The sequence below is a fragment of the Vombatus ursinus genome, unplaced genomic scaffold (genome assembly GCF_900497805.2).
Source record: "Vombatus ursinus unplaced genomic scaffold, bare-nosed wombat genome assembly UNPS02014784.1, whole genome shotgun sequence".
Lineage (NCBI taxonomy): Eukaryota > Metazoa > Chordata > Mammalia > Diprotodontia > Vombatidae > Vombatus > Vombatus ursinus.
The window spans coordinates 5,338,860-5,627,217 of NW_020954562.1; the positions used below are offsets into that span (position 1 = coordinate 5,338,860).

The 288,358-nt window shown below is 37.0% G+C and overlaps 3 protein-coding genes across 8 annotated transcripts; 1 reads left to right on the forward strand and 2 right to left on the reverse strand.

Annotated features, from left to right (window-relative positions):
• Positions 1–7,062: 7,062 nt before the first annotated feature.
• ANAPC10 (anaphase promoting complex subunit 10) lies at positions 7,063–109,750 on the reverse strand. 4 transcript variants are annotated; one of them, XR_003569526.1, is made up of 6 exons: positions 109,501–109,750; positions 97,793–97,918; positions 90,544–90,634; positions 75,587–75,707; positions 7,566–7,670; positions 7,242–7,327 (listed from the first exon to the last, which is right to left on the reverse strand). XR_003569526.1 is itself a non-coding variant. In XM_027866926.1 (5 exons), exons 2-5 carry the CDS (start codon positions 97,905–97,907, stop codon positions 7,097–7,099), a joined length of 558 nt encoding a protein of 185 aa, XP_027722727.1. In that variant the 5' UTR covers positions 97,908–97,918; positions 109,597–109,745; the 3' UTR covers positions 7,063–7,096. The 4 variants fall into 4 exon arrangements, 3 of the variants coding, with proteins under 3 accessions (XP_027722727.1, XP_027722725.1, XP_027722726.1); XM_027866926.1 differs by lacking the exon at positions 7,566–7,670 and having other exon boundaries at positions 7,063–7,327; positions 109,597–109,745; XM_027866924.1 differs by lacking the exon at positions 7,566–7,670 and having other exon boundaries at positions 7,063–7,327; positions 109,501–109,744.
• A 182-nt stretch (positions 109,751–109,932) lies between these two features.
• Positions 109,933–138,925, forward strand: ABCE1 (ATP binding cassette subfamily E member 1). 2 transcript variants are annotated; one of them, XM_027866874.1, is made up of 18 exons: positions 109,933–110,054; positions 116,990–117,165; positions 118,327–118,412; positions 123,014–123,111; positions 124,609–124,726; positions 125,349–125,486; positions 125,924–125,993; positions 126,462–126,558; positions 127,688–127,777; positions 131,705–131,826; positions 133,940–134,161; positions 135,287–135,346; positions 135,432–135,490; positions 135,645–135,755; positions 135,836–135,978; positions 136,120–136,242; positions 137,401–137,512; positions 138,393–138,925. In XM_027866874.1, exons 2-18 carry the CDS (start codon positions 117,063–117,065, stop codon positions 138,438–138,440), a joined length of 1,800 nt encoding a protein of 599 aa, XP_027722675.1. In that variant the 5' UTR covers positions 109,933–110,054; positions 116,990–117,062; the 3' UTR covers positions 138,441–138,925. The 2 variants fall into 2 exon arrangements, with proteins under 2 accessions (XP_027722675.1, XP_027722676.1); XM_027866875.1 differs by having other exon boundaries at positions 116,993–117,165.
• An 11,753-nt stretch (positions 138,926–150,678) lies between these two features.
• On the reverse strand, positions 150,679–209,792 carry OTUD4 (OTU deubiquitinase 4). 2 transcript variants are annotated; one of them, XM_027866854.1, is made up of 21 exons: positions 209,622–209,792; positions 203,151–203,234; positions 196,367–196,417; positions 193,622–193,668; positions 192,914–192,986; positions 191,936–192,017; positions 191,322–191,463; positions 187,070–187,127; positions 186,632–186,749; positions 186,456–186,520; positions 183,385–183,476; positions 180,759–180,883; positions 180,452–180,635; positions 169,236–169,398; positions 167,757–167,874; positions 165,782–165,837; positions 164,394–164,486; positions 163,062–163,200; positions 161,406–161,669; positions 157,505–157,545; positions 150,679–156,555 (listed from the first exon to the last, which is right to left on the reverse strand). In XM_027866854.1, exons 1-21 carry the CDS (start codon positions 209,790–209,792, stop codon positions 155,335–155,337), a joined length of 3,387 nt encoding a protein of 1,128 aa, XP_027722655.1. In that variant the 3' UTR covers positions 150,679–155,334. The 2 variants fall into 2 exon arrangements, with proteins under 2 accessions (XP_027722655.1, XP_027722656.1); XM_027866855.1 differs by lacking the exons at positions 192,914–192,986; positions 203,151–203,234; positions 209,622–209,792 and having other exon boundaries at positions 196,367–196,418.
• Positions 209,793–288,358: the final 78,566 nt, after the last annotated feature.

Below are 288,358 nucleotides of genomic sequence, written 5' to 3' on the forward strand. Positions count from 1 at the left end.
CAACCAGAAGGCTACTGCAACAGTATAGGCATGAGGTGATGAGCAGCAACTGTGTGAGTGGAGAGGAGGGGAGGTATACGAGAGATGTAGTAGAGGTACAAATGACAAAACTTGGCAACCAACTGCCTAATAGTGGGGTGAATCTGAGTGAGGAGTTGAGAATGGTATGAAAGATGCAGACATTGCTCCTACCATATCTTGTACTGGGAACAAAAATTAGTCAATGTGGCTACACCATAAAGTGAGTGAGTACAATAAGCTCAAAATGTAGGCTGGAGCCATATTGTGAAGGGCTTAAAATTCCAAAAAGAAGAGCTTGAAAAATACAAAAAGAAAACTGGGAGCCCCTGAAGGTTCTTAAGCAGAGGAAGGACATGGTCTGACCTGCACCACAGAAATATTTTGGAATCTGTGTAAAGCACAATGAGGTGAGGCATTTGAGGTTCAAGGATAGTATAAAGTCAAACTGGTAAACTGGTCAAAATTTTGAAGGAAAGAGAGACTAGAGCAGGAATGACAGCTTGGGACAGTAGTGAGAAATGGAGTGAGGGTAGATTGCAGTGAGGATGGAGAATAGTTTATGGAGGGGTAAGGTACAAGGACAACTGGATTGACTAGTGATTGTACAAAATGCAATTCATCAGATTAAAATGATGATAAATAGTAATTTGCTCTTACCAACAGCTAGGTAGTTATTGTGCCAACAAAACTGGTAACTGGCCAATTTAAATTATGTTGAGAAATAGAAGGGGGGGCAGCTAGGTGGTGAAGTGGATAGAGGTCTGGCCTTGGAGTCAGAAGGACCCGAGTTCAAATCCGACCTCAGAAACTTGACACTAGCTGGGTGACCCTGGGCAAGTCACTTAACCCCAAATGCCTCACCAAAAAAAGAGAGAGAGAGAAATAGAAGGGAACCACAAAGAGGCATGAAAAAATACTATTCTAACCTCTAGATCTAGATACCCAAATTAGACTTTGTGATATATCCCTCTTCTGTGAAAATTAAATATGATCATATCCTACTATATTGCATAGTCACAAAGTTGGAAATGGCACTTTGGCAGTCATCCAATTCAAACCACTTGGTGATGGTGACAATTATTCATCTGGTGCAATGATTGCTCAGAGCCTAATTATTCAAAGAGTCCTTTTGACTAAAACAAACAAAAACCATCCCAATATTCCCAGGTAGAAGCAGTTCTAAAGGTCTGAAAAAGCAGATCAGGAAGACAAAGTCAGACAAAAGCTGCTGGCTTGAAGGTTAAAAGTAGGCAACAAGGAGGTTCCAAAGGATCTCAGGAGCTGTCTCCTAAAACTCCTTTTATATTCTTTTTTTTCAAAGAGACCACATAGGCATAGTTAACCCAAATTGCCCCAGATCCTGCACCACAACTTGCTTGGTTGTTAGAGTTAACTCATGCCTCCCTAGTTATAACACCATCTTTTTAGAAAAGAGGCAACTGAAGTTGGGACTTGCCTGAGAAAAGCAGGAAAGGAAGAGAACAAGCATTTATATGGTGCCTACTATGTGTCAGGCATGCACTGTGCTAAGAGTTCTATAGGTATTTTCTCATTTGATCCTAACAACAACCCTGAGATATTGGAGCTATTACGTTCCCCATTTTACAGTTGAGGAAACTGAGGCAGTCAGAAGGTAAGTGACTTGTGAGTAGCACTGCTGGTATCTGATGCTGGATTTGAATCCAGTTCTTTTTGACTCCAGGGCCAGCCCTCTATACACTTAGCTGCCAAGGTTGCACAGGTAGTGAGGAGTAGAGCTGGGATTTGAACTCAGGTCTTCTGACTCTAAATACAGTATTCTTTTCATGATACCATACTATATGTTTACATATTTTAAAGATGTTTTCCAACAGACCATCTCTGATTTTTTTAAATAGAGAAAACAATTAAGAAAAAGAAAAATAGTTAATTATGGATATATAAGCAGAACCTAAAAAAAATAAAAAGATAGCTTATCATGGGATATTTCAGAGCAGAAATTTAAGTGGTCTTTGCTAGGGCTAAATTAGCATCTATTAATAGCTTTCAGTGTTAGAAATTTGTGTTAAACATCTTATCTTTTAGGGGCTAAGGTAACTGAGAGGCTTATTAATGAGAATTTTAACATTGTACAGTAGGCTACGAAGGCCAATTAGTACAGTGATTTGCTACCTGCAAGTTCCATTGGTATCCTTCTTTTTTATTCTAATCTTTGGAATTTAAAAACATTTATTTTCTGGCCCTCTAGGTTGTTCTTTTAATTAGAACTTAATTAAACATAATTTAATTAAATTCTGTTCTGTTCTAGTGAATCTCCATTTCCTAGACAGAGTCATTACAAAAACAAGTCCAAGGTCACATAACCCAAGTAATGGATACAGAGCTGGAAGTTTGTGCTTTCCTAGTCCTATGGAGTTACTAAGAGAAGTAAAAGGAAGTAATTAGTAGTTACTGATCTGGAAGTCATCTTTTAAATCAACAATCTAGATACAATCAGAGCATTGACTTGTCTGAGAAGAGATCAAAAACAATACCTAATTAAAAGAAGAAAATAATGAGAAAATACATGGTGTGCAATTCAAACAGCCTTAACCTTAAATCTTTGATGGAAGTTTAACAAGGGAACTGCCAGGTGTTCCCAAAAAGGTATTATATAGCAGATCAAATTTTTTTTTAATTGGCATTTTGTTTTTACATGACCTTTATTTCCAAATATGTAGAAATGGTCACTGCCTCAAGGAGCTTTATGTATATAACAAATATAAAAGGGGGGGAAGTCCCTAATAGGACCAAGAAAAGCTTCCCATAGAAGATGGTGCATGAATTGAACCTTGAAGGAAGCTAAGGGAGATAGAGGGGAGAGAGAGCATTCCAGTTATGAGGGAACAGCCTGTTCGGAGGCACGGTGGTAGAAGGTGGCATACCAGATTTGAGGAAGAACAAGGAGACCAGTTGGATTTCAAGGAGCTAACATTCTATTTGGAGGGGATGACATACACACAAAATGATAAATACAAGGTGACATGAAAAGTGAGTGAATGAATACTTTGTGGAGGAGGTGGTCCCTGGGTGGAGCTTTGGAGATGGCATCCTAAGAGATGGAAATGAGGAGGGGCTGCATTCTGGACAGTTTCCAAATGCATGAAGGTGGAAGATGAAATGTTGATTTTGGTCCAGTTTGCTAGATCATAAAGTAGCTGAAGACGAATAATGTGGCTAGAAGGTAGGTAGGAGCCACAATGTACAGAGTCTTCTGTATTTTGTCTTAGAAGCAATAGGCTGCTGAGGAGAGTGGTCCTGAGGTCAAAAATAAGGGGGTTGGACTAGATGGTTTCTAAAGTCCCTTCCAGCTCCTGATCGGATTTGATAAATTTACGATTCTATGTACGTGTATCTTAGGAAGGTCACTTATTCATTCATTCATTTATTTATTTATTCATTATTTATAGCTGGACAAAAAAATGGTTAGGAGATGGAAGATGCTGGAAGCAGAGAGATCTATTAGGAAGTCAGAATCAGGGTGTAAGAGATGTCATGGAAGGAAAAGCACTCTATGCACTGCACCAGCTAGCTGCCCTGGAAAAGAAACACAGCCCCACACAAAGGGGAAGGGAGCCAAGAATGATGCCCAGGTTTATAGCCTAAGTTGCTGGAAGAATGGTAGAGATCCTTAACAGAAATAGGGAAGTTTAGATGTATATGATGGATTTAAAAGTGCCAGTGGAGCACGAAGGTAGAGAGGGTCATCTACTGCTTCCTAAGGCAGAGCTTCCTCTCACAGAGAATGCTGAGCTGAGAATGTATAACCAATGATCAGGTTAGTTACTGGGAAGATTCATTCTTGAGCTAGGGAGAGATCCCCTTAGGTCTTCTGGAACAAAAACTACTTCTACCCCATGCTAGCTTGGAGACCTCCAGTGAAAGGGAATGCACAACCCCAGGCAGCCCATTTCACACTTTCTCAGCAAGTAAAATTATAGCTAGCAAGTTCTTCTTGGCAACAAAGCCTAAGAAACAACACATGTCTATAGGATGTTTGAAAGTTTTCAAAGCATCCTACACAGATTGTCTCATTGAATCTCACAACAACTCTGTGGGGTATATGAGCACCACAAGGCACTACTATCCCTACTTTACAGATAGGGAAACTGCGTCTTGACTGGCCCATCATAACAAAGGCATTGCATCAGAAATAGGATCTGAGCTCAGGTCTTCCAGAGTACACTCTACCTCTCAAAAAGCACAAGTTTTCCCCATAGCAGAAATACTTAAAGCAAGCTATCATATATCCTCTAAGTTACCTTTTCTCCAGGGTCATAGAGGTTTTCTAAGGTATTAAATTAAGGTGTTTTCTAAGGTATTAAGTAAGGTATTTCTAAGGTATATTTCTAAGGTATTTTCTACACTATTTTTAAGATACACACACACAACCTCTAGGAATAGTGAAGGAAAAAGTAGTCATAAGGGAAATACAAGATGTCCTGAAGTCTCTGGAGGCATCTTTGGACCTAGATATCTTCTCTCAATCGCCAACCACATACTGAGAGACAAACCTACTACTAAAAAATCACATTTATACAGTGCTTCAAGGTTTACAGAATTGTTCCCTGACAACCACTCTGAGTTAGTGCAAGAATGATCCTCATTTTACAGATGAGGAAATTGAGGCATAGAGCCGCAATGATTTGCATATGGTCACACATAAGTAGCACAGCCGATACTCTAAGTCAAGTTGGCTGACTCTAAATCTAGTGATTCTTACACTCTGCTACACAATTCACACTTAAACTCACGCTTATAAAGAACTTTAGAATTACCAAACTTTCAAAGGGAACTAAGCTCAAAGTTAAGCTTCATATTTCTACTGAAGGTCAGAGCTATCGCTATAAGCTGGATTTTTAAAAAAAACTTAATGATCCCACCCCCTCCCTTTTGTTATTTCAAAGGCTTCTATTACTAGCAATTCAAATACTTCATAGAAAATCTCAGGAAAGGTTATATGCTTATTTCAGAGATAATAGATATGGGAAAAGCTGGAAGCCAGTATCTGTGTTTGCATAAAATCTGAGTAAATGGACCCTAGGAATAAGGAAAGACTGGTAGTAGTGAATCCTAAGAGAACAGGTGGATCAAGTCAAATGTGAAAGGTGGGATACAAGGAGTTGGTCTCCCATGAGGGATTTAATTCTAGCAAGTAGTCCCCACAGCATCACAAAGAGTAGCCAGTAGTTTTCCAATATTTTCTAACCCCTTAACATGAATGACCTCCAATGTCACATTTCCAGGCAGTAGGTTCTCACTGTTTATAAGCATCATTGAGAGGTAATATGGTTCTAGTCAGCTCTTTGAATTTTGATTTGTATGGGAAATCAACAAGGATATCTTGTCCTATAGATAATGGAATGAAGTCAGTCCCTCAAAATTTCAGGCCCCTTTGTTGGTTCTGATCTTAATATGATTCAGGTCAGGGGCAGCTAGGTGGCACAGTGGATAGAGCTCCAGCCTTGGAGTCAGGAGTACCTGAGTTCAAATCTAGCCTCAGATATATAACACTCAGTACCTGTGTGACTCTGGGCAAGTCACTTAATCCCAACTGCCTCACCAATAATATACATACACACACACACACACACACACACGTGCATGTGTATATATAAAAGCAACAAGTAAAAAGCAACAACCTGAATAACACCAGTGTCACTTCATTCAGCTACCATTTATTAAAGACTTCCCTTTATGCGTCTTTTTCAGGAGCATACTAAGGTGGGTACTAAAATATTGCTGGGTAATTCTCATGAACGTAACAGAAGACTAAAATGAATCACACAGGAGTTTATGCCTGATTTCTTTTGTTATCTCTCAGCTTACAGTTCTTAATTTTCAGGCCACACAAAGACGAACGTGAAGAGACACTGCAAAATTCACTTTACTACATTTTAAGAAGACAATTAGACTGCACTTGCCCACTCCCCACAAGCTAAGAGAGTTACCACCTATTGGCAGTCCAGTTTTCCTCCCCATCATTTCAGTACTTAAGGGTGAAGGGTTGCTACAGAATGACTCTGCCCTATTATCTTTTAATGTCCCAGTCCTTAACCATTTCATAGTTGTGGGCTCACCTTTGGATCAAGTGCCAAATAAGCAGGTAGTAGTGAGGCAAGTAAGTAAAGTTTTATTTTTCTTTTTAAATTTATATTTCTACTTTATATTATAGAGGATCATTCTAGGAAGTAAAGGAATGTGTTTGCATACTCTTTGTAGTGCCAGTCACATGTGTAACACTTTCATTATATACCAAGCTATAGTTACAGGACCATATGGAATACAAATTTAATAAGAGGACCATATGGAATAGTTTCATAAATGTTCACTTCCTTTTGCTAAAGTATTACTACAGTTCCAGTTATGTAGAAGGGTGAAACCCACTTAAACAAGTTAAAATAATAACCTTTTCCGCAAAAGTAAAACATGCTTTTTACCACAATGGAGTCCCTTTTAAAAACTTATAACAGCTAAAAAATCGATCTTATTAAAAGAATAAACTTCCTTTGGGCAGGAAAAAAAAGGTAATAGCTATGACCTATTAAAGACCATACCTATTAACAGAACACATTTTTGGATTTTATCCCAAATTTGTAGTAAAGTCAATGAAATACCCTTATGTATAACCACTGCATGAAGTAATCACCTGGTAAGTTAGTTGTGTTGTTTTTTTTTTTTAAAGAAAGAAAGAAAGAAAAAACAAGCAAACAAAAATTCCCTCAGTTTTTTCTTCAATTACACTTCCAACAGAAGACAAATGTGGCTTTTTGTATACATTTTTAAAAATATAAAATGTTTCAAAAGTAAAGCTTATAGAAATTCAAACTGCAGTTAGTTGACATGAGAAAGAAAGTACAACTAGAAATGTATTTAAATTATTTATTAAAGTGAAATAACAACAAAAAACCATTTTAGACATGTAAGATCACACACTCTAATTAACCATTTTTATTCTCTACCCTTTCTTCCACTGGAAGATACCTTAAACAGTATCAATCAGAAGGAAAAATAAAGATTTCACATTATTAGCTTCCTATTTAATTTTTAAAAAGATTTACCTAATTGAACGATACATCATGAAATCAATAGTTGTACATCTAGGAAATTTACCAATGGAGCTCTCTTCCACAGGAGTATATACTTTAATTTGTCGCATGTGAGTGTCTCTTCCATTCTGGTGATTGGCTAGAACGGCAATCTGTATCATGAATGTGCGAATTGGCTTCTTGTGGGAATCAGTTAAAGGAACGTGAATCCAACCACTAGGTTCTACTAATTCAAGTTGCTGCCAAGAAAAAAAACAAGAAAAATTATAGATAATGCATTCTTAAAGTAAATATGAGCATTTTATATTAAGGCATTCTAAAATTCATCAGTGTAACTGATATTTTTGTAACTGAAAAAATAAAACTATTCATTACAAATAAAAGATAAAACAAAGTGCATAGCCTCAATAATGTCATAAAGATGTTTTCTCAACATTAATATTGTAAAAAAACAAACAAACCAAAAAACCCTCAAACCTGCATTGTCTTTAGTTTGACTTTTGAGTGGATGGAAAAGGTTACATCATTTGACAAGATTTCTCATATTCCCATGCCTTGTCTTCTTATCCATCTAAAAGCAAACTAAATGGAGAATAACATGGTAAAACCCTGATGGTAATGAAAAAAGGATAACAAGCACTGTATGCTTTTCAAAGTATATTGAGAAAGATGCACTACAAATTATTTTATAATGTCTCACATGTATGTAATACTCTTTTTACCAACTATTTTCACATTTATTACCCCATTCTCCATTTATTATCATAACAACAGAGCATAAATTATTGTCCCCATTTCACAGATGAAACACTAAGGCAAAAAGAAAATAATTGATTTGCCTAAGAGGTCAATCATACTCGACTAGAAAGCCATGTCTTCTGACTCTAAGCTCAGTGCTCTTTCTACTATACCATACAATATACACACATGAACAACATGTGTTGACTATAAAGAGACCAAAATCTGTGAAAGAGTGGCTGTATTCAGTTCAATAAATCTTTATTAGGATACTATGTACTTTACAAGAGTTTTTTATTGTTTTTGAATAGTGGATCACTAATTTTAAATGAGGTCATACATTTTTCCTGGTTCTTTAGTACAACTATATTTATTATCAACTAAATTCTCCCAGTATGTAACTAGTCTCTAGGAGTAAATAAGAATCTTGAAAGAAGCATTAATCCTGCCAGATCATTAATATTATCATTTGGCAAATTATATAAAACCATGCATTCAGTAGTACTCTTGAGGCCTAGAAGTCTATACTGTTGCCAAAATAACTAGTTTCCTACAAGAGGGTAACACTATGAAGGATTTTCTAGATAAGGCCTTCTAAATCTAGCCCCGGCCTAATGTTGCAGCTTTACTGCAACATCACCCCCCCTCCGCACACTCTGCAGCAAAAGCCATTGATGCTCCTCATACAGAGGATTATGCCTCTGCACTGGCAGGCAAGACTGCCAAATCTTCATTTGTCAGAACCTTTCATGTCCTTTGAGGCTCAACTCTAGGCCACCATGTATACAAAGCTTCTCCTTGATTTTCCCAGCTACTAGTACCTTTCCCTCCTAAGTCACTTTATCTGTTTTGTATATGCCTCTTCTGTACATACATGCTTCCCCTGCAACATTTTAAGTTTCTTTAAGGCACATATTATTTTTACTTTTGTCTTTGTATCCCATGTCTAGCATAGTGCTTGGCATAGAGAGGTGCTTAATAAATGCTTACTGATTGATTGTGCTTCCTAAAATTCAAGAGTATATGAGCACTATATTGCAAAACAAAACAAAAAAACCAACCAAACAAAAAACAACACTCCCCCCCCCCGTACAAGATACCTATAGACCCAAAAGAAAAATAGTTCTTATAGTACAAGTAACAAAGATTTTAATCGGGAAAGGAGCAATGATAGTCACCTGACATAAGAGAAATGCCATGGCAACACAACTATCATTTTAATCTTACATGACCTGGATAATGCCCTTTTAGTAATGAGTCCTTGGGGCTAGATATAAACCTTATGATCAAGCACACAGAACACAGGATCATCCTGCCCATCAGTACATGGGTATTTGAGGGTGCATCTGGCTCAATTTATTCCCCTGTATGGGTGAGAATAAGCGACATGTACATCTGTGCAAATCAATGAGGTACTTTATAACACTAGTGTTGGGGGGCATTACTAAGCCTACCTTTATAAATGAATGTAACTATTTCAAAGGAAGATGTATGTTGAAATCTATGTAATGACAAGTTATAATATGAAGAGAAATACTAATTGGTCAAAAATGCATTTAAGTGGCTGATATGTGCTAGGCACTAGGGGTTCAAATACAAAAGCAAGATCATCCCTTTCTTTAAGGAGCTGACATTCTAATAATGGCATATATCATGTTCACAAATAGGTAAATACAAGATACACATAAATGAATAGACAGTAATCTAGCTCTTATGATTTGGGAGGTAAAAGACTAACAAGTAAGGGAATCAAGAAAAACCTCTTGAAGGAGGTGGCACACGAGTAAAAACCTGGAACAAAGCTATGGATTCCAAGAGGTAAGATGAAGAGAAGATATCTTCCAGGCATGAAGGAATAGGCTCAAAGAGATGGGAAGTGAAATGTTAGTTATGTAGAGGGAATAATGAGGCCAGTTTGGCTTACCTCTGATAACACATTTAGCAAAATGTGGGGAAAAAAAAAAGCAAAACTACGAAGGCTCCAGGTTGTAAAGAGCTTTAAATGTCAAATAAGGGAGTTTTAATCTGATAGTAGAGATAAGAGGGAGCTACTAGAGTTTACTGGATAGAGGTTGATATAGTCAAATCTATGCCTTAGGAAAATCATTTTAGCAGCTTAATGGAGGATGAATTGAACTACATGAATATTTTAGAAGAAATGAAGCATGAATTTTAAAATGAAATAAAAGCTCTGGAAGATAAAGGAAGAAGAATAAATAGCTTAGAAGAGAAATTGGCAAAACTTAGCTAAAAAATGGAATCTCTGAAAATAAGAGACCTAACAGAAATTAATGACTCAGCAATGAGACTGAAATAAATATTAGAAGAAAATTAAAAGCTTGAAAAAAAAAGAATATCTAATATTAAAAAAAAACAGGTCAGAAAAAGATAATTTAAGAATCACTGAGGAGGACCAGAGTTCAAATCTGGCCTCAGACCAAACACTTGACACTTACTAGCTGTGTGACCCTGGGCAAGTCACTTAACCCCAATTGCCTAAAAAGAAAAAAAAAAAAGAATCATTGGATTTCCTGAAAAAACCTGGTTAAAAAAATATAAAGCCTGAACATGTTTCAAGAAATAATAAATAAAAACTGTCCAGATCTATTACAAAGGGGAAAGTAAAGACATAAAAAAAAAAATCCACTGATTACCTTCTGAAAGAAACCCTAAAAGGAAAAGTCCCAAATATCACAGCCATGAAAAAGAAAAAAAAAAATTTCAAATACCCAGAAAGGAGTTCAAGTACTAGAGAAGCACAGTTAGGAACATACAAAACCCGGCACCTGCAAAGAAGGAGAAGAGATATTGGAAAACATTATTCCAAAAGGCAAAAGACATGAGTTTACAACCAAGAATAATTTATCCCACAAAGCTAAGTGTAACCCTAAAGGGAAAAAATTGGATCTTTAATGGAACAGAGGGCTTTCAAGCATTTCTGATTAAAAATCCAGAGCTGATTAAGAACTCTGATACGCAAATACAACACTCAAGAAAAACCAGAAATGTATATTTATTTGAGCAATTAGAAAGGGGTAGTACGATGATACAGTGCTAAAATATTAACCAGAGAAGAAATAGGTATCCTTTCAGAATCTTAATGTCAAAAGTATTAAGGGAGTTAAATAAGAAAACCAGAGGACTGTATTGAGAGTTTGAAGAGAGGAAAGAGAAGGCAAAGTAAAAGGAACAGAAAAGTACAAAAGAAGGAAGAAGGCACTTAAACTTGTTATTTCTCATGACTCAAGTTTCTAAGAATGTTCTAATTAATGTGGAAGAAGAGACGCAGGGAGCAGGCATCAGAAGAACCTCACACTTTTCTGAAATGGACAAAGGAAGGCTGAACACACAGGTGTGGTTTGGGGTAGCAGTACATCATTTTCAACAGGGCAATAAGTGAGAGTAAGGGAGAGAGTACAGAGGGTGGATAATACCAGGGAAGGAATAGGCACAAGCAAAACAAATTGATCCTGAAAGGGAAATTGAAATCTACATGGATGATCACCAATTAGGAAATTGATGAACTAATTAGGGCATACGGATATAATGGAATATTATTGTGCCATGCCATTTCCTACCATGGTGGTAACAGAGGAAGAAGAAAGGACAGCCTAAGGACAGAGGTTGGGCCCCACACACTCAACCATGACCACATGCCACTTCTTGCTGATATAGCCTTATGTGCTTTTGGAAGTGCTGGTGGAACAAGCACTTGCCTGGGTGTGGTGGAGCCCTGGGGGTCAGCCCTGGCGGTCAGCCCTGGCAACAGCAGCACTGGTACTAATCACCACTCTTTGCCACCCTATGATTGTAGCAGAGGGGGATGAAGTAAGACATCCCATAGATTTACTAATGTCAGTCAGTCATCTAACTTTTCCAAAATCACAATCTGGAGGGGAAAGGGCAGCAGAGATCAAGGGAAGACATGCTTTGGGTCTTTTGACTCAGGAATATTAAATACTAGAAGCAGGAAGCTGAGATTTTCTCAGAATAGATTCTCTATACTGAATTCTAACCAAGGTGATGGGTGAAAGATCATGAGGACAAAGTGACTAAAGGAGTAGTAAAATACATCGAAGCTTGAAAATCTTCAGGGCAGTGGATATTTTCTGTTCATTCACCAAAGAAAGAACAACTCCATATTTTTGTGAATGGTTTTGAGGATATTTCACACAAGTTGAGACTTGAATATTTTAGCAATATATAAATAATATCTTACAAAGTTATCTAAATTCCACTCAGCAATTAGTAAAACTGTAGAGGAATGGGTTGCTTAAGATGAAGAACAGCAACCAAAGATACACTGCTTTCTAAACTGAAGAATGTAGTCAAGTGGTTCCTACATTTGGATTTTGCAGTCAGAAAACCTCAACAATTAGTTCAACAGGTTTTTCAGCTAATATTAACAGCAGCAGAGATATTCAAAATTTTAGTTTTAAACTAACATTGATTTGGTGCTCACATTTTTAGCAGCATGTCTGTCTTTGGGTCAGAGGTCTCCAACAATGTTAGCTACATCTTCTATGAGATGTATGATGATCTCTGCTGCTCTCACTTCCTTTGAATTCGGGAAGCCAGAAATCAGTTTTTTCTAGCTCAGCAGTTTCTAGCTTTGGATCAGCTGCGTTTTCAGAATTTCCTACTTCTTCCACATTAGGCTCAGTGGGAACCATGGCCACTCCCCAACACTGGGGGTGGCAATAATGCAAGTGGATGTACCTTTAGCACACCTAGCTTAAGTTCAGGTGCCATGTTTTTTGGAATGTCTATCAGTGCCTCAATTTTCAATGTCACCCCCCCCCCACCTAGTTCTCCAGTAGCAGTAATATATCAGAACACTTATCATGACACCATCTTCCTGATGTCATTGGTCCTTTTCGAGAATGAAGGACAAACAACAACAACAATACTCATATCCCAAAATCAACAGCATTTTCTGGAAAAGAAAGAATTCATGGCAAAGAAATTCAGGCTAGTTAGAGGTTCCTCTAAAGCTACCAGTTGTAGGATGATTTTTAAATACAGAAAAGAATGACCTTAAAATTGTATTTTGAAGAGTGCTCACATGATCACCAAGAGATCTAGGTTTGCATATGATTTTTTTTGACACTGAAATATTTTCTTTCATTGGTTATGTTTTCATGTGCTATCCAAGGCTACTTGAGTAAACTGAACTACAGCAAATAACCTTCATAGGCTTAGCATGTTGCATATACAGTGGGTAAACGTATCCTGTTCCTCAACACACATAGCTTTACTTCCTGCCCCTTTTTCTCTCGGCACCATAACTTCTAAAAGTATTTGCTATTTTCTAGAATCAGAATTTAAAACAATACAAAAAGTTCACTGGGTAAGACTGCAAGGTTATAAAATGAATATAAGAAAATTATAGCTTTCTTCAGAGGTAAAGAAGATTGTGTTAAAACAGCACCTGAAAAGTTCCTAGAAAATTAAAGGCGACAGAGTGGGGAGGGGCGGAGCCAAGATGACAGAGTAAAATCAGTGACTTGCTTGAGCTCTTCCCCAAACCCCTCCAAACACCTATAAAAAATGGCTCTAAACGAATTCTAAAGCAGCAGAACCCACAAAAAGACAAAGTGAAACAAATCTCCAGCCCAAGACAGCCTGGATAGTTGATCAGAAAGGTATATCGCGCCGGGCTGAGAGAGGAGCACAGTTCAGCGTGGGACGCAGGCAGCACAGACCCTGGAGCAGGCCTCAGAGTGTGGCAGTTTCCAGACTTCTCAACCTACGAATGCCAAAGACAACTTAGAAGGTCAGTGGGAAAAGTCTGTTTCTACTGTGAGAGAGAAGCGCAGGGTCCCAGCCTCACTCCCCAAGCTCGGCCCCAGGGGGCCTTAATTATAAGGGTTTTGTTAAATTTTTATTCTGAGAAAGGGTCCATGCTTCATTGGACTGTCAAAGGGAGCTATAACACATAAAACAGTTTAAAATCTCTGTTACAGAGCACTTACTCTAAGCCTGGTGCTGTGCTAAACACTGGGAATTCAAAAACAAGTAGAAAGACAGTCTCTGCCCTCAAGGAGCTTACAGTCTAATGGGAGAGGCTTATGTATGTGTGTATATATGAAACATGATATATACACACACATATGCATATATGCGCATATAAAGAATAAATACAAAATGAATATAAAGTAGGTAAGGGAGGAGCAGGGGCAAGTGTCCTTCCTAGCAGCTGAGAGGACCTGGGAAGGCTTCTTGAAGAAAGTGGCCTGTGGGCTGAGTCCTGAATGAAACTGAGATTCCAAGAAGCAGAAGTGAGGAGGGAATGCCTTCCAGGCATAAGGGACAGCCAGTGCACGGGCATGCAAACATGGAAGACAAAGCCTGAACAAAGAGTGAAGAAAGGAGAAAAGTGTAAGAAGACTGGAAAGGAGAGAGGTTGTAAAGGCCTTTAAATGTTTAAAAAAAAAAGACTTTATATACTAAAGTCTGCTAATAAGAAGCCACTGGAATTTATTAATTAGGGAGTTAATGTGGTCAGACCTGAATGTTAGGAAAATTATTTTGGCAGCTGTGTTCAGGATTGATTGGAATGGGGAGAAACCTGAGGCAAGGAGACAAAACTAGAGACCTACTACAGTAGTCCTGGCAAGAGGTGATGACAACCTTAACTAGGCTGGTGGCTCTGTGAGTGAAGAAGGGGACTCATGTAAGCAAGATATGTTGTGGCTATAAAAATGACAAAACTTTGTAGTAGCAAAGAACTAGAAATAAAGTAGACACTCATCAATTATGGAATAGCTAAGCAAACTGGGTTACATAAATGTATTGAAATATTGTCTTGCCTAAAAGCCAAGGAATATAATAAACATAGAAAACCAAGAAAAGATTTACGTGTACTGATAAAAAATGAAGTAAGCCTAAACAGGAAAACAACATGTAGAATGATTAAAATGCTGTAAATGGAGAGAATAATAGCAAAATAATCTAAACCGAATGCCATGAAATTATAATCATTAAGCTTGGCCCCAAAGGAAAGATATGAGAAAGTACCTTCCCTGACTCTCCACTTCTCTGCAGATGTAAGGGAATAAGAATGCATAAAATGTAAGAAATTTTAGGTGCTCTTTAATTTTGCTGATTTTTCTTCTTTTCTCTTTTTTATACTTTATTCAGAGGTATAGCTATCTGGGATAGAAGAGAATATATATTGAGAAATGTTAGTTATATATAAACAAATATATCAATTTTTAAAAAAGGAATATCAATGTTGCAACTGTGAAAAGGATGGATTAAAGATGGGAGAGCCTGGATATTTTATCTTTTTCCCCCTACTTTAATAGCTGTCTATCTTGAGGGTTGGTGAAGTATTTAGATAAAAAGATGCACGCTTTGCGAAAATATTACAAATACATCATTTAGAAAACTCTGACTTCCAAAAAAGCTTAAATAAAGTATTTTAAAACATTGCCTGCACCCTGACAAACTGAATTGTAAAAATGAGCTAGGTCAATCTAATTTGCTTTACAAGATTAGCAAACAATAACAATGAATAAATAGCATTAGTGAAGGTGTAATACTTGAATGCATACAATTTGGCAAGAAGTCTGTATTTTTACTAAATGAATTTTCATTTGACAGCCAACAATTTATCAAAGAACACTGAAAAATTAAAAAAGATTTTCTGCTTATCAAATCAGCAACTAACTAAAACTTTCCTTTTATGCATTTCTGAAAGTGACAGTAACAAGTGAAAACAAAAACAGTGAAGTCTGATGTAGTCTGAATCTCCAAGTATACAGAAAACAATAACATTTATTCTTAGCTACAAGAATGCAAACTTTTCAAATCTATACCTTTTCATTTGTATCACAATCCAGAAAGGAACTGTTTTAGTTAATAGTCTGCAATTTAGAGGTTTATTTGATCTATTTTGTAGGAAATTACCAAACAGTCATTTTGGGTAAATGTATCACACACTCCAAACTTCAAAAAGTTACACTTTTCTATGCAATGCATTCACATGTTTCTTCAAGATAATGCAACAAATCCTTCCTAGTAAGTGGTCTCCATGAGTTTAATGTATCAATTGATTTGGCTTTGTAAGCATCACAAAACAAACTTTCATCAGACCAATAAATGAATTAATGGATGATCAGTATCTATAAATACATTCTCTGAAGAATGAATCTAAAAAGTGGAAATGTTTGTTTTCTGATTCCATGCCCACTTCTGTTTTCAGGTCAAGGCTCTAATCTATATGCAGAAACAGCTCTACCCACAACCTACTTGCCATTTCATATCTGACGTGGCTTTTCAACTGGTTTTGAAATAATTTCTTGCAAAACTAGAAGACAAAACCCTTTAAGTGTAACCCACTTATACAACAACAGCAGTGAGTAAATGCACAGGTTGATTCCAGGCCTGCTATTGTACTCAAGAGGCTTACATCCTGACCTAGAGCCTCTGGGAGGGAAAAGCTCCTGCCTGCTGTCACTCTTTCGGAGTGCCTACAAATCCTGTCATTCCTCACTGATGCCTCAGATTCTGTGAGCTTCAGAAAAAGCAGAGGGTAACAGCATGATTAGGCAAGATCCCAATGAGGCCAGGTTGGTCACACAGTTTACCAATGGCAAAAGCAGTTCTCAGAACTTCTGCATCCTTAAACCTCCTGATGACATCATTCAGCTATCACCACTGTTCTTCCATCTGCCCAGTGGAAGTAAACACTCCCTTAGACTTCTAAAAAAATTTATTGTTTTTAACCAACAAGAAAGTATTTTCTCTCTGTCCTTCCATCCCTCTGCCAGGGGCAGGGGGAGGGGGAGAAGAGTATGGAGGGTGAAACAAAACCCTTTTAACAAATATGCAGAGTCAAAATAAATTCTGCCACTGGCCATGTTTAGAAATATGTCTCATTCTGCACCTCAAGTCCATTGCTTCTGTTAGGTTTCCCTGATACTTTTCCCCTATACATTTAAAAAAAATTTGATAAACTGTTTTAACATAGGAGACAAAGAGAAACCAAAAATTATTCTCCCTGAAAACTGAAGCAAAACAACACAAAGCAACAACTGCAACTGATTGTGCATAGGACTGATGATATTTTTGTATCTTTGTTTTTGTTGAAGGAAATGAAGGCTATATGTTTTTATCCTCAATAAGGCCACTGCTATTTAATGTTGGCAGGGAAACGTTTTAAGAGAAAGATACCATAAATAAAATGACATCATGGGAGGAAACTTTCATTCATTCAACAAGAATTTCTCAAGCCCCTGTGTACATAGCACTATGGTAAGATAGTTTCTTATTACATATTATACATGTGTGTATACATACATATATGTTACTATTACTAGTTATATATTACTCTTTAAACCAGTTTAGGTGTTAATTTAAGTCTGGAGTCTAAATTTTCTGCAAGATGGCATGGCATTGTTACATACACACTGGATGATTTCAAGCAACACTCTTTATATAACCACTAAACAAAATTGTTTCTTTAAGATAAAAAGGAAATCAGTACAATCCTGTAAGTTCAACTGAAATAAAATAAAATGGCTTATTGAAGTATAATTGTTTAAAAATTAAGAATGTGTGGCATGGTCAATAGAAAAACCCGCCTCACAGAAAGGAAGAATGGGGTTCAGGTCTGACCGGACACTCCCTGTGTCTCCATGAACCTCAGTTTTCTTATCTATAAAATGAAGGGGTTGACTGTGATGGCTTCTGCAGCTTGTTCCAGCTTTAGATCTCTGACCTTACAACATATACCAGTTAACCATAGGCAGATTATTTACAGAGGAGGGTCCCTAGGCAACTGTTTAAAACTGTAAGCTAGCTGATGCAGGGCTACTTTGGAAGAGGGAACTTCTCAATTGGAAGCTTTTTATACCACTTAAATTGACATTACTTAAAGGAAACCTTCCTGCAGTTTCTTCTAGCAAAAAACCCCTCCACTCCTATAAACAAATATGTGTGAATGTCACGTAGGAATATCAAACTCAAGTTGTGTCCGAAACAGAACTCCTCATCTTTCACTCCAAACCCTCCCTCTTCTGCACCTCCCTATTACTGTCAAGGGCATGCGTAGTCAACCAGGCTTGTTTCCTTGGCCTCATTCTAGCTTCCTCATTCAATCCCCATAGCCAATATACTGACAAACTGTATTGTTTCTACCTTCATAACTTCTCTTGTCTATGTCTCCTCTCCACTCATACAGTTACCATCCTAGTTCAGACCCTCATCACCTTCTGCCTAGACCAGTGGTTGTAGAGGACTCTTTCAGTGGGGTTCAGGAGGTCAGAACTATTTTCATACTATTAAGATAATTTAATGTCTAATATTGTGATTAACAATAAATATCACCCACACAGGCAAAAAGCTCTTGGGGGAGGGGTTCATAAAAAGTGTAAAAAGGTCCTGAGAATAAAAAGTTTGAGAACTGCTGGCCCAGACTATTATACTAGCTTTCTCATTGGTCTCCCTGCTTCAAATCTCTCCTCTCTCAGTTGCTAAAGTGATTTTTCCAAAACATATATCTGACCGTGTCACATATAACCCCACCACCACATCCCTTACCACTAGAAGAACTCTAATGGCTCCCTAGCACATCTAGGATCAAATATAATATCCTTATTTGGCATTTAAAGTCCTTCACAACTTGGCTAATCCTAACTTTCCAGCCTTCTTACATTTTATTCACCTCCAAATTCTCCACGCTCCAGCTAAACTGGCCTTACATCTTCATCTCCCATCTCTGTCTCTGCACTGGCTATCCTCCCATGCTTGGAATGCTTTCCCTCCTCCCCTCTGTCTCTTAGTTTCCCAGGCTTTCTTCAAGGTTCCTCAAATCTTACTTTCACAAGAGACTCTTCTTAGTTTCCCCCAACTGCTCTTTGAAATTATCTATTACTTCTGAACAGACCACAAGTCTTTGTTAGTTTTAAGCTTTAATAACTTCAAAAATAAAAATGCTACAAATTTATAAAAACAAAAATATGAAAGGTTAATTATTCAAAACTTTAAATATTAATGCCTCTTATTAAAATTCAACATAACCACTATCTTGCTATACACATTTCTAGGTGATTTTTGAACTTTGTAAACACTTTCATCAGTTGCTGCTCAGTGACTGTAAAGACTGCATTTATAATCCTAGCCTTAGGATCACCCAATCTAGTGAGAGAGATAACATGCAAATAACTATGTACATATATACTATATACAAGATAAATAGGAAACAATGAACAGAGGGAAGGCATTAGAATTAAGAGGGATTGGGAAAGGTTTCCTGCAGAAGGTGGGATTCTAGTTTGTACGTTAAGGAGGCCAGGGAAGCCAAGAGGTGGAGAAGAGGAAAAAGAACATTACATACATGGGTGATAGCCAGTGAAAATGTCTGGAGTTGGGTATACTATGTTGTTGGCACATAGTATGCACTTAATAAATGCCTGTTGATTGACTAACAGCCAATCAACTTGTTCAATCAACAATCAGTGAATTTGTTCACTATTTCCTTGTCACCATACTGCTGGCTGGGTCCATGTAGATGTAGCTCATGTAGTCTTTTGGTTTCATTCTTGGATCTGATTTTCTTAGGCTTTATTCAGAAGATAACTAGGAGGAGTTAATATTATTCCAGGAATGCACCTATGACTCCATCAGTGAATGAGCTCTAAGTGAGGAAGACTAATGTAGGTCAGCACCTGCCTTGCAACTTACAGTCTTGGAGAGTACTATTACTACTATTTTTGTTGTTATTGCTATTATCACATTCTCATTTTTTTTAAAAAAAGGAGTTCAGTTAAGAAATGGTCCTGAGCAAGTTGCTGTCTTGCTATTATTCATAAAAATACCTGCTTTTTGAATTGAATAAATGTACTGGATTACAAACTCATCTTTGTAGACTCCTTGATGACACCATCAGTATGATTGTAGTATTAAATAGAGTCATGGGGATGATAGGTACTTCATTCTATTCCCACAAGATTCTGGTTTCTTTTGAAAGGTCTCTACAATTTGAAACTCTTTCATTCCATGTCGCTTGGAAATTATGAGTATTTGGTATGGTATGATGACATCTATTTAAAACATTCTTACATTCTTATGGATCAATGATATGTCTAAGGAATTATAAGCAATAGTCTCGTCTGTGATAATGATTTGGTTACAGTAGAGTTTATTAGCTGAATTCTCAGGGATGTCTTGAGGTGCATATTTATAGTTTGGGGATGTGTACTCTGTTAATTCATGAAAAAAAAAATATCAATGTATTATTCTATCCAACAGGTCTTGTCTTGCTAGGTATTCGATAAGTGTTAAATTTTTATAGCCTTCAGGGTAGGCTACATAGTTTATACCTTTTCTTTTCATAATCACATTGATTAAGAATACTAGGCTCCTTAAGGATAATACTCCTATAATTTCTGGTAACTATGACCTGGTTGTGAATAATTTTTATAAATTCCTCCATTTCTATAAACAAAATCTCCATGGCTTGGCCATTTGTCCAACACTTTTTTGTCAACATTGTTGGTTAAGTTCCTGGTTGTCATATTGCCTGCCACATTTCATCTTTTCTTAAAATTACCTTAATCCCTCAGGTGTTAATAGAAAATACAGGCAATATAAACAACTAAAAGAAAAATAATTTTCTTAAATATTCAAGATCTTAAAATGTTTTATTTTTCATTTCTTACACTTCTAATATCTTCACAAATATTTTCCACATAAAAATATTTAAATGGCAGGGGAAATTACCTGAAATACGTTTTGACCAAAGGCAGCAAGCAACATTAGAAAATTATTGATTTACATAGGATGTGACGAGATGAAGAAAGCACCTGGAATATGGCTATTGCTACAAATGAAAGATATGGAATGACCAGGAAGATGTAGGTATCCACTTAGTAGCTTGGGAAAAAGCAAAGAAGTGAAAACAAACAAGATATAAATGTACATAAATATAAACGTGTAGATGGGGTGGAAGAATATTAAAAAGTCTAAACTGATTAAGGCAGAGGAGCCATGTTGGGAAAAAGAAATTAGTTCCAATGATTACTCTTTCCCTTTGCATTGACAGTAGGTCTCCATAAAATCATATTCTACAGCACTAGTTCTTTGTATAAAAATCTCAGATAAGAGTTTAACATGGCAAAGATTTCACTTGGCATTTTCAAATTAGAATGAAGTAAACCATTTGTTCAGGCAATGGGATGAGTCCCAGAAAGCTACAGTAAAGATAATCATGACAAAAGGCCAGAAAAGGGGCCGCTCAGCATTCTTCTTCTGGCTTAGCTGGTTAGTTAGCTTGGATTTGATTTTCAAAATTCAGTGGGGAGCAATAAGGACCATGTCAGAAAAGAAAAATCAATGTGCTGTGCAGAAATACTGCAAGGATAAGGAAAAAAACACACCCAAAACCCTTTTCATTGTCACTGGAATTACAGTAAAACCTTACTAGTTCCCAAGAGAAAAACAAAAGGGTAGTCTTAAAGAAAAATATAAATTTCATGCTCTTAAAAAATAAAGATCTATTCACTCAAAATACTATTATATAGTATAGACAAATATACAAATAGACAATAAGTAGTAAAATGAGATAGGTTAGTAAAAATCGTAACTCACAACAGATTTATAGTTTATCAAAGATGTAATAAATACATACTTTGTAATGCTTTTTCATTAAATAGGAACTGAATCTTGTGTTTGTTAAACACAGATTATAAATGAGACCAGAAAAACAGAATTTTAAAGCTGAAAGGTACCTTAAGAGATTCTCTAGTCCAAGTTCATAAGATCACAGATTTAGAGCTGGCAGGGAACTGAGAAAGCCATTGAGCCCAACCCCTTCATTTTACAGATAAGGAAAATGAGGCAGAAAGAAGTTAAGTGACAAGCCAGAGTTACCCAAATAGTTAAGTGTCTGAAGCAGGATTTGAACCCAGCTCTTTCTGATCCCCAGTCCAGTGCCCTATCTACTATGCAATGATGCTTGACTACCTTTCATTGTTTTAGGAAAAAGACTAGATCCAATAAACTCTCTAAGTAATTTACACTGTGGATTTTTTTCATTGCTTCTTTCCTTAATTTCTTCTTTGCTAACTTCCCCTAACATTTCATCACTGATGACTTCTGATCCCTGCATCTTGAAAGCTACTTCTACATTCTGAACTATTTAGAGACCTATAAACTAATAGAGAGTTTGGATTTATTCAGTAGGGAAATGACATGGTCAGACGTGTACTTCAGAGAAAAACACTTTGGTAACTCCATGGAGGATGGGAGAGACTTGAGGAAGGAAGGGAAATTGGGAGGCTACTGCAAAAGTCTAAGTGAAAGGTGACAAAAGCATGAACTAAAGTGGTGGCTATGATAGTGTCAAGAATACAAGAGATGTGGGAGACCCTACAGAGGTGCCATACACAAGATCTGACAACTCAGTGAATATACAGGGTAAAGGATATGAAGCAGCTAGGTAACGTGGATAGAAAGCAAGACAGGATATCTAGGAAGTCTTGGAAGTCAGGAAAACAAAGTTTGAATCCTGTCTCAGATATTTACCAGATATGTGACCCTAGGCAACTCCCAATCTCAGTTTTCTTAACTATAAAATGGGGATAACAACAGCACCTATCTCACAGAATCATTGTGAGGTTCAAATCAGATCCTATTTGTCTGAAGTCTGCAGTGAAATAAACAGGAAGAAACCCAGACCACAGATGAGCCTGAAGTTGTTCTGCCCTGAACCAATTAAGCTTTCTAAATGGCTGATAATGGCCAAGCCCAGCAGCATTCTTTTGGAACTCCAACCAGGAGCCAAACCAAAAGCCTGCCACTCAGACTCAAACCCATGTCAAGAACTTCCAGAGTTCAAACCAAGAGGGCAGTGATCAGACTTTGCCCCAATCAAAACACTGGGAACACTGAAAGTCTGCCAGTCCACAGTCTGAGCTATCACTAAACCTGGAATAACAGAGCATTTGATACCTCCAAGAAAACAACCCTAAAAAACCCTAAGGACACAAATCCAACCCAGACATTCTCTGCTAAAACTGTGCAGAGATCAGCCCTATCATAAATTCTCAAGTCAGGAAATAGGGTAGAAGAATGAGCAAACACAAAAAGAATCTCAGCATAAAAATCCATTACAGTGACTGGGACACAAGATACATACCCAGAGGAAAAGAATGACTGACATCAAAACATTTACAAGCAAAGCTTCAAGAAAAACAGAGTTTGTACAAAGATTCAATTAGAACTCCTGGAAGAAATAAAACAAGAGTTTAAAAAAAAAAGTTTAAAATGTCATCATAAATAAAATTAGGGCAGTAGAGGAAAAAATTGGAAAAGAAATGAGAACCATGGGAGAAAAAAATGGCAAAGGGAATTAACAGTCTGTCACAACAAGTAAAAAACTTTACCTAAGTAAAAAACTCCCTGAAAATCATAATGGGCCAAATAGAAATTAATGGCTTCACAAGACCACAAGAAATATTTTTAAAAAGTCAAAAGAAAGAGGAAGGGAACATTTATTAAGCATTTACTTAAGTGTCAGGCACTGTGCAAAGAAAGCACTTTACAAATATTATCTCATTTGATCCTCATAACAATCCTGTGAGGTAGATACAATATTATTGCCAAGCAAGCAAGAAAGAATTCAAGTACCAAGTAGCTACAGTCAGGATTACAACACAAATTTTAGCAGCTACCACTATAAAGAAGTGAAGAACTTGGAATATTATATTCCAGAAAACAAAGAATACAGACTTAAAAGGAAGATTGACTTACCCAGCAAAACTAAGTGTAATTCCTTTTTTTTTTTTTTTTTTTTTGGTGAGGCAATCAGGGTTAAGTGACTTGCCCAGGGTCACACAGCTAGTAAGTGTCAAGTGTCTGGGGCCAAATTTGAACTCAGTAAGTGTAATTCTATAAGTGGAAAATTAAGCTTTAATGAAATAGAGGGCTTCTAAGCATTCTTTTTTAAAATTTTTTTTAAATTTAATTTAATTATTTTTAGTTTTCCACATTTACTTCCACAAGATTTTGAGTTCCAAATTTTCTCCCCATCTTTCCCCTCCCCCCCACCCCAAGACAGCGTGGATTCTGAATACCCCTTCCCCTAATCTGCCCTCCCTTTCATCACCCTTATCTCCTTCCCCTTCTATTTTCCTGTAGGGCAGGATAGATTTCTATACTCCATTGCCTGTATATCTTATTTCCCAGTTGCATGTAAAAGCAATTTTTAACATTTCTTTTTAAAACTTTGGGTTCCAAATTCTCTCCCTTCCTCCCTGCCCACTCACCCTCAGTGAGAAGGCAAGCAACTCAATACAGGTTATACATGTGCAGTCATGCAAAACACTTTCCACAATAGCCATGTTGTGAAAAACTGTATTTCCCTTCATCCTATCCCACCTCAAATTTATTCTGTTCTCTCCTTTGACCCTGTCCCTCCTCAAAAGTTTTGCTTCTGATTACCCCCTCCCCCAATTTGTCCTCCTTTCTATCATTCCCACCCCTTATCCCCTTCCCCCCTATTTTCCTGTAGGTTAAGATAGATTTCCATACCCAATTGAGTGTGTTTGTTATTCCCTCTTTAAGCCAAATCCAATGAGAGAAAGATTCATTCATTCCCTCTCACTGCCCTGTTCTTCCTTCTTCCACTCTAAGGTAAAAGCTTTTTCTTCCCTCTTTTATGTCAGATAATTTACCCCATTCTACCTCTCTCTTTCTCCTCCCAGTACAATCCTCTCTCACACCTTAATTTTATTTTTTAGATATCATTCCTTCATATTCAACTCACCCTGTGCCCTCTGTCTATATATATTCCTTCCAACTACCCTAATACTGAGAAAGGTTTCATGAGTTACAAATGTCATCTTTCCATGTACGAATGTAAACACTTCAACTTTAATAAGTCCCTTACGATTTCTCTTTCTTGCTTACTTTTTCATGCTTCTCTTGAGTCTTGTATTTGAAAGTCAAATTTTCTATTCAGGTCTGGTCTTTTCATCAAGAATGCTTGAAAAACCTCTATTTCACTGAACGTCCATTTTTTCCCCTGAAGGATTATACTCAATTTTGCTGGGTAGGTGATTCTTGGTTTTAATCTTAGCTCCTTTGACTTCCAGACTATCATATTCCAAGCCCTCCTTTCCCTTAATGTAGAAGCTGCTAAATCTTGTGATATCCTGATTGTGTTTCCACAATACTTGAACTGTTTCTTTGTGGCTGCTTGCAATATTTTCTCATTGACCTGGGAACTCTGGAATTTGGCTATAATATTCTTATGAATTTTCCTTTGGGGATCTCTTTTAGGAGGTGATTGGTGGATTCTTTCCATTTCTATTTTACCCTCTGGTTTTAGAATATCAGGGCAGTTTTCCTTGATCGTTTCTTGAAAGATGATATCTAGGCTCTTTTTTTGATCATGGCTTTCAGGTAGTCCAATAATTTTTAAATCATCTCTCTTGGATCTATTTTTCAAGGTCAGTTGTTTTTTCCAAAGAGATATTTCACATTGTCTTCTATTTTTTCATTCTTTCATTTTTTTTAATAATGTCTTGATTTCTCATAAAGTCATTAGGTTCCATTTGCTCTATTCTAATTTTTAAGGAAGTATTTTCTTCAGTAATCTTTTGGACTTCCTTTTCCATTTGGCCAATTTTGCTTTTTAAGGCATTCTTCTCCTCATTGGCTTTTTGGACCTCTTTTGCCATTTGGGTTAGGCTATTTTTTAAGGTGTTATTTTCTTCAGTATTTTTTTGCATCTCCTTTAGCAAGCTGTTGACTTGTTTTTCATGATTTTCTCGCATCACTCTCATTTCTCTTCCCAGTTTTTCCTCTACTTCTCTTGCTTCTCAAAATCCTTTTTGAGCTCTTCCATGGCCTAGGACTGATTCATAATTTTCCTGGAGGCTTTGGATGTAGAAGCTTTGACTTTATTGTCTTCTTCTGGTTGTATGTTTTGATCTTCTTTGTCATCAAACTAAGATTCTATGGTCAGACTTTTTTTGTGCTGTTTGTTCATGTTCCCAGTCAATTACTTGACTTTTTAACTCTTTGTTAAGGTAGGGCTCTGCTTCCAGTGTGTAGGGCATACTGTCCCAAGCTTCAGGGGTTTTGTGCAACTGTTTTTAGAGATACTTCTAGGGACCTGTAAATTTTCAGTTTTTCCAAGGTGTTATCATCAAAGGTGAGGTGTCTACTCCTTTCCATGCCTGTACTCTGGTTTGGTTCTGCCTTGAAACTGTGAGGTGGATTCCCTCTCCACCACCGCCACAAGTTCCACCATGCTAGCACTCCTCCTTGCCTCAGGACTGTAACTCAGATCCAAGCATAGGCAAAGCATGAGAATCCTGCCTCAGCACCAGCAAAGAGATCCCTGTAATCCCCCTCTGATCAGCCACTTAATCCCCCCTCAGTCTGTGGGCTGAGAGGTCTGGAAGCAGCCTCCACTCCAGGGCTGTGTCAGGATTGGGGCCGAACTAAGCTCCTCTCTCACCTTGGTCCAACAGACCTTTCCTACTGAATTTCTAAGTTATCTTTGGCATTTGTGGGTTGAGAAGTCTGGAAACCACCACAGCTCCCCTTGATTCAGTCCCCTGATGCCTGCTCCAGGTTCACTGAGGCCCGGTCTTTGCCTGCGTGGCCCATGCTGAACTGTACTCCTCTCCCAGCCTAATGCAACAGACTTTTCCAATGAACAACAAAATCAACAAAAGGAAAACAGAGTAAAAACTCAAAGAGAGTCCAGAACCATCTAGGTTGTCTTGGGCTGGAAGTTTGTTTCACTCTGTCTTTTTTGTGGGTTCTGATGCTCTAGAATTTGTTTAGAGTCATTTTTACAGGTATTTGAAGGGGTTTGGGGGGAGAGCTCAAGCCAGTCACCACTTTTACTCTGCCATCTTGGCTCTGCCCCCTCCCCCAAGCATTCTTGAAGAAAAAATCTGGGGTGCATAGAGATTCTGAGGCACAGATGTAAGAGTCAGTAAGAGTCAAGAGAGAAACATAAAAAGGTAAACATAAGTGAACAATTATAAGGGACTAAGTAAGGATGAACTGTAATCATTCTATAATGGTAGATGATACATGTATCTCCTTGGAAACCTATTATCAGCAGGGGATAGAGGGAGTCTAATTAAACAGAGGGCCTGGGAGTGTTTCTGTTATGTTTTGATGATCTTATAAGAAAGAAAGGAAGAGGAGAAAAAAAAGGAGATGAAGTACAGAGAAAATTATCTAACATAATCAGGGTACCCAAGTAGAAATCTATACAAACAAGGAGGAAAGGATGGGAGGAGCAAATGACATTTGAACCTCACTCTCATCTGAACTGGCCAAAGGAGTAAAGAATACACATACACAGTTGGGTACAGACATACATTTCACTCAACAGAAAAGCAGGAAAGAAAGGGGAGAAGGGAGTGGATGGGATAAGAGGGAAAGGAGATTAAGGGAGAGATGTGTCCTAAACAAAACAAACTCTATGCATATTTATAGTAGATCTTTTCATGGTGGCAAAGAATTGGAAACTGAGGGGGTAACCATCAATTAGACAATGGATGAACAAGTTATAGCATATGAATGTGATAGAATATTACTGTTCTGTATGAAATGATGAAGGGGAAGGTTTCAGGTAAACCTGGAAAACCTTGTATGAACTGATGGGGAGTAAAGCAAGCAGAACCAGAAGAACAATTTATACCATAACAAAAACACTGTAAAGACAAACAAATGTCTCTCTCAGAATGCAGGAGGTCTCAAGCTAAGCCCTCAATCCAGACTGACAGTACATGTATTCTTTCACTTGGAGGTTTTTTTGTTGTTTTTGTTTTGCTTTTTTTGGGTAGATTGTGGGAGGCCACAGAGCAGCTGAATGGAGAGGCAGAAATAGAGATAGAGAGCACAGTATTGTGCAATAAAATTAACATAGGTATTGTTCTGGAATGTGGATTTCTTTCAGAATTCTTTATGTAAAGTCAAATTTGCGTAATGCAAATTTACTTAAACGTCAGAACTGTCTGCAGTAGGAGGTAGAACATTTGAATAGAAGGTATAATACATTTTGTGCAATGGAATGGAAGCTTTAAAGGACAAAGAAAGGCCTAGAACCAGACCCTGTGTGGGTTCAAAGTACAAATAGGCTGAACTGAATGAGAATAAGGGTACAGGAAAAGAGAAAAGGAGGGAGGAGTTCATACCCAGTCTAATAAGTCTCAATAAAATTTAAAAGGTATAAATCTCAGTCTAAATCACATAATCTGTTGACTATATAGATTTATTTCCCCAAACTATGGCTTTCCTTCTAATATGGGAATTTATATATAAGGGAAAGTTTAATAAGGGAAATTATATTTCAACCTTTACCTCACTCATCTCCAAAACAGAGCTACAAGAACCAGAACCCTTCCCTACCCACTTTTCTTAAGCTTTTGGCAACAAGAATAAGGAATGAAAATTCAAAGCATCTAAGAGGTAAAATGGACCTCAGGGGGCATCTAATCACCACCACTTGATCAGGAATCTCCTCTATGGTATGAATGTTGCTGTTCAGTCACATCTGACACTCTGTGATCCCATGGACCATATTCCATCTGTGGAGTTTTCTTGGCAAAGATACTGGAGTGATTTGCCATTTCCTTCTTCAGCAGGTTAAGGCAAACAGAAATTAAGTGACTAAATTAAGTGTGACCCAAGGTCACACATCTAGTAAGTGTATGAGGCCAGATCTGAACTCAGGTCTTCCTGACTTCAGGCCTGGTGCTCTAACCACTGAGCAGCCTCCTAAGATATCATTAGCAAGGGTTTATTCAATACCATTTCCAGTGGGCCAGAACCCAACACCTCCTGTGGCAGCTCCTTCTACTAGTGGCCATCTCATCATTAGGAAATGACTCCTTCTATGAAAGTGACATTTTTCTTTGTGATTTTCAGCCTCTACTCCTCCTACCCTGTGCAGCCAAGCAAAACAAGCCAGATTACTATTCCACATGACAACCTTCCAACACCAGGAAACAGTGAATATGTCACTTCCAAGTCTTCTGCTTTCCATCCTAGGTGTCCCCAGTGCCTTCAAGTTACGTGACATTGTCTTCAGTCTTCTCATCATCTCAAGTGCCTTCTTCTGAAGCCACTCAAACTTGACTGTACACTTCCTAAAATACGGCAAGCAGAATTAAGGGCTGAATTTCTGTCTTCTCATTCATTGTATAAAAAAGACTCCTAAAGCAGTTTGTCTATCATTAATATTTTTAGTAACAAAGAGATACAGTGATATTTTTACTACTGAAAGATGTTATTTATTAGTGACCATCTAATTAAAATACAATGCTATAGCTTTCACTTGTGCAGAGTACAGTAAGTCTGAAAATTAATACATGTTGAAAGCCTAAAATAATTTGGCTGGTGGGCCAACAATACTTTTAATTGATTCAACCTTTTTATTTTTGTTCTATGACACCAATTTCTTCTTTATTCTTTCCTTCAAATCATACTGAAAAATACTATGAAACAAGACTAATTATCCTATAGCCTTCTTTATCCTATTATCCCCTGATAATTTTTTTAAAAATCTAAGTTTGTGGTAAAATTAGTGTATATCCAGCTATAAGTCTATACTTTTGGTATGGAAAAGATGAATACAAAATGGGGATAGGATAGGGTGCTGCTTATAAAAATTCTTTAGGCAAGTAAAAATGTTTGTCTCCACAAATATTTAAAACTAGTTTGCAAAGGTGTGAAAAAATGAAAGATTTCCTTATGTTAAAAATACATTCCTCTCACTCCCAAAATCTCACTACCCAGCTTGACCATGCTCTTATTTGGTCAATTTCATTATATTTACTTTTTAAGTGTTTTTTAGTGGCCTACCAGAAAGGGTAGGGAATCTCCCTACTGGCAGGAGCTGCCATGCAAAGAACCACAGAATTACCACCACTATTAACACACACCATACTATGTCAGTTTTGAACAGGAGCAAGAGTCTCCCAATATTCACAATTCCCTCTCTGATTTCAGTTGTTACTATGGCACCCCTTACAATGGTGCAAATTATAATGTAGGTAAAGTTTGCAATAATTTCACTAAGTCAGTTCAGACTGACAACTGCATCCTCTGTCCACAATGTCTGGGTATTTTGTGGCTATCATTACTTCTCTCTTATTTAAGAGTCAGAAAATCCTCATTTTAATGCATTAAGTATCAGGAAGACTCATCTTCCTGAGTTCAAATCTGTAGTCAGACACATACTAGGTGTGTGACCCTGGGCAAGTCACTTAGCCCTGTTTGCCTCAGTTTAGTCATCTATAAAATAAGCTGAAAAAAGAAATGGCAAACCACTCCCACATCTCTGCCAAGAAAACCCCAAATGGGGTCATGAAGAGTTGGACAATGACTTAAAATGATTGAACACAACAAATGTTAAACAATAAATCCTTCCAAGAAGATGATTAAAAAAATTAAATCCAGCATAAATAAATCTCACTTTCAAAATATATAAGTAATTTATCAGTGTATAAAACCAGTCAAATATAAAATAAAAAGTTACAAAATAAGGGAAAATCTCTTGTTTTTTTTTTCCCTTTCCTGCTGCTATACAAACATTCCTCCACAATAAATGAGAGAGAAAAGGCAACTGCTTTGTCATTGTTCTCAGAAGGGTGATTCTCCCCCCCTCACCCCCCAAATTCTATCTTCCTTCATGAAGGCTTCACAGCTGAGCCCTGCTGAGATTCTGAATAATGCTAATACTGGAACTGTCAACACATGAAGTAGGAGATTCTGGGCTTTGGCCACCTCTTCACTTAGGAAGGAAGAGAACCAGTTAATAGCAATGATATACCAGCTCCAGAAGAAAAAAAAAAAAACTTATGCTGATCCAAGAGAAACTTCAGAAGTTCCAAGTGAGTCAAAAAGAGGAACACCGCAAGAGCAGCTTAACAAGAAACACAGAAGCTTACTCAGTCAAAGAATCCACTGTGAAAAGCAAGCTCTTTTGCCCTACTGAATATACGACCACCTAAGAAGGTGACTTTGTGGTTATCATCAGTCACCCTGCTGTAGATGGTCAAGAATTCATTTTGGACCTGTAGGTCAGAGAAGGTTTCTCTGTTGAGAAACAGCTACAGCAGGAGTTCCTGGAGAGCCTTAAGGAATGCAGCCAGATTCCATAGTTTAGCTAATCTTCAGAGGTAACTAGAAAAGACAGCACAATAACAGGGAAGAATGAGAAAGGAAATGTAATATCATAAACCATTCTGAATAAAGTTAAAGAGAGTATCAAATTCAAAGAATGGCTTAAGAGACAAAAGAATGAAGAAATCACAGGAGATAAAATTTCCTAATGATAGGCACTTTTAATCCAAAAACTATTTATTTATAAACTTTATTTAGAGAGAGATCAAGTCTATATTAAAAAAAAGCTATTATCTAAGCAAATAGTTAACATTAAAGAGGCTAGTAACTGGTAAAGTAAACATATACAAGGTATAAAAACATCACAACAATAAGAGAAAAAAATATCATTTAACATGAATGTACATGAAACAATAAATTTTTCTTATTTACAGTTTGTTTTTTAAAATGTGTATTATAGATCTAATGGAGAATAGTGTGATCAGCAAAATTGTTGCAAAATAGTTTTCTACAAACCTCTGCAAACCAAAAACCTCAGGAAAAGGAATTATTTACTATACACCATGCAAATAAAGGTGAATTCACAAGATAAGAAGACAGAATCACCACACAAGGTAAAAACCCCATGAAATAATAATGGAGAACTTAAGTATTTGAAGTTCCAAATCAGCATCCCCACCCTGCAAACCACTCTACACACCAAGCACAAGTAATATCAGCAATCTCACATACCTGTACTGTATGATTTGCCTCTTTGAGGTGTTTGCCCAATCTCCCCATAGCAGTGACTCAGCTTGAACCTTGTTCCCAACACCTCATAAGTGGTAGAAGATATGAATTCTGCCCAACCATAAGAAAGGGAAGAAACTGGAGGAAAGAGGTGGAGCACAGAAGACTCAGAGAGCACAGAGCCAGACAGAAGTGAAAGAGCTTGCCCAACTGACAGAAAGGGACCTAAGAATCCAACTGGTGCCAACTCTGGGCAAGAACCTGGGCTGAGCTGCCACATCCCCCTAAATCAAAGAGTATCAGGATGCTTAGCCTATATAGAGATCTGTATATAAAGGAAGGAATAAGAAAACCAGAGACAAGTAACTCGGAATACAAGAGAAAGACTAAAACACGAAAATTCAAGGGAGAAAGTATGAGTAAAAATCTAGCTGACAAAAAAGTAATTCAAGAGAAAGGTTCATAAAGACAAAAGGAAAACTGAGTAAAAACTCAAAGAGAGTCCAGAACATAATGAACAAGTGAAGGAAAATTAATCAGAATTCCCTGACCAAAAAGAGAACTCTGAACACCTGAAAAGATTATGAAACAACATCAAGAAACTCCAGAAAAGTTTAAAAGAGAAATAAAACTGTCAAAAGATATCAGGGATGAAATTATGTCAAAAATCAGTATTCTCCATACATAATGTTAAAAGAATAAAGAACTTAAAAAATATGATATCTTCTCCACAAAAAGTCTCTTAAGATAAAATGACAAATTTGGAACACAAAAATACAGAACTTTGCAGAAGAAAAGCAAATGGGCAATAATGTTAAAACGTGAATTCTTTACAAGATAGAGCAACTTACTTTAAAGATGGAGTGCAGAGATAACTTAAAAACCATAGGTCTGCCAAAGTAAATAAAAAAGGACTGAATGTCCTATTACAAGTCATACTACAAGAAACTGTATGGAACTTCTGAATATAAAGAAAGCACCGATCAATAGGATGCACAAGTCACCACGAGGAAAAAAAACCCCACAACTGAAACTCCAAATTCCAAGTAATTAAATTTCACAATCTGAATAACCAACAAATTTTGCAAGCACTCAAGAAAAAGTCCTTCAAATGTGAAGGACTATCAATTCAAATAATCCAGAATTGCTCCTCCGTCATGAGACATCAGAGAAAATAACATGATATTCTAAAAAGCAAGAGTTCAAATTGTAACCTAAAATATCATACCCTGCAAAACTAGACCTAATCATCAGTGAAAAAAGATGACCCCTGAAAAACAGGAATTTGAGGTGTTTGTGAGAAGAGAAAAAGGAGAGCAGAATATTTGACTTGCAAAGGTCCCAAACAGAAGCAACACAGGAAAGGAAAATTAAGTACAATTAACAAGAAAATACAAGCAAAGAAAGTGATTCTCTCATATACTCAGGTTAATGTTAAAAAAAGAAATTGAACAGAAGGGTAAAAGATCAAGGAACAAAAAGATTTAAAGGAAACAGAATCAGAAGACTAGAATAAAGAGCAGAATTAATACTTCGTGGAATAAATTCCAAGATCTCCTCTAAGTAAATCAATACATTTTATGATGCTACTCATCTCCTGATAGGTGATGGACTCAAGAATACAGACTGAGACATACCTTTTTTTGCACATGGCCAATGCAAGAAGTTGCTTTTTGATTATGCAAGTCTATAACAAGTTGTATTTTTCTTAAGAGGAAGAGAATGCGCACCTGAAAACAAAAGTGAATTTAAAAAGAAAGAAAATCTCAAAAAAATTACACATGCGCACGCGCATGCGTGCACACACACACGCACACACACACACACACACACACACAACACAATAAGAAGTTTCAAGAATGAGAAGAGAGTGACAGAAAAGGAGTTGGAAATTTATTCCCACCTAGGTTTGCAGGTGCACAATGAAGGGATGATAACACCTTTAGTCTCTCAACAAGAGAGCTGTGAAAAGAACAAAATAAAAACTATGAAGGAGAGGGACCAGGATGGGAGAAGCCTCATCTCAGAACTGGAAAGAAAAGTGACCATAAAAAACATTCTCATGGAGGCCTTTTGTTCCTCATGTACCTCATGAGGGACAAAAAATAAGGTTCCATGAACTGGAGAACAGAATTCAGAATATACTAAAAGGGAAAAGAAATGCCAATGAAGAGAAAGCAAAGGATAACTTCCTGGAAAAGGGCAAAACAAAAGAATGTTAGTTAAACATAGTCTAGGGGGAAGGCCTAACCAGGGAGGGAAAGAAAAAGGTTAAAGCGAGAAAGAAATAGGAAGGGTATGAAGAAAGAAAAGAAGAAGAAAAAGACGAAGAACCTGATAATTAAAGTAAATTCAAGGAAGTTGAGATAGGGTAGGTAAAAGGAAGACAGGAAAGTTTGTGGAAATAAACTAGTATAAAAGTAGCAAATAGCAAATAAATCTCAGGAACAACATACTGACTTAAAAGTAGATAAAATCAATACAAAATAAATGGAAGAAAACACAAGGCTAAAAATCATAACTTTAAACAGAAATGAATTAAACAATCTAATAAAATGAAAGACTGACAGAATGAATAAGAAAACAATACTCCCAAATTTGCCCTGTACAAGAAACACATTTTTCTTTTTTTTCAGTTTCATCATCTTTATTCAAAAGTTACATAGCCTTCTTTAAACATTTTAAAATTCATTTTTGTGCGTACTTATTATTTCTCCTTCCCACTACCTCCCCCCACCAACTGAATAATCAAAAAATAAATAAAATCTTCATTACAAATATGCATAGCGTAGCAAAACAAATTCCCACATTGGCCACGTCCAAATGTGTGTCCCATTCTGCATTTTAAGTCCATGAGCCCTATGGCAGGGAGAGACGGCATATTTTATCTTCGGTCCTCTGCATTCGTGGTTTATCATTACATCGATCAGAGTTCTAAAGCCTTTCACAGTTATTTTTATCTATAATGTTGTTGTCGTTGTATAAATTGTTCTAGTCCTACTCACTTTATTCTACTTTGGTTCATAAAGGTCTTCCCAGTTTCCTCCGAAATTGTCCATTTCATAATTTCTTTTGGCACAATATACATGTACAATAATTTGTTTAGCAATTCCCCAATAGAAACCCTTAGCTTCTAGGGTTTTGGGTTTTTTGTACAGATAGGTCTTTCTTTAATCTAACTTTGGAGTACAGGTCTAGTAGTGGTAATGCTGAGTCAAAAGGTATGAACAGTTTAGCAACTTTTGGGCATTGTTCCAAATCATTTTCCAAATTGACTGGATTAGTTACTCACAGCTCTACCAACAGAGCATGTGCATGTTTCCCCACAGCCCCTCCAACATTTGCCATTTTCCTGAGTCTTCTTTGACAATTTGATGAGTGTGAAATAGAACCTCAGAGTTGAAGAAACACATTTTTTTAAATAAAGGGACCAACAGCATGAAAAAAATTAAGATACAATGTGTATTATATGTAATTTAATAAGATAACAAAACCATCATACTGGTTGCCTGTTCCCTTCTCAACTTTTTTTTTTTTAAGTGTATCCAGGTTCTGATGATGTTGTCATTATTTACAGTGGTAGTCAGTTGTTGAGACACTGCTTTCCTTGTTCTGCATCATGTCTTTCCATAGTTCTTAATATTCTTCACATTTGTCATTTATTACGGTACAAAAGTAGTAGAATACTTGCATATACTACAATGTGTTCAGTTGCTGGACATATAGACTATATCTAGTTGTCTGCTATTATGAACAGTTACTAAAAATTTTTTATACAAGTATGTCTTTTTTCCCCTCATCAACTAAACAGCATAAAGTTTAGACACAAGAGTAGTAATAAAAAGCCAAACACATTGTAAGTTTTATTTTGAACACAACTGAAAATGAAATTCATACTCATAAAATAAAAGAATTACAGTGTTGGAAGGGACTTCAATTCAACTAACATTTGAGCAGAAATTTCATCAATGAGAGCCCAGACAAGACATGCCATCTTGCCTTATCTTGAAGACTTTTCAGTCATAGAGAACTCACTACACTATGAGATAAACCATTCAACTGCTGGAAAAGCTAGTCTTTAATTTTTTAAAATTTTGCCAGGAATCAGAGTAAAGCTCCCTGACCTATATTCCGATGAATCCATTTTCTTCATATCTTTGAAAACTAGAATGATATTTGTCTAATTTCAGTCCTATATTTTCTCCCTTCTTTTCCACAATTCCTCAAGGAGGACTGCAATCATACTCACAAATTCTTTCAGAACCCTGAGACAGGTTAAAAATTAAACCATTAAGACAGGAAAGTGATAACTTAACACCCCACTTTTCTAACATGTCATAGGAATAATAGTATTACAGGATCATAAATTTAGAGTGGGATGAGCTATTGGGCATCATTTGATCAAACTTCTTCATTTTACAGATGAGGAACTTGAAGACCAGAGAAGTCAAGAGACCTACCAGGAATAGCAGAGCTAGCTAGTAAGTACCATAGCAAAGATAAGAACCTCTGAATCCAAATCTAATTACTTTCCTATTTAGTATTTTTCTTTTACAAAGGTTGTAGTCAGGGAGTTGTGATATTCTTTGTTCCCAAATGCCATTTCCAGGCTCTCCCTCTGTTATCATTACCTCTTGCTCCTTGGAGATTCATGGATTCCACATTAATCATATAATTCATATTTTGGTAGCTGTTATACACTTACCAGGCCTCACCCCCTTCACTCATGACATCTCCCTCTTTTTTCAATGGATTCAGTCACTGGCTCACAGTCTTCACCTCCACCTCCACAACTTCTGCCATCTTTCTTATAGACTTCAACATACATTAATTTCTCTCAAATACTCCAACTTCCCAGTTCCTCAATCTATTCAACTCTGATGACCTACTACTCCTCCATTCCAACTCATCCACACACAGGAATTGTCATTCTCATGGCTGCTGCTGCTACTGCTGCTGCTCTTGGACCTTATTCCCCTCCCACTCCATAAGACAGACCTTCCCTGCCAAGCTAGTAAGCTGCTTCCCTGTTCCTAGATCAATTCTAAGGTGGTTTTCTAGTTTGGAGGGGAATTTAGGAGGGCTTCAGAGTGTTCCTTTCTCACTCCACCATCTTGGCACTGGAAGTCTGGCACTTTTTAAAAGAGTTTTTTTCAGTGACTTTAGCAGAGAATTGTAAGAGAGATATAGGGCAATAGCTTTCAGGCATAATAGGATTGAGGGAAGGTTAAGTATGAGAGATAATATGTTCATGAGCTAAAGGGAAGAAATTGATAGGGAGAGATTGAAGATTAGAGAGCCAGTGATGATGGTGGATGAAATATACTAGGGCAGTCAGGAGGGAAGATGATCAAAAGTATTTGTAGAAGAGTTTGGCAGCAAAAAAGGATACCTTGTCATGAGAGAAGAGTGAAGGAGGAGATAGTGGGGTACGATATTAGAGGCATATAAGATGAGGAAAGGGAAAAATGAGAACTCTTAGAGAATGGCCTCAGATTTTGTTTTTTGTAATGTATAAGGTGAGATCCTTAGTAGAGAGTTGGTGGAGCAGGGGGCCAGCAGCAAAGCTACAAGCCTGGGGCAATCCACCAGCAAGGCCCTGCTGACCTCCTGCAAGCCAGCAACCCCCAGGCAAGTAAGCAGTCTGTGAAGGGCAGCAAGGCCCCACTCCAGAAACCCCACCCCTTGCACAGGGCACGAGTAAGGCCTCCACCCCACTGCTGACCAGTAGTGAAGCCCCACCCGAGGGCTGGACAACAATGAGACCCAGTCCCTGGGAACTGTCAGCCAGCAGGGCCCCACCCCTGGGGCACACCAGCAACAAGTTCCCTCCTCCAGGGCCAGCCACCAGAAAGACTCTGTTACAATGGCAACTTAGTAGCAAGGCCCCACCCCTGGGGCAGACCAGCAGCTAACCTCCACACCCAGGGAGACCTCATCCCTCCCCCTCCCCCCCAGTAGAAGCCAGAAGGGAAGCCTACCCTCCAGTGAAAGCAAGTAGCTAAGCCCTGAAGTCTTGTGAAAGCCAGCAGTAAGATCCTGAGCCCCAGCACAAAAAGCTTGGGACAGTGCAGGACCAGAGCCCAATTCTCACATAAAAACACCAAGTCACAAAAAATGAGCAAACCCTCAAAAAATAACTTGACTATAGAAAGAAACTATGGTGACAAGGAAGATTAAGGCATAAACTTAGAAGAGGACAATAGTGTCAAAATGGCTACAAAATGGCCTCAAAGAAAAATGGAATTTGGTCTCAGGCCCAAAAAGAATTCCTGGAAGAGCTTAAAAAGCAAATTAGAGAAGTAGAAGAAAAACTGGAAAAGAAATGAGAGTAATGCAAGAGAATCATAAAAAAAGGGTCAATAGCATGGGAAAATATGTACAAAAATTTACTGAAGAAAATAACTCCCTAAAAAATAGAATTGGCCAAACGGAAAAGGAAATACAAAAGCACTGAGCAAGTGGAAGCTAATGATTCTATGAGACATCAAGATAAAATAAAACAAAATAAAAAAAGTAAAAAAAAAAATGGAAGAAAATGTGAAATTTCTCATTGGAAAAACAACTGACCTAGAAAATAGATCCAAGAGGGATAATATAAGAATTACTTGACCACTTTAAAGCCATGATTTAAAAAAACAAAACAAACAAACAAAATAAAACCCTGGACAACATCTTTCAAGAAATTATCAAAGAAAACTGCCCTGATATATTAGAACCAGAGGGCAAAATAGAAATTGAAAGAATCCACTGATCACTACCTAAAAGAAATCCCCAAATCAAAATTCCCAAGAACACCACAGCCAAATTCCAGAGCTCACAGATCAAGGAAAAAGTACTTCAAGCAGCTAAAAAGAAATAAATCAAATATCATGGAACTACAGTCAGGATTACACAGGATTTGGCAGCTTCCACAATAAAGAACTGGAGAGTGTGGAATTGAGGAATGGTTAAACAAGCTGTGGTATACGAATGTAAAGGATTATTATGCTATAAGAAATGACAAACAGGATGATTTCAGAAAAACTTGGAAAAACTCACATGAACTGATGCATAGCGAAGTGAACAGAAGCAGGAAAATGCTGTACACCACAACAGCAATATTATTCAATGAAGAACTGTGAATGACTTAGCTATTCTCAGCAATACAACAATCCAAGACAATCCCAAAGGACAAATCATACTATCTGCCACTAGAGAAAGAACTGAAATTGTTTGAATACAGATTGGAACATGCTATTTTTCACTTTCTTTTATTTTTCTTTTATTCTAGTCTTCTGCACAAAATGATTAATACAGAAAGGTTTTACATAATTAGACATGTATAACCTATATCTGATTGCTTGTTGTCTCAGGGAGGGAGAAGGGAAGGGAAGGATAGAATTTAGAACTAAAAACTTTAATACAAATGTTAAAGAATTAAAAAAAAATTGTTTAATTAAAAAACCTAACCTTGAATGCCAATGAAATGAATTAAATCTTAAAAAAAAAAAAGTGCCCACACTTCTCTCACTCCCTTCTAACTCTTCTGCAATATGGCTTCCAACCTCATAACTTGAGTGAATCTGATCTCTCTCAAGTTTCCAACAATTTCTTTTCTTTTTTTTTGCCAACAATTTCTTAAGTACTGCTCTTTTCTCAATCCTCATCCTTTTCAACCTCTCTGTAGCATTTGACACTATTGATAATGTCAGTCTCATTTGTAGATCTTCATCCATGCTATACTCACTAACCCTGGATATCTCCAAAAGCTCTTTCTTAGACTTTCTTATGCTCTCGAGTCTCTCATTTGGTGAACTCATGAGTTCCAACAGGTCCAAATATTATCCCAGAACTATTTATCATGCTGTAGTATCTTTCCAAGTTCCAGTCCCACATCACCAACTCACCGATGGACATTTCAAAAGAGATGTTGCACAGGCACCTCAAACATAACATGTCCCAATCAGAACTCATATCTTCTCCATCAAATCCTCCTCTCTTTCTAATTTCCTAATACAACTGAGGGTACCATCATCCTCCCAGTTATCCATATTTGCAATCTCATTGACATCTTCAACTCTTCACTCTCACTCACTCCACATATCCAATCAATTGCCAAATCTTGTTTTTTTCTACCTTCACAACATCTTTCATATGTCTTCTTCTTTCCACTCATAAGCTGCAACCCTAATTCAGGCCCTTATCACCTCTTTCCTCTACTGTTGCAGAGTAATGGCCTTCTAATTGGATCCCTGCCTCAAGTCCCTCCTCATTCCAATCTATCCTTCATACAGCTGCCAAAGTGATTGTTCTAATGACCTTGTCACACACATCCCACCCCAATAAATACAATATTTCTCTATTACCTCTAGGATCATAGTTAACTCCTTTAAAGGGATTTAATGCATTACTCTCCTCCATGCATTCTATGGTCTACCTAAAGTGGCCTACTTCCTTCTCCTCATACACTATGCTTCATCTACCACCCCTGCCTTTACACTTTACAGCTCTTCCTCCTGCCCAGCATTCTCTCCTATTTTGCAATTCTAAGAATCCCTGGCTTCCTTTAAAACTTAGCTCAAATGACGCCTTCTTTAAGGACCCTTCCTGTTCCCCAAGTTAGGCTTTCCCCTATAAAGTCCCTTCCAACTGTTACCCTGTATTTATCTTGTATTGCCAATCTGTATATATTTGTTGTCTCCCTCATTCGAAAGCAAGCTTGATGATAGAGATTTATTTTCTGTATCTTTTGCACTTAGTACAGTGCCTAGCATACAGAATGTTTTAATAAATGATTGTTGTTGAGAGAGGTGATGTACTTAAGGAGCACAGAAAGATATATGTTTTTGGATATATTTAGATTTGTTTTCCTTGACTATGCTTATTTATTACAAGGGTTTTCCCCCCCATTTTTTGTTGGTTAATGGGGGCTGAGGGTAAGGCTATTGGAACATTTTTTTTTAAATGCACAGGAAGTTCACCAAGGAATAAGCAGGACAGTTTTTAAACTAACATGTAGAACTTACTATAATATACTTTTGAAAAAAAAAAAAGCAAATACTGGGAAATGAAAATTCAGTTTCACAAAAAATCTTCTATGTTACAACCTGTATAGAAAAAAAATTTTTTTTGGTATTTATGTTTAAAATAAAAAGAAAACTTTTTAAAGGGGTAGTTTAGGAGTTAGAAACACTGAAGTTACTACATAGAAGGCTCTGGGCTGTATTGTGAATACCTGCTGCAAGAAAACAAAAAGTAAATTTATGACCCAACAAGGGACAGAAAAGACCACAGAAAGTATGATGGATAATTTTAATTACATGAAAATTACATGAAATTAAAAGGGTTTTGCAAAAACAAAACCAATGCAGCCAAAAATAGAAGGAAAGCAAGAAAAAGCAAGAAACTGAGAAAGAATTTTTACAGCCAAGTTTTTCTGATAAAGGCCTTGTTTCTCAAATACAATAAGGAAATGAGTCAAATTCATAAAAATAAGAGTCAGAAAGGCTTCAAGAGTTCAAATCTGGCCTCATATACTTCCCAGCCATGTGACCCTGGTCAAGTCACTTAATCCTGTTTGCCTCAGTTTTCTCATCTGTAAAATGAGCTAGAGAAGGAAATGGCAAACCTTTCAAGTATCTCTACCAACAAAACCCCAAAAAGAGGTCACAAAGAGTCAAACAAGACTGAAATGACTAAACAACAACCTACTTCCCTCAACAAGGTGGATCTCAAGCAGGTCAAAATAATTTTAAGATTTCATGAAAAATACAACAGAGACAATTTTCTTCAGTGATCCTCTGAATTCTTCCATATGCTTCTGTTTTCACATGACATTGTGCTAACTGCACTAAGCCCCAGAATACTGCAGTGCTTCTTAAATGAGAGGCAACCGCTCAATAGAGAGCTTTGTATTTGATTCTGGGGCAATAACGGTCACTAGAGTTTACTGAACAAGGAAGTGACGTGGTCAGACTTGTGCTTTAGGAAAGTTTCCTTGGAATTGTGTGGATGGATTAGAAAAGGAAGAAATTCGAGGCAGATAACACAACCAGGATGCTATTGCAATAGTCCAGATTAGAGGTGATGTGGGCCTGAATCAAGGAGGTGGCCTTGTGAGTGGAGAGAAAGAGTAGAATATGAGACACATAATCAACAAAATTTGGCAACTGATTGCACATGTGACAAGAGATACTTTTCTGCTGGGAGGATGATCCATTTCATAACTTTCTTCCTTGTAACACAGTGTGAGATAATGCTCTAGCTCTGCCATTAATTTGTTGTGTGATCTTGACACTTCTCTGTGCCTATTAACTCAGCAGAAAATGACAACTGAATTAGATGATTTCTAAGATATCTGTCAGCCAGAAAATTGTATGGTTTCTTTCATCTAAGGAACCTACATGTTAACAAAAGCTATAAACCCTACCATGAAAATAGAATCTCAGCAATATTATGTTGTGATTTTCATCTATCACTTGAACTTAATATTGCTTTAATTATTAAAAAGTTAATGTATTCAACATATTCAACAATACAATTTGCAACCCATTGATATCTGCCCATCCTGTGTGACTCTTGACAATGTCCTACCACAAATTCACCAAAGTGGTCTATCCAAAGTACTGAGGCTCCCTGACTTTCTCTTAGGATTATGATACCAAGTATAATATAGAAGCTAAGTAATGAAATTATGAAATTATCCTTCACTTTTACTACATGTCCAACCCATCATATATTAAAATAAAAACATGTTGTCTTCAACATAGCTATTTTCTATGTAATTTCCTGTTATGACACTATAAAAGAAAACAATAAAATAGAATTTCCAAGATTGCTAAGAAAACAAGACAAGGATATATATTAAAACTAAATGTAGTAAATTCACAAAATAACATAATCCTACATTGTTTCCTAAATACCTTTTAATGAGACATGTAACTGAAAGAGGCAAGGAACAGAAGTATAACTACTAAACAATAAAATGCTAACAAATGAAGGTCTTATCACAAACGCAGGCAGTGGTAAAATCTGATTGAATTCCAATGACAATAAAAATGCAAAACATCTCTAGTATTGTCAATAATGTTTGACAAACAACTGGAAAAAATTTTCATTTCACTTGTACAGCCTGCAATTTCCATTTATTCCATTTCTAGCATACATACTAGAAACAGATCTTGTTTATGAATGTGCAAAAAAAAAAAAAAAACCAGCTCATAATTTACTCTCAAAATTGTTTAGCCATATCCAGGAAATCTGTCTAGACATAGTTAAGGTTAAATTATACAAAGTAAAAAATTTGAAGTCTTAGGCAATGAATATTAGCAAATTATTTGCATATATTCAGAATATTAGAAAATTACTTGCATAAATTTCAAAAGCACATATCACAAGGTCTAGTCTAATCATAGAAGAAAACTATCATTTTGAAAAATTATGTTTCCTGGAACTTAAATCAGTGACAACTAAATAATAAGCAAAAACATTTTTTTTCCTATTCATAAGAGCCAATCACCAGCCTGGTAGGGAAATGGCAATGTGCTAGGTTGCCTGAAAGTTAGAAGACTCCAGCTCCTTAGTCTTTTTAAAGACTAGAGAATGTATGGTCATTGAGACACCTTTCCTTCCTTTCCAAGAGGTAAGTGTGAGACACACCCTACCTGAAGCACAACTTCTGTTCCAGAACACTAATTAAAAAGTCTGAGGAATGAGAGTGATTAATAAGCAAAAATGTTCTAGCAACAATATAATGTCTAATCATTACTCTCCAAATGCACTACAATACTATTTTGACAATTAGCAGGAAAAAGTAAAAGATACATTAAAATTAATATAAAATTTAAAAACATATTAAGTAGTGGCATACAGCTTGACAATCTCAATCTAAAAAGGGATAGTATGCACCCCAAAACAAATTCATCCTTATTTTTAAATGAGGTTACTAAATGGAGCATAGAAACAGAAACAAATTTATGATGATTTTTCCTATCTTAGCTCCCAATAACAGGGTTGCAAATAAAACTCTGATTTCTCCTACAAGGAAATCTGCATATTTACCATGTTATTGAATAACAGAAACATGTGGGAGAGAGAAGTTAGTAACAGCAAATGAACAAAAAAAACTAAATGAATCATGCAGTGTGGGTACCAACTCACCAGATCCATTTTACAGAAGTCTGAAGAATCTAGTGTTCCATGTGATCTGGGAGACAGTTTCTCTATTTGATGTGTCATAAATATGGGTAGAAAGGCTGAAATTGTCAATACACAATGTACTGTGTTTTCCAGCTAGGCTGCCAGTTCTCTCTATACTTTACAGCATTGATTACAAGGATTAAGATGTGAGCTTTTAAATGGACTTTATTATCTATTCCTTGATTAGAGTTACAATAGGTTAGATAAAATGTAACTAAATACAATGTTGTAAAGAAGCCACCATATTTGAGAAACCTGAAGTACAGAATACATCTATATTACTTTAAATATCTATTTACCTATTCACAAAAAAAGAAATTGGTTTTAAGTTATTCTGTTGGTAAAAGGCGATATTTATACTTATCTTCTCCCAAGTATATAAATGTATATATGTGTTCATAAAAACATAAATTCACAAATGACCATGATGTCTCTATTTCACTAGTTCCTCCTCCATGTTGTATTTTTATTTACAAAATGTCATCATTTTGTAGTACAAGAAAAATTAGCTTCCTATGACAAATATATATAAGCATACAAAAAACTTCTCCTTACCCTTTGATGGGGCTAGATTGATAATGATGAAACATCTATTGAAATCTCCCTTGAAAAAAAGAAACTTCTATGAAATTTAAAACCTAAGAACCAACAAAATGTCCCACTGCACTCAGAAAACACAGAGTCTTTATTCCAGGGGGAACTTTCAGTAAAAAATGATGTGTGAACAGCAGACACTGATGTTCACACAAGCATGCTGCATACAACCCAGCAGGCGATTTTCTGTTTTTTTTGGATTATGCTCTGGAGGTGCTGGCACAATGGAATTTCAATGCCATAATTACTTATTTCTCTGTGTGCCAGTCTTTGAAATAACAGGTAAAGAAAAAACAATTATAATTCCAGGAATCACAAAATAAAATGTTTTTAATTCTTCTGTTCAAATGAAGTAATTTATAACCATGACACAAAGAAGCACAAAAAGGGAAAAAAACAGAAATAAAAGTAACGTTCCAAAGGTTCAGTTTACAAGGACCTCACACAAAGTTTTTTTTTCTCTGCAACTCTTACTAGAAACAGTATTATTTGCTAAAAATGAACTAGCTGCCAAGAGCTATGGTCCATCTAAAGCAAACATGTTTAAGATGGAAATAGAGTGTTAATACAGAAAAAAGGCAGTATTGAGTATACACATTTTTGCTCAAATCTGATGAAAAAGACCCTACCAAAGTTTCGAGTCTGGTATCCTGGTATCCTTTTGGACTAAAAGTGATTGTATTTACAGATAATAAAATACTTGTAATATAAATACTGTATTAAAACAATAAACAAAAAATCATTAAATTTCAGACTTTCTAATTAAATCTTTTTTGGTAGGTTATTGGGAATTCAACACTAGTCTTGGTTCACATGATAGAACAATGGGAAAATTTTCCGAATGGTTGAACACTAACCCTGACAAGTGTGGAGAGCCAACTACAATACATTATATGGTAGCATAACCTGCCACCCACGTTGCTGAGAGAACAGCTTTCAAACACATGCACTGAGCTGTAAAGCCACAAAATCCCTTATTATACATTGTCTTTTTTACTCTAGGTGAAATATACTATCAATTCTTTTCATTATAAATCTTTTGTAAAAAATTTGACACATATTTGCTGACTTGGAGTGTCTTTTTTAGACTGAAAAGATAATAATTAGCTTTTTTTTTTTTTTGGAAGAAAAGCCAACGGAAAACAAATTATCACTTTCTTACAGTATTACAATAAAGCCTGACATCTGCTGAATGGTTTCCCATAGCTTATTTTTTTGGAGCCATATTACCTTACACAAAACTCTTTAAAACAAAACTCTGATGTAGGTTCACTACACTGCTCTGAAAGCATCTGTGAACACTTGTTTCTCAGAAGAAAGATTGTGAAATTGCTTTGGTGATCTTAGATAAAGTATAGGATTGTCCTCAACACTAAAAACGAGAAAAGAATAAGAAAGCTACTTAAGATGGTTTTTCCCTATTCCCAAATTGCCACAGAAAATATTTCATGTATCTTTGGTGGGAAAGCAGGCAATAAAGATTCAAGGATATAGTGTTGTCACAGGTTGCATGGTTGAGTATTTTGGTATAAATATGTAAATTAGACAAGACTACAGAATGGCAAATATGCTCCGCCCTCATCACAGCACTGTACTTGCCAACCAAGCATTCTTGCCTTATAGAAAGGGGTTCAATTCAATAATGGCCAACTAAAACATGTATACAAAGGAACTCAAGAAATAATAAAAACTAAAAAGTAGCCTAAAGTTATTTTTATTCACCAATTTTACAAAATTGTGGCTTTAATTGGCACAACTTTTAAATATCTATCCATAGCTTTCTCCCTCCCTTCTGTTTTCTCTTTCTCTTTCCCTTTCTTTTTCTCTCTCCATTCCATCCCATCCCCACACACATCTATCTTTGCTGATTAATAATTTTTCCTTCAAACTCCTGCCTCCCCTTTGTCACAGTTCATTCCCATATTCCCTGATACCTCCCCTCCCCCGCCCCATAGAACTCACCTCTACTGGACAGTCTGTTGACTGAATCAACAGCATTCCAAGATAGTCAGAGGAATAATTTCTTTTGGGGTTTTCATTTCCAATTGTTTGGCAAAAAGAATTTTATTTATAAATCTTTCTATTATGTGGGCAGGGTCAATTCGTCTACCGAATTAATTGGTCATTCTGCCTGATCCTCAGCAAATCATTCAAAAACTTTCATAACCTATAACTGAATTCATTTAATCTTCATTGTAAAGATGACAGCTGTCCAAAGGAATTTTAAAATTATCTTGGTGGTATGTCACAGATATATCAGTTCCTCAAACTGATGGAACGGATTCAAAGAACCTGGATTAAAATTCTGAGTCTTCTACTTACTACCAAAGTGTTACTTTGGGCAAACCATTTCACTTCTCTGGCCTTCAGTTTCCTCAATTGTAAAATAAGGGGGTTGGATCAACATTATGAATGAAATGTGACATAAATGTTTGATGGAGAAACTCTACTAAAAAAAGAGGAAAAAACATTTTAGACACAATATACTGTTACCCTTCAGCAAGTGTCGACTTGTGATTCGGGGGCTAGGGGGTCGCTCCACACACACTGCTCACGGTACCTTTGCCCCTTGGTAGGAGCGATAACTGGAACAAACAAAGCACTTTAAGGTTTGTGAAGTATCATATGTATAGTACTCTGATTTGAGCCTCACTACCACCCTGTGAGGTAGATACCTTTGTACACTTAACCCCCATTTTACACACTGAGGCTCAGACATGCTAAGTAAGTTGCCTACACATCTAGAAAGAGTGAGACAGAATTAGAGTCAGGAAACCCTGAGATTTATGTCTGGCACCCTAGCTACTACAAAATTTGAGCTTTCAAACACAACTATTAAAATTAATTTAATGGCGACACAGAAAGCATAAACTAATCTTCAAAATGGGAACACCCTTTCCCTCAGGTCATCTCTCAACACTGCATTATAGCATGGACAATCTAAAGTTCTCCAATGGGTCCATGCCAGGTGACAAGGCCATCCAACCAAAGAATGACATTCAATTTGTAAACGAGCACCGATGAGGCAAAAAGCAGTAAAAATTTAGTATTTAGTGTTACCATATCAGTATCAATACTGTGATGTCAATGACAAGATAGCAGTTGAGCCTAGTTTATATCAATGAGTTTCCTTTTATTGAAGGTGCTCCATTGCTTGTTGGAAACATCAGAGAAACCACACACACACACACACACACACCACACCACACACAACACACACACACACAACTTCTCCAAAGCAAAATATTACTTATCTCAATCAAGACACAAAGCCTATAGCCGCCTTCACTTCTTTGCTTATCATACATAGGATGAAATCTTTTGACTACTTTATTTATTGTTTTTCTTGACTACCTTCAATGAGAGCAGACTCTCCCTACCCAATTTCAGGAAACTACCAAAAGAGATCAAGGCATACCTACTTTTAAGAACAGAGTACAGATTCTGTTATAGGGTTGATTTTTTTTTTTTTTTTACATGAAATCTACACATTTCAATGCTAAAATTTTAGGCCACATTTGAACCAGTGAGCATTTTGCCAACTAAATATATGTTCTGGCAAATACTGTATTTGGATCACCCTTAACAGCTTAAATGGTAATATCCAGAACAAGCATTTGTATCACTGGGAAATGTTTTCAAACAGAAGTGATTTGTTCAATTGTGGAAGCCAAACTGTCTTAAAAAGAAAGGGTTATTAAGGCAGTACAAACATATCCCAAATATTTCCATCAGTAAGTTACTACTCTCCCATTCCCCTGTGAACTTTCCTACATGGTAGGGGACTCTTTCTTGCCCTCATGTACTGTCTTAAATGGTCTAAAATAGTCATAAAATAATTTTCTTTAATTCTGAATTTTATATATCTCTTGTGCTTTCGGTAAAATATGTTAAAACTAAAACAGTATTTATACCAACCAAAGAAGTTATGTAAGGATGTGAAGGTCTTCTCAAAACTACCTTGGATTTGTGTCTATTTCTGAAACGTAACAAAAAACATTGTAATCGCAACTGTGTAAAAGCTAGTCCACAATTAAGAATGGCAAACCATTACAAATCCTAATATTTTGGCACAACGAATCTCAACTAAGCAAATGCATTGACGACATTCTGTTCAAATGTACATGAGAATGTTACCTTATGGTTCCATTTACACATGTCACAAAGCAATCCTATAATTCCTAAAGGACTAAATCTCTATTTGTATCATATTACAAATGAATAATCTGCATGGGATACCATGACTCAATTTTTTAGGGCGGTTGGCATGAAGTGTTGAATCTCAATATGAAAAATGTTTTATCCTTACATCTTGAAATAAAAGGGATAAGTAGAAGTCACCCTTAACACCCTGTTTTAAACATGGCACAATCAGAGGGAATTGTATCATTTTCTGTTTGTACTCTCTGATTGTATTCAAGTCTACCACTTTCTTCCTACCTTGATTTGAGAAGTATGAAAAGATTAAGAAGATTGGGTTAAGCAATAATCAGAAAGCAAAGGAAAGGTGGTAGGCAGCAAGTAATGGCCAAGAGTCAAGAGAGGAAACAGTAGTCAACAAAAGGTAATATAAAAATACTAGCTTTGGTCTCCTCAAACATGTCCTTATCTAAGTATTAAAATCCAGATCACAGATTTTGAAACTGGCTGAAGTTCCTTACTGTGATCCAGTGTTAGGGAACTCTGTGTTCAGTAGAGAATATAATATGACTCTGGGCGAGTATCATCAAGCTTCAAATGACTAGGATCTCAGGTTAAATGGAGTTCAATGAGCCAGGGTTATTCTGTACGTTATTGATATTTCTGATCCTAGTTAATAAGGGGACTTTCACAATGTAACCCTTGGTTCTCATAGAACCAATCCCAATATACAAGAGGTAACTGATACAGAAGATGACAACTAACAAACAACCTAAGAAATAGGTTTTAAAAATTATAAAAATGTATTTGTTATAAAAGTTTTTCTGTTACATATCCCAATAAAGCAAGAAGGAGACTCTCAATTTTAAAAATTAATTTTTCTCCACTTCCATTCCATTACCTTTTCTAAGTTAGAAGAATTTTCTTTCCCACACTATTTCAATATTTTCTTCAGAGAAATGATAAACCATTTAAATATGTTGCAAACCAAATCTGATGCCCCCGAGATAGTAAAAGATACTCTAATGAATCATTTCCTTAAATTAACATCCTGCATGAAGATTCATGCATGTGTGATTCACATTCATCTGAAGTGAATAAAACAAAATAACATTGTAATGATGAAGAATATAATATTTCTCTACATTGTACAGTGACAAGCAGGTTGGATTTTGATACAGAGGACCTGGGTTCAAATCCCATCTCTGACATTTACTACCTATGACACCGTTAAGTCACTTAACCTGAACTTCTTTTCATTATCTGTAAAATGAAAGAATGAAAAAGGGTTCTTTGATATATTTGTTCATGAAATATCTTCACTGAAATTCATCTCACATACTAAAACAAAGTCTTACTAATAAGTTCTGGAGTATAGGCATAAGACAGCAAAGTGTATTAGCAAGAAGAGTGGATTTCAACCACCTACTGGCTCCTCCCTACTTCCTTCAAACTTGTCCAAGTCTCCCTGATCCTTAAAAGACTTAAAAGACTCGACCCTACCATACCTTTAGGCTATCATCTTATAATTCTCCAGGCTTCCTCAGGCAAATTCTAAGAAAAAGCTATCTTACACTTTCTGCCTCCACTTCTCTTAGCTCACTCAATATTTTGCAAGGTCTGTGGGTGTATGTACATACGAACACACGTGTCTTTTGTTTTAGCCCAGCATCACCAATTACCTATTTTAAACTGGAGGCCCTAAAGAAAGCTCAGACTCAATATGTCTGCAACAGAACTCATTCTCTCTCCTCCACATCTGCCTCTCCTCCAAACCTCCTTCTTTCTGTCAAAGGCAACCCCACTCCTCCAGTGTCCTGCCATTTCTCCCTCTACAACTTCTCTCACACTCAAATCCTTTCTACTCACACAGCTCCCACCTTAGTTCAGGCCTTCATCACCCCATTTCCCAGATTATTGCAATCGGTCTCCCAACTTCAGCCTATCCTTCATACGGCTACCAAAGTAATTTTCCCTGAAAGTAGACCTGACTTTGTCACTCCAATACAAAATTAATTCCAGGGACTTTGTATTCTGCCTAAAATCAAATATAAATTTCTGTTTAGTTTCTAAAGCCTTTCACAACCTAGCATGAGTGTATCTTGTCCAGCCTCACTGGCTACTGTTCTCCATCCCACCCCCCACCATATTCTCATACTTTGTGATCCAACCAAATTCACCTTCTCTCTGTTACCAACGTAGATGGAGTAGTGGTACTCCACCTCCCATTTCCATGCCTTTGCAATGGCTGTACCCCATGCCTGGGATACACTCCCCCCTCATAGGATTCCTCTTTTCCTTCAAAATGCAGCTCAAGTCCCATGATCTACGTGAGGCCTTTTCTAGTGCCTTCAACTACAAACGTCTGCCCTCTCAAACTCCCTTGTAGTTAACCACTTCATTTTTATTTATCCTCTTTATGTCTATTCTGTATATACTTATATGTCCTTGGTGTCTCCCCCATTTGAATAGAAACTCCTTAAAAGTAGGGAGTATTTCATTCATTACATCCTTATTCACAGAGTATCTGACACATAGTAGGCTTGTTTTGTGACTCTGAACAAGTGACTTCACCTGTCTAGTCTTCAGTATCCTCATCTATAAAATGAGGGGTTTGGTTTAAATGACTCCTAAGCTCTCTTGCAACGCTAGAATTATGATCCCATAACCTGACAAAACATACAATATTACCCCTTCATAGTCTCCCACTTCTCTGAAAACAGATATGTCTGTTTTCTGGGGCCAAGAATTAGCAGTTACCTGTTAGAATTGTTTTTGATCACATTATTATTGTCACTATATATAATATTTTCCTAATCCTTGGGTCTTTGCTCTACATCAATTTATACTAAGCTTCCTAAGCTTTTTGTGCATTTCTCATATTCATAATTTCCTAAGGCACAACAGAATCATAAGAACATCGATTTAGAGCTAGAATCAGTTAACAAATATTAATTTATTTAAATATTTATGTATTAGACATCATATTAGATATTAGGGAAACCAATATAATAAATGAAATAATTCACTACTTGCACGTAATTCATATACTAGTAGGGAAAGATTTTATACATGCATGCATGCATGCATGCATGTACTCACACAAAATGTACATACTTATGTATAAATTTAAGAGGTCATCAAGTCTAACCTACAGATGAGGAAACTGAGGCCAAGAGAATTTAAGTAACTTGCTCCCAATGACACAGGTAGTAAGGGGCCAAGCTAAAAGCTGAACTCAGGTTCTCTGACTTCAAATCCATTGCTTTTCCACTATACAATATAACTCACGGAGCCTATTACATCAACATGCCATAATCAGTTCAGCCCTTTCTAACCAGAGTTCTCACTTTGTTCTTTTTTTTTTTGCTACCACAAAATGTGGCTACAAAAAATATGTGTGTGTGTGTGTGTGTGTGTACGGACACACAAACACAGCATATGTGGGATTTTTCTATCTTTAACCTCTTGACACATATGTGCAGTACTGGGACCACTAGGTCAAAGGATAAGAAAAATTTAGTCAATGTTTTCACGATTCCAACTTGTTTTCTAGAACCAATTTGTTCCACCAACAATGTTAATGTGCCCATCTCAAGCATGAATAACTTCCAAGCAAGCTAAATTTAAAATAATGGATAATCTTCCCCAGCTTAATGAATTCTGACAGTTGTTCAACTAAAGGAGGCACTTTCTATAGGACTTTAACCAGAAAAGTTTCTAGATTATCATACCTCTGAAAGAATGTTAGGAGATTTTAAAAAATAAAATATTAAAATAACAAGAGTTTCTAGTTGAGCTTAGAGTCTTAGATTTTTAATGACACTGGTATCTATAGATGATACTATTGTCTTCTAAGAATTGGATGTACAAGTATATACTTAAATTTTAGTACTACAGAGTTGAAGATCTTAGGAAAGATAATTTGTAATTAGCTAGGTACTCTTTATTCGATTGGCACAAAAAGAAATAAATTGTCAAGTTATGGTGTGACATTCAGGAAGGCGTTCAGGAAGACCCAAGTTCAAAACCAGACTCAGATACTTTCTAGCTATGTGACTCTGGGCAAGTCACTTAACTTATTTGCCTCAGCTTCCTCATCTGTAAAATGGAAGTAATAATGGCACCTACCTTCCATGGTTGTTGTGAGGATCAAATGAGACAATATTTGTAAAGTGCTTACCATGCTATATTAGTTGTTGTTGTTATTATGTGACTGACATAATGTTGTGTATGAGTGTCCAAGGAGGACTAGCACCTCTGGGGTAAGGGCTCGCTGAGCCCCTTTCAGGGCTGTCCCTCCACCTTCGGTATCTACCTGGTGCTCAACTCTCACCTGTGACTCCAAGAAGTTGTAGCATGCACAGCAGTCACACGCTGGTAAAATCATCTCAGAAGACAGGCTAACCCATGGTGAGGATAACTGGCAGGCCTCAAATACCCATCAGTGAATTAGGGGGCATGTCTACACCAAGCATGTGAAGACTTCCCCAGTAGAATGAGCAGATGAGAACAATTTGTTCCAATGGCCATAAAGGCAGCTGAATCTGATACTGTAGAGCACTTAGAGCTTGGTCAGACATCAAAGATGCCGGGATTCACGGCATCCTGGGCCATCACCAGTCATCTTCTTCTTCTTTTTTTTCCTTTTTCAATCAATTGGGGTTAAATAACTTGCCCAGGGTTACACAGCTAGTTGATGTCTGAGGTCAGCTTTGAACCTAGGTCCTCCTGACTTCAGGGTCAGTGACCCATCCACTGAACTACCTAGCTGCCTGCCATCACCAATCATCTTGACTTTTATCTTGCCACTGGACTTCAATGACTCTGGAAGAGTGAGGCTTGACGACTGTGCAATTCTGCCTCACTCAAACCCAATTCATGCATGAGTCAAGACATCACTCCATGATGTCATTGGTACTCTTCAAAAACAAAGGACAAACAACGTGACTGACTGTAGTCACAAAGGTTTTGCCAGTAGACTATGAATTCTAAAAGGTCTTCCCAAGTTGTAAAGGCTTCAAGCATAGAACCTAGTGATGCATCTGCCATCCAATGTCCAGCCTAAGTAAATTTGGAAGGTTCATTCTTAGAAGGTTGGCCACAACAGTATATGTAAAATATCTGAGTATTGATCTGAGTATTGTCAAGAGAGGGAGTATCTAATCTGATTTAAATCACAGATACTCTTTTGGAAGCACTGAAGTCATCACTCCCTCAAACCACAGATACCTGGTCTCTGAAGGCCAGGAAATTTCCTTGGAAGCAATCTCTGGCCAATTAACTTTGTTTAGAATAACTACACATGTTACAGCTTTTGCCCTCTTTGCTTCTTCCCCAAATTGTACCTTTTGATACAGTTAGAGTGACTAGCCATTGCTGAGAAAGTGAAATTTTATCACACCTAGACACTGCTGTTTTTTTTCCTAGAACAACATATTTCCAACTAAATTTAAAAAAAAGTAAATGAAAAATAAAATCTGTTTAGCAGATATCTGTTTTATATGTGTGTGTATACATACATATATATTTGCTGCAGCAAATGTTAGATATACCTATATATAGGATGCATAAATAAAAATTCTTCATATGCTAGGACTGTAAGATGTTAAATTTTATAGAGTAATTCTTTGCTGGAATATCTGATCCTATTCTCAAAGAACTATATCCCAAGCACTCAAATTTAGTCATTCTGGAAGTACATGGTAGTGTTAACAGCTGAAAAATGCTCATCTTTTCAGAGCACAACATCCTTCACATAAAAAAAAAAAAAAAAACAAACACTGCATTTCCCCCCCATCATTTCTGTCTCTTTACTTACATATATGCCCTAAAGATGTGACTTTCAGGCACAAGGTTTCTATAGTTTGAAGAAGTCTGCACTAGATGATTTCTCCATAATTATCAAAGTACTGTGACTTCATTTTTTGTGTCCATCCCCTCCACTGACCCAAAAGCTAAGGGAGTAGAAGGTCCTAATCCAATCAGTCATAAAGTCCCACAAGATAGGCACTTATGTGATATCTTGCTTATTTCTCTTATGAAAACACTCTGTGTGCTTCATTTGAAAAACTTTTTTTCCCCTAATATTGGCATCAGTTTTCACTGCTTTAAGAAGCAAAGAGGCATAAAGATAGAAAAGGCCCTAGACTTGGAATCAGAAAATTTGGTTTTGAATGCTGCCTCAAACTTACTTACTGGCTAAGTCACGTGGCTCCCCCCTCCAATGACCCAGAAGCTAAGCAACTAGAAGCTCCTCCCCAATGGTCTGCATATGAGTGTGTGCATATGTGTGTCTGTGTACTGTAAAATACCCCCTCTGGATAATAACACAAGTAGCCACATGATCTTTGGTTTCCTCCCTTCATTAAAGAGTCTATGTATTTCATCTGAATTTGATCTTAAAAAAAATATTTTTTTCCTATATTGTTAGCAGTTTCCATTATTTCAAGAAGTGAGTAAAGTAAGACACCAAATTGCAGTTAGGAAGATCTAGATTTGAACACTACCTCAGACTAGGGAAATCACCTCTCAACTTCAGTTTTCTCATTTATTGAAACAGGCATAATCATACCTGTAATACTTACCTCTCCAAACTTCTCCACCTCCTCTGCAGTAGTATTCTCACCCTGGACATGTGGCTCTCTCTTCTGATTGGTAAGGCCCTGGCTCAGATCACCATTTCAGGAAATGCCATCTATATTCACTAGACCCTGGATTTCTCCACCTTACCCCAGAGTAGCAGGTAGGTGGCTCAATGGACAGAGCACTGGGCTTGGTTTTATGAAGGCCTGAGTTCAAATCCAGCCTGACATTAGCTCTGTGACCTTGGCCAAGTCACTTACCTCTTTTGTTTTTCAGTTTTCTTAACTGTAAAACAAGGATACTAGCACTCCCCAGGGTTGTAGTGAGGATCAAATGAGATAGTATTTGTGAAGCATTTAGCACAGTAGTAGATGCTATATAAATAATTGTTCTCTTCCCTTTCCTTACCTCTGAATCTCAGCTGCCTTTTATGGATGATCTTCTTCCATTCAACAGTAAGTCCGTTGAGGGTAAAGCCTATTTTTAATGCTTGTATTTGAATCACCAGCACTTAGCACATGGACTGGCAAAGAGTAATCTACCTTAAACATTACTGTGAGATTCAAAGGAAAATATATGCAAAACACATTGCAAATCTGAAAGCAAATCACTAAATACATGTCCCTGGTGGTCATTCCTATTCCAGTGTGATGTGTCTAAGAAGTTGCTTTCAAGCATAGGATTCTTAACTTTGGGTTCATGAATTTAACAAAAAAATTTTTGTTAACTGTATTTCAATATAATTGGTTTCATCTATAAACCCACGTATGTCATTTTATTCATTTTAAAAATATTCTGAGAAAGGATCCATCACACACACACAAAGATTAAGAATTCTTGTGCTGGAGTAATTCTTGCATTTCAGTTTCCTATGGTATACTCTGGTACTTTAGGAAGAAAATGGGACTGTGAGTTTGAGAGGACCTTGGAGATCATCTAATCTAACTCACTCATTTTGCAAATGAGGAAAGTACAATCTATCAAAGTACAACAATGACCTGTTAAATCAAAAAGAGAGGAGAAAGTCCTTTAGAAGCAAAACATTTATAACAGCACTTTTTGTAGTAGCAAAAAACTAGAAGGAAAGTGGATATCTATCAAAAGGGGAATGGGTGAACAAACAATAGTATAAGAATATAATGGAATATGAGAAACGAAATATATGAAGAATTCAGAGAAACTTGTAAAAACTCATATTAATTGACATAGAACAAAGTAAATAGAACTAGGAAAGCAATTAACACAATAACCACAATAATGTAAAGCAGGAGTTCTTAAAAGTTTTTTTTTAATCACTGGCCTCTTTGGCCAATGTTCTAAATGTTCTGAAATGTATAAAATAAAATACATAAGATTACCTATGTAACCTAGGAATACAATTATACTGAAAGATGTATTTTTTTCCCTATGTAAATTCATGGACCCTCCAAAATCTGGCCTAAGTTAAGAATGGCAGAGAAAATAAGAGTCATAGGCTTCAGAACTCAAATTAATGCTACTACTTGTGACTTTCAAGCCCTGAGAGTAAAACATGTCTCTTGTCTTTCTTCAAATTGGTGGTGAACTGGTGGTATGGTCAATAGTCAATGAATATTTATTAGGCACCTGCTCTGTGCTAGCTGCCAAGTACTGTGCTAAGCACTAGGGATCCAAATATGGTGAAAAGAAGGCAGTCGCTGCCCTCAAGAAGCTTACTTGAGGAAGAAAATACACAAAACGAGGCTGTAAATGGTGGAGGAAGGTACTGAAGGAAGGGGTACAGGGAAATCAGAGAAGTCCTAGCGTAGTGCAGGCAGGTAAGAAACGAGATATAGACTAACACATACATTTTAAGACATAGTCAATGTGCTGATCTGTTTTCTTGACTGTATTTATTTGTAATAAAGAAGGAATATGTGGATGGGGTCACTGAGAAGAGACAATTACGTAAAAAAAGCATCAACGAAACCTTTTTTATGAAAAAACAAAATCCATCTTTTCAGCATGCATTACCACTAACAGTTTGAACACAGCCCTGAATGCTGTTACCACACACTTACAAATCTATAGTACTGTATTTTATAATACAATTAAAATTTTTTTCCACTCAGTTGCAATTACTACCACTTTGCTTAGGGAAGTGGCTATTGTTCCATATGCTATAAAAGAGTGCTTGAAAATTACCCGTCAACAAACAATTTTGAAAGGCTTAAAAATTCTGATAAGTTCCAGACCACTGATAATGAAGCATGTTATCCACTTCCTGAAAGAAGGTGAGGGATTAAAGATATAAAATAAAAAAACACATATTTTACTTGACTAGATAGATTTATTAAAAAGAGTTTTGTCTTTTTTTTCCCCATAATGGAGGAAGATAGTGACCAAAGCTTGAGAAATAAGCAAATCAAATATAAGAAAATATAAACAAAAATTAAAAATATATAAATATATAAAATAATAAGTGCAAATATAAAAATATAAAAAATATTGCAAATGTAGAGCTCATCAAAAAGAAGTTATTACCTCACAACAATTGTAAGCAGTGACTCAAAGAAAACATAGATTTTCTATAGAGACTACATGAATACATAGAAGAAATGAAGCAAGAGATAAAAAGCTTTGGATAACAGAACTGAAAGGAAAATAAATAGCTCAGAAGAAAAGGAATTCCTGAAAATTAGGACAGACGAAACAGAAATCAATGACTCCAGAAAACAACAAGAAATATTAGAACAAAAACAAAAGATTGGAAAAATAGAAGAAAATATAAGCTCTCTGATACTGGGGAAGGGGGGGGAGGGGGAAGCTGACCTAGAAAACAAGTTGAAGGATAATTTAAGCATTACTGGACAACCTGAAAGTCATTAAAAAAGAAAATAAAACCTAGACACTGTATTTCAAGAAATTATAAATGAAACTGCCCCAATCTTCTAGAAACAGAAGATAAAGAAGATCACCTATAAAAGGAATAAAAAAGATAAAGCCTCAGGAATGTCATAACCAAAATCCAGATCTCCAACATCAATGGAAAAAATACTGTAATCATCCAAAAAGAAGCAGTTCAAGTACCAAGGAACAACATTTGGCATCACACAGTAACTAATAACTTCTACTACGCATAAGAGCTCTTGGAATATGATATTCAAAAAGGTAAAAGATATAAGCTTACAACCAAGTAAACAGAGCAGTAATTCCGAAATAAAAACATAAGACTCAAGAGAAACTTTAAAAAGAACAGTATGAAGAAACAGTGCTAAAAATCTAATGGGAGAGAAGAAACATAATTATCCCTTTACAATCTAAATGTCTTCAAAGGGTGCTGAGGGACTTAAATAAGAAAAACATGTCCTGGAATGGATTGGTTTTCTTGTGGATGTTTTAGGAGGGGAATGAAAAGGAGGGTAAAAGGAGGAATATACTAGTGCAGAAAAAAGAATGGGGCTAGAATGTGTTGTTTCTCACAGTGGTGTGTATGAGAAAAAATAGTATGCAAATGAGTAGGAAGGAATAAAGGGATTGGGCACCAGATAAACTTTACTCTTACAGGTTAAAACACCCCCCACTCCCACACAGGAGTTTAGTGTAGAAATACATCAAATTAATAGAGAAGTAAGCAGGATGGGAGTAGTTTAAGAGACAAAATAATATTAGGGAGGCAATGGGTGCAAGAAAACAAACTTTGTGGTCCTGAAAGAGGAATGAAGCAAAAGAAAAAAGTCAGAACTACATTCTCAGAGGATACCTTAGATTGCTTCTTAAGCAACTAGGTAATGGTTGAACTAATTGTTGTATATATAATAGAATATTTTTATACTATAAAAAATAACGAAAGACACAATCTCAAAGAATTCTACAAGTAAAAATTGATGCAAAATAAAATGAGCAGAAACCAAGAGAACAATTCATATGAGTACTGCTACACTGTAAAGAAAAACAACTAATCAAAGCAATGACCAACCATATATATGCATACACACATATACACACACATACATATATATACATTTTATACATATATATACAGGTATATATGTGTGTGTGGTATGTGTATGTATGTGTATATATATATGTATATGTGTATGTACATATGATATGTATGTATATATATCTAGCAGAACTTTGATTAAGCTCACCTCCTGACAAAGAGTTGATAAGACACAAAAAGCAGAATGAGGCATTCATTTCTGGTATGTTCACTGTGTGGATTTGTTTTACTTTACTAAATTTGTCACAAGAGTTCCTTTCTTCCTTCCTTTCTTTCTTCTTCCTTCCTTCCTTCCTCTTAGTTTTCAATTGCGGGGAGACTTGGGGTAGGTGGGCAAAAGGGAAGTCAAAGAAAAAGAGGACCATTGAAACATATCTTTTTTTTCATTTCCTTTTTTTTTTTTTTTCTGGTGAGGCAATCAGGGTTAAGTGACTTGCCCGAGGTCACATAGGTAGTGTCACGTGTCTGAGGCCACATTTGAACTCAGGTCCTTCTGATTCCAAGGCCAAAGCTCTATCTACTGCACCACCTAGCTGCCTCTTCTTCTTTTTTTTTTAAAGAGAACAGAAGGAAGTTCAGAAAGAAGCACAGATAAATACTGTAGTTATGAAAGTAACAAGTGGAATTTATTACGTGATTTTAAAAAACCATTCCAATTAATTATTTGTTTTTAACATTCTTTTCTTTTTAAATTTGAGTCCCAAATTTTCTCCCTTCTTCCCACCCTTCCCCCACTCAGTGAGAAGGCAAACAATACATCATTATACATGTGAAATCACGCAAAACAGTTTCCCATAGCAGCCATGTTTCCAAAAAAAGCAACAAAAATAAAGAAAATGAGAAAATTATACCTTGATTTTCATTTAGAGTTCATCAGTTCTCTCTCTGGAAGTGGACAGCATTTTTTCATCGTGACTTGTTTGGACCCATCTTGGATTATTGTATTGATCAGAGTATCTAAGTCGTTCAAATGTGATCACAATTACAATATTGCTGTTACTGTGCACAATGATCTGGTTCTTGTCACTTCACTTCACAATCAGTTCATACAGGTTGTCTTTCTGAGACACCTCTCACCCCTTTGTCACTTCCCACAGTACAATAGTATTCCATCACAATCATATGCCACAACTTGTTCAGCCATTCCCCAATTGATGAGCATCTCCTTGATTTCCAATTCTTTGCCAGCACAAAAGAAAAAAAAAAAGAGCTGCTCTAAGTATTTTTGTACATATAGGTCCTTTTGCTTTTTCTTTGACTTCTTTGGGATAAAGACCTAGTGGTGGTATTACTGAGTCAAAGGGTACACAGAGTTTTATAGTCCTTTAGGAACAGTTCCAAATTGTTCTCCAGAATTGTTGGAACAGTTTCCTACTCTATCAGCAGTTCATTAGTGTACCTATTTTTCCCTCATCCCCTCTAGCATCTGTCATTTCTGAAAGGTGTGAGGTGATACACCTCAGAGTTGCTTTAATTTGCATTTCTCTAATCAATAGTGAATAAGAGCTTTGATAGATAGCTTTGATTTCTTCTTCTGACAACTGCCTGTTTATATCCTTTGGCTGTTTATAAGCTGGGGAATGGCTCTTTTGACTCAGTACTCTATATATTTGAGAAATGAGGCAAAGCCTCTCTTATGTGAGGAAATTTCCCCCCGTCTATCTCTCTCTTCTCCTTCCTCCCTCTCTCATCACTTCATTTTTCAGAGATAACTCCAACATAACCAACTTATACACATGCCCCTGGCTATGTAGACTCCTTCTAACTGCCCTAATTATGATACAGTTCTTAGGAGTTACATGCATCATCTTCCCATATAGAAATGTAAACAGTTTATTGAGCCCCTTATGATTACTCTTTTATGCTTCTCTTGAGTCTTGTGTTTGAATGTCATATTTTTACTCAGCTCAGGAATGCTTTTAAGCCCTCTATTTCATTAAATATACATTGTTTTTCTGCTGACGGATTATCTTCAGTTTTGCTCAGTAGATTACTCTTGGCTGTAATCCTAGCTTCACTGCCTTCCTGAATATCATATTCCAAGCCCTCTACAACTTTAACAGGGAAGCCACTAAATCTCGTGTGATCCTGACTGTGCCTACGTGATATTTGAATTATTTCTTTCTCGATGCTTGAAGTTTTTTCTCTTTGACCTGGGAGGTCTGGAATTTCACCATAATATTCCTACGAGTTTTCATTTCGGGATCTTTTTTCAGGAAGTGGTTGGTAGATTCTTTCCATTTCTATTTTACCCTATGGATCTAAGATATCAGAGAAGTTTTCCTTGATAATTTTTTGAAATATTATGTCTAGGCTCATTCTTTGATCATGGCTTTCAGGTAGCCCAATAATTCTTAAATTACCTTTCCTCAATCTATTTTCCAATATTTCACATTTTCTTCTCTCTTTTTTTCATTCATTTGACTTTGTTTTATTGTTTCTTAATATCTCATGTAGTCAATAGCTTCCACTTGACCAATTTTAGTTTTTAAGGAGTTATTTTCTTCAGTGACATTTTGTACATCTTTTTCCATTTGGCCAATTCTGTTTTTTTAAGGAGTTATTTTCTTCAGTGAATTTTTATGCCTCCTTTTCCATTTGACCTATTTTATTTTTTAATAAGTTCTTCTCTTCAGTGGATTTTTGTGCCTCTTTTACCATTTGGCTAATTCTGTTTTTCAAGATATGATTTGTTTCACTCTTTTTTCATTTCAATTCTCTTTTCATAATCTTCTTGCATCACTTAATTCTTTTCCTAATTTTTTCTCTACCACTCAACTCTTTATGCTTCCAGGAATTCTTGGTGGATTTGGGTCCAATTAACATTTTTCTTTGAGGCTTTTTTGGTAGCTGTTTTCACACTGTTATCTTCTTCTGATTTTATGTCTCGTTCTTCCCTGCTACCATATTAGCTTTTTACAGTCAGATGCTTTTTTGTTGTTGTTTGTTCATGTTTTCAGCCTATTTCTTGACTTTGAACTTTATATAGTTGGGCTCTGCTCACCTGGAGATAGGGAGACACTGTTCCAAGCTTCAGGCTCTTTTTTGTTCTGCTATTTTCAGAACTAGCTCAGGGGATCTGCAAGTTTTTGGTGCTTCTATGGTGGTATGATCCTGGAAGAGGTCTTTACCAAAGAAGGATCACTGTTCCCCTGCAGCCACAAGTAGTAGCACTCTTTTTTGCTTTGGAACTGTGACCAGGGTCCCTGCTCCCTTATGACTCACCACTAAAAGTCCTGTGTATGGCCAAAAGAATTGCTAATCAGTGCCAGCTATCCCCAGCACCAGCAAAAGGTACCCTGTAATCTCTTTCTGAGCAGCTGTCTAACCCCCTTATCATCTCTGGCCTAAAAATTCCTAAAGCTGCTGTTGGTGCTATGGCTGCTATTGCCTGGAGAGGCCTCTACCTTCCTATCAGAGACTTCTCCTGCCAACCTCTTAGATTTTCTTGCGTTGGAAAAATGTCTTATTCTGACCTTTTGTTGACTCTGCCACTCCAAAATCTGATTTGAGATATTATCTTAAAGTTGTTTAGAGAGGAATGTTGTGAGGGTTCAGCTGGGTGCTGAATCTGCCATTTTCACTCCCTATTATTATGTGCTTTTTTTTTTAAAGCAAGTTGTAGGAAATGGAGATTTACAATTTCATACAGAATTCTCTTTTTGTGTACTGCTATGTGTGTCATGCCTCTTTTTTTGGTGTGTAAGTTGAAGACAAAAATGTGAGAGAGAAGGTTGGGGGGGGTGCAGAGATAAAGGCAGGGAATGTCAAGTAACTGTCAGTCCAAAGTGCTTCTAATTCAAAAATTATAATTCTGAATCCAAAGACTTTTTTTCAGTCCCTCTTCTTTTTAATTTCTTTGCAAGTTTAGACACTATAAACAATCCTCCCCTTTTTGGATATTCTCTTTTCTATGGGTTTTCGTGATATTGTTCTTTCCTGGTTTTCCTGTTTGTCTGACTGTTTCTTCATCTTTCCTTTGCTGTATTATTATCCAGATTCCTTCCCCCATATTCAGATTATCCCAGAATTGTGAACTGGGCTCTCTTTTCTCTCTACACTTTCTCTATGTGATCTCATCAGATCCACTAGGTTCAGTTATCATCTTACAAATGACTCTCAAATCTACATAACCAGCCAACTTTTCTCTCATAAGTTCTAACCCATTTCTATCACCTAGTTATCCCACAGACTTTTCAAACTTAACATTTCCAAAATGGAACTCATCTTTCACCCTATACTCACCTCATTTCTCCTTAAGCTCCTTCTTTCTGTTAAAATTACCATTAGGCTCACAGCCTTAGAGCCACCTCAACTCTTCACTCTCCCTCAACTCCATCTTCAATTAGTTGCCAAATTTTGTTGATTCTACCTCCATATCATATCACATCTGTCCCCAGTCTGGATGTTCAAAACCCCTCTCTTAAAATATTGGAACAGCAAAATTTTTTTTGGTCTCCCTGCCTCAAGTTTCTCACATCTCTAGTGTACACTCAATACAAAAGCCAAATAAATATACTTAAAGCAAAAGTCTGAACATGTCACTCTTCCACTCAAGGGATTTCAGCAGCTCCCTATTGCATTTTTTTTTTTTAGGCAATTGGGGTTAAGTGACTTGCCCAGGGTCACACAGCTAGTAAGTGTCAAGTGTTGGTCTGAGGCCAGATTTGAACTAAAGTCCTCCTGACTTCAGGGCCAGTGCTCTATCCACTTCCCTACTGCTTTTAAGATAAAACACAAACTTCCCTGTTTAGCATTTAAGGCCAAATATGGCTCCAATCTATCTTTCTAGACTCATTTCATGTTAAAATGTGACAGGAGAGGATGCTAAAATAATACAGTTCTTAGGTCATCTATAAACATCAATTAATTGGTGGTTTTCTTAATGGGTGACATTTGTCCAAGGACCAACAAACAAGCTTATACATGAATGGTGAGGTTGAACCACACTCCTATTGACAGTCTTGGTATAAATGAAACAGGAAGACATAAAACTGTAGCTAAATAGAAGCATGACTCACAGGAATTGCATAAAAGACTTGGTTTCGTCATGCAATCAAGGGCAAAAAAAAACATTTCACCATACACTTAGTCACCTTGTCTTTTAGTGTTCATGACAAACATAAGCAAAAAGACCACCATGAAGGTAACTGCAGTTTATGAGTTAACATCAATTACAGAGGGCAAAGTAGAGAAAGTCTATGAAGAACTTGACAAGCTCTTCAAAATTAAGTCAACATAAATTTTGATATTCATTCATTTCAATACAAAAATAGATATAAGGGGAGGAAGGTGATAACTCTTGGGAAAGAGGGTTTAAGATTAAGAAAGGAGCATAACCAATGGCTTATAGACTAATCAGAAGTCTTAGGTTTATTTACCACAATTACTTTCCTTAAGAGTCAAAAAGTACTCAACATGCCAAGAATGGGAGGCCACCACCACCACCACCACCACGTCACCGCCCCCAAAAAAAAGAAAAAAAAAGAAATTGACTATATCTTGACAGAAAATTCCTAATTATATGCATAAGTTATTTCATAATCACATCTATGTGTACAGTCAAGCAAATGAATATAGCAAAAGTCAATCAATAACAAAATAAAAAAGGGTAAAGATGAAAAAATGGAAGTCTATAAATGCCTGCATGAGTATTTGGAACTTATTTTATCAGCAATGGGAAATTGCTGAGGATTTCCGAGTGATGGAATATCTTAAAATTTTCATATGGCACAAAATACTGAGGTAGGGAAATCAACTTTTCCATGGATCAATGACATTGGTGAGAAAAAAGCAGCCAATTCTAATGGCTTCAGTACCAAAACTATAAATTCGGAAAGCATTATCTCAGAGAGCAAATTTGTAAAGTTCAGAATTCTCTTAAGAAAACTTCAATTACCCCAAAGTAGAGTTGTCAAAGCATAGGAATGACTATTTCTCAAAAGAACTGCAGAATATTAACAACCATATGAAAAACTGCTCCAAATCACTAACTGGAGAATGCAAATCAAATCAACTATAAGGTTGCCAGTAGGCAAAGATGATAAAAGATGGAAATAGTGGGGTTGTGGAAAGATGGAAGACACTCTTAGCAAAGCTGTAAATTGATCCAACCATTCTAGAAAGCAATCTGGAATTATACTAAGAAAAGTGACTAAAATATCGGTATTCTTTAACTCAGAGATCCTATTGATAGGTATATAATACAATGAGGTCAAAGAAAGAGAAAGGTCCCATCTATACCGAAATTTTAATAACAGCATTTTTTATGGTGTCAAAATAGAATGCCTATCAAATGAGGAATGGCTAAAAAAGTTGTTACAAGAATATAATGGAATACTACTGTGCTCCAGGAAATGATGAGTAACGAATACAAATATCTATAGGAACACTTATATGAAGTGATACAAAGTGAAGGAAATAGAACCAGGAAAAAATTTAAGGGGGATGGGAGAAGGCAACATCTAATGGAGATTTTTTTTAAGAATGAAAGAGACTTGGACATGTTTAAAGGAGGTAGGGAAGAAAACAGTTGATAAGAAAAGGTTGAAGATTTTGGGGGGGGGGTGATGATTGAGGATGTAATCTCCTGGAATTGAGTGTATATGTGGAAGGGCTGGCTTTGGCTAGTAGAAGGGCCACACTTTTCTGATAGGCTGGAAGAAAGTTATAGAGATCAGAAAATGATCTCAAGGAATTTTGATATGAAAACAATGGGAGAAGAGGGTGCTCACACTGAATGGCCTCAATTTTTTTTCTGTCAAATAAGAAGCAAAGTTCTCATCTGAGACAGGAGAGAGGAGGAGGTAACTAGGGGCTTGGGAAAGGCACAGCTGGCTTTTGTAACTTTTTAGCTTCTATAGGAATAAGATGGGGAATCTATTAGGAAGGAATAAAAGAAGTGCCTTGCTGAAGTGAGTGCCCAGTTGAAGTTGGATAGGATAACTAAGATTTGTATTGGACCTAGTCAGGACTGTTGTTCAACTTCCTCCAGCTTCATTCAGGGGCATGTCAGTAGGGGTAAGGAAGGCAGAAAGTAAAAGTAATCTAGGGCTAAGGTTTGGCAAGAGAAAGGTAGTGAGAGGGCATTGGGGCAAAAAATTCAAGAGCAGAAGGCAGTGAAGATTTAAAATGGTTAAATGATGAGTTGAGGTTGGAGAGGGAGGAAAAGAAAGTCAAAGGAGGGATAATGACCTGAGAAAATACTGCGAAGTAGACAAGATAGAGAGAGAAAAACAGATTTAGAAGATGTAAAGTAGAGGGACAGCAATGAAAAAAAGTGCTTGATAAAATCAAAGATTCCAACTCCTAGAATAACAACTTACTACCTGATAAAAATTGTTGGAAAAACTGTAAAGTGGTGTGGCAGAAGTTAGATAGAGATCAACAACACACACCATATACCAAGAAAAGCTCCAAATCAATATATGACTAAGATGTAAAAAGGTTATATAAAAAAACAAATTAGAGGAGCAAATAAAATAAATTCTTTCAGAACTATGGATAAGGAACGAGTTCATGACCAAACAAGAGACAGAAGGACAGAAGATAAAATAGATAATTTTGATTAGATAAAATTTAAGTTTTTACACAAAATCAGTGTAATTAAAATTAGAAAGGAAACAGTTAACTAGGAAAAAATCTCTGCAGCAAGCTACTCCAATAAAGATCTCATGTGCAAGATACCGAAAAAACTATTTTGAAAATATAAGAACAAAAGTCATTCATTCACTAATACATAAATGGTAAAAGGATATGAACAGCAGTTTTCAAAGGAAGAAATCCAAGCTATCAATGGCTATGTGAAAAAAAAATACGCAAAATCACCAATAATTTAAGAGAAATGCAAATTAAAACAGCTCTGAGTTTCCATCACACACCCATCAGATTGTTAAAGGTAACAAAAAAGGAAAATGACAACTGCTGGAAAGGTCTTGGGCAAACAGGCACATGAAGAGACAATTTAGAATTACACTCCAAAAGTCTTTATACTATGACCCAGTGATGATGACAATAGTAATATAAAGGGCTTATTTAAAGTTTGCACAGCTCTTTACATATGTTCTTTGATCCTTACAATAACCTCATGAAGTTACTGCACTATTATAGCATGACACAACGCTATCATTATACCCATTTTTTGGTGAGGAAACAGGCTGAGCAGCTATATGATATGGCCAAGGTCATAGCTGGTAAGGGTGCGTGGAAGGGTTTGAACGTATCTTCCTACCTCCCAAGTTCTGCAGTCTATCCACTACACCACATAGCAATACCACTACTATGCCTGTACCCCAAAGAGATCAAAGAGGAAAAGAATCTAGATGTACAAAAATACTTCTCATAGCTCTTTTTGGTAATGCTGAATAAATTAGAAAAGGGGATGCCCAGAAACCGGAGGATGACTAAACAAATTATGATGTGTAAATATAATGGAATGTTATCGCACAGCCAGGGAAGACTTTGCATGAAATGATGCAAAGCGAAGTGGACAGAGCCAGAAGAAAAATTTACACAATAAAAACATTATAATGACAAAGAACTTTGAAAAACTTGAGCATTCCCACCAATGCAATGCCCAACCACAGGACTGACTAATCAGGAAACACGTTACACAACTTTTGACAGATATTTGATGAACCCAAGAAGCAGAAGGAGGTACACATTTTTGCATTCTGCCAACTTGGGAATTTGTTGTACTTGACTGCTCATATTTGTTGCAAAGGTTTTGGTTTCCCTTTTCCTCAATTTAGGGGGAAGGAGTTTTGGGAGGGAAAGGGGAGCAAGACATGACGGTGCCTAGAAAAGGTTGGGGAAAAGGACATTGAAACCTTTTTTAAACGTACAGAAGGAAATAAAAGGCAGGGCAGAAATAATAACAGATAAGAAGGACCACTCTGAAAGTAACATTTTGAATTTATTATGTAATTAGAAAGGCAAGATGTCTATAATATACATAGTTTCACATTCAACCCCTGCCTTCTACTGTGTATATAGAAGTGCTTGTTTCAGTTGATGGATTCAGTTCAGGATTTTTTAAAATGGGATAAATTAATACATGCTTGTTCACTGATTTTGTGTAAGCCATTCTCCCAGAACCCAAAACTTCTTGCATTCAATTTTCTGTTTGCTGAAATTCTTTTCTTTTCTCAGGGCCCAGATCATGTACCATCTTTTCCATGCCTTCTTTATCTCCCGAAAACTGAAATTGTTCTTGTACACTCATTTTTATATAGTGTTTTTTTTTTTAATTTAAATTTTTTTTTTTAGGCAATTGGGGTCAAGCGACTTGCCCAGGGTCACACAGCTAGTAAGTGTCAAGTGTTTGGTCTAAGGACAGATTTGAACTCAGGTCCTCCTGATTTCAGGGCCGGTGTTTTATTTTATATAGTATTTTAACAGCTGCTTTGCCCTTAACACACTCTACTTTATATCACAGCTTTTTGCTCCCCCTCCTTACTCTCCAATCACCATTTTTAGCTACTCAAGGTCCAATACTGTATTGATTTTCACTTTTATATTCCCAACACCTAGTATGGTGAGATGCATGATGGGCATATCTTAAAAGCGTGTTGTTGACATGTTGAATTCTGAAAGTAGTCCAGTACAGTGAAAAAAGTGATGGGTTTGGAATCAAGGGACTTGATTTCAAATCCTGGCTCTGTTACTTACTCTTTAAGTGGCCCTGAGCAAGTCCCTTCATCTATCTGGGCAACAATTTTCTCTTCCATATCATGTCTTTTCAAGTTCTAAGTCTTTGATCCTATGATTTAAAATCACAAAGTTTTTTTTTAAACTCATATTTAAGACTGCTGATTTTGACTGAAGTTTAAGAAGTCATAGATGTTTGCTGGGAAAGATTTCCTTGAAAAGATTTAGACTTCTCTGATTAAAGACAAATATTCTTAGCTCTTAATGTGAAACTATTCCCCACTTGCTTTCTAGAAATAAAAAACATAATTTTCTAAAACGTAAAATGAAACTCTAGGATATCACTAAAACATAAGGCATTTACAAATTCAAGGGAGGACATCTTGTTTGATAACTCTGCTCATGCAAAGTAACTTGCCAGAAACTAACCCCATGACATATTCTAAACAGTCAGTTGGATAATACACTTAGAAGAGCCAGGCTCTTGCTCTATGAGCAAGCAAGATTGTCATTTACAAAATTCCTGAATCATTTACTTCTATGTCTCACGGGAAAGTTGTTGTTTTTTGTCCTTCGTTCTGGAAGTGGACCAATGATATCAGGAGGGTGATATCATGACTTGCAAGTGAATTAAATTTAAGCGAGGTAGGGCTGTGCAAAGTCACCAGCCTTACTCTCTCCTCTGGAGCTATCTGGGTCCAGCAGCAAGATATAGGTCAGGATGACTGGAGATTACCCTGGATGCAGTGGGAGACCTTGGCTTTTTTAAGCTAAGGTCTTTATGGGAAAGTTGGTTGTGAAAACAAGAAAGTAGAATGTAAAATAGGCAGCGAGGTGGCGCAGTGGATAGAGTGCCAGGCCTCAAGTCAGGAAGACTCACCTTCTCATGTTCAAATCTGCTCTCAGATGCTTACTAACTGTGTAACCCTGGGCAACTCACTTCACCCTGTTTGCCTCAGTTCCTCATCTGTAACATAAACTAGAGAACCACTCCAGCATCTTTGCCAAGAAAACCCCAAATGGGATCACGACTGAAAATGATCAACAACAAGAAGAATGTAATATGCTCAGGTTAGCTACTGCTTCAAAACAATCTACTTGGGCTAGCATAGCTCACACAACTTTCTACTATTATGAAGGAAATCTTGACTTCAGAGCCATTTTAAGTCCCTCCCTAAGGTTATCTGGAAAGGAACACTGGAAGGCATCACAGCTTTTTGATAATGTCAATGGAATAGCTTGATCTTCGAGCAGTAATCTTTCAAGGAGACTGGAAAAAATATAGAATGAATACTAGATATTTTAGTTTTAATATGGTGAAATTGCTGTGGACAAAAATAAGAGTTGAAAAAACATGGGTAGCAAATTTTCCCCTGTCCTCTGACCACAAATTTTAAAAATTAGTATTATTGCCAATAAAAAGCAAAACTAAGATAAATTTTTTACTTTATATTATGTAAATGAATCTGCAATTATTACTAACAAAAACATCTAATGAATTCCTCCATCCTCATACTTCTTGACCTCTCTACAGCCTTTGGCACTGCTGATCAGTCCCACTCTTTTCCTTGATATTCTCATTTCTCCAGGATTTTTTGTGACCCTACTCTCTCTTAGTTCTCCTTTTACCTATCTTACTGCTCCTTCTCATTTTCCTTTGTTGAATCTTCATCCAGGTAGTGCCTGCTCACTGTGAATATACCCCATCACTCTACTCTGGTTCCTATTCTCTTCTCCTTCTCTAGTATTTTGTTTGGTGATCTCAAAAACTGCCATATTATTTTATGCAAATGGTTCTCAGATCTTTTTATCCAGCCCTAACCTCTCTTCTGACTTCCAGTTTCACATCTCCAAATGCCTATTAGACATTTCGAATTGGATTCCCTGTAGATATTGTAAACAGTATGGCCAAAATTAAAATAATCATCTTTTCCCCAAAAACAATCCCCTGTTTCTAACTTTCCAATTCTTTTGAGGATACTACCATCCTCTTTTACATTGGCTGCTCTGCTTGGTTTCATATCCAGGAATATCATGCCTCCCCCAAGATAAGCTCACCACATGAAATCTCATCATAATGGAGATTGGTTCACATTTGATAACACCTCCTCAGCAATCTCAGTTAACTCTTCCCTCTGACTGGAAGGTTGGATGGGGGGAGCAATAAACTCCTTCCAAAGTCTTCTTTTATTGAATGCTCAAAACTTTCCAGCTGACTTCATTTTCCATCAGCTGCTCTGTTTGGTTTCAACTCCAGTACCCCGTGTTGGGTCCTGAACCTTCCCCACACCCCCTTTGTATACTGTCATCCTTCATTAGATTACCAGCTCCTTGGGGGCAAGGACTGCCTTACTCTTATTAGCATCCCCAGAACTTAGCTCACTGCCTGGCCCACAGCAGATGATTAATAAATATTTACTGAATGACCATTCTCCCAGTCACTGAGGCTGACAAATTAGGTATCATCCTTGACTAACTCTCTCTCACACCCCCATATCCAATCTGTTGCAAAGACCTTCACGAGATTTCTCCTGCACACCATCTTCTCTTCTCTAAAACTGCTATCACTATCGCACAGGCCCTCATCACTCCACTCCTGGATTACTGCAACAACCTGCTGGTTGGTCTCTCTGCCCTAAGCCTCTCCTTACTCTAATCCATCTCCCCTCAGCTGAATAAGTGACTGATTTCCCCGAACTTAATGCAGGTCTGATCATGTCACCGCCCTCTTCTCCTCATTCAATAAACTTTAGTGGCTTCCTAATATCTTCAAGAGCAAATATGAAATCTTCTCTTTAGCTTTTACAGCCCAAATTAACCTGGCCCTTCCTTATCTTTCCAGTCTTCTTACACCTCATTCTCTTTCATGTCCTCTGCAATTTAGTGACACAAGCCTCCTTGCTCCTCCTCACACACACCTCCTACCTCCATTCATTTCACTGGCCATCCCCAGGCTTGAAATTCTCTCCCTTTCATCTGTAACTCCTGGCTTCCTTCAAGCCTCTTTTAAAAATCTCACTTTCTACAAGAAGCCTGTCTGAATTCCCCTTAATGCTAGTGCTTTTTCGCTGTTGATTATCTCCAATTGATTGTGTAGATGGCTTGTCTGTACATAGGTTGCACGTTGTCTTCACCATTACACTGGGAACTCCTTGAGAGCAGGGACTGTTTTTTACCTTTATTTGTATCCCCAGTGCTTGCTTGGCACAGTGCAGACACATAAGAGATGCTTAATAAGTGATTGTTGATTTGACTTACATGAGAAAATAAATCAAAGTAACCTATAATATACTCTACATTTTTGTGCACTGGGAAACATTTATGGGGGAAAAAAATCTTTTTTTAAAAATTTAGTTGGATTTTCCATTCAGTTTAATCAGTCCTACAACCAATGGAATGGTTATGCATAGTTTTACTCAAAAGATCTTGTAAGAGTTCACACTAATTTAATGACCTGTCTTAACCTCTGAGTCAGAAGAACCATCAATAAAGCAAAATAATGTAGAACTTTTAGTGGAAGAATTTGAAAATAAGCTTAGTATCCTCCTCACCTTGGCTTTTTAAAAGAAAACAGCACTGTTTCTTCTCCTTCTCCGACTTATAAAAGTAGGAAAGTGGTGAAACAAATTCATCAAACGGAAGCTATTCATATGCCAGCCAAATTCTCTACAAGCTCCACAATATTCAGTGATAAGATTCTACAGCAGCAATCAAAGCTTCTAGTTTATTAGTGGCAAGCCGGCTGAGTGTGCTATTCCAGCTCTACAGGGATACCAATTCTATAACTGTCTGGTACACTTAGTGTTATTGCTTCTCAGGAAAATAGTGGAGATATATATATGGGCGTGTGTGTGTGTGTAGACTTACGCTACCATACTTAAGGTAAAATTAAGGAGATTACCAAAAAGAATCATTTTCTTTTATAGCTTTCTGAATTTTTTATACTTTATCGTTACCAATTAAGCAGCATAAAAACACGACTGCCTCCAACAACTGTTTCAAAATTATGGTTTTTAAACTATTTAAATTACTGAGCTACTATCAAAATTAGTAATATTTTTAAAAGGGTTCAAAATATCTTTTCTTTAATACATGAAGCTAGAAACCCTACACAGGAATACTTACATTTCTTTTTTAAAAATTACATGGGTAATGTAGATATCTATAAGTTTGTATACTTATATGTATACATAGATACCTACATACATATATGTACATAAATATATACACTATATGTGTGAGTATACATGCACATACACACACAGAAGCGTGTGTGTATATACATGTGTGTATAAAAACAAACAAATCAGTGTGAAATAAGAACATTGCCATTGAAAGTGAACATTATTAGAAATAAGACATAAGCCTAGCAATTAAGGACAACAATGACATCTAGTGGACATTTCAAACAGTCCATGCTTACCTCTCCCAAATGAATCAAAATTGGTTTAATTTTCACCCTTCCATAAATCACCACTAAATAACAAATGCAACAGGGCTCTGAACAACAACAACAACAAACGGAAAAACGCCTACAAGTACATGAGATCTAAACAAAAAAGGGATTAAAAGCATGTTAGGGATTTTCAGCTAATATAGATTTCTAAACAGGCAGCTTAGTTCTCACAATTATTCCAGCAAAAACCTAAATTCCCATCATCCTGAAAAGATCAATAAGTCTAATGAGAAATCTCAATACTAAGTGACTTCTTATATCCTAAAATTGCACAAAAAGCCATCCTGAATTCCAAGGACAACAGGAAAGTGTGAGGTCAACAAAACCACTGGCAGCTCCAGCAATCGTGCCAGTAGCCTCCCAGACCCATCAGAGAGGCCAGAGACATGTAAAACCAGCAGGATTCTAATCTAGTGGCAACAGAAAAAGAAGGCTGTACCAGAAAACCCTAGGGTGGTCAGGAATCCATGTCAGGAGCACTGGAAGTCACTAGGAGTATCAGGATACCACAGGGTTCTGAGTTCTGTAGAGTTCTGTCCTGAGACACTATAGAGGGCCCTAAAGATTCAAGTAAACTGAACCTCTGAAATCCAGGCAGACTTAACAACGAGAGCAAGATGTCAGAGTACATATGGAGGTGACCCAGGGAGAGAACAAGCAAGGGTAATCACGCCACCTAAAAGCACAGCAGGGAGTAGAACCTGGCCCCACTGAAAGCACTAATTAAAAAACTAAGCCAAAAGAGATGAGTAAACCAAAGAAAATACCAACTACTACAAGGAATTACATGCAGAGATGCCCCAAAATGCAACCTAGGAGACAGTGTTGCATTAATAACTGCAAGCAGGGACTCAAGGGAAAAAATAGATCTTCCATGGTGATTACATGAATACCTAGAAGAAAAAAAGCAAGAGATTCTTAAAAATGAAATGAAAGCTCTGGGGGAAAGAAATAAAAGGAGAACACTATAAAACACAAAATGGCAAATGTTACTCAATGGATTCCGAAAATGATAAAAGACAAAACATCAATGACCCTATGAGACAGCAAGAAATATTAGAACAAAATCAGAATATTGGGAAAAACATGTAAAATACATGACATAAAAAACAACTAACCTGGAAAACAGGTCAAGGAGAGATAATAATTTAAGAATTACTAGACTCTCTAAAAACCATGATAACATCCTGGATAGTAGATTTCAAGAAATCTTAAATAAAAATTGCGCAGATGTCACAGAATAACTTATCCTGCACAACTGAATATAATCCTACAAGGAAAAAGACTTCAAATCTGAGCAATGTAGAAGTGTATGTGGATGTAAAGCTAACAGTGTAACAGGAAGAAGAAAACCATCCCAAGTTTAATGTCTTCAAACGTACTAAGAAAGTTAAATGAGAAAAAACAGAGGTTTTGAAGGTGAACTGATGCTGTTCTGAGGGTCTTAAGAGAGGAAAGAGAAGGGAGGGTAAAAGGAGGAGTACACTAGTGTAGATAGGAGGAAGAAGGGAGTGTAACTTGTAATTTCTCATGACGGCGGTATATGAAAAGAAAAGAATAATACAAACATGGAGGAAAGAGTGAGTGGACTGTGCATTAGATACACCTCACTCTCACTTGAAATGAACAAAGAAGGATTAAACACACACAATTTGGTATAAAAATACATCAAAGAGGAAAAGAACCTATATGTTCATTAGTCATGTCCAAAAACAAAACAAAATAAAACAAATCCACAAGCCTCAATCTGTACTGAGTTGACAGACTCTCTACGTGGAGGTGAGTAGCAAGTTTCTTCATGAATACTCTGGAATTTTGGTTGGTCAAGCAAAACAAATTCCCTTCTAGGATAAGGCAGTAAGGTGGCACAGTGCTTAGACAATGGAAGCTGGAGTCAGAAAAATCTGAATTCAAATCCAGTCTCAATTATTAACTGTGTGACTTCAGGCAAATCACTTAACTTCAGTCTGTCTCATTTCCTCAACTGTAAAATGGGGGTAATAAGAGCACCTACCTCCCAGTGTTGCTATGAAGATAAAAAGAGATAATATTTGTAAAGCACTTAATAAAAGTTAGTTATTTCATTAGCAAAAACGCCAATGACAGGCTCGTTGATTTTACATTTCCAAAGTAAAGTCTTTCTGAAAAAAGCCTCATAAATCAAGTAAAATTCAAGAAAAAAGGAAAATGAAATATTTCTAAAATAGCTCCAAAAGAGAAGTATGCAGAAATTGCAATTTTAAAAATACTCAAATTTTTCCTTTCATGTTATAGTAACTTGATTCCATCAAAAAGCTATTACAATACTGAACAAAGGACTAAAAAGATAGTACATCTGAAAAGCTATAATTGACTTACTCTGATTTCTTGAAGATTGTGAAAATTATTTCCTACTCTGACGGAGATCTTGCTTGGAGTATAGCTTTCATCTGATTTGTAGTCTGCATAAATACATAACGTCTTCACTGTTGTTTTTCTTCTATGAATAACAAAGCAAAAAAAAATAATAGTATAAGAAACAAATGTCTTTGGTAAAGAGTCAAGTCAAGAAGCATTGATAAAGACATATCATTTGCCAGGCATTGGCTAAGTGCTACAGATACAAAGAAATGCAAAAAACAGTCCCAGTTCTCAAGGACAGTAGAGTGGGGGATAGTATGTAAACAACTAGGTACAAACAAAATATACACCAGATAAATTGAGGATAATTTTAGAAAGAAGATACTAAGATTAAGGAGGACTAGGAAAAACTTGTAAGCAGTGAGACTTTAGCTGAGACTTGAGAGAAGGCAGGAAAGCCAGGAGGTGGAGATGAAGGAGAGCATTCCAGACATTGGGGACAGCAAATGAAAAATGCAGAGCTGGGAGATGAAATGTGTTATGGTAGGGACATCATGGAAGCTAGTATCTTAGAGCACATGGAGGGGCACAATTTGTATGACTGGAAAGATAGGAAAAGGTCAGATAATGAAAAGCTTTAGAAGCCAAAAAGAGGAGTTTATATTTGACCTTGGAGGTAGTAGGGAGCCACTGGAGTTTAACGAATGGGAGTGGGATTGACATGGTCAGTCCTATGCTAAATTTAGAAATATCACTTGGACCACTGAGTGGAAGATGAAATGGAACAGAGAGAGACTTGAGGCAGGGAGATCAACCATCAGGATATTGCAACAGTGAGGTGACAAGGGCTTGTACCGGAGTGGCAGGAACGTCCAAGAAGAGAAGACATGTATTTTAAAATATCTATAAGACATCTGGCTCGAGATGTCTTAACAGGTAGTTAGAAATATGAGGCTGAAAGTCAGAAGGAAAGTTAGGGCTGAATAAACAAATCTGAGAGTGATTTACATATAGATTATAATAGAATTCACTGGAGCTTATGAGCTCAGGTAGAGTCTTTATTTTGAACTCGATATGATTTAAATACAAGAAACATTTATATGTCCAAAGACATTTTGTGGGACATTTGGTTATTTCATATTGCAGTGTTCATAAAAAGTATCTACAAAAAGATGACCATGAAAATAATTACAGTTTAAATGTCACTATCTGTTGCAGAATAAAGGTGGTAGATAAATTATATAAAGAACTTGTTAAGATCCTCCAAATTTAACCAACATGTACTTTGATACTCAGTGACTTCCATGCAAAGGTAGGCATAGGCAAATATGGCAAAAAAAAAAAAAGTTGGAAAATACAGATTAGTAGTAAGGAATGAGAAAGTCCACAACTATAGATTAAACATGAAAATCATGGCTAGAGATCTCTGATGGTTTCTTCAAGAACAAAATGTTGAACATGGTGAGCAGAGCAGCACAAACCATCTCTGGCCACTTCGCTAGATTTCCCAACCTCTCAAGGGCACAGGGCCAGGCCCAAATACCTCCTGAGCTCCCCCAGTTATTCCCAGGACATCAGCATGGTTCTACTATGTCTTGATTATTTTCAAAGAAAAATGAAAAGAGAGCAGAAAAGAAGATCAGGGAGGGAAGGTAAGGGGAAATTTTTCTCATATAATCAGAGTAGAAGACATCTATACAAACAAGTAGGAGGGGTGAGGAGCAAGCAGTAGACACCTAAGCCTTACTCACATCTGAACTTGTCAAAGAAGGAAAGAATAACACAGACACAGAGTTCGGTACAGAAATACATTTCACTCAACAGGGAAATAGGGAAAGGAGAAAAAGAAGAAGGAATCAGAGGAAGGATAGGTTAAGTGGGAGATTGGTCCTATGCAAAACAAACTCTAAGAATATACAAAAAATATTTATAGTCCTTTTTAAGGTAGCAAAAAGGGGAATCTGAAGTGGTGCCCATCAATAGGGGGGATGGCTAAACAAGTTATGGTATATAAATGAGATGGAATATTACTGTGCTCTAAGAAATAATGAAGAGAATGGTTTCAGAGAAACCTGTAAAGACTTAGATGAATTGATGCAAAATGAAGTGACAGGAGCTACAAGAACAGTTTATACAATAATAAAAATATGGCAAAGACAAGTAAACTTTCAAAGAATTAGGAATGCTGATCAGTGTAACCACCAACCATGATTCCACAAGATTAATGATGAAATATGCTAGAGAGTGTAAAGGACTCAGAGTGTAGAATGAGGCATCTATTTTTTGGACATGGCCAAGGTGGAAATTTGTTTTGCTAGATGATACATGTTTATAAAAGAGGTTGGTTTGTTTTTTGTCTTTCATTCTCAATAAGGGGAGAAGAAGGTGAATTTTTACTGATTTTTTTTTTTAATTATGCACAGGACATGGTGCCTTCTGGTCAGAAACAATCACCTCCTAATTGTATCAGTCACTTCCAATACTTCATAGATCTTAAGAGCTAGGCCAACACCTAAAGAGTAAGTCCTGTACCTTCTAGTCACCTGCCTTCATGAACAGAACTCACTGTTACTCTTCCTAGATTCATTTCTCAACGGTTAACATATTGCCACACCCTCCTACTTTCCCCATTTCTATGGTACTAAATCTCTTGTTGTCAAAAAACCATCTCTGCCTCCCCAAACTCATTTTGTCCATTTTCTCATTGCCATCCCCCTCAACCATATACCCCTTAATGTTCCACTCCAGGTCTGCCTGGACCGTCTTGTATGCCCTCTGAAATGCTTGTTCCATAATTAATAAAATTCATCTCACCTTAAAATACATATACTCTAGTTTTGCATCTCTATTACCACTTATTAATCCAACCCTCCTCCCCTAACAGGAGCTCTCCCCTTGTAATCATACGTCACGGATTTATCCTCTATGTGTTGATTTTTATATGTTGCTTCCCACATTACAATCTAAGTCTCTTGCGGGCAAGAATTGGTTTTGCTTCTTATTTGTATCCCTACAGCTTAATGCCTGGCAAAATGCATGTTGTTGTTCAGTCAAGTGGACTCTTTGTGACCTCGTGGACCATAATCACGGGGTTTTACTGACAAAGATAATGGACTGGTTTGCCATTTCCTTATCTAGTGGATTTGGAGTGCAGAAATTAAGTGGTTTGCTCAGGGCCACACAGCTAGTATGTTTCTGAGGCTGCATTTGAACTCGGATCTTCCTGACTTCAGGCTCAGCACTCTATCCAATGAGCCATCTAGTTGCCTCCCTGGCAAAATATAGTAAGTACTTAATAGACGTTTGCTAATTGATGAGACCTTAATAACACATTATTAATATGGGAATCATTTCTAGATAACCTGTTTATATACAAACTACCTATTTGAGCAAAGATAAAATAATATAAAACCAGGAGACTGATGAGGAAGACATGAAGTACAATTAAAATAACTCCCACCTAACCTATTTAAACAAATATTGAAATGGAAAAGTAGAAAATGGGTATGATAAAGGATGCTGACAGCAAACAACTTCATATACAAGTATAATTGATGTAAAGCAACTGCTATAACAAGACCAAAGAGCCTAAAAAAATACCATCATTTGCAAATGCTTTGACCTATTTGCCAAGCAGAAAGATGTAGCAGTCAAGGGTAACATACGTTTAAAACATAACTTCATTTGCAAAATCATAGGAAAAAGGTTGATGGAAGATTACAAACTGAAATGCCTAACGAAATGCCTAGCTGCAGTGGAAAGAATAAAACAATATAAAGAACCTTGGCAAGAGACCCAACTAAGCAGTTATCCCCAGGACTTTTAAGGATGAAACTGGAAGAAAGAAACAAAACAGACCAAAGATGGAAATTGTCTTAAGAGATTTTTATGACAAATTCTTTTCAAGACTAGTGAAAGCCCCACATTGGGGCTCTACCTTCACTTCTACATGAAATTTTTTGAGGAAGTAGAAACAACACTAGAGGGCAAACATGAGAAAAGCAATTGGAGTAGACCAAGTATTTACAGAGGGAGTCCATACTGGAGGTGATATAATCTTGAAAACAATGAAGCATTAATTCTCAACATTTTTGAAGGGAAAAAATATTTGAAAGGTATGGAAAAAAAATCTTAGAGCTTCTCGCTACTCCCCCCCCTCCAAAAGAAAGGCATTCAAGAGGGTCTACATTTGCAGAGATAGAACAAAGCACTGCCTTAAAGTCTTTCTCCAACCAGCTGTGTCCCATACAGATGTCAAAATAACATGACTCCTTGAAAGATTTAACAGATAACCTTGTTTAAATATCCTCTTAACATTAATACAAAGCGAGGCATAAAAACAGAAAGACATATGCTTACCAAAGGTGTTTGTCACTATCATACAGATTTAATGTTTGTCCCAATTAAAGGGGGATTTCCTATAGACAGTGAAATCTTCCAGATGTTTGTCTTTGCAGATGACATGATATTATCAGGTTCTAAATTTTAGAGCCTCTTAAATGAAAGCCATAATCACTCAAAAGAATCTGGTTTAACTATCTGCAAAGAAACACTAAATGAAAGATGAATGTCTACTATCAAAGACTACAATATTCAGTTGGATGAACAATTTTATAGAGCTCATCCATCAGAGTATGCATGCATGGGTATGTGCATTTATCTCTCTGTGACAGACACTGAAAACAGATAAAACCTAGAAGTCAAACACTAGGACAGCATGTTAGCTTGCCTTTGGAAAATTATGAAAGTCTTTTACTGACCCCAATCTTTTCCCTAAGCCAATGGTACAACTTTATAATACCAATATTATTGTGATTATTACTATAATGGCTGTTAGTCATGGAATACTACAGGAGCCAAAGAATCAAAACTGAGGATCACCACAAGGGCAATGAAGAATACATAATGGATATAGGCATGCATTTATATAGCATTTTAAGGTTTGCAAAGCAATTTGTATATGTTTTCTCATTTGATCCTTACAGTTCTCAAATCCTGGAGGCTAAATGCTATAATCATCCCCATCTTACAGATGAAGACACTGAGGCACATAGATATTAAGTGACTTGCCCAAGGTCACACAGCTAACAAGAATCTGAGTTCATATTAAAATTCAGTCTTTCTTACTCTAAACCCATATTCTATTCATATTATAAATATAGAATTACACAAAAGCAACAGAGTAAAGGATCTCAGAGAAAGGTTTGTTGTGTTTTTTTTTTTAATGGCCACATGGTGAGAGCAAGATGGATAGCCCATGTGTTCAACTGGTATCCTTATGATGCCAAGAGAAAGAAAGGAAGCTCTCTAGCACACCGAGATGGTATGAAAGAGTTATATAGAAAGCACAGTCATGTATGGATTGCAATCTACATCTTTGGAGGAAATAATCATATTGATGAGATCACATATCTATTTGAGTAATTCAGAGACATGTGAAAAAAAAAGTATAAATACATTAACACCTCATGCACCTGATCATTTTATTTAGCAAATTTAACTATATGGAACACAATCAAGAAATTGGAATAATCCAATAATATCACTCATTTTATCCTAATCCCCTACTTTCACAGATAAATGAGAAATGAGCAAACTATTCTTCTTTTCAATTCCATTTTCCATGGCATTTTCCTGACCCACTGTCCTGCACACAGTGATGCCTCACTTAACTCTCTGACTCAACAGCATTTTATTCTATGTATTACATAATTTAGCAAGATTATAGACTATATAATTGCTTCAGTGTTAGCTCATGCACCTGAATCTTTTTTCCCCACGTGTAAATTCCTTAAGAGCAGGGGCCACGCAATATATTTCTGTATCCTTCAAAGTATACAATAGTCGTGATCATTAAGGTAGACAGTCAATAAATATTTGTGGATTGATCTAACTGTAATTGACCAGCAATCTCTATTAGCAATAATTTAAAAATAGTAGCCAATATTTTATGGCTTTGAATTTTGCAAACCACTTTTATCATATATATTGTCACATCTGATCTGCCTAACATTCTTGTGAGGTAAGAACTACTGTCCTTATGTTCAGATGAAGAAAATGAGACTCTAGAAGGTTTAGGGACTCAAACACAGTCACACAGTTGGTACAAGAGGTGATATCAGAACTCAAATCTTTCTGATACCTAACTCTTTCTTTGCTATGATGCCTCTTTATTTCCCCAGGACTGCCCTATACATTCCTCTAATAAAATTTGATTCCATTAATAAAAGTGAGAGGGGATGAGAGAAAGCAAAAAAATTCTATAAGTGGCCAAAATAGATGGCATCAAGTTCATGTATATTTCTCTTAACAAAATCTTAAATCTTCATTTACTCTCATTTTAAGCATCATTTAAATGCTTAGCTAGCTGATTCCCAATCCACAACAGTTTATATGCAGCAAATTCTAATTATGAGTTTGATTGGAAGAGTACCTAGGAACAGATATGTTGATAACAGTAAAAAGTGATAAACAAGTCTAACAATGAGGGAGATAAAAGAAAAACTATACAATTGCAGATGATGTCAGACTTTTATACTGTTGGTTAGTTTTGCAAAACTTTTTTTTCCCTTCCTTTTTATTCTTTATTATAAGGGAAAGCTAGGGAGAGGGGAGAGGAAAGGTTACAATAGGGAAATTAAAGTCAAGTAAAAACAAAAGATATCAATTAAAAACTATGTTAAAAAGAAATCTATAAAAAGTAGGTAAAACTCAAAAAGCACAGCAATCTGTGACCATTTACTGTAGATGGACATGGAACTACCTAAACACCTCAACAGGCCTATCACTCTATCAAAGTACTAAGCAATAACAAAAATTTCTGGGTCATGAAAAAAAATTATGTCCTATATATATTTTTTCTTTAAAAAACAGTTTGATTATGTTTTTAAAAGTATTGCTATCATTCACCAATGACTGCTCCCAACCCCTAAAAAGAACCCTGTCTCATAACAAAGAAATACAATTAAGTAAAATAAATCAACACATTGTCTTGTTTGGTAATGTTCTACAATAACAGTCTACTATCTCTCTACTGAAGCATAAAGCATGTTTCGCCATCAGTCTTAAGTCATGATTGTGCCCTACAGTCTTTAAGAAGGCAAGAAAACAAATAAAGCACTTTAGAATAACTTAAATAAAAAAATTATTTTGGTCCTTAAAGGAATAAACTGCAGTTATCTTGAAAATTCCCTTATCTAGAACACCTCACTCTTCAACGATACCTGTATACATGTAACTTACTACTTCAGAATCTATCTTGTATATGTTTAATTACATATATTTAGAGTAACTATGTATATGTATGTGTGTATATATACAAATAAAAATGTTAAAGTTTATAGAACATCCTGGGTCTAATTTTCTCCCTAAGCTTAGAGAATAGAAGGCACAAGGAAAAAATCAAAATCAACTTGTCTCTTATTAAGTATGAAATAATCTTCATGCTATGAAACTTAAAAAGAGGGATAAATCTCAGGGAGTAAACAGAGAAATATACTTTTCCTCATGCCCAGAAAGGAATTTACACAGAGCAATGTGGGGAAAAAAATATTACCCTAAAATTAAGAACTAACAATTGCCAAAATGAGAAAATAAATTATTTTATTTAAGGTTTTCAATGACAGAGATGTTAAGAGAAATCTGGTTTGGACCTCACCATATTCAATGAGGCAAACTCAGGAAAAAGAAAGGCAAAAATATTTTTATTAGCACACTAAAGCAGCAAGCAGCTGGAGTGGGCCCCCAGTTTTATAGACATGAGTAAACAACTTCCAAATAAAGGCAAAAGTATGCTGATTGTTACACATATCATGAGATGGGTTTATTGCCACCTCAGCTCTTCCCCATGTCTAAGTGCACATGTGCACAAGACTGTCATTTCCCACTGGCTGGTTGCATACTACCCAACGTCTAAACAAGATTAAACATGGAGTCACTCAGATTGACTTTGAATAAGTGGCTGACTTTGTACGGACAAATGTCTTGTGTTTATTTTTCTATATACGTGCTATTTACTGTCAATAGAATACAAGTTCCATGAGGGCAGGCACAGACTCTTTTTTTTAAGTCTTTGTACCCTAACAATTTTTTCACAGTGCCTGGGAAGGGAAAGAATGTTATCTATCAGGAGCCCCACCATGTAAGTGAAGCTAGGTTTGTTTTTTTTCCCCTAAAACTCAAGGAAAATGACCTCCAAACCTAACTAGCTCAGAGGACTAAGATTCAAGCTCCCTGATTCAGCACCCTGGTCACCTAAAAAATAAAAGAGACTGACTGCAAAAGAGGTAAGAGCTCTTCATGCTTGGCAGATGCCCTCCAGTCATAGAGGTCATAACAAATTGCCAAGGAGTATAGATTATATAGACATGAAGCCCAAGCCAAGTGTTGAATCCTTGTTGAGTAGTCTTTCTATGCTATGGCTAAGTAAACCTCCTTTTGTTAACTGTTTAACATTCCACAAATGTTTCATTTCATGCCAATCCTAAAAACTGGAATGAAGCTATAAACTAACAGACTGGCCTTGGTAGCTCTGGTTTATGATGTTGGCACAGAGTAAGCATTTGATAAGTGCTTATCCAATGAATGACAAAAATATAAAATTCTTTTTTATCTGATGCATATTTAATATACATCAAGTTCAATTTTTTTTACTACTTTATTACATAAATTCCTGTTTATCATTAAATAGTCCGGCCATAAGAACTGGACATTGAGGAGATGCCCATCAATTGGGGAATGGTTGAACAAGTTGTGGTACATAAAGGTAATGGAACATTACCGTTCCATAAGAAATGATGAGCAGGCGGACTTCAGAAAAACCTGGAAAGACTTACATGAATTGATGCTGAGTGAAGTGAGCAGAACCAGGAAAATAGTGTACACAGTAATAGCCATGTTGTGCGATGACTAACTTTGATAGACTTAGCCCTTCTCAGCAATGCAAGGATCTAAGACATCTCCAAAGGTCTCATGATGAAAAATGCTATTTGCATCCAGAAAAAGAACTATGGGGTCTGAATGCAGATTGAAGCATACTATTTGCTCTCACTTTCTTTTTTTTGTTTGTTTGTTTCTTCTTTCTTGTGGTTCCTCCCATTGGTTCTAATTCTTCTTTATAACATGACTAATGTGAAAATATGTTTAATACGAATGTATATGTAGAGCCTGTATCAAATTGCACACTGTCTTGGGGAGAAGGGAGGGTAAGGAGGAGGAGAAAATTTAGAACTCAAAATCTTATGTAAGTGAATGTTGAAAACTAAAAATAAATAAATTTTTTAAAAAAAGAGTCCAGCCATGTGGAGTCTTCAAAAGAAAAAAAAAAACTAAGAAAGAGAAGGCATACATATAAAGGCATATTTATACTAAGTATAAAGAAAACACTTTTTCTACTTAATAGTCCTGTCAAATGCTGCCTAAATATGTTTTATAAGCAGTTAAAAATTTTAATATATAGTTTAAAAGAAAATGATGATATGTGATGGATTCATAATTCCATATACAATTCCCATTTTCAATCTTTCTTTGAATTTGGCAGGTGATATTATAAAAGTGTGGAGACTGAAATGTAATATTCCAAGTCAAGTCAACATGAATTTATTATAAGAATATGCCATGTCAGATACTAATTTAAGCATTGGGCATACAAATACAAGCTATAAAGAGAAAGAGTCCTGGCCCTCAAGGAACTTACATTCTAATGATGCAAAACAATACATAAAAGGGAGCTGAAAAGCATACAGAGATAGGCAGGAAATGACCATTTCCTCAAAATGGAGTTCCAGGGGCTGCTAGGTGGCGTAGTCGATAGAGCACCAGCCCTGGATTCAGGACCTGAGTTCATATCCGGCCTCAGACACATAACACTTACTAGCTGTGTGGCCCTGGCCAAGTCATTTAACCTCACTGCCTAAACAAAAAAAAAAAAAAGACAAAATGGAGGTTCCAACAGGAACTCACCATGGAGGAAGGGATTATAGGGATGGAAGGATCTTCAAGGGTAAGAGGGTGATATGAATTTTATTTCTCATACATGGCACAGAAAGCCCATGATTATCACAAGGCCAGTGTCCTATAATAGTCATACAGGATAACTGCTGCTGTCAAATTTCAGCCTCAAGTTGGCTAAGTCAAATGAAACTATTTTGTCTATGTTACCCATTGTTATTTACCAGCCAAGCCTCTACAGGTCTCTTATTCTAAAAAGCAAAAGATAGAGTCTTATAACCAAGAATACCACACACAGCAAAACTGAGTATAATCTTGCAGGAAAAAATGGCCCTTTAGTGAAAGAAGCTTCCCCGTACTCCTGATGAAAAGACAAGAGCTGAGCAGAAATTTTTGAAATAGAAATGCAGGATTCAAGAGAAATATAAAGAGGGAAATACCATTGAGCAATAGGAAGCGATTATACAAGGGTGAAGTGTTTATATTCTAATGGGGGAAAAGACAAGTATCCTTTTAGAATTCTATCATCATCTGGGACAACAGAAAGTACTGAATAAGACTGAAGCCCTAGGAGTGATTTTATTATGTTTAATGATCTTAAAAGAAGGGGAAAAATAGGGAGAAGGAAAAGGAATACAGGAGGGAAAAAATTGGGAAGAAGGTAAAGAGAAAATTACTATGTTACATAATCAAGGTACCCCAGGAAAAAAACAAAACAAAACACTACGCAAACATGCAGGAAGGGGTGAGAGGTGCAAGTATACCTTGAACATCACTTTCATCTAACCAGGTCAGAGGAGGGAAGAAAACACACACACACACACCCCACATACGTGGTAGTGTGGAAATACATCCAACTCAAAAGAAACACAGAAAGAAAATGGAAAAAAGCATATTTCTCAGCAGTAAGTGGCATCTTTACTAAAAATGAGATAGCATATTAAGTCATAAAACCTCAAAAATTCAGAAATGTAGAAATACTAAATACATTCTTTACTGACCAAAATGAAATTGAAATCACTCCATGAAAAGGCCACAGAAGAAAGGATTAAAAATGAATTATCGATCAATATCCCCATTGAATAGAAAGAGAATTTTTAAACAAAATATTAGCATAGTGGTTACAACAATGAAACAAAAAGATTAAATATTATGATTAGGTAGAATTTATATCAGAAAAAGCTTGACAAAAGGCAATGCTCATTTCCATTAAAAACACCCACAAGCGTAAGAATAAATGGCCCTTTTCTTAACACGGTAAATAGTATCTATTTAAAATCAAGAGCCAGTATTATATGTAATAAGGATAAGGCAGAGGCCTCTCCAATAATATCAATGGTGACACAAAGATATCCATTATCACCGCTATTATTTGATATAGGGTCAGAAATGTCAGCTATAGTAATAAGAAAAAAAGAAACTGAGGATAGTCAAAAGAAAAGAAAAAATTAAATTCTTATTTTTTTGCATATGACATCATGGTTTACTTAGAGAATGCTAGATTCAATTAAAATAAATTAAAACAATAACTTAAGCAAAGTAACAGGATGTAAAATGAACCCACACAAATCATCAGCTTTAATTTTTATTTCAAATAAAGCTAAGGAAGAGATAAAAAGAGAAATCCCATTCACTATAACTACAGAATGTATAAAATATTTGGGAGACAAAATACCAAGGCACACATAAAATCTGAACCTCCACACAGAAGCTATATGAATATAACTACTAAATAATCTTTATAGAAATAAAGATATGCTAGAATAATGGAAGAAAAATGAATTGTTCTTGGTAGGCTGAACTGATACAATAAAAATCATAATATTATATAAGTTAATATATTTATTCAGTGTCATAAAAACCTACCATCAGATAATATCATAGGACTAGAAAAAATAGTAACAAAATTCATCTGAAGAAACAAAAGATCTCTTGAGATTCTTATCTCAAGGGAAATAGTGAAAAAAAGTAGAAAGGAAAGAGGCTTAAAAGTATCAAATCTAAAACTATACTATATGGCAGTGCTCAACAAAGCTATTTGGTCCTAGATTAAATAAATAGATAGACAGATACATAAATAAATAAATAGGTCAGATCAATGAAAGAAACTAGGTACATAACATACCAAAGCAAAAAGAAATGGTAGCATAATGTTTAATAAACTCAAAGATACTAATTTCTGAGGCAAGAATCCACTAGCAATAAGAAATGCTGGGAAAGCTCTAGTTTGGCAGAAATTGGGTTTAGACTAACATCTCACACCATATATGAAGATGAGTTCCAAATGGATAACTTAGACATAAAAGGTCAAACAAATCAGAGGAGGAAGGAAGCAAATATCTATTATAAGAGGAAGAGTACATGACCAAATTACAAAGATGATCAAAGATGACAAAAAAACAATTTTGATTATATGCGATTTAAAAGTTACTACAAAGACAAAATTAATACAATTAAAATTAGAAAAGAAGCAGGTAACTGGAAAAAAAATCACTGCAGCAAGTTTTTCTGATAGTTCTCATATCCAAGATACATAAGGAAATGATTAAATATCATAAGAATAAGAGCCATTCTCCAATAGATAAATGGTCAAAGGATGTAATAAGGAAGGAAGGAAGTAGGGGAAGAGAGAAGAGACCTAAGCTATTGACAACCATAACAAAAAAAAATGTTCGAAATTGTTCATAATTTGAGCAATACAAATTAAAGTGATTTTGAGGTTCTACCTCACACTCATCAGATTAGCAAACAAGATAAAAAGAGAAATGACAATTTCTGTACTAAGGTTCTACTGGAATAGCTATGAATTGGTCCAAGCATTTTAGAAAGCAATTTGGACTGTACCCCCAAAAGCAACTAAATCATATATACATACCTATACATATACATATACATATACATATATGTATATATATACACACACTCTGACCCAAAAAGATCATTATTAGGCCTAAAGAAGAAAAGGATTTACATATATGAAAATATTTATAGTAGATCTTTTTTTTTAATTACTCCCATTCAATGCTTTTTATTTTTTTTGTTTTAGACAACTGGGGTTAAGTGACTTGCCCAGGGTCACACAGCTAGTAAGTGTCAAGTGTTTGGTCTGAGGCCGGATTTGAACTCAGGTCCTCCTGACTTCAGGGCCGATGCTCTATCCACTGTGCCACCTAGATGCCCCTATAGTAGATCTTTTTATAGTAACAGGAAACCAAAAATTAAGAAGGTGCTCATCAACTAGAGAATGGTTAAACAAATTATGATATATGAACATAATGGAATATTGCTGCACTATAAGAAATAACATCCCAAGATTCAGAGAAACTTGAGAAGACTTATTATATGAATTGATGCTGACTAAAACTAGCAGAACTTGATTATGATTTATATGATAACAAAAACATTGTATTCCAAAAGACACATGATAAAACATGCTATCCAACCTGCAGATAGGGAATTGATAGCCTGAGAGTATACAATGAAGCATGTTTTTTTTTCTCTTTATCTCATTTTTTTGCCTTTTTTTTTAAAAAAAGAACATGGCTAATGTAGACATTTGTTTTGTGTGACTCTACATATTTGTAATTTGTTTATTTTTCTTGCCTTCTCAATAGGTGGGGTTGAGATTTTGGAACTGAAAATAAAATTGAATTTTTTAAAAAATTGTTAAGGCACACATCTTTGAAAGATTTATAAATTCTAACTCATCTCCTGACAGAGAGGGGAAGAACTCAAGGTGTAGTATAGAACACACTTTTTCAGCTGTAATCAGTGGGTAGAGCTGTTCTGCTTGATTATGCTTATCCGATACAAAGGTTTTATTTTTATTTCTTGTGTTGGTAGTAAGAGCAACAGTGGCTAGTAATAGGATTACCAAAATAGGACAGAAAAAAAGCCACTGAAGCATTTTTTAAAATGCATGGAGAAGAAAAGAACAAAAGTCAGCAGGAAAGACAAACATGCAATGTGGGACAGTTTGGGAAATAACATATTTATTATTTATTATATGCTTAAAGAGAAAAAAGTCAGGCTGTTCATAAAACACAGCTATAGGTACACATACAGTTCTCTTTTTCTGTTCTATTTTGCATATGAAATTGCTTATTTTATTTGGTCTCGTTTAAGTTCATTAGAAAAAAAAATCAAAAGAAAAAAATTTCCTTTTTTCCTACACATAACTACACTTAGATATTGGGGAAAAACTGGAAAATAGGTACACAAATATATTGTTGGTGAGGACCTGCAGTTGGTCCAGCTGTGAACTGCCATTGTTACAAAGGATTCCATATAGAAGACGGGAGAGTTTCTCCCCCATCTCCCCCAAAATGAGGGCTATAAAGACAAAAGTCATCAATTTTAAGAAGGAATAAAATTACTAACCTCATGATGTGATAAGTATAACAACTTAAACCACAGCTTTGGTTTTAAATATAACCATTCAGGTTATAAGCAATAACCATTCTCCAATATTTAGATTTAAAATATATATTTACTACACGAAAATAAGGATGATGGGATTTTTTAAAAAAAAATATTAAACTGAGCAGTTTAATTGGTTGTTTGTCTATGCTTCTGCAGATCAGAACTGCAGCCAATCACATGAATATACCAATTCTTAATTCTTAATCAATTCTTATATCAATTCTTAACTTAGGAATCCCAAGTAAAAATTTCCTTTTCAAATTGAAGATTTGTAAACAGCTAAAGAATGTACTCAATTGTTACAGATATGTTTGAAGTAATAATCTAAGTATTCTGCCATCAGCAAAACACACTTTCTGAGATTAATTTCCAGAAATTAACCAAACAACATTTACTGAGAACTGCCAGTTTGAGACATTTAATAAACTAGAATATTCAAGCCCTCAAGATATTTATACTCCAGTTGACCAGAAGAAACCCCAAGGCTTTCAAAAAAGCAATGTTCTTTGTTTAAGTTTAAATGTTTTCATCTTTATACTTAATGAGACTAAAATCATAACCTTTTTCCTGAAATATCCCATAAAAAGTGAAAAACAAAAAGTTACCTAAATTGGATATTCACCAAATGAGGCTGTGAACCATCTGATTGCCAATAAGTTTCCAGATTATCATCTCGTAACTGATCCACTCCAAATCCTAATAAAGAAGACAACAATAGGACTATAATCTCAAAATGTAAATTTCCAAAAGAGAATCAGAAATATGATAGTCAATTGGATACCAATACAGTAAAATTTAGACTAAACAGAAGCCTCACATATCTAAAATTCCCTCCAATATCTCCCAGTACTCTACTTGAAGAAACAGACATATATATAAGAGAAAAATAAGTCTATAAAGAATTTAGAAAACAAGTCTCCCAAAATTACCATTGTCAACACTACCAAAGAAAAGCTCACACACCCTAACATTCAGTCCAAACTGAGGCTAGCCTGATAATGGACAGAGAGCAGTGGATTGTCAACTAGGAAGCCTAGGTCCTAGCCACAGTTATGCTACGAGATGGCTGTGACGCTGGACAACATATTTAACTTCATTAAGCATCAGTGTCTCAACTATAAAATAAAAGCATTAAACACTTAAGGCGTCTTCCAGCTCCAGAATTCTGTGGTTCTCAAAATCATAGTACTATGCAATAATAATTGGCACCAATAATGATGACAACAAGCTCCATCAAGATCCTTAATTAGGAGCAGCTAGGTGGCGCAGTAGATAGAGCACTGGCTCTAGAGTCAGGATGACCCAAGTTCAAATCCAGCCTTAGACACTTGATAGTTACTAGCTGTGTGACTCTGGGTAGGTCACTTAACTCCAATTAAGGATCATTTTTTTTTTTTTGTGAGACAAAAGATCCTTAATTAAAGACAACCAATTTTGCTCAATATACAAGTAATCATTCATTTTAGAAAGAGTTTCAAAAATACAAGGAAAATTCCAAAATGTAGCTTCTACTTATTCAGAAAATTGAATTGACTAGAATCCCACATTTTTCTAAGTATTCCAGTTTAGCAAAATTTTATAATTACTATATTGTAACATGGAGTAAAACTGTATCAATTGCTCTTTTTTTTTTGTTTCTTCTTTCTAATGGTTCCTCCCATTGATTCTAATTCCTCTTTATAACATAATGTGAAAATGTTTACTATAAATGTATATGTACAGACTATATCAGATTGTATGCTGTATGCTGGAGGGAGGGGAGAGAAGGGGAGAAAATTTGGAGCTCAAAGTCTTAAGGAAGTGAATGTTGAAAACTAAAAATAAATATTTTTTAAAACAATTACTATGAATCATAAACTATTCTGAATTATTTTTAAAATTATAAAAACTTTTGTAAAAGAAATCCAGTTCCTGAAGAATAGGGAAAAACTGATGCTCAAAAGCTACCAATGGCAGATAAGTTTCCTATAATGTTAATTGTATTGATATCACTGAACATAATATTAGTTTACAAAGCACACCTATGATCTTTCTAACTTCCCAGTTAGAAAGCATTAATAAACCCCTAAGGAATATTCCTCAATAGTTCTTACAGCTTCTGAATATTTGTTCTATTTCTCACTCAAGATAAACTGGCCTATTTGCTATTCCTTGAATACAACGTTGCCAGATTGTCCCACAAGCCTCAGATGTAACCTCTCAACTCTCTTCACCTCTGCATCTTAGAATCCCTATGACCCTTCATGGTTTAACTAGAGTACCATATCCTGACCAAGGCCTCTCCTGACCCTCCTAGTTGTTAGGATTCTCTCTATTCCTCACATACACTTAATAAATATCCATTAAATGAATCAGCCCAGGGATGGGGAACCTGCAGTCTCAAGACCACACGTGGTCCCCTAGGTCCTTAAGTGCAGCCCTTTGACTGAATCCAAACTTCACAGAATAAATCCCCTTAATGAAAGGATTTGTTCTGCAAAACTTGGACTCAGTCAAAAGGCCATTCCCAAGGACCTAGAAGGCCATATCCACCCCTGAATTAACCTATCAATTCAAATAATTATTTCTAATATGTATCAGTACCAAAGTTCTCTGAATAAATTTAAATATTCAGCATACTTATTTCATTTGCATAACTAATTTGATTAGTCAATTGTCTTCAGTGATAGCATATTAAGTTTCAGTATACGTATCATCCATAATATTCTAAATTCCAAACTAATTTGGAGTCCATTAAAGAAATTTTACTGTTTCTTCATGTTAAAAGATATGATCTATTTGACATACTACAATATTAAGTTTCTAGCTGTTCATCAAAATACAATTATTTACCTCACTCAAATACTCAAATGGATCAGTGATCTTATTAATTTGGATATTCTCTTCAAGGATGTAGACTGTAACAAATCCACGTATGCCTATTTTGTGCAATTTTTGTCTGTGTCTTCCCCAAAATTTTCCATAAGTAATCCAATTCATATACTGGAGGCTATCCTCCCTTTTTCCTGCCTTTAAACTCTACCATCCTGTCATCCGATGCCCTATGATCAAGCCCATCTTTTTTTATTATTTTGTCTTATTTTGTCATTTTGCTAATGACATCTTTTACTCCTATTATTCTTTGAAGTTCCTCAGTTGGTTACATGTTGCAGCCTGATGGCATCCACCACTCATCTCTCAATTACTTTCTGTGTAATATTCATTTTGAATTTTTCAGAGACTGCTCTACTCCATGTCGCTCTCATTGCCACACAGTAACACTAACAGAACGTTGCCAATAAAAAGATGGTTCTTTGTTTCTGGAAACTTGGAAGAAGTAAAGAAATTGTACAATTTCTCCAAAAGTAAGCAAGTCCACTTTCCTTTTTAACTTGGGGCCCAACTCATTGTAGATTTGTATTGTTTGTTCCAGATATCCACTCAAAAGCATGTCATAATCTGAGCAATATACAATCTTCATCCGTTTCAGTGACTCTAGATGTCTTCCAGGTGGCTCTGGAATTTTCCAACGCATTATACAGTCATCAAACAGGGTCATCTAGTGGATCTCACTATCCACAGGAAATCCCAAACAAGCTGGACTCTGAACTAGATCTCTTCCATCACTGTAGCAAACAGCTTTGCCAATCATGTATCTCCCTATTTTATGCTCTGCCTGATGTTGAAGGATCAGAAGAATTGAACAGAATTATTTTGGTTAACATATCTTTCAAAGAAACTTAAATGATTTTGATGTATGGATAGGAGACATTTTGTTGGAAGGGCAATCCCATGGGAGCATTTTGTTCTACCGAATTTGTTTCATAGCAACCCACAAGACAAAGCAATTATTTTAACTAAAAGTAAATCAAGGCAAAGTCTCCTGATTCTTTGCAGAGGTGGAAGACTACGGGAGCAAAATATTGCATATAATGCCACACATTTTTTTCCCTTTTTGGGGGGGCAATTGGGGTTAAGTGACTTGACCAGGGTCACACAGCTAGTAAGTGTCAAGTGTTTGGTCTGAGGCTGCATTTGAACTTGGGTCCTCCTGACTTCAGGGCCGGTGCTCTATCCACTGCGCCACCTAGCTGCCCCTATGGAGAATTTCTTTTCTTTCTTTTTTTTGGGGAGGGCTTGGCAATGGGGTTAAGTGACTTTCCCAAGGTCACACAACTAGTAAGTGTTAAGTGTCTGAGGCCAAATTTGAACTCAGGTCCTCTTGACTCCAAGGCAGGAGCTTTATCCATTGCACCATCTAGCTGCCCCTTACGTCACACATTTTTAATATGTTGGTTAGTTTTGCCATATTTTTTTTCTTTCTTATAAGGGATGGTTCTTTGAGAGGGGAAGAGAGATAACCTTGGAAATCTGGATGATATGTCAACAATCTCAACAAAAAATTTACTTTAAAAATATCAGTTCAATTGTTTCATAAATTTAAAGCTGGTTACAGGATCAGAGCTCTGGAGCTGGAAGGGACCTCAGAGAGAATCTAGTCCAATCTTCTTACTTTAAAGATGTGGAAACTAAAGCCAAGGAAATGAAATGAAATTCTCAATATGACTGTAGAAGTAATTATAAAAAGTGAAATCTGAACCCAGGTCCTCCGCTTCCAGAAAGAGTTGTCCTTTCACTGTACCTGACTCTCAATTATGTATTCAGAAGTCTAACTTGACATCAACAGAGTGTAAAAACGTAAATATGTATCCACCAATATCAGGTCCATCAAGCCACATAAAAAATAAAAAATGAATTTTTAAATGGTAGGAAATATCACCTTCAGGAAAATTATTCTAGCCAAAGCTAAAGACAGGGTTGTATTTCATAATCATTATAATTTTTCTAGTGAACAGCAGAAAAGCTGGTAACATTAAATTTAATGAACACCTATTATTATGATCCAGGGATTACAACAGTAACTAAAGAAACACAAATACTCAAAGATTCAATTGGATCTGTGATCTCAATAAGGATATTCCCCTACAACCAAGCAGATATCAATATCTACATCTATCTATATCTATATCTATCTATAACTATGTATCTATAGCTATCTATGTCTGCCTATCCCATGTGATTTTTATTCATGTCCTCCTATAAGTTCATTATAAGGGGGTTAACCAAAAGTGCTGAGGGCCTTTTTCACTTTCTCTTGCTTTCACAAGGATATCAGCGGAACACACATGCTTGTCTAGTAGTTATCTCTTAGCTCTTACAATGGGAACCACATTAAATGCTTTCTGAAGTATGTGTCTCTCTGACAATATTCTTTACTACAGTTTTTTACAATTGTGTTGTATCCACTTATACCTAGCATGTTCCTATTCATTTTTATTTCTTGAGACTATAGTGCCCCACAACTGGAAGCTATTTTTGTTTTTTGTTTCTTGAAAAAGACTAGAGACATTTAAGGGAGTTTTGTAATTCCCTGAAGTCAACCCAGCATATTCTTTTCCTATTTCACTCTGGGCTCCATTCACTGTCCATTTGTGCTGTCATGTCACACACACACACACACACACACACACACACACACTCCGATAGAACAAGCCTCTGGCAGAAATGCAGAACTGTAAAAATTGGATCAAAAGGTGCTAATAATCATATAATTTGTAAGATCCTTGTCCAATGACCAATGAACAGTAGAGAAAATGAATCATTAATCCTGACATTCTTTAAACAGAACCAGAAAAAGTAAAAAGTTGAGTTAAATGACAGGAGGGTTCACCAGTTCTCCACAGAGAAACAACTAAAGGAGTCAGTGGAGTTGGTTTTATTACATGCCCAAAGGCACAAGAAATAATCACCTCATGGAACATTTCGTCATAAATACTGAGAGCGCCTGAGAAGTATTTGCAAAATGACTACCATGAAAAAAATTGTAACTTATGCAAAGAACTCTGTTGCACAGGATAAAGAAATGCATTAACTCTATAAAGAACTCAATAAGAACTGCCAAATTAAATCAATATAGGCTTTATTTTCAGTGACATCAATGGAAAGGTAGGAATAGGTGAGGATGGTAAGAAAAAGGAAAACATGGATCAGTAATAAGGAACCTGAAAAACGAATGACCTGCAAAATACACAGAGGCCTCATGCCTACATTTAGTGAATATTTAATTCAATAAAAGAAACAAAAAGTACCAGACACAGTGAACACCAAATAACACCACAAAAAAAGAAATTAATCGTATTCTGACAGGAAACAAATCATTACTAATGGAGAATTATTCCTGAATTATCTTACTGTGGTATTAGACCACCAAGTTGTAAGAGCAATGATAAAAAGTAATATAAAGCTCATAAAATAAAATATGAAAAAGATAAGGAATGCAATTAAAATTCCAATCTGACCTGTTTAAACAAGCATTTAAAGTATAGGATATCGACTGAACAAAAGACATAAAGACTACAATAAATTAGCAGAGAAGCTCCATTATTTTCAATCAGTTGTCATTATAAGGACACCAAAAAGTTGAAAGAGTGACTTTGTCACAAAACACTCAACCAGCTTGTCAGAGAGAAATTGTAGCCTAAGGCAACAATGGTTTAGAAAACAACCTCATATGGAAAATCTTATGGAAAAGCATGATGGAAAATCATGAGCAGCTATCATCTCATAAAATAGGGAAGCACTGGAAGGTAAAACCAGTTTAAATAAAGTTGGTAGGAGATCCAATTAAACAAAGTCACACTGGAGATATTAAGGAAGAAATGGAAAGAGAATTATGAACAGAATTAATAAGATTTGTAAAGATATTTAAAACAAACTTTTTTTTTACTATCAAAGGCAGTAGAGACACCACAATTGGAGTATATCATCATAATCCCAGGAGTGCTTTATAGAAGCTGGAGAAATCGTGATAAAGAAAACAAAGTCAGGAAAAGCAGCTAGATAAGAACAAGTGCACACAGAGGAAATCTCTACTGGAGGAAACAATTATGAGGGGAGTGAGTCATTGAAAAATAAATGTTAAACATTATTTTTACATGTAATTAGGAAAATATAAAACATTAAATAATAAAAAGAATAAAGTCACAAAAAAATGGCAAGGGGACCTAGATTTCCTATAAGTTAAAAAACAGATCCTGATCTATTGTGGTAGAAGGAGTTTCCTCATTGGCAGATCCTGATATCAATGAAATTACAAGTTTGACCCAAAAAAATTTCTTAGTAACTAAAGATGATGGTAATTATATAATTCATTCTACTCAATCTTTTACTAACAGCAGAACCTAACATACAAAATAGGAGCACCATCCGTTGCATGTCACAGTTCAACATTATATGAAGCTAGATATTTGGCAAAGCAATAGTGAATCTAGCCTACCTTTTGCCTACTGCAAGATCTCCAAGTGATCATGTCATGATTTCTAAAAACAAAGCTGTTATCTTTTTCAGTACCTCCATAATAGCAAGGGATACAATACCCCTAGGTCTTTGGACACTTTTGTCTAATTCACCAATAATAATAACAGTTATACCAGTACAGTTAGGGTGGGAGGAACAAGAATAAGATCGACCTCCTTACATTCCTAAAGTAGCATAAACACAATGTAAATTTTATAGGAGGGTTTGATGCCATACTTATGTAAATCTATGATCTGAGTCTAGTAGATATTCTCTCCATTGATGTGTATCAAAACCTCTTGATACTTTTATAGTCTGTGCAATTGCCACTCATGTTATAAATTCCCCAAAAGTATCCAAATAACACAATGAAGACTTTCCTCTGTTGCAATATTCTGAGGGTAGCACCTTAGCTATCTATATAATGAATGTCATTCTCGTTGATGATATAAAAAGTTTTAAATTCAGTATAGAAAGAAAAGAAAGCATAACTGCTGCAGAACAAAGTATTATCTTTACCTGGCTTACAGGATGAGAGTGACCAAACAGCCTGTGAACCTATTTCACGTACTGTCCCAGTCCTTTCCAACTGTTTAGGGTCAGCACCAGGTGGTGTCTTGTTTGGTGTGGTCATTTTTCACTATTCTAAAAAGAAAGAATATGGACAGATTACAAAGAGACCCAAATGCCTCTTCAGGTTTAATAAAGAAGAAAAAGTTAGAATCTTCAATTATATTTTCTCACTGTTAGTTTATAGGAAACTATAATAAATCATTTCTTAAATTCCTCATAACTAGAAATGCACCTATATCCTGGTAGCAAGGGAGGATAAGTCAGGAAACGAGTATAAAATCCTGGCTCTAGTTACTAAGCAGATGTACAGCTTTACTCACGTGATTTCATCTCCCCCAGTATCAGTCTACTTTTCTCTAGAATTAAGGACTCTAATGTATCATCTACATTAAATTTTCTAAAATTTCTATGATTCTCCCAGCCTGTTTCTTTACCTACAAAATAAAAGGGTTGGACTTGATGACTGTCTATCCTAGCTTTAAAAATGTATAAACATTTGATATTAACCCTCTATTTCTCAAATATAGTTAATAACATCTTACTGCAAGAGTAAAAAATACCTTGGAAATTCTATCTATGCATTTTGTAAACAATTGTTATAACTTGAGACTATATTCACAGAGCAGATGGAATATTAAAGAATATACATATTTCCTAGCATATTATGGTACTCTTACAAAAACTGATCATGTACTGGGGGAATATATGGATCATACAAAAAAAAACCAGATAAAAATAATAATGCATCTTTTATAGACCATAAAGTAATAAAACAATAATGAAGGAAATAAGAGCAAATGATACAGACCTAAGTACACTAAATTATGATATAATGAAATGTGTAGCTTGGAAAAGGAGGTAGTTCAGTCATATAAATTGAATGAGAATGAACAGATAACAACTTGAATGCTACTCTAATGAAATAGAAAAGAAGACCTCTCAAAACTCTCCTAACTAAGAATTTTATCTGACATATAAAATCTTTGCAGTATGTCCAGGAGCTAAAATACGTTATATGAATTAACAACAGAGAATGCTAATCCCCAATCCCTTCCTCCACACTCTGGCAGGGCTATACAACAAGATCTATTGGGCTTGTGCTCTCAAATTCTCTTGCTGCAGCTGTAGTCTCTGCCAACACACCCCCCTGCCCTTTTCCTCACCCCACTATTCTGTGGCAACTAACAATAGAATTTAACTTTGTATACACAAAAACATACAGACACTGGCTCTTAGGAGGACATGGAAGCACAGGAAAGACAAAGTGAAAAGTGGCGAAAAATGAAATGCTCAATATGGAAGGAGGCAGGGACAGTTCTAAGTATGGCCCTTGGGGGATCTGCCATAAGAAGGGAAAGGAATTAGAAAAAAAGTGATTTCCAGAAGAAAGAAAACGCAGTTTAAGCCCATGAGGAGAAGCAGACAAATAAACTGGGAAGATACTAACAACAGAAAGGAAGATGGCCTGCAGGGCACCTAAATCAGTCCAAAAATCTCTGAATATTGCAAAACAAAGTAACATTAAACAACTTCCGATAAGGAAGAGAGTTCTGTGGATTCTCAAGAGAGTAGAACTGGGGCAGTTACTTGGCGCAGTGGATAGAGCACCAGCCCTGGAATCAGGAGGACCAGAGTTCAAATCTAGCCTCAGACTCTTGACACTAGCTGTGTGACCCTGGGCAAGTCACTTAACCCCATCGCCTAGCCAAAAAAAAAAAAAATTTAAAAAAAAGAGAGAGAGACAGTATGGAATCACAACAGGATGTTCCTGAATGGTTCAAGAGAGAATTGAGAATTGTGAAAAGTATAACTTATGGCCTGTACAGAAGAAATAATCGGCAGAAAAGAAAAACTTGAATATACAGTGGCAAAAGTCTCCAAAGCAATAAAAGAGAAAATAAATGATTAGAAATACAAAGACAGAAGCTAAGGACAATCTGGAAAAAGAAAAGCAAAAATCACCAATGTTAAAAATAAAATATGATCTCTATACAGTACAAAAAAAAGATACTGATCTGGAAGACAACTACAGGATCATAGATCTAACAAAAAAATGTCAGCAAGTCAATAAATCTGAACACCATAATGTAAGAAATAATAAAAGGTAACTGTTCAGATCCCATAGAGTGTTATTTTAAAAGAATACACAGATCACTTCCAAAAAAGGGAGGGAAATATGCTGAAACCTCTAAGACAAAAGCAATCATAGCTCTTGAGGTTAACCAATAACCAAAAGAGTGAGAAGCATCGACATTGGAAGGAGATTTCATGACAAATGTGGGGAAAGGGATCATGGGAGTGAGGGGGAGACAGCAGGGCAAGGGTATGTATAATAATGAACTTTGTAATTATATATAAAGGAAATTTTCTACCACTGGGCAATACTTCTATCCCTGCTATCTCTTGCAGACACTTGAAAGAATTAAGAGTAACAGGAAAAAAGCAAGGAGGGGGAAAGATCTATAAGACAATAACATAGAAATTAGAGGAGGAAACTCAAAATAGATACATTAGAAATTTTAATTCCAGGAATTAAGTACTATCCAGGAAAACATCTACTAAAGAAGAAATAAACAAGCATGGGGATGATTAATCAGATAAAAAAAGTCTATAACAGAAAAGAGCATGAGAGAAAGAAATCCTTTTTAAAAAAGGGTACAGAAAAAAATGAAGGAAAAAAAGGCCTCCTAATAAACAAAAGTTGAAAAGGAAGGGGGATTTATTTAACTATTAACTGAGATGAAAAAAAGAGGGGAAGAATTACATAATTAGAAAAGTGAGAAAGAAAAAGAAACTTAAGTCAAGCAAAACTTAATTTATTAAAAGGGGTGGTGGGGTCAGTCAGTGATGGAAAGAGAGTCTGTGGAAATAGAGTTGCCTTAAAGTAGATTAAGAAACAAAGTATTCACAAAGAACAAGGGGAAATCCTAACTTAAAAAAAAAATTGAATCCTAACTCTCATCACTTTTTAAATAAAAATGGGTTTATAAATCCAGTAAAATGGAAAAAGTGACAGGTTGGATAAGAAAACAAAACCTTACAATCTATTATTTACAAGAAAAACACCTAAAAATTCAAGATGTACACAGATGAAAAATGAGTTGCTGGAACAAAATTTACTATATATATCAGGTGACTCAAAAAAAGAAGGAGTTATAATCAGGCTGTCGGTAAAAGCAAAAACAAAAAATTCAAAACATAAAAAGAGACAAAGCAACTACATTATGTTGAAAGGAACCACAGATAACAAAGCAATATCAAATCTATATGCTCCAAATGCTTTGGCATCTAAAGTCACAAAGGAAAAAAAAGAATTACAAGAAGATATTAAAAAAATAATAGTGACAAGAGATTTTAACATCCTCTGCTTTTTAATAAATCTTACAGAAAAATAAACAAAAAGGAAAATACAGAATTAAGTAAATCGCTGGAGAATCTACAGAGGGAAAAACGTACTTTTAATGAAATGGAGAACACTTCCCATCATTCCTAAAGACCAGAAGGGTATAGAAACTTTGAAACACAAACATAGGAGTCAAGAGAAACGTAAAAAGGAAACATGATGGAAGGACACATGTTCTTTCAGAATCCTATTATCATGGTTATCAAAGAAGTCTAATTACACAGAGAGGCTGGGCATGGTTTGTTTGACTTTTTTTTTCTTTTTTTTGGGGGGGGAGTGTAACTAACATGGGTTTTAGTGTGTGTAAGGAGGATTTTGTTATTACTTTTTAGACAATAGTTCCAGGATCTTAGATAATATTTCCCTCGAATTATAGTTGAAAACATCTCCACCACACTTGCACAGTAAGACATAGGGATGACATAAGTGACATATGCTTGTGCTGAATGATGATATTGCTAAAGTTAACCTGTGAGGCTATTACTGGCAACATACCTTCTTTGTCTGTTGCCCTATAAAGCAAGTGGGCACTGGTCAGTAAGTGGGGAACCCATTATGGGATTTGGGTAATGCACAAAGGAATGCATGTACCTACCTTGATGGGTCCCCATCAAGGCTTGGGGGTAAATCCGTACATTTGCCTCCATCAGTCCCCATTGAGGCTTTAGGGGACCAGTAGAAGTCGTAACTCCTACCACTCTTGGCCACCTCTGCGAGAAGTGTGAGTAGGGAATGCTGTAGGAGATAGTGCTCCCATTATCAGCAAATTCATTTTGAGAAGATTAGACTAGAATAAAGTAAGCTTTTTTAACCCCTCTGAAGCTGTCTTCCTGTCTGACTGGATCAAAAGGGAACCTGTGCTAGAATACCTGTTAGTGTTAGAAGCTCTCCTACCCAACAAATGGTGTTACCTGTGTGTTTACCTGTGAAACAGAGGGTTATGTTTTGATTATCTACCCTAAAAGAATAAAGGACAAGGAAGGGAAAAGGAATACTTTTGAGATGGCCAAAGAGAGAAAGGGTGGGGAAATTATCTCATATAATTAGAGTATAAAGGAAGGAAACTATACAAACATGGAGAAATGGGTGGAGAATACATATACACAAGTAGATGCTGAAATATATTTTACTAAATATGGAAACAGTAGGGAAAGACCAACTAGGTGGTGCAGTGGATAGAGCACTGGGCCTGGAGTCAAGAAGACCTGAGTTCAAATCCAGCCTCAGACACTTAATGTATGACCCTGGGCAAGTTACTTAACCCAGCTTGCCTCAGTTTCCTCATCTGTAAAATGAGCTGGAGAAGGAAATGTCAAACCACTTCAATACCTTGCCAAAAAAACCTCAAATAGTGTCACAAAGAGTCAGACACAACTAAAATGACTGAACAACAACAAAAATAGGGAAAGAGAAAGGAGAAAAGAAAATAAGAGAGTAGATTAAGAGAGGTAGTATTCATAAGCAAAATAAACCAACTGCAGAGGGTGGATTGGAACCTATCTAAAAGGAAAGAAAGGATAAGAACCTGTGATCCAGCTTTAGATGAGGGAAAGAGGATCAAAGAAGCAATAGCAGACTCCATCAAATATAGAGTACTGATGCGGAGCGCACTCCTCTTACCAACTTCTTTTTTTTTTTTCCCAACTCCTTTATAAAGAGCAGGTAGAGAAACTGATCTATACTAACCACAATATGAGAGGACTAATAATGAAACATGCTACCAAATTCCTGAGAGAGAAATTATATAGACTCAGAGCATAGGCTGAGAAATACACACACACACACACACACACACACACACACACACACACACACACGCACACGACATGGACAACATGGTATCTGATATCTCTGGACCATGAATATTTGTTGTAAAGGTTTTGGTTTTCTTTCTTTTTTAATAGGGAAGGGAGTAGGGGGGGAAGGAGATTTGGATTTTCGTTTATCAAAAAAAATATAAAGTTTTGTTTAATTTTTTTAAAGACTAGGAGAAATGCAAGAAAATTATGAAATGAAAATTAATAGGTTGATAACAGCGTTCCAAAACTTTACTGAAGAAAATAACTCTTTAAAAGTTAGAATTGGTCAAGTAGAAGCTAATGATTCCATAAGACATCTAAAAACGAAGTCAAAAGACTGAATAAAAAAGAAGAAAATGTGAATTATCTCATCAGAAAAACAACTGACCTAGAATATAGACTGAGGAGAGATAACTTAAGAATTATTGGACTACCTGAAATTCAGGACCCAAAAAAAGAGCCTAGACACCATATTTTAAGAAATTATAAAGAAAAACTGTCCAGATATAATAGAACCAGAGGCCAAAGTAGAAATTGAAAAGAACCCACCAATCACCTCCTAAAAGAGATCCCAAAATGAAAATTCCCAGGATTATAGCCATATTCCAAAGCTCTCAGGTTAAGGAGAAAATACTGAAAAAAACAGAAAGAAGTAATTTAAATAGTGTGGAGAAAAAATGGTGATCATATAAGATTTAGTAGCTACCACTATAAAGCAGTGGAGGGCTTGGAAAGATATTCTGGAAGGCAAAAGAATTAGGATTACAACCAAAATTAACCTACTCAGCAAAACTAAGTATAATCTTCCTGGAGTAAAAATGAATATTTAGTGAAATAGAGGACTTTCAAGAATTCCTGACCAGATCAGATCAGATCTGAGCTGAACAGAAAAACTGACATTCAAACATAAGACTCAAAAGAAGCATAAAAGGTAAACATCAATGAAAAATCATAAGGTTAAACTATTTACATTCCCAGATGGGAAGATGATACATGTAACTCTTAAGAAGTTTATCATTATTAGAAGGAATGTCCTTAGACAGAGGGGCATGGGTATGAATCTATTATGTTGGGATGATCTCAAAATATAAAATAGAAGGGTAAGAAAGAGTAACGTACTGGGAGAAGGGTAAAAGAAAAAGGGAAATTATCTCTCATAAAAGAACTATACAAGGCATAGTTTTTACAGCGGACAAGGAAGGGAGAGGGAGAGTGGGCAACATCTGAACCTCATTCTCATATGAACTGGGTCAAGGAGGGAAGACTATACATACATATAGAGTTGAGTATCAAAATTTATCTTACTCAACAGGGAGGTAGAAGGAGAAGGGGCTAAGAAAAAAGGGCAGGGGGAAGGAAAGGTATTTTAAGGGAGGCAGTAATCAAAAGCTAAACAGATTCTTAAGGAGAAAAAGGGTTAAAAATAAAAAAAGATAAATTGAAGAGAATAAGCTAGAGGAAAATATAGTTAGCAATCAAAATGGTGAATGTGAATAGGATGAATTCACCCATACAATGGAAGAGGATAGCAGAATGGATTAGAAACCAGAATCCAACAATACGTTGCTTATAAGAAAACACTTGAAACAGAGGGACATACACAGAGGAAAAATAAGGGGATGGAGCAGAATCTATTATGCTTCAACTGAAGTAAAAAAGGCAGGGAGAATAATCGTGAATTCAGACACAGCAAAAGCAAATAGACTTAATTAAAATAGATAATCAGAAAACTACATTTTGCTAAGAGTGACTGCAGACAATGAAATAATAGCAATATTGTGTGTGCGCTCACGTTCACCAAAGCAAATTCTTAAAGGAAAAGTTAAATGAATTACAGGAGGAAATAGACAGCAAATTGGTACGGAACCTCAATTTACTCCAGCTCAGACATAGACAATTATGACTATAAAATAAAAAGTTATAGAGATAAATAGAATTTAGGAAAGTTAGACATGATAGACCTCTGGAGAATACATGATGGGAATAGAAAGGAGCACACATTTTCTCAGCTACATATAGCACCTTCACAAAAACTGAGCATGTAGTAAAACATAACAACCTAACAAATGCAGAAAAGCACAAATGTTAAATGCACGCTTTTTGGATCATAATGCAATAAAAATAACATTCATAAAAGGGCCCTGCAAGCACAGACTAAACACTAATTGGAAACTAAATAATCCTAATCCTAAAGAATAAGTCAAAGAACAAATCACACAAACAATCAATAATTTCATTAAAAAGAATGACAACAATGAGACAACATAGAAAAATTTGCGGGATGCAAACAAAGCAGTATTTAGGAGAAAATTTATATCTCTAAATGCTTACATTAATAAAAGAGAGAAAGAGCAATCAATGAATTGGATATGCAACTTGGGAAAAAGCTATTCCTGTTTTTAAAAAAACAGTAGAAAGCATAGGAATAAATGGAGCTTTTCTTAAAATTATAACTAGTATCTAAAACCAAGAGCAAGCATTATTTGTAATGGAGATAAACTAGAAGCCCTTCCAATTAAATCAGGAGTGAAGCAAAGATATCCATTATCAACATTATTATTCAATATCAAACTAGACATAATGGTTATAGCAATAACAGAAGAAAAATAAATCAATAGAGTAAGAATAGGAACAAGGAAACAAAACTATCACTTTTAAAATATACTACAAGTAGAGAACCTTAGGGAATCAACTAAAAAACTAGAAACAATTAACAACTTTTGCAAAGTTGCAGGATATAAAATAAACATGAATCACCAGCAGTTTCGTATGTTAACTAACAAAACCTAGCAGGAAGAAATAGAGAAATTCCATTTAAAATTACTTCAGACAGTATAAAATACTTGGAGAAATGGAAATTTAGGGTAAAATGAAAATAATTACCTATCAAGACCACAGGAACCCTAAGTATCCAATTACAAAACACTCTTCACACAAATAAAGATAGAGTTAAACAATTGGAGAATTATTAATTGCTCTTAGGTAGACCAACCCAATATAATAAAAATGACAATATGAAATTAATTTACTTATTCAGTGCCATGCCAACCAAACTACCAAAGAATTTTATAAAGCTAGAAAAAATAATACCAATTCATCTGGAAGAACAAAAGGCCAAGATATCAAGAGAATAAATGAAAAAAAAAAAAAAAAGGAAGGCAGTCCAGCAATACCAGATCTCAAACTATATTACAAAACAGTAATCATTAAAACAATTTGATCTTGAATGAGAAATAGTGTTTGATAAATTGAATAGATTGGTTACACAATATATAGAAGGAAGTGACCACAGTAACCTAGTATTTGATTAACCCAAAGATCCCAGCTGTTGGGGCAAGAACTCACTATGTGACAAAAACTGCTGAGAAAACTAACAAGCAGTTTTGTAGAAACTAGCCATAGACCAATATCTCACCCCATATACCAAAATAAGGTCAAAATGGATACATCATTTAACCACAAGGGTGATATAACAAGCAAATTAGGGGAAAACAGAAAAAAATTACCTTTCTATCTATGGATAAGGGAAGGTTCATGACCAAACAAGAGATAAAGAGGCTCATGGCAGGTAAAATTGATGATTTTGGTTACATTAAATTTAAAATTTTGGCACAAACAAAATCAATGCAGCCAAAATAAGAAGCATGAGAGAAATTATTATTAATAACCAATATCTTGGTGAGATTCAGAGCTCTTCCCTTCTTCCAAATTACCGATTTTAAAAAGTTCAGTCTCTTGAAGGACATTGATGAGACTGAATTAACTCTCCTCAATCTTGGTCAGATCCCATTCAACCTTACATGGAATTTAATCTAAGGTAGGTATTATACTCATTGTATTATACTCAAACTTGGATGGAGACAGATCCTTTTGTTTAGATAGCCCAAGGCTGAGGGTAGACTGAGTAGAGATAACTTCTCTGTCCAAGGAGCACTCAGCCCCTCCCTGACCAACTATTCTTTCAAAGGTTATATGAACTGTGAGTCTGTCGCCATGATTGTCTTTGGTCTAAGAGAGACGACTAACTGACCATCCTTTTATTAATAACCCGCTGACCTTATCAATAAAATGATTAAAATACCCAGAAACTGTCTTTTGAAACTTTTTAACTGTCATGAATCTTTGCAGCAAGTGTCTCTGATAAAGGTCTCATTTCCAAGATATATAAGGAACTGATTTAAATTTATAAGAATAACGATATATGGCTAAAGGATATGAACAGGCAGTTTTCAAGGGAAGAAATCTAGGTTATCAATGGCCCTAGCAAAAAAATACTCCAAGTCTGATAACTGAAGAAAAGCATATTGAAGTGACTATGAGGTTCTACTTCAAAGTCCTTAGACTGGTAAAGTTGACAGAATAGGAAAATGACAAGTGTTGGGGGAAGAGAGGGCTTTCAGGGGGAAAAAAGGCACATCAGTGTACTCCAGGTAGATCAAAGGATTTGGCTGGCTATTTTGCAAGGCAATTTGGAATTACGACCAAGAAGTTATCAAACCGTCCTTTAACAAAGCATTGCCACTGCAAGGCCTATTCCCTAAAGAGATCAAGAAAAGACGGGGGGCACACATATGTGTAAAGGTATTTATGGCAGCTCATTAGGAACAGAGAACCAGAAGCTAGGAGTGTGCACATCAGTCGGAGAATAGTCAAGCAGCTATTGTATTGTATTTGTGTACATGAAAGTGATGGGGTGACGGGACCTGGACCGCTAAAAGGAAAAGACCATGTCTCAGAAAGCAACCTAGCCCCTGAATTTTCCCACACTGATTCACTTGAGGCATCTGGCTTATCCCAGTCCACCTAGATACTCAATAATCCTATTAACCACCCATTTACTGTAGCTCTCTGACCACTTAACTCCTTTCATTGTCTACACCTTGACCACTTCATGCTATTTACCACTCCTTAATCCTACCCAGATCTTCTCACAGTCTTTTCTTATATATAAGTACCAATCACAACAAACCCATCTACTTTGACTGAAAAAAGGCTTGGGTGGTCCAATTCTTTCAAGATAGCCCTCCCTGTATCCTTATATTGCGGGGTTCCCAGCACCCCAAACCGTAACAATAGAACACCACTGCAATATGGGAAGTGACACAGGGAATGATTTCAGGAAAACCTCAGAAGGCTGTGTGAACTGTTAGAATTAGGTGAGCAGAACCAGGAGAACAATGTATACAATAATAAAAACACTGTAAAGACAAACTACTTTGGAAAACCACAACTCTGGTAAATGTAATGAGGAACCACAATTCCTTAAGAAGATGATAAAGAATGATACTCACCTAACAGAAGTGACTGACTCAAGATCCAGAATGAGACATATAACTTTTACAAAGCCAATGAGGGCATTTGTTTTGCTTGACTATGCATATTTTACAAAAGTTTCTTTCTTTTTCTTTTTTTTTTTCCCCCAACGACGGCAGGGGTGGGGAAAGAAAATAGATGCTTACTTGAAAAAAATTAAATTTAAAAAAAGGAACTCTTTACTTCATCTTGAATCTAAACACAAAATTAAGGAAAGAAGTCAGATTGAGAGATGCCACGAGTGTACAAAGAAAAAAAAATCTGATGTGTTAAAATCCTTCTATCGTAAATACAAAATAGTACCCCAGTTAAATATGTTTTCTACAATAAACTTGCCTCTGAAGGCGGCAAACTACCCGGTATCACCAAACTAAAATGTAGTTGGGAAATGTTTAGCAAAATAAACAAAAATACAATATAACACAGACAATATCGATTGGTATTTTTGTAGTCAATACGTGGCTGCAAGATGCTATTTCTATTTCAGTTTGACACCACTGCCCTATAACTGAGCACGCTGCTCAAGATAAGCACCTCATATATACTGCAATTGCTGTCCTGTTCAATTCCATTAACTCAATAGGCAATTTTCTAAATTACTAAGAAAGTGAAAAATTAAAAAAAAAACTGATTGGGATCTAAACTACAAGAGATGCCACCTCCCAACACAGACAAGTGCGGTGCCAAGTAGTCAGAATTCCCACCCTGAAGCCACACCACGCTGCCACTTCATGCTCTTGTCATAACATCTGTATCAATCAACCAACAAACATAAGATAGCATTTAGTTCAATTTTTGATTCAGTGTGTCACCCGTCAGGGATTATTTTAACTATTCTACAAACAAGAAAAGTCCATCTCTTCTATGGGATAGAATTCATCTCAATTTCTAAATATCGAGTACCAGCGGGCACCCGGAAGCAGGTATTACTGACAGTTCGCATTTCCATGTAGCTTTAGAATTTGCAAATCATCTTACATAAATTATCTTATCGCATCCGCTTGCAGGTGTAGGGGTAGGCTAGACTTATTCTCCTCTCACAGCTAAGGCTACTGAGATAAGGTGAGGTTAAGCGATGCCCCTAGTCACACTCGAACCCACGTCTTGCCAACTCCAAGTGCAGAACTCCATTCACTTACGCCAGAAGCCTGGCTCCCCCCTCTCTCTCTCTGTCTCTCTCGGAGAGGTCAGAGTTCCGCACTAACGATGGATGCGGACCACGGAGCCCTGCAGACCTGGGCGTGGAGTGGGCCGAGCAGCCAGGCGGTGCTCCTCCCCGCCGCCGCACACTCACGGTTCTCCAGGCCCGAGCGCGGCAACTGGGCGCCGCAGCCCAGATTGACAGTCTCCTCTCTTCAGACCTCCGCGGGCTCCCAACAGCCCCAGCGCCGCCTTCCATTCGCCTCTTCGCGGCGCACTCCGATGACGTCAGCCGCTCCTCTGGTCCACCTAAGCCTTCCTCCTTCCTCGCAGGCGGGGGCCAGCTGTCACCCCCCCAAACCCCCCTCCCCGCCCGCTAGCTCCTCTGCGCGCGCGCACTCCCGTCTCTACGGTGCGCGCGAGGCGGCAGCTGGGCACCGCCATTTTGGCCGGTGGCCGCAGGAACACGTTGTGCGGCCCACAGCCTGAGGCCGGATCCTAGGTCGTCGCTGCCGCCGCCCTCCCTGCTCCCGGGGTGGTCCTTTTCCTCCAGGTAAGGTGAGCAGCCGGGACGCGGGCCGCTGCCCTCTCCGGAGCTGAGCGGAGACGAGAAAAGACGCCATCCCCGGAGGGAGGGAGCGAGAGCGGGTCTGAGGGGTAGGCCGGGAGGCGGGGGTAGGTCCGCTCGTGCCGGGCGGGCTCGCGGCAGCGCAATCGGAACCGCCGGGCCGCGAGGCTGGGGGCCTGGGGACCTGGGGCAGGGCGGGTGGGGCAGGGGGCGCCGCTGGCCTCAAGCGCACGCGGCGCCCAGTTTCGGCCTCCCCGCAGCGCTCCAGCCGCGTGTTCGAATCTCCGCTATGTCACGCCGGGCAGGGCGCTTCCTCACTCCCTACCCCAGTTCCAAGAAGGATCGCTTTGGGAAGCTCCTCCTGGCCGTGAATAAGGCTGTCCGGGCTTCCAGGACCATCCCCTCACCCCCACTCGGAAATGTTGGGAAAGCAGGCCTCCCCAAGTCAGCTGGCGCTTTGGTGCCCGGGAGGATGAGTCACTGCACCCCCACCCCTCAGCAGCCTTTTGTACAAAAGTGACCGCCTGGATATTGAAAGAATTTTTCTCCCAATGCAGCTGGCCATGGTGGGGTGCTTGTCAAATCCCTAGCACATCTGCGGCTTCCTAGGCGCGCAAGGGACCCGGGCGTCCTGCTTATCCACTTTTGAGTAACTCTTAATTGTGAAGGAAGTTATTTATTCCTTTTGTTTAATTTGTTTCTTTGTTACTCCCCTCCGCCCACCCACCCCCCACACTTGCTCTCCTAGTTTTGCTCTTTAGGGTAGAGCAGAGTAAGTGTAATTTCTCTTAAGTGTCAGCCATTCGAATACTTGACAGCTATCTAGCCCAACTTTCCTCTTCTCCCCCATCCCCACTGTTATGCCGTTTTTTCTAGTCAAGTCACCAAGTATTTATTAAGTGCTTACTATGGGCCAGGCACTGTGGTAGGGGCTGGGGTAAAAAAGAAATTCAGAACCAGTCCCTGCCCTCGTGGAGCTCACAATCTAGCAGGAGAGATTAGAAGGGAGAGAATTCTAGGCATGGAAGACAGCCAGTGAAAATGTCCAGAAGCGGCAGATGTTCTTGTTCAAAGAACAGCACAGAAGGCTTGTGTCCCAGGATCAAGTAGTATTATGGAGGGGAATAAGGTCTAAGAAGACTGGAAAGGTAGTAAGGGGCCAGGTTATGAAGGGTTTTAAAAGACAGTAGATATCCTGGAGGTAATAATGAGCCATTGCCTTATGGAATAAGGACTTGATATGGTCAGAACTGTACTTTGACAGCTGAGTGGAAAGTGGATTGTAGTGGGGAGAAGCTTCAAGCAGGGAGAACAAGCAGTAGGTCATTGCAGTGGTGCAGGCATGAAGTGATGTGTTGGCAGCGTCAGAGAAGAAAGGTGACAGATGTTGTAAAGGTAAAAGCAACGGGACTTGGCAACAGATTGAATGTGGGGATGAGAGTGAGGAGTCAAAGATGATGCCTTTGTTTTGAGCCTGGGTGAATAATAGGAAGATGGTGGTATCCTCAACAGTAATCAGTTTAGTTACTTGAACTTAATTTTTAACATGAACTGGGACCATCTTTAGAAGCCATGGGGCTTCTGTTAACAAAACATTGTTTTTAAGATTTTTCTCCACATAGGCCACATTGACAGCCATGCAATCACAATCATGACTTTTTGGTTGTGGCCATTTGCCCAGTGGGAGGCTGTGTGTACTGGGATAACCACCACTTTCCACTAATTGGGTGTATTCCCAATCAAATGTTAACAAGGTTGGTCATTAACTTGAGTTTCATTTGAACTGAAAAGACTCTCTTCCCCCATCAACCCCAAAATAAAACATTATTTTTGAAGAAAGAACCTAATTTTTAAATGACTAGGAAATTAAAGGGAAAGATCGTTCTTTAAAATATTTTATTTTTTCTGTTACTTATTAAAATTCAGTAAACAGTTATTAAGCCTGTATTATGTGCATCTCCATTGGCAACCTGGTTTAGTGGACAGAGTGTGGGCCATGGTGTGAGGGGTCCTGCCTCTGATACGTAGCAACTGTATGACTGACCCCAGGCAACTCTCAAAACTGTAATCAAGCATTTATTTGGTGCTACTGTGTGTTAAGTACTAGGTATGCAAAGACATAAATGAAACCCTACTCTCAAGAAACTTAGATTCTATTGGAGTTTACTTTGCAACTCTGTTAAGTTACAGAGTTGCCAGTCTGCACCAACAGAGGGAATTTCCACAATAGCGGCTAAATCTGTGAAATCACACGACTGGGCCCATACCTACTTATCCTACCCAACCCCCTCCCAAAATGGGCAAGGCATTATAAATGTCTAAAGTTTACTCTTTGAAGTTAGTTGTACACCACTCCCAACTTGTTATGTTTTTATGGGGGTGATAACTCGATATGAATAGAGATGTGTGAATTTTCATGTGATACTATTAAATATTTATTGACTGCTACCAGAGTACTAATTGCTATGATGAATCAGTTTTGTTGCATTTTCCATAATAACTTGATGACCAAACTGGATTTTGAATCAGAAAGACTTGGGTTTGAATCCAGGCTATCATTTGATCTCTGACATTGGACATTTGTCAGAGATCAAATGTTCATCAAATTTGTCACTTCCCCTTTCTGAGTCTGTTTCCTTCATGTCTTAATGTGGGAATAATTATACCAACCTTCCCTGCTTAGTGAAATGATGAGAATTAACAAATGAGGTGCATTGAAAAGACTACTGGATTTGGCATCAAGCCCTGGGCTCAGATCTTACCTCTGTCAAATCTGTGTGATTTGGGACCAAGTCACTTAACATTGCTCTTCAACATAAGCATCTTGTGCTATAAATGAGGGTGTTGGACTAGATGTCCTTTGAAGTCTCTTCTAATTCTAAAGCTATGATCATAAATTTTATGATAGAACTTATGTAAAAGCGTTTTATGAAACAAAGCCAATATAAATGTCAGTAGTTATTAAAGAGGTTTTTTTTAAAAACCTTTCATTTTTTTTCTGCCCTTGTTAGTATTACCTAGTGCATATTTCATCCAGTTCCAATTGTTTGCATTTTCATGTCAGCTATGGGAGTGATATGAGGGTTTGTATTTCCCTTATATTCAGCTTGCTTTATCAAACATACTTAAGATCCATTTCTCTCCTCCTTGGAGTATTAACTCGGTTTCACATAAAAAGCCCTTTATAATTTGGATTTAGACTGTCTTTCTAGGTTGGTTATACTTTACTCCCCACCACTTTCACTCTCAATTCTAACCAAACTGGCACTCGCTGTGCCCCTGATGCAGCTGTACCCCATGCCTGGGATGCCTTCCTTTTTCTCCTCTGCCTCTTGGAACCCCTAGTTTACTTCAAACCTTAACTCACATGCAGTCTACATTAGGAGGTTTTTACTCATTCCCCCATTTGCTGGAGCCTCTCTTCAAATTACGGGAGCATTTATTTTGTGTATATTCTGTATTAACTTATCTGTGAATGTATTGTATCTGCCAAGTAAAATGTAAGTTCCTTGAAGGCAGGGACCATCTTATTTTTGTATTTGTGTCCCAACCACCTAGAACAGGTTCTGGCACATATCAGTTATTTTAATAATGCATATCTATTGATGGACAGTCATGTAGACATTCTTTCCTCATGGAAGAGGAAAGTAAGAATGATTTTGGTCACAAAAGGCTTAGAAAAATGAGTTGATAATGTTTACACAATTAAATTTTCCTACCTGTGGAAATCAAAGATTTTTTAAAATTATCTGTTAGCCCAGATACTACCACATTTTATTATTTTAGTATATAAATTATTTTCCAGTCACCTGTGCTGCTGCTTATACCTTTTGCCACCACCAGATTCTATTTCTGCAGTAAAATTTCTGGATTGTTAGATAGCTTTAAGTTTTTATTTTGAAACATTTTGTTGAGCCTGAAAAATAGGAATATTGTTTGAATACAATTCAGATGATCAAGTAGTTTCAAAATATTTCCATTCCTTTCATGGAAAGTGAATCTATTAGCACACATTTCTGATTTATACTGCTTATTGTAGGTTTATTTGCAGTACAATTTATAGGGAAGACTTTTAGGAATCGTGTCATCAGTTTTATAGGTTACTTAAGCTTGGTAAAGAATTTCATTCTGGCAAAATAGCACTTAGAAATACTCTTGTTACAAATGTAATTTCTGTGATTATATTATTCTCTGAATACCTTCCAGCCCATAATCTATTATGTCACAGAAAATAAAAATTCACTTAAGAGAAAATTTATTTCCTCAGAAGCCTCTGATATTTATAAGGCTTAAACAAATAATTCAATGCAACATAGTTACCAGCAACTTAGGGAAGTTAAAGTGATCTCAGTAGATATCAGACTTTAGCTAGCATTTATCACCTACTGTATACAAGGCACAAATCAGACCAGTCCCAGCCCTCAAGAGATTTAGGTTCTGAAACAGTCACCGAGCATTTATCAAGCTTTTATTATGTGCAGCCATGGTGCTGTGTACTGGGGATGCAGAGTGTGCAAAAACATGGTTCCTGCCATCAGGGTAATCTCATTCTAATGGGGAAGACAACATGAAAACAACTATGTTCTACAAGACATAGAGGACACAGAAGGTACTCATAGAGGGGAGACACCAGCAGTGGGGGCTGCAGGAAAGGTCTACTGCAGCCAGTAGGATTTGAACTTAGTCTTGAAGCCTGAAGCACAGCATTCCAGAAATGGGGGTAGCTATTCAGAAAGCTCAAAATTAGGAGTGGACTTAGATGTGAAGAATAGTGAGTAAGCTAGCATGGCTTTGGCATAGAGGGGAGAAAAGCATATGACTGGAAAGGTAGTGGGATTGGTTGCAAAGGGCTAAATAGGCTTTTCTATTTGATCTTAGAAGTGGGAACCGGTGGTTTTAGTTGGGAGGGGTGTGTGTATCATAGTCAGGCATGCATTTTAGGAAAATCACTTTTGACAGCTGAGTTATACTGCTTTATGTAGGTTTATTTGTGATGTAATTTATAGGCAAGATTTTTTAGCAATTGTCATCGATTTTATAGATTATTTAGGCTTAGTAAAGAATTTACCAAGGTGGATTAGACTGAGAGACTTCAGGCAGGAAGGCCAACCAGAAGGCTGTTACAATAGTCAAGATCTGATTGATCTGGATGTGACTGTAAGTGGAGATAATGAGACATAGAGGAGAGATGTTGTGAAGGTAGAAATGAACAGACTTGATGATAAATTGGGTAAGAGTACAGCTAAGTTGAGGATAATACCAAGGTTGGAGCCTGAATGACTAAGAGGATAGTGGTATCCTTGACATTCATCTGAAAGTTGGGAAGAAGGGAGAATCTTGGGGAGGAAGATAGAAGAGTTCTATTTTAGGCAAGTTGAGGTTCAGATACTTAAGGCCATTTTAAGGTATGGAAAAGATTGGTAATGATGAAACTGAGGGTCAAAAACAAGACAAAGGAAAAGGCTTAATTACAGGGCTTCTGCTCAAGAGATGTGATTAAATGACAGGTAAATCTTAATATTTGGAGCTGAAAGGGACTTTAGGGATCATAAAGTCTCCCTTTTTTTAATGTTACGGGTATTGAACAAATACTAAAAATCAATGAGGTCTGACCTCTTAAAACTGAAAGGGACCTCAACCCCTCCTTCCCCGAGATTTTTTTTTTTTAGTGGAAAAAATATATTGAAGTGTTTAGAGAATTTCTTTTAAATAATTGGAAATATCTTGGACTGCATCCATAAATACTTAATCCTACCAATTGATCAGAGCTTATTGATACAGACAATAAGAAAAACCTAGTTTTAGGATCCTATTTCTTCATAAACTTTGTGGTCATTTTGAGATATGATTGACCCTGAGGCTTGGGGTACTTTTTGGAATAGTGTAATTTAATCACCATTCTAAGGATATCCTTTATGCCAGCCTTAATACACTAGACTTGAATTAGCATTTGGTCACTTTGATACTGATACTATATAGTTGAATCTATTGTGACTTAAATATAACAAAATTTCCTGTACTTTTTTATGTACCATTCATCCTTTTCAATTCAATAGTCATTTATTTATCTGTGATATTTACTGTATTTTTCACTATTAAACATTTTTAAAATGTATATTCTTTGAACTCCAGAGAGGATTTTTAAATTCACAGTTGAGCTACTCAGAGGATGCATTCTTAATAATATTTAATATCTGCATTCAGTATATAGGGTTTTATTACTCTGACCTTTCAGTTTTTGCTTTTACTGTTACCATTTCCTTGAAGTTTGGGTAGGTTGACTCTCCAGTCATTTCATGTGTTTTTTTATATATTTTATTCCCTGTCCTTACAAGTATAAACTTTCAGTAGAGCAAGGTATTTGAACTTAATTAAAAGTGATAATACCAACATAAAATTATTATTGGTAAGTAGTGTTATTATGAGGTCCCCTGAATTCTTCCCCAGATAAATCCTCTTGGAAATAGTCAAAAAACAAATCTGCTTTTACTTCAGCCTGTGCTATAACAGATTTAAAAAGTATATGATAGATACATTGAAGCTCCATTTAACACTAGTATGTTTTGATTCCATAACTGAAGTGAATTTAAGCATATCTTCAAATATTTTATTTTAGAATTGTGAACAAGAATGTAACCTACTTTATTTTGTAGAAACTGAATGCTTACGTTCAAACATAATGCAATATGTCCGATGTAGGTAATGATGTTACAGAAAATTCATTTGAGTTATTTATTGCCCTTTCTTAATTCTGTATTTCACATTATGTTTTTCTTTGTTGGACCTATGACCTACTCAGATTTTTTGATATGACAAGATTTCATATGAAAATATGAATACTTAATGTTAACATTTTGACATATAAGGAGTTTGTCATAATTCATTTTTAATCAGTATTTTTTTTTCCTTTTTTAATGAAGAAGACCTGGGTTCCTACTTCTCTTGCTTACAAAGTCATCTTTCTTGCTATATTGTAAGCCTGCATTGACAAATATGGCAGACAAATTAACAAGAATTGCTATTGTCAATCATGACAAATGTAAGCCAAAGAAATGCCGACAGGAGTGCAAAAAGAGTTGTCCAGTAGTGCGAATGGGTAAGTTGTTATGTAAATTATTTCACTATAAAGGGAAGAATTTAAATAAAATAATTTGGCTTAAATTTTGAGTACAGACTTGACATTTTTGTTCTAATAGTTTTATTCCCACATAAGGGAATGCCCATGTCAGTTTTTTTTTCTGCTTTTCTGAGAAAAAATTGTTTTGTATTAAAATGGATAAGTAAACTTGAGAATTCCAATTAATAAGAAAACCCTTTTCAGACGTAATGAAAAATCTTCAATGTGGAATTCAACAAGCACAATCAGTCAAGTTTATTGTTCAGTAAATATTTGCAAGGGAACATTCAAATCCTATCATTTCTGTTATTCTTGCAATGCTGAGAAATATTCTGAGTGTAGTTTTGCTTAACAGATTAGGTTAAGAGTAGTAGGCAGGGAGAGATAGGCTAGATAGGTTGAATAACCTACTTAATAGGTTATTAGGAAGGTCCTTCCTAGTTTTATCATTTCCAAGGCAAATTTATAACATATTATATACACTTAGAATTTAATAAACCTTAAGCACAGTCTATGTTCAATACACTGGGTTAGGTACTGGAAATAAAAAGGTGAAAAAATGACATAGTCCCTTGCTATCAAAAGCCTACAGTTTAAGATGACTGCTAAAGTCCCTTTCAACTCTCAGATACTGTGATACGAACATAACTAACTCTAATACAAAGTGGGACATAATAAGGGCATAGGAGAAAATAGAGAGAAGAAAAGTGGAGATTAGGGCATAGAGAAAAAGGCAGAATCAGGAAAGATTTGATGAAGAATGTGAAGACTGAAGTAGATTTTATATTAACAAAAAGGATTTCGGTAGGTAGAGTCGTAGAAGGTACCTGAACAGAGGCAAGAAAGGGTCCAATAAAATAGGAAAACCACTAGCAAACTAGTTTGACTAGCACAGAATTCTCAGTGTGGAATGTTATGCAAAAAAAAAAAACAACGAAGACTAGGATATGTATTGGAAGTCTAATTGTGGTCAGTCTTGCATTCGACAGATACATCAATATCTGAACTTCTCACCAGTCTGTTTTGCCCAAAATTATAAAGTTAATGTCTAAATTAGAATCATTGTCTCATGGTCAGAATAAGTAAATCTAGTCACAGTTATACTAGTTAAAATATTTTGTACTCTTTTTCTTTTACCAGGAAAACTATGCATAGAGGTCACACCACAGAGCAAAATAGCATGGATTTCTGAAACACTTTGCATTGGTTGTGGCATTTGTATTAAGGTAAATGGTTTTCCCTTTGTTCTTATTACAGTGGCAGCTTTGGGCTCAAAAATAATTAAAGCCTATGAATTACATCACTTTTTAAGAGGCAAAATGAAAAGGATGATATCAAAATTTAGTAATAGTTTTCTTTCATTATATGATAATCACGTAATAATACATAATCATGTGTGAAATATGTTTATTATATATGGGGAAAACTATTGCTAGATTTAGATGTTATCTTTATATATGTATACACACATGCATGCATACATACCAATGAAACCGTTTCTGTTATAAACCTTTATTGGTTTACTTTTATGGCCTCAATTTTATTAATCTTGGAAGGGGGGACAATATGGAGAAAAGGAATCTCTCCTTTGGTATCACTCTAGAATTTTTGGACATGTTCCAATTCTGACTTGATTGTAAATGTATGTTTGAATTATAAAAGTTTGAAGTACTTGTGGTTTTTCTTTTGTAAGTGTGAATTTTTTAGAGCAGCAGAAAAATCCCTTTAACCTTCTCTGTGGAATTAATGATCTGAATTGTTCAGTTAGGCTTTTATTTATTTATGAATGTTACAAAATTTTTACTTGTGAATATTACACAATTTTTCCTCTAAGAGTGATGTTCTACAAACATACTAGAAATTAATATGTTAAGTTTTTATTTGGAACTTTATGCCTGTTTTTTTTTTTTTTTTTTTTTTTTCAAAAATAACAGCTACCATACCTGTTAATCCACATTAATGACTTGCTTGCCACCTTAAAGAAACATGTGGATGCTGAGTGAAGTGAGCAGAACCAGGAGAACATTGTACACAGTAACCACCACATTGTGGGATGACTAAATTTGATAGATGCCTTCTTCAGGGTCAGGCAGTCTTGATCAAAGGTGGGACCTTAACTCAGGTTATGCTGACAGTGAAGTCAGTTCTCTTATCTACTCTGTCCCACAGCGCCCCTCCCAAAACAAATGCTATTGCTTTCAATTTACAGAAAACGCATTTTTGGATTCTGCATTTTAATCCATTCTGCCACCCTTTTCCTATTTAAGAATGAGTTCATTCCTTTAATATTCAAGGTTAAGTTTTCCTCTCCATTATATCCTTTGAGAATGTTTCCTTTCTTTGGTCCCAGTTCCCCCTAAGTGCTTTTTGAAGAAAAAGATGAGGAAAGAAGGTAAAAGGAATGGACTGATTACACTCCTTTGGACTTTCTCTCTTAACAAAGTCTAGTTGTAGATATCCATGTCTTGTATCCTTTCTCTTTTCCCCCTTTATAAACATCCCTCTGAAGTTTGTTTTACTTGAGACTCTTCCCTTTCCATTTCCACTCTCTCACTCTCCCCTACCCCCCTGTCCTGTCCCCACTTACTTCCCTGGTGAGTTTAATGTATTTCTAAGCTAACCTCTTTGAGTGTGTTAAACTTTCATTTATTCAAGTTAAGATAAGATTGGGGTCCACAAAATGCTTACTTCCTTCCCCACCTCATGTTAGTATATCTTTCTTCTAATGGGCCGTAAGGATGAGTATTTCGATTTAAAGAATTCTCACTTCTGGGGCAGCTAGGTGACAGTTCTCTAAGACTGTTAAGTTGCAGAGCTGTAATTGATCTGTCTTGGAAGAAAAAACTCCCAATCCTGATGAAATAATAAGTCCATACCAAACATTTGTTGTCATAGTAATATAAAAGCTAGGAATAGAACTTGTCTAAATCAATAGCTATCAAATGATTGACCATTCTCATGGTTTTTAAGTTTTTGAATTTGATGAAGAATTTAAAACACATGTTCATGTTTAGGTAGAAGGGCAATGAAGTGGACTCCAAATAAGTCTATGTGCTACGACTATATTTTATTCTAGAATCTGATTCATAGGATGTTTACAGTTAGATAAAACAGCCTAAAAATCACTGCCCTGTTCCAATAATGCAGCTTAAGAAGATGATTTGTCAGTGTGTCTGTATACTTTGTTGTATAAGGAATGACTAGAAGAATTGCAGGACTTCAGAGTTGAAAAGGGCTTTATTTCTCTAGTCATTCTATATCCAAAAAGGAATCTTTACTATAATATACCCCAGAAGTTATCATCTCATTTGTACTTGAGAAACACCAGTCAGAGGAGAAGGGACTATGTCCTAACCTGATCTGTCCCGCTTTTTTGGTTAGCTCTAATTGTTGAGAAGTTTCTCCTGATATCAAACCTAAATTAATTCTCTGTAACTTATGCCTCTTGCTCCTAGTTCTGTCTTCAAGTCAGATAAGACTAATCACTCTTCCTCTTGACAGCCCTTCAGATAACTTGAAAAAAAGGTATCATGTCCTGGATTTTCTTCACACTAGACCTCTCCAGTTCTTTCATCTGATCCTTAGATAGCAGAGATTCAAGATCACCTATCACCTCATCATTCTCCTTGCCCTCTCTGGACACTCTCCTGCTTATCAATGCCCTTCATAAACTGGTGCCCAAAATTGAATGAAGTACTGAATGGGCAGGTGTGGCCTGACTAGGACGGAGTAGAGCAAAACTAGTAACTTCTTATTCCTGGAAATTTGACTGTTAATATAGTACAATATTGTTTTAAGTGTATTTGGTTGCCATGTCACACTGTTGACTAATTAAACTTGGCAGTGCACTAAATTTCTGATATCTAACCATGCCTTCCCCCATCTTGTATTTGTGAATGTTTTTTAAACCTAGGAGTAAGATTTTACATTTATACTATTAAATTTTATCTTAGATTCAATTCAGTTCTAGCCTGTCAGTATCTATTTGGATCCTAACTCTCATCTAATGTTATTGGCTATTCATTTTAACTTCGTGTCATCTTCAGATTTCATACAAATTTATGCCTTCATCCCAGTCATTGAATTGAATAAAATTACTCCAAACCATTGATTAAAAATATTCAACAGTACAGAACTGTGGAGCACTCCATTAGAGAACTTGCTCCAAGTTGAAATCAGGCCACTCTCAGACTTGACTGCTCTCAGAGGCTGGCCATTAAACCAGTAAAAAATGCATGTATTTATATTAGTTTCTCATCTATATCTCCCTGTTTTCCTTTTTTAAAAAAATTGTTTATTTTTAGTTTTAAACTTTTATAAGCTGATAAAGGCTATACATGTAGAATCATATTAAATCTATTTCCACATTAGTCATGTTGTGAAAGAAAAATCAGAACAGAGGGGAAGAACTACATATCTTTCTGTTTTCTACAGAAGTAGCATAAAATGCTTTGCTAATGCTTTTCTATAATCTAGGTAAACTATATTTGCAGAATTTTTCTATGACCCTATCAAAAAGGAAGTAAAGTTAGTCTGACATATCCTATTCTTCCTAAAGTCATATTGGCTCATAGTGTGCTCACTGCTTCCTTTTCTAAATGTTTAATAACTATCTCTTTAATAAAACCTTGTAGAATTTTGGTAGGGATAAGAGTCAAGCTCACTAGCTTATAATTTACAAACCCATTTCTCTCCCCTTTTTTGAAAATTGGAACAATATTTATCCTTCTCCAATCATGTTATATCTCTTCTGTTTTCATGTCATTGTCATCGATCACTGTCTGGTCTGATCTAATTTTCAAGGAGTCTGTTACTTGAGTGTGACTTTGTACATTCTGGACTAACCTGTTAAATTTCCTTCCTGTGCCTTCTAGAGCCCTTTAGAAGGGTTTTTCTTTGCCTTTCTTTTCTCTAGAACTGTACCTTTTCCATCTCCATGACCTTTGAAATAATAACACTGAAAATGAAAAGGGAAGGCAGCACATTTAAGGAGAGCTAGAAAAAAAGGTGAGGAGAGACACATGGGTAAGGCAGCAGGTGAAGAGGAATCCAGGTGTGGGTGAAAAATGGTGTCCTTCAAAAATGGTGGGCCCAAGGAAGGAAATGCCTGTCAACAAGCATTTATTAGGCAGTTTCTCCAAAGTGGCAGGTGAGGGTTTCAGCTTTGAGTGAGGTAAAGCAGGATGGAGGTCCTTCCTAAAATGGTGGTCCCTTGAGGGCATCTCCAATCAGAGAAGTACTTCAGGGCAGATGTTTCTTTTATTATTATTATTATTAAATTTATTTTTAGTTTTCAACATTGACTTCCATAAGCTTTTGAGTTTTAAATTTTCTCCCCCTCCTCAAGCATGCAATCTGATATAGACTCTACATATACATTCCTATTAAACATTTTTACATTAGTCATGTTGTAAAGAAGAATTAGAACTGTTGGGAAGAACTACAAGAAAGAAGAAACAAAACAGAGGGGAAAAAAGAGCAAATATTATGCTTCCCTCTACATTCAGACTCCATAGTTCTTTCTCTGGATGCGGATAGCATTGTCCATCATGAGTCTTTTGGAGATGTCTTAGATCCTTGAATTGCTGAGAAGAAGGACTAAGTCTATCAAAGTTAGTGATTGCACAATGTGGTTGTTACTGCGTACAGTGTACTCCTGGTTCTGCTCACTTCACTCATCATCTAGATGTTTCTTCAAGGTGGCAGGCAAGAATAGGTCCAAAAGAGTCCAATAATTCTGTCCCCTCTAGTTGAAAGAAAGATGCTAAATTGTATTTGGTTCGGTAGTAATGTATTTTATAAGTGCATCTTTTACTTTAAATTACAGAAATGCCCTTTTGGCGCTTTGTCAATTGTCAATTTACCTAGCAACCTAGAAAAGGAAACAACACATCGATATTGTGCCAATGCCTTCAAACTTCACAGGTATATTTTCAAGCTAGCTTTCTTTTTTACTTTGATGTTCTATAGATATTTTAAAGTAAAATGCATTTGATTAAATTTGTATGCCTTTCAGATGCTCAGGGTAGGAGGAAATGGAAGAAAAGTTTGTTAATTATACACCAGGTGGAAATACAGTATTGGAACTTTCTGAAAATTCATTTCATTGAGTATATAATATGTTTTCCAAAACATGCCATATTGATTTAAATGTAGCCAGCTCTTTTTTCTGAAATCTGACATGCATGAATATGTGCAGCCTATAATCACTGTTATTTATAGCATATGTATTTTTCTTTTTTTTCTTTTTAGCAAATACAAAAATATTTTACAATTTTTTTATTTGGTATTTTATTTTTCCCCCTGTTACGTGTGAAAAAACAATTTTTAACAATCGTTTTCAAAACTTTGAGTTCCAGATTCTCTCCCTTACTCCTTCCCCACCTCCCTCATTGACAAGGCAAACAATTTGATATAGGTTATACATGTGCAGTCATACAAAACTCTTCCATAGTAGTCATGTTGTGAAAGACCAACAATATTTCTCTCCATCCTATCCTGCCCCCCTTTTATTCTATTCTCTCCTTTCACCCTGTCCATACTCAAAAGCATTTGCTTCTGATTACCCCCTCCCCCAGTCTGCCCTCCATTCTATCACACCCCCTCCCCCTCCTTCCCCCCTACTTTCCTGTAGGGTAAGATAGATTTCTATACCCAATTGAGTGTGTTATGTATGTATTTTTCAAAGAGATCTCAGACAAGGGGTTTGACAATTAAATTTAGGAGCAGCTTATAGTCATACTAGTGTGGATATATCCCTTTTTGGAATTGATCTTTGATTGTATTTATCTAAGAGGCTTAGTTATAGAGTAAGCACCACATAAAATGAACTGAATAACAGAAAAATGTGTACTGTTCTTAATGAGATTTTTTTTTTCTGATTGGCGTTTACATTTTGAATATGGTAGTATAGATTTGCTAATGAAAAGCTATTTCTCAACCTGCCAGTTCTAAGGACCCACTGCTGCAGGGGGAAGGAGGTGGAATGTCTCACTGATGTGGCACTTCCTCCTTGTAAGTAAATTGGCAGGCCAGAAAAAAAGACTGGGGGGACTTAAACCCGCTATATAAAATTTTTATATGTCAAAATATTTTGCTTTTTTCGTGTTATAATTGAGCCTTATATGCTAGGGTAAAATATATTGCTCCAGAGTGATCTCTGAAAGAAAGTTGAATAAGCAAAATTAGGAATTATGCTGGTCATGGATGCATTTCTAACAATTAACAGTTAAAGTTAATCTCAGCTGTATTTTCTAATTGCCAATAATAACTGGCTTTTATGTGTAGTTTACCTTTTTGCTTGTTATGGGACATATGTGTGTGGTGCAGATGCCTTAAAGTAAGTGATCCAGAAACAATTTATAGCTTTCCCATAACCAAGTCTGTGCTTTTCAGTATTAGCATTTTTATTTACATACACAGGTTGCCAATCCCTCGTCCAGGTGAAGTTTTGGGATTAGTTGGAACTAATGGTATTGGAAAATCAACTGCCTTGAAAATTTTAGCAGGAAAGCAAAAACCAAACCTTGGAAAATATGATGTAGGTATTGATTCTTTGAACATTAACACTTAAAGGTAATTTTGTTAGCCTTTTGACATAATATCTGTATTGTTCAAGAAAATTAATAAAATTAATTTCAAGTTTTATGTACTTAATGTTTTTCTAATCATTTTAGTTTATAAGCTGTATTTCAGTGGTTATTTGGGATTCACGAGCTCACGTTGTCAGTTTATTAACTATTGCTTTCATATGCTCTCTCTCCCTTCTAAAGGTATAGAACTTAGAGCTGGATGGTACCTTAAAGATCCCTAGAACTGGAAGGGACCTCAAACCATCTAGCCTAACACTCACTTCAATTTTACAAATGAGGATACTGAGGCAAGGGCAGATTACCCAGAGTTGCACAGTAAATAGCAAAGCCGTGATTAAACCTAGGTCCTTTGAGTTTATATCTATTATTCTTTCCCTTATATCACACTCCTGGAAGATAGAAGACAAATATATTTTAAATATTTTGCATTGGTGAGACTCCTTTAAATACTTTACTCTGAAGGGACTTTTGTGCTTATTTGCTACTCCATTAAGTCAGATCCTTTCCCAACAATTGTGCTTTACAGTTTTAGTCACTGTATTCAAGTCCTTTTGTATCTTACTTTTCAAGGATCCACCAGATTGGCAAGAAATCTTGACTTATTTTCGAGGATCTGAGTTGCAAAACTATTTCACAAAGATTCTAGAAGATGACCTAAAAGCGATTATCAAGCCTCAATATGTGGACCAAATTCCCAAAGCTGCAAAGGTCAGTCATTTATTGGAAGAATTTGGGTATTAGAATTATTGTTTCATAAATAGAGTACACTATATACTTTATGTAGAGTTTTGTTTAACCCTTTAAATGTCACTCACTAGGACATTCTCCTTATTCTCCACGCACCCACCATTTCATGCCATACTCATCCCTACTGTTCAGTTAATCATAATCTTATTTATAGTGTTTCAGGGAGGGGGTTGTATCTCCCCTACTACATTGTAAGCTTCTTGAAGACAGGGACTCTCTTTTCTCATTTTTTTTATCCTTGCATATAGCTGAAACGTCATAAATATTTGTTTGATTGTATTGTGCATGCTATTACAACAAAGTTGTGTGTGTGTGTATGTATACGTATGTATGTGTGTATACATGTATGTGTATGCTTGATGTGTATATATGTGTGTATATTTGATACCTTCCCACAGGGCACTGTGGGTTCTATTTTGGACCGGAAGGATGAAACAAAGACACAAGCGATTGTGTGTCAGCAGCTTGGTAAGTTATCTTTTTTAAATGTATTTAGAGTATTAACACATATAGAAAATAGTACATTTAATAGACAATATTGGATTGCCTATACTAATTAAAAACTCATTGTTCTAGTATTATTAATAATTTTGTGTATTTTAATATACTTAATCAAAACACAAGAGACTCAAAACCAGATATGAATTTACCTCAAGAATATGATAGTGAAAAATAGGTCAATGCCTTAGAATCAGACGTTCCTGGCCCTGCTGTTCACTAGCTGTCTGACTACATATAAATCATTTATTTTTTCCAAGCTGCAGTTTCTTCATCTTTTAAATGATAAGATATTTGTACTCCCTAGTTCACAAAGATATATGAATAACTTATAAATTCCAAAGAGCTATTAAAAAGATAAAACCATTTTTGTGTATGTGTGTATTAACCATTCCATTATTATATTAAATATAATGGTTCAGTGTTCTTTTGTTATAGACTTAACCCATCTCAAAGAACGAAATGTTGAGGACCTCTCAGGAGGAGAGTTGCAAAGATTTGCTTGTGCTGTTGTTTGCATACAGAAAGCAGATATGTATGTTAATTTTGCATTTCTTGTACCTTAATTCTTAAGCTGTTTTGTAAATTTATATTTTGTTTTAATATCAAATGAGATAATGTATGTGATAATCCTGTATATATAGAAGCTTCATATTATTGCAGATTGAGAACATAGCGTTAAAAGTTCTCCATTGGGGGAAATGTTGAAGCAATTAGGTACTCATTTGTACAAAACTTACTCATTTGACAAACGTTTGTCTTCAAGTAGGAAGAAATGTTAAGGTTTCATATATGAAACCCCTAATGCAGCCACTAATTTACTAATACTATGTGTTCTAGAATTTCATTTGCAAGTCACTTGTTTGGTACTGGGAATACCTTTTCCCAGAAAAACTATGTTACAATTATTATTTGGGTACCTAAGCTAACCCCCAAAGACTGTTTAACAACCATAAAACAACCATAATGTAGTTAGACTGCAGTGTAGCTTAGAGTTGTAAACAGAAGACCATGCTATATAGGAAGGAGGAGAATGGCATAGAATTTGTTTTAGCAACCTCCAAAATCCCTTTTTCCAAGCATCCATTGCCATCATACTTCTGTCTTCTTCCCATTTAAGCACCCGGCTCAGACCTTAATGGATTTGATGCTTAATGAAATCACACTTAAACACATACACACACACACACTCCTTTCTTCCCACAGCCCTTGTAAGAATTGCCATTTTTACCTCCATTAAATGTTAGGAGGAATATAGCGATCTGATTGAATTAATTCATATTAGTGTATTTATCTTCCTATTGGTGTAATCAGATATTTCGAAAAGATGTTTATTAACCCCAATTAATCTCTAATTGTTGGAATTTTGGGAAAGTATGGCAAACTAAAGTAAAAAATTGAAGCAGTGTCAGGAAAGATATTTTGGGTCAGTTCACCTAATTTGTTCCTTGCTTTTTATATCAACTTTCCTTTCATGACTTCTGGATCCAACAAATTCTCTAAAAACATCTTTTTTTTATTTCCCAGTGGCTTTCAAGGTAGTACTGGGTAGGCAAGGGTGGGTGGGTAGATAGAAAGATAATCTAGAGAATCTCTGTATACACATATGCATAATTTATAATTCTTATTCTTTCAAAAATGTTGAGTATTTTTTTTCTTTGTAGTTTTATGTTTGATGAACCTTCCAGCTATTTAGATGTTAAGCAGCGGCTAAAGGCTGCCATTACTATACGATCACTAATAAATCCTGATAGGTAAGTACCTGGTATCTATGGACACTTAAATTTTTTTAGTTTTTTTTCCCCCAGTTCTAAGCTCCTGAAGATCTGTCTGTATCAGTGAAGGAAATTTCCACACTAGGAGTTCCAAATGTGGGTAGAATCACAGGTCTGGACCTCCCCAAAAATTACTTAACACTTTCCATAGAGCACATGCCCACCAAAGTGCCATATATATGTGGGTAACCTATGTGAATAAGTAAAGAAAGTAGAAAAGAGGAGGGCATTATTTTTTTTTAAGGCAGTTGGGGTTAAGTGACTTGCCCAGGGTCACACAGCTAATAAGTGTCAAGTGTTTGGTCTGAGGCCGGATTTGAACTCAGGTACTCCTGACTTCAGGGCCAGTACTCTATCCACTGCGCCACCTAGCTGCCCCCATTAATTTTCTCATAAGTGGTGGTTTATTTCCAAATTCCAATTGAATAATAATCTTCTTCAGTCTTGGTAGGCTGTAGAGATAAGTTTTTATGGCCTGGCTATACAATTTCAGGTCAGCCTAAGTATTCTGTAGCATTAAAATGATCCCCAAATCCTCGGAGAACATGATTATACTGGTACGGTCCTAATCTGGACCCTGTAACTTCATACTTGAGTTACTTAACGGGTCTAGTTACTTTCTCATTTATTCCTAATCCAGTCTATCCTATCTACTGCCATCAAACTAATTGTCAGATTCTACTTTTATATTCCTTTATTGAAGAATAACAAAAATACATTTATGTAGCCCTTTAAGATTTACAAAGCATATTACTCACAGTGGCCCTCTAAGATGTGTAATGTGATTAATTGTATCCTTCTTCTGCAAGTGTGGAAACTAAGATAAATTGACTTCCTCTTTGTCATAGATAAGTATAGAAACTGGGATTCGAGCCTAGGACCTTTGTTTCCATGTCCAGTGCTCTTTCCACTATACTATTTTATTTTAATATTATATTGCATAATATATATTTTAAATAATATATTGCATGTCTGATCAAATCCAGATTCTTTGTTATTTTACCTGTCTAGCTGATAGACACCTGATTTGAACAGTAAGCGGCTATGTGTGAAGACAAAAAGAGCTGAGAATCATGTATCATGGCACCTTATTCTCTAGATTACCAAAAGCTATCAGATAGTATCAGAATTATATCTTTACATTTTTTTTTTTTTTGTGAACAGAGTAGACAGGATTTAAATTCACCCCCTCGAGTGAAGATCAAGGCAAACTTTGGAGACTAGTATAGCCTGTCTTGTCTAGATTGCCAGAAGAATCAGATATAAAATCTAGGTGCCAGTGCCAGTCTTCTCAGAACAACATCAGCATTTTTGGGAATGGGATGACAAAACACTGGAAGATACAAATGTCTAAATGGCATGGTTCTGTGTCACGATGGTCTATATGTACAGTAAGAGACTGACCTAGTTGGGAAGGATGGGGGTGCACATAAATGAGCCTGCAGCTTAATGAGTGATTAAGCTGGAGAGTCTGTGTGAATGGGTCCATGTCATTGTTTATTTTATACTACTTGTTCTTATTCCTTCTTCCCATCCTGTAAAACGAATTTGTTGAATCCTGTTACCTTGACACTGTCTATTAGCTTTAACCAATACTACTTCCTAATCTCCATTGTATTTTCCATATTACACATTTTGACAACTAGATTCTTCCTCTTCAGTAAATACTTCTATATCACCACTGATATAAGTTGCAGGTCATCCACCCTTTCACATACCCTATTTTATATTTATATGTGTCTTTACAAAAACACTCCATAGAAGAGACTGGAGGATTTTCTCTGATTCATGTAATATTTCACAGATAGCAGTATAGTACTTGAGTTGTGCATCTATACCTCACTTTTGACACAAGGCCAGCCCTTGTGTCACACAAGTCATTGACAGTGTTTTACTCTAAATCAAGCACCCAACTACATGATGTAATCTAGGCATTGTTTGTTATTCATCCCCTTAGATTTTTTTCTGTGTGAATTAATTGCTAGGCTGATCTTTTGAGTGATGATAGATCTCACTCAGAATGACTTGTCACGTTTCTGAACTTGATGCAGTGAACTTGACCTCTGTAAACTGGAGCATCTGACAAATATCTCCATCTGTATGTAATCTTTCTATCCATGATAATAGCAAACATCTCTCTCCAAATATTTTATCAAACCCTTATTTTAATGTATGGGAGGGGACGCTTTGTGAAAAACTCCCCAGGCGCTTTGTGAAAAACTCCCCAGGCGGTGTTTTGCTGTGGTGTATGTTTTGTTTTGGTTTAAGAGGATTTAGAGTTTGTTTTTGTTTTTTTGTTTGTTTGTTTTGTCTACATATGGTATGTTTAGTGTCAACAATATGATTCAGTCAAAATGGTCAGCTTGGGAAGTAGTCTGTTATAGCCTACCTATTGCCTTTTTGTTTTTATCAGAGATAAAATGTGTGCAGAAATCATTCTCATAGATAATTTTTAACAAATAAGAAGGTGTAGGGGCAGCTAGGTGGCGCACTGGGTAGAGCACCAGCCCTGAAGTCAGGAGGACCTGAGTTCAAATGCGGCCTCAGACCAAACACTTGACACGTACTAGCTGTGTGACCTTGGGCGAGTCACTTAACCCCGATTGCCTCACCAGAAAAAAAAAAAGGAAATAAGAAGGCGTACCAGTAATTTCTAGTATCTTCTCATTCTACATGTTTTTATAAGTAATGGGATGAGACTGAACCTGTGATTTTACTAGCAAAGGGAACTCCCAATGCAAAAACTCCCTCTGCCAATACAGGTTGACACACCTCCCCAGATTGTAGTCTTGTACAGTTGCCTAGTGGCACTGAGTTAAGCTAGTTGCTTGAGGTCACACAGCCAATATGTCTCAAAAGTGGGTCTCAGAAGCAGGTCTTTTGACTTTCTGACTAGCTTCATCCACTGTATCACGCCACCTCTTAGAGACAATACCATCTCTAATTCCTTCCTTTCTTGTGGACTCTTACTTTCAGCACTTCTGACTACTGATACTCTAAATAATTGTGCATTTAAAACCATACTACTGCAAGCACAAATTTCTTATGAATGTGTTTGGTCCAGTCTTCTAGGTTTCATCTTCTTAAATGCTCATTTCTGTTTCATCACACGGCCCTTCAAAAATTGAAGTGATAGTTCCAACATCACTTGCAATGAAAGCAGCTTACCCCGGCAGATTCCATCTTTTGCTGTCCTTTAATTGTTTAATTTATATACATCTTTCCTTTGTGGTGCCTTCCATAATGCTGGGCATGTAGAACTATGGTTTTGGAGTGGGAAAAGACCTCAGAGGCCATTTAGCACAGCACTCCTCAGATGAGAAAACTGAGGCCTGGGAAGGTTAAGTCACACAGGTAGTATAGAACTCAGGATATAAATTGAATTGAAAGATAATGCATTATGGGATATATGCCAAAAATGTAAAAGGGAAACATGGAAAACTAGTAAAAGCATGTTGTCTGTCTCAGCATAGAGGTGGAAAACTATAGGAGTACTTTTTCAGACGTAGCCAATTAGTTAATTTGTTTAGCTTGACTCAACTGTTTGGTTACAAGGGAAGACCTTTGTCAGTGGAGGGGGGTGAGTCAGTAACAGTAAATTTTTTTTTTTAAAGCACACATAAAAGTTTTTAACATAAGTGCATATATACTCAGTCTGGTAGGATGGTTTCCATTTAATAGATCTATTTAGAAAACTTAGCTCAATGATACACTTTTATGGCTATTTGGTGAATCTGGTTGAACTTATGCTGCTTGGAGTCTTTTGAAGAGAAATTTCACATTTGTTTCCTAGTGATGAGCTTTGACTTGCTAAAGATGCTCATTTTAATGTAATTTTCTAATTTTTATAGATAAGAATTCATGTTAAGTTAGAAAACTTTAAATGTTTTGTGGTTTTCTTTTCAGATATATCATTGTTGTGGAGCATGATCTAAGTGTTTTAGATTATCTCTCTGACTTCATCTGCTGTTTGTATGGAGTGCCAAGTGCTTATGGTGTTGTCACTATGCCCTTTAGTGTAAGAGAAGGTAATTTTAAAATTTTCTTACTTGTATCCTGTAATCTCACTTTCATTAAGATAGAAAATATAAAGATTCTCTGGCCTTACTACTATGTCTATTAGAAAACAAAACTTTTTATTTTTCAAATTCTTAGCCATTTGTTGTTTTGTTTTTTTTATAGTTCAATAACATTTGTCACCTGAAATGAAATTGGTAAAAACTTAATCAGTCAACAGAATTTTCACATTAACAGATGGGCAAATGACTTAATTTGTTAAGGTTCTTAATTTGAGAAGACAAGATATCTTGGCCTCAAATTCTCTCTCTCTCTCTGTAGAATGTTTTTGCTTGGGTAGTAGAATGTGATACATAATTTCATTCTTGAAGTTATGTCTTATTTTTGTCTTTGCATCCCCAGTATGATCCTGGGACAACATCTCAAACATTTGTTGAGTAAAAAGCTTTTTAAATGATTTGGAAAAATCACAAAATAACTTTAATTGTTCCTAGTAATTTTTTTTATAAATGGTTCGTAACAGGCCAGTTACTACTCTTGGGTTTATTTTCTTACCAGTATTCTTATTATTAATACATGGCAGCCAGGTCAGGCCGAAATTAAGCATTGGCTACAATGGATATCTATCCATAATATCAGCATTTTAGAACTAAAAGTAAACTTAGTCAAGAAATATGCTTTCAGAGGACCTAGATTTATTAAAATACTTTTGAATTAGTAAAAACTGCAATTAACCACACTAAGATTTTTAAATGTTTCAAAATTATAGGGGCAGCTAGGTTCAGTGGATAGAGCACAGGCCCTGGAGTCAGGAGGATCTGAGTTCAGATGTGGCCTCAGTCACATAACACTCACTAGCAGAGTGACTCTGGGCAAGTCACTTAACCCCAATTGCCTAACCAAAAAAAAAAGAAAAAGAAAAAAAAAGAAAATTTTCATTCTTTGGACTGAATTCTAATTTGAGAATTTTTGGCAAATTAAACAGCTTTCCTGATATGTGAAAGAAGGCAAAGACGTAGAATTCGTTTCCATAAAATCTTAGTAGGGACTTTAAAGAGTTCACATTCAACCTTAAGTGTCTCAGTTTGTTATCACTGAAATAATCTAATTTCAATTTTCATTTAGAACTAACCTGGTTTAAAATTCAAAAATTAACATGGACAAAAAGAATATGCTAGAATAGATAAGGTATTATGTTTATTAACCATTTAGATTTCTGGCATTTAGATTGATGGTTGTGCCTGGTATACAGTGACAATTATTAAAATGACATTCACTTTTCAATACAGCTAAAAAATTAGTTTTTAAAAATGTAAAATAATTCACTACTCTAAAATATATAGCTTGCCTTTTTTTTTTTTATTAATCTTACATCTTCTCTTTGTGAATATTGTGTGTATACACACACATATTCTCTAGTAGATGTGTGATTTCATCAGTTGGATATTTCTGCCATGGATGCATATTATAACCCATCCATTTCTGCCCATATGTTAAAAGTTCTTAAATTATTTGTAGAAATGATTATTGAACTTAAATTAGAGGTGCTATTGTGTAGTGGAGGGAGTGGTTGTACTTGTTTGCACAGAAGATGAGGGTTGTGACCCTTCCTCTGGCACCTATTTATATGGGTCCACTCCCTAGATTTATTTACTAAGTCATAGATTTATTGTGATCCATAGAGGCAGACAAATTTCCCATGCTTTGAGTTCATATCACCCATCAGCACAGATTCTTGATAGATTTGTTCAATACTGAACTAATTCTTCTGTAATGCCTTCCCTACCTAATCACTTCTAATTAGGAAAAAACTGTAAAAGCTACTGAAATGTTGATAATGTGGCAGATACTTTATCCCAAGTTTAATATAACTTTCCTGTTTAAAAAAACTAAGATTAGGAATTTTCCTCATTTTAAGACTACATGATATCTAGTCATTCGAAGAATGTGGACCAAAAAAATGAGATTGTTACTTATTCTTTATATTATCTGTATACTGGAAATTGATGCTCTACTTTAATACTAACTTAATCCTCTTTTATACAGAATTTAAAAGGCTTTATAGTATTTTGATTTATTAGTTCACTCTGTTTCCCTGTTATTGATATTATTTTTCTTCAACAGGTATAAATATTTTCTTAGATGGTTATGTTCCTACTGAAAATTTACGATTCAGAGATGCATCACTGGTTTTTAAAGTGGCTGAGACAGCAAATGAGGAAGAAGTGAAAAAGATGTGTATGTATAAATATCCAGGAATGAAGAAAAAGATGGGCGAATTTGAGCTTGCAATCATTGCCGGAGAATTCACAGACTCTGAAATCATGGTGATGCTAGGAGAAAATGGTAAGTATTATAACTTATGATAATTGAGTCTACATGTGTACAACAGGCTTATGTTTTTAAGGTCTTGTAAGAAATACTCTTGTTGCTGGGTTGTAGGTCTGAGGGTGTGGGAGTTTGGGTTGATCTTATGACCTTGGTTCGGCTACAGATTTTTTTGTGACAGTGTACCTTAACTTCTCATTTAAAATCTTTGTCACTCAACCCAGTTTATATGCACATTTAAGAAAGAAACCTCTTCATTTAAAATAAGATACTTTTCCTGAGCAGAGTTTTCTGTGTATAAATTGATAGGGAAGTTATTCATCTTGGATTCTGACTAGGAAATAATGGATAAATTGGTTGTTCAGAGGCAACCCAGCTTAAAAAAAAACTCCATGTTCATCTCCATTTGGAGCATTCCTTATGTGAAATTCAGGTGAGTCTACCACTGTAGACAATTTTATTGCCAACATTTATAGCATTAGATTGCCATTATGAGAGTGTAGCTGTGAAATTACTTGGCTAGCAGACATGTTAACTATTTCCTTTATGATTGGAAAAAAAGCACAGGCTTTTTAAATGTATCTTACACCTTGCAAAAATGTAAATTCCTATTTGTTGCAAAAGAAATTGAGTTTGCTTATTATATTTAAAAACTCCACTTAATGTAGGTGTTTGTAGTCTTGTTAAAGGAATTAAAATAAACTAGTTATTAAATTATAGCAAATGGAAGTGAATAAGTTTATTCCTTGCATGAAAATCATTAGCAAATAATCCTGAGAAAACTAGAAGTTTATATTATACACTTTTGTTTTAGACCCACATTTTGGTCAGAAACAATAACCAAAACTCAACCTGTGGTGCTCCCAGATTATATATTTATTTTTTTAATTATCAAGTTTAAAATTCAGTGATGAAAATCAAGCAACACCTGATTCTTAACAAATCCTCAAATTTAAGTGTATATTTTTCTCTGTTACCTACAAAGCCCATACATGTCTCTAAGTTGCCTTTTTTAAAAAATTACCAATTGTCTGACTTGAAATTGGAATGCTCAGTGTACGTTTATTAGTAAGTCACTAAAAACTTAATTGTCACAATTCATGTTTACATGTTATATTATCTTCCTCATTTTCATTTTGCCAGGTACTGGTAAAACTACATTCATCAGAATGCTTGCTGGCCGACTTAAACCTGATGAAGGAGGTAATGTTTAAATCTTTGGCATTTGTGCGAATTTCAAAATTAGCCAACAAGACCATTTTTATTATAGTTGCTTTCTATATTTTAGGGGAAGTGCCAGTTCTAAATGTCAGCTATAAGCCACAGAAGATCAGTCCCAAATCAACAGTGAGTTATTATTATTTTCTGCTAATTAAAGGAAATCATTAGGGATATAAATCTTATTTACAGATTTGTGTTTTCTTTGCCATTCATTGTACTGGGGGCAAGCATTTAGACTCTAAGTGCTGTTTTTTTTGTTTGTTTTTTAAAATTAAAACAGGGAAGTGTACGCCAGTTATTACATGAGAAGATACGAGATGCTTATACTCACCCACAATTTGTCACTGATGTAATGAAGCCTCTGCAGATTGAAAACATCATAGATCAAGAGGTACTGAGCCCTGAATTTTTTTTTTCCTTTTTTATATATTCGTGTTACCACAACATTTACCAAGCCCCTTCTCCACACAGGTGCAGACGTTATCTGGTGGTGAGTTACAACGAGTTGCTTTAGCTCTTTGTCTGGGCAAACCTGCTGATGTCTATTTAATTGATGAACCATCTGCGTACTTGGATTCTGAGCAGCGTCTAATGGCAGCCCGAGTTGTCAAACGGTAAATTGTCTTGCGCATTAGAGTGTGATTCGCGGGTATGTGTACTCATACACAAAAGTGCTTAACAAAACTTTGAATATGCTTTTTTGGTGTCCCTTCTGAAGCCATATTGAAAAAATTTCAAAATCTTTTTTGTTTTAGTTTCATTCTCCATGCAAAAAAGACAGCCTTTGTGGTAGAACATGACTTTATCATGGCCACCTATCTAGCAGATCGGGTCATCGTTTTTGATGGCATTCCATCTAAGAACACACTTGCAAACAGGTAAAATGTTGGGTATTTATATGTTAGTACAAATATGAATAGATGACTAATACTGAAACCTTCCCAGAAATGTATAAAGCATATCAGTCTTCTAAGATCTCTGAATATGACTGGTTGATCATTTGTTAAAGAAATGGAAGCTCATGGGCCGTAACCAGAAATGACAGGCCTTACCAGTACATAGGACCAGGCCCACAAAATTCAAACCAACTGAATAAGATTCTAGAGTAGTGGGCCTGGAAAAGACCTTTGTTTTTGCAAACCCAGAGGTCTCTTTTTACAGACCCAGAGTTGCACGAGCTTACAGAGTGAGTTCATGATATAGGCTGTTCTCCTTACTTACTAGTTCAGTTACTACTTCAGTATTCTAGAATATGGACCAGGGTCAAGTTTCAGGTATATTCATCCCTATCTTTCTTTTCCCTGTTCAGCTTACTGAAAGTTCAGAAAAGTCATTTGTAAGAGCAAGATGCCCAACAAAATCAAACATTTTCCACAGATTAGGTGAGGTATCAGCTTTGCAGCTTTGGGCCCTGCTTTTTTTTTTTTTTTTTAAAGCTCTAGTTATCTTGATATTTCCAAATGTATATTTGTATGTTCAAGAATTGGGTTTCCTTACAAGGAAACAAATATCTTAAAATTAACACAGTTCATATAGTACCTATTAAATTTCTAAAGTGTTTATTAAAACACAATGTGTTATATGTGGTAGAGATCTCTATTTTAAAGATGGCTAAATTAAAACATGAAAAAGATTTCTTTTTCCTTCACCATCATATAGGCAGGGATAATAGAAAATTGTTTCTTTCTATCCAGTACCAGGTTAATCTGTTAGCTTTTTCTCTATTGAATCCCTTTTCTCTCCCAAAACAAATTGTTGAATTTGAAGCTCAAGAAAACATTTTATTTGAAACGCTTTGGTATGGCAGTAGTTCCATCTTGTATATCTATATCTAGATGAAAAGCATAGGCCATGATTATATTAAACAATTAGTAATTATATCCAATGAAAAAATCATATAAATTCGCCTTTCTTTACAGGGTGTGACTTTAGCAGATAGTCTCTTTAACCTCAAAGATGCAGTTGTATTTCAGTAAAAGTCAATATTTAGACATCTTCATCTGTGTAAAATTTTGTCACAAATATTTTTTTTCTAGTCCTCAAACCCTTTTGGCTGGTATGAATAAATTTTTGTCTCAGCTTGAAATTACTTTCAGAAGAGATCCAAACAACTACAGGCCAAGAATAAATAAACTTAATTCAATCAAGGTATGTGGGAATATTGTCTTGAAGAGGATGATTAGTAGTAAGATAATTATTATCTAGTGTTGATAACTCATAGAGTTAAATGGGAAAAAAAACTTAGACCCAACATATCCTCTCCTTTCTTTTAGAAGAAAATTACTGTCCCTTGAGGCATTTTAGTTGAACTCTGTTGTTTATTTCTCTATATCATTGGGCACTAGCCCTTTTATGTAGGAGGAACTCAAATATTTATTGTTTGTCATTGTCCCCATCCACTTCCCTATCGAAGATATGGAACTGTCAAAATATGTTTATTTTCATCAATTAGATCTTTTAAAACTTAGTTCCAATGAGGTCATAGATTTGGGTTCCATTTGGGAAAATTATTGAATGCATCATGGCAAGTATATCAACATTACTGGAAAAATATATAGTCAGTCATTGAACTTACTAAAAGATGATACAAATTGTCTTATTTTTCCATAGAAACAGCGAAGGGTAGTATAATTATTTGTACTAAGACTTTGATATTTGGCCATACATGGTATTTGATTTTAAGCTTCCTTGGGGATAGTCTTATTTGACTCTAGATCCATCATGCTTAGCATCACTCTCTTGTACGCTTGTTCAGTAACTGTTGAATTAATGTGTAGTATAAAACTTTATAAAGTGACAACCATTTTTTTAAAAATATTACATAACATTTTCTTTTTAAAGATCCAGGCAGGGTAGTTGGGAGGGGCTAGAGGAAACAACTGGACAGCTTCCTAGAGAGAGAACTTAAGTCTATAAGCCAGAAACATCCCCATGAGAAGAGTTCATCTGCAGGTGTTGGTTGAGGGATAGATTTCTTGAAGTAGAACATAAAATACTGATTCTTGGATTGTTTTTCTTTTTCCCATAGGATGTTGAACAAAAAAAGAGTGGAAACTACTTTTTCCTGGATGATTAAGCTGACTAAGAATATTGATAATACATTTCTACAACTAAATATAATCAGAATTTTTGGTGTATAAAACTTTCATCAGGTTTTAGAATGCCCCACATAATCTGGAGTTTGAAATATGATTTACTTTATCTAACATCAGAAACTAGTAGCATTGTATATTATTATACTCTAAACATCAGACACTACCACTTTTCTGTACTCATTGACAGAGCCATTCTTTGTGTAATGTTCTAAGATGAAGACATTTCAAGTTATGTGAATTACCTCCAGATTTTCAAAACTTATGGGAAGATTTTCACTATAAGTGTAATTTATTCATGTACCAAATGCTGACCAGTGTTTCCAGTTTTAAAAATCTTTAAGAACTGTTTTCTGTACAATATGGTTTATCCACGTATGTCAAGATATAGAAGCTGCTCTTATTTTAAAAAGCCAGTCAAAGACTCTTAAGGTGAGGATTTGGTAAATAAACATCCATCAGAAGTATAGATCATGTCTTGTCTTCACTGAATACAGTTAATATACCTTTATAATATACCAAGGAAGAATGTTATTGGGGGAGGGCAGGGATGCTGCTGGCAAATAGGTCATTTTGTCAACCCAGATATTGTTAACTAAAACTTTTCTGGTGAGGCTTTTCTAATTTGATTTGTATTTATCAAAAAAAACTACAAAGCAAAATCATCCTGAATCCGAGAATCAGATGCACATCAGTTTTTCTCCTGAATAATATATGCCATTCTAATAATTTCATTTTTAAAGCTGAATTCATATGTTGCAAATTCATGATACATAACTTTAGCTGGGCCTTTGTTACTGCTTGACAATTCTGTTATCCTAACTTTATCGATGGCATAACTTTTGTCACATTACCCACAGCAACTTTGCTTCAAACTTACCTCTTTGGGCTGCCTGCAAAACTTACCTCTTTGGGCTGTCTCCAAAATCGTAACAGATGACCCAGCCTTTCGTTTCACTAAGAAATATAGAGGCCCTTTCCTATGAATTTCCTTAGACCCCCATCTTTCACTTCAAAAAATCCCTCAGTATCATCACCTACTGACTCCCTTTTGCTAGGGAGTGCTTAATGAGCTTTATTAGAGCTGTTCTTTTCACCTACCTTAATTGATCTATGCCAGAGCCTCCTGCCTCCTTCTGAACTTTTCTCATGTCACCCTCTCTTGTATGTTTTTGTCATTGGTTTTTTCCATCTACCAACAAATTATATGCCTTAAAAAAGACCTTCCCTGCATTCATCTAGACTATTTGCCTACCATTCTGTCTCCTCCACTTCACTGTTAACTTGACCACAAGCATTAAATATTTGAGATTTATTTGATGTTTTCATTAGCTTTGCTAGACTTTTTCCCTTTTTTTCTTCTTTGTTGAATTAATAAAAAAGCACTTACTAAGTGTAACTAAATGCCTAGTAGTGTGCTAAGTGCTTGGAGAAACAAATTCTAATGGGGAAGGAAACAGGGCAGTGATAACTGGAAAGGATGTTTTAGTCTAGGAAATCAGGTGTGACAAGTGGAAGCATAAGGTAATCAACCAACATGACTTTTCTAGAAGCAATGATCTTATTGTTCCTAGGGAAACACGTAAAAGGGGGGAAAATATGGCCATGGTCAGGAACATGTCACGTTGAAGCATGCTGGATGACTTGGGTCAGCTATACTGATTATATTAGGGAATACCTTGTTTTGTTATAAGGGATAGTTATCTGGAACAGAGGAGTATATTGGGAAATGTGGGGGATATAAAAGCAAAAAATAAATTTTAAGGCATTAATCAAACTTTGGGAGAAAAAAACTTTTTTCTTTTTTCAATCTAATACCTTACCTCTCCTATGAGCCCCTTATGACCTAGGCTACCACTCTACTCAGACTTTTTCTCTAAGGTTACCAATGACCTAATAACCAAATTAATTGGCATTTCTTAATGCCATTTGCAGTTTGATACTCTTTGCCCATGAGATAGAGATGCTGTTCCATCAACATCAGAGGCATCCCATATCCCTGCTTCTGTTGTAATTGGTCATCTCTCTTCGCTTCTCATCCTCTTCCCAGCCTCTCATTTGGGTGTTTGAAAGGTTTGTCCTTGGCCCTCCTGTCCTCAGCAGCCTCCATGTGATAGTATGGTGCCCTGAGAAGAGCCCAGATTTACGGTCACTGGAACTGAATTCCATTCCCATCTCTACCACATATCAGGTATGGTCCTAGACAAGTTACTTCCCTTCTCTGGGCCTCATTTTTCCCAGCTGTAAAATGAGAGTGGAACTAGATGTGTGATCTTATGCAGATGTCCCCAAATTTGTATTCTAATTTCATTCAGGACTTCAGTCATCACCTCAGACTCCAGTGTCCAAAATATAGCCTAATACCTTTCTTCCTAGCCTCATCCTTCATTCTGTTATTGTTTGTTCAACCATCATTCTCATTTCCATATCTCTGAAATCCATCCCTTCTTACTGTTAACTACACTACTGCAGAATTGCCTGGACTATAGTACAGTAAACTAACGTGTCTTCCTACCTCTATCCCATTGCTGCCAGAATCTTTCTTAGGAATAGAACTGGTGACATGACTGCACGAAAATATTCAGTAGCTTATTGCCTCCTGAGTAAAGTTCAAACTCTTCTGCCCAGCTTTAAAAGCCCAAGAATTTGGCATCACCCTATCCTTTCCAGATTTATTTCCACCACCTCCTTTAACAAGCCTTGGACTCAGTTGGCTCTTACCTCTTTCCCTCTAGATGCCTTAGACGTCCTTTAAAAGCCAACTTAAAAGCCCCTTATATCAATTGTTTGGTAAAAAACCTTTCCCTTTATACCTCGCATAGCACTGTCTTTAAATGCTAATGCATTTATCACATAGAGCTCTGTACTATAGCTGCTGAGTCTTACACTCAACTATAAATCCTATGCTGTCATCTAAATTTAGCCAAGTGCCTAGCATAGTGCTTTACATATGTATTTAATGTTTTTGATATGGTGTATTTGTAAGTAGCAGTTTCCTCATATCAACCCTATGTGATAGAAGTATTTTACTAAGTATATTAGAGGTAACTACACTTGCTTCAAGTTATTAATATATGCCTATATCAGTAACACCAAGCATTACCTTAATTCACAAAACTTGTAATTAGACGGGGAAGAGGAAGAAATAATCCTCATGAAAGTTTTGCTTCTCATGAAGACTTTAATTTGGACCCCTTATGTAAGAAATTGCAAGAAACAAGTTCAGCAAATGAAATAGGCCAAGGGATAATAAAATTAACTTTTGGCATCCTCAAGTACTTTAAAGGCATTAACAAATTGTGTGCGACTAAAATAAAGCAGTCTATTAAGATCTCTTCTAGGATGTGTTATGAGCCTGATTTTATTTACTTTATGTACTGGTATGTAATAAAGCTTTTTCAAAAGTTCCGTAATTCATACTCTAGCTATAGCCTCAAATTACATTGTTCTCGTTTATACTTTCCACTTGTAAGCCTTTCAAAGTATAAATTATTTCCTAACCTTTTATCACAGTGACAAATTAGATAACAATAAAGCTATGTAGAGCTGAAACTAATAAAAAGGAACACGGGAAGTCAACATGTACCTACTGTGTATGGCACTGTTGGGTGTCAGTGATAGAACAGCAAAATGGACCCTGCCCTCAAGAAGCCTGCATCTTAGTGGGAAAACAAACGAGTAAATCCAAGATAATTTAAGAATGGAGAGCATTAATAATGAGGAAATGCTGGAACAGTTTCACATCAGAGGTTAAGTCATGAGCTTGATGGAACCTATGGGTGTGCATTCTGGTTATGGAGAGGAGGCTGCCCAAAGGCGTCAGAGGTGGTGTGTTCGAGGCAACAGTTAGGAGGCCTAGCTAGAACATAGCATGTGACACTGAGTAATAACGAGCATTTAAGGTTTACAAAGTTTACACATCTCATTTGATATGGAAGGATAAACTAGAACCCATTCATGGAGGACTAAGTACCAGGCTGACAAATTTGTATTTTGTAACATGGTTAGACCTGTGTATCAGGAATATTGTTTTAACATCTATGGGACAATGGAGAGGGAGTTAACTATATTTTTAGGTACACGAGATTTGCATGCACAATTATATCTGAGGACAAAGGTTCAGATAAAACTAGGTTTTTTTTTTTAATTCTCAACAGTATATTAAAAGCATTTTTACAAACAAGTTGAGATTCAGTCAATACATTTAATCAAAAAGACAATTTTTTTTGATGATGAGGTGAGCACTGAAAGTATTGGTTCCTGAAACTAAATTTTCTAATCAAATTTTCTAAATTTGATTTCCAAACATTATGCATGGGAAAACAAAAGGCTAAAATGAGTTTTAGGTCATTTTTAAGCACTTCCTCTTTACCAAAGCATTGTGCTAAACTAAGCACTGCGGGTACATATCAGAAACATTGAATCTGCCCACTCTTGCTAACTACAGTAAAAAATTGGCACCAAGGGCAGCTAGGTGGTGCAGTGAACAGTCAGGAGGCCCTGGAGTTGGGAGGACCTGAGTTCAAATCCAGCTTCAGACACATAACACTAGCTGTGTGACTGTGGGCAAGTCACTTAACCCCAACTGCCTCACCCCACAAAAAAAATTTGGCACCAGACTGATGTAGAGGGGAAAGCTAAGAGTATGGAATAAGGAAACAGGCTTTGGACCCTGGCCCAGAAAGCATTACTATCTGGATAACCGGGAGCGAGTTATTTCACCCGTGCTTAGCCTCAGCATCTGTATGTATGATGGAGATAATCCTTAAACTAGGTATCCCACAGGACGATTGTGACAGAACTTTACAAACTTAGGCATTTGTCATTTGATCCTTCAGTCTGGCTGCCTTCCTTCCTGTCATTTCATATTGACATTCATATTACTCTACATTACTTACTCCCCCAATCCAACACACCTTTTGGCTGTTTCCTGTATACAATATTCCACCTCTCTATCTACTTTTGTACAAGTGCTATTACATACTTAGAATTCACTCCTCATCTCAGGCTCTTTAGCCTTCCTTGACAGCACAGTTCAATAGACAGCCACTTCCTGTATGCGACTTTTCCTGCTCTCCCCAGTTATTTTTATTATTTTGTATATGCTTTAGCACTTATTTACTCACTTACTCATGTGTTGTATCTTCTCCATTCCCCGCCAAGAGAATGTAAGCTCTTTGAAGACAAGGACTGTTCCAAGGACTGTCTTTGTATGCCCACCAAATTATTGCACAAATTTGGCACTAAAGTTGAATCAAACTGAACCTTACGACACTATATATTTGTTACTCATTAAAAGTTTGTCTGCCCTATAACAAATCACAATACAAAAGTATCTTTTTAGCTCTAAGGCACTAAAGCAAGCCAGTACCAAAAATTGGCTTTGAAAACAGTGTAATTTGTCAGGGACAGTGGACAGCAGGATTAATTGGCAAAGGTAGGCATCTACCACCACTATTGCTAATGCAGCGGCCAAGGGAAAAGGTTCCTCTAACCAATCCTTTCCTCCTCACCAAAAAACAAAAAACTATTCCACTGTTTGAACAAGACTTTGGGAAATGCTTTTTCTTTGGTCTATTTTTAAAATAAATTGGTTTTTTTTTCATCACCTACATTTCCTAATGTTGCCTTCCCCCTCCCAGAAAGCTCTCTTATTAAAAAAAAAAAAAGGGGGGGGAGGCAGAAGAACTCAGCAAAACATATAAAAAAAGTTTCATGTATCCAGTGTTCCACACCCATAGTCCCCAAACCCTGCAAAGAAGTGGAAAAGAAGGTGCTTGCTCCTTCCTTTTGAAGCCAATCTTGGTCATGATCTTTGCAGCATTGTTTCCCCATCTACAAACTGTTGTCTATATTTCCCCCCTCCCTGGTTCTTTGTACTTTACTTTGCAGCAGTTAAATCCTCCCAAGCTTCTGAGTATTTGTTTCTTACAGCACAGTAATATTGCATTATATTCAGTTTCAAGTTTTTTTGCTAAATATAGTAAACAGTTTCCCTTGTCCATCTTTTCCATAGACCAATCTAGGTTGCAACCTGAGACTGGGAACCATTGCTCTAATCTTCCCCAACTACCTTTTCCTGTCCTACTACATTGGCAAAACGCGACTCCTATTTCCATCCAGCCCTACACTTTGCTCATTTTATATTCTCCACTAAAAAATTCCTGCAGTGCCAAGTCCAGCCTCGCCACTGGATTGATCTAAAGCCGACATTTACCTCCAGAGGAATGTGTACACTCACTTTTAAATACCACATAACAGAGGTGACCTTGAGTTACTGAAGACAAGCACTCAAGGGCAAACATTGACAGGTCTTAACAACCCTGAAGGGCTTTGACCATGGGCCTGGTGAGAGATTTGGGGCATGCCTTCTATCTATCAGTCTAAATTAGGCCATGCTTATCACCCTGAAGGATGAACAGGTGACAAACTTGTTTCTGACCACAGGCTTTGATGAAAATAGTATTACAGCATGGAATGGGGTGGGACAGAAAACCTCATATGAACTCACCCATCTTTGAAACTATTCTGACTTTTGTAGGGAAGGACTAATGGTGACACATTTTGGTATTCTATTAATGTTTACTGTTTGCTTTATGGTTTAGTGAACGATGCTGAAACAAAATGGCAGTTGATTGATTCAATAGACACATCTGAAAACATTTTTTTAAAGTTCACTGTGATTGTGCTTATACCATTCAGATATTTAATTTGACCAGTGGGAGAATTCCATGAAGAAATTTCCCCCTCTTGTTTGGTATGTTACTTTTCATTAGGAGTTTACTTAATAGTCTGTATTACCATTTATCAGGATATTTTTAAAAAACTTGGCATGAGTTGCATCAACAAATAGGTAAAATCCACTGTTTTTAAAGACTCTACTACAAAGTGATCCAATTCAGTTAGTAATCACCAGCATAACTACACAGGCTGACCTTGCCACTGGAGTAATCAAAGGGGACATTTATCGCCAGAGACAAATGAATTACCATACAGTATGCCAGTTCAAGAAACCCTGCTGAGAAGCACTTAAAAAACCACTGGCTCAGATGAAAATACACCCGAGATTTTAAATACCACAAGAAGTATTGATATCTTTCCAACGATATTGGCAGTAAATACATGATATGTCGATGTCCTGGGCTAGGCCCAATGCAGGCCAGTTCCCTTGTTCAATATTGGAATTAACAATATTGAATAACAACAACTGACAATATTTACTTAACCACATCATGGGAAAGTTATTTATCCAGGACCAAAAGTTGATTCCACTGAGTAAAGCTCCCCTTCCTCCTGATCTGTCCATCATGGTCTGCGAAACAAAGCACCTAGAATTCCTCATGGTGGTTTTGAAATGAAGCAACCAGGAAGTGATGTTAACAGCCTGAGCCAATCATATCTTAAGGACAATTTCAATATCTTTAAAAGAGAAACTGGCCTGACTTGCATGGCGTTAGAGGGTCAGGGTATTTTTTCCCATCACACCAAACTGCTGATATTTGTTGTTGTCCATTCTTTGTTCTTGAAGAGGAGCAATGACATCAGGAGAGTGATGTCTTGACTTGTGATTGCATTTGAGTTGGCAGAGCTGTGCAAGGTCAGCCTCACTCTCTGTTCCAGTCATTGGAGTCCAGTGGCAAGACATGGGTCAGGGCAACTGAAGATTGCTCTGACCTCAGCAGACACTCTGGTGGCGAAGCCTTTCAAGGTTTCTAGAGAACTTCCACCACTGAAGTGGTTTTAGGACCATTACACATCAACCCTGACCCACTGGAGAAAAAGAAAAACTAAGATATAGCAAAAACAAAGCAATGTAACAGTGCCCTGAAAGGGTTAACTGAATATTGCAGAATGACCAGAAATTCCAAGCTTTGCAATCCTGCCCCCTTTGAAAGGACCAAATCCCAGACCTAAACAATCTGACCAATCTTTGCCAATCATAGCAGTTCCCTCAATGTAAAGAGATAAACACTGGGGGTAAGGTGGGGGTAAGGTGGGGGTGGGGAGGTAACAGCACCAGGATCATCAGGGCTACAGGGAGAATTGCCCTGTACCACCATCTAATTAATACTCCCTGGCCACCAAAAGTAGAACCTCTTCCAGGGAGCCCCAAAGTAGGGGGCCGACTACTGAAGTACCCCACTTCTCTGGGAGCTCGGTAGACACATGCACCTTCCCCTTGTTGCCAGAAAACAAGTCACCTCCCAACATCACTCTTTCGTCTTCCAAGCGCTCCCTGGGCATGAGCTATCCAATGACCAATGGGTATAATACTGGTAGAGGAGGCAGTTTTAGAATTACAGTGAGCAAAGGGAGGGCCCACTCTTGGGCTTCCATTGCTGCTAGGGTCTGTTTCACTGCACCTTCTCAATGTGGCTTTCAACACTTCCCACTTTGTCAGGCAGGGTGACCTGTGGTACCTTTCATGCGCTGGAGCCTAAAGTGTCTCAGGTGCTACCACTGTCCGCCTGCACTGAGGCGCAAAAGATAATCGCACCCACAGAAGTTTATGCTTGACCAGCCGGAGCCAGATGTCAAATCAAGTATTGCTGTCTGACGTTCAGCCTGACTCGCAACCCATTCCAGAGCAGTTTCACCATAGTTATCTATACTGTCATGTGCCCTACTTCTCCTTCCACATTGTGACAAAAAGCATTTAGGGTGTTGGCTACAGACACAGGAACAAGCCTTACACCCCATTCCACAATACCGGGCGATAGCCATTTCTGCCACGGTGCTAAAGGGCGTCTGGGGCACAAACTCCAAAGGGGTCCTCCCTTGAAGTCCCAGAGAAACATCCTTAGCCAATTGGCTGGAGCTGTAATTGGCACATTTGTTCTTGTCCCCATTTCCAGAATTCTGAGCCCCTTGGGAGAATTAGGTAATTTCCTTTCAAGTTCATATTCACCTCTCAATAAAACCTCCCAACGGCCTCCTGAATGCCACACAACAGTCCCATGCAGCTCTTCAGCACAATTTGTCAGACGAACTGAAAATCAGACTATGGTATGGGGGAGGTAAACCTAGACCAATCAGATGAGGGGCCTGGAGACCACTGTCACCCTTCAAATGCATGAACATATACAAATTCAACCAACAAGAGTTTACCAGTTTCTTCCAGATACATTTCTTATTAAGAGCATAGGGTTAGTTTACTATCTCTGAAGGTTGGCACCACCAAAAGCAGAGGTCAGTTCAGTCTAATAGGGCTACTTCCCTGCCCAGCCCCCACAACAATCCTACTTGACTACTCCAACAGTTTATGGCCTGCCTCAGACATGTCCCCGGAGAGTCTAAGTTTGATATTGGAACAAAATGAGAAACTCATACATGTCATTCAGCAGTTAACAAAGAGATTTACTTAACCATTGGAGGACAAGGATATTCAACAAAATTATGTGTCCAGGACTTTGGAAATTGATTCAGCTGAAGAAAGCTCCCTGACCTGTAGGTGCCCATCATGCTCTACCATCTAAGTTTCTAAGAATGGCTAGAGATCCTAGGGTTAACAGCCTAAGCCTTTGGTAGCTTAAATTGTATGAGTACATGGGGTTTTGATACTGCTACTAGCACCATATATGCAACTTTCAAAAAATCATTATTATGTACTTTCAGGATTCAAAAGTGAGTTCATAATTTTCAACATGAGCAACAAGTTAAAAATAAACTCATTATGGTTTTATTGTCACAATTACTAAAAACTAACTAGTTACACTACCTTTGTACATTCTCATAGCACCTAGCTCAGTCCCTGGGCAAAGCAGCAAGGCTTGATAAATACTTAATTCAATTTTAACCATAATTTATTCCTAAGGACCAGCAGCCCGAGCCAAAGGCAATATAATCTAAGTATTACAATGGATCTGGTGTGACCTTGTTTTCCACTGTAATTATGTAAAGGTATCTACAGCCCCCTATGGTGCTGGGTTGGAAGGGGAAAGAGATTTTAGGAAAGACTTAAAACTGTCCCAGATGGATTGCAGATGGCATGGAACAGCAGCACAGTATTAAGCACTGGGCTTTGCCATCCTTGAGTCAACATCCTAACTTAAGGAACACTACAAGAGCTCTCTGGTCAAACTCTACCAGTAGTGCCTCTCCTTCACCTTTCAATGTCAGCAAATTGGGTAAAAGACTAGAGAGATGTACCATGTGGAATGACCAACTCAAATCTTCCTCCCCTATGTATGGGGTGATAATATAAACAAGTTAAAGCTTCTCTGCACCCATTCCCATATTTATTACAAATAGATCCTACCTGCAGACCTTTATCACAGAAATGTGGTTATAAGGCAATAGATATAACTGAGGCAAACTATACGTGTCTGTGTATAAGACCATGATTACTGCACTAATCCTACTTACAGCAACTAAAGCAATCTCATGTTGAACTTACCTTTCAGAAATGCCCCAGCCACGTCCAAAAGAGAAAACATGACTTGTCATTTATTACCCTAGGTATTGCTGGAAACATGTAATCAGTAGTTTTTTTTCCCCACTTTGTTCGACGTAACTCATTTCACTAAAAATCTATTATATGCTTAATTATGTGCCAGGCACTGTGGCAGACACCTGTGTAACAGTCCTGGTTCACAAGAATTTTATAAATTAAGCTGGAAATTACCTACATATATTAAAAAGGATTTTTTAAGGCAACATTTTCAAATGAGCATGACAGAAACAAACACTAGAGGAATCAAGAAACTTCTGTGAGTTTAAATGGAAAGTTTCATAGAGCGAAAGGGACTTTTGAGCTGGAAATGGTGGAAAACGGATATAGGAGGAAAAAACAACATCCAAGTTAGTAGCTTCTTAGCAAGAGCAAAGAAACAGCCTGTAAGATGTATTCAGAGAACAGTGAACAGTGTGAAGTAAAGTTGGCTAGACAGGTTCCCCACCCCTGGTCCAGAGGATGGAAGGCAATGAATGCCTGTGAAACAGGGCTTACAAATTCAAACAGCAATTAATCCAAGCAGAATTGAGGTAGCTGAGAGCAGTATACAGGATAGACTGGGGAGGGGAAAGAAAGCAGAGGTATAAGAAGACCAATCAGGCAAGCAGATTTTTCAAAAAGTGATGCTAATTAGGGGCCTGGACAAGGGTGGTAGCAGAAATGGAAAGGAGCAGACACAAATGCGAAACATCATAAAAGAATGGACAGGACTTGGCAACTGACTGGATGGTAGGCAGAGGAAAAGATTTCTACCATGCCAGGTAAAAGTAAACATACTTAAAAAGAGCTACTGCATGACTTCCTCCCTTCATTGACTCACAAGCCACTCAATTCCAGAGATTCCTGATCTGACCGGGCACTCTACATAACTAAAGGCTGAAGTAGTTAGATTCTACCCCACCTCCCTCCTAATTAAAAAAACAAAAAAAACAAACAACAACAAAAAACCACTAGAAAACTACACCAGTTCAAAGAAGATACCTTTTAAATGAGAGGATTTTCCCCTAAGTTTATAATCATTAAACACCACAACTTTATCACATTTATATCACCCTTTCAGGTAGTATCATCAGCATTTCTATTTCTTATGTACAGAAACTTGAATGTTAATTTGATTTGTCCAGAATTACAAGACCTCAGAGTCTAGAATAAATTTTTTGACCCAAAGTCCATGGCTCCTCCCAACTATCTGGGGTAAGTATTTAAGTCCACAGCAATAAGTAATATAAATATTTAAGATTTTACAATGAACAGTGACAAATTGAACAGAGCAGAACACCCTTATACCTTGACCTTTCAAAATCTTACCCAGCCATACCAAGTAGAAAAAAGGCCACCACATGTTAGTTTGGTTTTATAGATTATCTACCAGCACTTCTTAAACTGTGGGTTGTGACCCCATGACCCACAGTTTAAGAAGCGCTGAAGGGGTCAAGAGTGGAAAAAGTTTAAGAAGCCTAAGTACAAAACATTATTGAAGCACTTAAGCCCAGTATATAAAAATTTATTCATACAGCAAATCTTCCCATACTTTGAAAATGCAATTGACTGGTAAAAGATGAGAAATTATATAAACTTTTTTAGGCGAGTTTCAAATACAACTTAAGAAATCTAAAGACTAGCCATTTCTGGCTCTGAAATGTTGTGAATTTACATTATCTGAACAGCAAAGAAATATATGACTTCAGGGATATGTATATAAAGTGACAGACCTTAAAGAAAAAAATGATTATTTAAAACATTTTCTCCAGAGAAAAAGTTGCAAGTTCTTTATGACCACGCTGATTTATTCTCAATACTCAAAGACAAATATCACTTTTCCCTCCTATTAAATCTTAAGCTATTCTAATAGATAATTTGCTTATACAGATCATTGTTTAAAGGTGACTTTGAACAATTTACTTCTCCATTTCTCTGGGTGGTGCTTTTGAGCATATGAATGAATCTGCTTCAAGCAGATGCTACACTGCACAACCTAATGATAAAAAGAAACAATGAATAATAAAGGTAAGAGCAGATAGAAACTGACAACACTGAAGAAGTCGGTGGGACCAAAGCAAACCTAAGGAGCCAGAGGGGAAGAAGGGGAAGGTGAACACAGGGCCAATTTTCACATGTGAAATGAGTGCCGTCATCTTAAGTACTATATTTTAAAATATGTTTACAAAATATTACACACAAAACTCCAACATGAAAAAGTACAAATACAGGCAAAAAGAAATGACAAGAAAAATTTTGTTTTCCAACTGATTTTTAAGTCCTCTGGGAGAGATGTACTTAGTTGAGTAGAAAGCTAGGTAAAATTAAAATCATTTTTCTAACCATACAGTTTTTTTATCTTCACATACTTCTCTTTAACCATTTAAATACTGTAAAACCTTTCCTCCAGGTCAAATTCCTGTTACAATGTATTGACATGCTCTACTACACTATCTGCTAAAACTTCTAAATCAAAGCATTTCCAGAAGCTTTTGAGACAAACAAAATTTAATATATGCACAGTTTTATGTACAATGCAGCATCACACCATGTAGGGCATTTACTATTATTTTATACATTCAGATACTTTTGAAACACTTCTTAAGGCTACAAAACAGAACATAGAAAAATAAACAGGAATATATTGAACACTTACAAAAAAGTGATATGATAAAGAATATAAAGTACTATTTTCCTTTCAACACTTCAAAAGATATATGTGTGTGTGTGTATATATATATATATATATTTCTATACAAGTAACATCACAAAGGATCACATCTTCACATGCTTAAAGTATTATTTTTCAGTGTAAGGCTATTATCATTTTTTCATATATATATAAGATTTTTTTCTAGTTGTGTAACAATGCAATTTCTATTCCATTCAAGTAAATTCAACCCCAAAGTTGCTGTTGCCCCACAATAAGACATGCACCCACCCCTCATCTAGGATACTCTATAACTGGTGTTTCTGAAAAATTTATCTTCGGGAAAATGTCCCAATTAGTGAAAAATAAATGGCTGTTGTTACCTGGCAAAATTACTTAGTTCACTGAATTGACATATGGACCATCTATCACTTCAACTGAACCAAACAGACACACAGTAAGTAGTATTTAGACATAAAATCTGGGGCAAAATACAGTAAACAAAGATAACGTAGCATAGCCAAACGTGAACTCTTGGGCTACACTTTATGGACTTTTCCTAGTACCCTAAGAGAAAGTCAGAAAGTTTACTTTATCAAAAGCTGAAGGCAAAACAAAAAAGATGCATTAATAAATATTGCTAGTTTATGAAATGGCTGATCAAGTTTCTAAGCCAGAAAGGGTTAGAAAGGAACTTTTATTGCACCAGTCTGAAACAAGTTAGAAGTTCATAGGTATTTTAATACAACCACCTTAAGTCACATAAGAAGCAACTAACACACTAGTGAGAAAGAGAAAAGGGAGATTCAGCCACATAAGCTCTATCACAGTTGGGGTCTGGCAAACTCCATAGTTCATAACAACCACAGGCTTGGGTCTGCCATGTCAGATGAATCAATGTGGATGTGAAGAAGCAGTACACAGGATTCCTAAGACACCAACAATATGCTGGTTAGAAAAGAACTAGAATGAAAAACAGCCAATTCTCCCCAGGTCACAAACTTGCAGAGGACAGTGGAAAGCTCTGTAATACTAAAAGGAATGAGGGTAGAAAACAAATCACAAAGACAATGCCTAACTTAATGAAAGCTAGTAGGTAAACTTTGGTCAGTACTTCAATAATTTCACTTTAAGATGCAGACTTCTATGACATGGAGAAGTCCCATAATTTCCAGCTGTTAGTATAAACGAGTCCATCCCCCTAGACACAAACGTGCTCACATTAAGACCACTCTAACTTTGTGCCATCACACATAGAAACTTGTGTGTGACTACGAGACAAAATAAGTTGAAGTGAAGGAGGAAGGAAATTATACTCTAATTTGACCTCAGCTTAAGAAAAAAGTCCCTAAATTTTTAAAAATCCACATCTGTAAGGATAGTTAAATCATAAGTTTTTTTTTAAAAGCAGTTTTTTTATTCCAGAGGTTACTGAGCAAAGTACCACCTCCTAAAAAACTCTCTTTCAACACTTTCAATTCTATATCTTAAAATGGGGCGTGGAAAACAGTTCTGTATTTCCTTCAGAAACTATAACCTAATCTATTCTATCACTCAAGTGTTGTAAGGCAGCTAGTGATTGTGTAGAAACAAACAATATTCTTTTATAGCCAATTTTTAAGCATTTCCAGAAGAATACTGGATGAAAAACATTTCCTTGCCTCCTGAGATCAGAACTTTTTGCTTTATTTAAACCTAATAATCGAAACATATCTATAAATGTGGCTTTCATGAAGATTACCTGTAGGCAATTAACAAGCATGGGCTATAAAGGTATGATTTTTCTAGCTTTAACTTTTCTTCCATAATTCAACCATACACACTACACTAAAGGAAAAAGACTTTAGTATTACCTTGAGCAACTGTTCTACCTCACAAAATGGCTGATGTGATCACCACCAGCTCACTAAAGCATTTTTGGGAGCATAAAACAATTAGTCATTAAAGATTTTTACCTAGCACCATCAATAATAAAATGCTACCTTTCAAAGTGCTCTCAAAATTTTAGATAACAAATAAATTTAATCACTACTCAAATTGGTAGTACCAGAACTTAAGAATTTGGCTAATTAAAATAGCACAGAGGTAAATAACCATTAATACAGTACAGTAGAGATTCACTAAGCCCAGCTAGCATCTGAACTTTTCTGAAGGTTACCAGAGGAAAAAAAACACATCTATTTTACGTTACCAAATTCAAATAAATTACATTTGTTTTTATAGTATTTTCTAATAAAGAAAAAAAAGCCACTACATTAATTTTTGGCTAGGCATTATACATGGCATGCAAAGAGAAATCACTATGTTATTTGCATAGCATCCTGATCAAAAAGTAGATAATCTCTTAAACACGAAAAAAGGGTATGTTTCACATTGGTATATACAGTTATAAAATACAAACTACATTTATTTCTTTTACAAAGAAACACAGATGACTAATACTGTGTTATTCAGAATCAAATCTCCAAATGAGGACAGAGTGCAACATGCAAAGGGGATAAATGGGAATACTGGAGGGACCAGTGAAAGGTTAAAATTAAAAAACAAAAAACACACATTCTCATCACACATTCACAAATGCTACCTAAGGTAACAAATTGGTTTTAAAATAGAAAGCAAAACCCATCTTCTAGCAGCATCCTCTAGAAAAGGACTGGAAGTCGCAGTCATCTTTTTTTTTTTTTTTTTTTTAGAATAGAGCCAACAATCTGAACATGCATATGGTGAATGATAAACATAACCAACAGTGCATGAAGAACCAAAAACAAAACAAAAAACAAATGAAAAAACCCAGTAGCTCTCCATAGAAACTTGTCAAGCTAAAAAAAAAAATTCACGTTTACATATCTCTTCTCACAAAATATTTAGAATCTGTCAGTGCATTAGTGTTAAAGTGGCATTAAAAAATTTCTGCGGTTCTAACAGGTGCAGAATTATTTTCAAAATGCATAGCATCTACATTTCGTTCGAGTAGGCACCATGATATTTACACCAGTGCTAAGAATTCTTGGTGGGAACAGCCATATCACTGAATTTCCTATTTTTTTCCACAAATATCTATTCTTGCCTGCAATCTCAAGTTCAACAAATCACTCTAAAATTCAAAAATATACCCTATGAATATTAAAAGAACTATGTACAACATTTCTAAGACACAGGTTAATCGGCTGCCTTATATGAAATATTAAAGAGAAAACATTATTCAAGTTTGACAGATATTGAGATGAAAGGCCTTTGGGTTGGAAGCATATCAAAGACAACAGTGTTGTAGGCTGAGAATTTTTGAGCCCAGTTTATGACTAAGGCATTGTATAATAAAATATACATTTCTATTTGGTGCAATGTTATCTTTTTAGAATCTAAATCATGTCAAACACTATATTTCTGTCATTTCAGTAAACATTGTAAGCATACATTTTCAACACCTTATATCATAAACTCAAACTGTATAAGTAGGGAAAAAACAATACTAAATCTACCATGTTTTATATTAAACAATTTTTTTTTTATATTTTACACACTTATTTTCTAGGTTCCTATGGGGGAAAGGGAAGGGGAAAGCGACACTTAAATAACTGAAATCAAACAAACTCTTCAATGAAGAAAAAAAATGTAATGCCAGGAATTCACCTGCCCCTAAGTCTCAAGTTGAGGTTACTTGGTTAGGGAGAGAAGCTATTTCCAACTTCAGGGATTTTTTCCCCCTTCTTTAAAAAATAAGATAAGCCTTTGGGAACATTAAGCCATTCCATTTTGCAAATGGTTTTATTCTGACAGTCTACAAAAGTAACCATTTCTAAGTGTGCTGTCCCCTGTGACCATCTCCCATCCCTGATCTTCTCCTATCTCCCCTGTATGGTCGCCCTCTAAAGTTTCGATGATACTGATAACCTTCTTCCCTACTTCTGTTGGGCTGCCCTTTCCAAGACTCATCATTTCTTGAGTGCTGGTACCCTCCTCTGCTAGAAGAGTAGCCCCAGTCATTTTTATACTTTCTGCCTCCATATGTCTGATTGTAGAACTGTTTGGATCTACCACTCTTCAGAATACTGGACACTTCATTTTCATCCTCAGAACTCTCTTCTCTTGCTCTCTGTACCCTGTCTACCGAACTGGCCATTGGGCTGGCCAAGTGATCAGTGGCCTTGGAATCTTTGATTTTTTCTGCTCTTTCTTTAGGATTGGTTACGGTTCTTTTAATAAGCTCAGGTTCTACAGCTAATGGCAGAGATTCTCTTTCTGTGTTTAACATCTGAGGAAGATGAGCCTTCACTTCTACAGAACCAGTAGCAAAAGCTTTTTCCCCTTTAGGCATCCTAGGTAGTGACTGCTCAGCCTGGCCATCATGCTTACTGCTTACACTGGCAACAGGGAGGGGGAGTGTTGCTTCACTTCTCACTTCTTGAAATTGATCTGCTGCTGAAATTGAACTACATTCTTTAGATAGATCTGGGTTTTCCACAGGGTGATCTAGTGTTCCTTTCTCCTCAGGAGGCAGGACCACATTTTGCCTCATTACTGGATTTTCTATAAAACCCTGAAATGGATACCCATACCACAAAGGAGGAAAGAAAGGAGGTGCAATGGGGACTGCTCCTAAAAATGGATTAGGTCCAAAGGATGGCTGTGGAAATATGTTCTTGCCGCCCATTGATTCATCATAGTCAGCATGAAGCAACTGTCCAGGGTTCTCAGATTCAATATCGCCCTGATAAGGCATCTGTCCTTGGCTTTCCGACACCTGAGACGTTGGGATAACCAATGGTGAAGAGAACGTTGGAGACCCAGTCTCAGCCTGTGTCCCACGATCATTAGCATTAGCTTCAGTTGGCATAGAAAAGTGTGCCTCTGTGCGTGCGCAGTCATTTTCACTCTGTGATGAAGGAGCTTCTGAGAACCAAAGGTTATGAGGATACACCGGAACTTGAACCTTTGGGTACATCCTGCAAGCAGCTATGTAAGCCTGGTGCAGAGGGTACAGGTAAGAATGTGGGGCCCACATAGGACAGCTATATGCCTGCAAGAATGAAAAAAAGCACAAAGTTAAAAATATTTTTAATAGGTGCTTTTTAACAATTAGTGTCATAAATGTTTCTCTGGTCTCTAAGAAGTCAACCCGTGGCTCAATACAGTTTATAATACTGCAAAGGAAAATAGGAAACAATTCTCTAGCGTTATACTTTGGCTTCTCCTACTTCTAAGATATTAAAGAGTCTCTTGTTTCAAATGATCCAAGCTACCAGTCCCTGCCAATAACAAGTGAAAATTTCAGATACAGTATAAGGAAGGGCTACTGCAGCTAATAATTCCTAGAAGCCACTCAGAAAAAAAAAAGTGACAAAGGGAAAATAACTATTTCAGAAAATAACCAAGTTAAATACTAACTAATCAAATGGCTGACCTTAGCTAGATATACAATTATTGACTTATTACATTCTGGATATTAGCCAAAAAACGCAGTTCATAATCACACCTACCCACCTAAAAGTATCATCTTCATTTATGAAAGCTGGGGTAGGATACAAAATTCCATTTTCCAAATAACCAGGAGCCCAGAACCAAAAACACACCTATGATAGTACACCACCTTGTATCTATCCTACTGAATCCTCCTAGCTCAAGTTGTTTCTCTTGCTTACCCCAAAGACCTATTTGCTGTTTTGGAAGTCCCATTTAACTTTACTGACCAACCCCTCAATGAGCCAGGAAAAAAGGATGTTGTCAAAGATGAAATCAATACCTTTCCCCAAAGTCAAACAACGAAAAACCCAATACTTAAGAGTAATGGAACTGTGTATACAGTTAGCTATAGATAGCTAACTGATTAACAAGATGAGAAGTTAATTATCGTTATTTCAAAGATATGGTTTAAAAAAATTTTAAACCCCAAATTAAAAATTAGCTTTTATTTCAAACAGTTTCTGTTTTTAACTGGGGGAAAGTTATTAAAAATTTTACATCATTACCTTTACACCAAGATTGAAGAAAAATCGTAGAACGTTTTTATCTAAAGAAAAAAGAATAAGTTTAAATCACATATTAAAAATACACACAAATTTACACAGATTTTTCCTTTCCTACCCTCTATGATATAAAATACTAAAGCCATGTCTGCTTCAGTAGATTTCATAATGCATCAAGGCTGTATTGTTAGTTCTTCTATCTATTACATATAGCAATTTGAAATTGTCAACTTTAGCTTGACCATCATAACAAAATGGGTTTGTTACAACATGGTAGTAACAAAAAAATCTATGCATGCCTTTTCTGAGTTATGTCTGATAAAAATGAAAGTGATTAAAAAGAGACATTTATGTGTCTTCCGAAGACTGCACATAGTTCTTTACTCACATAAAAAAAAAGCCCTCAAAATTGACTGCTAAAGTTACATAAAGTATGATACTAAATGGCTAAGATCCTAAATCATACAGAACATTTGTTCTTAATATTAGCTGCATAATGTTAACATTGGCTACGCAACCATTTTCACATCAGTAAGACACACAGAATTGCTAATTTCCCAAACACACAATACCACTGAGTAATCAATCTGGCTCATGTCAAATTTAGCTCACTGGGGTCTACCAAAACAACATGCTAAAATTTAGCAACAAAAATTGATCCTTTATATTAAAACACATGTTTCTTAACATTTAACAACAAAAATATTTGCTCATCCTGGTTTATGAGATGGGCATACCAAACAATCCCAAAATGGTGTCCCCAATTTAATAAGACAACTCAACAATGACTGTACAAGCGGTCAACACAAAATCTCCTGACTCCACGTCCACTGATCCCTCCACTGTATCTCCCAATATGACAGGGAAAGCAGCAGAAATACAGACCCAAGAATTTCTGAAAAATATTTTGTATCCTCCAATCTTCCCTTCGTAGGACTTTTTTTTTCATTAACAGTATTTTTTTTTCCCAATTACATGTAAAGATAGTTTTCAATATTCACTCTTATAAAATTTTGAGTTCCAAATTTTCATCCCTCCTTCCCCAAGATGGTAAGCAATCTGATATAGGCTATACACGTACAATCGTGTTAAATATATTTCCACATTATTCATGTTATGAAAGAAGAATCAGAACAAAAGGGAAAAACCATGAGAAGGAAAAAAACTAAAAACTTAAAAAAAAAGGGGGAAAGCAGCATGCTTCAATCTACATTCAGACTCCATTGTTCTTTGTCTGGACGTGATTAGCATTTTGCATTATGAATGGCGACAGTCTTGTTTAAAAATATGTCCTTCCAAAAAAAAAAAATACGTGCTTCCTATGGTTGAAACAGTACCCACAACAGAGTGGGGATCTAATACCTCCTTTCAATCCCACATCAAAACTCAAGTCATTTCTCCAGACTAGAAGATGACTTTCTGAATTATTTTAATATCAGACTTAGACAAAGTGTAAGCTCCTATAGGATAAGCTCTTATGTTATACATCTTTCTTAACTTTTTTTTTTTTTTTAGTAAGGCATTGGGGGTTAAGTGACTTGCCCAAGGTCACACAGCTAGTACATGTCAAGTGGTCTGGATTTGAACTCAGGCCCTCCTGACTTCAGGGCCGGTGCTCTATCCACTGTGCCATCTAGCTGCCCCCTCTTTAACTTTTTTTGTCAGATGCTTTGTTACCTGGTAATAGCCTACGTATGGACTCTTACCAAAAAACAAAAACAAACAAAAAACCTAGTTCGTGGATCCCAGGTTAAGAACTCGTTTGAAAGTATTTATTCACATCTTCCTCCACCTTAAAAACAAACCAAAAAAACAACTTCATTATCTTGTTATTCTATTTCACAGTATCATACTGTATCTCTCCTCCCTTTCACAGCCTAATTCCTATCTACACAAGTTGTCCCACACTCCCAATCTTGTTTCATTCACTTCTTAACTCCTTACTACATTGTCTTCTGACTTAACTGCAACTATTAGACCCAAGGTTATCAATCTTCTCTTTATTCCTAAGTTTGATGGTCTATTCTCTCACGCCTCATTCTTTCTCTCTGAAGCATCTGATATGGTGACATACATACAATATTCTCTCAGTAAAATCTCTGTAGTTTTCCTGACATTGCTCACTCCTGGTCTCCTCTCTGAGTGCTCCCTACGATTCTGTTTTGTGGCATCCTTTCTAACTCCATACACCCTCTCTTAGTGATCATTTTCCACCTGGCTGCTTTCCTGGACTTCATGATCTCCAAACACACATCATTCCGCAAGGTGAAAGGAACTCAGAAACTCTCACCTCCTCAGATCATCTCCTTCCCTGGCTAACGAACTTCCTCTTCTCCAGCCTCCCCACCTGATTTTGTTTCTTTATAACGCCCCCCCCCCCCCCCCCGCAATTAAATTGCAACTTCCTTGAGGGCAAGGACTGTTTTGCTTTTCTTTGTACCCCCAGGACTGAGCACAGTGCCCAGCACACAGAAGCCTAATAAAGGTTTACTGACTCTGACTTTCTGATCTATAAGCTCATTCACTACCATCTCTTCAATGACTATCTCTATGTATTTCTTCTCAAATCTCCATATTCATCTCCAGTCCCTTGTGAGTTCCAGTTCCACATATCAACTTCATATTCCACTAATATCTCACACTTATCATGTCCAACCAAAATGGAACTTGGAATTCCTCCCAACAAAATTCCTTATGTTTTTAATAGCATCACATTCTCTTCCTTCTCCTTTAACCACTTACTAAAGCCGATCAGTCAATAACTCTATCTCAAAAACATTCCTCACATGACCACTCTCTCCAATCACATGACCAACAACCTTCATTCATGCCACCCATCACCTCTTGCCTGGACTATTACAACAACTTTCTATCTCTTTTTCATTCAATCTAGCCTCCAAACAACTGGCAAAGTAATCCTCTTAAAGCTCAAATCTGACTATATTACTCAAATGCTCAAGAAACTTCAATGAGTCCCCAGTTCTCCAGTACAAAATACAAATTCCTGTAATTTGACATGTAATGACCTGCACAATGTCTCCAGAACACTTTTCTAGGTTTACCGAACACTATTCTACACATTCAGCATTTCAGACAAAAAGGCCTTGGTTAATTAACTATTATGCAAACTTGGAATGCTCCTTCCTATATTCAAACCTTTGCAAAGGCTGTTCTACATAACTGAAACATCTAACTTCACTTCTTGATGTATGCATACACACACACACACACACTCTCACACACACTTTATCACCACACCTATTTCACCTCAGGCAGTATAATGCAAGTTTCTTTACTTTTCACTTTATTCTTGTGCTCCCAATGCCATGCATAAAGCGGATACCTCAAATACTTATTAGGCTATACTCTATTGTATAATGAATATGCAAGAAATATAATCCAAATAAAAAACTCATTTTAACCTGTCATCGTACCTTACGTGCCACTTGGTCACAAGACATTAATAAAAAGTATGTCATCCAAATTCTGTGTCTTTTCCCTCATTTCTTTAACACAAGAAGCTCCTTTATTGGCTGTTTTTCATTTTATCTTCATAGCCCCAGCAACTAACACAGCATCTTGCAGACAGAAGGCACTTGATGTTTATTGGATCAGACGAAATCTGATTTTAACTCATATAACTATTTTAAGTCTGATAAACCAAATAATTACTAGGACCTCATCAAACATTTGCTTCATTAGAAGCTAAAATTACAGAATTGAGACATACACTTTTATTAGTACTCAATTTGCAAAAATAACATTTGGCAGCATCCCAAAGCAAATCCTTTCACTGACACAGTAACCAGACTTCTCAACACCACTTAAGTCATACTTATCCTATTATTCCCCAAATCTGATTCTGCTTTGTGAATAACTCCTAATTTAAACTGGAAAAGCTCACCTTTAGGTAGATCTTCCCCATTATGACAGAGCGAATGAGGTGGGGCAATGGCTTGCTCGCCCTTTTCATTTAAAGGAAACCCTGGGTACAATGGGTCTTGGTAAAGGCTTAATGTCTGAGGCAAAGGCATCAAAGGTTGATTAACTGCTTGAATTGACATAGGAACAGGAGTAACAGGGGCAGGTGTTAACTGAGCTTGTGACACAGTAGAATCTGGTCCAGAAGTCTGTGTCACTGAAAAAACAGGAATTTGAGCAGGAACACCTAAAAGAAAAGCAAAAAGCAAAGATTACTCAAAGCTAAAAAACAACTTCCAATTATAAGGAAAAATTTATGCCAAGAATATACTCTCAGAACTTAAGAGAAGGAACATTAGCAATGTCTAGCCCAGAGGTTCATAACCTGGGGTCCATATGCCCCCCACAAAGGTCTGTGGATAGATTTCATGGGTCTCATGAACCTGGAACTTTTTATATTTTGGTAATTATACCCTAATATAACTCAATTTCTTTGTAATCCTTTGTATATCCTTTTAGGCACATAAAAACATTATTCTGAGATGGAATCCATAGGCTTCACCAGACTGCTAAAGGGAATCATGACACAAAAAAGTTCAGAACTCCTGGCTAACTTCTATCTGAAACACGAATCATCTAAAACATTCCCAAGTGGTAAGTGAACTACTTTCCTCTACCACTTCCAATGATGGAAGACTCACTATCCCTCAAGTCCATCCAATTTTGGGATAGCTTTAAATGTTAGAAATTTATTTCTAATGTTGAGAGCAGATGTACCTCACTGTGTAACTTCTACCCATTAATCCTAGGGAAGTTTTTTGCAGCCAAGTAGAATTTTTATCTCTTGTCACATGATATCCTTCAAACCTGATTATAGTGACTGTGTCCCTCTAAGACTTTCCCTCTCTAGACTAAAACATACATGGTTCCTAGAGTCAATTTCCATACAAGTTTCCTCAACAGCCAGTTGATTTCCTCTAGATATGTTGTAGCACATCCATTTTCTTCATAAAAATGTGAAAATATGATCCCCACAAAGTACACATCACCTATTCTGGATACTATATGTTTTTATTCAATCAAGATTTCATTTTTTATACTATATATGGCTGATAAATGTGTGCAGGCAAAAATTTCTTTTGCAATAAACATCAAATGATGCCCACAGAAGAACAAAAATATAATTAACAACAAATCAAGCACATGATATTAAATGACATACTATGATGACAAAACATAGCTCAATAGGGGAAACGAGTGCTGCTCTGATTTTCCATTAGACATGATGATATTGCAGAAGATTTGGTACATAATTAATTCAACAAGAGTATTTCTTTTCAAAAATTTTTTCAATTAACAAGCATTTATTTTTTCTATCTTCAAATGCCTTCCACTCCCCACCCCACCCAAATTGAAAAGGAATGGATACTACAATGAACATGTAATTCCCCAATACCCCTACAAAAAACAGACAATTAACAAACCCTGCTGGTAGGGGAGAAATACGGGAGCATAGATCCTATGGGGAAAGTTGCTTGTGCTTTTCCTTATACTTATTCACAATGTTCAGAGCCTTTATTCATTCCCAAAAGTTAGGAAAAAAAATAACAAACTGAAAATACTGATTTTCTTCCCTAACCTGTTGGTCCATAAGTTGTTGGTTCACTTGGCCAGACTGGCACAGTGGCTGGTAAAGAAGGCACTGTGGGAGGCAGATGCACCTCTGAAGGAACCTGATGGGGAGCTGGATTTGCCAATAACACATGCTCTGCTGGATTCTTAAGAAAAGGGAAGGAAAGGAAGAGCAGGGTTGGGACGAGAGAGAGAGAGAGAGAGAGAGACATGTTCTAATGCACTGCGCAATCATTTTATGCGACACTGTAGATAACTTTAAACTTACACCCACCCAAAGTTCCTTTTTTTTTTTCTAAAAAGGACACAAATGAATTCCAAGAACAGTGACAAAACAAAGTGCTTAGAGAAACACTAAATATTTACTGCAGTTTCCTTCTGCTACAGGTACAAAGTAAATGTGCAGCAGTTAAAGAATGTCCCTACAAGAAGCCTACCAAAAATCACAAAAGCCTATAGGAGAGCTAGGAAAAGCCCACAAAACCAAGACAATTAGACTATAAACTTAAGACAACACAATGAAATCATGTCACTTGAGAGTCCAAGGTGGGGATGGGAGCAAGAAAGGCACACAAAGAAACTGAGGTATTTTTTGTACCACTGAACTAAAAACCAAGAAAAATCTCTGAATTAGAAATCTGGGTCAATCTCTAGGGCAAACCTCCCATTTATTGGAGATTAAAATGGTCTTAATTTCCCCTAACCTTATTAAGAAAACAATTAGAATTGAGATTGCTCTGGAAAAAAATAACAAAATTGTGAACTTTTCATCTCAAATGGGGTATAGTTCAGGTCTGACTCTCATAATAACTCCTAAGTTATGAGATTCAGATGGCTGCTAGAGAACTGAGATATGAAACAGATGAAAAAAATTCATCCACCATATACAAGGTAGCATCAGAACTCTTCAATGTACCACTGCATCAATAAACAAAGTATGGTTTTTCCCCATGTGAGTGACAAGAAGCACATGGGGTAACAAGGGGAATCTGAAAGTTTTCTACTCATACCCAAAGTCTTTGGGCACAAAAAATACTTTAGGCATATTGACTTGTAAACATTATAAAGTATCACATTAAATGTGTATATACTTCCATTTCTACTAAATAGGAAAATCAGCTCAAAAGAACTAGTGGCTGCCTAAAAGAGAATCAAATACTAGTAACTGTACAATTACTAGTTTAAAAGGCCAAGAACATGTTCGCTTTAAAAAATAAAATAATGAACCACCAAATCCTCTCATGTAATACATAGGCTCTATCTCTTCTTAAGATTGTCACACACAGAATCATGACTAGATTTAAAAGAATGCTTTGGAAAAAAACAAAAACATGCATACTTGTTCAGCAGGAGATGGACCCTCAATCTTCTTCGATTTTAAAGGTGAAGAAGCTGGTGGACATTTTTCATCATCTTCAATATTCTTTGGAAACTAAACAGCCAAAGTGATTTTATAATTTAGAATTCTACAATATACATTCTAATATCTTCCAACTCTATATCAACAAAACCCACCCTGAAATGAGTATTTCAAATATTATCTCCTCAAAAATATTTAAAGGATATTGAGAATCTATTATACTTAGTGTGCTAGGAGGTCGTTGGATGATGGTACCAGAAAAATTTTATGTCAACACCACTTGGAAGAGTTTTGTGGTAGTATGGCTCCATAAGAGTTTTATTCTATTCTGTGAAATTCTCTCTCTTTTTTTTTTTGCTAGGCAACGGGGTTAAGTGACGTGCCCAGGGTCTGAGGCTGGACTTCAACTCAGGTCCTCCTCAATCCAGGGCCGGTGCTCTATCCACTGCACCACCTAGCTGCCCCTATTCTGTGACATTCTAATCCAACATGCTCTAGGCTCCTCTTACAGATCTGAGAATCTGGCAGTATTTCTTAGATTAATCAGGATAGCTTAAAAAACATCCCGCACTTTACCAAATTTCTAACCTTTACATATTCTTTTCTTCTTCTACACCCTACAGCTAATTACCCCTGAACTATACTTCATCTCATTTTCAGGCCCATTCCCAGCCCAGGGCCTGCAGTAAGTCACCTCTACACCAACTAGCCTGGAGTACATAAGGGAAGCAGTGGACTATATGGGATAGGCTCCAGATAACCTTGGACAAGTTTCTTCACCTCCCTGAGTCTGTTTGCCAGACTGTATGACTTCCAAATCCCTTATAGCTCTCAATCTGTGACTTCTGATTTAAAGCAGAGAGCAGTCCCAAGCCTGGGGACCCAGAGTCACTGTTCTGAGAAAGACCACTGACTGCAGACAAAAGCAAATGAAGAACTTTAAGTGCCAAATAGCGATCCAACAAGGAAACCAAGAGCTGCTTCCATCTCTCCCTGAGACAGCAGACTGTACTGCTATTTATGCTGAGTTCATTTTAAAAGGATTGTAATTTAGAAAACAATTTTCAGAAGTGACATAAAAATACACATCCCTGTTTTCTACTCCATTTGCATCTGGAAATTCTGAACCTAGTGTGCTGAAAACATCTCTATCTGAAACAAATACCAAACTAAACAAAGATCACTGCCAACACTAGAACTGTTCAGATAACTCTTGACTTTTAACATTACAGAATTCGCTAAAACAGAAGTATGGCCTTGAATTCAAAGGGTTTTTCTCCTAAGTGAAAACGTCATTTGTGTACAAAGTATTGAAGACTAAGAAAAAAAAAAGAATGATATAATAAAATTAAGTTCAATACATTTACCTCTGGTGTGCTTGCCTCAAGTTTTTGATCCACATGTATCTGCCTGGGATTTGAATCTGTAAACCAAAAGAAAAACTTTTGAATGGCCTACAAGTAAAATCTGTAAGCTCAATGACAAGAATGATAACTGACTAAGACACAGAACTAAAGGGAAAGAAATAATTCAATCTGATTTTGGTTTTGAAAAATTACTAGCTTAAGAGATTTAAAGCATAAATTACTTTGGTTCTTTTCATCCAAGGATTTTCTAGAAACAAGTTCTCTCTTTTGGATTATTCATTTATGTAACAAATCCTGCACTTAAGTGTCTATCCAAGGAACCAAGTAAAGTGATGTGAGGGATACAAAGATAAGACAGCTCCTGCCCCCCATAGAATATAGTCTACCAGAAGATAAGATGTACAGGAAAAATGAGACACATAAAGTGCTAAAGGATTTCACAACAAAGATTACTTATACTATGGGGAAATCAGGGAACACATCCTTAGGAAGTGGCCGTGCAGAGGCTATATTAGGTAAAAGGAATAATATAAGAAAAAGGTAAGAAAGTTCAAAGTGTATTTGAAAAATAGCAGCCTATTAAAATCTCTACTACATATTAAAGGAAGTAATGTAAAATAAGGCAGAAAAGTTAAAATGGGGTAATAATAGCACCTAATTTCCAGAGTTGTTGTGAGGATCAAATGAGACAATAAAAGCAAAAAGTGCTTAGGGCATAGAAGAGGCTCCCCTCCCAGTACCAAGGTAAAGAAATTAGGTATTTGGTGGTAAATGGACCAGTCAACAAGTATTTATTAAGTACGTACTATACAACAGTTATCAAGTAAGGCAGTGGGAATACAAAGATAAAAATGAAAGTCTGTAAATAGATATATATACAAAATAAACAACAAGAGCACCAAAGAATTTTCATTTTAAAATACAATAAAACTTTTTTTTAAAATGTAAAAACCATCCTTAACTCCCACCTTAGAGACCCCTGACTTAAAGAATGCCCTCAGGTAGACAGATCAGTAAAGGCTTCAAGCAGAAGGTGGCACAAAAGCTGATCTTTGAGTAAAGGACAGACAGAGATGAAGGAAGGTAGGCCAATGCCAAAGCACAGACAAAGAAAACTGAGTAGCACCCAGGTGAGCAACAGTGAGGCCGGGGAGACAGGACAGAGCTGTGCAGAGAGTGCTGTGCTCTGTGACGCTACAAAGGGCTTTAACTGCACCCCAGGGAAGCTTCTATCTGCTCAAAGGCCCACGAAAACCTCCATGACAGAGGGGATGACAACCAATGATGCTATGAATGTTTTAGGAAATCAGAAGAGAAAACAGGCGGGAGTCAGGATATAGTAACTTTGGTGCGGAACATGCTGACCTCAGGTAATGTTGGTCAGCAGACAATGACTATGGGTCTGAAGCTTGGGAGAAAAGAAGAGGCTGCATTTACCGCTATGGAAGTCATTTAACATTAAAACCATAGTTGAAAGTACTAGAAAGGATAAGATCATGGAGAAAGAAGGTATTAAGAGAAGAGAAAGGGGTTAAGAACAAAACCCTGAGGAATATATGCATTAAAAAGATGAACAGTAATGTGATGATGTGAGTCTATGCATGTGTGTACATTTGCTTAATAAAAAAGAACTGTTGCCTAACTTGTGAATTTAAACCAGGCAATCACACAATCATCTGTATTTGGTAGAGTGCTGGACCTGGAGCCAGGAAGACCCGAAATCAAATTTTCCTCAGACGCTTACGTGCTATATGACCCTGGGTAAATCATTTAACCTCTGTTTGCCTCAGTTTCCTCAACTGTAAAATGGTGATAATAAAAGCACACATTCCCCAGGGTGATTGTGAGAATCAAATGAGATGACAGCTGTAAAGCACTCAGCCCAGTGTCTGACACATACCAGACATTTTATAAACGTCAGCTATTGTTGGTGCTGCTGCTGTCAGTCACTGCCATGACCACGAGTACAACATACCTTTATCTCTTCGTTCTTCGGCATCGATTCTTCGCCTTCCTTTTCTCTCACTCCCATGTGGTTTTCTCTGCACACAGGTATTACTAGTCTGAACAGCTGCCTGCCCAACTGATGAGCTCTTAAGGATGGATACAAACAAAACTCGAGATGTTGTGTTAAAATTTAACTAAAAACCCACGTTAAGTTTTTGCTTCTAACTTTTCATTCTAGCAATTTACACTGACATCACGTGAGTCTGTTGTGAGCCCACACGAGGCCCTGATTTGTACCACCTACCCCAGAGACAAAATATTACACACATATAAGAAATAATAAATAAAGCACATCAAGATGTCTAAGCCTGTGAGAAAATGAAAGCTACAGCATTAAAGTAAATAGAAAAGTTTCAAAAATGCTTACCAGTTTATTAACAGAAAAAGAACCCTTTCTATCTAGTAAGGGAACTCTTAACCCACGGTTATTTCTACACATTGCTCCCAAAAGGCATTCACAAGCTTTCTGAGAGTCACTATTCCAGATAATAATCGTTCTATGTTCTATCTAGATGGTACACACCATATTCAAGACAACTTTTTCACTTGATCCCTAAAGTGGGTGGGTGGGTGGGGGGGTTAGGGGAGAGTATTGAATATTGATGATCAGCTACAACTACAGATCATATTTCATTCAGCAGAAATATACCTGAATAAACAAACCTCAAATAAACTTCAAAGATAAGCCAAACAAACAATTTAATTATGACTATAACAAACATGCATGTAAATGCCCAAATACCAGTTGTACTCTTCAAAATTGGCCACATGTATTTATTCCAAAAGTGCTACATTCCTGTAACAGGTATTCCAAACTAATTTTGTAAACCCCTGAAAATTCTTTCAACACAAGTTGAAACAATTTCAAATGAGATTAAGTTTTGTCCTTTGAGGTTGAATTTTTATCTTCAGAAAGAGATAAAAGTAATTTGGAGATAAGTTTGTGAATAAAGTGATCAAGCTGGAATACTAATGAGGCATGAACTGATACAAGTGATCATCTTATGTGGCTAATGGCTTGAAACACCAAAATGTGTGGTGGTTATTCATAGAGTACACCCATAACCTCTCTTGGTTACAACTCTGAAGGATGGCACTCAAGGGGATATGTAAACTGGCTCATTTTTTAACAACTCAGTCTTACACTTCAGGCATGTCTGAATGAATGCCAAGTCTTCTACTTCATAATAAGGTTAGAAAGGCACAGTGAGGAAAGAGCTTTGGACTAGGATTCAGGGTGCTTGGGTTCTAGTCCAGACCTTGTCATAAACTAATTCTGAAATGCTAGAGGAAAGTGCAAAACTGAGCTTCAACCCCTCATTTTACAAGTGAAGGTGTTGGATGGGAGCATGGTCAAGATCCCTGCTACGTCTAGAATTCCATGGTCCTATTTATACAAGAGGAGGAAAAAATAAGAAACAACTCTTTTCATAATTTTTATACGTACAGAGAGGGCTGGAAAAGCCTGTTCATCTCTGTGCTGAATTTCATACAATAAACGTGATTCCTCAAACGCTTCTCTCTCTCTTCGCTCCTCAGGAGAAAGGCCAAAATGACTTCCATCTCTGCCAACGTGATCTGAATCTTCCATTCTCTCACGTTCTACTTTTCTGTAAGGACAATTTTTGTTATTCAAAAACACTGGTAAAACAGACTGAGCTCCAAAAATTACACTGATTGTTATCCACAGCAAATGTTTAATCCCAACTTTGTTTCTCTCTAATGTTCGAAATGCATCTGGCTGCCCTGTGTGTTCTTTAAAAAAAAAATGCGAAATTGCTTAACAGAAACCTAAATTCACTGCAAATTCATGACTCAAAAAATTTTGTTATGCATTCTCCAGTGCAAAAAAAGTTGTTTTTTTTTTTTTAATTTCTGCAGTATTAATTCCTTTTTGTGAAGATAATGGAGTGGGGGCAGCTAGGTGGCACAGCTGATAAGAGCACCGGCCCTGGATTCAAGAGGACCTGAGTTCAAATTCGGCCTCAGACATGTAACACTTACTTACTAGCTGTGTGACCCTGGGCAGGTCACTTAACCCCATTACCTAGCCCCCCCAAAAAATAAATAAAAGATAACGGAGTATTAAATACTATCTACTCATATTAACTTTTAGGAGGGACAAGTTCAAATCTCGCTAACTCAAATGTGATACTTCCACTAAGAAATGGTCTGTAAATGTACGTTGGAATGGCATGAAAGAACATTTGAAAGAAAGGCAGTATGTTTTTGCTTATCATCAAAACACTAAGGAAGAGAGTATATATTTATAAATGAAAATACAAAAATAAACTTTTAAATCCCTAAAGAAAAAAAAGAAACCTGTATGCTACTAAATATATAAAACTATAATTTTTTTTGGTTCAGACCCGTGATTTATCGTGTTAGGACATTTGCTAGGTGAAAACTATTTATACCACTGTGAATAAACACTACATCAATAATTTATGGTCATAAAGAGTTCCCTGATTAAGAGAATTAACCAGTTCTTCTTCCTGACTCTAAATTCTGCCCTGTGAACACAATATGTAATGTAAAATTCGTTTACTATAATTAGCAAACCAAATTTATTTAAAATTCCAAATAGTTAAGGTTCCACAACTTAAAACTAAATAAAAATTTTTTTTAGACTTTTGCTTCTGAAATAAAGAGCCACAAGACACATAAAATATATCAGGTCCTTTACAATATAACCCAGTTCACATAATGAAAAGTGAAAGAATAAACAGTAAAAACAATTAACTACAAAACCTTAAATGGTGATAGCATCTAACAGCAACACAGCGTAAGTGGGTTTATAAAAGATAATGATCAGTGCCTCTCAAACTGGTCAAATGGTCATTCTAAGAAGGTTTCTGAGACGGGAATTAGAAAGGACACCCCCAATCACAGTGAAGAATTTGACATCATTAAGAATTACTAAAGAACTGTAGTTGTTTAGCTAGAAAAAGGGAAATATGAATGTTATTTTCAAATATCTAAAGAGATATTAAATCAAAGAGAAATCAGTCTTATTGTACCAGTCCAAAGAGAAGAATTAAGAACAATAGAAAGGACTATCCCAAGACAGATTTCAGCTCAACAAAGAAATTTCTAACAATCAGACTTGTTCAAGTTTGAAGTGGGATGCTTTGTGAGATAGTCATATCCTCTGAATTAAAACAGCTGAGATCAGATTGATTGGTATACCAAAGATGCTACAGAGAGGATTCCTATACATGAAGATCACCTAATGGAACTTTGCAAGGCTCCTTCTAACATAAAGATATTAAAACAAAGTTCCCAGTAACTGTAACTGTTTCAGATGCTTTTAACAACCACTGTTCCAAGTTGTTGTTGCTGTTTTTTTAATTCAATTTTATTTTCAGTTTCAAATCCCTTCTGGCTACTACTCATTGAGAAGGCAAGAAAAATAAAACCCACTACAAATTAGCAAAGATATGCCAAACAAATATCTCTATTAGCCATGTTCCAAGGGGAAAAAAAGAAAAGGAAAATACTGTTCAATCTACTAAGTATATTAGAAAATATTGTTCAATCTGGGTATATTAGTTCTTTCTGGAGGTAGAAAGTATATTTCATCATTAGTCCTCTGGAATTGTGGTTAGTCATTGTGTTGATCAAAATTACTGAGTTGATTATCTTTACAATATTGCTGTTATTGCAGCCAACTGTTCTCCTGGTTCCACTCAAAGACATGTCTCTTGATGTCTTCGAGGTATAAACATAGTAGCAGCATCAGTGATTTAAGGATATATATATCTTAACATATTTTGGGGCGCAGTACCAAATTACTTTCTAGAATGGTTGGATTGGTTCACAGCTACATATATTAAGTGTAGCTATTTTACCACATCCTCTCCAGCATTTGTCTTTTTCACCAATCTGATGGGTATGAGATAGTACCTCAGAGCTATTTTAATTTGAATTTCTTTCAGTAGTGATTTAGAGTATATTTCTTATACCTATTGATAGCTTTGATACCTTCCTCTGAAAACTATAGCTATATCCTTTGACCATTTGCCAACTGGGAAATGGTACTTATTCTTGTAAATTTGACTTGTTTCCTAAGTATTTTAGAAATGAGATCTCAATCAGAAAAATTTGCTGTAAAAATTTCCCCCAGTTTCCTGATTTGCTTCTAATTTTAGCTGTATTGGTTTTGTATGAAACTTTTAAATTTTATAGAAGCAGAATTATCCATTTTCCTTCATATGAACCTATTTCTTATTTGCTCATGAATTCTTCCCCAATCCACAAATCTAACAAGTCATTTCTTCAAGGTTCCACTAATTTATGGTATCACCCTTTGGCAAACTCATGTACCCATTTTGAGCATATCTTAATATAGAGTGAGAATGTTGGTCTATCTCTAGTTTCTGTCAGACTATTTTCCAGTTTTCCCAACAGCTTTTGTCAAATAGTAAGTTTTAGCCCCAGGGACAGCTAGGTGCTACAGTGGATAGATTACTGGCCATTAATTAGGACTCATCTTCCTGAGTTCAAATGTGGCCTCAGACACTTGCCAACTGTGTAACCCTGGGCAAGTCACTTAGCCCCTTTTGTCCCAGTTTCTTCATCTGTAAAATGAGCAAGAGAAGGAAATGGCAAACCATTCAAGTGACTTTGCTAAGAAAACCTCAAATCAAGTCAGAGTCAGACGCAAATGAGTTCTTGCCCCAACAATTAGGTTGAGTTTATCAAACACAAAGTTACTATGTTCATTTTCTTTTGTACATGGTACACCTAATCTTTTCCACTCATCAGCCTATTTCTTATCCAGTACCAGATTGTTTTGATGATTACCACTCTGTTGTATAGTTTGCAATCTGGTACTGAAAGTCCACCTTTCTTAACTTTTTTTTTTCATTGAATCCCTTGATAATCTTGATCTCTTATTCTTCCACAATAATTTTGATTTTTTTCTAGCTCCATAAAGTCATTCTTTGATAGTGTGATTGCTATGGCACTGAAAAAGTACATTAATTTAGGCAGAATTGTCATTTTTGTTACATTAGATCAGACTACTCATGAGAAATTAACATTTCTCCAATAATATAAATCTTTGTGTGAAGATGTTTTAAATGGATTCTTATACTTCCTCTGTGTCCCAAATATTTTACTCTGTCTACCATTATTTTATATGGAATTCCTCTTCCTACTGGGTATTGTTGGTTAATATGAAGAAATGATGATTTGTGTGGTTTTATATGCCATAATCTTATTGAAGTTAATTGTTTAGATTAATTTTTTAGTTGATTCTAGGGGTCTCTAAATAAGGCATCTTATCATCTGCAAAGAATTCAGTTCAGTGTCCTCACTACCTATACCTATCACTTCAATTTTTTTTTTGGCCTTATTATTATAAATACCATTTCTAATACAATGCTGAATAGTAATGGTGATAATGAACATCGCTGATTCACCCTGATCATATTGGAAAGGCTTCTAGTTTAAACCCATTACAGAAGTTTGCTCTTATTTTAGATATGACTTATTTTAAGGAAAGCTCCCTTTATTCCTGTGCTTGCTAGTGGTTTGCTTTTTTTTTTGGGCCAGGCAATGGGGTTAAGTGACTTGCCCATGGTCACACACCTAGTAAGTGTGATGTGTCTGTGGCCGTATTTGAACTCAGATCCTCCTGAATCCAGGGCCACTGCTCTATCCACTGCGCCACCTAGCTGCCCCCTTACTAGTGTTTTTAATGGGCATTTTATTTTGTACAAAGCCTTTTCTGCATCTACTTAACTAATCATGATTTTTATTTGTTAATATGGTGAATTATGGGTTTTCCTAATATTGAATCAGTCCTGCATTTCTGATATAAACCCAGTTTGATCAAAGCATATGATCTTTGTAATATTGCTGTAATGTCCTTGCTAGTATTTTATTTAAAAGTTTTGTGTTAATATTCACAAGGGAAATTGGCATACAATCCCTCCCCTCCACTGTTTTGACTCTCCCTAGTTTAGTTATCCAGATCACCTTTGCATCATAAAAGGAATTTGGTAGGATCACTTCTTTACTTATTTCTTCAAACACCTTATACAGTACTGGAACTAATTGTTCACTGAATGTTTGGTAGAAGTCGTTTATAAATTCACCAGTCCTGGCAGTTTTTTTTTTTTTCTTATGGAGTCCATTTTTGGCTTATTCACTTAGTTTTTCTAAGGTAAGATTATTTAAATATCCTATTTCCTGTTCTGTCAATCTTAGCATGATTTATTTTTTTGTAAATGTTTGTTCATTTCATTTAGATTTTCAGTTTTAGTGGCATCCAGCTGGGCAAAATACATCCTAGAAAATAATGTTATTTCATCTTCATTAGCCATGAATTCAACTTTTTCATTTTTTATATTGATAATTTGGTTTTCTTCTTTTCAAAAGATCAAATTAGCCAATCTCCCCCACCCCCCCCAAAAAAACCAGAACTCCTAGTTTTGCTTATTAGTTCAATTTTTAAAAAAACTTTGTTTTGTTAATCTCTCCTCTGATTTTTAGGATTTTTATTTTGGTCTTTAGGGCTTTGTAAATTGTTGATTTTCTGTTTTTTGTTTTTTTTTTTTTAGTTCAATGTCCAATTTGTTGATCTGCTCTCTTATTGATGTGATCATTTAGAGATATAAATTTTTCCCTAAGTACTGCTTTGGCTGTATCCTACAAATTTTGGCAGGTTGTCTCATTGTTGTCATCATTTTTAATGAAATTATTGTTTCAATGATTTTTTCTTTGACCCATTCATTTTTTAGGATATTATTTTGTTGTTCAGTAGTTTCAGTCACGTCCAACTTTTTGTAAACCCATTTGGGGTTTTCTTGGCAAAGATACTGGAATGGTTTGCCATTTCCTTCTCCAGATCATTTTCCAGATGAAGAAACTGAGGCAAACAGAGTCAAGTGACTTGCCAAGGGTCACACAGCTAGTGTCTGAAGTCAAATTTGAACTCAGGAAGATGAGTCTTCCTGACTCCAGGTCCAGTGCTCTAGCCACTGTGTCACCTAGGGGCCCCAAGTATGTTGTTTAGTTTCCAACTAATTTTTAACCCACGCTTTAAAAAGACCTTTACTGAATGTGACTTCTACTGCATTATGATCAGAAAAACATGCATTTAGTATTTCTGCTTTTTTATATTTTTGAGATTTTTTTGTGTCCTAATACAGCATCATATTGTTTTTTTGATGCTGTCTTGCACAGCTGAGAAATAGGTATACTCCTTTCTATTCTCAGTCAATAGTTTCCAGGTCTATCATGTATAACTTTTCTAAAATTCTATTAACTTCTCTCTTATTTTATGGTTAGACGGGTAAGTCAAGGTCCCCCCAAACTATTATATTTTTATTTTTTGTCTCTTCCTGCAACTCATTCAACTTTTCCTTTAAGAATTTAGATGCTACGCACTAGTTGGTACATATGTTCAGTACTGACATTAATTCATTGTTGATAGTACCTTTTAGTAAAATAGTTTCCCTATTTATTTCTTTTAATTAGGTCTATTTTTGCTTTTGCTTTGTCTGATATCATGATTGCTACCTCTACCTTTTTTACTTCAGCTGAAGCATAATAGGTAATAATATAGCATAATAGCCCCATAATTTAATTTATAATGCTGTATCTTTCTATTTCAAGTGTGCTTCTTGTAAACAATATATTGTTGGAGTATGGTTTCTAATCCATTCTACTCTCCTCTTCCATTTTATGGGGTGAGTTTATCCTATTCACATTCACAATTATGACTGCTGAATGAGTTATTTCCTTCAATACTATTCCATCATACTTACTCTTCTCTTTTAAATCTGTTTCCCTTTGACCACTGTATCTTTTATTCCACCCTCCCCCCCTTCCATATTTTTCTCTTCTACACAAACATATATTGACACCTGTGCTTCATCTTTGTACTTTTTGTCGGTTCCTTACAAAAATTCGATACCCTCTTATCACTTGTTTGAAATCTAACTCCTCCCACTTTTCCCCCAGAGACCATTATGTTAAGGATAAAGAAGCATGATATCATCCTGGAAAGCAGTTTTTTCTTTAGAGGTGGAAAGATGATGTCATTAAAGGACAGAAGAAAAATTGCAATGAAGGTCCAGTACAGGTGCAGTGAAGATACATCAGCAGTCACTTTAGCATTTCATTTTCTTAAGACCAAAAAATTTTAGCACTCTAGATCAAGTGTCAAACACTTCTGTAGATTCCCCACTACAACAATCCCCAAATGCATCTGAACCAGATTAAAATGTAGTTGGTAAATATTTAATTAAATAAAATGTAAAAGAACATAAGATATATTAATATGTGGTTTCCTAAGTCAATATGTGGCCACAGGGATCCCTATGTACAATTCAGTGGCCTCTGTTTCTATTTGAGTTTGACAACACTGCTCTAGTACTTTAAAAGCAAAGATGAAAATTTGAGCTAAAAAATGATGGGCTAATAGTACTAACTTAAGCTTTGACACCTAATTTTTTAAAAAAGTATACATTCAAATCGGCCATTGCTGAGAATTATTCCATTACTAGCATTTCTAATTAAGTTTGTAGCAGGACTGACAGTATTATCCTAATACCCACAAGGTTTATAATTTTTAAAAAAGGACAACGTATCATAAATTAGAAGGGGAACTAAAATATTAGCTCCTAACAAATGACAATGACCTCATGCTGTACTCGGCCACAAGATTTTTCCAAAAGCTTAGTAAGTATATTTTTTGCCAGATATCAAAAACACTACATTTTAATTGCAAATAATTACTACTGTAGTCCTCTGATGAACCTGTAATTTGACCTAAATAACATCAGACTGCAATTATGCCCTTCTATAAGTTCACTCCAAAAGATCCCACCCAACATACGGGGAGAAGTCCTCATTTTCTCTTGAGTTGATATCCCCTAGTTGTCCTTTACCACACAAGAAGCCTATTATCTTTTTTTTTTTTATATTTCTTCGACTTGTTTTACTCTGGTTCTTGTCCTTAGTTCTTAAATGTTATTAAATGTTGCGGCCTGCTCATATCTACCTCAGCCCCGCCCCCCTGCCTTCATAGTTGACTATGACTAAGAGATCATTAATGGTATGAAACTCACAGCCATACAAATACCACTGGTTTTTAAAAAATGGGTTTTTTATTTCTGGGAGAAGTTTCAAATAATTAAATAAGTGCTGCAATTTCTCATAAGCAATTCAACCCACTTTTCTCCTCCTTCAGTTTTAATATTGTCTTTTTTCAGTCTCCAAGATAAGTACACATTTTCAAATGAGTTCTATAGGTTGCCCATTTCACTGCAAGTCATATTCTGCATAATACATCATTTTTATGGATGGGTTAGCTGAACCATTTTAAATGATTATGGACCTCATTACACAGGAAGTTTTGCAACATTCTAGCATAATGTCACCCACAAACAGGAAGTGGAAAACTTCACCATCTTTAGGGGAATCATTCTTGTACCTGGACTCTCTGTTTTATCTCTTCCATAAGAACTTTGGCAAGCATGTCTTCCTGTTTTATGCCTCTGATAAGTGAGTTAAACAACAATTTTTATAATGCTGTATCTTTCAATAAATCTTGCATGGTTTTAATGACTGCAGAGAAGACACCTTTTGGGAAGAAAGCTTTCAAGGTGTTCTGCTTTACTGAATCAAAAGCTTCTTTTTGTAAATAAAAACAAGCAAAATAGGATCTTGTTTAATGGTAAAAATTTCGTCTGTTATTATTAATAATATATATATTATAGCCTTCCCTACTAATACCCTCATCAAGAATGCCCTCACTGTGTGTATCATTCCTATTGTTCAGTATTCACTATGTCTAGATCACAGATGGGGAACCTGAAGCCTCCAGGCCACATATGGCCTCCTAGATCCTTGGGTGCAGCCTTTTGACTGAGTCCAAGTTTTACAGAACAAATCCTTTTATTGAGGGGCCTCGAGGCCACAGGTTCCCTAACCCTGGTCTAGAGCCTACTGATTAACTCCCCGCCAAAAATATTCATGATATATATGAGGCTTTTGTGTGATCTTTAAGTATTTGGCCTCCTTCACTACTTATCTCTACATCCCTATTTCCAAACATTTTTTGATGTCTCCACCGATACAACTGAAGTTACTGGATATCATCAAATATGTTGATATCAACAGATATTGGTACAAAGGTTAAAAATATTTTCATGCTGGTCTTTTCTTACAAATACTTATCAAGACCGCTGTGACTTGATGCTATCATATATGTCTCTTTCCCATCTCTTTAGAAGACAGTCTTTGTTTTGGGAGCAGGGAAAGGAGAAGAACTGGGTACTGGAAAATGGTCAATATGCCAAAACAAAATGTATTAATAAAGAACAAAATAAGTGAAGCCTCATACTTTGGACCAATAAACGAAAACAGGTTAAGACATTCCATGTTTTATATAATGTTCAGTAGATCCTTTAAAGACATACTGCCTTTTAAATTACTTTTACATTTTGACAGAATGCTGAAAAATGACAGTATACAAAGTACTTTCAGAAATGACTACTAATGACTAATATACGTTCTATATGAAATTAATTTTTCTATGTTGTCACCTGATTTTGATCCTCCAATTGCCTATCTAAAAATGTTGTATATTTTTTAAGGAATGCAATACCAAATAACCACCAACATTGCAAATGTTGTATGAAGTCTAGTATTTATGAATTCTAAAAGTAATTTTGTAGGAATTTTTTAAACCCAAGAGTCATAGAATATCAAGAAGCACAAAACAAGGCTGATAATCAATAAATTCCAGTGGCTTTCACTAATATCTCTTGAACAAAATACAAACTCAACACCTGAAATTCTTTACAACCTTGCTCAAATTTACCTTTCCAGCCTTATTATACATTTCTCTTCTTCACACACTTCAGTCTGACCAAATTAGCCTCTTTGCTATTCCTTACTTAACATTATCTCACATTTCCAATCTTTGCACAGGCTACCTATAATACCTCACTGCTTTAGAATCCCTGGTTTCCTCTTACACGAAGACATTCCTAATCATCTGCAGCTGATAGTGTTCTTCCCATCCATTACCTTGTATTCATGTGATTTATATTAAATGCACACATGTTGTTTCCCCTATAGATGCTAGCTCCCTGGGCTAGAGATTGTTCCACTTTAGTTTGTGTATCTCTAGCACCTAACATAACACCTGGTATATAGGCATTTAAGAAATGCTAACTGACTCATTTTGGAAAACCTACATTTTAAGTACAATCCCAAGATTTTTCTTACCAAAAATTAATCTGGAAACTCCAAAGGTATACAGAATCATAGATTTAGATACACAAGGGGCCTTTAGAGGGAACCTAGCCCAATCCCCTCATTTTGCAGGTAAGAAAGCTGAGACCTAGTCAGGGTAAGTTACTTGGCCAAGGGCACACAAGGAGTAGGTGGCAAAGGCCATACTTGAACTCAGGTCTTCTGACTCCAACTTCAGCATTCTTCACCTTGTTCTACTCTGTCTCCCACTTACTGAACTAAATTACACACAATTACACACATATAGCAGGAAAGCAAACAAAACAAATGCAACTAGTTTTTTCATCACATTTGAACAATAATCATCTTTTTTCAAAACATTTCTTTGATACAATATCTATTTATTCTCTTTTCAACATTAACAAGGTTAGCAGTTATTTTAAAACGTAAGGTTTCTTCAATCTTAGAACACAAGTAGTAAAGCACAGGCTGTGTAGTGCTTTTTTTTTTTTTTAAATGAGATGGTTTTATTTTTTTTACTTTTTTTTTGGCAAGGCAATTGAGGTTAAGTGACTTGCCTAAGCTCACACAGCTAGTAAGTGTCAAGTATCTGGTCTGAGACCGAATTTGAACTCAGATCCTTCTGACTCCAGGGCTGGTGCTCTATCTACTGTGTCACATAGCTGCCCCTGTGTAATACTTTCTAAGGGGTTCTGACTAGCTGCGGGATCAAAAAATTGCTTTTTACACAGATATTTATTTGTGATTGACTTTGTATTTCTTCTATATTAAGACATATATACTTTAAAACCTACCAGAACTTGATACATGAATGCTTAGAGAAACAGTAACCTCTAACCCCTGGTTTCAGCTTATGGGACAGTCTACATATAGAAAGTTCGAATCCAAACTTATCACCACTGTACTTTTAGTGATGGAGTTTTTACACAAGTGAAAAGCACCATTCTCTCCTCCACCAGCAATGGTGGCTGGCATGGAATGCAACAGGCACCAGCAGAGGTGTAAGAAAAAAGTTAAGTCATGCTTACCACAAAAACCTCAAATAGTTCTATGAATAATATGAAAGATCATTTAAGAATGGATGGCTTGTTTTGTCAAAGGTGAAATTAAATAAAGTAATCCAATCCACTGGAGTTCCAAAATTAATCTACAAAAATTTAAGTTGATATTTCAAAAAACAAACAAAAATTCCAGTATTCCTCTAACAAAATTAATTTCTCTCTTGTCCAGAAAAAAGTCAAGAATGTGTAAAGAAGAAAAACCTTGGGGAAAATGTCTTTTTCGTATGTCTTAAAATTATTTTAAAGACTACCACAAAGAAATGAAATTATCCTGACATTTCAAAAATTTCTACTATTATAATAAAGGACTTTTTTTAAATCACAAAAAAACTTATTTTCTATTTCTTCTGGATGAAAGTTTTACCTTAGGATCTGTGAAGAAGTCCTGCTCTGTGTCTTGTGCTCATTTGAGGGCAACTGAGACTGTAACCCAGAAGACTGACACGAATATGCATGCTGCCGAGTTCCCACATGCTGAAGTCGAGGAGGTAGTGTTGATGGGGTTTTTATTGGCTTATTTGAATTCTTTGGCCCTCTGCAATCTATATCTGTGATAAAAATCCAAAAGAAATGTACAAGTAACCAGCAGGAAACTCATGGCAAATTGAAAGAAGAGAAGAGAGAGGAGGGGAGGGAGGAAGAAAGGGGAAGAGGCAAGGGGAGATTCTTACCAGGCTGAAAATGCTGTCCACTGGTAGAAGGTTTTTTCATCTTCTTTCCTGAAGACACCATGTTCCAACCTTCTGTAGAAGATGCCTGTTGAAGAGGTTTGAGGCTCTTCAGTGAGGAAGAACGTCTTAGAGGAACAAAGAGAATGAAAAAGATATTATCTAGGGTTCTAGGCTATTTCTAGTTGGCATTTTTAACGAGCAATGTCTTCACATTTTATTTTCAGCTTATTACAGAAAAAAACATGCAACTTGAGTAATCTGCTGGGTGTCCAGGGGTGTTTTAAAGCTAGAAAACTAGTACTTAATTTTAAATAATTTGTACCAGTTCAGATGTACTTAAATAAAATTAGTTTCTATAACAAATAAAATGTTTCATAATGAATTATATGAAAAATTTTTAAATTGAAATAACTAGATAGCCACATTAACAAGAAGTTAATAGCACATTTGTGAGCTTAACTGCACTGAAGAGTCAAGTTGAAAAGCTGGCAATCAAAAAAATTTTTTTTTAAAAAACAGCTAACGTAGACCACAAATTGTGACAAAACATGAATAAGTAATCTATAAATTACCGACTACTAAGTTACATTAAAGTTCTCCCTTTTTTCAAGTTTAGCAGAGAACCTGCCCATGAAAATTAGTCACAATCTCTTCTGTCTGTAGCCTTAACAAGATATAGTTGTTGTACAGTCATTTTTCAATCATCTGTCTGACTCTTCGTGAGCCCATTGGGGGTTTTCTTGGCACAGATACTGGAGTGGTTTGCCATTTCCTTCTCCAGTTCATTTTACAGATGAAGAAACTGAGGCAAACAGGATTAAGTGATTTGCCCAGGGTCACACAGCTAGTAAGTGTCTAAGGCCATTACTGAACTCAGAATTATGAGTCTTCTGACTCCAGGCCAGGCACTCTCTGCCCTCTAAATTGAATAGGGTTAGGTCATTAGATCTATGATTTCACTGGTCTAAGGAACTCCAAGATGAGGAAACTGCTTCTAACAATACAGACCTGTACCTTCTCTGCAACTCAAAGTCCTACAGAGTCGCCTGGGACACTGAGAAGTTAAGTGACTTGCCCAGGGTCAACACAATCACTATGTCAGAGGTTCAGGGACTGTCATGGATTTGAGGCCAGCTCTCTCCATCACCTACTCCACAGTGCTTCTTGATAAATGCATATTGGATAGAATATGGGAAGGTAGCAGCAGTAGACAGGTATTTCCCATTTATAGGGCCCTCCTATTAAATATGAATCCAAATCAATGAGTCTGGCTTACTTTCCCCACACTGAACAGGTTAGGTGTTTTAACTGAACACCTCAGCTTCAATGTTGGGTAGACTTATTATTTTACATAAGAAAAATTTTAAGGTTTTACAAATTGCAATCTTCATAACATCTCTGAAAACTTATAACTGATACGCCCATTTCATAGATGAAAAAACCGAGGTTCAGAAAGGTTAACCCAGAGCACATTCAGCAATACTAAAAAATGCAAGGGCAATATTCAAACCCATGTCTTTCCTGACTCAAAGTCCATGATTCTTTCCATTATACCATGCCAAATTCACTCTCTGGAAAAAAAGAAGCAATCTACAGCTCATGTTGCAAAGAACCAGAGCTGTAGGACAGGAAAAGTCCCCCAAAACTAGAGCAACTAAAATTTCATACTATGGACAAAAATTTGCAGATAATGCAAATTTTTTCAAATAGCACCTTTATACAACAAAATATACAAAACATACAGATATAGTTATAATTTCATATGTAAAAATAAAAACATTTATGGTACTGTAAAGTTTGTAAAATATTTACATTAGATTATCTCATTTGATCCTCACGTTAGCCCATTTTACAAATAAACAAAGGCCCAAGGTTTAAGTTACTTGTCAATGGCCACAGAATTAGCAAATGCCAGAGGTTTATCTGAATCGGGAATCTTTCTCAACTCCAAATCCATGTGTTTTGCTAAGTATTAAAATTATGTTGCATATGACGACACGTGTACAAGACACCAGTCAATTTGTAAACGGGCCTGTATACCTACAAATTAACAAAAAGGTCGAGCAAAAAAGCACAAAGAAAAATCAGATTCAAATTTCAAAGATTAACTTTTTAAAACCTGAGTGAATTGAAGACTCATTTGGATATTTAAAAAAATTGAGAATAAATTCTGTTTCTTGAATACTATTCTTTAATCAAATTTAAACTTCTTTGTTTAAGGCCTGAATTGGCCTTAAACAGTTAGATATACTTATCTCTAAATGATCACTTCAATGAGAAAAATTTGCAAGTGGGCAGACCCATTTGGAAGCACTTAAGACTTACAGAAAAAGCAAGCTGGCACAGAAGATACAGATACATCAATAGATCTATTGATATTTCTATGGCTAAATATGTTTATCTACATATCTGTATCTATTTATAGATATTGATACTGATACATAAAGCTATAAATAGTTTACTACCTATAAATATATGAGACTGTAACTTGCAAAGCAACTGACCATCTACACTGTCTTCACTGGGAGTTCCTTTTACTGATGGTCCCCCTCCCAACCTGCCTTAGTATATGTATATCATGCTAAATATTACACAGAAATTGCTATCATATAAGACCCGAACATACTTCACTCCAAGGTCTTCCACAAACACTGGTCCATTCTCAGAACGTTCTTGAGTATCTGTATTTTGAAACTTCCCATTGTGATCTAAACCCACCTACAGAATAATGAGAAAAAAAGACTCAAAATTCATAATTTCTTTAAGTGGCCTTTAAAAATAGCTTTTTACTTCCTTTTTATAAATGGACACTGGGACTTTTAAATCTAGCTATGAAGAGGAATCAATGTAAACAGGAATAATTCAAATCATCTACTCATTGCTAAAGCCTACAAAGGAAAAGCACTCAATAAATCATAGCTGGCCCACACTACTTTTTTCAAATGAATTAAACAGAAAAGTATCCTTTCCCACTTAGCTTTCAATAATCAATGTATTGGGAATGGAATGTGTCTAAACACAACTTTTAAGAGACTTTAATAACCAAACAGATGATTCTCACATATCTAGTTAATGCAAATCATCCTTGGAAATGTTGATATAAGACTTTGTTAGCCTTAGCTCTTTTGAGCAATGCAATGATTTTAAGACAATTCTAAAAGACTCATGATAGAAAATGCTATCCACATCCAGACAAAGAACCATGGAGACTGAATGCAGATCAAAGCATATTATTTTCTCTTTCTTTTGTTGTTTCTTGTCTTTTCTTCTGATTCTTTTTTCACAACATGACTAATATGGAAATATGTTTAATATGATCATACATGTATAGCCTATATCAGATTGCATGCCATCTTGGGGAGGGGGGAAAATTTAGAACTCAAAAATCTTACAAAAGTGAGTGTTGAAAACTAAAGATTAATTTAAAAAAAGAAATGAAAATGTTGATATAAATATATCTTATTTAAATGACAAATAAAATTCACGGTTAAAACAGTACAATGATTTTTGTAAACTTAAAGATATTATTATGATGGGGAAAAATCTGGCTCTATTATAATTTTTTAACAAGAAAATTATCCTTTTTCACAATCACATAAGCAAGGACTAAACTTTCAATAGCATTTCTTGTAAAGTACCATTAACTAAAAACACCATGTATACATATAGAAACTATGAGCCTAAGAGTTAACGTTGTGAGTCATCTGTCTACCAATCCAGATGGTGAACTGCTCTACAACTTCTAGTCTCAGAGAAAGAGCTACAGGTCTGGGGCACCGAGAGGTGAAAGGACATGTTCATGGTCACACAGCTAGTTTGTGGTAGAGCACCTGAACTAGATCCTTCTCACTCTAAGACTAGCTCTCTATTCATTAAGGCACACCACCGCAAATATAGGATGTTAATTAAATACAAATTGAGAATGTGTGTTAATACAGAAAACATTTAATATATATTTAACTGGCTAATATCTAATGATAACCAAACAGATCATTCTGAGTAACCACACTGTCCCCAGGCTAAGGAGTTTATCTACCATTTTTACTGTAGATTATTAACAAAGTAGTCTGTGCAACCTAATAAAATTTGTTTGTCAGTGCTGAGTAAGAGCTAGGTGCTACAGCTTAGCTAAGAGGAGGAGCAAAGAACTCCACATGGTAGGTAGAATGAAAAGATGACATCCACAAAATGACAGCAAATAACTCCCAAATTAATTTTTTTCCTTCGAGTAAGCAGAATATGCCCTTTCTCCAATTTTCCCCAATTGAAAAAGAAAAATGAAGTCACTGTAATGTTAGCCAAAAATATCTATGTCTCAATCTGTACTGATCCATCACTTCTGTCAAGAGGTGAGTGGTGTATTTCACCACGAATTCTCTGAAATTTGCATTTATCAGATTCCTTAAATCTTCTGTTTAAAAGTTACTTATTTTCACAATGCTGACACTGTATAAATGATTTTGGTTCTGCTCAATTCATTCTGTATTAGTTCACACAAGTCTTTCCAGACTTCTCTTAAATGTCATTTTTTTTACTTACTTTTTACTTAATTGCTTTTATTATGAATTTATAGTGGTACAAACGTAAGATTATAATTTAAGAACACACTTTCACAATTTTGTATCCCCATACATCAGCAAATATTAAATGTTCTAATGCCGATACAGTCTTGTTTCCTAGATAAATTTTAAACCCTTTCATTTTTTTTTTTTTTTTTTTTTTTGGTGAGGCAATTGGAGTTAAGTGACTTGCCCAGGGTCACAGCTACTAAGTGTCAACTGTCTGAGGCAGGATTTGAACTCAGGTCCTACTGACTACAAGGCCAGAGTTCTATCCACTGCACCACCTAGCTGTCCCCACCATTTCTTATGGTACTATTTATATCCTTTCACATACATACACCATGACAGAAAGAACTGCTATAAATATTTGTGTACATATGGTTCCTTTTCCTCTTTCTGTGATCTTTCTGGGGTATAGAACTGTCAGAAATACACACACACACACACACACACACACACACACACACACAATTTAACAGACTTCTGGGCACAGTTCCAGATTGCTTTACAAAACAGAGTGAACAATTCACAGCTACACTAACTGTACAACGTGGCTGTTTTCTCACAGACCCTCTAATATTTGTCATTTTCTTTTCTTGTCAATTTTGCCAATCTGATGGATATGAAGTGGAAACTCATGAGTTGTCTGAATTCGAGTTCTTGTTCTTTTTCTCCCACAAACTTTCTTGGTAGACCTTAGCTGGTAATTCTAATACACAATTCATTAGAAGGAAATATATCACAATAGCAAATTTAAGAAAAAACTTATTAATGATATCAAAAAAACTCAAGCATTATTGAGGAGTATTATGTCTCTGAGGCCGGGTTTGAACTCAGGTCCTCCTGGACTCCAGGGCCAGTGCTCTATCCACCGCACCACCTAGCTGCCCCGAACATTTTTTTAAGGGACAGAACAGGAGGATGAGATTTTATGTACTAGGCAATAGCAACACAAATTTTCTCATTTTATAAACTTGCATTCAGTTAATTCATGGAATCTATTCAATACTTTCAAACTATTAATGTGCACATAAAAAGTCCAAATTTCCAAAATCATAATCAAAATCAAGCAATAAGAAAGGTTTCCTGAAACCAATGAATAATCTCAATATAACCCTCCCTCCTAATCACTTACTCTGCATTTATCTCCAGCTGCATACTGCAAGCCAGCAGCAATGGAATAATCACGCTTTTGCTGAGCTGGGGGAAAAAATGAGGAGAACACGAGTAATTTATAATTTTTTCTGCTCAGTATACAAATTAAGACTTAAAAAAAAAAGTCTGTTCTTACATGCAATTTTATGTTCTCACCTTGTTTAGACTGTAGCCAAATTTCATATTCTACATTTCTGTAGACAGTTGGGTTGAGTGACTTAAGGACTTTTCTTGATATAGGAAGGCATGTAGAATTCCCATTGTTCTTCAGATGCTAAACAGATAAAACAATATAAAATACATGCAAACACTGAATTATATTCTCGTAACTTCTAGGTCTAATTCCCAAAATAAAAAACAAAAGTTCAATGGAGGGCAAAACTTAGTAATTTAGGAAACCACATATAAAATTTTACATAGTAAATGGACACTAAACAGAATCAACTTTATGATTAAAGGTCAAAAGATCAAGACACCAATTTTATAAAATTACTATTGTAAAGTTACCACAGAGGAGAAAAATGAAAGGTTAAAAATTCGTATGCTTTTGCAAAACTAACTAAATGAATAAAGTTAAAACCATAAAAAAAATACCTGATTGCCTGACAGAGACTTAAATCCATTCATATCATTAACTGTGGTAGCTTTACCCCTACAAAGAATACAATCATAATTAGGATTTCTGCAAATAAAAGCATTCAAAGTTTCAGAAGTTTGCATTCTATTAAACCCAAAACTTTATTTCCCTACAATAATGAAAATTCCCAGCGTACTTAAGTACATATAAATCTCAGCTCCCCTATCCACAGCAATGTTGCTGGGTGCATCAAGGTGATTTTCTTACTAAGATCTAAAGCTTTCTATGTTCAGATTTTCATTCTCAGGAAATGTTGCTACTCACTCACTAGCAAGAAAATGCAAATGGAATAATTTGGTAAAGGTACCATTAAAAAAAAAAACAACATAAAAAGCAGTTTTTTTTAAAATGTGCAGCTTGTCCCATTATCAATTAAATACCATAATAACAAAAATACCTTTTGAGGAAAAGGAATTACTTCTTTTCTTTATTTCAAACACTATTTGATACATGAAAAATCCCATTACAACCAAAAAATTGGCAGAGTCCCTCCCTTAGGCTTCGCTCAGATAGAATTTGCCTCGGCCCTGAAATTACTACTTTGACTTCATCACTTCATTCATGGGTGAAGCAAAGCAGCTCAGTGGATAAAGTGCTTGACCTGGAGTCAGGAAGACTCGAGTTCAAATTTGGGCTCAGACATTTTCTAGCTGTGTCACCCTCAGCAAGTCACTTCACTCATTTGCCTCAGTTTCCTCATGTATAAAATAGCTATAACCATAGCAATTACCTCCCAGGTTTATTGTAAAGATCAAATGAAAGAAGAATTGTAAAGCATTTAGTATGTGCTGTATATCAGTTATTGTTACTATCATTAGGCAATCATTTATTAAATGTCTGTGGAAGGCTTTGAAAGTTTGGCTTTAATTGAAGTTTCGGCAAAGAATCAGACCTGTGGGAGAAGGGCGGGGAAGAACAGGCCTTTTCCTAGATAAATCCTTCTCTTAGGGTTATCCGTACTGAGCTACCTTCTCCCTCTATCCTACATGAAGTATACCGTTTAACATTTTCCATTTTCACTGAGGAAATGTATTAGGATTGGCCAATATATGACATACAATGTTGTCCCAACTTAAATGCCCCCCAAAAAACTAAGAAAAATAAAAATCTGAGAATTTTAAAACAATAGTTATATGCTAATAGATTAATTATGTAAGAAATGGTGATAGGAGAAAAATTGATGGTACTAAAATTCATTCCCATCTTTTGTTATTATTCACTGGTCTCAGAATTAATTTATCAGTTACCCATCTAATTGAATACAAGTATATGCAATATAACTGTGAAGTAATGAAGTCTCGCCAACAGAAAAATCTACTTTGAAAATAGTGGCCTGAATGAGAGGCAGGATGCCCCATCCCCCAACATCTACTCCAGGAAATCCCAGAAGTTTGCATAATGAAAAAGAGATACAATGAGAAATGCTAAGAGACATCTTCCTCCCTAGAATTGCACTAAAAGTCAGTCATAAAATCAATACAGGAAAGAAGGCACAAAGCCCCAATTCAGGAACTAAAGGTGAAGGAATTAGAAATCAAAGGAAACACCATCTAGGATAAAAAAAATTATTGCAAAACTAAAGAGAAAACAAAATTGCTTTCTGAAGGTGACTTGATGGTTTATTTAGAGAACTTAAGAATCTTATTAGGGTAAGAACTGATGATTCAACAAAAACTGTTGGGAAAACTAGACAGTGTCCTGACAGAAGTTAGGTACAGACTAATATGTCACATCATCCACCAAGATAAGCTAAAATGGGTACATGACAAACAGAGTGATATCATAAAGAAATTAGAGAAGCAAGGAAGAAAATACCTGTCAGAGCTGTGGATAGAGGAAATGTTTAAGACCAAACAAGGAACAGAGGCTCAAACAAAGTAAAAGGGACAATTCTGATCACACAAAATTAAAAAGTTTTGAACAAATAAAACCAATGCAGCTAAAATTAGAAAAGAAAAAAGTCGAATGGGAAAAAAAAATTCCTTGTAGCAAATTTCTCTAAGAAGTCTTATTTTTAAGATATATAAAGAACTGATTCAAAATTATAAACTGAAGAGCTGGCAATTTTCAGATGAAGAAATCCAAGCTTTCAAAAGCCACATTAAAAAAAAAACTCTTAATCTAATTAAAACAAATTTAAACAACTCTAAAGATCGACAAAATGGACCAAAAAAAAAAAAAAACTAACATGCTAGAAGAGCTATGAGAAAACAGGCACATTAATACACTGTCAGTGAAGCTGTGAAATGGTCTAGCCATTGTGGAAAGCAATCTGGAATCGTGCCCAAAAGGCTACTAAAATCTGTGTGTGTATGAATGTGTATGTATATACATATGGATCGGTTAGTGTATGTATCATATGTACACATAATATAAACACCCACCCACCACCACACATATATATGTATGTACATACATATGATATACACATCACCCATCCACAACCACATCCACATTGACCCACTGAAACACTACTAAATCTATACTCCAAAGAGACTGAAGAAAGAGAAAAAGGTCATATATATACCAAAATATTTATAGCCGTTCTCTGTCATGGTATATGAATGTGAGGGGATAGAAATAGTACTGTAAGAAATGATCAAAGGATAGTTTCAGAGAAACCTAGAAAGACTTGTATGAACTAATGCACAGAGAAGTGAACTAAAATGTTTTACATAGTAACATTACCAAAGACAAATAATTTTTAAAAACTTAATCTGATAAATACAAATTCCAGAGGACTCATGACAAAACATACTACCCCACCTTCAGACAACGAGGTGATGGACTCAGAGTACAGATTAAGACATATTTTTTGGACGTGACCAATACATGAATTTGTTTTTTTTTTTTGATTATACATGGGTAGACATCAAAGGTGTCCAGTACTAGTTAAAAAGTAAAAAATCATAATAGACTAATATGATCAGAAAGCAAAGGAAAGTAACAACTCAGTACCCAATAAAAGTAAAAATGCAACCAAGGAAAGAATAAGAAGAACTGCTGGGAAACACAGGAGGAGGCACTGTGCAAAAATGGAATGAGACAATTATCACTCCCCCCCCCACAATTTTTTGTCATCTTTGTTACTATTCAAATGGCTTTGGGACGGCAGACACACTAATACACCACAGCTTGAGCTGTGGATTTTGGTGTACTAAGTTATAGAAATCAACTTAAAATTACTTGAGAATAGTTATTAAACCATAAATACCCTTTAATCCAGCAATCCCCCTCCAGAGCTTACATCCCAAGGACATCAATAACAGTTTGGTTCCACATAAGCAAAAATATTCCTAGTAGCATTTTTTGGAGTAATCTATAAGCTATTCAAATGATGCATGTAGAAAACCCAAATAAATCATGGCAGATGAGTTTCAACAGAATATGGCTGTGCTACAAAGAATGTCAAAGATTCACATGAATTGATGAAGAATCAAAAAAGCAGAAATAAGGGATGCATCTGTACTATATAATGTATACATTAAGTTCACATTGTATTAAATTTGGTGTATGTATTAAATTGACTTTATTGGCAAGTTGACTAAAGAATTTTTTTTATTAGGAAAGAACCAGACACACATCATAGAATACTGGATTTAGAGTTTTAGTATCTGGATTCAAACTTCAATTCATCCACTTACTATCCACATAACCTTAGGTTAAGTCCCTTAATATCTTTTCAGTTCTGATCCATGAAATTAGGGGATTAGAAAAGTTAATCTCTAAGGGTGCTTCCAGCTCTATGATGAAATCTGACCCCATGGACAAGGAGAACATTATACACAACGACAATAGTAATGTAATTGAAGAGGCCACCAGAGAACAACAGAAATCTGATCAAATGCTATGGATTAATACCTGTTTGAAAAGACTAATTTTGGAACATCCTTCCTTTCAGTAGAGGGATGAACTTCAAATGAGGAATGTTGTGGTCACGATACCAGAAAGTTTTGCTTAAAGCTTTTGCTGTTGTATGCAAAGATGCATTATTCTGAAGTGTTTGTGGTGTAAAACATGAAATACATTCTAACTAACTATTAGAAAATAAAAGTAAGGCTCCATCTTAACAGAATCCATGTGCATAGACTAGAAAAAATCCTAATTTTTGATAAGAGTTGTAAATGCTTAGCTCCGTCAGTGGCTGTGTTATTCTCTGCATGCCAGCTTTAAAAAAAAATTAGTATTTATGTACAAAGTGGTTCTTACTTGCAACTCTCTTCCTCCGAGTCTGATATTTCACTGTTAGCAATATTTTCTTCAACTACTTCAACAGAGGGCTCTAGCCCCATCAGGATTTTGCTAACATCAGTATTAAATACCTTCTCATAAAGCAATTCATAAAGGAGAGCTGCAATTGAAAAACAAGAGAAATGAATTTAATGGAATAATGACTTTCATTACTTGGTAAGTACAAAACTGTCCCCAAGAATTAGTGGGAAATGGAGAGGCCCCCAGATGATTGTATCCTGTTAGCATGTACCATAGATCAACCAGGCCTATCACAAGAATTTGAACTTCATTTCTACCTGCCTCTTCCACAATATGCTCACTGCAACTCCTCCACTCAAACCACCCAAATCAGAAACACTGGAAAGTTGAGAATATAGGAGAGCTCCCATGAACCAGACCTTCCTTTTCTAAGGAAAAATATTCATTCAAATTATCTCAGACCTAGCTTTGTGTAAGTTGATTGTAGCATTCCACAATCTGCAATAATAATTTGTTTCATATCTCATCAAAATCAAGATTTTATACCTTGCATACCTCATATTTTTTCATATAAAACACTTCTCTGGTATACCTAAAGCAGTAATACTTACACTGGCACATAGCAGAGCTGTCTTTATACTTTATGGGATAGACAATATCATAATGATTTCCATTTGAAAAACACAGTAATACCTGAAGAGGGGAAAAAACACATTTTGGTAATTATCTGCAATGTTGTGGCCCAACTACTGAACAACTTAAAAATAAAAAGTCAATTACTTGTCTGCAAGGGAAATTCAAAAACTTGTTTGCTTTCAACATTATTACATAAAATTCTTACACACTAAATGGAAAAAGTTCAGAGCAGTAGCTGTTTGAGCACTAGAAATTCTCCATAAAGGCAGTATATAAACTGATTTTCCTTTTGAGCTCTAATATTAAGCATTACATGGATTTATGTAAAGCAAGGCTAGTCAACATAATAAAACCATCCAGTAAAAATGTCACAAAAAAGGAGGTTTTGTTTGGTTTTTTTTTTACAAAGATCAATTTCCCTCTACTTCCTTGAACCCCCCCCAAAAAAACCTTGACTTTAACAAAATGAATGTTGGTTTTAGCACTGTATAACCACAGCTTTTATCTTGTTATATGACTGTAACTTTTATAATCTATAAAAGGTGAACACAATTTTAATGGACAGTACCTATCAAATACTCTTGCATGAAAGGCCTTCTATATTCAAATAACTTTATGACTATTGTAATATTTAGTCCTTACATAAAAACATCCTAATGCATTAAGACAGAGCTACTCTGTAGCAAAATCCTTCTGCACTTAAAATGTTAATACTCTCAATGTAGTTCAATATGGTACTTTGCAAATAAGATGTAAATAACGATATCCTCAAGTTAAAAGGTGGCTGGCTACCTTTTAATAACGTTAGAAACAAAATCTGGAAAGCTTATAACCCATATGTTGCCATCTCTCAAAATAAGCTATAGAAAAAAATGTATGACTTGAAAATTTTAGGCTACAACTGAGCAGCTCCCTTCCTCAATGTCCATAAGAGCATTTAGGAAAAGTTGTACCTTTTCAGGAAAGTTATTTTCAGTTACATGAGAAGGAGCAGCATTTGGTTCCTGATAAATTACAAAATCTTTCCTGAAATTTAAAAAACAAAAATTAGAAAACTTCAGAAAAATCTGTTTTATGGAAAATACTCTAAGGAATCAGGCTTGCTTAAGATATAAATTTACCATGTTTTACAAATACTTGGGGAGAAATAAAAAATAAAACAAAAAAAATACCATGACTCCTTACACATAATACAAAAAGGGAAATAAATTCTTTAAGGTCAAACACATGAAGCCACTGTAAAAAGTGGGAGGTGGTGGCAGAAATTATCCTCTCTACTTAGGACAAGACACAATCAAATTAGAGAATGTTCAGTGCATCTCATTTCTTGTAACATAGACTACTACTTGCTCTCGTTATGTGGGAAGTATGTAGCTGTCTAAGGTTGATGAGGCAATTATTCAGTCTAGAAAATTTTTAATTTGTGCCTTTACAAAAAAATGTTTTAACTTACAATTTTAAAACTGGCAAATTTACATTTGAAAGTAGTTTGTAATTTTAATGACATGAATAAATGTGCTGTACAGCTAATTAATTATAAAATGGTTTTGCTCATTTAACATTTTGAAATATGGTGAAATAATTATTTTCCCTTTATTCTTCACACGACTATTTTTGTATTAAGTGATTTAGTATTTTTTATTAAAATAAAAATCTGTTACCTGTACATAAGAGAAAGGGCACTTATTTCCACTTGTCCAACCCATTCCTGTTTTAGAGAAAGAGTTTATTCGTAAGTTTTTCTATTTTTATCTTACCTTTGGTCAACCCGCCCCCACCTACCTCTCACCCCCAGTTGTGGAATAACGAGAAATCCTTATCTACCAATAATCAAGAGACAAAAGATCTTCACACCCCACCAAACAATCTGACTCAAAAGCATGAGGAGATGACAACACAAGGGTATTAGAGACTGCCCTTTTCCCCTCTCACACATACAACTATACATTCTTAACTTCCCTCTAACATTAGCTTCACACCTACCTAGGCAGGCTGGGAAAGCCACAAGAAAACAGTAACTTCAAAAGCTAATCTAAATGCCCTCCAAATCCCTAAACAAACAATTTAATGCCTCCTCCCATCCACACACTTGCAAAAGCACCAATATATATTAAAAAACAAAACAAAACAAATTTCGTTAAGATAATTATAATGTCAACACCTTGCATTTGTATTTATAAAGTATTTTTGTACCCCATTTGAGGTTTTCTTGGCAGAGATACTAGAGTGGCTTGCTATTTCCTTCTCCAGCTTATTTTACAGATAAGGAACTGAAGTAAACAGGGTTAAGTGACTTGCCCAGAGTCACACATCTAGTAATACCAATACATTTGTACTTGCACAGTACTTTTACATACTTATTAGATCCTCATAATGATGTCAAAAGATAGACAGAATAGATACATTTTCCCATATTTCAAGAATGAAAACTAAGGGGAAAAATAGTATGAAAACTAAGGCTCACAAAGACTAAGTAACTAATCCAACATGCTACAGTGAATAAATGGCAGTGCAGAGACTCAAACCCTGGTCTTCTAGCTCTAAGTCCAATATTATTTCCACTAAATAATTGCAATAGAAAAGACAACGAATGAACTATCCCAAAGACCTCCACTTTACAATTAGTCAAACAGTGCCCATCCTACATACAATTTGGGGATGTTTGCAAATCCAGAATGTGCACAAATCTACTTTAAAAGAAATAAGGAATCAGGCCTTTCATATACTACAAAAAACAAGCTCTGAGATTTGGATACAACATAGTGATCCTATAGTCCTATCAGGCTCATTAAAAACAGACTTATCTAAAGGAAGAAAGATGATATAGTATAGTGGATGGAGAGCCAGACACAGAAAGTTAAAAGAGAAAAAACCTTAGCAGCAAGTTTCCCAGATAAAGGTTGTATATCCAAGTAATATAAGGAAATTATTAAAGTAGATAAGAATAAGTAAAAGCCATTCCCCAACAGATAAGTGGTTAAAGAAACAGAAAGTTCTCAATGAAAAAAATCTAAGCTACCTAGATCCATGTTAAAAAAAAAAAAAGCTCTAAATCACTATTTTTGTTCAGTTGGACTCTGTGACCCCATTTGGGGCTTTCTTGGCAGAGATATTAGAGTGGCTTGCTATTACCTTCTCCAGCTCATTTTACAGATGAGGAACTGAAGTAAACAGGGTTAAGTGACTTGCCCAGAGTCACACATCTAGTTAGTGTATGAGGCCAAATTTGAACTCACCAAGATGAGTCTTCCTGACTCCAGGCCCAGTGTTCTATCTACTGCACCACTTAGCTGCCCCCCCCCAAAAATCACCATACAGAAACGCAAATTAAAGCAACTCTGAGGTAGCACCTTCCAGACTTGCAAAAGATGGTGGAAAAAAGGGAAAATACAAATGCTAGAAGGGTTGCAAGAAAACAAGCACGATAATGCTCTGCTGGTGGAGCTGTGAACTGCTCCAGCTGTTCTGGAAAGCAATTTGGAACTGTCCCCAAAGTGACTAAATTGAGCACACCTTTTGACTCTATGACACCACTGCTAGGTCTATACACAAAGAGAAATACAGAAAGAGAAAAAGGATCCATATGTATAAAAATATTTACAGCAGCTCTTTTTGCAATGGCAAATAGCTAGAAAATAAGGAGATACCCATCAACTGGGGAATGGCTGAACAAACACTATCATGCTATAAGAAATAACAAAAAGGAATGATTTCTGAAAAACCTGGGAAGACTTATCTGAACTGATGCAGAATGAAGTTACCAAAACCAGAAGAATAATGTATACAATAGTATAAAGATTATGAAAGTCTTAAGAACTCTGCTCAACGCAGATGCTAGAGGACTGATGAGAAAATATGCTCTATACCTCCCAAAAGAGAGATGATGAATTCACAATGCAGAATAAGATATACATTTTGGACACAGACAACCCAGCCCTTTGTCTTAACTTGACTATGGCTATTTATTACATGGATTTTTCTTTTTTAAATGGGGCACAGTGGGAAGGAGGGAAAAATCAATTGCTGTTAACTGAAAAATTGAATTAAATTTTTAAAAAAGAAAGCCAACCTCAAAGTCAGTAAGACCTGGGTTCAAGTACTGCCTCTTACACATACTGGCTGCATGACCCTGGGCAAGTCACTTGATTTTTCAGTGTTTCAGGCAACTGTAAGTAAATTCCAGAGAAGATACTTCCCTGCACTAGTAGAAGAAGCATCCTCAACTGGGAAGTTCTCTATATTAATTAAGTTACAGGGATAGTCCCTATCCCTATTACATAGTAATTTAGACTAAAAGGACGACCACCCATCATCTGACCCTTTTTAGCCACAGCAGCTCACTGAACCATATAGAGGCAATAATCTACATTTTTTTTATCCACTTGGATACTGACAAAGAAACATACCTGTGGATTTTCCAAGCGTTTTAAATACTCTTCAAATGACCCCTCTATGAACTGGAAAGAAACACAAAAATATTGATTAGCAATATTATTTAAAAATTACCTCAAAAATATTACTTCACTGGTACAATAATGCTTACTTTCATTAATTCAATGAAACATATACCAAGTATCCCCCCCCAAGCACCTATCACCATATTAGGAGCTATAGGGTAATAAAATTATAATTCAGGCTCACAAGGAGATTACAATCTAATTGAGGAGATAAAACATAGACATGCAACAGTTAGTGCACAGGACAATATATAGTAAGGTGCTACAGAGTAAGGTCTGAATTACTTGGAGAGACCTCCCTTGTCTAGGGAACCAGAATTACAACAAAAGGACCAGGAAAACAATATGTGCATCAAGCATTGTCACTTTGATCTTCAACAAAATATTCTGTATGACTCATAAGCAAACAACCTCTACAGGCTACATAAGCATAGCATAGATATTATGTACTATCTTTCAAACACAGATGTGATTAATAAATTCATGCAAGGTAAATCTGAATTCAGGGTAGCTATTTCTTTTATTTTCTTTTAAAAAGCTCAAGATTTATTATTGTCTTTACATCATAGTCACTTCTCACCCGGCACTCTAGAAATCAACCCTCTCGTGTAACAAAGAAAATCTATTTAACATAATAAGCTACTAAAGCTTAAATTTTAAGCTATTAAAAATTAACTGCACTAAGACTTGTACACCATGTTACACAAAAGAATGTGTCCTAGTATGCCTCTCCACCTCTCTCTGCCATAAGGAAGAAATTTTGTTAATTATGTTTTTTATCATTGTTCTATGGGATCTTCACTGATTTTTCCATTTCTCAGAATCCAACTTCCTTTCAAGTGATCTTTATCATAGTCATTGTGTATATTATTTTCTTGACTGATCTTATGTTATTTTGCATCAGTTTTTGATTCCTCCCATATTTCCTGAATTCCTATAATTTTTTTTTTTACTATACAGTAACATCCAATTGCATTCATATACCACAATATTCTGATAAGACAGCACACACCCACTTTTGTTTCCTAAGCTTTGTGACCACAAAGAATAGTGCTATGAGTATCATATTTGTTTCTGTCCAACTTCTTAGAGTATATGCCCAGTAGAAGAAATGCTAGGTATAAACAGCTAAATTTTCCTACATAATTGCAGATTGAAAACGGGAAAGGTCTGATCCCTTTACAGCTCCACCAACAATGCTTTAGTATGCTTGTGTTTCCATAACCATTCCAACATCCATTTCTTCCCATCTTTTGTCAACTTGGCAATTTGAAGGGTGAGGTAAATATCAAAGTATTTATTTCTTATGATTACTTATTCACATCACATTTTCATGTTGGCACTTATAATTTCAATTAAAAACAAACAATTTCCATATTTTGACACTTTATCATGTTATATATGTCAATTCCCCATATATTTTGGATGAGACTTATGTGTGATATTTTGATGTTTCTCTTTCTTTCCATGATTTCATTCACACAAGTTTTGTTGCCGCTGTTTTTAATTTTATGGTCAAAATTGTCAATTTTACATTTTGTTTTCCTCTATCCCTAGCGAGATTAGAAATTCCCCTCCACCCCCCAGGAATATCTATTAAAGACAACTGATATAACCTCTAACTTTTAAAGGCTTTTTACCAAGTATTTTCTTACTTAACAAGACACTAAGTGTGTTCTCATGCAATTTAACTTAACATTAAAAGGGATCTTTTTTTCCACCTTTCTTCCACAGAGAGCCAAGACATGGCAGAACTGTGATGCTGGGGTAGGGACCATAGTAAGTGCCTTGAGGCAAGGCACAAAGGAGCCCCATGATCTCAAACATATGGCAATCCTAGAAGACAACCTCTAGCCAGCAGCTGACAGGGAAGTGGTGGAGCATCAAGAACTCCTGCAGAGATGGTTCTTGTCTGGCATGTCAGAAAGAGGAACTACACAGTTCAAAGAGTTCTAGCACAGATCCTTCACATGGTACCTCAAAGCTGTACAAACAGAAGGGATCAAAAGCCACACTACTGGGCAGAAGGGCCTTTGATTGTGTACTCTACTATTACTGTACAGGTAGAATGGAATAGGGGTTGCCTAGAATCCTTATTTCCCTTGTGGGGAAGCCAAAGTTTGCATGGCAATACCTAAGGCAGAATGTTCAGGTGCTGCCTATTTAATACCTTGCTTATTTCTCTTCCAAAGAGACTCTAAACTACAGGGTAAAGGTAGGAGCCTGGGCGACCAGGTGGGATTCATGGGAATATCACTAACATAATCCATTCTATCAAGCAGGCCCCATAACAACTAGACCAGCACTTCTTCAACCGTGGAGCTTGACCCCATATGGGGTTGCATAACTGAATGTGGGGATCATTAAAAATGTGGCCACAGTAAAAGGTTTCTGAACACTCAATGACCAAAAACTTAATTCAAAATCAAACGTGTAACGAATCTGAGGTGCTTCTGGCAGCACCTGCCCATGTTGCAACATGCAACTTCACTGTAGCCTTGGTTCCGAACACACAACATGCACACTTTGCACGATGCCTGCCGTCACGCAACGCCAATGAACGCTGCCAGAAACACCTTGGCTCACATTTGAGACTACTGTATGTTATAAATTGCTGTGTTTTTATATACATACAAAATCGTTTAATGAATTCTGGCTTGTGATTAGGACAGAATTTCCAACAATTTCTGAAATGGCCCTAAACATACTTGTGCCATTTTGTACTACATATTTATGCAAAGTGGTGTTCTCAGCATTGATGATTATAAAAATCAAAATATCGACCAACTGAAAAATGTTGAGGATGCTCTACATCCTGTAGTATCAAATATTCTGCCAAGATTTAATTTTTTATGTAAAAATAAACAAGCACATCAGTCATATTAGCATGCAAACTTGCTTTCATCTTTAATAAATGGCAAAATTATATTATGTATACCAAAGAATTGTTTTAAAATAAATTTCTTTATGATTTATTGTCAGTAAATGTTTGATTTGTATGCCTATTTTATATACCTATATGCCCAGTGTCGCGTAAAAATTTCTCAGGCGAAAAGGGGTAAAGCGAGTGGAAAAAGTTTAAGAAGCCCTCAACTAGACCATATTTCACAATCCAGTCACCCACCCCAGTCATCTTCTTGAGGTCTGTCCCCCTTACTCTACCCACTCACACAATGGCTCTTCTTACCCTAGAAACTCTATTATAATTAAATCAATACTACTACTACTTTTGGAAAGGGCTCATCAATCAATCCTCCTATGGCTCTACTCACTTATCCTTTTAACTTCAGACCAAAATGCTGTTCCCGAGCTACCAGTTCCAATATATTCTCTCCCCCTACTAGGTTCTATGTTCTTAAGGGCAAAAACTGTCTCACTTTTGTATTTGTATCCCCAACATATTAGTTAATACTGAAGTGTTTTTCATTCATTCAAGGGCTTCCCCCCAAGCAATTCCTAGTTCAGTTCAGTTCCCCTAAGTTGAAATTATAGAGAGGTACTATAAGTTATGAAAACTTAGGTACCTTGTGGAAAGTGTGACTCATCAGAGGAAGAACTGTGTTGTTTATGGACTACTATAAAGTCCTTTTGTGTTCTACTGCATTATGTGTTCCTGTGAGCCCTTTCAGTTCTTTTACATTTTTTTTTTTTGGTGGAATGGTAAAATGGCCATACTGTGCCAAGGGAAGGGAGGGGGCATGGGGAGAGAGAAGGGTAAGACACTCCTACAGTGCTTAGCACAGTGCCTGCTATATCGCTGGCACTAATACTGGAAAAGAAATTAGGATTATTGGATCATAGATCTACAAAAGGGGAAACTGACTGCTAGGGCAGTTAAGGGAATTGCTCCAAGTCGCACACATAGAAAGCCTCTTACTCCAGAGTGAGTGTTCTTTTCATTGTGCAGTGATAGTCCTTAATTAGAAAAAAAAGAACCCACCCAATATAGGCTAAAATCATCAGAAAAGCTTCACCAAAGAAGAGGATTTGAGCTTTCCTTTGAAGGATAAGTGGAGTAGACTGGTATGGAGAAATAAGTATTGTAATCCAGATACAAGAAAAACGAGACTAAAGGCTGAAAGGAAATATGTGATTATGATTACGGAACAATGAGGAAATTGAACTGGCTCTCTAAGATAGTGAACCTGTTATGGAGTAGTTTGAAATTAGTTTGGAAAGGGACAAGACTAGATGACTCCTAACATCCCTCGTAATTCTAAATCAATGATTTCTAATACTAATGATGGCCTCCAGAGGTAAAAATGTCTGTGTCATGTTTAGTGACAAGTGAAGGCCATATGTTAGAAACATCAATCTGGTAACGATACAGGATAAACCAGAAGAGAGACTGAAAGCAACATATGACACTTTGCACTCTGTTCAGTTTTTGAGGACCAAAACTGGTATTCATTCAAAGGCAGATTAAAAGGAATGGTGAATGAACTGGAGATCTTCTGAAGGAACCAGGGTCGTTTAGACTAGTGGGCAGAGGAGACACGATAGTTGTGTGATGGACTGTCAATGAATGACGGATTAGACTTGGTCTTCCTTCGAATCAAAGCAATGGGTATTAAAGTGTAAAAGCATATTTAGGCTTGACATTAAGTAAGAACTTCCTCATCGTCATGCCTGTCCAAAAGTAAAATGGTCTGTCTCAGAAGCCAGTGAATCTCCCGTCACCAGAGGTCTTCAGAGACAGTATGACTTGTCAAGATGTTGTAGATGGGCATAATTGTTCATCGCCATTGGGCTAGGACAACCTTTGATGTTGCCTCGTACTCCATGATGGGTGAGTGTGCATTAATATAGGTATGAGGTGATAACTTTGTGTCAGTAGAACAAAAAAGGAAGGAATCAATCTAAGATGTTTAAAAAAGAAGCACTTTCAATTTTTACAAACAGCACAACTCAATAGCTACCTTGATATATCAATTGGGATCAGAAGCTATTTATACTATATGATTATAATATAATTTCCTATGTTTACACTATTTTTTCAAGAGTAAAATTTGTTACTTTAGTTGAAGGAAGGAAGCCAATTAAATATTCTAAAGTGACAAATTATTCAGTTCTAGTTAAGATTACAAAAGCACTTAATCACTAAAAAAACACATAAATATTAAGATGCAATTTAACATTAAATTTTTGTTAGCAACTGTGGATCATTTTTAAAAATAAGACTAAGTCTCATATATCATTTTATACCACCCTACTTTTCCAAATTGTCTTGTTGGAACTTAAATTGTTACATTATTCAAATGGGCATTATATTTAGTTGCCATGTTAACTGTGTCCATTGTGTACCCATTATATTTCTTCCTGAATGACAATAAAAATAACTAATATTTACTGAGTACTCTAAGGTTTGCAAAGCACTTAACATGTATTATCTCATTTGACCCTTTAACTCTGTGAGGCAGATAGTATTATAATTCTTCCCATTTTGCTCAGAGGAGCCTAGAGGTGATGTGTGGGATTACGTGGCTAAGAAGTGTCTGAAGCAGAAGGTGAACTCTGCTCTCTCTGAATTGAAGTCCAGCCCTCAATCCACCATATTAAATGGCCTCCTATCAGTGCTGTGCACACATTATAATCCCCATCAGAATATAAGCTCCTTGAAGGCACTGGTTGTTTTGCCTTTGAATTCTTAGTGTGTAGTATATGGTACCTGGAACAAAGTAAGCCCTTAAAAGTTTTGTGATTGAAAGATGGCATTACCTAAACTCAGAAACTGGTATTTTTCACCTTTTAAGTTATAGAACTGAGATATACAAAAAGGTGTCTTTTTCCTAAAACCATTTCAAAGTCAAGAAGAAATACCAAGATAAAATTGTCAGATGACATGTTCATAAGTTGTCAAATCATTCATTTTCAACCCTAATTCTCTAAACTCTAATAAAAATAGATCATCACTAACATTACTTTGACTTACCACATACTACTAACACAGCTAAATTAAATAGCTATGATTTTGATAAGCAGTACTGCCTATTATCAGCACTTAACACATATGGTACGTAGAAATGATTTTTGTAAGGATGAACCCTGAGAAAAGATCTCTTAAATGCTTTTGATTAAATTTTACTTACCATTGTTTTAGGGTTCATGAAGTTGGTTTTTTTTTAACGTATCATTCTACGAAAATTTGTAACCCATATTCAAATTAATAATCCACAGAAATCTGTTAAGCAGCTCATGCCCTCACAACGATATGTAACAAAGTTTATATTCTTAAGGTCTGTGTCATATTCATCCTTGTATATATATGTTCCTTGCACACAGTAGGCATTCAACAATATCTGATAATATTTGGAGATAATCTACAAAATTCTTTAAAAATATCACCATTGCATTCATAAAAATCAGTGGTAGCTGGGTGACACCGTGGATAAATTGCCAGCTCCGGAGTCAGAAGGACCTCAGTTCAAATCTGATCTCAGATATTTATTATCTGTGTGACGTGACGCTGGGCAAGTCACTTTAACCTGTTTGCTTTAGTTTCCTCATCTGTAAAATGAGCTGGAGAAGGAAATGGCAGACCACTTCACTATCTTTGCCAAGAAAATCTCAAATGGGAATCAACTAAACAATAAATTCATAAAAATTCAACCAATGATACACTTGATTCCTTCCATGTAAGTGTTTTTATGGGATTTTTGGAAAACCCTAGACCATGACTGGGACCTAAAAAGTCAACACAGGAAAAAGAATTTTCACGTTTGATATAAATTACCGCTTCAAATTTCTCTCTGTTTTCTCGAAGATAGTGTATACAGGCCATCCTGACTTCTACATGCCGAGATTGAGAATGCAACACCTAAAAAAGAAAAAACATATACTCTTGAGATATTTTTTCAAAAGAATACACATGTGAGTTAAAAACTATCTTCCCCATTTCCAAAGCTTCAACCTGTTCCGCAGAAATGGCAACGTGACAACCAGTCTCCTTTTCCTTTTTTTCCCCCAATTCCTTCTTCTAAGATTAATAGCAATGGTTATGTCTCACAAGATCCATATTCTCTCTTCCTTTTATATTTTACTACTACTGAAAATAAAATCTTAGGAGTAGACAAAAGCTTTTATGACATAATACAGCTTCTAAGAGCAGTTCCAGTTTTTAAAAACTTATATTTTACCAAACTTCTTTAACAAAGAGTCATACAGGACTCAGGATTTCATTAGCACTCCACAAACTACCACATCAATAGAGAGCATGCAACTAGCTCTCTGTATGAACTTGAGACAAATTACTCCATCTCTCTGGGACTTGATTTTTTAGATGTATAAAATTAATGAGATGTATTAGTGTCTTTCAGCTTAAAATTTTATGAAGTTTTCAATGTCCCTGTACTAAGAGGACACTTTGCTTCTCTACACCAACTCCTTAATTTTAAAAAAAAAAGCAACACAAAATAGCATTCCACAATTGCACAATACTTGATTCCGTCCTAATTTTGCTGAGGGGGATGAGGAATGCATGACAACATGAATATGATTCTCCTGTGATTTTTTTTAAGTAAAATTTAGTATTTTCTTTTCCATTGTTATTCTGAAACTTTTTAGAGCCTGTAGATAAAAATATGTCTGTGATTTTAAAATTTAAGGGCACTCATTCCTCAAATTCATTGCTTTAAGACTTTAAAAAAGGAGTTTAAGGAACATTCAAGGAAGTATTTAAAAGTACAAATATCCTATTTATCATTATCTTTGAAGACTGTCCCAGGCTGTTTTTATCTCCCAAGTCTTAAAGCTGTTACTTAAAATAAGCCACACTTAAGATTCAGGGTCTTAAAATGTCTTACCCAGCCCCTCAAATGATAAAAGTTCAAGTTCATGTTACACATATATACACATAAATATATATATAAATATGCATGTATTTCTATATCTTGACTTTGATCTGAAACACGAAAGCTTTTTGTAAAAAATTCTTAAAATTTCTAATTTCACTGAATACAACTATAGTTGAGAAAACTCACTTCCCCCTCCTTTCACTGCCAAGATGGAGAACGATTAAGTTTTGCTGAATTGCTTTTCTTTTGTAACCTTTGTTGAAAAGGGTAGCTTACTTAGGTATGGGGAGAAGAAAGGGACATACACAGAAGCAAATTTAAAAAATAAAGGACATCAATGTTTTTTTTTAAAAAAATTCCTATTTTTCTAACTCTTCAAAGGAAGCATTAGCCTATTAACATGCTAAAACTAGAAAGCTCAGATTCTCAAATATAGCAGTCCATGGGTTCAAAGTAAAGAATATTAAAAATAAATATTCTCTATTACTTTAAGCTTAAGCAAAAACTCTAAAGTACAGTTAGAAGAGTCTATCCCAAGTTTTTATCAGGTCATAACTAAGCATGCTTCCATACCCAATAGTGAGCAAAACTATGTAAACCTCTGGAAATATATTCATGTACAACCCAATTCTAGGCAACTGATACCTTAAGACATGGACTGTAACTTGAAGGTAGCATTTTTAAAAGCATACTAGTCGATTTGTTCCTAACTTGACTGATCTTCACACCTATTTTAGAACCTGGCTACCACTGAAGTACTATCTTTATATTTCAATAAGGTTTGCTGACTTTATGAAACTATCAATTTGGTAACTCCATCATCGATTCCTCATTCCTAATCCCAGATACTAAAGACCAAAAACATTATCATAAGCTCCTTCACAGCAACCATATCACCATTAAGCAAAGGTATTATTAGTTTTCTTTAACACTGTAGTTTGTCACCCGATACGGCTTCACGTAGTTAGCAAACTAAGGCTAGTCAGAGCCATTTACCTAACAACAGTTGACAGGCTACGAATACAGCTTACTTTAAGTCAAAAAACAATATATTTTTTATCTTTTTTCATTTCAACAACAAAAAAGAACCAGGGAATTTTGTACTTTTGAGCAATGAGTTCAATATTCAGCAATTTCTAAAAAGTCCTGGAACACTAGAAATGAAATTAAATGTTGGAAAGGAGAAATGACTTTTTTTCTAAAGTAAATTATGACTAAGTACAGAGGAGTAATTCTGATAATTTAACTTGTACAGAACTATGCAAGTAGATATATCAATGTACATGGTGTGAAGAACAACTTAGGAGACTCCTCCAAAACCATACTTTGTGTCAACACATTGTTTGACAGTGGGAAAAGACTTAGAAATGCTACTTCAGCAAGTAATCTAGGGAGCATCCTATTTTTATTTCCATGACCTAGGTTCAGGTCAGTCCCCTGGGGAGTAGGGTACACCTAATGGTGGAGGAGGGCACCCAGCTCTCCCAGTTGTTGAGAGGATTAAAATTAAATATTTGTGAAGTGCTTCTGCAAACCTTAAAGAGCTATACAGTAGCTATTATTATTGCACATTACAAAAAGCAAAAGGTCTTTGTTTAGGTATACCTAGAGACAAAGTATTATATTCCTGCACATGCTCCCTTCTTGCTTCCATACTTCAACCTGCTGCCGCCACTCCCTCAGTTTAAGCAGGGATGGGGAATCTTCGCCCTGGAAGCCATATGTGGCCCTCTAGGTCCTAAAGTGCAGCCCTTTGACTGAATCGAAACTTCACAGAACAAATCTCCTTAATAGAAGCATTTGTTCTGTAAAATTTGGACTCAGTCAAAAGGCCACATACGAGGTCCTACAGGGCCACATGCAGGTTCCCAATCCCTAGTTTAAGGTATTTAGAAACACTACCCCAGGAGTTAAAAACATTTTAAGGCAACTAAAGGCTAAGAATAAATTCTTACACGTATTTTTTTTTAAATACCAAGCCCTGGGACCAGTGCCACATTCCACTCCCATATGTTCCCAAAGCACATTTTTGCCATTACCTATAGGTAATGGCCTGTCATTGGCCTAAATCAGTAAAATTGGGACTTCACTATGATTTGGGACTTTTAAGACTCTCTTTTTCTCTTAGTAAAAAAACAAAACAAAAGAAAACACCACCAGACACTTGAGAGGAGGCTTCTGGATTACTAATTTAAATCTCAATTTAGAGCTCCCCCCTTTTTCAATAAAAAATAATCAACATATAATGGGACTCATTATTACTTTGTTTTTTTAAATAATTTATTTTTAGTTTTCAACATTCACTTCCATAAGATTTTGAGTTTTAAATTTTCTCCCCTTACTCCTTCCCCCTCCCCAAGATGGCACGTAATCTGATATAGGCTCTACTTATGCATTCATATTAAGCATATTTTCACATTAGTTATGATATATAGCAGAATTAGCACTAATGGGAGGAACGAGAGAGAAATAAAACAAAACAACAAAAGAAAATGAGAGTAAGTAGTATGTTTCCATCTGCATTCAGACTCCATGGTGGAATCATTATTACTTTGAAGGCCAACCTAAAACTATACTACAAAAGCTGGGATAAGTCAAGGTTACTATCTACACGTCTGTAACATCACATGCTTATCATACTAAAATAAAATGCTTCTGTCTGCATACATATAGGTAAAGCCTGGATAATTAACAATCAAACTCCCAAGCCTCACTTGCAGTCAATTCGTTTCAAACTCCTTTACCCCACCAATCTTTTTGTCAGAGCTGGGAACAGACACAAAAATAACTTCATTTCACCTTTTCCTGCTTCTGGAGATATTAAACAGTTCTTAGGCTGAAAGTAGATACCCAAAGGATCTGGAAAATTAAAGCTGTATAATCACCTCACGAAGAGCTAACTAAGTGTGTGGTCTGCATATATGTATACATACTTAACAGCACTACCCGAAATAAATCTAAATTGCTTAAGATAAAGACCTGCAACAGAGGCAAAACAGTTTCAGGAAAGCACCTTCTCATTTCCTGAACAAGTCAAAGCTTGATTTGTCCTGTTGAACTTCAGGACGAAGTGCAAAGGGTTAATAATGCCTCTGACCATGAAAAACGTTTTTGAGTTAGTGTCCTTATAAAATGATAAATTTTGATTTTATGCTACAGATCCAAAATAATGACATGGACTTTGAAATACAGAATGCCTAACAGAAAAGGGAGGGCAGCACCTACCAGGAAGGAATATTCTATCTGGTTTCAGATGTGGTAGTGATATTGGATGCTTTTGCTTAATTGTCTATCTTTGTTACAAGGGAGGATTTCAGAGGAGAGATTGAAGTGACTGATGTATACACAAAAGGCACCAAAAATATATTAAGAAAAATTATGAAAGAAAAACAGAATGCCTACCAAAAATTGATACTATTAGAACATAAAATATTCAGGTTTCATATGAAGGACCATGATTTAGGGAGCAAAGAAATTGGTAAAGGCAAAGGGGAGGAATTCTCAAGTCTCACTGGACAAAATCTTTAATTCAAGATGGAGAATTGACCAAGCCTACTATGAAATTGTAATAATAAAGCCAGGATGGGGAAGTACTATTTTAGTAGCTACTGTTCAATAAGATGCAATTTTTATTGCATTTCTGAAAATGTGTTTATACTATACAGAAATCACCCTCTTAAGACTCAAAACAAACAAACAACCCACTCATTAAACAAACTGGCAGAAAACGGTTTAACACATAGGAAACTTGGTTGAAACTATTTCTAAGAAGTCCCATCCTATACCAATGGTAGAATAGTTAGAGGAGTGATTAGGATGTGAAAACTCCTTCTTTTTCCTGGAATATATGGTCTAACTGTAATTTTGTTAATAAGTTTAAAGTCTTTATTTATTAGATATCTCTTATCTATGGGCACTCTGGAATGTTGTACTTACTCCTCTCCTACTGACTTCCCTGTCTTGCCAAGTCACAACTAAAATCCCACCTCCTACAGGAGTCTTACCCAACCTCTCCTAATTCCAGTGCCTTCCTTCTTATAATTATTTCCTACTTATAAATATATGTATGTATATATAGGTGATTATTCCCTATTTATAGATATTATAGCTATAGTTCCTATATATCTTTTATAGATCCTATTTATATATTTTCTACATCTAAATATATAAATTATATTTCCTACATAGCATATAAAGATATAATTACATTTCCTATATATTCTGTGTATGTGTATATACACACCTATGCATAGATTGTTTTGTATAGATTTGTTTGCATATAGTCTGCCTCACTTAGATTTTAAGCTCCTTGAGGGCAGGAATTCTCTTTTGCCTGTTTTTATATCGGTGCCTGGCACACAGTAGGTGCTTAAAAAAAACGTTTACAGATTGAGAGCAGCGGCTTTATAAATCCTCGCAGACTGAACTTAGTTCAGCCTTGGTTTCACTTTTCATTCTTCCTCTTCACAACAGCCAGGGTGTATAATACCATTCTCCCAGGTTCTACCTAACTTTCATTAGCATAGGTACTGACTCCCAGAGAGGCAACTCCCTCTACCGATGCCTATCAGACCACAACTTACTTGCAATCTCAAGTCTTAGAAGGGGTTGCCCGAGACACAAAACCCAGGGTCACACAACCCAGTTTGCTCAAATGTCTGCAAAACTCGAACCCAGGTCTTCTGGATCCCTACATAATAAGCCAAGAAATGCGCTCTCGCTTAAGCTGCCTGTCTCGCACGTTTCTCCGAATTCCTCAAATTAATCGTTTCTTCCTCACCCTTCAACCAATTAACCAGTTATATCCATATACGCCACAATTGGGTGACCTATCCCCCCACCGATGGGTCACCTTACTTTTCCCGGGTTTGGGGGGCTACTAATATTTGGGTGCCGGGGGGAGGGGGTCTCCTTAGGCCTCAGCTGCCCAGCCTGTAAACCACAGGTGCTTAATCAATGCTGGTTGGTTAAAGAGCCTCCCAAGTTTTGCAGAGGCAGCCCCGGCCCGCAAGGCGTGCCCGGTCCGACCGCACACGGGGCTATTCAACAGGTACAAGCCGGCAGCAGAGAGGCAGGCAGGCAGGCGGGCGGGCGGATCACGCTCGTAAATGCCGGCCACCAGCCTAAGGCCAGCCCGGGGAAGGCCGATCATGGAGACCACGAGGGGGCCGGAGGGGAGGGGGAGGCAACGTGCTCGGCAAGGCTCGGGCCTCCCGGTGCCCGGCACGCGGCGCTGCGAGACCCCCACTCCGCCGCGGGTGGTGTAAATTCCATGGACACAATGGGGGCCGGCTGTGACGACACAAGGGGCCAGCACACGTAGAACGCGGAGCTCGCTGCCCGGGCCCGGCCAAGCCCACCTGCAGGGGCCGCTCCCGGCCCGGGCCCTCCCCACGCCCCGGGGTCCTCACCTGCTCCGCCACGGCCCTGAACAGGCACGAGCCGTCCTTGGCGATGAGTTTCCGGCACAAGCCCAGGCTGCGCAGATAAGCGTCCATGGGCGTAGCGTCCCCCGAGCCGCGGCCCCCGGCCCCGGCGCCAGCGGGCTCTCCGCCCTCCGGGAGACTAACGGCAGCCTCCATGTTGGCCCGTCCGCGCTGCAGAAGCCGGCCCGGGGCTAGCCCCACATGGCCGCAGCGGCGGCGGGAGGAGGAGGAGGAAGAGGAGGAGGAGCAGGGACGGGGCCGCGGCGGAGCGGGAGCAGCAGCGGGAGCTGGGGAGGCGGCGGCGGCGGTGCACGGGCGAGGCGTCCCTCGCCTAGTCCATGCCCGCCCCTCCCTCCCTCCCTCTCTCCGCACGAGGCCGGGCTCCTTAGCTCTCGAGAGAAGGCGCTGGGGCAGCCCGGAGGACGGAGCGCTGGGCCCGGGGCCAGCCCCTGCTCCCTCGCGCCGGCTGGCTGGGGAGACAGATCCCGAAGGGCTCCCGACTCCGCCTCGCCGCTCCAGCCGAGCTGCAAAAAAGACAGAGGCAGGAAAACCCCTCCCACCCCCACCCGGAGGACACAGGGCCCGCCCAGGCGCCCGTCCAGCCGCGGGGAAAACAAAACTGAGAGAAACCCGAGCGAGAGCGAGAGCGAGAGCGAGGTGCCGCCGAGCCCCCGATTTATTTTCGCTTTCAGCCTCGGCGCCGAAAGGACGGCGGGAGCTGTAGTCCGGCCGAAGCAGGAAGTCGAGGGGAGGGGGAAGGGTGGGCGGGAGCGGAGAATGGATCTTGTAGTCTCCCCTCCCACCCCAGACGCGACTCCCGCCGGGAGGGGGAGGGGAGGGGGTGGGGCTGGAGTCGGAGCTGGAGTTAGAGGGGAGACGACGCGCAGTGCAGAGACTACAAGTCCCAACAGTCCCTGCGCCACGACGCGGCCATAGTTTGGCTCCTTTGCCAAGGCGAGGTGTTAGCTAGGGTAAGGATGCGGGAGGGGAGGGATTCCCTCCGCGGCTGAGGACCTCCATCATCGCTGCTCTCTTTTCTAAATTCCTAGTCCTTTTTTTTTTTTTTTTGTAAACTCTCTCGGCTTGGCACGTGCCCGGCGCGCATGGAAGTGCCTAGCGGATTCTGGATGGGGGCGGGCGATGTTTGGCCTTTGTGCAATTCGAACCCAGAAGGAGGAAGCCGGCGCTAATGGAGGTTTCCGTGGGCGGGTTGGAAAAATGCAGCGAGCCAATGAAGGTTTAGCTTTGAAAGGCGTCTCAGCGACCTTTGGGTCCCTGGTTTTAAAGCAGGAATGAGTTCCATTTTGTAGATTAGGAAAACCGAGGCCCAGGCACGGTCAGATCACAAATCGAGAGCTGGAAAGGGCCTCAGAGTCAAACTACTCCTTTACCCCGATGGAGTAAAGTGAGATGCAGAGAGATATTGACTTATCAGAATTAAAATCAGATGAATATTAAGTGTCATAACTGGGACTAGAACTCGGGCTAATGAAGTGGAAACCAGGGCTGTCTCTTCAGTGCTCGAATTCTCAGAACGAGCACTGACCGACAGTGACTTGACCATTCTGCCCCTCATCTTGTCTAAGGTCCTAGAAAGGACCCAAGAGGTCATCCTATCTGACCTCTTCTTTTTGCAGGTGAGGCAAGCTGAGGCTCAGAACACACCAGTAATGAGTGGCAGAGCCATAGCACCCAAACTGCCATTCTTACTACACTCCCATTCATCTGCCACCATTGGCTTTTAAAAATGTCCATGCCCTTCCATAGAACACAACCCGACCCAACCAATTCGTCTGGGTTTATAAAGCAGGGATAAGTGCCTAACTGTAGAGCTTAAGTTCCTTGAGATCAGGAATTGTTTTGGTTTTGGGGTTTTTTTTTCCTTATTTGTATGCACATTGCTTAGCACAGTGCCTGGCACATAGTAGGTGCTTAATAAAAGTTTAATGAATCGAACTGCCGACTCTCCCAGAAAAGGCAGCTAGTACCCTAGAGCCCTTTCTCCAAGTTACTCGAGTATTTCTAGAAATGCTTGGATAAAGGGGTACTGCAATTGCCCAATTTTGCTTAAAGACTCCAAATTTAAACTCACACCACTATGATGCCAGGATTTTTTGAGCTACCAGAATTCATTCTGCTTTCTAGGTTCCAGTTTACTGACTGGATCGTACTGGCAAAGTGACATGAGCATGCTTGTTAGGGTGGCCTTGAGCGAGTCACTGGAGCTCTTCTGGACTTCTTTTTCTCATTGGTAAAACTAAGGCACTAGAGCGGGTCATCTCTAAGGTTCCTTCCAGTTAAAAATGCAAAGGAGCCTTTTGCTTCTTAATCCACATGGTTTTTACTGGCATAGATTAATAGTTCAGCCTCAAGTATTTTTTTTAAATGGATTTATTATAGTATAGGGGAAAGAAATAAAAAAAAAAGTTGTTCTAAAGGTGCAGACATATTGAAACTTCACCAATATTGAATAACACAGGAAACATTACGAATTACTGTAAACTTTGTAAAAGGGACAGCTAGGTAGTGAAGTGGATAGAGCACCAGGCCTGGAATCAGGAAAACTCTTCTTCCTGAGTTCAAAACCAGCTTTAGATGCTTACTAGTAGTGAGACCCTGGGCAAGTCACTTCATCCTGTTTGCCTCAGTTTCCTTATCTGTGAAATGAGCTGAAGAAGGAAATGATGTTCCACTCCAGTATCATTTCCAAGAAAACCCCAACTGGGGTCATGGAGAGTTCACAACTGAAAAAAGACTGAACTGAAACTTTGTAAAATGCGTTACTTCAAGTACTTAAATCAACAGGACTAATAGTCATTAGTTCACTTTGCTGGGTTTTTCTGAACTTAATTCGTTGGTAGAAGTCCATCTCAAGGAGTTATGCTGACAATTTGTTTTTAAGGAGTGTTTGGCTTACAGATTTAGAACTGAAAGGTCCTTCACGGACTCATAAACCTGGAGCTACGCTCACCTACAGTTTCCTCATTTCACTAATGAGTAAACATTGAGCACCAACTATGTGCCAGGCACTGGGGATACAAATGAGAAGAGAAAGTGGGGAGAAAAGACAATCCCTGCCCTCAGGAAGCTTAAGTCTATAGTTAGAGCTTATAGTCGTAGCTACTGTCTGTCAAAGGGACCCAGCCAAGCTCTCATCTGTGGGTGGCTGGAGCCAAAGAGAACAGGCTAGAGACGGGAGAATCAGGAATATCAGACAGGTTTAATTTCAAAGGGAGGGAAAGGGCCGTAGAGGGGCCTCGCCCCTAGAGGGGGGAGCATGAAGGAGATCTCAATACTGATACCAAGGGTTGCCCAGTGAGCTGTAGCCCTGGCAACGAGGGGTAACGGCAACAATATGACAAGTGTGATTCATAGCGAGGCTTCATGACCAGAACTTGTCTGGCCTCAGTGAACATCTCCTGCTGGTCAAAGCAATATATTTTGTCTGAGGGTGAGGTCATCCAGAGGGCAAGTGCAAAGGATTGTTGTTACGCCAAGCTCAGGTCACCCAGCCTGCTGGCTGGGCCTTAGCTTAGGAAAACAGAGTGTCTCCTAATATGTTGACACCTCTTTAAGAAAAAATTTACTGGGGGCAGCATAAGCCCAATTGCCTCACCAAAAAAAAAGAAAAAATTTACCAGTGAGGAATTTTACTAATGAGGAGATTGGCCCAGAGTGGTGATGTGATTTGCCCAAGGTCATACAAGCAATCAATAGCAGAGCTGGAATTCGAATCCAAGGCCTCTGGCCCCAGTCCAGCCCCATCCCTTTCCAAGGAACAATACCCCTCCTGCTCCCCCTTCTTTTTCTTCTTCTAGTCTTTCTCCTCTTCCTCCTCCCTCCCCCACCACCACCACACCGGAAATTTGAGTTAACATAGTTGAATGGTATCTTTTCTCTAACGTTTGTGATTTCTTTGCAATAGGCAGCCTGTTTCAAAAATAGTTTCAATCTGAAAAAAAAACTGTGATTTAAATCCATGTTAAGTATTGAAATATCATATAGCTTCTTTAACAATAGTCTTTTCAAGCCCCAGAATTTTTTGGTAAAATGAGTTAATCACAGTTTCTTCCATGACAAACAGTGAGAGGGAAAATGTTTTGAAAAGGAAAGGAAAGTCAATCACTGTTTTAAAAGACTTTTTTTTTAATCACAAAAAAATGTAATGTAGGGACATAAAATAAGACAGTCTAAGGAAGAATGGGAAGGAAGGTTCATTAAGATAACAGCTATAAGTATATTATGGAAAAAAAGATTTTAGTCACTTTAACAGCATTCAATAAAATTCTTCAATTATTTTGTCATTCTTGTGATCCTATAATTAAGTTTAGCTTGGTATTAGAATTCAATTCTGAATATTAATTATGCATAAGGCAGTCACTGTCTAGGCTGTCTAGGTAAAAAAAAAAAAAGGAAAAGAAAAAAGAAAAACAATCCAGTACAGAAAGAACTTCCTTTCTATTGGGAATCTCACATATAAGGTAATATAAGGAGGCACAGAATAGTAACCTCTGGGTGATCTGGAAAGGCTTCTGAGCTGATCCTTTAAGGAAGATGAGGATGCCAAAAAGACCCAAATGTGAGAGTGAATTCAACAGGTTGTACAGAGGTGGAGAACATCACATGCTAAAAAATAATAATAATAATAATAATTTAAAGAATGGGAGGATATATTTCATGCCATGGTAAGGTGATTGAAGTGATTGTAAAAGAGAAAAACAGTTTTGATTACATGGAATAGATGAAATAAGCATTTATAAGCATTTGTATAAGCCTACTATATATCAGGCACCTTATTAAGTATATAATAGAATTACAAATATCTCATTTGGCTCTCCCAACCCTAAGAGGTAGCTGCTGCTGTTATCTCCATTTTGCAGTTGAGGAAACTGAGGCAAACAGGTTAAGTGACTTGCCCAGGGTCACACAGCTAGTTAAGAGTCTGAGGCTGAAGTTCAATCAGGGCTTCTGCCCCCAGGCCCCAGCACTGTGTGCACTATGGCCCCACCTATTTGCCTCTACACAAAAATTTAAAAATCAATGCAAGTAGAGATAGAAGAGAAACAAGTAGGAAAAAACTTTGCATTAAATGCCACTGATAAAAGTTTTAAAGCAAAGATATAAGGGAAGAGAAAAGAACAAGTATTAAGAACCCACCATAGACCCAGCAGTCTACTAAGCACTTTAGAACCTAGGGAGGTAAGGGCTATTATCTCCATTTTACATCAAGGAAAAGTGACTTGTCTAGGGTCACACTGTTAGAAAGTGTCTGAGGACACATTTGAACTCAGGTCTTCCTGACTCCAAGCCTAGTGTTTTATTTACTATACCACCTACTGCCTAAAAGCCAGGTATGTTCCATTTCACTCCTTCAGGATTTTCTGGTACCCCTCAGGGAACTGTGAAGTGTCTAGTTTCTACTACCGACTTAAGCCACCACCACTGTTATTCCTCCAATTCTAAGATTCCCTTGCACCCCAATTCCATTTAACCACTTCACAATCAGACTGGCTTTTACAAAGGAATGTTTACTTCAACGGTTTATAACATGAACAAATAACTCCCCCTTCCCCCAAACTCCAGGGAGGCATGATCCCTCTCATCCCACCCCCGTCTGGGGAGGGGAGGGGGATTAGGTTCACAGCTTTACTCAGTTCCCATTATAGCATGATTCTCCAAGTTCCAAGTCCAAAGCCTCCTCGCTTGTATCCAGGCAGCTGGGCTTTTGGGGGGTTCCCTGTTGGACTGACAGCAACATCCAGTCTTCACCCCTGGAAAGAAAGAATGTCCCAGTCTGGACGTTTTCAAGACTCAGTCGGCTCGGGCTATGCAGCTAAGAAAAAGAGACTGGTCCCACCCACCCATGCGGTAGGGGAGCTCAGGATGTCTTCTCCCAGAAGCAGATGCCTACTGCCTCCCTCTTAGGTTAGCCAGTCAGTCCATAAACATTTATTAGGCACCCACTGTGTAGCAAACCCTGTTCTAAGCTCTGAGTATACAAAAAAAAAATCAAAAACAAAACAAGCAAACAAAAAAAAAACACCCAAAATAAAAGACAGGCCCTGCCCTTCCGGAGGTCACAATCTAAAGAGAGAAGATAATGAATAAAAAAGAGGTTGGGGGAGGGGGAGAGTGTTAGGAGGGTCCCCAGCATAGGGACGCGATGAAGACCTGCAATTGGATGGGAAATAATGAGATATGGCTGCACCAGACCGACTCAAATAGTGGATGTGGGAGGAGTCCCAGGACCAGGGGTACCCAGCCGATGTGAGCTTCAGAGTTGATGCAATTGTGCAGGAGGATGAGTTACTGGAGACAAAGATGAAGTCAGGAGATCCGCTGAGGAGAAAAACAAATGAAGGATATAATTCCCCCTTATACCACTTACAACTCAGCTCAGTTCATATTTAGCTTCATCCCACCAAGTTCCAAGTCCAAAGCCTCCTGAACTTGCATCGATGCCCCTTAGCTTCCAGTGTTCCCTGCTAGGCCAGTAGCAACATCCAGCCTTCACCCCTGGACACTTCTGGAAAGAAAGAGTGTCACAGTCTCAGATTTTCAAGTCTGCCTGTTCCGGCTATGCACCTGACAAAAAGAGTCCGATCCCACCCATGTCATAGGGAGCTCAGGATGTCTTCTCTGAGAAGTAGATTCCTGGCATCTCCCCAGTGAGCGTCTCCATCTTAGGTGATTTGGGCATGCACAGCGAAACCCTATTACACATAAAACCAAGAGTCATTCTTGTCAGGTAGTCAAAGGATAAGAACAGTTTTCAAAAGAAAAATGGCAAACGATCAACTCCCATATAAAATCTTGTTCCAGAGCACTAAAAACAAGAGAAATTCTAATTAAAACAATTCTGGGGTTTCCCCTCATACCTTCTTAATTTGCAAAGATGACCAAAATTAGAAACTGTCGATGTTGCAGGGGCTAGGGAAAAACAGACCCACTAATACATTGTTTGTGGATATGTGAATTGGTTTGACGGTTAGACCAGTTCTGGAAAGTGTTCTCTGGAAAGAAGGGTGCCTAAAATGGTCGTATCTTCTGATCCAACAGTCCTATTACATGGACCATAATCCAAGGAGTTAAATGATAAAAACAAGGGTCCAGTACACACTGAAATATTAATAGCAGCACTTTTTTGTGGTTGCAAAGAACTAGAGAAAATTTGATGCCTGTCATTTAGGGAGAATGAAAAACAAATCGTGGAATATGAATGAAATGGGCTATTCTTGTGCAGTAAAAAAAATTCAGAGAAGCATAGGAATATTCACATGAACAGATGCAGATGGAAGTAGACCCAGAAAAATAATGTGTGTAACAGCTACAAGAATATAAGTGAAAGGAAAACTAAAAGAGATCTTAATCCATAGTAATTATAATAATAATATTGGCCCCAGAGAACATATAAAGCATACTGCCTTCCCCTAGGCGCAAAGATAGGGGATTCACAGAGCAGAATTTTGTAGATATTATCGATCTTGGTCATTCTATTGGTTTGTACCTGTTTTTCTTCATGGGAAGGTAAGGTTCCCTTTAGGGAAGGAGTATAGAGAGAGGAGGAAAGTGATATAGCCAGAAATTACTGTGATATAAAAAATAAAAGGTAGTAATAAATCATTTTAAAAGAAAAGCTTTTCAAAAAGTCGAATGAAGAGTAGCTGACGAGAAATATTCGTTCCAGGGAAGCCAATCACTGACCACAAAGAATAGACAACTAAATGTCACTGTTAAATACAGTCCTCATTCCTCAACCCCCACCTCAAAGATCAATGAAGTATTTAGATTAATTTCAGGTTTCTTAATTTTAATCAAGTAAGTGATGAAATGTTAGATGAACCTAGTAATTCATTAAAATAGGTAAGTTCAGCTTATAAAAATGTGTCGACCAGAAGGGATTTATTTTCTTTGTAGATGAACAATACTTTTAGTTTATGTTTTCAGATAAAACTGATGCCTTTAATATTCAATTAATGATATGCTATAGGATATTCTCTATAGGATATTCATTCAACTTCCACTCTATAGGATATTCATTCGACTTCCACTCCAGAATTGGGTTCCCAGAGGATGACTGCTATCTTCCACAGTTTCCAAGACCCCTCGTGTCTAGGCTGTAATGACTGTAGTTTATGGTTTACGTAGTAGTAGTAGTAGTTGTAGTAGTGGTGGTGGTGGTGGTGGTGGTAGTGGTAATAGTAGCGGTAGTAGTAGTAATAGTAGTAGTATTAGTAGTGGTGGTGATAGTAGTGGTAGTAGTAGCAGCAGCAGCAATAGTAGTAGTAATTGTCATCACCATGATTACCGCTTAGCAAAGACATTTATTAAGATGGCATGGTAATAAAGTAGCTACAAAATATCCTTCTTCAATAAACATAGGGTACATTCTCCAATAAATATACATATTGCCCATTAAAATAGTGGACACATAGTGAAATACTATTGAGATACACATGTAGGGAATACATGTGGCAAGGCAACTTATAACTCCAGTACCTCTGTGCCCAAAAGTCCTTTCCCTTCTTGGGGAGTCCTATCTGATTTGATGTCCTTTCTTTCCTGTTGAGTCTTCACAAAGTTCCCACTATGCGCAATGTCTCTTCAGATTAGGTTGCTCAGCTAAACTCCCAGCATCTGTCTCTCTTTGAACTCCTAATCTCGATTGCCAGCACTAACTCTCTCTTAAGTCTGCAGCTGATTCTTTTTTCTCCTTTCAAGGGTCATGTTCCTTGAAGCTGTTTCCAGCCTCAAATGACCTCCTGTCCATATTTGTGTCCGTCTGGAGTTTTGCCTCTGATTCCTCAACTATGCTTCTCTAGAACTGACTCTCAAACTGTTGAAAGGGATGTCTCCTAAGCAAATAATTCTGCTGCTATTTGCATTAGTCAGCGGGGTGAGGAAGAGGGAGAAGTCACGTTCCCCCAAGAGCTATACCCCTCTTAGAGGTCAGGTTCTTCTTCTTTTGTGGTCTGCTGTCTTGGACTCACCTGAACTTGTACACTCTTTTATTATCTCTAGGATGTAACTATTTGATGTGTTGTAGGGGTATGGCTTTTTGTTTTCTTCTCACCAAATGAGATTGCTCCCTTCTGACTCAATCAGATAGAGAGTACATATTTTGTAAGGGGACCTTTGGGTGTTAATTGCTTTATTGTCACATTATTACCCCTGTTATCTGTGACCACATCAACTGAGAAGGAAGAGAGGGAAAGGAGGATAGGAACACAACAAATGCCACCTTAACATATAGAAAGGATTATTATTATTAGCTTTTTGGTAAGGCAATCAGGGTAAAGTGACTTGCCCAGGGTCACACAGCTAGTAAGTGTCAAGTGTCTGAGGCTGTATTTGAACTCAGGTCCTACTGACTCCAGGGCCAGTGCTCTATCCACTGTACCACGTAGTTGCCCCCGAAGGGATTAATTTTTAAATAATAGGTACTAGTCTGGGATTCAGGACACCTGAATTTTAATAGCAAAGATGAGTGACAGTCAAATTATCTTATCAGTAAAATGAGGAGATTGGACTGTGGTAAAATAGCAAAAGGAAATATAGCCCAACTGTCTCCAAAGAGATCTAAAAAACAAAACAAAACAAAAAACAGCACCAGATCAAATTCTGATCAGGAAATCCAAGAAGGAAAAAAACAAAACAAAACAAAACATATTGAGTCATTTTTTTCAGTCTAGGTTCTATCACCTTCCAGTCAAGAGGTAGAAAGCATGAGTCATCACCAGTCCTCTGAAGGTGTAGTTGTTCATTATATTAACCAGAGTTTTTATTAAGAAAAAAAATTAATAAGCATTTAGTTTTTCTCCTTCCACCTCCTTCCCCCACTAAAAAAAAAGGAAAAGATAAAAACAAAAAACCCTTATAACAAATATGCAAGGTCAAGCAAAACTAACCATATCCAACAATGTGTTTCATTCTGCATATTTAATCTCTCGCCTCTTGTTCTAGAGATAGGTAGCGTTTTTTATCTTCAGTCCCCTACAGCATTGATCAGAGCTCTTAAACTTTTCATAGCTGTTTTCTATTACAATATCATAGTCATTGTATAAATTATTCTCCTAGTTCTACTCACTTCACTGCATTAGTTGACACAAAGCTTCCCAGGTTTCTCTGAATCAATCCCTTTTGTCTTCTTATGGCACAGTTGTATTCCATTAAATTAAAACACCATTATTTATTCAGCCATTCCCTAATTTATGGATACCTACTTGTTTCCAGATCTTTCTTACAACAACAACAACAGCAAAAGCTACTACAAATATTTTCATACCTCTGGCTCCCTAGTATTTCTAAAAAACGAATTTGAGCTTCCTGTTTTTCAGGTAGAAGGCGAAGTTTGGTTACATTTGTGTGTTAGGGAGTGGGGTGGGTTACTAAGATGGCCGTGTTGTATAATTTGGGGAAACATTAGACCTCAAAGAGAATGTCTCCTTGACTCATAAGAAAAACCAAAAGTAAAATATTGATCTTGGCATCTCATGGCATAGCACGAGGAAGTTTACGTTACATTCCCTTAACTATAATATTCTAATACCTCTCTTTGCTGCCCTTATCATGAGTAGGAATACAGAACCAAATATTAACACAGGCGAGAAAAGGGCAATAATAATGATAATAATGAAAATGACATTTATAAAGCACTTTGAGGTTTGCAAAGCACTTTGCTGACATTATCTCATTTGATCCTCGAAACAACCCTGTAAGGTTGGTGCTCTTATTACCCACGTTTTAAAGTAAGTAAACTGAGACTGAGGGAGGTTATGGGTTGCCCCAAGGTTGCACAGCTGGTAAATATCTGAATCAAAATTCGAAATCGTGTCTTCCGTATTCCAAGTCCAAAGCTTTGTCCACAATGGGACGGTCTTAATCGATACTGCCTGTAATGTTTGAATCTGAACTAACTTTTCACTCCCTCTGTACCTTGCTATGTAATAACAAGACCAGCAGACGCAGGACTTCATAGCAGGGAGCAGCAAAGTAGGGTAGGAGAATTATGTTATAAGGGTCATTATTTTCACATTTTTTTCATCATTTATCAATCAATAAATATTTATTAAGCATTGCTGTGAGCAACGCATTACACTGGGTCCAGGCAGAGAGACAAAGGTAAATAAGATTGATTCAGTTTCACCCTTCAGGAAGTCAGTGAGTCAGTGAGTCAACTAGCATTGATTAAGTTCATACTATCGGCCGTATATACAGCCCCTATCAGCTTTATCCCTTCGGTCTATAATCAGTGAAGTTAAAGCACTATAGTCTGGCAAGTCTTTCCCTTTCCATAGGTGAAATGTCCTAAACCACATTTGAGATATTGTCAAGATAGCTGCCTGGCTGTAGGTCATCCAGAAAACCCACCGCTTCCCTTTCTCCAGTCATATACAGTAGGGTGGATGGCCACATGTTCTTAGGGACTCAGTATTGGCTTCTGTGTTGGAGAGCTAATGCCATCAGAGAAGACTCAAGATCAAGTTGCATTTTTTAAATGTATGTTAAAAAAAAGAAAAAAAATTTAATGTGATCATTTCCCAAGCAAAATCATAGTTTTCATCACAGTCTTTTCACCGACAGAATTGTGATGTAGAGAACAAAACCCTAGTATTCAGCTGAAATGCAAACTGCGTTTTGAATGTAAAATATAACTGAATTTTAAAAATTCACATCCAAGACTATGCAATAAATTCTCTCTCTCTCTGTCTCTCTCTGTTTGTCTCTCTGTCTCTGTCTTTCTCTCTCTCTCCTCTCTTTCTGTCTCTCCACCCTTCTGTCTCTGCCTCTCTTTCTCTTTCTCTTTCTCTCTCAGTGTCTGTCTCTACTTTCCTATGCCTCTTTGACTCTTTTTTTGTCTGTCTGTTTTACTATCTCTGTCTCTGTATCTATCTCTCTCTCTCTTTCCATCCTTCTGTCTCTGCCTCTCTTTCTCTCTCTGTCTCTCTCTGTGTCTCTCTCTACTTCCCTATGCCTCTTTGACTCTTTTTTGTCTCTCTGTTTTACTATCTCTGTCGCTGTCTCTGCTTCTCTTTCTCTCTCTGTCTCTGTCTCTCTTGGTCTCTCTCTCTACTTCCCTATGCCTGTTTGACTCTATTTTTTTTCTGTTTCTCTGTTTTACTATCTTTGTTGCTGTCTTTGCCTCTCTCTCTCTCTCTGTCTCTCTCTCTCTGTCTCTCTCTCTCTCCATTCTTCTGTCTCTGCTTCTCTTTCTCTCTCTGTCTCTGTCTCTCTTGGTCTGTCTCTCTCTATTTCCCCATGCCTCTTTGACTCTATTTTTTTTCTGTCTGTTTTACTATCTTTGTTGCTGTCTCTGCCTCTCTGTCTCTCTCTGTCTCTGTCTCTCTTATTACAGACTGTAGTCTGATCCACCTTGTTTGGGTCCCCACTGCGTTATCTCTGTTTTAAACCCATCCTTTGTCATAACTAAAAACTGAATAACTGAAAGAAAATATCACTAGATTAAGGAAAATTGGGGGGAAAATTAAACCAAATTGGGGGAAAAGGGAGTATATCGATTAGATTCTTTAGAGACATTACCAACATAAAATCTACTTTTTAAAAATTCATCTCATTGTATAGAGTCCATGTTTGATGATATTCATACTACACACTGAATACACTTATTAGTTCTCCTGAGCAGAGCAATGTCCTTCTAAGCATACACAGCTGAGGTTTTTCCTGTTGGATAGGAAAGGCTATCAGTGTTCCTCTAACCAAAATTCATTAGTGAGTAAAGTTGACAACTTCCTGACGCGCTAGTAGTGACGTAGGCCACATAATAATCTATTCTCTCCAATTCTTAGTCCAAAGCAAGAGATCCCCACCTTTCCAAACCCAGTGCTTGTTTACTTCTCTATTCTGAATCAAAAAAATCATCGGATAATACTCTCAAATCCTCGGTTTTTAAAGAAAAAAAGTTTTATTGGCATCTCTTTTAATTTTTTTTTATAGTGCTATACAATGTCCCAATACTACTAACTCTTGTAGCAAAGGACAATAAAACAAAAAAACCTGATATGTTGACTTTATGCCTCATTCAGCACCTGTAGTCTCTCCTCCCTTTTCTGAGAGAAGAGAGGTATGTGAAACCTGCTGCTCCTTTAACTTAGTCTATTTTACCCCTAGAGAGTTGGCAGTGTTTGTGTATCATCTCTTTTCTTTGTGTATATTTGAGGTATGGAAAATGGAGCACAATTAGTGAATTAAATTTGCTCAAGGTGGGAGTAAATTCAATTTTCAAATGGCATTAGACTCTTCTTTATGTAGAAGAAGGCCTTTTGTCTTCTATATCTCATTTCAATGCACCAAAACAAGAATTACTCTCCTGTATTCAATCAATCTATTATTAAATTTCCACTCTATGCTTAGGATTATCCTGGTTGCTGAGGGAGAGATAAAAGAAATATGATTTTGAAAAAGTGCAAAATGATTTGGGAATAATTTGTGATCAATTGTGTTGTGGGCCAAGGCACTAGTGGAACTAGGGAGGCATGAGTTAACCTCACTCCTTTCTAAGATGGACTGGGATAGCCCAGTGGTGTGTGTGATGGGTGAGGGACAGTCCAGTGGTGAGTGGAGTGGGAAAGAGACAACCCAGTGGTGTGTGTGATGGGTGGGGGACAGTCCAGTGGTGAGTGGGGTGGGGAAGGAAATGTGACTGCTAATTGATTAAAAAACCTATGAGCCCTTATCTGTGTGAGGCATGTAAGAAGAAGTTCAAGAGAAAAGTGGAAAGAGATGGGTTGAGAGAAGCAAACTTGAACCTCTGAATGGTGTATGAGAGATCTCCCTGGAGCTGAAGATATGTGGGAAAGCCAGGCCTTTCATTCTCAGCACCTAGAACCCTCAAGTCTGCCAAGAGTACCCTGTTAGTGAGATCTTATCTTGCTCCCCATTGGTGAGCTCATTTACTCATATATTTTATAGTCTTTTCTAATCTGTATAAATTCCCCAATTTCTGTTTGCTTTGATAAAGAGGTTTAATAGCTATTTGTGACCATCTTTTGTATAAACAGCATGTAGTAGGAAGGAACTAACCTGATGAGATTAAGTTAACTGTTACTTTCTCCTTGAGAAGGATCAGAGGAAGTAACATTTATCCTGAGCTCCAAAAGAACTGGGACCCTAGACAAGGAGCCGTTTGATGTGTGGTAGAGAGGTATAATTTTTGGCCTGAAATCCAAAACACACAGCCACAGCAGTCTTAGATCCTGCCTGTCTCTTTCAATAGGCTACTGGATGCTCCAGAAGGACCCTCTTCCTGCTCCCCAGAAAGATGCAAATCCCAGTGTCTGTTGGAGATGTGGTAGCCTATATCCAAGGTCAGGTATTGAGCTATGCTACATGTGGATTGACCATGCATACATACAACCACATATACATGCACGTACATTTGTGTATACATACATACATACACACATACCTTACAAAGATAGAAAAACAGTTTCAGAATTTTGTTGGAGTAGTTCCAGAGAATGTCTTTCCTCCCTGCTTTTTATCTTCTTGCTTGCAACCTTTACAGACTTTTTCCTTCCTAGATTGTTATTTGCTGCCTTGGTGATTGCTTTTACCCCAGGATTGTTTCATATGTTTCTATTAAAGGAATGGTTTATCTGAAACCTTGGTCTTTGAGTAATTCTTTGCAGGCAGGAATCAAACTGGAACAAAATGTTAAACTTTTAATCTTCTCCATCCTCTGCTCTGTTTATCCATAGCCATAGTTCTCAATTGCCATATGACCCAATTTAACACTTTATCAAATTAGTGTATCATGTTTGTTAAATTATAGAATGTCAGAGCTGGAAGGGACCTTGGAGATGATCTAGTTCAGCCTTCTTATTTTACAAATGAGGAATCTGAGGCCTAGAAAAGGAAAGTGACTTGCCCAAGGGAATGTGACTTGCCACACAAGATCCAAGTCTAGAATCCAAGTCTTCTGAGTCCCAATTTTGTGCTTTCTCAATCATCCTATACTACCTGGATTTGGAAGCCATCATTCACCAAGTGCATCATGAGGAAGTCTCATTTCAACAGGGAGATTGCCATTTCCTTTTGGGTGGGTATAATATCTTAAATACCATGATGTAGTTATTGGTATACAGTACTTGGAGTTAGGAAGACCAATGGTCAGATCCTGCCTTTGACACATCTGGCTGTGTAATGAGGGGCAAATCACCTCACCCTTCTGAGCCTCAGTTTCCTCCTTGGTAAAATTAAGATAATAGTCTTGGATATGACAATGTACATAAGGCTCTTTGCAGGCTTTAAAGCCTTATAAATTTAAGTCATTTTTATGGTGATGATTTTGTTGCCACAGCACCTAATAAAATGTTAGGAATGTAATATGTGCCTGATAAGCCTGTGTTTGGTTGGTTTATTGATGGGTGAGGCTTCAGGGAAGTGTTAGGAAGCTAATGATTTTCTTCTTGATGTATTATATTAGTATAATATATAATATTGTATACATATATATATATATATCTGTATATATATATGGGGAGTGACACCTAAGAAATACTCATATGGTATATTGTAATTGCAAGTCAAAAGAAAATTACACTATGTGTTCAGTAGTATGACATAATGGATACAATCAGGAAGAACCGGGTACAACCTGCTGCAGAGACTTGCTAGCTGTGTGGTCTTGGACAAGTGCTTTTACTTCTCAAGGCCTCATTTTCCTCATCTGTATAATGAGGGGGTTGGACCTGACCTTTGAGATCCCTTTCAGCACTAAATCTATTGAACTACATTTGTCTAAATTTTTAGCTGCAAGAAACAACTACAGATAAAACAATTAATTGAAAATCAAGAGTGAAAAAGGGTTTAAATAATAATAATATGATCCTTTAGAACTTTATCTGAAAAGTATCATCTTTCTTGTGTTGGTTTTTCTGAGGGAGCATTGCACTCCCTCCCTTCGATCCAAGGGCCATACCTGGGATGGCGCCTTCTAGGTATTTAATGGAGTAGTTAATGCAAAAGTTGTTGGTGTCAAGAATCTGTATGCTTGTGGTCATGTTAGCTCCCCGGTGATTTACCTTTGATGCTGTTCTGTTTTCAATAAAGAGAAAAGAGGCCTTGAAATGCAACACTGAAGTAAAATCAATAACCGGTTAAAACTAGTCTTATTTTTCAGAGGACTGATAATGGACACTTTAAATTAAGGACTTTAGTAGCTGTTCACTTGTCTCTGGAGCAAATGTCCTGTTTCAATCTTAATTTGCTAAAAAAAACGGTAGCCTATTTTGTGTGTGTGTGTGTGTGTGTGTGTGTGTGTGTGTGTGTGTATCAAATGAAGCTCATGAATCAGTTAAGAAGATATTTTAGAGGGAGGGGAATCAGTTAATGGGTTGTAGTAGAGATTACAAAAAGAAAAAAGGAAGAAAAGACCACCAATAAAATATTTTCAAATACATGGAAGAAAATTTTAAAAGTTCAGAAGTGGACACAAGTTAAGAGGACACTTTTGTTACTATCATGTTACATTTAATACACATTTTTTATTACCTTTTTTTTTTAGTGGTAAAGCATTTATTTTTTCTCCCTCCCACCTTTCCCTGTTGGAGGAAAGAGAAAAAGAAAAAGAAAAAGAAAAAGATTACTCTCGTAACAAATAAGCATAATCGAGCAAAGTCAACTCCCATGTTGGCCACATCCAAAAATTATGTTTCTAATTTTGTATATTAGTACATCACTTCTTTGGCATGAGATGGATGACATTCTTCTTCATCCATCCTCTAAAATCATGTCTGATTGTTGCATTAATTAGGGTTCTTCAGTCTTTCTTGGGTTTCCTTTTTTTTTTTTAATAGTGTTGATGTTATAGTGTGAATTGTTCTCCTGGTTCTGCTTACCTCTCTCTGCTTCAGTTCATGTATGTTCTCCCAGGTTTCTCTGAAACTGTCTCTTTCTTCACTTCTTAAAGCACAATAGTATTCTGTTACATATTTATAGCCTAATTTGTTCAGCCATTACCCAGTTGAAGAGAATCTTGTTAGTTCTTTGCTACTACAAAAAGAGCTTCTGAAAATATTTTGCATAAATAGAACCCTTTCCTCTTTCTTTGATCTCCTTGGGGTGAAGTTTAGTGGTGGTATCACTAGGTCAAAGAGTAGGTCCCATTTTGTAACTTTTAGACGTAGTGTCAAATTATTTTCCAGAATGACTGGACCGATTCACAGCTCCAACCAGTAGTGCATCAATGTACTGTTTCTCCCATAGTTCCCCCAACATTTGTCATTTTCCTTTTTTTTTGTCAGTTTTGCCAATCTCATGGGTGTGAATTGATACCTCAGAGTTGTTTTAATTTGAATTTCTCTGGTTATTGGTGATTTGGAGCATTTTTTTTCTTCTGAGTGTAGATGGCTTGAATTTCTTCCTTTAAAAATTAATTTTACATCTTTTGTCCATATATCTATTGTGGAATGGCTTATTCTTATAAATTTGAATTATTTCTTTATAATATGTGGAAATGAAACCTTTATCAGAGAAACTTGCTACAAAGATTTTTTTCCCAATTAACTGTTTCCCTTCCAATCTTAGCTGTATTTCATTTGCTTTTGGATATTTAAAAATTTACATGATAAAAAGTATCTGTTTTATTTTCTACATTCCTCTGTACTTCCTTTTTGTTTATGAACTCTTTTCCTGTCCATACATCTGAAAAGTAATTCCTTCTTTGTTACATTAATTTGTGCTTTTTTATATCAAAGTCATTTATCCATATGAAGCTTATCTTGGTCTATGTTCTACAGTGTTGGTCTAAACCTAATTGCTGGCAAAATTGGACAATAGTATGGAAGAAATCAAGAATTCAAAAACCATCTTGCAATCCAAAAAAAAAAAAGAAATGTCAAAAATAAGATTAACTAAACTTTAAAGATTTCTTAAAGTTAGCCTATAAAATATCTTATGACGTTTGGTATCTTTTAAAAAAAATATTCCTGCATTTCTATTTTATATCACATTCACTTGTAAGCATATAATAATAATAGCTAGCATTTATATAGTGCTTTAAGGTTTGCAAAGCACTTTACAAATATCATTTCATTTAATTCTTTCAACAATCCTATGAATTAGGTGTTACTGTTAACCCCATTTTATAGATGAGAAAACTGAGGCTCATAGAGGTTAAATGACTTGCTTAGGATCACACAGCTAGTTAGCGTCTGAGGCAAGATTTGAATTCAAGTATTTCTGATTCCCGGTCCAGTGTTCTATCCTCTGTACCACCTAGATGCTTCTTATTATTTTGTAATTATTTGTTCCCTCCTTATCCAATGACCCTTTCCTTGTGTCAGAGATAAAGAAGACAAACAGTTGGCAAAATCAGACAATGCGTTGACCATGTCTCGTGGCATTTCACACCAATGATCCCTTTAAGGAGAGGAGAGGGGTACATTTTCTCATCTCTTCTACAAAGCTATGCTTGGTCATTAGAATTATACAATGTTTACTTTCTTTCAAAATTTATTTTATTTTAATAGATGCCTTTTATTTTTATATTGCACTCACTTCTTAATATACTCCCTCCCCTTTTCCTACATGGTTGGGCATCTATTGTAATAAAGATTTGAAAAGTTCAGCAAAATCATCCAGCATATCAGCATATGCAGCACATTCAACATTTCACACCCATATTGCACCACCCCTTCGCTGAAAGGAGAGTAAAACATTTTCTTATCTCTCTTCCAAGGGCAACCTTGGCCATTATTGTGGTAGAATCTTCAGCTTTGTTTCACTGTTCCTTCCATTTACGTTGTATATGTCATTTCTCTGATTCTGCTTACTTCATTCTGTGTCTAATAAGTCCATATTTCTTTGATTTCCTTCAATTAATGATTTTTGTGGAGCAATCATAATATAGAATGTATTACAATATATTACATTGTCTTATAATATATCATAATATATTTATATATCACAATTTGTTTAACTATCCCTCGATCAATGGACTCTCACTTTGTTTCCAGTTTTTTGCTGCTACAAAAAGCGAAGCTAAGAACATAACTTTGTTTCTCTCTGTACCTCCTTGTGATTTGTGTCTACCATCTCTTTAGAATGAGCTATCTTGAAAAATAAGGGATGCTCATGAGAACATAAGCCAGAAAACGCTTTTGTTTTTTAGCAATATATACCATGACTCACATTTGGAAGAAATTCTCATTTGCATATAGATGCTAATGTGCAAATGGACAGATCAGCCCTGCTTTAACTACAAAGAATCCCATTTAGGACCATTTAAAACCTACCCTCAATGGACAGGTTTTCACATATGGGTCATACCTTTCAAACCCACTTATGTGCACTTCCAGACCCCCTATCATGTAAATGATCATCAGAAAGAGGGTTAAGATTGGGGAGAGGGAACACAGTTCAGTGGCATTTTTTTTTCTTTAAAAGATAATTTTTACCATCATAAACCCTAATGATAACTATCTTAAATCTGTATTATTTTTATTCTCTGAGCTCTGACAACAGCTCAGCTCAATGCATTTTAAAAAATGATTATTACTGAAATAAAATGGGAAAATTGGCTAATGGATTTATTTTTGTCTTTGGGAAACATGATTCCACAACTCTGGCAACAGAAAGAAATATTCAAACTAACCTCAGTCATCATGAGCCAAACCAAAAAGGTAGCAAAGATCTCTGCCTACTAGGAAAATATTACACAGTAGGAGCAAACCCTGTGTGTAAACACCAGCTCTACCTTCTCCACCATAATCAGGCAATCAGGGCAATATAAATCATCACATCTTTCTGAAAATACAAAGTCAAAGGGCAGAGAACCTTAAAAGGAAAGAAGTAGCCAGGTGAGCCTATCCGAGGAGAGCATCTCCAAACTGTATTGCTCAGTGGGTGCAAGAAGCCTCCTATCCATATTGTCCTATGTTGCCCTTTCTATATACCCATTCTATTTAAAAAGTAGTCACAGTATGATACAGAAGAAAGAACACCAACTTTGGAGTCATGGGCTTAAATCCCTCTTCTGCACTTATTGCTGTTGTGACCTTAGACAATTTCTGTGGACCTCAGTTTCCTCATCTGTAAAAATAAGGAGGGCGGACAGATTCTAAGGTCGCTTTTACTCTAAATCAACGATCCTGAGAATAGAAGCGATTTGATCCAAAGTTCTGAATGCTAGGTTGCAGCCTCAGAACAATTTAAGGGATTTTGAGATATTCAGGTGTCACTGTGGAAACCAAAGGAAAGCTTCTTGAAATTCCCTTGTGCCTGGATACTGTGACATGGAGAAAAGAATAACTATAATTGAACACATGAGCTCCTGTATACAGGTCTCTTTCTGTGGGTGTGTTTTTGATGCTCTTTAAAAAAAATCACTTTAATTCTGTCTCCTCCCTTTTCCCAAATAGAAGCCTCCCTGATTACAAGGAAGTTATGCAAAGCATCTAACATTGCAAACCTCATTTCTTACTTATGGTGCACCACCTTTCCTTTCTTTTTCTTTCCTTTTTTAAAAAATTTTCAGTTCCAAATTCTCTTCTTCCATCTACCTCCTTTCCCATCCATTGGCAAGAAATAAGATAGAAGTCAGTGTACCACCATTCTGCAGGAGACATACTTCATCAGGGTGCTGCATTGATAAGAGTTCTAAAATTTTTCAGTATTATTTTACTTTATAGTATTATGGTCATCATATATTTTGTTTTATTGGTTCTATTTACTTCACTCTGAATCAGTTCATAGCAATCATCCCAAACTTCTCTGAATTCCTCTAATCTGTCATTTCTCGCAGCACAATAATATTCCATTATTTTCACATACCTCAATTTGTTCAGTCATTACCCAATGGGTGCTTTCTTTCCTTCCACTGAACATAAGCCTTGGAGATAGATTTGAAATATACATGGATCGACTTCTGGATAAGATGGCAGAGTGATTACGAGCATGACAGCCCAGCCTTCTCCCAGCTAGTCCAGTGAAGATTCAACAAGAGCACTTTTCTTTGTCTTAATCAAGAAACATAAAGCAAAACTCAGGAAGTGCATTTTTTTCAGCTCAGTCTCTTTCCACACAAAGAGACATCCAGAAGCCTGTGGGTGCTAGAGAAGAGGTCAAACCATGAAAGTTTGATCAGGGACCTCAGATCACAACCAGGGAACTTAGAACTTGCAGCTGTGTATGCTATAGCAGGAAGATGGGAGAACAGACCAGGGGAAAGCCCGAAGAGAAGCCTGTAGCTATGTTAGTTCGACTCTTGTTTCTGAATCAGGAGCCTGCCAAGCTCAGACTGGAAGGGCCACAGTTGGACCATTCTGGGTGAGACTCCTTACGAAGCTGAAAAGGACCTGGGTTGCCCCTTGGAGATCACAGTGCTTTAGACCCAGAAGCAGCAGTAATAAGACCCAGATAATACAGATCCAGACTAAGCAAGTCCCCATTCTTCCTCCTAGAAGTGCACAGAGCCTGGTCCTGACACAAAATCTCAATTCTTTTTTTTTTTTTTTTAGGCAATTGGGGTTAAGTGACTTGCCCAGGATCACACAGCTAGTAAGTGTCAAATGTTTGGTCTGAGGTCAGATTTGAACTCAGGTCCTCCTGACTATAGGGCTGGTGCTCTATCCACTGCACCTCCTAGCTGCCCCAAAATCCCAATTCTGGAAATAAGATTGGAGAAATGAATAAGAAGATACCAATGATGAAGAAAAATTACAGATCCAGGGATACCCAAGACATAAACCCAGAAAGAGAAAACAATTCTACAACATTTAAAAACAAAGTCTCAAACAAAAACCACAATTTTACTATGAAGTCTACTAGTATTCTTGTAAGAAAGTTGGTTTGTTTTTTTTTGTTTGTTTGTTTGTTTGTTTTTTTTGGTGAGGCAATTGGGGTTAAGAGACTTGCCCAGAGTCACATAGCTAGTGAGTACTATGTGTCTGAGGCCGGATTTGAACTCAGGTCCTCTGAAGAAAGTATTTTTTAAAAATGATATTATAAATGAAAGGAGAACTCTAGAGGAAACAATTGAAATGACATGATATGTTAGGAGAAAGAATTAAAAAAAACCCCAATAAACATCTTAGTGCTAAAGGTTCATAACCTTAGCCAGATAACAGATTCACAGAGTCACTGAAAATTAAAAATGACCAAATAGAAATCAATGACTTTGTGAGACAATATGAGTTATATATTATGTCTCAAAAGTCTTAATGCAGTTTTAAGCTCTATTAAAGCTTAAACTACATGAAGACTTTTAGAACAGTCTAATATGGAATCTCAAAAAGTTTGTACTTGCCCATAAAATTTAATCTTGTCCCAAATATATTTATTAGCATCTTCTTGTCAACCTTTAGTTTCACTCCTAGAAAAGAGCTACAAGTCACTGGTACATTGTAGGAGAACACTTTGATGGTGGGAATGGGAATGAAGTGTTGGTTTTTTTTTTTTTTCAGGTAAAGATAAATACTTCCATGATACTGGCTCCAAAACCAGCACTCCAAAAGCATAGAGTCGTTTTGTGGGGATTTGCTAGCTCATTCATTAGAGGTCTTCAGACTAAGGAATGCAAATCTATTAAATTCTCATCAAATGATGGCCTCTTACTGAAACAACCTGTTCAAAATCATACATGACTGAAATAATCGCTGGGTTCTTGAATACAACACATGCGTGGGACTAGTCATCAGGAAAATCTCATTCTGGTAGGCTGGCTGGTACCAAATGCCAGATGTGAAGCCATCATGAGATGCTTATGCTTTTTGTTAACTTGAAAATTTCTAGCTTCCAACTTTCAAAACTGGACTAGAGTCTTTGTGGTTCAAGTTTCATTTACTATTGGCAACATGCACTTTCCTTCTCTTTTCAAAGGAAAAATTAAAGATTTGAAAATAATTTTAGAGCTTCTTGGACTTCAAATATTTCCTAAACAAGGAAAGGCAATGAGTTAAATATTAATGAACCAGAAACAGCTGTATTTCTTCTCAAACAATACACACACAGAATTTCAGATGAAAGGAAAAATGCCTGGCAGAATGCATTATTAATGATTTGGCTAATATAGAATTTGATAAATAATCTTCTTTGGATACTTTTGCCCAACATCACATGGAGACCTATATAACTTGTGCAAAATGGCAGCTCTTTGCAAAGTTTTGTTCTTAAGGTGGTGCCCTAGCATTCACTTTTAAATGCTAGTTTAAAAGCAGTGCTAAGGCATCATATAAATGTTATCCAGTTATTCCAAAACCAAACTTAGATGAAATGACATGATAAGATAATTAAAATAATGGATTAATTTCATTTCTTTTTTTAAACAAAACTATCTTAGTCTTCATTTTATTCTCTTAGTGGTATATGACATATGCCACTATGTTCTTAACAGGATTTTGTTATTGAAAAAGTAGCTTATTTGCAATTTACAATAATAACCTCTAGGTGGCAATAGATCATTGTGAATGAATTTCCTTTCTATTTCCTCTAGCACCTTTACGGTTTTAAATTCAGACTTCACTTGGAGAGGAAATGAGTACAGAAGGTGGTCATACTCAGTCCTCTTTCACTATAACAGGAGGATATGTCCTATAGAAGCCAGCCCTTTGCCTAATTGAGACTTATTTTAGAACCTACATATTAAAAACATCTTTAAGATTGAATTTAAGCCATGAAAAAAAATCAAATTCTTTAATAACTATAGATATGAACATGAAGACAAACTTGAGATGCCACTAAACCTACTAAATTGTCAAAAGTAGGGGGAAAATAATTCAACTTTTGTAGGGCTTTAGGGAACTAAGTACTTTCTTCTCTTGTATCACGGGGGTCTGTTGCATGCATAGATTCCATCACTTGGCTTGGCTCTCTCTATGTGAAAAATGCTAGCAAACTTGCTTCTGGGAGAATTACAATGTATAAAGTAAATGCCATGGAGAGATATATTGTGAAGTATGAGTACACATTCTATAACTGTTTCCTGGGTGGGCTGTGATGAAGAGGAGTGGGGATGATGTGATTGACTTTGGAGGCATGTGTCTGCTTTGGCTACTTGTTCTTTGCCTCGTTTACTTTTGGGGTATCTCAGTGACTCCTTTCTTCATGACATGCAGTGAAGGGAGTAGATTCACCAATCCTGGAAGTTTCAAAAGGTCAGGAGAATGAACCACAGGAAGCTGGGAATTAGAGTGCAGACTGGACATTACAACCAGCCCAACACCCTTTGGAGTAAACAGTCACCTTTGAGAGAAACTTCTGGACCTTTATCCGGCAGAATGTTGGACAGGGACTTGTGGCGTCAATACTATGTAGGAATTGAGCCGAGCTTTAAGTCTACCACCTCAAGAGACTAAGGTGATGTAGGGAAGATTATGCCCCAGAAGTATCAGAGAGAAAGCTTACAATTTGCTGTGTTTTAAAAGCCAGTCTTCAACGTTAAGTGACTAAATGGATCTAGGTGCTAGTCACTGGCCCCCTAACAATACGGACTTGAACTGTTGGCAGGAGAGAAGATGCTCTTTATCCCCTCAGAATTACCCTTTAGAGTGCTGAGGTGGAAATGTAGCAGTTCGGCTAGAGAAAACCAGAGCACACACGTGACATGAATGCAAACATTTTTGAGACTAATTTATGACCAAGTGTAGTATGAGTCACAAAAGGAATCATTTCCCTGTGATACAAAAGAAAGAGTGCTGGATTTGGAACCACTGGCTCTCAAGTTGAAGACTTGGGTGCAAATTCGAGTTCAGCTACCTGTATGATTTGGACAAATCCTTTCACCTCTCTAGTTCTTCACAGATGAGAAATGTTGGGTTAGATGACAGCTAATGTCCCTTCCAACTCTAAGGCTAGGATACTTTGACCAATTCCCACAATATTCCTAGGATTACTAGTTTATCCTAAAGAGATTGTCAGTAAGATAAAGGACTTAGCCATACAAAAATATTTATTAGCTATTTTATCAGGAATGCCTCAAACCTGAAAATAACTTCCATGTTAATGATTGGAGAATGGTTAAATATATTATGGCACATTAGTATAGTAAAATATAATAGAACTATAACAAAATTAAAAATGTGAAAAGCACAAGGATATTTGGAAAGATATGTTGTGAGAAGCAGTGGGGTGGAGTGGCGTGCATAGTGGTGCTGAACCTGAGAGTCGGCAGAGAGAGCTGGGTTCAGCTCTTGCCTCTGATACTTACTGATTGTGTGACTGACTATGGGAAGTCATTTAACCTCCCCAAGTCTCAGTCTCCTCATCTGTGAAGTGGGGATGGCAATACCTTTATCAGTTATCCCTTGGGATCATTGGGAGCATCAAATGAGAAAATGTACATGAAGTGCTATAAAAACATCAGTTATTATCATCAATGATGCACAGTGAAATCAGCATAAGCAGCACAGCACACACATTGGCGAGAAAAGGAGAAGAAGCAGAAAGAGCACACAGAAGAAAAAAGAAGGAAAAAACATCTGGACTGAACCAAATGTATGTAAAGGAGATCCTTTCAGGAGGTCACACAGTTGTGAGGATGTAGAGGCATTAATTCACAAGGTAAATTAATGAAGGAGAGAAAGATATCAAAAACATGGGAAAAGATCACAGATCTTATTAATGCTCCAAAAAGACAACCAAGAGAATATCATAAATTGCCGGCCTATATGCCTATTTTCCCATCTATATAAAATTTTTATGAGCATCATCTATATATGTGTCAAGTTTATTGGCAGGGAATAAATAGACTTTCATAAGTGAAATTCCACCATAGACTACATCTTTATTATCAACAATTAACTCACCAGAAGAGAGAATACAAGATCCCATCCTGCTTATTGTTTGTTGATTATAATTTTTTTATTTAGTAGGACAAATCACTGCCTAGAAGACTCTCGCTCAACAAGGTGTCTCCTGTTCACATATCAAAAGCATTCAAAATTCCTTAAAAGATGGAACAAGAGAAATAAACTTGTTCAATGACCCTGGATCATAAACATCAGAGGAGGCTAAAAAAAAAGGAAGACATGCTCACCAAAGGTGATATGAGGTGATTCCTTGTCATAGAGAAGAGATAGCATAGAGTCTGAGTTGAAGAGGGATTCCCAAAGGATGGTGATGTCCTTTATGTGCTCCTTTTTGAGTATTTCAACAAGGGGTTTGCAATGAGCCCAGAACTTCCCAAAAGAGATCTATAAGGTCTTAAAATAATTTGGCCTGAACATCCACATAGAAGAGAACAGTGGATGAAGAATGTCTATTGTACAGGTTATGAAAGGCTGTCAAATGGACTAACAATAGAACATCTATCTATCCATCCATCCATCTATCTATCTATCTATCTATCTATCTATCTATCTATCTATCTATGTATCTATGTGTCTATCTATCTGCCTGTCTATCTATCTATGTCTGTGTGTGTGTGTGTGTGTGTGTGTGTGTGTGTGTGTGTGTGTGTGTATGGGACAGACAGTACAAATAGACAGTAAGTTAGGCCCATAATAAAGCAAGAAGAAGAAAGTAGGTTGATTGCCTTTAGGAGTTCCCAAAACTCCTTTAATGACACCATATTTCTCCCATGTTTTTGATATCTTTCAGTATTCTACCAGTATTATATGACTGCAGTACATGGGAATTCGAACATTTCAAAAGAATTGAAGTGTCATGCACTGGAGTGGTATATACTGCAACATAATAAGGGATTTCAAAGAAAAACAGAAGTAAAGGTCATCATCAGGGAAATGTATCATGTAAAGTTCTCCATTGGTATCCTCACAATGTAGTAATGGATGGATTGTGATTGGTGCCATTGGTGGGGAACATCCATGTGGATGAGATTACATATTCATTTGAGTATACATACCCACATATATCCATTTTAGTGTATATATACATGTGTATATATGTATGTATACACACCCACATACACATATATGTGTAAGCATACCCATACGTGGATACATGCATACACATGTGTGTATATGTGTGTATACATATCCATACATGGATATATAATGTATATATGTAAACCTACAAAGCCGAAGGTAAGAGTATTTAAGACGTATATTTAGGAGGAGATACAAAGCAATCCTATTTGTGTGCTTGTGTGTGTATGTATGTTGTCTCCTCATTAATGTATTTGATTCTTATTTGACTAAAATGGATACATGGTATAATGTTGTTTGTTTCTTTCCTTCTGATCTGCCTTATGGTTTTATATCATGTTTAACTTGATTATCGATTGTTGTTTGTTGTAAATGCACAGTTTACAGCAACAATCATTTTAAGTGAAAATAAACATGTTTAAGAGCTCACAGGTATAATAATAATGAGTCGACATTTAGATTGCTCTTTAAAAGGTTTGCAAAATGCTTTCACACATGATCTCATTCCATTTGATCCTCACAACAATGTTCTGAGATTGGTGCTATTACTATCTCCATTTTACAAATGAGGAAATTGAAACAAGGAAACTGAGTAACTTGCCCTAGTCACACAAGTAGGCAGTATTTGGAGTTGTTTTCCCTGACTTCAAGTACCACACCATGCCCCATCCCTCACTGCAGTATAAAAGTTTAGAAAGATGAAGGATTCTTTCTCTTACATTCATAAGGAATCACTTAAACTTAGTCTCGCTATTCATTTGTGTCTTTATACCCCCACCACTTAGCACAAAACCTGGCACATAGGGGGTACATAGTAAATGCTTGTTGAATGATTGATTAATTCAGCACTTCAAATGTCATTGCCTTCCAGCCCTGCCTAGTGGGAATCTAGCAGGCCTGTGCACAATGGAAGATGAAACCAAACTTCCAGTAATGAAGCCCACGGGGAAGGGATGTCTCTTTGGAGCTGCTCTTCAGATCTTAATCTTACATCCTCACATTTGTGTTCACTTTCTTGCTTTTCTTTTCTATTTGTGACTCTGAGTTGCTGAAATAAGTGTGCTATTCGCCCTTCTCTTTCAATTCCCTTTGAAAGAAGTATTTATTTACTAAGAAAAAAAAAAAAAAAAGCGAGCCAGACTCCAGTCCTTTTATTCTGTTACAGTAGATTTGATCAAGGCTCAAGAGGACAACTGATTAGCCCAAGGTCACACACCATTGGTGACCTTGTGGCTCAGCTACCTCACCCCGTACAGGACTCATCTGGCTCCAAGATCAGGGCTCTGTCTAGCCACTAGACCACATTGTCTCTCAGATGAAACCAAAGCACTGTTGAAAGCCGGAAGGAACCTCTCCTTCTGAATGAGAACTCACTTTATTGTTTGTGTGAATATATTCTTACAGGACAAGGGCAGAGGAGCAGGTAATAGGTTTTCCCAGCAAACACCTGACTAACAGTCTGGAGAGTTGTACAACTGAGTCTCTATGGAATCTTAACCTCTTAACCTTAACTTCTTTTGCAAAAAGCAAAGGGATGATGCCTTTGTCTCGTATTGCGTATGAAAATCAATGGGAATGGACACACCATATAGATCAAAGTACTATGAATACTTTGGAGAAAAAGCATAAATTCAAGTATTCTTTGAGGAGGGGGACAATATGAATCAGGTTTTATCCCGGTGGGAAAAGAATTGTTTTTTAGTGTGAGAAAGGATCCTTCAGGTTGTTAGGAAGATTTTCATAAAGTAAATTTAGCAACATAGCCTGTGGCCACCACGTTTCCCACCAAGGCACTCCTAGCTTAGGGCTCCTGTGAGAACCCAGGTTCAACCTTAGGGGAGTCTGGCTTCTTAAAGAGAGGGATCAGGATTTTTTTTTTCTTAAACTCTCTTACTCTTTACACCCCCCCCCCCCCACCGGAGACCTGAGGAAAATCACTTGGTTGGTCACTAGGTTAATCAGTTTCTTCTTTATAAAGAAGAAGATGGTAACAGTGAGGTGCGCTCAGCAACAATGCTCAAGATTTAATCCAATCTGCTTCTGCCTCTTGTTCTCTCCTGCCCCTTCTCCCCTTTCCTTCCAATTTCCTGGTGAGTAATATGTATTTCTATACCCAGCTGTGTCTATGTATTTTTCCTTCCTTTAACCAGCTCAGATAAAAATGACGTTCAAATACCTTATTCCCCTCACCCCTTTCTCCATGTTTATATAGTCTTTTACTTACACACACCAATTATGTGAAATAATTTTCCCTGCCCTTTCTTTCCTACCCTGCTCCCACCCCAATGTGTTCTTTTCTCTCACCTTTCCTTTTCCTTTTTTTTAAAATAATCAAAACCTAAAAAAACCAGCACCAGGACCTCTGTATTATTAGACTCCCTCTATGACCCCTTATGATTGCTCATTTATATTTCCTTTTTATTTTTCTCTTGACTCCTGCATTAGTATTTCAGAGTTTCTACATAGCTCTGTTCTTTTCATCAGGAATGCTTGGAAGTGCTCTATTTCATTAAAGATCCATTCTCCTCCCTCTTCTCCCCATTATAATAATCAGTTGCCTAACTAGCCAGATTATTACCCAGCTTTTACCATATATATATTTTTTTAAAAAATCATTTCTTTGTTTTGTTGTTCTTAAGAAAAACTGATTTAATTGTAAGAGTTACTTTTTGCTCTCCCTATTTGCAAAATGATAAAATTTACTAGAGAGATCAGATTAGGGTGCTTTTACTACATGAGAGGTAAGGTACTATATTCATTCATTCATTCTTTTATTCAACAAGTACATATTGAGTGTCTATGATGTACATGTTGCTTATAAAAAATTAATTGCATTATCATAATATCTCAAGTATTTTCCCATAATGCCCCATTACAGTTTTCTACCCATGTTTCATCTTAGCAGGGAAGCTCACCCTGAGTTCTTGAAGGCTATGCTACTATAGCATAAGTTCTGTTAGGGCCTACAAAACTGAGGGGGGAGAGGGGGGAGGAGAACTTCCATTACAAATTTTTTTTAAAATTTAATTTAATTTTTTCAATTAAGAAGTATTTATATTCTCTCCTTGCCATCTCCCCCTAAAAATTTAAAAAAAAAAACACCTTGCAAGAGAAGACATTGTCAAGCAAAATAAATTCCTACATTGATCACATCTAAAAATGTATATCTCATTCTGCATTTTGAGTCCGTCATCTGTCTATCAGGAAGTGGGCAGCGTATTTTCTCATCAATCCTCTGGAATTGTGATTGGTCAGAGTTCTTAAATATTTTAAAGTTGTTTGTGTAATATTGCTATTATCACTATTAGATTGTTCTACTGGTTCTGCTCACTGCACTATGAATCAGTTTGTACAAGTCTTTCTAGGTTTTACTGAAAACTTCCTATTCATTATTTCCTGTGGTGCAATAATATAACATATTCATACATAATAATTTGTTTATCTTCTCTTCAGTTGATAGGTTTCCCCTTAATTAACAAAACTTCAGATGTGTTATCAGATGATGGACTGAATCTCTCTTGTCCTAAAGGCCAGATTCATGAATTGCATGGAGTTAGCAGGTTTTGGTCTATGGTGCTGACATACAGATTAGGTTTTATTTCTTCTCTGGGAAGAACCATCTTCATGACTGTGCCGGCCGTGCTGTGCACTCTCCTCCTATAAGGAGCAGGCTGCCAGAGTCATACTTACCAGTCTTCGGGTACTACCCAGATAAACACACAGAGACGAGCCGACCAGGAGGTGCCAACACCCGAGCTTTATTCAGAGGCCATCACAGCAAGGCCAAGCAGGAAGGCCAGAGCAACAGAGCAGGAGCAAAGAGAGCGCGTGCTCTGACCAGGACCCGTTCCTTAAGTACCTACTTAGCCCCTCCTCCTCAGCCCGCCTACTAGTCAATGATTGTAGGGTCAGATACCGGAAGGGGATGTCTGAGTTTAGCGCACCAAGGGAGAGGAAGTGACACAGGAGGCTAGGACCGGATACAGGAAGGAGGGATCTGGGATTAGTGCATAGACAAAGAGAGAGTACGTGATCTAGGAAGTCAGGCCCAGATACCGGGAGGAGGTGTCTGGGGTCAGTGCTACACAAAGGGAAGGTACGTGACCCAGGAAGTCAGGAAGGACACAGGAAGGAGGCGTCTGGGGTTGACGTGGCATTTAGGGAGGGGATTAAGCAAAGGGAACTCGTCCTCTGCCGTCCCACTCCCACGTGGCACAGCCCCCTGCCTCAGGAGCATGTGCTCCGGCTACTTCCTTGTATTCTGTTCCTTCCCCAGCTATCACAGCTCCAATAGCACTGCCCACTGCCTCAGGACTTCTCCGTATCCAGCCCATCCCAGTTCACCACAACTCCGCCTAGCATAGCCCCTGCCTCTGGAGCGTGAGCTCCGGTTACTTCCTAATACCCAGTTCCTACCCCATCTTGCCACAACCCTCACTTGGCAGTAGCCAACATCAGACAGTCCCTCACACATGACCACTGTTTTCCTACCACCACAGGCCATGACGTGTGGCCATCAGCTGTTTCCATCACTGTAATGCCATTTTGGCAAGATTGCCTTCTTCCCAAACATTTACGAGAGTGAAGGTCAGAGAGTTTCTTCTACAGGGTTCCTGCCCATGATTCAACTTTCCCTGATGTCTTTCCCCTTCCCACCTCCCCCCAAACCCACTTAAATCCTCTACACTTCATCCTGAATTTTTTATTATTTGCCTCATTTCTCCTATCCTTATTCAAAAGTACCTGTCCTGTTTCTCTGTTAAAGTTCTCTTCTGATGTCTTTTCATGATATGGAGTTTACCAAAGAATCTCAAATACTGTATTATAAACTATACCTGAAGGAGAAATCCCTGTATATAGAATATGCCCAACCACTGGTCAACCAGTGGCCAACCGTTGCTTGAAGATCTTCAGTGAGGGGGAACCCATTACTTCCTGACACAGTACATTGCACCTCAGAATTTGAAAACAATATCTCAAAATATTAAGTAGTTTTTCTTTGGCTTATACCTAAATATGCCTCTCTGTAACTTCCACCCAATCCTACTTCTACCCTTTAAGGACAGATAAAACAAGTCTAATACTCCTGCCCCATGACAGTACGTCAAATACTTGAATAGAGTTATTATCCTGACTCTTCTATTAACTATCTATATCATCCTGGGCAAGACTAATGCTCTCTCAGCCTCAGTTTCCACATCTGTACCACAGGGCCATATAGTAATAGTCAAAAGAACAATGAATTTGGAATCAGAGGACTTGGATTTATATTAGGTGTGTTGATGGGGACCCCTTGATCTACCAGATCAGAGCACATCCTCAGTTGCCTTGATCACCTACATTGCCCCTGCCACTTAGTAGCCAATGACCTTGGGCAATTTACGCATACCACCATCACCACTTCTCTACCACCTCCACCTATGCTCAACTCTTTGCTCCACATGAAAATATTCCCATTATGGCTTTGCTGGAGTTCACCCTAACATTTCAGAGAGGATCATTAACCAGTTCATCCCCAATGTGATGAATGGTTCATCTACAGCAACTCTTAAAGACCAACTACACAGTTGCAAAAGGATCATCATTTATGTCAGTGGAAGGAGGCCCAATATTGACAAAATTATGAAACTTTAAAGTGTTTAAGGCTTACAAAATACTTTCCTCACAAAAATTCTGTGAAAGCACTACATAAATGTCAATTATTCCAATTATTGCTGTTATTTCTATCAATGAGCATGTCTTAAGCACCTTCTTTTTTGCCACACTCTATGTTAGGTGCTGGGAACACAAAGACAAAAATGAAATAATCCCTGTCCTCAAGGAGCTTCTATTCTAGGGGAAATAATATATACACATATAAATAAACATAAAATATATTCAATGTAATGTGGGGTGATAGGGGAGTTAGAGGCACTAGGACCTCAGGGGTTCAGGAAAGGCCTTCAGTAGAAAATCACACTAGAGCTGAGCTTTGAACAAAACTAAGGATTCTATAAGGCAATGGTGAGGAGGAAGTGCACTTGAGACCTGGGGGCATGCAAAGGCGTGGAGATAGGAGATGACATGTCATGTGTGAGAACCAGCAAAAAAAGCCAGTTTGACTGTACTGTAGAGTATGTGAAGGGGATGAACATACAATAAAATTGATAAAGTAGGTTGAAGCCAGATTGTGAAGGGCTTTAAATGCCCAACAGAAGAGTTTACATTTGAGGGGAGACACTTGAACTTTCTAAGCAGGGGAGTGATGTGGCCACGTCACCCTCATTTTACAAGGAAATATTAAACTGTTACCCCACCACCATGCATTATGAATTACTTGAGAGAAAGTGCCTAGTATAAACCTTATTACATACCACTTAGCCCATAATGTAGTACTACCTGGCAGTCTATGTTTGCTCAATTAATAATAGTTATTAAAATAATGATAATAATAATGCATTTGAATTGCATTTAGAGTTCTCAAAGTGTTTTCACATATGTTGTATAATTTGATCTGCTCAGTAACTCTGTGAAGTAGGCCAGGTTTTATTGTCCCCAGATTGCAGACAATTATATCTGAGGCTACCAAAGGTGATGTGACCTATCCAATGTGAGTTGCACAGCTAATAAGTGGAAGAACTAGTCCTAGAGTCAAAATATAAATAAATATTTTTGGATTATGTTTATTGACAAAGCAAAGTGAAAATTTGGAGCAATTATTTGTATAATTGTTCCCTGAGACACTAATGCACCGTTGGTAGAGTTATGAACTGATTCAACCATTCTGGAGAGCAATTTGGAACTATGCCCTAAAGGCTACAAAGCTGTGTATATTCTTTGACCCAGCAATGCCACTACTAGGTCTATATCCCAAAGAGATTAAAAAAAGTGTGAGGGGGAAAGGGAAAGGACTTCTTTGTACAAAAATATTTATAGCAGCTCTTTTTGTGGTGGCAAAGAATTGGAAATTGAGAGAATGTCCATCAATTGGGGAATGGCTGAACAAGTTGTGGTATATGATTGTGATGGAATGCTATTGTGCTATAAGAAGTGGTGAGCAGAAAACCCTGGAAAGACTTACATGAACTGATGCAAAGTGAAGTCAGCAGAACCAGGAGAACATTGTATGCAGTGATAGCAATATTGTACAATGATTAACTGTGAATGACTTAGCTATTTTCAGCAATACAATGATCCAAGGACTTAAGATTAAAAATGCTATCCACCTCCAGAGAAAAAACTAATGGAATATGAATACAAATCAAAGCATATTATTTTTTACTTAAATTTTTACCACTTTTTTGGCTGGGCTTCTTTCAGGGCATCAATAACATGGAAACATATTTTTCATGACTGCACAAGTATACCCTATATCAAATTGCCTTCTTAATGAGGGAGGAGGGCAGAAAAGGAAGGAGAGAATTTGGAACTCAAAATTCCAAAAAAAAATGTTAAAAATTGTTTTTACATGTAATTGGAAAAAATAAAATATTTATAAAAATAGTTCTCTGAAAGGATAATTGTTTTAATTCTTTTGTTTTTACTTCAGAAAGTAGTTGTACTTTGCAATCAACATTACTAATGTTTTTAGGTATATCATCTGTTTCCCTATTCTATATCTCAAAATTCCTCTTCATTATCCCCTAATCTCTCCTCCTTTACTCCAGTCTATGACAAAGATGGGGCCGTTGTGAGAAAGATGGTGCAAATATTATTTTCCTCAGGAGAAGAGAGGTTGCATATTGCTGGTCCACAGTCAATAAGTGTCAGAGTCAAGGCATCAAATCAAATCAAGAAAATAAGCATTTATTAAGCACCTACTATGTGCCAGGCACTGTGTGAAGTACCGGAATTACAAAGAAATACAAACAAAACAAACAATACCCTTCCCTGCTCTCAAGGACCTCACAGTTTAATGGGGGAGAAAATATGCAAACAACTATGTCCAAACAAGATATATACAGCATAAATTAGAGATAATCACAAACTGAAGGTACTAGCATTAAGGAGAATTGGGAAAGTCTTCTTGTAGAAGACAGAATTTTATTTGGGATTTGGAGGATGCTAAAGAAGCTAGGAAACAGAGTGAAAAGGGAAAGAATTCTAGGCATGTGGAACAGTCAGTGAAAATTCAGAGTTGGAGTGTCTTTCCTGAGGAAGAATAAGGAAGTGAGTACCAAATGACTGAAGAGTATGTAGAGAGAAATCAAGTAAATAGCCTGGAAAACTAGGAAGGGGTGAGGCTGCGGAGGCTTTTCAAAGCCAAATAGTGGATTTTATATTTGATCCTGGAGGTAATACAGAGCCATTAGAGTTTATTGAATAGGGAGGTGACATCATCAGGCCTGCACTTTAGGAAGATCATTTTGACAGCTGAGTGGAGATGGAGAAGAGGGAAATGAGTCAGGGAGACCAATCAGGTTATTGCAGTATTCTAGGCACATAGTGCAGCTGGGTGGTAGAGTGGATAGAGTGTCAAGCTTGGAGTCTGGAAGACTTCTTTTTCTGAGTTCAAATCTGGCCTCAGACACTTACTAGCTATGTGACCCTGGGCAAGTCACTCAATTTCCTCATCTGTAAAATGAGTTAGGCAAGAAAACCCCAAGTGGGGTCACAAAGAATTGGATATGACCAAAACAACTGAATAACAATAGGCATGAGGGTGATGGCATTGTTAGAGGAGAGAAAAAGATATATAGGAAAGATTTTGTGAAGGCATAATCAATTGAACTTGTCAACAGATTGGATATGAGGGTTGAGAGAGTTAGGAGACAAGGGTGACATACATAGGGTATGACTTAGAAGATGGTGGCTTTCTTGATAATAATAGGAAAGCAAGAATGAGGGAAGGGTCTAAGGGAAAGATGAGTTCAGTTTTTGACATGCTAAGTTTAATACGTCTAAGATGTTGAGTTTGAGATGTCCAATAGCCGGTTAGAGATGCAAGACTTGAGTCAGGAGAGAGATTAGAGTTGGAAAAGTTGATCTGAGAATCATCAGGAGTAGAGATGAAAATAGAATCCACGGCTGTTGATGAGATCATCAATCAAAATACTACAGAAGAAGAAGAGAAGAGGACCAGGATTCATACCCAAGTCTCTCTTGACTCTAGGCCTGTTTTGCTTTACTTTGTATCATAGAGTGAGGATAGTGTCATATTTGTTTTTTGACTAAGTGCAAAATGGCTCCATTTAATATTATTAAATATGAAAGTTAACATACACAATAATAATAAATAAACAATACAAGTAATTACAAATTAAATTTTATATATCAATATATTTATAATAAATTTAAATTAATAAATAATAAAATATTAAATATTAAAATTAAATAATCATTATTTCATCCTTTGGAATTCTTTATTTAATGTAGTCACTTTTCATAGGTACTCATGCTTTTGGAGCTTCTCCTGCAGGGAGGGTGATTTTGATTTTCAGTCCCTCTATAGCCATCCTGTCCTTCTCTTGTTTTCCTTTCATACTCAGGATATGTGAAGTCTCCAACCTATTGATCTGTTCTTTTGCCACATACTCCTTTGAGGTTTCGTGATTTAACACCATGTAAAACTAAATTATTAATGCCATGTCTTTTGCTAGAGGTTGCTGGCACTTACACTGTGAGGGTGTAAAGAAGCCCGAATGGAGTTAATTTATGACTTAATTTCTTTGGATTTTAAAAATCAGTAACTTTTGTTTTCACTTTGATGACAAATACAAACATTCAGATATATGGGTGAAAATGAAACCAATGCAAACAAGTCAAAAGCAAGAAAACACACAATTAAACGCTCCCAAACAATTAAGAAAAATACGGTGCACCTTAGATTCTCAAATCCTTGAACGTTTTAGATATTTAATAAAAAATGTAGAAATCAATCTTTCTGTCTGTATTTCCTGCATTTGATACAAAATAAACACTTATTAATGCTTTTTTCATTCATTTCATATATTTATTCATCGATTTATTCAGAATATGAATGATTTGGAAGAGTAGGGTAAACCAAAGCAGCAGCATCAGGGCCAAACTTGGAAGCCGAGAGATGTGGAGTTTTAAGCTAGACTCCAGTCCCCCTTATGTGACCTTGAGCGAGTTACTGGGTGTCTTTGGGCTTCCTCGTTTATAAAATAGGGGTAATAATACTGTGCTACCATCTTCATACTGTCGGTATAAGGAAAGGATTTTGTATACGTTATCACACCATATAAATGTTTTCACTGAATCAAATCCAATACTAGGACTAAATAGTCAGCCAACCAAACAATCTACAAGTATTTGTAAGGCATCTACTATGTGCCAGGTAATGTGCAAGGATGGTGTTGAGTTGTTTCAAAGTATGAAACATTCCTGTCTCCAATTAAGTTACAGAATGCTGGCCTTCCTCTTCTCTGACTACTGGTCTCCTTGACTTTTTGTAAGTCTCATCTAAAATCCCACCTTCTATGGGAAGCCTTATGTGTGTGTGTATGTGTGTGTATGTGTATGTATATACACATATGCACATTCCATATATATTCTGTGTATAATATATGTGAGCTTATATGTATATATGTGTGTATGTGTATATATATATATATATATATACGTATGCCCACAGAGCTCGCTTTGTATGTATTTGTTTGCATGTTATATCCCCTATTAGACTGTAAGCTCCTTGAGGATAGGGACTGTCTTTTACTTCTTTTTGTATTCCTTAGCACTTAGCACAATGCTTGGCACATAGTCGGCACTTAATAAATGTTTATGGATTGATAAGTGAACCATGAGAGTAGTATAACAAAAAAGAGCAAGTCCACAGTGTCAAATGGAGCAGATTAGGTGCCTTACCTCTGAGATCAACTTTCATTTATACTGTATATATTTTGTATATAAATACAAATAGTTATGTGCATTTGTCTCCCCTATTAGAATCTGAAATCGTTTATTCCAGAGACTGTACTTTTGCCTTTCTTTGTATACCCAGTACTTAGCAGGGTGCCTAGCACATAGTAAACCTTAATCAAAACTGGTCGAGTGACTGAATCACTGGTCCAAGAGGTAAAAGAATTTGATACCTTAAAAAATCATTCAAGCTCTTACCCCTTATGCCAAAGCCACAATGAGGTGGGTGTAGTGTCCTTGTAAAGAAAATCATACTTGGCAAAGCTCCTAGTAAGCTGTTCATCTCTGACTTCCCTGGCCAGGGATGTTAGGACTTTGGTTTACCCCATTCTTCCAAAGGTGTTGACAAAAGCAAGGATGCCCTTGCCACTTCAGCGGAATTTGGAATTTTCAATAATCGTGGGGAAGTAATAACTATCTCCTCTCTCAAGTGCCTGAGATACCGACTGAGGTTTCCCAACATGGCTTTAGCTAGCTAAAGGAGATTTTACCACCTATGTCACTACAATGGAAGCTTCCAGAGGGCCCCCCAGGGGAGGCCAGAGGATCCTCCGTTAGCCTCTTTCCTTGTTACAATTTAGAAATGTCAAGGAAACAGCTTAAATTGCAGCAGAAATGATTTTAGGTTAAGAGAGACATCTGAGGTGTATATTGTATTTCTTTCTCAGGGTGTCTTTCAGCTCAGCATGATGAATGGAGAGACTTTTGAGAACAGAACAGTTAGAATTACAAAAATTTAAATCAAAAGAAAACAGTATGAGAACGGGGAAAGATAGGAGGAAAGGTCAATGAAGTCATAGAACTGTGATAGCCGGCCAAGCAGGGGATAGAAGAACAGATGACATTAAAATCAAATTCTGAACCCATGGAGATTAAGTACTGACCTTTTTTCATTTCAACATGGGTAATCATTGTGGTGTAAGAGAGAGAACACCAGCTCTCAAGTCAGAGGATGTGGGTTCAGATCTTACTTTATGATCACATTCATATACCACAACTTGTTCAGCCACTCCTTAATTGATGGGCATCCCTGCAATTTCCAGTTCTTTGCTGCCACAAAGAGAGCTGCTGTAAACATTTTAGAACATATAGGTTCTTTTCCTTTTTCCCTAACCATCTTTGGAAATATTCCTAGTAGTGGTATTGCTGGGTGAAAGGTAATTTAATAACTCTTTGACCATAATTCCACATTGCTCCCCAAAATGGTTGGATCAGTTCACAATTCTACCAACAGTGGATTAGTGTCCCTATTTTTCCATATCCAGTTTATATTTGGAGCTATTCTCCCAAACATCTCCTCTGACTGCATGTTGAGTTTACAGAGCTGGAGGCAGGAGAAAGGGAGGTGGTAGTCAGGTAGTCAGTCTTTTTATATTTCTTCTTCAACAAAATTGTTCTTTATACTTCCACAACATTCACCTTTACTTGTTTTGTGGTGGTTGTTCTTTCCATTTCCATTGATGTGGTTATTGTGTATGTTATTTTCCTGGTTCTACTTCTTTTTGCATTCAATTCAACTCAATAAACATTTATTAAATGTCTTTGATATGCCAGGCACTGTGCTAAGCACTGGGGATACAAATAAGGAAAAGAGAGCCTGTCTCTTCCCTCAAGGAGCTTGTGATCTAAGAGAAGACAATGCATAAAAGGAAACTCTATCACACTCTTCTACCAGTTCATACAGAGTCTAGGGAAAAGTGGGCTAAAGCTTCAAGAGTAATGTGGCAAAAAAGCAATTCAGTGCTGCTGTAAGTTCTTTTGCTAGAGTTCTAAAGCTCTTCCCCTTAGATTTTTTTTTTAAATTAAATAATTTTTTTGGTTACATTTTAAATTCCAAGCTGTCTCACTCCCTCCCTCCCCACCTTGAACTAGAGGCCACTATTTCACACACACACACACACACACACACACACACACACACACATACACACACACACACATTGAGAGAGATTATATATAGTATATTATATTCTATATTGTGATATATCATATCATATTATTTATTATACTATAATTATATGTATTATACATTATATACCTATATATGTATATATAGTATATATTTTTTTCTGTCTTTCACCTTCCAGATTCTCAGATCTCAAATTCTTAACTAGCCTTTCGGTTTAATGCCAGCCTCACAAGGTGTAATCAAGTCCCTTAACCAATGCAAAAAGATTTCCTGTTGCTCTTAGGGAGATATCCAGGTTTTGTTCGCATCTACTGACAGTGTGTTCTTTCTTGGTGAAGGGAACAGCCTCTCATCATCTACTTTAAGTGGAGTGGGGCAATTGTCTAGACTGGCCTCCCACTCCTACACAAATGTATTTGGGGGTTTTTATGTACAGGGTAGGGTGGAGATAGAATACTGGACTTGAAATCAGAAAGAACTAGGGCTCAGATCTCACCTTTGATACATTATTGTGCACCTTTGGACAAGTCACATATTGTTTATGTGGCATCTCAAGCAATGCCCTGGGACTTATCTACTAAGGCACAGAAGGGTTACACCTGTTTTGGTGGAGGAGTTTTCCACTCAGGATGGTATCCATGAAGGTGAAACTGCAAATGCTTGTCTTTCAAGTAAATAAAGACTGAAGCTCATCTCTACGTGTTCAGAAGACTTCTACATCTTTCCAGATGTACATGTTGTTTCCTCTTCAACCCAGAGGAGAAGAAGCTTCCAACATTACCAGCCCTCCACTGGGGGGTAGGAGGGGGCAGGAGGCCAGAAAAAAAAGAAAAAAGAAATTTATGCAATACAATAACTTTACAATAAAGTTATACAATAACTTTATTATATATTTAAAAGGAATAGCAAGTTGTATATAATACATTTGCAGTTTTATGCACAATTATCTTTTTATTGTATATTATGAAAATGCTTGTTTTATTCCATAAATTAAAAATAAATTAAATTAAAAAAACAAAATGAAAAAGATGTTTTGTAAGGAAAAGTTAAGTCCATATTCCATAAATATGGGCAAAAGGAGGCAATATGGACCAGTGACTAGCACCTGGGACAATGAATAAATGAATGAGTCAAAAGATCTGTATCCACTATAATTGCCTAGGTGATCTTGTCCAAATCTCTTTATCTCAATACCCCTAAGCCTCTCATCTACAAAACAGGGATAATTAGAGTGAAGTTATTACCTGTAGCTAGAATTGGTCACCACTTATACTGTGGGATTTTTCAAGGCATAGTAAGGATCCCTGGCAATGACCAGAGGTCTCACTTCCAGAGGGAAAGTGTCTCCAGCTTCATCACCAATGGTCAATGTTTTATTTGGACTTGAGAGGAGGGGAAAGAACCCTGGGGATGGTATTTTCAGGAGTCAGTCAGAGGTTGAAGGCTGGGTGCCATAGCTGTGCTCATCATTTTTCACTTGCATCTCTAGAGCCCCTCCATCAAGCCATGGCACCAAAGTGCTCTACTACTAAGACAGCATGGTGTAGTGGATAGAGCACTGGAATTTGGAGTCAAGAAGACTTGGGTTTGAATCCTGCCTCTGGTCCTTATTGGCAATGTGACCCTGGGAAAATCACTTAAGCACTCTGAACTTCAGTTTTCTCATCTGTTACATGTGGATAACACAAGTATCTACTTCACAGCATTGTATGAGAATCAAATGAGATAGATGATGTGAATAAAGTGCTTTGGCAACCTTCATTTGCTGTTGTTGTTATGAACTAATATTGCTATCCAAATAATTTCCTTATTAGTTACAAACTTCACAAAAGGCTTGCTACCACATCAGGGGTACCCTGTCCTTAGGCAGAGAAGGCAAACTCACTTCTTCACATCTGTTCTAAGCTTCTTATTCATTTTTCTCTCCTTGCTTTCATTGTTTCAAGGTAAAATAAAAAGGCTAAGCTTTCACTGTCTGAGAAATGAGGCCTGTCACCAAGTTACAGAACTGGATTTCTATTTATCCTTTCTATGTTTTATTCCCTTGCTGAAGTGGTATCAATAGACTAGATCTGCTAATTACATTGTTAACACATGATCACACCTTGTCACCTTAAAATTAGGACCAAGACCCCATTATTATGAAGCTACTTCTGCTAAAAGGATAAACCGGTGATTACAAATAATAGTCGGACCAAGGGTGCTATGTCACTTGTCACTCAACTTCTTTGATTAGATTTTCGGAATTCTGCTGGTGAAGTCTCTGTCCAGAGGTCAGAAACTTTAAGATTTACTGAATGTTAACGTAGAGAGGTGATAAAGTATATTTATGAAAAAGTGGTGCCTACCTACTGAACATAGAATTGGATTGTAGGATTGTAGACTTAGAGCAAAAAGGAACCTTAGAGGTCATTAAGTCCATTCAGATGAGGAAACTGAGGACTGTAAGCTGTGCAAAACCACATAAGTAGCAGATCTGGAATATGAATGCAAAGTTTGCTTTTTGTTTGTTTTTTGTTTTTACTCTAGATACAGCACTCTTTCCTTTGAACTAAGGTTTCTGAAATATCATCATAAAATTAAAGAAGGTCTACTATAAAATTCTTTGATATTATACTGCTTGTAATACGATGTAGGCAAAATCATACCTCCTATGTGTAGAGTATATGTATGTATATATATATACATTTATATGCATATATATATACACATACATACACATATATACACACATAAGTGTTAGTATATATGTATGTGTATATATTTGTGTCTGTATATATATATATATATATATATATATATGTACAGAGAGAGAGAAAGCCTCTCCCTCACTATAAAATGGAACATACATAACATGGAGATTATTCTTGTCCCCCAATCTCAGCATTATAATTTTGCTATATAGTATATTCCATGTCTTATAATGCAGAATTCTCTGATTGAAGTGTTCTTTTTTAAATGCAGTGCTTTTGTTATTACCTCACATGCGGAACCCCACACAGCCATCCCAGGTTCAAAGTATTCTTTGAATACATCCCTTGAAAACCATAGTTCATGAACCCTGACCAATGTCTTTACTTTTATTATTAAGTCAGAGAAAATATTAGTTCAAAATAAGACATTTAATCAGACATCATAAAAAATAAAGTGACAGTGTAAAAGGAAGATGGGGCATTGATTGCCTATCTCACCAGCTTTCACTTTTAGAAGTCTTTCAGAAGTTCCCTAGCATGTCATTGGTCCCCACATGGCCCCAAGATTGAGAATGAACTCCTGAACTCTCAAATTCTACCTTACAAGCTACAAACTCTTTCCAAGAGATCCTCTCCCACCTTTTTGCCAGAAGTTTAAGTTCAAAACACATCCCCAACTGGTACAGTCTGAGGTCAAGTCCATTTAAGTGCCTCTTTTTTCTGTAGCAGTATAGGCTGCTAAATGTAAAGTGCTTAGCACAGTGCTTAGCTCATAGTAGGTATTTAATAAATATTTATTGACTGACTGACTTTGCAAACCCTAAGGTACAATAAATAAATGTTAGCTTACTGAGATAACCATATAGTCCCCACTTTCTGTGTGTGATTCAAATCATTTCAACGAACATTCCCTTCATTGATACCTTTGAAGCTGTAGCTATATCTGGCCACGCAAGGTGGCGAGGTCAATGGAATGTAAGTGCTGTTAAGTTCTAACGAACTTTGAGTATAGCCAAATTGAAAAACCCAGTTAAGTTTAGAGATCACCCTATCATCATATGTCAGGCATAGATGATGGTTTTTTTTTTCAGTCATAATAGCACTCTAAGACTATCTACTAAGTCAAGAAGGAATTGTAATTTGAATTGGTGGAGAGCTTCCATACTTGTATGAATGAAGAAGTGTATCCTTAGAATGTAAACCCCTCAAGCCCCTCAAATAGTTCCACAAGGACTATTTAATTTTTGTTATTATATCCCTAGTAACTTGCATAGTATTTGGCACACAGCAGGCACTTAATAAATGGTTGTTTGCTTGATTGGCTGATCCATGAAGTTCAAGTTGAAATGTTAACTCAGGGACTTCCAAGGAACTGTTACTTTAGCAGTGAAGATACTCCTCTTTTGACATAAATTGGAGCCATTCACACATTCTATGGGTTGCTATGAGTGAGAAATTCATCACCTTGTGGACCACCTTCTGGTGAAGAGCCTCTTTAGTTTTAGTTTGACTGGTCTTTGGAAAGTAGGCACATTAAGCCTTCACATGAAACCCTTCTACTGTAAGAGTTGTCCTTGTAAATTATATATGTCTACATGGATTTTTCTAGATGTGCTTCCCAGGGAAGTGTGATCTCTCAAGAGTTTCCTCTACCCACCTATCTCCAAGGGAGACCAATTTGATTCTGGACAGAAGGAGAGCAGGAGATTAGGGCCAGAGGCTGGTCACTCTGCTCTCCACAGAGGGGGTTCCAGGCTGGGAATTATATCTAGCCACTCACTTAAATATTGCTAGTGTGAGGAAAACAATTTTAGGTTCAAGTTGTGTTCCTGATCACTATCTCTTAACAGGGAAGTAATGGTCCAACTTATATGTCCAAGGCTTGACTCTCTTCCCGCTAAATGCCAGTTATATGAGAATCACATAAAGTGAATAAGAAGTAAACCCTTTTATCTAAACCAATAGCAGAAATCAGAGAAGTCATACAAATGAGAATATGCTAGACAAAACACAAAGTGAATGAGTTCTCCTACTAGGAGAGTGATAACTCAATTCAACTAAGAGAAAAGAGTCCTGGATTTTCCCCTAGGGAAAATTTCTTAAAGGCTCTGGTGGAGAAGCTGGAGATAGGAGTATGACTGAGGTTGGCTGTAGAGACTGGATACTCTACATGTTAGCTTTTTACCGGAGTCTTTCCCTTCAAGGGCTTCTACCTGGAAGAGCTGGAAGCCAGAAGACCAGAAATCTCTCTTCTCCAAAACTCTTCTTATCTCTACTCCTCACAGAGTCAGGGCGCATTGAGTAATCAATCAATCTCCACTAATGAGGAGAATCACGAAATTGGACTAGAACCCTTGGCTATATTAGCTTGGTATGACCTGCTATAGCTAGTATTACCCTGGTGTAGACTTTGAGAACTCAACAGTACTATGAGGCATCAGAGTAAGACTTAAATGGAGGGATAACACCTTCATAAAGATGAAAGGGAAAATATAACCCCTGAATACCTCCTTTTCTCCTGAAGGCTTCACGTAGCTCATTCTCATTCTCTTACTTTGTATTATTTTGTATGATAGCTCTGTCTTACTCTCCAATGATCCTGTAAACTTTATGAAGTCACGTACTATGTTCATCTAAACTTTGTATCTTTACCATTGCTTACCACACATAGAGTAAATGTTTAATAATTATTTGGGGGGGTGTACTTTTTGAAATATCTTAAAATTTTTTTTCTGAACTTACCAAATAAAATGAGCATTCCATTTATTAAGTAGAATAGAAAAGAATACTATCCATAAAACTGTGAATCTCCATTATGTGTAATTTTCTTTTCTCTGTAAATATGTAAAAAAGTAACATTTTATATTGTCCTGCTCATTTGTATTTCCTTCTAGCTTTCCTGCTATTCTTTTCTGTGCGTTAATTTTTTCAATAGCACTCTCTTCTTTTTCTTTTTTGACAACCCTATTGCTATTCTCCCTCTTTACCAACTCCAATCTAAATCTAAGCTACTCAACATTTTTTAAGTGCCTACCAAGCTAACCACTGGGGATATAGTTGATTAAGAGAAAGACAGTCCCTGCCCTCGTGGAGCTTATAATCTAATGGGGGGAGACAACACACAAAAGACGGCAAGAAAGCAGGGGGTGGGGGTGGGGCAAAAAGTGACCAGTGGATACCCAGGATGGAGGTATCTTGTTCTGTGGAGTTGAAACCAGGCAGAGCAGCAGATGCAGGGTGAGTCAAAAGTCTGATTTCTGCCTTCTGTAAAGGAAGGCATTGGGAGCAATGTGGTACCATACCCTCAAGCCCTCCAATCAAAAGGGAGAGGAAGTTGAGGGATGTGATATCAATCAAGGCTTGAGTTAGCAGCAGAGTGATGAGAAACTGAAAAAAAAGAAAAGAAAAACCCTTATAAAATATGCATAGATAAACAAAATAAATTTCCACATTGGCAGTTTCTGAAAATGTATGCCTTATTCTGCACTTTGAGAAATCACCTCTCTTTCAGGAGATGAGGAGCATGCTTTATCATTGGCATCAATGCTTTATCATTCCGGCATCAATTTACTATTACATCGATCAGAGTGCTTAAGTCTTTGAAAATGATTTTTCTTTACAAAGTTGCTGCTATTGTGTAAGATGCAATTCAGTTCAGTTAAACAAAAATTTGTTTGCATTTGCTTATGATGTACAGCACATCATATGAGGTGTGGAATTACAAAGATGAAAAGCAAAACAGTCCCTGCCCTGAAGAAGCTTGCATTTTAATGGAGGGAAGGGAGACTATAGGATATAGTCACAATTACATGGATATAAGGTAGAATATGATAGGGATTAGAGATCCAGACAAACAGTACTAGGAAAATTAGAGGGAAAAAACATTTTTAGCTGGAGGAATCAGGAAAGGCTTCACAGAAGAAATGAATATTTAATTGAGTTAATATAAAGGTAGTTAGAATGGGTAATTTTAAAAAGAGATATTAATGAAAAGGATACAGACACAGATGAGATTACTTGGCAAATTTAGAAATGAGACAAAACTGGAAGGGATCCCTAATACAATGGATGACAGTCAAGATTCAAAAAGATCTCAACCAATTAAAATGTTGGGCTGAATCCAAGATGGAAGGAAGGAAGGGAAAGAGGAAGGGAGATGAAACTCCCTGACAACTTGTTGTATTTTGGTCTGACTCTTCATGACTTCATTTGGAGATTTTTTGGCAGAGATATTGGAGTGGTTTACCATTTCCTTCTCCCACTCATTTTATAGGTTAAGTGACTTGTCCAGGGTCACACAGCTAGTAAGTGTCAGAGGCTGGATTTGAACTCAGGTCTTCTTGACTTACAGGTCCAGTGGTCTATCTACTGCACTACCTAGCTGCCCCTTCCAAACAACTAGTTTTCCAAAAATTCAATGGGCTACTTCAGGCCATCCTAGTGAAGGATCCTCTCCACTAGTGTTCTTCAAGCAAAGGCCAGATGATCACTTATTTGGCTAATGTTGTGGAGAGGATTTTTGTCTGGACATGGATTGGAATTGATGATTTCTGAGGTTCCTTCCAACTCTGAGCAAGCTCTTTAAGAGGAGGGGCTATTTTTGTTTTGTTTTTGCATTCCTGGCCTTAGCACTGTGCCTTGCACATAGAAGGCAACTAATACATGCTTGTTGAATTGGATTCAGATCCTGTGATTCTGTGGAAATATATTTTAGAAGAGGCACTTTGGCACCAGGGTGTTCTTTATAGGGAAAACTAAGGCAATGACGTTCTTTAGTAACAATGCTTAAAGTTAAAGTATAGGGTAAATACAGCAGGGCGAAAAGGGAACCAGACAGCCTGCAATAGTAGAATTCCTAAGCTCACATCAATTGAATCATTTATAGAAAACAGGGGACACGTGGTTCTCTGTTTAAGACCAAGCGTAACTCTGCCACTGTGTCTGTGTCTGCAGTCTTACATAGTCAGAGTAAATATACAACACTTTGAGCCACATTCCCCTGAGTGGATGTCATTCCCTGATAGCAACCAAGATGTTCAGGGAAGGGCTTTCCGCCTCAGGCGATGTCGAATCTAAAGAGTCAGGAGTGGGGGTTGTGGGGGTGGTCGCAGAGAATGTCCGAACATCCTTCCATTGTTTGCCGTGGTGGGAAGCTATTTGAAGATGTCTATTCTGCACCTTCAGCCACACAGATGTTGTGGAGTCCACACTCTCATCCTTGCCCCCTACCCTTTTCCACAGGATATTAATTGTTTTTATTAACCCAGTTCTCAAAATTCTATTCTTTTTGCTTTGTTTCTTGGTTTCACGGAGGTCACAGTTCTAACCCGTTCATAATGGAAAAGACAGAGTTGAAAGGAGAGAATAAAGGCAAAGTGGTTTAAGACAATACCACTCAAAATGAAAGAAAAATTGAGACAAAATCCTGTTGCTGCCATATTACTTAAAAATATGAAGCACTTATCAGAATAGTTAACACTGGTAAAATCAGAACGTGTAACTTAAGATAGCACCCCATAACTGTTTCAAGGGAAAATGCCATTATTTGTTCATATAGGCCTACAGCACAAATGCATGTCTCTATTTGCCTTTAAAAACATATCTAGAAAGTCATTAAATATGATTCTTTTGTTTTTTGAGTTTTTTTTTTTTTGAAGCAATTGGGGTTAAGTGACTAGCTCAGGGTCACATAGCTAGTTAAGTGTCTGAGGCCAGATTTGAACTCACATCTTCCAGGGCTGGTGCTCTATCCACTGCACCACCTAGCTGCCCCTAGGTACCATTCTTAATGGTATCATTCATTAAGTACCTTCTCTGTGCCAGGCACTGGGGCAAGCACTGAGGATAGAAAGAAAGGTAAAAGATAGTCCCTTTCCCCAAGGTTCTCACAGTCTCGTGGAGGAGATAACCCACAAATAATTATGTACAAATAAGCTAGATAGAGAGGGTAATCTAGGAGAGAAGGCGCTAAGACTGTGGCAGCCTAGGAATGGCTTCTTGCAGAAAGCGGGACTTCAGGTGAGACTTGAAGGAAGCCAGGAAAGGTAAGAGGTGGAAATGCAGAGGGGGAGCCCTCCAGCACTCTAGGAATGGTGGACAGCCAGTGAAAATGCTTACAGTCAAGGAACTCACTACCTAACAAGTTAGCCCAGCAAATCGTTGGTGAATTGTTCCTTACCCTGAAGCGGATTCTGCCACTCTGCAGCTTCTATTCATGGCTCTTTATCCTGACCTTTGAGGTCAAGCAGAATAAATAATCTCTCTTTCATGGAAGGGCTCTGAAAGTACTTGCTAATAGCAGCCGTGTCCCCTGATAAATCTCTTCTTTTTCAAGCTAAACCTAGGTGTTTGGGCTCCACATTTAGGGTTCTTTCCATTATGCTATCCTGTCTCTCAGACTATGAGCGCCCCAAGGGCAGAGACTGTAACTGCTACAGTTGAACTTCCTACAAAGCACCTAGCACAGTGCTAGGGACCCAGCGGGTGACTGTCCAGCGAGGACAGTATAGGAAGGCTTCCAGCTTCAGGGAGATTAGATGACCTTGAAAGTCTGTCTCCTCCAGTTTGGAGATTCTAGTTTTCTAATACTGGTTGATCTCCTTGTGAAACAATTCCCCTTTGTCCCCTGCCATGGGTTGGGGGCCAGATTCCAGATTCTGGGACTGATTTCCTTTAAGGAATTTAGAACAGATTACCCAGTTTATACTTGGAAATGCCGGGAGATGTAGACTTGATTCCCATCTACATTTATTACATTTTTGCTAATTGCTTCAAACACTTTTCGGCCACCAGTCCAAAAAAAAAAAAGAAAGAAAAGAGAAGAAAATGCTTAGCATCAGAAGAAGGAATGTCATGTTTAAGGAACCAAATGGAGACCAGTGTCAATGGATTGGAGAATATGTAAGGAGTAAAATGTAAGAAGACTGGAAAGTTAGGACCAAAGCTTTGGGGGCAGGGGAAGGGGAGGTAGTTATAGGTTAAAAAAAAGAAAGAAAATGTAACAAGACTCTACTAACTCTCCCCACCCTCGTGTGCTGGCAAGTTGGGTCTCCAAATAGCATCTACATCTTCTCCTTGAGGTTCTAGAAGTATCCTTGAGAAGCAATGAAGTTCTTCTACGGCTATTAGCTCATGCTTCCATTCCAGTATGCCCATTATCAATTGCCATATCCCCTCAAAATCACTGATACCATTGATTGTTATTCAATTGAGTACTACTCTTTGTGACTCCATGGATCACAGTATGTCAATATTGTTAATGGGATTTTCTTGGCAAAGAAAGAGTGGTTTGCCATTTCCTTCTCCAGTGGATTAAGGCAAGTAGAAGTTAAATGATTTGCCCAGGGTCACACAGCTAGTAAGTGTCTGAGGCCAGATTTGAACTCAGGTCCTCCTGACTCCAGGCCCAGTGTTCTATCTGCTGAACCACTTAGCTGCCTCCTATCATTAGTGACCCACTATCAATGTAACCAGTTAGCTTTTTAAAATTAGCTTTTTCCCCTGTTGCCAGGAACCTCATCATCCTGCAGGATCACAGCCTTGACACTCATAACCTATCAATTCCTTCTGTTCCTGGGATTCCTCTGAATGGAGAACGGGGCAGAGAGCTCCTCCTAAAAAACTCCATTTAAGGAGGGCACCCAGAGCAGCCATCTCTTCATTTCCACCCATCCACATTCCTGTGGACTTCTTTACTCATGCTCCCAGCTGGATACCTTCCCCCTCCTCATCTATGAATGTGGTACAGCCAAACAACTGGTCCACACCCTTGCTGCCAGTTCATGGTAACTGGACTTCTAGTTAGATTCATTACTGGGCTGGTTTGAGCAGGTTACTCCTGAGCTAGGTTTCTGGCCATCCATCAGGTGGTTCTTCCAACCACTCAAAGTCTCAGAAGGCCCTCCACCAAAGGAGAGAAGACACAAACAGGAAATGGCCTCAGTTCAGACATAGGCACGCTCAGAGGCCAGGCATCCACGGGCCACTCAGCTGTCAGGGAAGGGACCTTCTCCATCCCACCCCAACCCTCTCCCAATCCTAGAGAGTAGTGTATGCTTATTATACTTCATGGCCAGCAAGAAGGAAAGAGAGCAAGTTTCTCTTTGGTAGCTTCTTGCAGACATTCTTACTTCCATTTTAAAAATCAACCAAAAGACCTCTCTTCACTAATCCTTGAATGGACAGGAAACAGTTATGGAATGCATACAAATGCTCTCAGGTGATAAGTCTGAGACCTCTGTTCCACATAATCATTGTTCACTTTCAGAAGCAGGCTCAGCAAACCACCTCCTTTATGAATGCTCCCAAGACTGGGGCCACATTGACCAGTTCCCTGTTACAAAAGAAAAGAGGTCATTGAAGTTTTTTTTTTTTAAAGTACAACAAAATAGTTTTTTATTAATTTAAAAAATAAATTAGATATAAAAACAAAATCCATAAAGAAATAAACAGGATAGTTTTGAAATTAACATGTTGCATTTATTATACGCCTTTAAAAAAAAGCAATCTGTGAGTGAGAAAGAGCTGCAATTTTACATAAAATCCTCTTTTTGTTCTACTTTGTAAATGGGAATGCTCTTTTTTTGGGCGTGTTTAGATTCAGAAAAATTTAAATTAAAAAAATATGCCCAAATGAGTAATGTAATACCGGACCAAAGGGACACATGAGTGTTCTTGGGTAGGTAAACTAAGCCTGGGCTCCATATTTATGAAATAACAATAGCATTTTTCACTTTCATTTTCACATATTTATATGTGAAACTTTTTTCCTCCATGTGCTTTAAAATATATTCAATTATCTATATAATTGAATACAATTATTATATACAATTATATAATATCTATATAACAACCATCAGAAGAAGGTAAGGCAGGTACTACTATTTATATTTCATAAAAAGAGTAGAGATAAAAAAGAAATCAAGTCATTAGCCAAGTTACCACTCATCTAGTTAGTGATACAATTAGGATGAGAACTCCTATCTCTTGACTTCTAACCAAAGCTTAGTGGTGAGATTCTTCCCTCCCATCATTCTCTTCTCTAAAGATTCGGATCTTTTCATGAGAGTATGTAAGAATGGTGGGGGGTGTGGCTGAGATAACTTCACATACTTACATACGTAGTTGTTCACATGTTATCTTCCCCTATAGAATGTAAACTCCTTGAGGGCAGGGACCCCATTTTGGCCTTTCTTTGTACTCCCAAGCACTTAGTATAGCATCTGACACACAGTTAAATGCTTAATGAATGCTTGTTGACCTTTAAAATGTATTGAAACACTCACTTCTCACCATTCAGTGCTTCCAAGTGCCTCTCATTTCAGGCAAAATATAGATTTAGGATGGGAGATGTTGTGTTCATTCTGAGGTAAGGTGTGGAAGAGTTAGATACTGAGATTTCCGTATGTCATTGATGAAAATCAACAGAAGGGAGAGGAGAAAGGTGCAGAATGCACTTGTGGAACAATAGAAGAGAAGAGAACAAGGATCCAAAGGTAGTAGGACATATCAGTGGCACTTTTTTGATGCACCCATTGTGCATGTGTGTAAGCCTGGCTGACACTCTCTTTCCATCTCCTTCCATGCTTTTGTGTGAAGGTGTAACTCTCCAGGATGTAGAGATTTCATGGGCTAGAATGGTCATGGTTACATAGGAGAGCCCCAGCTTTCTGCTTCTGGTCACTTGGAAGAGTTCTTCTGCTCAGGTTTTGAGGGCCGTATGAAAGCAAGGCAGAGAAAGAGGACTGCAAGCTTGATTTGTTTCCATGTTTCTCTTGCCAAGTCCAACAAGGAATAGAAGGCAGCTTACTGCCCTGCTGAATCTCTTTAAACAAAGGCGAGCAATAAGAGCGTGTGTGAGGAGCCCACCAGATCAGGAGCAGACTAGCTGAGTCAGAAAAAGCCCAGCAGAGACTCAAGATGCTGCCTGACTGGAGACAGCTGTGGTTGGTGGGAGCAAGTGAAGTCCACTACACATCTTCTTTCTCCCTGTTTTCCCTGAGTGAAGTTCTGGGAAAATTCCCACCCAAAGTTTAATTCAATTCCTTTTCTTTCCAACCCCTCTCAGACCGTCTGAGAGGAAGGTGGAAGAATAAAGGAGAATTCAATCTAGGCTGTCATGTTACTGAGTATTTTCATGCATTGTTTCAATATCTGAGTTATTCGATGCTATTTGATGTTGCTAAAAATTACCTAGTCATAAGTACTGATTTGTCTAATCTTATGCTAAGTGGATAGAGTCTGAGCCTGGAGTCAGGAGGACCTGAGTTCAAATCCAGCCTCAGACAGTAGCTGCGTAACCCTGGGCAAGTCACTTTACCCTGTTTGCCTTAGTTCCTCATCTATAAATTTGGCTGGGGAAGGAAATGATAAATCATCCCAGTATCTATGCCAAAAAAACTCCAAATGGGATCATGGGAAGTCTGACATGACTGAAACAACTCATCAAGCACAATAACATGACTTTGTTGGTTCAGACTGAGGGGGAGGGAAGTCCATAAGAAAAATGGGGGCTCATGTCATTAGAGAAAGAGATTTGTACTTTGATTAATTTATTATACCATACTATACTGTCTGAACTCAGAAAGTTAACAAGGAGAAGCACCCATAGGAGGTGGTGTGGTTGTCCCTGACCACCTATCTTTGACATTGTTTCTGGCCTAGCATCAGACAACATCCTTACATTCAAATCCATATCCATACTCCATTTCACGTGGAAACATTGTGCTGGCGACATCAAAGGGTAAGTGTGCTTATTGCCAAGAATGGCACTTGATCACTGTGAAGAAAATTCATATAATCCAAGAAATTATGAGGATAAAAATGTCCATTGAAATAATGGACTTCCTTTGAAGAAAAATATTAAATGGGCAATAGCCTTATCACTACTCTTGGCACTACTATACTTATGCTCTAATTGGTTTATAATTCTATGAAAGTAAAGGACTAGAGAAAGACAAGATGGGTTTGAAAACCCAGCAGGAGGCTATAAATTTTCCTTCTTGGAATTCAAAAATGAAAATGAAACAATCTTTACCCTCAGGAGTTTACATTTTACTGTGGATGATGGTGGGGGCAGAATGTGCATACTGATAAATAAAGATAAAATAAAAACAAAACACATGCAAAGTCATTTTGAGAGAAGAGGAACTCATATTTGAGAAAATTGGAAAGATCTCTTAAAGGAGATAGCACTTGAGCTTAGCCTTGAAGGGATATGGAAACCCTATGAGGGACAGGCATTGTTGATAGAACATCTATACAAATATTCAATAATGAGCAAAGTAATTAGGGTCAAATGATTTCTCTAGGAAATATTAGTCTTCCATATAAGAGTGCTTCCTGTTCTTATACAACCTAAGGATATTTTCCATGTCCTTCTTCACTCCATTGCTTATGAATACGCCCTGCATTGGAGTTGGAGTCTGGTAGGTAATGAGCCATTTAGATATATCAAGACATGATCTCATGAGCATTTTTTTACAAGTTTATTCCATTATTCAGAAGTCTCCATATGTCTAGAACCAAGTCTTTTTTTCCTCTCCAGTGGTCATTTGGGGGAAATAAAATAATATCTACAAAGGAACAAGGAGAAAGTAATGTCTCTGAGGGGAAAAAAAAGTCCCTATCACAGGGGAAAAAAAAGTCCCTATCACAGGTATGAGAGCCGGGGCACATGTATTCAGGCAATTACAAGCCACAAAGTCCAGCTCATACTTTTCTGTATCTAAATCATCAAAGAAAACCTCCCAAATAACTTGAATCAGGAAGTCCCTAGATTAGGTTTGTGTCTTTCTGTTAAGCATAATACAATATGGACTAAGACTGACACAGCAGAGTGCTCTCCCTGTTAGCTGGGGGGAGAATAATGTACAGGAAAAGATGATGTAATGACTATATCACTTTCATTATTCTCTCCCAAATGAATAAGCCTCCGCACCAAGGATGAGCTCACTTACTATTAGTGGGATAACATCTGTAAGCTCTAGCCCACTGCTGAACATGCTTCTGGCTTGGGACTATATTTAACTAGCACAAAGCCAACAGTTGGGACATGCACCTGCCTCGGCGGTGTGGTGAGCCTTAAAATCAGGAATCTGTTAAGAAGGAGAAAGAGGGAAAAACGCCTCCTTTTTTCACATATTGTCACATGCAAGGTTTTTTCTTTATGAAGAAAGGCATTAGTCTCCTCTCAGAAACAATTTGGGACTATTATTAGAGTAAACTATGTAAAACATGTGACAGATGCCTCTTCCCTCTCCAGCTTCGGGCTCAAATGTTTGTCATAGCCAGCTAAGTTTAAATTTCAAACCACGGATAGGAATCTCTCTGCTTCAGTTTCCGTTCCCATACTTAACTTCCAGGCAGGCGTGCTATGCAGACAATTGTGAATTTTGCAGAGTAACCACTCTAATAGACTTACTGTAAATGATGAATCATCCAAGTATTTAAATCTAATGGATAAGGCTGTAAGTCAATTTGGTATTAAAGAAGCAACATAGCGAAGGTCATCGGTTAAATGTGTTAACACAGAGTAATGTGGATGTTGGGAATACTCACGTGGGTCTGTGCTAATGGTCATGAAATAAGAACAGTCAGAAGTCTGTCTTGTGCCAATGCCTTCAGGATGACTTATTCACTGACAATCACTCTATTCTGAAAAGGATGGCATGAGTCAAGAATTTAATTTCATTAGGTTCAGTAAAGCTTCTTCTCCTTTCTTCCTTGTAAAAAATGCTTTGAGATACTTGACTTTTTTTGAGTGTGAGATAATGAGAAGTTTTCCTCACTCTATTCAAGGTTCTTGGCTAGGCTATTGCCCTCTCTCTCACCCCTACCCAGAGCTCTAACTAGGGTGGGGTGTTCAGAGCTTTTCCCTAGGGCCAGGAATTTAGAGGTGCTTACAATAATCTAGTCCTTCAGAAGCATAGAAACAACAGAGCTTAACATCTAGTTAGCAAGATTAATGAGTTAAAATGGAAAGCTACCAGATGATATCCTGGGAAGAACTCCCTCTGCAAGCTGTCAATCACTGAACCAATGTCCCAAAGTTCTCTGTCTTGCCCCTAGAGGGGGATGTCTGGCCCTCCATCTCTTTCCTTTACTTCAGACTCCTCAACAACAGCCTCACACTGGTGTCCCAGGTTCTCTGTCTCCCTAACATTGTCTGTGTCTTTTCCCCTCCAACTCCACATTGATTGAGGACAGCTCATTTGAGTACAATAATTCCTTATTATTGCTCTAGTTGTCTCAACTCCATGAATATCCAGTAACTGGGACCACGGAGAGACAAAAGGTAGGAACAGTCAGCCAGACAACTATGACTTTTTTTCTGGTGCAAATAGGAAATTCCTACAATTTCTTGAAAAGACGAATTGCTGAAATCTACTTTAAATCAATTAGGATTACATGTCTTTCTTCCTTGATGAATAAACATTTAGTTGCTAAAGGATAAGAAACTTCGTCTTAAAGTCAGGAGGAAGATATGGGAGGTGGAGTATCTTCCATGCCCCGGGGGATATCATGTAATTCCTAGAATGTTAGGGTTGTAAAGGATCTTCAAAATCTTCTAGAAAAGCCTTCTCATTGTACAAATGAGGAAGCTGAGGTTCACTAAAGTAAATGATTTGCACAGTCACTGATATTAACAGAAGGAGGATTAAAATCTAGACCTACTGATCTCTACTTCAGGATTCTTGCCCCTACCCCTAGGAATCTAGTTGCTCTTCTAATCCTTTTCCAATGACATTTTTTGAATTTTTGTTGTGGAACTACATTATTTTACTATTTAGTATTTTTAAGTGTTTTGTAAGATAAAAATTCTGATCTTGTAAGAGGAACATTATTTCAAGCTATATTCCTAAACTGGGATAGTTTACCTGTAGCTGATGACTCTGATAATTCACTGTTTTTTTCAAAATGAAAGTGTTTCTATTTTCCCACTTTAATAGACCATGAAAGTCATGTAAGGATGAGCATATTGGAATCCTCTAGTAAAGATTAACCTTAATTCTGAAACTTAGCAAGGACTGAAAATGATATAATAGTGTTTTGTCTTTTTAACACAGTTTATGGATTTTATGATTTGAAATTTAAGGAACAACATTTCAGATAGTGGAGTTTCCTGAACCTCTTCAATAACTTTAGGTTGTAAGGCAGTAGGTATAGAACCAACCTTTCTAGCCTCAGTCACACCAGATTGAAATAACTAGAGGTTACACTAGTTCTCTAGTCCCTCAAGTTTTCTTACGTCCCAAATCCCCTTGCTTTCCAAGCAGTGTATCCTATCTGGCAACTTGCTGATTAAATTATAAGGTCTTGTGAAAACAATCATTTTCTAAAGACTCATATACAGGGATATGGAATGATTCAAGGAATACAGGTGTATCTCTAAGTCACACAAGGCTCATAGGAATAACTCTATGCCTTATTCATAAATATGTCACCTGTGGCCAGGGTCCCCTCCCCATAATGGTTTCTGGGCTCACAGAGACCTTTGTCTGGTTCAGATGACCTTATCCCAAAAGGGATTGATCAATTGCTCTTTTTGGCTCATTGCCCATACCCCAAGTTGCTCCAAGAAAATCTCTGAGTATCCTCAGGGTATAATTTGCATCTAGGTTTCCCCAAATATGATTAAAAGGGGACCTTTGTTCCCATACATGTTCTTTGAGTACTGAATGCTTATTAAGTACAGGATAACCTTTATTTCACCCCACAAAAAATGCAAAAGACACTAATATAAACCCATAAACAGACACCGAAGATACATAGACACTCATAGGTTAACTGCCTCCTTTCCTTCCAGAAAATGAATTTGGGGATTGCTATCAGGGTAACACTTTGACATTCTATTGAATCCTTCTTTCTCACAGGACACACGGTTCTATCCTCTGACTTAGACTCCCCTGGAAGGTAAATATACTTTGGGGACCACTGAATAAGGAATTCTTTTCTCCAGAGAATTACATCCTATGATGTCATTGGTCTTCTTTGAAAATGAAGAACATACATACAACATACATACATAAAACACCATCTGTGTAACTCACCGGTTTTGTTCTCTAAGTAGGATGTGGTGTGGTGCACCCACTTATGGACTATGTGGTTGATCTTCTTTCTCCAAGAAGCATACTACATCAGGAAATACCATTTTCTCTCTAGAATATGTGATCCCCACACTCTCAAACACGGAATTACCTATGAAATACTCACTAGGAAATCTTTTTTTATGATCAGAGGGCTAGATTCTGGGAATATGCTACCAATGGAATTCAATATCCCTCTTCCTCCACGCCGGAGGTGATATTCATGAATATTGTCTATAAAAGGTTCTCGGGTTGAGTGGACAAACACATGTTTGTCTGCCAGTTGCTTCTGCAGAAAACCCATTAGAGTCCCCGTTGTTACCATCTGTTGAGTTGCGAAAGTACATGTGGGATTTTTCCTTTCAGGTCGCATGAAAGCATGTATCAGCCTCTACCATATTCTTCTGCTGCAAGTTGATATTAAGGACTCCTGGGAGAAGAAACTGCATGGACACAGATCCTACACCTCATGGTTCTCAGGTTCTCATCCCTTATGCAGAATGCAGGTCTACTATACTACACCATCATCTATCTTCTGAACAGGGGAAGGAAAAAGGAAGTCCAATAGACAGTGAGAGAAGGACCCATCAACTTGATTTTATAGAACACAGGTTTTTTTATAGAACAGAGCTTCTTCAATGAGCATCCATCTTTTTGAGCTTCAATATATCAAATATACTGAATTCTCTGTGTCCTATAAGCAATGCATCAATTCTATCAACTTATACTTCACGATGAAGTGTCCTTAAAGGTGCCACCAAAAACTCATACCCAGTATTTACAACAGTTTTATTGGGGAGCTCATTTAATCCATCAAAGAAGACCCTGATCCACCTTTTTAAAGCTCAATTCATCAATACATTGGTAGTGGAGATTATTTTGGCAGAATCTCCACAGAGTACTTAGCTTGCACCCTTGCCACTTTGCAGGAAATAACTCAGTGCTAAAGGATTTGGGTGCTTTGGGATCATAGTGATCCCATTACTGACCACTTATCAGAAAGAGGCACCCAGTTGACTTTCAAAAGGGAGTGACTCTACCCTCTGCCTCTCTTTTCTTTTCCTGGCTATAGATCCTGTGAAAACTGTTCAGGCCTCTTCCTGGAGATGTGCAAGAAGGAAGCACGTGACCTTCCCATCTCCCTACTCACACACACACACACCTATGGCAATTACTCCCATATGGCAGCTAGAACTGATGCTAAAATGAGAGAACTTCAGACTAGGCTTCTGTCTGCCTCTTTTGCTTTGATTTTCTTTTAAAAAATAGTTTATTATTTTAATTTTTCAAGTAATAAGTATTTTTTAAATTAATCTGTCCCTCTCACTATGCCTCTCCCTTGAGCAAAAATTTTTTTTAACCTAAAAAATAAATCCCTTACTTCATAGCTACATAATACAAACAAATATCTATATTAGCCATGTCTGACACTACATGTTTCTTTCTGAAGTTTAAGTTCATTAACTTTCTGTTAGGAGGAATGTCATGTTCCATATTCATTCTTTTGGACTTGCAGTTTCATTTATCAGAGTTCTAAAGCCTTTCAAAGTTATTTTTTTTCTATAATATTGCTGTCATTGTATAAATCATTCTCCTAATTCTCCTCACTTTGCTCTTCATCAGTTCATAAAGTTCTTCCTAATTTCTTCTGAAATTGTACATTTCATCATTTATTATGACAATATTTCATTATATTGATACCATAATTTTTTAGGCATCCCCTAATAAGAGAATATCCTTTTAGTTCCCATTTTTGGCTATCATGAAAAGAGCTGCTATGTGTATTTTCATACACACAATCCATTTCCTCTTTCATTGACTTCTTTGGAGGTACAGGCCAAATAGTGATATAGCTGGGTCAAAGGCCTTGCACAGTTTGGTAACTTTCTGGGCAAAGTTCTAAGTTGCATTCCAGAATGCCTGGACCAATTCATAGATACACCAACAATGCATGAGTGTGCCTATTTTCCCATAATATCTCCCACATTTGTCATTTTTCTCTTTTGTCATTTTACCAATCTGATAAACAATGCAGTTCTGAAGAAACTTAAAGCTGCTATAATGTTCATTTCTCTAATTATTAGTGAAATAGAGCATTTCTCATATGATTGTTGGTAGCTTGGATTTCTTTCCTTGAAAACTACATTTAAATATTCTTTGACTATTTGACTATCTATTGAGGAAAGGCTTTTAGTTTTTCTAGATTTGAATCAGTTCCTTATATATCTTGGAAATGAGAACTCTATCAGAGAAACTTGCTACAAAGACTTTTTCCAATAACCTAGTCACCTTCTAATTTTTACTATAGTAAATTTGTGCAAATGTTTTTAGTTTTATGTAATCAATGCTATACATTCTATTATTTGTGTAGTCATGAACTCTTCCCTTACCCATAGTAATAAAAAAGGTAATTTTAGTTAGAAAAGTAAGAAAAGGTAATTTCTTTCCTCAAATTTGTTTATTGTATAATAAATGACCATTTCAAGTTTTGTTTTTTTGTTGTATATGGTGGGAGGTGTTGGTCTAAACCTAATTTCTGCCAAAATGCTATCCAGTTGTTCCAAGAGTTTTTGACAAATAGTGAATCTAGTAACTGGGATCGTTGGTTTTATCAAATAATATGTTTCTGTGTTTATTTGGTTCTTTATGTTGTGAACTTAATCTCTTCTGGTGATAGACCTTTCTTTTTGTAACCAGTACTAAATCATTTAAATGATTATTATTTTGTAGTAGTTTAAGATCTGGTACTGATAGACCCCTTCCTTTCTACTTTTTTTGCATGACTACCCTTAAGATTCTTCACCTTTTATTCCTACTTTGTTTTCCTTTGCCATATCATAGGTGACTGGACAACAGTCTGGAGTTGAAAACATCCAGACTTGCAGGCAGTCTTATGCATTTGAGTCCCTTGGTCGGAACTGAGTAATGGTGGGGGGGGATGACATAGAGGGGGGTGACGTAGAGGGGCAGGGTAGATGACTATTCACAGGGAAAGAAAGTCAACCCTTGGCCTGTCTTGCAAAAAAAAAAAAAAACATGGACCTGGAGGAAATTATTTGGCCAATACAAAATCAAGGTGAAATACAAAATCCTGTTAAGCTGTCTTGCAAACTGCACCATGTCTTGCTGTTTTAAGTATCAACCTTCTGGGAGAGTTTAACAATTATTATGTTGCTGGCTGATTGTTTTGTTGTTTTTTTTCTCTGTCAAAGAGCACTTGTGGGTCCTATGAGTATTTAGTATTTCTTTTGTGTAGAAGAAATTAATTGCTGATGTACACTGTACACTGAGTACCTTTCTATTTTTTCTATTGCTTTGGAGAGACCCTAGACATGAGGCAAAACCTAAGCTTTAAAGAATTTCTCCCCAGAGTTCCAAGTTGGCAGGGTATAAAGAGCATGAGTTAAATAGCCAGACTTTCTCAGGACTGAATCTATATACCTCCCAGAATCCAGAGCAGAAGGGTTTCTGAATGGAAAGAGAGATGACATAGAGTTCCAGGTCCCTGGGTCCAACAGTAGTTCTCATAGTTAAATGTTAACGTACAAAGAACCTATGATTTCATTGGTATGGGCCTGCCTCCACTGATGCAGATTACAATCTATCCATAATCTTACAGAGTTACCTGAGACTAAGTGAGATTAAGTGACTTATTAATGATCATATAGCTAATAAGTGTCAGAGGTGGAATTTAAATTCAGGTCTTCTTGACTCTGAGACCTATGCTTTATCCATTATACCACAATGCACAAAATGAGACCTAAAAATTGGCTGAACTGAATTGAATTGGTGTCTGATTTGTTTTTAAATGCTTATGCAGAATGCCCAGTATATTTAGGGGCAATGTTCAAATTGTTTTTATTTTTAAGTAAGCACACACACATCCCTGGAGTCTACAATAGAGAAAAATATCTGTGTAGGGCTAGCCTAAAGTCGGGACATTATGACTCTTCTTAAATCTGACCTCATGTTAGAAACATTCCTAGCCTAGGGAGGTCAGATGAGGACTCTTGCTTCCATCACCCACTGTTCAGTCATTCTCCTCCACCATGAGAGTCTCTTCAAGTCTATCAAAAAAAAATTTTTATCCATTAAGAAAAAATGGAAGCAAAAGCCTTCCAAGAGAATAGAATGCTGATTTTCCTACTTAAGCTTTGTTGATGTCATTAGTTTTTTTTTATACCACCGTCATGTACCAATATACCACCTCCCCACAGCCCTTTCTTGTAATAAAGCAAAACAGCTAAGCAAACCTACTCATACAGCAACAATATCCAACAATGTGTGATATTCTGCACCTTTAATGTCCCATCTTTCTATTGAGAGGAAAGTAGTGTCTTCTGGAACCAATTGGGCATCGATTTAAACTGAAGTCCAGTGTTTTTCAATGCCGTTTTCATTTTCATTATTGAATTTATTGTGTATATTGTTCTTCTGGTTCTAATTGCTTCATTTGGTGTCAGACCATGCAGATCTTCACATGTTTCTCTGAATTCCTCATGTTTATCTAAAACTTTGAAAACTGATCAACACATCTGTGTGTTTATGGTTTACCTGTATATCATGTGTATAATTCCACCACATCATTTTGCCTTAGAACAATCTCTTAAAAGGCAGACACCTCACTGCATGTACCTTATGTGGCATAGCCTGGTAGACAGTACAATTCACATTCAATACGATTGAGTAATGCTATTATCAGTACATTCAACCAAGCTGTAACAATAATCAAAACATATCATATACTTTTTTATTATTACCATGTGTATTTTATAATATTTAGAATGTTAGGTAAATAATTAAAAAAAAAACACCTTTCTCCCTTTCTCCTTCCCCCCTCCATGATTTGTGGATTTGTCCTATACGAGAAAAGTTCTATCACAATGATTAATAGCTAACATTTGAATAGAGCTTTGAGGTTTATAAAGTGATTGTCACATGCTATTTTATTTTATCCAATAACCCTGGGAGACAGATATTATTATTATCACCATTTCACAGGTAGAGAAACTGAGCCTCTAAGAGGTTCTAAGACTCATCCAGGATTAGACATCTAGTAAGTGCCCAGGGTGGAATTCAAACCCAAATCCTTCTGACTCCAGGTCCCATGTTCTTTTTTCCTTCCTTCGTTCCCTTGTTCCTTCCTTTTTTATCTTCCTTCCTTTCTTTCTTCCTTTCTTTCTTTCTTCCTTCCTTCCTTCCTTCCATTCCCTTCTCCCTTCCTCTTTCCTCCTTTCCTTTCTTTCATTTAATTTAATTTTTATTTTTCAGTTCCAAGTCCTCTCCATCCCTCCACCCCCCGACTATGTTCTTTCCATTAAATCAAGCTGCTTCATTAAAAAGAACACTCTTGCAAAGAACAATTCTATACAACAAAGCCAGTGCTCTTGGATTCTACCCAAGGAAAAAGACCTGCAGTATTTTAGAATGCCACTTTACAACTATCATAATCCTTTCTCTGACCTCTCCCCATCTAACAGCCTCCCTCTTTAACTAAGGGGTTATTAATCTTGGTTATATCATGGACCCCTTTGACAGTCAGGTGAAGCCCCCTTCTCAAGATGGTGTTTCTAAATGTCTAAACTAAAGTATATATGTCAACAAAGGAAAATAAAGGTTAGTGAAAATAAGGATTTCTGTTTATCCCAACCTTATTCACAAACCTGAAATCTGTAATGGAAGGACAGTATTGTAGACAGTTGACACTACTGGCAATGAGAGGAAGCAAAATTTCTCTAGAACAATCCTCTTTGGGGCAGATAGGTGGCGCATTGGAGTCAGGAGGACCTGAGTTCAAATCCAGCCTCAGACACATAATACTTCTTAGCTGTGTGACTCTGGGCAAGTCACTTAACCCCAATTGCCTCACTTAAAAAAAAAAAAAAGAACAAGTCCCTTTAAAGAACTCTTACCTGAACCACCTACATCACCCTCACCTAAATTCCAAATCCACTCAAATAAAACAACACACTGAAAAATCTAGAAAGAAGAATGGGAAAGGTAAAGTGTGTCAGTGTGTGTATGATTAAGCTCCTACTAAGCTCAAGGCATTTCTTTTCTCTTACTAATTTATTAGTGTCTGGACATCAGCTCTGCTTTTTAGCAGTACATTCATCTTAATGAAATTTCATTAGAACTGAACAACTTGTATGTCAGTTTGTATGGAGTTCATGATAAAGATATTTTACCTTTTTTTTCCATTTGAAAGATCCTGTTTCTTCCTCATTAGAAAAGACATTTCATCACAAGGAAGATAATAATAATAGTAGTAAATCTTAAACCTGTATAGATTGCTTTCAAAACTCTTGCAAACAGCATGAATCCCTCTCAACTCCAGAACTTCTCTGGAATGTTAGAGTCAGTGGGGTGCTTTGGGTAATGATGTTTATGCAAATATAGCTCAAGGCTCCATTCCAGTGCACAATCTATTACAGAGCAGTAGTGACCTTAAATCAATGTAAATGACAATGGGAAAACAACCAGTAGAGAGAGCTGTATGGGTAGATGAGGTGAGACAAAGAGTCACTTGATCCACATTTTCTCTCAGCTTCATCTCTGAAGCAGTATGGAGCTTTACCATAGTCTACCTATTAAGTACAGACATTCACCTTGTTAGCTCCAAGGCTGCCTGACCCCTGGGTTCAGGGACAACATTGCAAACTCACCTTTTTTCCATTGACCACAGACTAGCTAGGTCCTCTCCTTCTCCATTAACTCCACCCTTTTAAAATAGTCATCCTTCCAAAAGTCTCCCAGCCAACCAAATCGTTGCCTAATAATATTAATACTCGGTGCCAACATAGAGTCTCTGAGAAAATGAGGTTCAGGGGCAGCTAGGTGGCACAGTGGATAGAGTACTGGCCCTGAAGTCAGGAGGACCTGAGTTCAAATCTGGCCTCAGACCAAACACTTGACACTAGCTGTGTGACCCTGGGTGTGTCACTTAACCCCAACTGCCTAAAAAAGAAAGAAAATGGGGTTCAAGATGTTGCTGTCAGTGAGAAATTCTCTTTGAACCCCAAGCATCATGAGAAATAAAATCCTAGAGATAGTCTTACTTGGTTACGTACCCTTTATACCATCTGTTTTCAAGTTGGAGATTGTGACCCTGTGGGGGATGTGGTTGAGGATATTCTAACGGTGTCATAGAGCCTATCCCCCTGGCCTTTCCAGGACTTTGTCAGTCATATATCCTTCTCATAGGTTCTCACTTCTTTTCTCCGGTTTTGCTGTTCTCCTTCCCAATGCTCTTATCTTTTATCACCTTCCCTTCCCTGTTGAAATCTTCCCTTTCTTTTTGGTACAAGGAAAGATATACTATCCCTAACATTCTTCTTTTCTCTATGGTATGGAAACTTTGTCAGACAGTATTTTTGAAAGGTAGACTGGTGATCTGGTATATTTGCTGAGGAGAGGGAGTCACAGGGACTTTCAAGGGATTAGGCTGAATTCCTGGCTTTGCCTGTCTTTGACACCCCTTTTGTTCATTCTTCATGCCATCCCATGCCTGAGCTTTCTTAGGTACATATGTTCTCTGCCTAATTTGTCATTTGAGGTGATTAATTTATTAAAAGTTTGATTAAGAGCAAGATCTGGTTACTATATTAAACTTCTGAATGGAGCTCTTATTGATAGAACTAGGATTAATGAGTTGACTCTGAAGAGGTTAATACTTTTTCTGGTTTTCAACCTACTTGAAAGGATGGGAAGCCTTGATTCATCTGCCCAGCATTCATCATTCTGAGGGTCAAGTGATAGGAATTTCTATTTATTCTGATGATAAGTTTTTTTTTTATTGAACATGCTGAGCAGTAAGCTGAACAATTCAGTGCTCTCTGACTAACAGATGATGGAAATAATTGCTTATTCCCACTCCTAGATCACATCAGGAGACAGAATGAATCATGGGTTATATTCCTGGAATGTATGAGGAGTTAATCATCTTAGTGAAATAGGCTAAGGACTTTTGGCAATTCTCTCAAAAATAGGACAAGGCTAAGTGTTGACCTTTTAAAGGTGTTTTCCAGAATGTATATTTTTGAATGTCACATTTGGCAGAAAAATGGCACTTGTAAAGAAACTAATTAAATAGCACCTGAAAAGGAGATGTATGAGAGACATGATGGCTATCTCCAAGTGTTTGAAGTATTATTCAGCATTCAAGTACTATTCAGCTTGTTCTACTTCTCTATAGAGGACAGAACTAGGAACGATGAGTGGAAGGCACAGGGAGGCTATGTTTGATTCAATGTAAGCCTGGGGAGAGGGGCAGTTAGGTGGCTCACGGGATGGAGTGCTGGGCCTGGACTCAGTCAGGAAGACTCATCTTCCTGAGTTCAAATCTGACCTCAGACACTTACTAGCTCTGTGACCTGTCACGTCGTCCTGTTTACCTCAGTTTCCCCATCTGTAAAATGAGTTGGAGAAGGAAATGGCAAACCTCTCCAGTATCTTTGCCAAGAAAACCCCAAATGGGGTTATGAAGAGTCGGTCACAACTGAAACAACTGAACAACAACAGTGGCAAAGGGAAAACTTCCTAACAGCTGGAGTGTTCCAAAATGAAACGCCAGGGGATGTTCAACAGTATTTTTCCCCTTGCTGGAATTTCTCGCCTAGAAGCTGGAGGACCCCTCGTCCGGGTACAACAGACAGGATTCCTATTCAGTCCCAGGTTGGACCACAAGAACTCTGAGGTCTCTTGCAATTCCAAGCTCCTGTGACCTTTGGACGCAAAAACCCTACCTCAGACCCTATGGTAAAGAGTTTCTCTTTGGTTGCTCTATAATATGAACCACATCCCAGAGATGTTTAAGTCATCATATGATCATTAATACACTAAAAAGGACTTCAGAGGTCACCTAATCTAGTTTTTGTTGTTGTCCAATCATTTTTTCAGTCATATCTAACCCTTCGTGACCCTATTTGGGGTTTTCTTGGCAAAGATACTGGAGTGATTTGTCATTTCCTTCTCCAACTCATTTTACAGATGAGAAAACTGAGGTAAACAGAGTTAAGTGACTTACCTAGGGTCACACATCTAGTAGTCTGAGGTTAGATTTTAACTCAGGGAGAAGACTCTTTCTGACTCCAAACCTGGTGCTCTATCCATTGCACCACTTTGCTGACCTCACCTAGTCTACTTTCTTCCTAATTAATAAATAAAGAAACCGAGTCTCAGAAAAGTTAAGTGATTCGTCCAAGATCCCATAGGTAACATATAGCAGAGGCTTCATTCCAACCCAAATCGTCTCTCAAACCTAGCCCTCTTTCTAGTCTACCCCATTTTCTCCCTTTTGGAGGCCCTTTCTGTCTCTCTATTTCTGTCACCAGCCAGTCACATTTATGATGTACCTACTATGTGCTAGGCATTGTGCTAAGCATTGTGGATACAAAGAAAGGTAAAAGCCAGTGCCTGCTCTCAAGGAGCTCACAGGGAGCCAATAATGGGGGAGACAATATGCAAACAACTATGTACAAACAAGATATAGACAGGATAAATTGGGAAAAAATCAATGGAGGGCATGCACTAGCATTACAGATTGTTGTTCGTCCTTTGTTCTCCAAGAGGACCAATGACAACAGGAGGATGATGTCATGACTTTCAAATGAATTGACTGTGCCTCACTCTCTCCTCCAGAGTCATCTGAGTCCAGTGGCAAGACATAAGTCAAGATGACTGGACTAGCATTAAAGGGGATAGGGAAAGGTTTCTAATAGAAAATGAGATTTTAGCTGGGATTTGAAGGAAGGGAAGGAAGTGAGGAGGCGGAGATAAAGAAAGAGAAAATCCCAGGCATGAGGAATAGCCGCTGGAAATGCCACAAGTGTGGAGCTAGAGGAACAGCAAGGAGACTAGTTGTCCAATGACACCGGGCTTGCCCTCAGGTTTCCTAAATCCCTTGCATAGTTTCCTGGTCTTAGCATAGATACTTCTTTCCTCCTTTTTGTTTACTGAAGACAAAAGGATATGAAGGATATGGGTAGAGATGGTCATGCACTGTGTCTTCTCTTCCAACAGCATGGAAGCTAGATGTGTGCTAAGGCCAGCCCCAGTGCCTAATTAAATAAGAAGGGTACTAGTTAGCTCGAGAAAATTGTTATATAGATAGATATAGATACATACAGAAGCATAAACACGCACGTACATATACATACATATGTATATGTATGTGTGCCTATATACACACATATATTTTTAATTTAGGTGTCTACTAAGGGAAGATTTCTATGCTCTGTAACAAATCAATTCTCTTGACAAGTCCAAAATCTCTTGACCTTTTAAAATTCACAAGGTCGTCCTCTGCTCAAGGGGAGGGAGAAGAGACAAAGCCTCTTTCCTCTCCCTCCCCTTCCCTCCCCACCCCCCAAGCCCTCCACCAAGTGATTCTATCTGGGGAGCTTGGCTATGACTGGAATGGATTCCACCACCAGGCTGACCTCTGGCTAGAATGCTCTATTCCAAAGTAGTGTGCTAGTTTTACTCCAACCCCCCACTGTTGTTGTTCAGTTGTGTCCAGCACTTCATGACCCCCATGGACTACAGCATGTCGGGTCATTCTATCTTCCATCATCTCTCCAAGCCCCACAGGGTACAACTAATTCTTTCACCAGTCCTGAAACACTTCCTCTGTTTCATTCCATCCAAAGGCTGGAATCCTACTACTCCTTCCAAATTTGATAAAGGAATTTTCACACCTAGTTTAATGACTTTGATTTATTGATTTCGTAGAGGTATTCTCATATAAGCAATTACATGATCTCACAGATAGAGCACTGGACTTGGAGTCTGGAAGGCTTGAGTTTATATCCAGCTCCAGATGCTTAACCAGCTGTGTGACCCTGGATAAATCACTTTACCTCTTTCTGACTCAGTTTCCTTAACTATAAAACGAGGACCATAATAGCATTCACCTCCCAGTGTTGTTGTGAGGATCGAATGAGATAATATTTATAAAGTGCTTAGCACAGTGCCTGGCACATAATAAGCGCCTAATAAATGCTTGGTCTCTTTCCTTCCCCTCATCTGACAAAGGTATCAGCATCTTGTTAGTTACTTTAAGTACAATGGAGGTGAATGATTGATTAAATTGACCCCCACCCTTATAAGAGCATCATAGATCTAGAGGGACCTTAGAGGGTGCCGAGTTTGATCCCCTTACTTTACAGATGAGGAAACTGAGACAGACAGAGGCTAAGTGACTTGACCAGTATCAAAGAGCTAGTCTAAGTGTCTGAAGCTGGATTTGAACTCAGGTCTTTCTGCCTCTAGGCCCAGTGCTCTATCCACTATACCTTACTGTGAGGGGAACTTATAATCTCTCAGGTCTCAATTTCCTCATCTATAAATAGAAGGGATTGGCCTCAATGACCTTTACTTTTCCCACTGGCATAGTAATTTATTGGAGGTATGAAGTACCAGGAAAATGCAGAGAAACATTCCAACAAGATACTGAAGTACCTATAGGAAATCCAACATTTTTTGGACTGGTAAATGTTTAGCCAGAGGGTATGCTGGCAAATATTTAACAACAGGCCCTCCATGGGGGGAAATGTACTTACAATACCCTTTCAAGTTTAATTTTCGTTATTACCATTTTTTCTGTAATTTCCTTAAGTCCAGACAACCAACAAAATAATAAACCAAGTTCTGGTTTTTGGTGTTTGTGATTTTCAAGGTATAAATGCTCACATTGAAAATTTAACTATTGGCTTTCACCAGTAAAAATGGCTCTATCACACCACTGTTAGAAGGGTTGTGAGGCTCATGGTCAGTCACCTCTTTTCACCCCCTTACACTCTCCTCCCAGGGTGAAGGAGATTTCCTTCCCCCCTTTTTTTCTTCAATGACTTTTACTATCCTTTTCACCTCAAAAATCTATGGTCCTATGACCTGTTTGGATTCCAGAACAAGGAAACATTGATGTAGAACTCTAAGAGACCTTGGTCATTATAAATTTTTGGAACCTTTTTTCAATGGAAAATTATTTTTCTCTTCTTTTCACCTTGAAATTGGAAAAAATAAGAAAAAAATTCCTTATAAAAATATGAATAGCTAAGAAAAACAAATTCCCACATTGTCCATGCCCATAAAAGCATGTCTATTTTTGCATCTTGATTCCATCACCTCCCTGTCTCAGGAGGTGGGTGGCATAGTTCATCAGTGGTCCCCACAACAGGGGAGGTACCAACCAATCAGATAAACGCAGGTCAAATCACAGAACTATAGATTTTGAACCAGAAGGCATGTTAAAGGTCATCTAATCAAGACCCCTCATTTTACTGATGAAGAAAATGAGATTTGGAGAGATACAGTGTAGTAAGTGGCAATACTTGGATTCTCACCTAGCTCCTCTGACTCTAAAACCAGTATTCCTTTCACTCTACCATATTTGCTCCATCATGGTATGATCAAAGGTAGGAGTCTCATAAGTAAAGATTCTTTCAGCTCCTTTTTTGAGGCCAAACCAGCTGGCTTATTAGAACACAATGGTTTCTGCATCACAGTTTGATTTGTCTTTTTGCCCAATGTATTAGACCTAATGGCTAAGTTGCAAGAGCAGATCTGTGGGTACCTTCCTCAAAAGGATTGTGTCCTGTCACTAAATCCAGAAGAGATGTGTCTTGTCCTCTTGTTAAACCACCATGTTTAGTTTGTTTCAAAGCCTCCTTTGTTCATGCTTATTGGGATTACCAAAAACAATTTAAACAAAAATTCCTCTCTTTATAAGGATTGTTTGAATTTGGGGGTCACAATCTATCCTGGTCACTTGTTTTTATTATTGATGTCTTTTAAATTAAAGGAGAAAAAGGAAAAGGAGCATTAGTCTCATGGATGGTGATAATGCCATACAAAATGGCATTCCATTTTGTACAACACCATGCACGTCTTAGAGCAGTTGGATTCTTAATGGGATTTACTGAACTTGGAGTCAGGAAACCTGGGTTTGAGTGGCCACTTTTCAAGTGGCATCAACTTTGAATGTCATCTATTTAGGAAACAAATAGTTCTGACAGAGGTACCAGAAAAAAACCGTATTATAAATATAACACTTTGGGGCAGGGTCTCTTACCTGGTGAGTTAAGGCAATCCAGAGAAAATGAAAAGGCACCAAATATGAAGTACATGTAAAGAAGGATCTGAGTTCAAATCCCTGTTCTGGTATTTACCCTTTTTAGCCCAGTAAAAGTAATTTCACCTACTGAAGTCAGGAAATCAGGGTTCAAGTCTTATCTCTCACAGTTACTATTATGTGCCCATCAAAGGTGGGTGCAGCGCATTTTATTAGTGTATATGCCCATGGAATTTTATTTTTTGATTTTTTGAGGCAAAGACTTCTTGAACACTCTAAGAATAATAGCTAACATTTCTATTGGTTCATAGAACCTATATAGGTTCTATAGGTTCACTTTACATATATTTTTACATAACATTATACATACATGTATTAGCTCATTTGATCCTCACAACACTGAGAGCCATGAATTATTATCACCCCCATTTTGCAGACAAGGAAATTCAGACTGCCTAGTGGCATCACACAGCTAAGAAGTATCTGGTCTGAGACTAGTACTGTATTCATTATGCCAAGCTGCCTCACAAAGGAGATTAAAGGATTAAACTAAAAGATGATATTTTCACTCAACAAATGGGAGAAACTAAAATTCAACTAAACAGATTTTTAAAGTAACTATGTGAAATATAGTAGTCCTTATTTCAGGGCAGGGTGGTAGAGTGGGTGGAGAGCCAGGCCTAGACTTGGAAAGACTCATCTTCCTGAGTTCAAATCTGGCCACAGATATTTACTAGCTATGTGACTCTGAGCAAGTCATTTAATCCTGTTTGTTTCAGTTTCCTCATCTGTAAAATGAGTTGGAGAAGGAAATGGCAAACCACTCCAGTATCTTTGCCAAAAAAACCCCAAAAGGGATCACAGAGTTTAGACAGGATTGAACTGAATAATAACAACGACAGTCCTTATCTCAACTCCCACACCTGCTAATGAGCCTCACTTGTCCCCAGAGCTAGGGCTAAATAAATACATTTTACCCCTCAGGGTTCCAGGTTCTTAGAGTAAGGGTCTTTAATACTATCAGGTCAAGTTACCATTTCAGTAAGTCCTCTCTAATATTATTGATACCATTGATTGATACCTGAACATCATTTAACCAATTAACAACAATTAACTTTTACAAAGAGATATTTACTGAGAAGATATAAAAAGAAGTACACATTTAGCCTGCTGACCTGGAGGCACACTCTCCCCTATACCATTTTAGTTCTTGGGGAGAGTGGGCTCAGGCTTACAGTGGTTTCTACACTAAGTTCATTTCCAAATTCCTCTTAGCTGATAGAGGAGCTGTTCCCTCTTGGCTCCCATCCATCCATCCATCCATCCATCCATCCATCCATCCATCCATCTATCAGGGACAAGGAGGTCACTCCTCACCAGGTTCAGCTGCCAGTTGCCTTGGAATTTTCCTCCAATTTCTGTATTCCTGGTGTTCTGCTGATCATTTGAAACTCAGGAGGCCACAGCCTAGTGAGTTTCATCTCCTATACCCCTTCATCTAAGGCAGAAAGAATATACACAACAAGGAGAGAAGAGACAGCAGAACCATGAACTCATCACTTCATGCTGGTCCAGGTGAGGAGACCCTAGTCTCTTTCCCTACATGTAAGATTATTAGTTATTGCTTCTTCACTCAAATGCAGTCTAAGAAGGAAGAGACTCAGCTGCCTCTGTGGGAGCCTTTTGTATGCACATCCAGTTCTGGCTTAGCAGCCAATCCAAAAGGTATATAATAAATGGACTGCAAACACTAATAGAATAACTGTGCATGCATAGAAATCCACATGGGGGATTGCAGAACTCTGAGCATGCTATGTGTGCTCATAAGGGCTCACTTCTCATTGGCCAGCCCCTTGTTACATTTAAAAATTAAAAACTAAACTTTAATTTACAAATGAAAAATGGAATAACAGGCTCACAGCTGGAAGAGACCTTAGAAAGGCTTTTTCATGATCACACAAGGAATAAATAGCAAAAGGAGGATTTAAATTTTGGTCTTCTGACGTCAGATTTCCATTATTCCACACTGCCGAGGGCAGTTAGTTGGTATAGTGGAAAGAGTGCCAGGTCCGGAGTCAGGAAGACCTGAGTTCAAATGTGGTCTCTGAAACTTACTAGCTGTGTGACTTTGGGCAAGTCACTTAACTCTGTTTGCCTCAGTTTCCTCATCTGTAAAATGAACTGGAGAAGGAAATGGCAAACCACTCCAGTATCTTTGCCAAGAAAACCCCAAGTGGGGTTATAGAGAGTCAGATGTGACTGAAAAACAACTGAACAACAACACAATGATTCACAGTATAGCCCTTGCTTATGTGAAGCCACCCCCAAGTCCACTAGTGGTGGATATTTAGAATATTTCAGAATAGACTCTGGGAGAGCTATGAAAACACTGATTTTTTTTAACATTAGGGCTCACATGGGCATACCCATCCTCTAATGTATACACACTTAGAGTGACCTTGGTGATGCCCCTTCTACTTAACCTCAATTTTCTCATCTGTAAAAAGGGGATAATAATACCTGCATTGGTGATCTACCAAAGTTGTTAATGGGTGAGAATGCTTGTAAACCCTAAAGTGCTGTAGAAATGTGAGTTGTTATTATAAAGATAAAATGGCTTCATTCATTTAAGTCGTATGAAGTGCAGTTGAATCAAATCTCCATTAATATAATCAGCTTTGTTAAGTCACTTGTATCAATTTCTAAAAACATTGTTGACATACATAATAAAGATTCATGGTTTCACACATAATGCTCTTTTCCCTCTTCTATTCTGTATTAAGAACAGCTAGGTAGTACAATGGATAGAGTGCCAGGCCTGGAGTCAGGAATACCTGAGTTCAAATGTGGTCTCAGAAACTTACTAGCTGTGTGACCCTGGGCAAGTCACTTAACTCTATTTGCCTCAGTTTCCTCATCTGTAAAATGAACTGGAGAAGGAAATGACAAACCATTCCAGTATCTTGGCCAATGCCAATGAGGGATCAGTTCTGAGAGCATGTACCTTTGGTGAGCTTGTTTCTGGAAGTTCATGATGATATGAAATGAAGGGGCCCAGAGATGCCTTTGAGTGCATGGCTAATCACTTGGTAATGAAATGGACTTCTGCTTGGTTGCTAAAGTGCAACTAGGAATGCCGACAAAGGATTCCTGAGGAATCAACCCAACTCTTTTCCTTACCGGGGATCCAGCAAAGAAGCTGAGCTTCTGTGGGCCTCCAGATGGGGGAGGAGCCTCAGGTCCTCTCTTAGCTGGAGACAGCAGTACACCATAAGTATACAGCCATGGAGTTGTTTCTGTCCCTATGGTGTCGATCCTTCCCTGCCTTAGGTAAAAGAGATGGAATGGATTAGACTGTGCGTCTGTTACATGTGAAAGGTTGGCAGAGCCACAAGAGGTCCAGGAGCTGGATTCCTTGCCAGTTTATAAGCCAGAAGAGCCCAATCCATCAGCCTAGAGGACCCAGCCAAGCAATGTATTGGCTCTGCAGCCAAAATGCTGGCTCTTACATGCAAGGGGTTAACTTTGTACATTGACCAGGCCACCCGTGGAAGTGAACTTGGTGGCAGCAAATGCTTTGGAGCAAATACTTGAAGTCTGAATCTTCTCTTTCTCCTCAGGGATTTAAGTGGTATAGGGGAGAGTGTGTCCTCAGGACTGAGAGGGGAGAACATTTATCTTATCATTCATGCTGTATCTTCTCAATAAATACTCCTTTGTAAAAGCTAATTGATGTTAACTGGTGAAATGATTTTAGGTTGCTAATCCTTGGTAACTGACATTGAGGAGAATATATTGAAATAGGGGCTCAAGCCACTAAGCATTGAAAGAGACTCCCATGACCCCTCAGAAGTACTCTAGAACCCTGAGGGGGAAATGTAGGAAGACTTTCTCTTAGGAACTCATCTCCTCTGTGAAAGTGGGAGTTTGTTGCTGTTGCTGTTGAATCATTTTAGTCACATCCAACTCTTCATGACCCCATTTGGGGTTTTCTTGGCAAGGATACTGTAGTGGTTTGCCATTTTCTTCTTCAGCTCATTTTACAGGTGAGGAAACTGAAGAAAACAAGGTAAAGTGACTTGCCCAGGGTCACACAGATGGTAAGTGTCTGAGGCTGGATTTGAACTCAGGTCTTCCTGACTTCAGGCCTAATGCTCTGTCCATAAGAGTGGGATAAAGATCCCCAAAGCTTATACATGTGTATACGGAAGTTTCTTTCTTTCTTTTTCTTCTTTCCTTCCTTTCCTTCTTTTTCTTTCTCTTCCTTCCTTCCTATTTCTTTCTTTCTTTCTTTCTTTCTTTCTTTCTTTCTTTCTTTCTTTCTTTCTTTCTTTCTTCTTTCTTTTCTTCTTTCCTTGCTTCCTTTCCTTCTTTTTCTTTCTCTTCCTTCCTTCCTTTCTATTTTTCTTTCTTTTTTCTTTCTTCTTTCTTTCTTCCTATCTTTCTTTCTTCCTTCCTTTTGAAGGGATTGCGTAAATTCAAAATAAAAGCATAATATTTAATTTAAAAAATAAAAGCATTGCTGATCACTTTATGAAGTAATAATAAAATAATCCTATAGGTGACACTTATGGAGTCTTTATGGCTTATAAAATGCTTTATAGACATTATCATATTTGAGCCTCACAAAAGCCCTGAGTGAGGTAACCAAAGCAAACATGATTATCCACCCTTTACAAATAAGGAAACTGAGCTTGACAGAAGTTAAATACTTGCCCAAGGTCACACAGGTAGAAAGTAGTAGGACAGGCCTCAAACTCTGACTCTAAGTCCAATACTCTGTCTTTAGAGAGGTTTCTGAATATGGTAGAAAGAGCATGGGACTTGTATTTTCCAGGTGTGCATTCAGATCTTGCTGCTAATACTATCTACATGACCTCAGGCGAGTCACTTTTTCCCTCTGCACTTCAGTTTCTTTATCTGTAAAACGAGGATAACTGTACTCCTCTTATCTATCTTATCAGGGTGGCAGAGAAGAAAGCACATTGTAGCACTATCTACAGTGAATATGAGTTATTGTTATACAATCTGGCCTAAGATGTTACAACATAATGCTAGTTAAAACTTAATTGAATATGTTACCCTCCTTTCTATGCACACCAACAATATATGTAACATAATTTTAATATATATAACATTTGTGCCTATGAGAACATCATTCTCAGTGAAGCTGCCCACATGTATTTCGCCTATGTGCAATATGAACCTTAAAAAAAGTCAGACTTCTTTTGGCCAACAGTGAGGGTAAAAGTACATATGGTACATTACTGGTGGGGAATTTTCAAGTTTCATCTCTCAATTTGCATTAAATTTTTTGGGTTGGAAACTTCTGCCTAAGGATAGCCCTTGAATTCCTTCCTCAGCACTCCATCCAAAGGCATTTAATGCATGAAATTGTTTGTGTTTGAAAATTCACCCTCTCCCTACAGTGATGTCAGACATATGGTAATGGTTGCTTAATGTGCCAATAATGGAGGGTGTTTGTTTGTATTTAGTATAAACAAATGACAACTGTATGAACACGTGAAGAAAATTCTCCTTGAATGAAGTCAATTGTGCTTAGTGTGTTTAAGGGTCACTAAATGAGTTTCTTATGTCCAAAAGAAAAAAAAAAGCAACCAAAAACCCAAGCAAGAAGGAAGAAGAAATTTCATGACTAAAACAGTTGCATTTTAATACAAACGCTAATAACCTGAAGAGTAGAATTCTGAATTGTTAACTCTCTTAAAATGGCACCATTAAGAAATGAATCACTATATGCAAGTTTTTATTTGACCTTTCTATGAAAGCAAGTTCGGAGCCTTGGATTTCACCTTCACTTTGATCCCCAACCACCATCCATCGACTTCAGCACCACCAGAGGAGGGAGGCCAATCAGTGTTAAGAGTTCAGAGACAAATTGGGTTTGGGGAGGGGGTGGAAATTAATGCAGAGAGAGTGTGCTCAGAAGCCCAGTCAAGAATTGACTATGTTAAGACAATAATGCTTTTATTGATTCTTCCTTTTTGTGAAATGTTTACAAGAAAAAAAAAATTCAGTCTTTTTTTTTGTATTGCCTGAAAGTCATCCACTTAAGCTGGCTATGAGTTAATTTATTTGTATCAAAAAAAGCATTTTGCCATAAAAGAGAAGACTAACAAGGTTGTAAGATGTCTACATTTTGGGGGGCGAGATCATCCTTTACTGTTTGTTAAGTTATTATTATAAAATATAACTTGTATTTTTGAGTCACATACAACTTACGGTTTTGAAGATTGTAATTATGACTTTGCAACTGAAATTTATTTTACCAATTGTTATTGTAAGGCTTTGAAAATGTCTCTAGGCAATAAGAGTAAGTATTTCCAGTGACACAATGTTCGAGACTTTGTTCTGGCATTTGGTGATGGTTCCTGCATTGTCCTGGGTATCACAAATTAGCCCTACTTTTATGAAATTCCCAAGAACTTTTGTCTCAACTTTTGTTGCTGATGAAATTAATGAAATTAATATCCTTAGACATGCGTTTGGCCTTTAAAAAAAGAGAGGAGAAAAAGAGCCAGGGAACTGCATGAGAAGGACAGAGAAGGGAGAGGTTAGACACAGAGAGTGGATCCAGGTCTCTAAATAAGGTGGAAACCTAATCCACACCCCTGCATCCCCAAACTCTTGGCCTCAGAGAGGATTTGCACTGGCAAAGTTACAAAGGGGTGCCCAGAGGAGGAACCACCATTCAGTGGAGGAGTTCTATGTCAATTACTAGCTTGAGGGGAAGATTTCCTGGATCAAAGAACAAAGGAACATCAAGACACAGAACCTACATGTGGAAGAACAAAACTGCCCCATGATCTTCACTGATTCCACAAGTCAAGTGAACCATTCCACTTGATGAAGGGAATAACTATAGCAGCCCGAGTTCTTTCTATTTTCAAGAAAACCCCAACCAGAGTAGCACCACACATCTGGAAGACTCTCTAAGTCCCTGAGAGGTTGGAGGACCATTAGAAAAGGCAGGAGAATTACTCGACTATAGGCTTATTTTTGATTTTTTTGTGTTTTGCACATTGCATTGAGTAAAATAAAATCTGCCTTTTACTCGTCGTGTTCCTAGGTTGGGTTCTTGCATGAAAATGGAGAGACCTTACCCCTTTTCATGGCAAACTAGACCTAAACTAAATTTGATGTTTCCAGAGAAAACCCAAGTTGTGGTTAAAAGAGCCAATTCTGATATTCCCAGGAGAGAAACTCTTTTGGGCATGAGCCCAAAAGAGATACATTAGGAAGGAACCCCCGAAATTTGAACCCATTCCATATAAACTCAGAACCTGGCTTAGGGGTCATTGGCTCCATACACATTAAGCAAAATTGTGTGGGATTTTGTTTGGTCTGCTTGCGCTAAAACTGGCTCAAGTTCATGATATGAATCACACCAAACTTTATATTCTTTCCCCCACCCTCACCCCACAAAAAGAACAAATTTCATGGGGAAAGTATACCTCAGGAGTCCACAGAGTCTCTTTAAGGTCCGGTACATTTTGGTCTTAATTTGTATTAAAAACAGGATTGTAAAGAATTTGTCTGCTTTTGATTTTAGAAGACAGCTTTTCATTCCTTTTTAAAAAAAACAAAACCCAACAATAACATTGAAATGCCCAAGTAGCTTTATTAGGACCATGGGGCCTCAGGGTCCTGATTTGCTGTGGATGAACATTTGGATTACAACAGTACTAATTATACCTTTACTAAGATCAAAGGATAGAAGAACATTAGCAATTAAGAATCCATGATGAAAGCTGTATACAGTGATAGTCAACATGACTCCCCATCCCTCTCTTGGTCCCTTATAGGTACATTCTTGGTCCCAGTGGCAGCAGTTTGAGGGAACGATGAAAATCTTGCCATATCAGAAGCATAACAACTCTCCTCCCCAAAGACTTCCTTATTCCCCAAATGCTGGATACCACATCACCTTGGGATCAGGAGGACAGTTGCTTGAGGAATTATCAAAAACATGATCTACCTGGAATTCTGCAATATGGCTCTAGACTTTCTCCCTCCTCTATTTTCGCAATCTTTTTTTCCCCTATGGTTAAATTTCCACCATACTGTCACCCAAGAGGTACTTCTTTATCTTGACTTAATAGGAATCTCATCAAGATCTGACCCAAAACCTACTACAGAGACATTTGAACCTCCCTGATCAATGGATGCTGAATTCTTCTTTTCCTTTACTGTACAAACATCTCACTGAATAGAGAAAAAAAACTACAAAGCACAAAA

What these genes read in the sequence shown, in the direction of transcription:
- ANAPC10 (XM_027866926.1), bottom strand. Translation starts at nt 97,907, where the DNA reads ATGACCACACCAAACAAGACACCACCTGGTGCTGACCCTAAACAGTTG. An exon ending in ACTCTCATCCTGTAAGCCAG is followed by an intron (nt 90,635 to 97,792) that starts GTAAAGATAATA and finishes CTTCTTTATTAG; the next exon opens with GATTTGGAGTGGATCAGTTA. An exon ending in ACAATCTTCAAGAAATCAGA is followed by an intron (nt 7,328 to 75,586) that starts GTAAGTCAATTA and finishes TTTTCTTGGCAG; the next exon opens with CAACTTGAATTAGTAGAACC.
- ABCE1 (XM_027866874.1), top strand. Translation starts at nt 117,063, where the DNA reads ATGGCAGACAAATTAACAAGAATTGCTATTGTCAATCATGACAAATGT. An exon ending in GTTGTGGCATTTGTATTAAG is followed by an intron (nt 118,413 to 123,013) that starts GTAAATGGTTTT and finishes TTTAAATTACAG; the next exon opens with AAATGCCCTTTTGGCGCTTT. An exon ending in AGATCAGTCCCAAATCAACA is followed by an intron (nt 135,491 to 135,644) that starts GTGAGTTATTAT and finishes AAATTAAAACAG; the next exon opens with GGAAGTGTACGCCAGTTATT.
- OTUD4 (XM_027866854.1), bottom strand. Translation starts at nt 209,792, where the DNA reads ATGGAGGCTGCCGTTAGTCTCCCGGAGGGCGGAGAGCCCGCTGGCGCC. An exon ending in AGTCTCTGTCAGGCAATCAG is followed by an intron (nt 186,750 to 187,069) that starts GTATTTTTTTTA and finishes TTATCTGTTTAG; the next exon opens with CATCTGAAGAACAATGGGAA. An exon ending in CGAAGAACGAAGAGATAAAG is followed by an intron (nt 165,838 to 167,756) that starts GTATGTTGTACT and finishes TTTGGTTTACAG; the next exon opens with ATTCAAATCCCAGGCAGATA.